This window comes from Oncorhynchus mykiss, chromosome 1 (assembly GCF_057628025.1).
Source record: "Oncorhynchus mykiss isolate SJ-2025 chromosome 1, ASM5762802v1, whole genome shotgun sequence".
NCBI classification, from domain to species: domain Eukaryota; kingdom Metazoa; phylum Chordata; class Actinopteri; order Salmoniformes; family Salmonidae; genus Oncorhynchus; species Oncorhynchus mykiss.
The window spans coordinates 39876509-40164866 of record NC_143022.1 but is presented as its reverse complement, the minus strand read 5'-3'; the positions used below and the strand labels follow the sequence as shown (position 1 = coordinate 40164866).

The window sequence follows — 288358 nt, the reverse complement described above, 5'->3', positions numbered from 1 at the left end:
TTTGTTTTGAGGCAACTTTACCATTGGCCAGAGCAGGGCACCTGGCTCACCCCTGGAAGCCAGCCCAGCAATCACTTTTGACCCGGTGCAAACTCTTGGCCCAGATAATCTAATCCCCTCACTGTTTCAATGAGGAGGAATGCCAGACTGATACAGTACATGAACAAAAGTATGTGGACACCTGCTCGTCTCGAACATCTCATTCCAAAATCATGGGCATTTGCCGCTAAATAGCCTCCACTCTGGGACTTGTTTCCATTCAGCCACAAGAGCATTAGTGAGGTTGGGCACTGATGTTGGGCGATTAGGCCTGGCTCACAGTCAGCGTTCCAATTCATTCCAAAGGTGTTTGATAAGGTTGAGGTCAGGAATCTGTGCAGTCCAGTTCTTCCACACCGATCTCGTCAAACCATTTCTGTATGGACCTTGCTTTGTGCATGGGGACATTGTCATGCTGAAACAAGAAAGGGCCTTCCCCAAACTGTTGCCACAAAGTTGAAAGCACAGAATCTAACAGGTAATATGTAACAATTCCACAACAAACCCTAATACACACAATCAAGTAAAGGAATGGGATAAGAATATGCTGCCACGTTGTATGCTGTAACTCTAAGAGTTCCCTTCACTGGAACTAAGGGGCCTAGCCTGAACCATGAAAAACAGCCATAGAACATTATTCCTCCTCCACCAAACTTTACAGGCATTGCGGCAGCTATCATTCTCCTGACATCCGCCAAACCCAGATTTGTCCGTCGGACTGCCAGATGGTGAAGCGGGATTCATCATTCCAGAGAGTGTTTCTACTGTTCCAGAGTCCAATGGGGGCGAGCTTTACACCACTCAAGCCGATGCTTGGCATTGTGGATGGTGATAGGCTTGTGTGAGGTTGCTCAGCTACGGAAACCCATTTCATGACGCTCCTGACGAACAGTTATTGTGCCGAACTTGCTTCCAGAGGCAGTTTGAAACTCGGAAGTGAGTGTTGCATCCGAGGACAGAGGATTTATACGCGCTACGTGCTTCAGCACTTGGCGGTCCCGTTCTGTGAGCTTGTGTGGCCTACCACATCGCGGCTGAGCCGTTGTTGCTCCTAGATGTTTCCACTTCACAGTAAAAGCACTTACAGTTGACCAAGTCAGCTCTAGCAGGGCATACATTTGACGAACTGACTTGTTGGAAAGGTGGCATCCTTTGACAGTGCCACATTGAAAGTCACTGAGCTCTTCACTAAGGCCAGTGTTTGTCTATGGAGATTGCATGGATGTGTACTCAATTTTACACACAACGGGTGTGGCTGAAATAGCCGAATCCACAAACTTGAAGGGGTGTCCACATACTTTTGTATATATAGTGTATGTGAAGTGAAATAGAATGGTGAATGTAGTGATCAGAAACAAAATGTTTAAACGTTTGACTGACTATACAAACTAGATTAAGAAAAAAAACTGTTCGCTCCAAACCTGCTACCATAATTAAGAAGTTATTTACCTCTCTGCTGGTGTTGAGGTCACCACAAACTCTTTGAAAAAAAGTAAACAATCAGAATTATTTACTTAAAAACTATACAAATTAATATTTTGGAATGAAGAGGTAATACCATAGATAGAACAATGAGTCAGATATTTCACCGGATGCATACATGTGAAGCATCCGCTTGGCCTTTCCTCTCACTACCAAATAAGATAGTGAGAGGAAGCCCAGTGGCTGGCAGTGGGGGAAGATGGATTTTGGCTGACATTCTGCTAATTTTCTCATCGATGAAACATTTATTCTAAATACAGTTTTCTGTTCCCAAAACTAGAATATGTTATGAACAGAGTGTTGTAAGTCCTGTAGACTTCACCCAAAGTTTTAAAAAATTGCATTATTTTAAAAGAGTGCAAAGGCAAATTTAGTTATTGCTCACGAGCACTTCACAGAGTAGGCATTCTCTAATGGAAATATGCAGACGTATGCTAGAACGGGCCAATAGGATCTCGCTAGCTTGTGCTTGGCTCTACCCACCTACTTGCTTGTTCTGCCCACTGACTCATTTGTTCCCTTTTGAAACGACAGGCTGTGGTCTATCTTGGTTTATTTACAAATATCTTTGGTTAGGTGATGGAAAATATATTTAAATGTATTTTTTTTCCATATAGGTTAATTCAACATTGTACTGTGTTTTTAATTTAACATACATCACATTCTCAAGAAAATGATCAATGGTAATCACAATCATCAATTGTATCAACTACATCTTCAAGAAGGATATGCCTGCCACAGACACTGGCGTAACACAGTTTGTTTTTCTGGACCAGCCCGCAAGGTCAGTGTTCGCCCACCCCCCCTTACAAAGAAAAATGAATGCGTCAGACAGCCACTCAAAATACAGACAACCAATCACTCTCCATTGTGATGAAATATCTATGCGGCTGCCTCTCAAATTAATGATAGGCTTACTGTGTTGCATTTTATATGCTTTTTAAAAAATGTAACCATTATTTAACTAGGCAAGTCAGTTAAGAACAAATTATTATTTACAATGACGGCCTACCCCGGCCAAACCCTAACCTGAACAACGCTGGGCCAATTGTGCGCCGCCCTATTATGAAACTCCCAATCACAGCCAGTTGTGATACGGCCTGGAATCAAACTGGGGTCTGTAGTGGTGCCTTTAGCACTGAAATGCAGTGCTTTAGACCGCTGCGTCACTCGGGAGCCCAGGCAAGGTATGTATCCTATAGCCTTACTTTATGTTTATTGGTAGCTTTATTTCGTTATAATTTTTTCATGTTAATCCTAACGTTTCACAAAGCTACTGTATGCAGTCGTGGCCAAAAGTTTTGAGAATGACACAAATATTAATTTTCACAAAGTCTGCTGCCTCAGTTTGTATGATGGCAATTTGCATGTACTCCAGAATGTTATGAAGAGCAGATGAATTGCAATTAATCGCAAAGTCCCTCTTTGCCATGCAAATGAACTGAATCCCCCAAAAACATCATCATGTCATCATGTCAGTGATTCTCTCGTTAACACAGGTGTGAGTGTTGACGAGGACAAGGCTGGAGATCACTCTGTCATGCTGATTGAGTTCGAATAACAGACTGGAAGCTTCAAAAGGAGGGAGTTGCTTGGAATCATTGTTCTTCCTCATTCAACCATGGTTACCTTCAAGGAAACACGTGCCGTCATCATTGCTTTGCACAAAAAGGGCTTCACAGGCAAGGATACTGCTGCCAGTAAGATTGCACCTAAATCAACCATTTATCGGATCATCAAGAACTTCACGGAGAGCCGTTCAATTGTTGTGAAGAAGGCTTCAGGGCGCCCAAGAAAGTCCAGCAAGCGCCATGACCGCCTCATAAAGTTGATTCAGTTGCGTGATCGGAGCACCACCAGTACAGAGCTTGCTCAGGAATGGCAGCAGGCAGGTGTGAGTGCATCTGCACGCACAGTGAGGCGAATACTTTTGGAGGATGGCTTGGTGGCAAGAAGGGTAGCAAAGAAGCCACTTCTCTCCAGGAAAAACATCAGGGACAGACTGATATTCTGCAAAAGGTACAGGGATTGGACTGCTGAGGACTTGGGTAAAGTCATTTTCTCTGAAAAAAGCTTTTCCGGAGAAGACAAGGTGAGCGCTACCATCAGTCCTGTCATGCCAACAGTAAAGCCTCCTGAGACCATTCATGTGTGGGGCTGCTTCTCAGCCAAGGGAGTGGGCTCACTCACAATTTTGCCTAAGAACACAGCCATGAATAAAGAATGGTACCAACACATCCTCCGAGAGCAACTTCTCCCAAACATCCAGGAACAGTTTGGTGATGAACAATGCCTTTTCCAGCATGATGGAGCAGCTTGCCATAACTAAGTGGCTCGGGGAACAAAACATTTATATTTTGGGTCCATGGCCAGGAAACTCCCCAGACCTTAATCCCATTGAAAAACAAAAACTCCAAGCATTGATTATGAAAGAATGGGCTGCCATCATTCAGGATGTGGCCCAGAAGTTAATTGACAGCATGCCAGCGCGGATTGCAGAGGTCTTGAAAAAGAAGGGTCAACACTGCAAATATTTACTCTTTGCATCAACTTCATGTAATTGCTAATAAAAGCCTTTGACACTTATGAAATGCTTGAAATTATATATACTTCAGTATTGCATAGTAACATCTGACAAAAAATATCTAAAGACACTGAAGCAGCAAACTTTGTGGAAATTAATATTTGTGTCATCGTCAAAACCTTTGGCCATGACCGTACACTGTGTCGTAAGGCTGCTATTTAGACTAGGCCTACTGGCTGGTGGCGATAATGTAATTACTTGTTCAGTAATTGAAGATGGAAATTCCAACATTGCAGATTGTCAAATGTAGTTCCGATACAACAGCATACTAATCAGCAAACAATATAGCCTACCTGAACTTGCATGGCATGAGCTGTCCTCGCAGTCTCTCCCAACTTGGATAGAAAGTTGTTGTGCATAAAGCCAGTCTATTAATGACAAATAATACAGTCAGTTTACCCTCAAAATACTAGCTTGCTATGGATTGTCTCATTGTGCAATGTAGCCTACTATCTATAGCTATATACAGTATTTAGCTGCTATTTATAAACTTTTTATAAAAATTGCACATTAAATAACCTAACAGTAGCTAGGTTTCCATCCGATTGGCGACACATTATGCAAATATTTAAAAATCTGCATAAAGAAAATATGTACATTTCCCACCAAACAGACTTGTTGTAAATAGAAGCAGTGCGTGATGAAGTAGTGCACACAAAATATACTTTTTTGCTTACATTTTTATGTACAGAATAAAAATCTAAAGTACAAATGTGTTTCTCCCATCGCATCACTGGTCTACTAACCACAGGTCCTGGCAACCCACATTACGCACACCTTGCAACCATCATTATGCACACCTGCTCCCCATCCTTATGCACACCTGGACTTTATCAGTACCTTGATTAATTCCCCTTTATTTAGACCTCAGTAGCCTCAGTCTTCAGGCAGCATTGGTTTTATTTTTCATACCCAGTATGCTTATTTTGTATATCTTCACGGTCTTCATTGTTAAACCCACCAACTGCACTTGCTTCCTGAATCCCTGTGTCTACGTAGCAGTTGCACACAATTTATTAAACTTAGTCTTGAATGATGCATGACAATATTTTCCAGAGATAAGGGACTGTTGAAATTGAAACCATACAACTCAAACAACGGTTCACCAGCATGAAGAAAATTGCAAACCGCTTTTTTGTTTGAGCCCTCAAGAACTGTTGTCCACTAAAGATTTCTGTCCCATAGCTTACTATACAGTTAATCTCTTTCTGTAACGTGTTAATAAGGCCTGCAATTAAGGAGAATGCAAGAGCCTCAATTAAAGATGTTGCAGAAATTCTGTATTTGAAGCACCACTCCTTTCTGTGCCGTTTTCCCTGATGTTGCTACGGCAATAAAGATATTTTTAACCATCCCCGTAGTGTCGCTTCTGCGGAGAGATTGTTTTCTAAACTAAAACACATGAAGAGCTATGTAAGAACACCTGAGTAAGCTCCACTCGTTGCACTGGCTACATCGTAGCCTTGACCACAGCATTTGTTCACCGATATCCCCTTAGTTTCAATCTGTTCATTTATTTACTTTTCTATGCCTGAGGCACTTTGATCAGTCACTTTCTTTAATCCTAAGAAACAAATACTTAGCTTCCTAGTACAGATGGAAATAAAAAATAATGGCTTTTAGGAGGGCTAACAGCAATGATTTATTAAATTAAAAAAATTGACATCCATGACTTGTGGGTGTGTCCGGAACACGAGTGGCCACAGACCTTACAGCTTTTCCCGATGGTGACTTTCGCTGGATGTTGATCACCCACTTCTTTCGTAGCTCATTGGCAGGGAACGTGTAGAATTACAGACTGGATAGTTTTGCAGAGGAGCTGACCTCTTTTCTCAGAAATGATATCTTTCTTCATGGTACATGTCTTGAACCAATGAAATGGTATATTTACATGATGTATCGCCTGTGTCAGTTGAGTTGTCGTTATGAAGGAGTGATAGGCAGGATAAAGGTCCTTGGTCTTGGTGTTTGGAGTTTTCTGTTCTTCTCGCTCCTCTGAGCTCAAGTGTAGGCTCTATTTTTCTCTCAGTTCAGTTCTCAATTCATTCAGTCCATAGAGACAACGTTTGTTAAAGCACTGTGTTCAATATAAAGTAAAGTTGTGCCCTTTTTCGGAGAGGCGAGACTCCACTGTTAGTTTTTAGTGATAACAGTGTGTCATTCTTTCCATAGTTCCTTTCCGGTGATTGTCTCTCTCGGAGTCGAATGGCATAACTCACGAGTTGCATTAGGTTTCTCATGCAGTGTATCATTGAACCCCTAAGGGGGTGGTCTACCTCCCTAAGTTCCGATCTGGTTAGTCCGAGTCTACCTACTTATAGTGGGGGAGGGCTCAGCCAGGAAGTGTCATGAAGATAACCCGGTCACTGCTTTGAGTTTACCATAGGTCATGCCATTATTTGGACAAAACATGAGATTTCCTCATAATTATTCACAGCATGTTTAAATGTGCTTTGAACAAGAATAGCAATCTCCAGGATGAAATAAGTAGTTTACAGGTTCCAAATATGGTCATGATAATATCTGTTCCTTTCATATTACAGTGAAACACTTAATTCACTTTTAATACATAGAAATAAAAGAGGAACAGTCACAATTTATATTCGGGATATACCAACAGGTCATGAGTCTGACATTTTTAAAACAGTGAAGGCGATGTGTTTAATATATGTTTTTCTCTCTTGCCCATTTCCACTTTGTTGCTGAGAGAAAGGGGAGAGAAGGGGTCCTTTGTTGGAACATAGCAGTGGCGCCAAAAGGTCTCTGAGGACCTTCCAAACCATCATACATGTGGGTCATGAAGGGGTTCTGTTAATTTTCTCCTGACCTTTAGCATATCCAAGTCGTAAGAGGATGTTTTGTTTGTCTTGTGATAGGCTTGAAAGGGGTGCCAATTACAGAATCTGTAAATCTTGGTATGCAATGTCATGGGTTAACCACTAGCGGGCTTAACTACACAACATACATACGCTACTGTTCAAAAGTTTGGGGTCACTTAGAAATGTCCTTGTTTTTGAAAGAAAATCACAATTTGTCCATTAAAATAACATCAAATTGATCACAAATACAGTGTATACATTGTAAATGTTGTAAATGACTATTGTATCTGGAAACGGCTGATTTTTTTATAGAATATCTACGTACAGAGGCCCATTATCAGCAACCATCAATCCTGTGTTCCAACGGCACGCTGTGTTAGCTAATCCAAGTTTATAATTTTGAAAGGCTAATTGATCATTAGAAAACCCTTTTCCAATTACGTTAGCAAAGATGAAAACTGTTGCCCTGATTAATGAAGCAATAAAACTGTCCTTTAGACTAGTTGAGTATCTACAACATCAGCATTTGTGGGTTTGATTACAGGCTCAAGATATCCAGAAACAAATAACTTTCTTCTGAAATCCGTCTATTCTTGTTCTGAGAAATTGCCAAGAAACTGAAGATCTCGTGCAACGCTGTGTACTACTTCCTTCACAGAACAGAGCAAACTGGCTCAATCCAAAATAGAAAGAGGAGTGGGAGGCCCCGGTGTACAACTGAACAAGAGGACAAGTACATTAGAGTGTTTAGTTTGAGAAACAGATGCCTCACAAGTCCTCAACTGGCAGCTTCATTAAATAGGCCGCAAAACACAACTCTCAACATCAACAGTGAAGAGGCAACTCCGGGATGCTGGCCTTCTAGGCAGAGTTGCAAAGAAAAATACATTTCAGACTGGCCAATAAAAATAAAAGATTAAGATGGGCAAAAGAACACAGACACTGGACAGAGGAACTGTAAAAAAACAAACAAAAAAAATGTTACTTTTCTCTCTTGCTCGCTCGGCCTCTCTTTAAATCTGCATCTTGTGTAACAGGTGTCATATTGTGTTGGTCTGCTAAGGACCTGTTGTCATTGTATGAAGTTCTAACCAATAACCTAGGCTGTTTGTGTATCTTATGTTATCATTTAGCTTGTTAGTAAATAAATAATCAACTCAGTTGGTGTGGTACGGAATGATTAATGAGACCTGGTTGTGCAGATTTAAGGGATTATTTAATGTTCAGAATGAGACTGATATCCAGATTCTGATATTATTGAGTTAATTTGGGAAACGATAACTGCCCCAGGATACCAATGAGTGTCACACCCTGGTCAAAGTATTTTGTGTTTATCTTTATTTATTTGGTCAGGCCAGGGTGTGGCATGGGTTTTTGTATGTGGTGTGTATGTATGGGGATTGTAGCTAGTGGGGCGTTCTAGCTAAGTCTATGGCTGTCTGAAGTGGTTCTCAATCAGAGGCAGGTGTTTATTCGTTGTCTCTGATTGGGAACCATATTTAGGCAGCCATATTCTTTGAGTTTGTCGTGGGTGATTGTCCTTAGTGTCCTGATGTCATTGTTCTGTGTTAGGTTACACAAGTATAGGCTGTTTCAGTTTTCGTTAAGTTTATTGTTTTGGTAGTGTTTGTGTTTAGTGTGTTCCTTCATTAAACATGGATTGCAATAGACACGCCGCATTTTGGTCCGACTCTCCTTCTCATATAGAAAACCGTTACAGAATCACCCACCACAAAGGGACCAAGCAGCGTGTCAACAGGCAAGAACAGCCCAAAGTGGAGTACAGTATGGACTATACTTCTTGGGAGGAGATAGACAGGTGGGCGGTCGACCCAGGGAGAGTGCCGGAGCCCGCCTGGGATTCGATGGAGCAGTGCGCGGAAGGATATAGGAGAATGGAGTTTGCGAAGCAAGCAAGGCGGCGCGGACGGAGGCCCCATAGTCAGCCCCAAAAATTTCTTGGGGGGGGGCTCAGGGAGAGTGTGGCAGAGTCAGGAGCCAGACCTGAGCCAACTCTCCCTGTTTATCGTGAGGAGCCAAGGAGGAGACCAGAACCAGAGCCGGTGTTGGAGGTGAGCGAAACAGAGACTGTGAAGGAGTTAATGGGGAAATTGGAGGAGAGAGAAATGAGGGAGTTGCTGTGTTGGTGTTTTAAACATGGAATTCGCCCGACGGAGCGTGTCGGGGATTTGATGGCACCTGGGTCAGCGCTCCATACTCGTCCTGAGGTGCGTGTTAGTCGGCTGGTGAAGATGGTGCCAGTCTCACGTACCAGGCCTCCTGTGCACCTCCCTAGCCTTGCACGTCCTGTGCCAGCACCGCTCTCAAGATCTCCAGTACGCCTTCACGGTCTAACCCATCCTGTGCCACCTCCACACCCCAGCCCTCCGGTAGCAGCTCCCCGCACCAGGCTTCCTGTGCGTGTCCTCGGCCCAGTACCACCAGTGCCAGCACCACGCATCAGGCCTACAGTGCGCCTCGCCTGTCCAGCGCTGTCGGAGCCCTCCTCCTCTCCAGCGCTGTCGGAGTCTCCCGCCTGTTTAGCTCTGTTAGAGCCTTCCTTCTCTACAGCGCTGCCGGAGTCTCCCGCCTGTTCAGAGCTGCCAGTTAGCATGGAGCTGCCAGTCTGCAAGGAGCTGCCAGTCTGCAAGGAGCTGCCAGTCTGCATGGAGCTGCCAGTCTGCATGGAGCTGCCAGTCTGCAAGGAGCTGCCAGTCTGCAAGGAGCTGCCAGTCTGCAAGGAGCCGCCAGAGCTGCCAATTAGCATGGAGCAGCCAGAGCCGCCAGTCAGCATGGAGCAGCCAGAGCCGCCAGTCAGCATGGAGCAGCCAGGGCCGCCAGTCAGCATGGAGCAGCCAGGGCAGTCAGTCAGCATGGAGCAGCCAGAGCTGCCAGTCAGCATTGAGCAGCCAGTCAGCATGGAGCAGCCAGTCAGCATGGAGCAGCCAGAGCAGCCAGTCAGCATGGAGCAGCCAGAGCTGCCAGTCAGCATGGAGCAGCCAGAGCTGCCAGTCAGCATGGAGCAGCCAGAGCTGCCAGTCATCATAGAGCAGCCAGTCAGCATGGAGCAGCCAGAGCTGTCAGTCAGCATGGAGCAGCCAGAGCTGTCAGTCAGCATGGAGCAGCCAGAGCTGCCAGTCAGCATGGAGCAGCCAGTCAGCATGGAGCAGCCAGTCAGCATGGAGCAGCCAGTCAGCATGGAGCAGCCAGAGCAGCCAGTCAGCATGGAGCAGCCAGAGCTGCCAGTCGACCAGACTCTTCCAGATCTGCCAGTCGACCAGACTCTTCCAGATCTGCCAGTCGACCAGACTCTTCCAGATCTGCCAGTCGACCAGACTCTTCCAGATCTGCCAGTCGACCAGACTTTTCCAGATCTGCCAGTCGACCAGACTCTTCCAGATCTGCCAGTCGACCAGACTCTTCCAGATCTGCCAGTCGACCAGACTTTTCCAGATCTGCCAGTCAGCCAGGATCTGCCAGATCTGCCAGTCAGCCAGGATCTGCCAGTCAGCCAGGATCTGCCGAAACCACCAGCCAGCCAGGATCTGGTAGATTCATCAACCTGCCTGAGCTTCCTCTCACTCCTGAGCTTCCTCTCACTCCTGAGCTTCCTCTCACTCCTGAGCTTCCCCTCAGTTCCGAGCTGCCTCAGTCCCGAGCTGCCCCTCAGTCCCGATCTGCTCCTCAGTCCAGTGGGGTTCTGGGTGAGGACTACTAGGCCATGGTCGGCGGCGAGGGTGGACTATCCAGGGACGCGAGGAGAAGGGACTAAGACATTGATTGAGTGGGGTCCACGTCCCGCGCCGGAGCCGCCACCATGGACAGACGCCCACCCGGACCCTCCCTATTGTTTTGAGGTGCGTTCGGGAGTCCGCACCTTAGGGGGGGGGGTTCTGTCACACCCTGGTCAAAGTATTTTGTGTTTATCTTTATTTATTTGGTCAGGCCAGGGTGTGGCATGGGTTTTTGTATGTGGTGTGTATGTATGGGGATTGTAGCTAGTGGGGCGTTCTAGCTAAGTCTATGGCTGTCTGAAGTGGTTCTCAATCAGAGGCAGGTGTTTATTCGTTGTCTCTGATTGGGAACCATATTTAGGCAGCCATATTCTTTGAGTTTGTCGTGGGTGATTGTCCTTAGTGTCCTGATGTCATTGTTCTGTGTTAGGTTACACAAGTATAGACTGTTTCGGTTTTCGTTAAGTTTATTGTTTTGGTAGTGTTTGTGTTTAGTGTGTTCCTTCATTAAACATGGATTGCAATAGACACGCCGCATTTTGGTCCGACTCTCCTTCTCATATAGAAAACCGTTACAATGAGTTAATTGTTACATGATTAATTTAATCACGTAATAATAAAGAGTTAATTATTCGATAAATAGCATGTCATCGTCTTAATGATAGCAACGTCACGACAGAGAATATGCAAGCAACGGATCTGTATGAGTTATAGCAATTTACTTTTTGATGATTAGATCAAAAAAGGCAAAAAAGGTCTAACATTTGATTCTATTAGGGATTACATTTTTTTCAATACTGGGAATATATTGGCATGCTTAAGAAATAATCTAGAGGATGTTAAACATCTATTTTAGTAAAGAAAACAATTATTACAGGTGTGTTGTAATAAAAATGAGTGGTGTCCACTGATTAAATGCAGTCTTTCTGCATTGTGAAGAGGGAAAACCCAGATATTCATAAAGTTTGTGATGAACGACAGGTTGTTTCTTCATGCAAAATAAATTTGGGGTTTAAAATTCAATTAAGATGCTTTGTTTTAGGGGTTTAGTGAAGGCGGGTTATTTTTTACCCTTAGGACAAGGGGAGTGTACAGAAAGTTAATATCACACAAGGGTTAAGGAGGTACGCATTTAAGCTCATCATGTGAGATCAAAGTCATTTTCTGATGGTTGTGAGCAAATATAGGATATAGGTGTTGTCTTAAGGGAGGTGTTACAGGTTTTGGTTTTTCCATTTATATTTTGAGGTTGTACGTTAGCACGGTGGGCACATAGCTTGGTGTCACCTGTGTAGCACCTGTGCTGGCTTTTCCATCTCATTAGTCAAAAGGTATTGTGTCAAAGAAGGGGGTCGAGTGATAAATGGCAGATATGTGAGAGCAGAACTAATAAACGGGCTCTGCCCGATCACTAAAATGGCCACCCCTGTCAGAACTACAGATCACAAAATGGCCGACCACCAAAGAAGGGGGTCGAGTGATAAATGGCAGATATGTGAGAGCAGAACTAATAAACGGGCTCTGCCCGATCACTAAAATGGCCACCCCTGTCAGAACTACAGATCACAAAATGGCCGACCACCAAAGAAGGGGGTCGAGTGATAAATGGCAGATATGTGAGAGCAGAACTAATAAACGGGCTCTGCCCAATCACTAAAATGGCCACCCCTGTCAGAACTACAGCTCACAAAATGGCAGACCGCCAAAACTATAAGTCCCAGAAGCAAGGGGAACCCTCAGAAGGTGGAGCCGACCCACAGATAAAGGGTCAAGAAAAACCAGGAAGAGGTAGAGAGAGTGCTGGAAGGATCTATGAACAATAGAGAAAGAGACAATAGAGATTGGCTGGATTTACCGTGTATGAGCTGGATTGTTTTGGACTTACCTGTTGGCGTTTGGACCTGGACCTACCGAGAACCCGATTCGTGTACCGAACCCTGCTATCCTTGACCTTGCCTACGGCCTGGGTGGACCAGGACGGAGAAACAAACACACAGGTACTGTCCTGTTCGAAAGAACTCTCATTCTTGGGTGATTTGGTGACAGTTTACCACTTAATTTGTGACAAACGCTCCTAACCTTGAAGAGATTTGCCACACGTGGTGGAGAATTCGGGCACGGACTAACCATACCACCGGTTAGGTAGAAGAAAAATTAAAAAAATGTTCAGTTAGCACTACAAAGGTTTTTTTTTGTGGCTTTGTTTGGTTAGGACAGTTTCTCAGGAAAATGAGTATGGAGGGAGCCATACAGGCCCTGTTACAAGCGGTGGCCGCCCAACAAGAGGCAACTAGAGCTCAACAAATAGCTCATCAGGATGCAATGCGAATGTATCAGGACACGTTACAGGTCCAGCACTGCACCAACCAGCTGCTCAGAGAAGAGCAAGAGAGAAACACCCGGGAGTTAAGAGAAGGCCTAAAGGGACTAGCGGACCAAATTGGGGCTCAATTACCAGATGCAAATACCCAGAGGCGGGCCAATCATTTTCTTCAAAAAATGACAGCACAGGATGATGTGGAAGCATAAAGTGGCCGAAAGAAGAATGGGCAGGGCTTCTGGCACCATACCTGGCAGGGGACGCTCAAAAAGCATATTTCGACCTGGAGTTGAAAGATGCACAGGATTACGATAAACTAAAGGGAGAGATCTTGACTAGACTGGGAGTGACCGATACCGTGAGGGCACACCGCTTCCACCAGTGGTCCTACCGACCGGGACAACCCCCACGAACACAGATGTTCGACTTGATTCACCTGGCACGGAAATGGTTGCAACCAGAGACCCGGTCATCCGCCGAGATCGTCGAGACCATCGTACTCAACCAGTTTCAGCGAGGTCTACCCCAAGAAGTGAGACGATGGGTTGGCCAGAACGAGGTACTTTCCGCCGACCATCTCGTGGGCCTGGTTGAACGGTATTGTACGGCAGGAACAGCTGAGCAGGCACAGGAGGAAAGATTCCCGTTCCCCAGGCCTGGGCGAACCAGCGGACAGGGTATGGCTGTCCCAACATATAGAGGGGGAAGAGAGCAGCGTGGGGCCATGAGGAAAGAATCAGAATCAGGCCGAGACACTAAGGAAAAAAACGGAAACCGGGACTGGGTGTCGAGGGGGTCTCCCCCCCGAACCCCTATTATCTGTTACAATTGTAATCAACCGGGACATATTGCAGCCTACTGCCCTATTAAAGAAGAGCCAATGCAATGTAACCTCGGTGAAAATGAAGATGATATACGGTATGCATGTCCTGTTGTAACCACTGTACTTGAAAGATCAAGAAACAAACATATGTGTAGGGTGAAGGTTGAAGGGAAAGAGGTTGAATCACTGCTGGATTCCGGCAGTATGCTAACCCTGGTCGTTGCAAGCCTAGTGCCGAATCATAAACTGGATACAAGACAGGATATCAGTGTTACATGCATTCATGGGGATACCCGTCTGTACCCCACGGCCTTAGTGAGCATACAAACAGAGGATGGTCTGCTGGATTATGAGGTCGGCGTGGTCCCAAAGATGCCATATGATGTAATATTGGGTAGAGACTTTCCTAACTTTGCAAAGTTAGGCCACAAGAATGGCGTATTTGAGAAGCCAACAACCCTGACCAAGCAGGAAGAAGCATGGGGCCTTCAACCAAAGCCAATAAAAGAGGTCTCCCAGGGGACAACATCACAGGTGCTAGTAGGGGAGGAGGAGGATGAAGTGGCAAACCTCGCTGATAACGAACAGCCCGGTACTAGTGGGGCTGGGGTCGATCTGAATCCAGAGGACGACGATCTAGAACCAGCAGACCTGGCAGGGACCTTGACTAATTTTGGAACGGCCCAAAACCAGGATCCAACCCTGCAGCAAGCCAGGGCAGATGTGCAGGTCGTAGATGGTACTCCCATAAATGTTGGGATGATGCCTAATAGTTTTCCCAACCTCATCATGAAAAAGGGTTTGGTGTACAGAGTCTCGAAAATAGGGGTTGATGTGGTGGAACAGTTGTTGGTTCCCACTCGGTACCGGAGGACAGTACTGGATCTAGCTCATGGGCACATTCTGGGTGGACACCTTGGTATCGATAAAACCAGAGACCGGATTGTAAGGAGGTTTTACTGGCCAGGAATTCAAGCTGAAGTGGCTCGGCATTGTGGAGAGTGCCCGGAGTGCCAGTTAACAGCTCCCCGACCAGCTGTTAGAAGCCCGTTAGTGCCACTCCCCATAATCGAAACGCCATTTGAGAGGATAGCGATGGATTTAGTGGGCCCACTACCCAAATCCGCCAGAGGGCACCAATACATTCTGGTCATTCTAGATTATGCCACTCGCTACCCAGAAGCCATTCCCCTTCGGACGATGGCTTCCAAAAATATTGCAAAGGAATTAGTGCTCTTGTTCACCAGGGTAGGGGTTCCAAAGGAGATCCTTACCGACCAGGGGACCCCCTTTATGTCCCGCCTTATGGCGGACCTTTGTAAACTGTGGCAGGTGAAACAGTTGAGGACATCGGTTTACCATCCTCAGACGGACGGGCTGGTTGAGAGATTCAACCGAACCCTGAAGTCAATGCTCAGGAAGGTAATCGATAAGGATGGGAAAAACTGGGATTGCATGTTGCCGTATCTGATGTTTGCCATTAGAGAGGTTCCTCAAGCCTCGCTGGGGTTTTCTCCCTTTGAGCTGGTATATGGGAGGCATCCCCGGGGAATCTTAGACATCGCCCGGGAAACCTGGGAGCACCAATCCACCCCGTATACTAGTGTCATAGAGCACGTCACGGCAATGCAAGACAGGACAGCCACAGTCATGCCCATCGTCAGAGAGCACATGAGACAAGCACAGGAGCACCAGCGGCACACTTATAACCGACAGGCTACCCTGAGGAAATTTCAACCGGGAGATAAGGTGTTAGTGCTGATCCCCACGGTAGAGTGTAAACTACTAGCCACATGGAAAGGACCATATGAAGTACTGGAGAGAATAGGAGAAGTCAATTATCGGATCCGACAGCCAGGTCGACGGCCCCAGGAACAGATTTATCACATGAACCTGTTAAAAGCATGGAGAGAGAGAGAGAAACACTAATGGTCACATACCCCACACACACTCAGGAGACAGCCGATGTAAATATTTTACCCACTCTGTCCCCAGCACAAGTACAGGAAGTAAAGACCCCCATAAGCACTCACAAACTTCTACAGATGCACAATCGAGAGCATCCTGGCAGGCTGTATCACCGCCTGGTACGGCAACTGCTCCGCCCTCAACCGTAAGGCTCTCCAGAGGGTAGTGAGGTCTGCACAACGCATCACCGGGGGCAAACTACCTGCCCTCCAGGACACCTACACCACCCGATGTCACAGGAAGGCCATAAAGATCATCAAGGACATCAACCACCCGAGCCACTGCCTGTTCACCCCGCTATCATCCAGAAGGCGAGGTCAGTACAGGTGCATCAAAGCTGGGACCGAGAGACTGAAAAACAGCTTCTATCTCAAGGCCATCAGACTGTTAAACAGCCACCACTAACATTGAGTGGCTGCTGCCAACACACTGACACTGACTCAACTCCAGCCACTTTAATAATGGGAATTGATGGGAAATTATGTACATATATCACTAGCCACTTTAAACAATGCTACCTTATATAATGTTACTTACCCTACATTATTCATCTCATATGCATACGTATATACTGTACTCTATATCATCGACTGTATTCTTATGTAATACATGTATCACTAGCCACTTTAACTATGCCACTTTGTTTACATACTCATCTCATATGTATATACTGTACTCGATACCATCTACTGTATCTTGCCTATGCTGCTCTGTACCATCACTCATTCATATATCCTTATGTACATATTCTTTATCCCCTTACACTGTGTACAAGACAGTAGTTTTGGAATTGTTAGTTAGATTACTTGTTGGTTATTACTGCATTGTCGGAACTAGAAGCACAAGCATTTCGCTACACTCGCATTAACATCTGCTAACCATGTGTATGTGACAAATAAAATTTGATTTGATGATTTGATTTAGGTAGAAGGGGTGGAACACCCCAACCTGTTTTTAAGTAGGAAGCTGGAACCACGGGAAACCAACTACTCAGTCGTTGAGAAAGAGGCGCTGGCAGTAAAGTGGGCTCTAGAAAGCCTGAAATACTACCTGCTGGGGCGCCACTTCACCCTCATCAGTGACCATGCCCCACTCACCTGGATGCATAGGGCTAAAGAGAAGAACGCTCGGGTGATGCGGTGGTTTTTGAGACTCCAACCGTTTCATTTTGACTTGAAACACAGAGCAGGGAAGGAAATGGGAAACGTGGATGGGTTATCCCGCATGCACGCATATTTTGCTGCGGTAGCCCGACCTAGGGGGTCGGATCTAGGGGGAGAGATGTGTGGCAAAGAAGGGGGTCGAGTGATAAATGGCAGATATGTGAGAGCAGAACTAATAAACGGGCTCTGCCCGATTACTAAAATGGCCACCCCTGTCAGAACTACAGCTCACAAAATGGCAGACCGCCAAAACTATAAGTCCAAGAAGCAAGGGGAACCCTCAGAAGGTGGAGCCGACCCACAGATAAAGGGTCAAGAAAAACCAGGAAGAGGTAGAGAGAGTGCTGGAAGGATCTATGAACAATAGAGAAAGAGACAATAGAGATTGGCTGGATTTACCGTGTATGAGCTGGATTGTTTTGGACTTACCTGTTGGCGTTTGGACCTGGACCCACCGAGAACCCGATTTGTGTACCGAACCCTGCTATCCTTGACCTTGCCTACGGCCTGGGTGGACCAGGACGGAGAAACAAACACACAGGTACTGTCCTGTTCGAAAGAACTCTCATTCTTGGGTGATTTGGTGACAGTTTACCACTTAATTTGTGACAAACGCTCCTAACCTTGAAGAGATTTGCCACAGTATTTGACCTGTTCTGGCCCAGATGATATTTAGTGACTGGCCCAGTGCTCCAGTTGTCTTGAGACATGTTGAGGCTTTACACCTTTAGTTGGCACTACCTAGTTGATTTCTAGAAAAACAATCCTTTGTGTGATTGTCTTTGCGTTTGGCTTTGCCTCCGGTCTAAGATTGGTGTGGGTTTTACTTTTGTTTGTTTCTTTTTGGGCAAATTTAGTGGGCGCTCATGGTGGGTGTCTTTTAGGTCCCAGTGGTTGCTAGTCAACTTTCAGTGCCCCTCCTAAAACCCCACCTGATTAGTTTTGGTTGTTAACAGTGACTCTTTGTTAATTCCCCTTTCTGTTTGACAATTGTTTGTTTTCTTGCTGGGGAACCTAACAGCCCCAAAGGGTTCCAGATGCCAATTACACTGTTGTGTGAACATTAGGGACTATTGATTAGCTGCATGAGATTTGACACTTTTCTGCTGGAGTGCTTTTGAGGGAGCTGATAAGGCACATGCCTTTAGAAATAATGTGCTTGTTGTATTGGCATGTGTGTATTTAGTCATTCCTTCTGACTTTTATCACTTACCAACCTGCTTCGGCACAGAAACCTTGTTGTTTTAAATCAGTGGTCACCTGGGATAATGATTGAATATCAGTGCTCTTATCTTAAATCAAATAGCCAACCTACAACATACTGTATGTTGAATGGCAAAAATTGAGAACAGCAAGGAAGGTTTTTCGAAAGTGAAGTGGATCAATGATACATTTATCATTGGTGAGATACAGTTGCGTTGACCAGTTGAGAGAATTAAAGTTACTGTAGCCTTGTTCACATTGTGAGTTTGAAGTGACTCAAATTCTATTACATTTTTTGTATATCAGCAATTGACTGAACACACACATACTGTTTGGACAAGTTTAAAGTTTTAATGTCACCTGCACAAGTACAGTGAAATTCCTTTCTTGCAGTCAGTATTCGAAAACGGATTTGAAAATCAAAAACTGATTCGAGCATTAAGGTCTACAGTGTTTACAAGGCTTAAGAAGACTGAAGGCCAAGTATGTCTTGTCTTCTGTCATGAGCTTGGCCAACTGAGCCAGGGTGATTCTGGATCCACAAGGTACAATGAGGTTGTGTTAAAATGTCGTCTGTGTGTTGCCAAGATGGAATTTTCAAATTTTCTAGATGTTCTGATGACTATCGTTCTTGAAACCACCACAGCTTCAGAGGACAACTGGCACATAGATAGGATATTTATCTATGCTGTGGATGTTTGCATTGATATCATAAACAGATTACATAGCTTATTCTCTAGGTAGGAGTACCTTCATGTGATTATGCAGGTGTGAAGATGGATGTCCCATCACCCTTATAAAATAACAATTTCTCCCATTTCCATTGTCTGAGAATATGAAAAATACTTACTAATGTCACTGAAGGAGTGCTGAGGTTTAGAGGGTCAACACCAGAATTTAATAGTTATAAGAGGAAGGTTTATAATGTGTGCAATTAAGCTTGGTATGTGTTGAGTGCAGGGAAGCGATTACATGCGGCAGGCATTGATAAGGGGAGAGAACCATGGATTAGTGATGAAGGGCGGTTGAGGTCAGGTCAGGTCACCTTAAGGGAGAAAAAAGATTTATGGCCTGTATCACTAGTGTCCTGCCTAGCAGCAAAGAACAATGTTTGTACAGATGTGTAGGAGGAGACTCAGCCTATGATGAATGGTTAAACATCAGTGCTTGTGTGAAAATATATTTGTCTGACTGCAGCTGTATTGAACCTCTGGGAAGAACCAAACTTGGTTAACCTTTCAGTGTCCATTTAGTTTTTTACTCTGAGAATTAGAACCTGTTGAGGAGAGGTCGTTCCGTACTTGATCTATTTACTACAGGCAAATAGAAGATTCTGTGAAATATTTTTGGTTGGTTTTCAGATTCTATATTTTGGCTGGCAAACAGTATACATACAAAAACACGTTAAATGTACTGTTTCTATGAATATTGGTGGAAATGAATTAATCATTGGGAATGTTTATGTATAATTTGGTTAGATTGATCCAATGTTTCTTTATTTCAGCACTGAAAGACAGCTGTTGGGAGACAGGTGTGTATTTACACTCCAAAATGATGGAGGAAAGCTATTCTGTTCTTGGCAAACAATTACTGAATGTAAATGTCTAATTTGTGTCATAGCTAATTAGTTTCTGGAAGCAGGTGTCTTGTTTCTAATCAGTCAGTATTATCAAAAGTGATTTTATAGATTAACATTTTTGAAATTGTTTAAGGCATAAAAAAAAATTCTGATGTTGTCAGGTCTCTTTATATAGAAGGTTTACGTCTTTGTTTGGATGGTCGAGGTGTTATAATGAACTTTGACCCTCCATGGTGCTCTGTGTTAAGCCTCTGCAGTCCAATCACATTGCAGTATTTAAAGGGTGTATATGGAAAACAAGAGGTCATGGAGAAGAAAACCCTTAATAACCTCTTGAAACTCTGGGGGCTGTATTTCATTTTTGGATAAAAAACGTTCCCGTTTTAAAACGGGATATTTTGTCAGGACAAGATGCACTATGCATATAATTGACAGCTTTGGATAGAAAACACTAATGTTTCCAAAACTGCAAAGATATTGTCTGTGAGTATGCGTGTATGTATCCTGTGTTCCTTTCTCTCCTTCTCCCCTCACAGGTGAAAAACATCACTCCCCAATCAGTCACCAATCAATAATCAATCAGAAGACACACCTCCTCCTGTTTCCTACCCAATCACAGTTCCTTTCCCTTGGTTTAAAACCCTGTCAGTTGTTTGCTCTAAAGCTTAATCTCTCTGTAAATGCCATATGTCTGTAGATCGCGCTGGTTCACCCTCTCCTACTATGTCTCTATCGATCTTTATATATTGAGCTATCTTTTGTTTGAGCACCTCCATATCACTTTGTCCTAACCTGTGAGTATTGATTTTGGTTATGGTGTTTGTTTGTTTGCTGGTGGTAAAAGGGGGAACCAAGACAAGTTGCCCATGGGCATACACTACCGTAGGTAAACTTTGTTAAAAACACTAGTTAGAACTGGGCGGACCACCCACTGTATTTTTGGTTAGTTAGCTGTTGTTAAAATAGGCTAGTCTAGCTTAGGGGTGTTTTGGATGCTTATTGTTTCTTTCCTTGGGTCCCCCCCCCCCCCCCATTACCGTGTTTACTAATAAACCATGAGTTTGATGGTAGATTTCGGTTGTCGTGGTTATTTCATTCTCACTTTTACTTTGTCACTATTATAAATTGTATGAGTTATGTTACGGGTCTCGTTCCCATTTCCCCTAGACTGTCAGGCCAAAAGGGATTTGTAACCGTGAGTATAACAGAACTGATGTTACAGGCGAAACCCAGATAAAAATCCAATCAGGAAGTGCCCCATATTTTGAAAGCACTGCATGCCAATGACTCCTTATATGGCTGTGAATGGGCTACGAATGAGCTTACGCTTTCTACGTATTCCCCAAGGTACCTACAGCATTGTGACGTATTTTTACACATTATGTTGAAGAATAGCCGTAAGGGACTACATTGAGCAAGTGGTCACATGATGGCTCCCGCAGAAAATCTTGCGTAAAGTACAGAGGTAGCCATTATTCCAATCGCTTCTAATGAGAAACCAATATTGGACATATTATCGAATAGATATGTGAAAAACACCTTGAGGATTGATTCTAAACAACGTTTGCCATGTTTCTGTCGATATTATGGAGCTAATTTGGAACGAATTTCGGCGTTGTAGTGACCGCAATTTCCAGGCGATTTCTCAGCCAAACGTGAAGAACAAACGGAGCTATTTCGCCTACAAAAATAATATTTTTGGAAAAAAGGAACATTTGCTATCTAACTGGGAGTCTCGTGAGTGAAAACATCCGAAGTTCTTCAAAGGTAAATGATTTAATTTGATTGCTTTTCTGATTTTTGTGAAAATGTTGCCTGCTGCTAGCAGAGCCTAGCCATAGCATAATGCTATGATAAACTTACACAAATGCTTGTCTAGCTTTGGCTGTAAAGCATATTTTGAAAATCTGAGATGACAGGGTGATTAACAAAAGGCTAAGCTGTGTTCCAATGTATTTCACTTGTGATTTTCATGAATAGGAAGATTTTCTAGGAAGATTTATGTCCGTTGCTTTATGCTAATTAGTGTCAGATGATGATAACGGTCCCGTTCACGGGCTGGGAGTCACTACAGGTTAACCAGATATCATAGTATTGTTTTGTCTGTTTATACAAATTTGAGCACTAAAAATTAAACTATGAATTTTTAAGCCAACGGCTTGAAAAGTACTTTTTTAAATGTTCTGGATGTTTTGCGTTCTGAAACAATGGCCTTTGATGTCACTCAGGAACCAATCAAGCAACTGCAGAATATTAGGCTACTATAGTAAAGGCCATAGAAACATTTTTTATGAAATCGATATCCATTGCCTAATACCAGATTTAAGATGGACCTGCCTATTCATTCATATAGGCATCTGATAGGCCAACTATAAATAAAATCTCTTTCTTGAGCATCCACATGCGACAGGCCTATAGTATATGATTGATCATTGGCTTGCTCTTCACATACAATGCAATAGTAATGGAGTCGTTTTGTAAGCACTGAGGCTAACTGTCATGGCTCTTTGGCTAAAGCATAAGCAGGTATGTATGAGAAATGTATGAAATGGGAAGGGGGAGCAGTATAGCATAAGTAGCTACCTGGCACTCCGGTGTGGACTCAACTGGTTTCTAAATGACCCAACCATCGGTTGCAGCTGGTGCATTATGAAGGACACTGAATTTACCACCTTGAATCATGTATTTTTGGGCAACATCAAACAGCTAAGAAGGCAAGGAAAAGATATCACAAACAGCCACCCTCCCATCACCGATAAGGACATGGCCCAGCTCAAACTCCAATGCCCTGAATCCCGGTACACCAAGGGGTCTGGTCCCGAAAAATGTGGTTCGACCTCAGGTTCCATCTCAGTTGAATAGGAAAACAGGGGAACAGACATCTAAAGCCAAACTCATTCCTCGTAAAAACAGACAAGAATGGTCTAAAGTATGTTGTTCATAGCCTGTTTGTGTTATTTCTAAGTTGCACTCGTAATTAGGCTACTGGAAAACAATATTATGACAACACATTCTCTCTCTCAGATATGCCACTCTCGCATATAACGAAGCCACAAATAATCATCTGGACCCAAGGGAGAGGGGCATGAAGTCCAAGAGGGGATTCATGTTCGAGCAGCCAGAGAACCCACTATGCCCAGTGGTATCACTGGAGAAATATCTATCGCAATGCCCGGAGAATGTCCTTGCATTTTATCTCCACCCAAGGAGAGAAGAGTGTATCGGGGACTAAATCTGGTACACATGAGAGATGATGGGCATTAACTACAGTGCCTTGCGAAAGTATTCAGCCCCCTTGAACTTTGCGAACTTTTGCCACATTTCAGGCTTCAAACATAAAGATATAAAACTGTATTTTTTTGTGAAGAATCAACAACAAGTGGGACACAATAATGAAGTGGAACGACATTTATTGGATATTGTAAACTTTTTTTTAACAAATCAAAAACTGAAAAAATTATTCAGCCCCTTTACTTTCAGTGCAGCAAACTCTCTCCAGAAGTTCAGTGAGGATCTCTGAATGATCCAATGTTGACCTAAATGACTGATGATAAATACAATCCACCTGTGTGTAATCAAGTCTCCGTATAAATGCACCTGCACTGTGATAGTCTCAGAGGTTTGTTAAAAGCGCAGAGAGCATCATGAAGAACAAGGAACACACCAGGCAGGTCCGAGATACTGTTGTGAAGAAGTTTAAAGCCGGATTTGGATACAAAAATATTTCCCAAGCTTTAAACATCCCAAGGAGCACTGTGCAAGCAATAATATTGAAATGGAAGGAGTATCAGACCACTGAAAATCTACCAAGACCTGGCCTTCCCTCTAAACTTTCAGCTCATACAAGGAGAAGACTGATCAGAGATGCAGCCAAGAGGCCCATGATCACTCTGGATGAACTGCAGAGATCTACAGCTGAGATGGGAGACTCTGTCCATAGGACAACATTCAGTCATATATTGCACAAATCTGGCCTTTATGGAAGAGTGGCAAGAAGAAAGCCATTTCTTAAAGATATCCATAAAAAGAGTCGTTTAAAGTTTGCCACAAGCCACCTGGGAGACACACCAAACATGTGGAAGAAGGTGCTCTGGTCAGATGAAACCAAAATTGAACTTTTTGGCAACAATGCAAAACGTTATGTTTGGCGTAAAAGCAACACCCTGAACACACCATCCCCACTGTCAAACATGGTGGTGGCAGCTTTTCTTCAGCAGGGACAGGGAAGATGGTTAAAATTGATGGGAAGATGGATGGAGCCAAATACAGGACCATTCTGGAAGAAAACCTGATGGAGTCTGCAAAAGACCTGAGACTGGGACGGAGATTTGTCTTCCAACAAGACAATCATCCAAAACATAAAGCAAAATCTACAATGGAATGGTTCAAAAATAAACATCCAGGTGTTAGAATGGCCAAGTCAAAGTCCAGACCTGAATCCAATCGAGAATCTGTGGAAAGAACTGAAAACTGCTGTTCACAAATGCTCTCCATCCAACCTCACTGAGCTCGAGCTGTTTTGCAAGGAGGAATGGGAAAAAATGTCAGTCTCTCGATGTGAAAAACTGATCGAGACATACCCCAAGCGACTTGCAGCTGTAATCGCAGCAAAAGGTGGCGCTACAAAGTATTAACTTAAGGGGGCTGAATAATTTTGCACGCCCAATTTTTCAGTTTTTGATTGTTAAAAAAGTTTGAAATATCCAATAAATGTCGTTCCACTTCATGATTGTGTCCCACTTGTTGTTGATTCTTCACAAAAAAATACAGTTTTATATCTTTATGTTTGAAGCCTGAAATGTGGCAAAAGGTCGCAAATTTCAAGGGGGCCGAATACTTTCGCAAGGCACTGTATCTACCAGCACTTCTACCCAAGATTTGCAGGGCAGCGGGAACAACTACATACACAAATCATAGCATCAGGACCACGACAGTCCAGGAGTTGGCCAATGCTGGTTTAGAAGCGAAGGAGATTGTCAGTGAGCGGGCATCAGTGCAAAGGTTCGCTCCATAGCTACTGGCGTCCGTCACTGACAGACAGAAAATGCTAGAGCAACATCCTGGCCGAAAACAAAGAACACTGCAGCACCATCAACACTAAAAAGCTGAAGCAAGGCAGCAGAAGTAGACACACAGACTCCGACAGATATTTCAACCAATTCTCAATCCAGGGGAATGTACAGATAAATGTGCATACAATAAGTAGCTATAGCTATGTCAGCTGTGGTGGATAACAAAGATAATGTATGGTTTCATTTATTAAAATCAGCTCAAATGAATGCCATGGATTGCCCTGACGAGAACACATTTTCTATGCCAGGCAAAGTTGCGCATCACAAGCTCATTGTTATGGATATATCCAAATTAATCTAACTACAAAATAGCTGAAACAAATGAAAATGCAGCTACTTTCCTGTTATTCTGACTGTACTTTTTGATGTGACTGTAAATTAGCCGTAGTTGGCTAGCTTGCAAGGGATAAGAAGAGAGAGAGAATGTGGGGTATGGAATGTGTTTCATAAGATACTTGTTCTACCGCATCTTGCTACAAAAGTAGCTTGCAACTTAGTTTCAACATTTGACCACATGCTAACATGGAAACGGTATCAACTGTGAGTTGAATGTAGGTGTAGGCTACACATGGGTAGGCTACATGGGGACATTGTATGCTACATGGGGACATTGCACAAACACCGACCAGCTTGTCTAGATTAATTGATCCACAAAAAGTATGTGTTTGTTACAAACACAAAACATTTAATGCTGTAAATATCATATTGATGTGCTTATAAAGTCAGTATTACTAAACTTACCTAGTAAATAAAAATAAGGTGTGTGTGTGTAGATGTTGGAGGAAATTATAGTTGAAATGATTAATAATGTATACATTTCAATTAGAACCATTTATTCTAATAATATTATGTATGGGCTCTTGGTTAAGCTGTATGGGCTCTTGGTTAAGCTGTTAGCTGTTAAATGTAAGCAAAACAAATTAATTGTCTGTACCTCGCGGGAAGTTTAAGGTAGAGGGATTATGTATCTTTTCTGACAGATAAGAATGGTCCTTGATGTACCATTTGTGGAGGAGAAGATATATTTTAGACAGATTGGAATGTCTGGTTTATGAGAGGAGTAGAAGACATCTCCGGACCTGAAAACACTGGGCTATTGTGGGAATCGGAGAGAGTGTGGGAAACTGATGATGTCATTTTCAGTTTATAACCTGTGGAAATATGTGTATGTGGTTAGTACTCTCTTGCAATAAACACTGTTACCTGGTTTTTAAGACTGGTCTCGATCTACTTCATGCATAATTCATGAATTTACAAGTCATTAATGAACTAGAGAGTGCGAATTTGATTTTGGCTATAAAACATATAGGAATTTAGAATTCCTCTAACAATTGGTCCTTCGAGCCGGATCTAAATACTGTTATCTGGAGGTAGTACGCTGAAAATCGTGCACGGACGAGTTTGACTCGTTTTACTAAAAAGACCTGACCACTGAATTGTGGTTAAAAATTCAGGCCTGTGTTACTACCACAGAAAATCGGGAAGGTGACTAGATACAACGAACAGTGCTTATCCCAGTCGGCAGCAGGTAAAGTAACCTTTATTCTCGAATTTGGGACGGATTATTTAGGATATTTATTGATTAAAATGTTATGAAGGAGTTGAATTTGATCAATAATAGGTGCTTGAATATTCTGAACAAATAAAATGGGTTTCTACCGGGGGTATTAACCAGGATCGATAAAAAGGAAGCAGGTCCGAAATTGACCTGTGGTAAGGTGCGCTACCATCAAATAAACTAGAGCTTAATAAAGCCTGGTCTTGCAAGCCAGAAGGTTATTAAGGAGTGATATAGTACGCATTGGAGAGTAGGATGCTTGTTCCGTACAAATAGGATGGCCAATAATTCAATAAACATACCTAAATAAAGTTTTTACCTGATAGTCTATCTGTATATGGGAAATAGTCTGACTATGAAAAGTAGCAGATATATTAAAACAGGTGAGGATAAATTAGGCTTGGTGAGAAGGCAGGGTAATTCTAGGCGAACAGAATAATTGAACCTGTACAATGCTGAAAGAAATTAATATCAAAATGGATATGTGATTAGTCTAGAGTAGTGAGATATGAGACATTAACGTTGAAAATCCCAAAAGGAAAATCATATGGGTGAAATGTGATGTCCGATCAAAAACGCGGTTCACAGGATGGAAAATACATACTGATTATTTTTAAAGGAACACACACATAGGCAGACAGAAAAAAACTAAGTAACGGTAAATTACAAATTTATAGAACTGCACGCACATAGAATTTAAAATTATATAGAAAGACATAGATAAAATATTAGATACCATAGCTACTAGTAACGGCAAGGATTTAGAATGGGTGGGAATGCTTCGAAGAAAGCCCCGGAACTAACGGGAGACGAGCGTTATATGGGACAGAAAGACAAGAGAAACATCGATTTCGGTCTAAGATGGAGAAAGAAATATGATTTTGATGGCTGTCTAAATGTAGAAAAGCTGGAATCCTTTATAAAACAGATACACAAGGAATGTTGTAATAATGTGAAAAGGCAGAATAAACAGGGGTTATACACAGCCGGAGTTTGGCTTTCGGAAGCAAAAAAGAGAATGGGACGCGCAGAAAAGGAGGTTAAATCTAACAAGGTTCGAGAGGCACTACCCACCGCTCCCGCAGATGGAGAAGTTAACCAATTGGGTGGGCGTGAGGGTAACAAACTATATCTTCCTCGATTATACCAACAATGCAGAGATAATCCAGTCGACGAAATAGTAGTAATAAGAATACGGCTGCTGGAGCAACCTGTGAAATTACCACCCAAGTATGTGAAGCCGAGGGAGGTATAATGGAGTTAGAGAAGGGAATAAAGTCGAGAAAAATGGATAAGGTGAGTCAAAAGAAAAATACAAGATGTTTTAATTGTAACAAAATTGGACATTTTGCCCGGGAGTGTAACACTCCCCGCAAAAATCGTCAACAGGTTGTAATTTAACTGTGGGGAAGTCAGAGGCGACAATCGAGTAAAGAAAGAGAAGGTTCAGATACAGGGAGCGAGATTAATGAGAATTCTAACTGAGGGAAAACTTTGGGAGTTTAAATTTGGGCTATTTTCTGTTGTCTAGATGTCGGAGTAACAAATACAGATAACTGTAAAAATGGGTATATTTGCGGAGAGTCTCAGTCAATTCCATTGCGCTGGTAGGATAGTGGTGAGCATAGCAGTCTCACCAACGACAATTCACGGTTCGGTTCCCAGCCGACGCGGTTAACTAAAACTGATATTAGAGTGAAATTCACCCATTTGCATGTTTTGCCAGTGTTTGTCTAAATATAACTGAACGTTTATTATGTGTTCTAGATAGAATTGAAAAAAGAAGTCATTAAAAATAATCGCGAGACAATTTCGATGTAAAACGCTATTTTGCCCAAAATGATCTGGTGGAATAATGTATTGAGATGGGAGTCGTATTTAAATAAATGTATCATAGAAGAGAAAGGCACCTAAAGTTAAATGTATGGAATAACGGAGAGATACAATACAATTTCGGGCTATCCGGACGTTATAGCTATTTATGAATCGACTGACATATGATACATTTAGCACAAAACATGCTACGTTTAAATGTTAGAGTATGGTAAGCTGAGAAGTTGGGTTGGGGTTACTTTGATGATTAGAATTTAAAACTGAACGCAATCTGAATAGGGAATATATATATTTTACAGAGGCAGGCAGATGTGTGATGACGTTGCACGTTTAACAACATCGTTTCCTCATTTAAACCGAGAAAAGGGGTTGTGGCATTTAGAGGAAAAATGCGTGCATTATAGCTTAGAGTTACTTTTCAAAAGCGGCCAGAAGTTCCAGATACATTTCATTTAAAAAAGGATAAGTATCGTAAAGATGCACACAGCTTGCAACGGAAGTGCCAAGCACTAAATGGGCTATATAGTGCAACGCTTTGGACTATAAAATAGGTAAGAATAGTTTAATCGTAAAAAGTTGTGATTGTTTTTCCGAGTATTGATTTTTGGTTAGGGTAACGCCAGTGAATTTGAACAAAAAGTAACGCATTCTAAAAATTATCTGTTTTCCGTTCTCATTGCGGGGAACAAATAAAATGTCTTATCTTAAAGGGACAGTGCACGGTAATCACAGTGGTTTGAGTGTATGACAGTGGAAAAAATATTGTGGGACGACAATTTGAAGATAGAAAAATAAGTTACATGATACATCAAGAGATTTAAAACAAAACGATGTGGAGGGATTATCAGAATTATTGGGTGTCGTTGTAGTAGTAAAAGTTTGGGTTAAGGGGATTTCCCTGTTCCCAGTGACAAGGTATTTTAAAGGTGTACACTCACATATGGGGTGGTAAATTATAATTCAGGATTTGAACAGATGTGATAAATTAGGTTTGGTTAATCGAACAAGAATTATTTACAATTCATTTAAAGTTGCTACGAATTGGGCTGAGGTTGAGCGCTTGATGATGACGTCACTAGCGAGGCACTTTTGTCGCCAGGGACTGGGGATAACGGAGAAAATTGTTTCTGTTAGGGTGTGTATTGGTGTTTCGAGTAACTTTTCAGAAGTTGATATAAATTACAAAATACATTTTTAACAGTAATTTGAGAGTTGCCAGGATAGTTTTTAGCATCTTTCCTGACTATCAGCTGATACCTAGGTAGGCATCAAGGTTTGTGGCGTTGGTTTGGGTTGAACCATGTTAGAGAGGGAGAGACTGGATGTATGATTCGTAAAACATCGTGGTAATGGATTCCATGGTTGGGATTCCAGGGTTGATTGTTTACGTAACACCAGTGAATTTGAGCACTTTCAACTGTGTGGAACCATGTTAGGGTATTTAAAGTTTGAAAAGCAACCTCTATAGAAAAACATAACTGCATATGTTTCGGGAAGTAAGCTAGGTTGAATTTGGTCATTCAAACTTTTCCCCTGAAAAGACTGGTGTCTGGCCACTGCCTCTGCCTTCTGTAACAACCAATGATATGGTAGGGGGGTTCCAACGACGCTGCTGAACAACAAATCCAATAGGTTTTGTAAGTATTCTGTGAATGAAATCAAATATAATCACTCAAACATATTGCAAAAAAATATAATTAATGTAAATCAAATCAAATCTGAGAGAGGGACTCTAACTACAGAATGGATTCAGGTCGGTGACGCTGATGCCGTTACTATGCAACCAGCTGTGTACTTTGCTGAATGCTTGCTCTTTAGCTATTTGCTCCCAGAGCCAAAGCTACTCTATATTTTTAGTAGACAAGTACTCTCCTTCATTTATTTTTTTCACTAGATATACTTTTATGAGAACAGGTTTGTTGTTTTGTGTTAGCAGACAAAAACCCAGAACGCTATATATAATATGTTCCTGGCAACAAATGTCCACATGGCAGCTGGGGGTGGACCACAACGTGTTGTCTCTGGGCAATTGGGCATCATTGGCAAAAGTGGCCATGTAAGTAATCCATAACCAACACTCCAGTAAGTTGTGATGAACTCACTTACAAAACTCAGTTTTGGACGACACTGACTTTAAAGACCAAAATTATCCTATTTACACCTTGTAGTAAATTTTGACACTAGAATTATATTTTAGACTCATGTCGATGCAACAGGCTATTTTAAAACCAGAGCAGTTGGTTCTTAGGGGCAGTTGACCTTCTAACTTCATTAGCAGTATGTTTTGAGATGTGGAAAATGTGTTCACCTACAGCTCTCGCTCGCTCGCTCTCTCTGCCTTGTTCATGGTTTGTGCTGTTCCTCCAATAATGTCTTAAATAATAGGCTAGTCTGAGGAGTTTTCTAGGCAAAGACCACAGTGTGTTTTCTAAGATGAGATCATGGCAGCTATAGCATTTAGACTTTGACTGTAGGCTACACTCAGTCAGTAGCCTTTTGGACGTATGAGTAAGCTACTCCAATGGATAGGCATTGAGTTGGACAGCTAGCGGTTTGTTTGTTTGTTGAATGAACATCCTCTGGTAAATCCATCCCCTAATCCATCTCATAATGCAAATTACCAATGACTGTGTTATTATGATATGACAGATGGCATGATTGGGACATATTCACATGAAGAGTGTATGCTATCCATCACCCTGTCGTAGGACATGGTCATCTGTAAATTATCCAAAATTGGCTTTTGTGTCATACAGAATATTTTTGTTAATTTCTTGACCAGAAATACGGAATATGTGCATAATGTTTGCAGTGGCAGTTTCGTGAGTGGTTCCCCCAGTGATTGTCACAGCAAGATTGTCACTGTTTTTCAGAATGTCTCTGCAAATGCACATAAAAATAGGTTATATAGTATTGGTTGTGAATAGGCTTGAGTTGTTTTGTAACAGTTATTTGGCCTGTTAAAATGTTTCACATACTCCCTTTAAAGGACCAATGCAGCTGTTTTGATCTAATTTCTGGGTAACAATTAAGTACCTTACTGTGATTTATTTTCAATTAAAATGGTAAAAAATGGTAAAAAAGCTTCTTAGCAAGGAGATTTTTGCTAGGACTGTCTGGGAGTGGTCTGAGTGGGGAGGAGAACTGAACACTATCTGTTATTGGCAGTGAAGTTTGGAACTCTTTCTTAATGCCAAAACTCCATCCCACCAAAACAGCCTTAAATGTCAGGCGCTCTTAAAAAGGGCATTATCATAATTTTCCCAATTTCACAGTATTATTCCAACTTCAGTGTGGAAATTATGTATAAAACACAGAAAATCACGTTTTTGACTGAACTGCACCTTTTAAGGGGAAAAAATACACTTACATTTTTTTTCACTCTTCAACTACCGGCAAATTAAATTGATTAGACCAAAAAGTTACTGTGTCATATCTGATCTTCCAAACTAAGCCTTTTCCTATCCACCCTCTGTCACACTCTTTTCTTTGTTTCGAAGAAGTGCTGCTCAGGCAGAAGGTGCACCTTTTTACAGAGTGACCTATTGCTAAAGCTAATAAAATGTTAGTCTTTTTTTCTGCTTATAACTACATTTAGTTTAGCAATTTAGCCACACATTCCCACTGTTTAACCCTCAGAGCGCTGGAATTCTATAACTACAAGAATGGTCTGTAACGGCATTCCTCCTCCTCTTCTGAGTAGTGAGAAGGATCGGAGGACAAATGTGCAGCGTGGTAAGTGTCATAACGTTTATTTTAAGAAATAAACTGAACACTATGAAATACAAAACAATAAATGTGAACATGAACAAAACCGAAACAGTACCGTGTGGCAACAAACACTCACAACTCAAAAGTGAAATCTGGCGGCTCGGGCGGCTTCTGGCTGACTGGTGGCTCAGGACAGACGGGAGACTCTGGCGACTCAGGACAGACGGGAGACTCTGGCGACTCAGGACAGACGGGAGACTCTGGCGGCTCAGGACAGACAGGAGCACCTGTAGGGAGAAGACAGAGAGACAGCCTGGTGCGGGGGGCTGACACCGGAGGACTGTTGCGTGGAGGTGGCACCCGATAGACCGGACCATGCAGGCGCACTGGAGCTGGAATGTACCGCACCGGGCTATGCACACGCACCGGGGACACCGTGCGCTCCACCGCATAACACGGTACCTGCCCTGTCCCTCTCGCTCTCCGGTAAGCACGGGAAGTTGGCGCAGGTCTCCTACCTGAACTCGCCACACTCCCCAGCCGCGCTGCCGTGCTGCCTCCTCATACCGGTGCCTCTCTGCTTTCGCTGCCTCCAGCTCTGCTTTGGGACGGCGATATTCCCCTGGCTGAGTCCAGGGTCCTTTGCCGTCCAGAATCTCCTCCCAAGTCCATCTCTCTAGGTATCGCTGCCTCTCCTCTTCTGAGGAGGAGAAGCGAGAAGGATCGGAGTACCAATGCGCAGAGTGGTAACTGTCCATAACATTTATTTTAAGACATAAACTGAACACTATGAAATACAAAACAATAAATGTGAACATGAACGAAACCGAAACAGTACCGTGTGGCAACAAACACTCACAACTCAAAAGTGAAACCCAGGATACCTAAGTATGATTCTCAATCAGAGACAACTAACGACACCTGCCTCTGATTGAGAACCATACTTGGCTAAACTCAAAACCCCAACCTAGAAAAACACACAGACTGGCCATCCCTTCTCACGCCCTTACCATACTAAATAAAGACAAAACAAAGGAAATAAAGGTCAGAACGTGACATGGCCATTACGTTGATATTTGAATTGTGTAAATATTCCATAATAAATTGCTAAATGATTGCATTTATTATGTTAAAATAGGTTACAGGAAACCTCAGGACACCAAATGTAAATTGTAATAAGACAGCAAATATATTGATTTATCCGCATAGACTGTAAATACTCAAATAAAACAAGTGTGTTTTCTGACTGTGAGAAAACAGTTGCCTGCCCAGCTGGCCCATCCAAACTACACCTAAACTACATTGAAACAAATAATAATAATAATATATGTGGCCTTGAGACAATATTACATTTACAATAGAGAATGAAGATACTGAAGACCAGTGCAGGGTGCATTGACAAATAAGGGAACAGAGCTTACCAAATAGCACTTCTTCCATATCATTACAGAGGTCCATGCATGACATTTGTTTCAATTGCTATAACCTATTAGAAAAAAAAGATTCCAAAGTTTCTAATGAACCTATTTCATCCAAACAATTCTACAAATTGTGCAGATGGTCTCTGTTTCAATTATTATTATGGCTCCTTCATGCAAGTAGGCAACTGGTGACAATCAGCAATAGCCATTTTTGGAAAGATAGCCTTTCTATTTTCTGTTACATTCCATTATTCTTACTGTAAAATATGTGTTTTGACTGTGGTAGGGCAGGACTGCAATGTATGCTACTGTAAATGCCATAGCCTTAGCTACTAAGCATAGACAAATACAACTCAAAACATGATATTCTGTTCTTTTGAAATAAATTCTTGCATGATGTTTTTTATGACCTTCCTAAATTACATATTAATGGTTTTCTTTGTGATTGTGTATATTAACACTAGAAAGGCAGTGTGTCATAATGGTTCAAAACAAATTGAAATGTTTAACAATATGCCATTTTTTAAATCATAGTATGCCATTTTTAAAGTCATATCCCCCTTGTCCTTGACTTTTCCCAAATAAGTATATATAATATACTGTCCTTGTTAGAAGAGTAACATCACAAACAGAACTGGAGTTACAACCAGTTAAGAGGGCATGTCATTTTTTAAATGGTTTTTCCCATTGCTCCTCGCAACAGTAGGGCCTGCTCCACTCCTCCCGATAGTTGAAGGTGTTTTGACCAGTTGATAATCACCCCGAAAATTTCCTCGAAACTGAACCTAATCTATACCAAAACTAATTCCACACATAACAGACGAAATAAATGAAGTTAAGTATGATGGGGGAGATGGGTGAGCTGATGAGCAAGGAGTTGAACAATGCATAATTATGTAATAACCCAGGGTAGGCCATGCTATTCTAATTATAATCTCAAAACGGTGTACCCTATATCAGTCCAACAAATCCAAGCATTCTTATTAGTCTACTCTAGGCCTACATGGAGAGTGTGCATAATTTACAATGGCAAGACCAAGACGAATGGATGCACATGCTGCGCTAGCGTTGCTACAAGATCTGAATGAAAATTACTCGGAAGGCAGGGAATAAATGGATCAAGACACCTCTGATGTTATTATGATTCATGGTGAATGGCTTTCCATATCTCAGAAAGGATCCATATCGGTCAGCAGGTAAGCGAGTGTCAGATAATGTTTTGGATCAGATGGCACCGCTGTACTCTGTGAAAGAAGGAACTCGTAGCTAGCCTGGTGCTGTGTTCTACACCATGCTTGACTTGGTTGCTATCAACGCATATGTGTGGTTGAAGCAGTGCATGAAAAACACTATGAGCCGGAGAGACTACGTCATTTGTCTGGCACACGTGCTACGTGACAGACAAATGAGAGCCAAGACACCAGCAAAGATTCCACTTGAGCCAAATTGCACACAGTTCCCGGGGAGGAGAAACTGCCAGGTGGGCAGATGCACTTGGAACCCACAACACCTGTTTCAGCTGCATGCAACTTGTTTGTGGGAAGTGTTGCAATCAAGTGAAAGTGGCAAACATTTATGGCGACTGTGAGGACAAGGGATAACAGCTAAATGAGATCCAACTGTTGCATTTTTGGTATTTGGTATTTTATTTGGATCCCCATTAGCTGTTGCAAAAGCAGCTAACTACTTTTCCTGGGGTCCACAAAAAAACATAATACAGAACATTAAAACCTCTTAGAACTACCCATCCCGGATCCGGTATATTTGTCATCAGCAACCGCTGAATAGCATAGCGCAACAGTCAAAAATATTACTAGAAAATATTCATATTCATGAAATCACAAGTGAAATATAGCGAAACACAGCTTAGCCTTTTGTTAATGAAATTATGCTTTACAGCGAAAGCAATATAAGCGTTTGTGTTAGTTTATCGATAGCCTAGCATAGCATTATATACACTTAGCATCAGGAAGCTTGGTCACGAAAATCAGAAAAGCAATCAAATTAACCGTTTACCTTTGATCTTCGGATGTTTTCACTCACGAGACTCCCAGTTAGACAGCAAATATTCCATTTGTTCCATAAAGATATTTTTTATATCCAAATACCTCCGTTAGTTTGGTGCGTTATGCCCAGGAATCCACCGGGAAATAGAGGTCACGACAACGCAGACAAAAATTCCAAATTATATCCATAATGTCGACAGAAACATTGAAAACGTTTCTTATAATCAATCCTCAAGGTGTTTTTCAAATATCTATCTAATATATCAACCGGAAGAGTTGGCTTTTCACTAGGACCGATAGGAACAATGGCCGTCTCTCTATTTTGTGCAAAAATCACTCAGAGCCACCACCTGACCACTTACGTAATGTTCACGCTCATTCTTCAAAATAAAGGCCTGAAACTGTCTAAAGGCTGTAGACACCTTAGGAATGCCATAGAAAAAGGAATCTGGTTGATATCCCTTTCAATGGTCAATAGGGATGCATAGGAACACAGAGATTTCAAAATAAGAGGCACTTCCTGATTGGATTTTTCTCAGGCTTTCGCCTGCAATATCATATCTGTTATACTCCCAGACAATATTTTTACAGTTTTGGAAACGTTAGTGTTTTCTATCCTAAGCTGTTAATTATATGCATATTCTAGCATCTGGTCCTGAGAAATAGGCCGTTTACTTTGGGAACGTTATTTTTCCAAACAGCAAACCTGGCTTCAAAAAACAGATAAAGCAACACCCCACGGCACAACGCCTCTCCCATATTTGACTTAAATAGTTTATGTTCATGCATTGATATGTAGGCTACGAGTGCCGTTTGTAATTGTTTTAATCTATGTAGTTCTGTTAATTGACTATTCAAACAATTTGGGATTTTCAACATCTTCATGTTTCTTATAAAAAGAAGTGATGCAGTCAGTCTCTCCTGAAGTATTAGCCAAGAGAGACTGGCATATTTTTATCATCCCTCCAATTACAATGAAGAGCAAGACGTGCCGCTCAGTTTTGGGCCAGCTGCAGCTTAACTTTCCTTGCAGCACTCGACTACACGACTGGACAATAATCAAGATTAGACAAAACCAGAGCCTGCAGGTCTCGCTTTTTGGAGTGTAATGTCAAAAAAGCAGAGCATATCTTTAATACGGAAAGACCTCTCCATCTTTACAAGTTTACATACACCTTAGCCAAATACATTTAGCCTTTTTGGGATAGGGGCAGAATTTTCACTTTTGGATGAATAGCGTACCCAGAGTGAACTGCCTCCTACTCTGTCCCAGATGCTAATATATGCATATTATTATTAGTATTGGATAGAAAACACTGAGGTTTCTAAAACTGTTTGAATGATGTTTGTGAGTATAACAGAACTCATATGGGAGGTGAAATCCTGAGAAAAATCCAACCATGAAGTGGGAAATCTGAGGTTTGTAGTTTTTCAAAGCTTGGCCTACCGAATACACAGTGTCTATGGAGTCAAGTTGCACTTCCTACGGCTTCCACTAGATGTCAACCGTCTTTAGAAACTTGAATGAGGATTCTACTATAAAGGAGGGGCTCATGAGACCTGTTTGAGGCAGTGGTCTGGCAGAGTGTCTCAGGCTCCAGTGCTTTTCTTCAGACATAGGAATTCTCAGTTTGGAACATTATTGATGTTCTATGTTAAGGGTTTCAATGACTTCATTACCTGTGGTTGCTGAGGATAGCTTTGAATCCACGATATGGCATAGGTTGAAAAGCCATAACACAAGTTTTTCAAAGACAGGTTATGGTCAATAACATCAAAGGCTGCACTGAAATATATAACAGTACAGGTCCCACATTCCTCTTATTATCAATTTATTTCAACCAATCATCAGTCATCAGTGCAGAACATGGTGAGTGCCCTTCTCTATAAGCATGCTTAAAGTCTGATGTTAATTTGTTTACAGAGAAATAGCTTTGTATTTGGTAAGACCTGGCAGCAAGATTATACAGTACCAGTCAAAAGTTAGACACACCTACTCATTCAAGTTTTTTTTTAAATTTGTACTATTTTCTAAATTGCAGAATAATAGTAAAGACATCTATGAAATAGCACATGGAATCATGTAGGAACCAAAAAAGAGTGTTTAAACAATTCAAAATATATTTTATTTGAGATTCTTCAAAGTAGACACCCTTTGCCTTGATGACAGCTTTACATACTTTTGACATTCTCTTAACCAGCTTCATGAGGTAGTCACCTGGAATGCATTTCAATTTAACAGATGTGCCTTGTTAATTTGTGGAATTAATGCGTTTGAGCCAATCAGTTGTGTTGTGCAAGGTAGGGGTGGTATACAGAAGATAGTCCTATTTGTTAAAAAAACAATTCCATATTATGGCAAGAACAGCTCAAATAAGGAAAGACAAACAACAGTCCATCGTTACTTTAAGACATGAAGGTAAATAAATACAGAAAATTCAAAGAACTTTCAAGTGGAGTTGAAAAAACCATCAAGCGCTATGTTGAAACTGGCTCTCATGAGGACCGCCACAGGAAAGGAAGACCCAGAGTTACCTCTGTGGCAGAGGATAAGTTCATTAGAGTTAACTGTACCTCAGATTGCAGCCCAAATAAAAGCTTCACAGAGTACAAGTAACAGACACATCTCAACATCAACTGTTCAACTGTTCAGATGAGACTGCGTGGATGAGACTGCGTGAATCAGGCCTTCAAGGTCGAATTGTTGAATTGCTGTCAAAATGATGAAAAGAAACCACTACTAAAGGACACCAATAATAAGAAGAGACTTACTTGGGCCAAGAAACACAAGCAATGGACATTAGACCGGTGGCAATCTGTCCTTTTGTCTGATGAGTCCAAATTTGAGATTTTTGTTTCCAACTGCCGTGTCTTTGTGAGACACAGAGTAAGTAAACAGATCATCTCTGCATGTGTGGTTCCCACCGTGAAGCATGGAGGAGGTGGTGCGATGATGTGGGGGTGTTTTGCTGGTGACACTGTCTGTGATTTATTTAGAATTCAAGGCCTAATTAACCAGCATGGCTAGCACAGCATTCTGCAGCAACATGCCATCCCATCTGGTTTGTCATTAGCAGGACTATCATTTGTTTTTCACAGGACAATGACCCAAAACACACCTCCAGGCTATTTGACCAAGAAGGAGAGTGATGGTGCTGCATCAGATGACCTTGCCTCCACAATCTCCCGAAAAGCATTATTCATGAGCTGGTTGAAAGAATGCCAAGTGTGCAAAGCGGTCATCAAGGCAAAGGGTGGCTACTTTGAAGAATCTCAAATATATTTTGATTTGCTTAACACTTTTTTTGGTTACTACATTATTCCATATGTGTTATTTCATAGTTTTGATGTCTTCACTATTATTCTACAATGTAGAAAATAGTAAAAAATAAAGACAAACCCTTGAATGAGTAGATGTGTCCAAACTTTTGAATGGCACTGTAGGTCTGCTGTTAGAACCAGTAAATGCCGCTTTACCACTCTTGGGTAGCAGAATAACTTTGGCTTCCCTCCAGGCCTGAGGACAAAGACTTTCCTCTAGGCTCATATTAAAGATATTACAGATAGGATTGGCTGTAGAGTCAGCTACCATCCTCAGTAGATTTACATCTAAATTGTCAATGCCAGGAGGTTTGTCATTATTGATTAATAACAATTTTTCCACCTCTCCCACACTAACTTTACTAAATTCAAACTTGCAATGCATTATATGTTTCTTATGCATGAATACGATGGTTCGCTGTTGTTGGCATTTCCTGCCTAAGTTTTCATTAAAATAATTGGCAACATGAAATGGTTTTGTGATGAATAAGTAATCTGATTCGATGAAAGATGGAGTTGAATTTGTCTTTCTGTCCATAATTTAATTTAAAGTACTCAAGTGTTTTTTCACCCATCATTCTTTATATAATTGACCCTGGCTTCATAATACAGTTTCTTCTTTTTGTTGAGTTTAGTACCATCAATATGCAGTAAGTAAACCAGTCAGATGTGCAGCCAGACTTATTAGCCGCTCCTTTTTCCCCATCATTTTCAACCATACAGTTTTTAAATTCTTCCTCAATCCATGGGACCTTAAGAAACTGACTCGTAGAACTGTTAACAGGTGCACATTTATCAATAATTGGAAGAAGAAATTTCATAAATTCATGAAGTGCAGTGTCTGGATGCTCCTTATTAATCACATCAGAACAACACATATTTTTAACATCATACACATAAGAGTCAGAGCAAAATCTTTTGTATGATCTTTTATACACTATTTTAGGCCCAGCTTTTGGACCTTTGGCTTTCCTGGATATAGCCCCTATATTGTGATCACTGCAGCCAATGGGTACGGATACAGCTTTAGAAAACAGTTCTACAGTATTAGTAAAAATGTGATCGATACATGTGGATGATCTTGTTCCTGTAGTGTTTATAAACACCTGGTAGGTTGATTAATAACCTGAACCAGATTACAGGCACTGGTTACAGTGAGAAACTTCCTCTTGAGCGGCCCAAGAATGTAGAACTCTCTGTTTACATAACAAACATATTGTTTAGATACTGACTGTTAGCACTTGGTGGCCTACAGAAACACCCTAAAAGAAAAGGCTTTAGATGTGCTAAGTGAACCTGCAACCACAACACTTCAATAACACTTGACATTAGATCTTCTCTAAGCTTTACATGGACATGGCTCTGAATATATATACAGCAACATCCCCCCATAACCATTCCTGTATCTTACATAGATGTTATATCCTTGTTTTTGCTACTGCTGTATCATCAAATTAATTATCAGAAATGGCTAAAATATGATATGATACATATAAGATGATATGTAAGGGTGTTATTCAGCTGCATTGCAGAGTAAACTTGAGAGTTGAGGGTGTTTATTTTAGCCACGTAGGTGTCGCACTTGCTCCGCTCGGCCTCATACTTGTCTGTCATGGTTTGCAGGGAGAGGTCTCCAGTGTGGAGCGAGAGATCCAGTGATGAGATGTCTTCTTTTTGTTTAGAGGTTACTTTCTCATCTGGTCTTTCTCATCCTTCATTAACAAATTATGTGATTTATGAAGTGAATTGGTTGCACCAGATCTTATTTAGGAGCTTCATAGCAAAGGGGTTGAATACATATACACACACCACTTTTCCATTTTATATTTTTTTGAAACAAGTTATTTTTTTCCATTTCACTTCATCAATTTGGACTATTTTGTGTATGTCCATTTACATGAAATCCAAATAAAAATCCATTTAAATAACAGGTTGTAATGCAACAAAATAGGAAAAATGCCAAGGGGGATCAATACTTTTGCAAGGCATTGTAAGTAAGCATTTCACTGTACCTGTTCTATTCGATGCATGTGACTATTAAAATTAGATTTTAATGATTTTAACTATTGTACACTAATCCCCAAAGATTTTTTGACTCAAATACTTGTAAATTGAACTCAGTCAATGAAAAGTGATTATTTAATTTGTGGTACTGACTCAAGACTAAAATGAGAAGGCAACAACAAATAATATTTTTTCCCAGCATGCTGTACTGCAGGTAGAATTTTTTTTGTAATTGTTTTATTATCTGTGTTTTTGGATATCTGTGTTTCTGTGTCTTTGAGCAATCTTATGCTACAAAGATAAATAATAAATTTTTCTAAAATAATCCAAATCCTTTAGTTTGACTTTTTGCATCCATTACTGAAATGGTTGGTCCAGTTTAAATGGCTTTAGTGGTCTCCTCATACTGTTCCTAACCCTAGAAGTTACTGTGAATGCAGGTTGAGGGTGATATCAATTTTGGATATCCTAACTCTGGCTGGATTCCATTAGGAATGACAAATGTCTTTGAAATGGACAATGACCCTGAGCATACTTCTAAAGTTGTGGCAAAATGGCTTAAGGACTACAAAGTCAAGGTATTGGGTTGGCCAACACAAAGCCCTGACCTCAATCCTATAGAAAATATATGGGCAGAACTGAAAAAGCATCTACGAGCAAGGAGGCCCACAAATCTGGCTCAGTTACACCAGCTCTGTCAGGAAGAATGGGCCAAAATTCACCTGTATGTGGACACCCCTTCAAATTAGTGGATTCGGCTATTTCAGCCACACCCGTTGCTGACAGGTGTATAAAATTGAACACACAGACATTCAATCTCCATAGACACACATTGGCAGTATAATGGCCTTACTGAAGAGCCCAGTGACATTCAACGTGCCACTTTCATGTAATGCAACCTTTCCGACAAGTCAGTTTGTCAAATATCTGCCCTGTTTGAGTTGCCTCGGTCAACTGTAAGTGCTGTTATTGTAAAGTCGAAACATCTAGGAGAAACAACGGCTCAGCGGGAAGTGGTAGGCCACACAAGCTCTCGGGATTGCCGATTTCTGAAGTGTGTAGCATTTAAAAATTGTCTGTCCTCGGTTGCAACACTCACTACTGAGTTCCAAACTGCCTCTGGAAGCAATGTCAGCACGAGAACTGTTCGTCGGCGCTTCATGAAATGGGTTGAAATGGCTGAACAGCCGCACACAACCCTAAGATCACCATGTGCAATTCCAAGCGTCGTCTTGAGTGGTGTAAAGCTCTCTGCCATTGGACTCTTGAGCAGTGTAAGCGTGTTCTCTGTGATGAATCAATCTTGCAGTCCGAAGGACAGATCTGGGTTTGGCGGATGCCAGGAAAACGCTACCTTTCCCAATGCATAGTGCCAACTGTACAGTTTGGTGGAAGAGGAATACAGGTCTAGGGCTGTTTTTCATGGTTGAGGCTATCCCCCTTAGTTCCAGTGAAGGAAACTCTAAACGCTACAGCATACAATGACATTCTATATGATTCTGTGCTTCCAACTTTGTGGCAACAGTTTGTGGAAGGCCCTTTCCTGTTTCAGCATGACAATGCCCCTGTGCAGATAGTGAGGTCCATACAGAAATGGTTTGTCGAGATCGGTGTGGAAGAACTTGACAGGCCTGCACAGAGTCCTGACCTCAACCCCATTGAACACCTTTGGGATGAATTGGAACGCCGACTGCAAGCCAGGCCATATCGCCCAACATCAGTACCTGACCTCACTAAATCTGTTGTGGCTGATTGGAAGCAAGTCCCCACAGCAATGTTCCAACATCTAGTGGAAAGCCTTCCCAGAAGAGTAGAGGCTGTAATACACTACTCAAAAAAATAAAGGGAACACTTAAACAACACAATGTAACTCCAAGTCAATCACACTTCTGTGAAATCAAACTGTCCACTTAGGAAGCAACACTGATTGACAATACATTTCACATGCTGTTGTGCAAATGGAATACACAACAGGTGGAAATTATAGGCAATTAGCAAGACACCCCCAATAAAGGAGTGGTTCTGCAGGTGATAACCACAGACCACTTCTCAGTTCCTATGCTTTCTGGCTGATGTTTTGGTCACTTTTGAATGCTGGAGGTGCTTTCACTCTAGCGGTAGCATGAGACGGAGTCTACAACCCACACAAGTGGCTCAGGTAGTGCAGCTCATCCAGGATGGAACATCAATGCGAGCTGTGGCAAGAAGGTTTGCTGTGTCTGTCAGCGTAGTGTCCAGAGCATGGAGGCGCTACCAGGAGACAGGCCAGTACATCAGGAGACGTGGAGGAGGCCATAGGAGGGCAACAACCCAGCAGCAGGACCGCTACCTCCGCCTTTGCGCAAGGAGGACCAGGAGGAGCACTGGCAGAGCCCTGCAAAATGACCTCCAGCAGGCCACAAATGTGGATGTGTCTGCTCAAACGCTCACAAACAGCCTCCATGAGGGTGGTATGAGGGCCCGACGTCCACAGGTGGGGGTTGTGCTTACAGCCCAACACCGTGCAGGACGTTTGGCATTTGCCAGAGAACACCTAGATTGGCAAATTCGCCACTGGCGCTCTGTGCTCTTCACAGATGAAAGCAGGTTCACACTGAGCACATGTGACAGACGTGACAGTCTGGAGATGCCGTGGAGAACGTTCTGCTGCCTGCAACATCCTCCAGCATGACTGGTTTGGCGGTGGGTCAGTCATGGTGTGGGTGGCATTTCTTTGGGGGGGTCGCACGGCCCTCCATGTGCTCGCCAGAGGTAGCCTGAATGCCATTAGGTAACGAGATGAGATCCTCAGACCCCTTGTGAGACCATATGCTGGTGCGGTTGGACCTGGGTTCCTCCTAATGCAAGACAATGCTAGACCTCATGTGGCTGGAGTGTGTCAGCAGTTCCTGCAAGAGGAAGGCATTGATGCTATGGACTGGCCCGCCCGTTCCCCAGACCTGAATCCAATTGAGCACATCTGGGACGTCATGTTTCGCTCCATCCACCAACGCCACGTTGCACCACAGACTGTCCAGGAGTTGGTGGATGCTTTAGTCCAGGTCTGGGAGGAGATCCCTCAGGAGACCATCCGCCACCTCATCAGGAGCATGCCCATGCGTTGTAGGGAGGTCATACAGGAATGTGGAGGCCTCACACACTACTGAGCCTCATGTTGACTTGTTTTAAGGACATTACATCAAAGTTGGATCAGCCTGTAGTGTGGTTTTCCACTTTAATTTTGAGTGTGACTCCAAATCCAGACCTCCATGGGTTGATAACTTTGATTTCCATTGATCATTTGTGTGTGATTTTGTTGTCAGCACATTCAACTATGTAAAGAAAAAAGTATTTAGAACGAATATTTAATTCATTCAGATCTAGGATGTGTTATTTTAGTGTTCCCTTTATTTTTTTGAGCAGTGTAGTAGAAAAGGGGGCCCCAACCACATATTCATACCCATGATTTTGGAATGAGATGTTTGACGTAGGTGCCCACATACTATTGGTCATGTAGTGTATATATTTGAATTATATTGAAATCAATGTCATGTTAATTCAATTGATTTATATTTAGTTATTTGTACGCTATTGTCAAATGTTTGCCTCAATATATTTAAGGATTTTTCAATTGTTCAATCACTATCGGGAAACTGGGACCTGGTACATTAAAATGCATGGGAAATCACAATGAGTGAAGATACTCATGAAGCGAGGACACAGCAAGACACTTTGACTGTATAAATTATATGCCAAGACCATCTTGTCTTAATGTAGGGTTTCCCAAAATCTGTCCTCGGGACCCCAACGGGTGCACATTTCATTTTTTGCCTTAGCACTACACACCTGATTCAAATAATACATTAATATTACATTTTAATCAGCTGTGTAGTGTTAGGCCAAAAAACAAAACGTACACCCCTTGGGGTCCCGAGGACAGAGTTTGGGAAACGTTGTTTGTCAGTGTGCGTGATATACGCTCCTGGCTACAGGGCATTACATACAAACTGGTTTGCATTACTTTAAGTGAAATGTGTTGTACTAGAAAGGTCAGGAAGTGGGTGGACTGAACAGCCATAGTGCCTTTAAGTTGGCAACCTACGCAACCCACACAGCTCTGTCTACATCCAGCACTGAGCTGACCTGATGCAGTGTTGAAGGTCACCCTCGTCACATATCAGAATGGGAGCTATATTCTGCTATAGAGGCTCTTTGTCACTCTGCTCTTTTATCTGGACAGGTGTGGGAAAAAGCACTGTCTAAAGCACGTGTCAAACTCAGTCCATGGAGTGCTGAGTGACTGCGGGTTTCCGCTCCTCCCTTGATTTGATTAATTAAGGTTACTGACTAGTAAGGAACTCCCCTCACCTGGTTATCTAGGTTTTAATTGAAAGGAAAAAACAAAAACCAGCAGACACTAGGCCCTCCATGGAATGAGTTTGACACTCCTAGTCTAAAGTTATGCCGGAGGACTGCATAAAGCTGAACTAAACTGAGACACGTTACATACAGTCATAAGCATAAATATTGGCACTCTGGATAAAGATGAGGGATGAGTATCATATGTAAAATCTATTATTATGTAATGAATAAAAATAGAATGACAAAGCTGTAAAACATCCTAAATATAAACCATCAATTTGGTGAATACCATTGGTGTTTAATGTGGGTTTCAGCATGAAATATACTTTACTTATGTTTTACACACTGTTATTTATTTTATTATATCAATAAGTCTTTGTTGTAAATGTTTCAAACTGTTGGCAGTTGAGAAAAAAAATTATTCAGCCCCTTTACTTTCAGTGCAGCAAACTCTCTCCAGAAGTTCAGTGAGGATCTCTGAATGATCCAATGTTGACCTAAATGACTAATGATGATAAATACAATCCACCTGTGTGTAATCAAGTCTCCGTATAAATGCATCTGCACTGTGATAGTCTCAGAGGTCTGTTAAAAGCGCAGAGAGCATCATGAAGAACAAGGAACACACCAGGCAGGTCCGAGATACTGTTGTGAAGAAGTTTAAAGCCGGATTTGGATACAAAAAGATTTCCCAAGCTTTAAACATCCCAAGGAGCACTGTGCAAGCGATAATATTGAAATGGAAGGAGTATCAGACCACTGCAAATCTACCAAGACCTGGCCGTCCCTCTAAACTTTCAGCTCATACAAGGAGAAGACTGATCAGAGATGCAGCCAAGAGGCCCATGATCACTCTGGATGAACTGCAGAGATCTACAGCTGAGGTGGGAGACTGTCCATTGGACAACAATCAGTCGTATTTTGCACAAATCTGGCCTTTATGGAAGAGTGGCAAGAAGAAAGCCATTTCTTAAAGATATCCATAAAAAGTGTTGTTTAAAGTTTGCCACAAGCCACCTGGGAGACACACCAAACATGTGGAAAAAGGTGCTCTGGTCAGATGAAACCAAAATGGAACATTTTGGCAACAATGCAAAACGTTATGTTTGGCGTAAAAGCAACACAGCTGAACACACCATCCCCACTGTCAAACATGGTGGTGGCAGCATCATGGTTTGGGCCTGCTTTTCTTCAGCAGGGACAGGGAAGATGGTTAAAATTGATGGGGAGATGGATGGAGCCAAATACAGGACCATTCTGGAAGAAAACCTGATGTAGTCTGCAAAAGACCTGAGACTGGGATGGAGATTTGTCTTCCAACAAGACAATGATCCAAAACATAAAGCAAAATCTACAATGGAATGGTTCAAAAATAAACATATCCAGGTGTTAGAATGGCCAAGTCAAAGTCCAGACCTGAATCCAATCGAGAATCTGTGGAAAGAACTGAAAACTGCTGTTCACAAATGCTCTCCATCCAACCTCACTGAGCTCGAGCTGTTTTGCAAGGAGGAATGGGAAAAAAATTCAGTCTCTCGATGTGCAAAACTGATAGAGACATACCCCAAGCGACTTACAGCTGTAATCGCAGCAAAAGGTGGCGCTACAAAGTATTAACTTAATTAAGGGGGCTGAATAATTTTGCACGCCCAATTTTTCAGTTTTTGATTTGTTAAAAAAGTTTGAAATATCCAATAAATGTCGTTCCACTTCACGATTGTGTCCCACTTGTTGTTGATTCTTCACAAAAAAATACAGTTTTATATCTTTATGTTTGAAGCCTGAAATGTGGCAAAAGGTCGCAAAGTTCAAGGGGGCCGAATACTTTCGCAAGGCACTGTATCTAGCTCAATTTATTTGACTGATTGTGATTCATCTTCAATGCTTGTATCAAATAATAACTTAATTATATAATATTCATTATCTCTAACTCAAGATACAGTATATGGCTGGCTAGTGTCTGGTTTGGAGATTTTAGTATATGATGGTTAGCTAAAGTGTAGACTCTATTGCTGCCGCCCTGAAATACACGTGAAGAAGGGATGGAGTTGAGTCTGCAGGTTGTTTATGCAGCCGTTCCACTCTGTCTTTCTACCTCTATGTGTTGCGAATATTACCCAACCGTACAGGGCAGCAGGTGCAACCGGGCACGCGCAAGCTCTGTAAAGGGTAGATTAACAGGCCCAACCAATGGACGGAGTGGTGGGTGTCAAACTTGACGCCTTCATGACAATTTGTGGGCAGTGGGTGGATGTAGATTTGTGTGACATCTGCTTAAAGTGAAATCTGAGTCCAAAGTGATGGGAGGATCTGATGCAAGTAGCATGTAAATACTAAACAGTAATGTAAAAAATCACTGAGGCTTGTTGGAAACCTTGAGATACAGGGGCTGGGGCAGACCTGCAGTTGCCAAGGGAGACAAACGGTTGTCTAACAGATAGGAGTGGAACTAGGTAAGGGGTGTTCCAGAGACTCAAAGAAGCATGTGCATTTTAATGCACGGGCTAACCTGCACTATAGCCTAGGGACCCCAGCTGGGAAATGTGTATTTATTTAAATGTAATCAATTATCCATAATTAGGAATGTAACACAGCTGCAAGGGCACTACTACAACTTTTAAGGCAAAGGAAGTTGCAGTCAGTATTTCCCAATGTTGATATTGCACTATGGATATTTTAAACTTTCCTGGTGACCAACGCAAAGCTTTTTCAAAGCTTTCTTTGGTGAAAAATAAACTGAGATCAACAATGCATCAGGAAAGACTCAATCACTTAATGTTGATGTCCCTTGAAAGTGACATCCTTCGTGGTATGGATTTTACCAACGTAATCAAGGACTTATCCACTACAAAAACAAAAAGACAAATACTTCTGTAGGTAAACACGTTTATTTAGTAGCCTCATTTGTCCTCTGTTTGATGCCTATGGCTGTCCATGGTGCTGAAAAGACAGTGTTGTATCTTTACTATGGATTAAATGATATCACATGCTATTTTATGAAATCAATTCTCCAATTAATATGACCTGATTGAACTAATCATTAACTAGGAAGTCGGGGCACCACGGAAGAATGTTTATAGAGCTTTTGTCTTTCAAATAAACTCTTAAAGACCTGGTAATCTTTTATATCAATAGCAGTCAATTATTAATTGTCTCCTCATAGAGTCTCATTTGAACGTCATAAAATTATTGGTTCTCTTCATGAACCCTGGATAATAAGTTGAATCAGCAAATACAAAATCTGGTTTCAGTATTTGTTTACTAAATAGTCACACAGAATTACATATACACAGGATGGATCATACATTGAATACTAATTATGTCTTAAAAGAAAAACGACCCTAGCGGACAAAACCGATTTGACGACTGGTTACACAAAGAAAGGGGGTTGGGTTTGAATGAAAGCGCGGGAAGACTGAGAAACAAAAGTATTGGGTCTCTATCGGACCTTATGAAGCTATGCTATCGTAAATGCAGAATCTTATGCATAAATATCTGCCCATTCGAAAAGGGAAATGCAAGAAATATATTGACTCTGAGCTGTGCAGAGATCTCCCTTGAAGAACGTGGTAGAACGGATACGTTGTAGTACTGACATCGTGTGTTAGAACGGATAGGTTGTAGCACCCTTTCTTTCTTTCTGAAGAGATTGTTCATCCTTTCCTAGGCCATGCACATTTACAGCAGCTGCTGATAACTCGACGTCTAGGATGTATCACTTCATTAGTGAATAAGAGTTCAAAGATCATACATAGCTGCCATACTATAAGCTCATACTATATGAGTCACCTCCACGTTGAAATTCGCCCTTCTAAACATATGGACATCAGTCCTAACGTCACCGAGAACACAATGTTAATTTCGTTAGGTTGTAGTCATTCAACCATTCGCAACCAGAGCTCACGCTGAGGTTGGCTTAGTTCTTCAATTGATATTAGCTCCTTTAACTTCTTAAACCTCTCTAGGGTAGGGGGCAGCATTCAGAATTTTGGATGAAAAGTTATGCCCAAATTAAACGGCCTGCTACTCGGGCCCAGAATATATGATATGCATATAAATGGTAGATTTGGATAGAAAACACTCTAAAGTTTCTAAAACCGTTAAAATAGCGTCTGTGAGTATAACAGAACCAATTTAGCAGGCGAAAACTTGAGAAAAATCTATTCAGGAAGTCGTTTCTTGTTTGGTTTTGTAGTTTTCAATGGTTGGTTTTCTATTCAATGCCATTTCAGTATCCAATGACTTAGGACACCATTTGCAGTTCATATGCCTTCCACTAGATGTCAACAGTCTTTAGAAATTGTTTCAGGCTTGTATTCTTATAAATGAGGGAGTAAGACCAGTCTGAACGAGTGGACCTTAGCGTGACGCAGAGTTTTTTTCAGGCGCATGTGCATTTCTTGTTTACTTTTTATATTGACGACGTTATTGTCCGGTTGAAATATTATAGATAATTTAGGCTAAAAAAACTGAGGGTTGAATATAAACATCGTTTGACTTGTTTCTATGAATTTTACGGATACAATTTGGATTTTTTGGTCTGATTGTATTGACTGAGTTTGAACCTGTGGATTACTGAAGAAAACGCGCTAACAAAAATGAGGTTTTTGGATATAAAGAGACTTCATCGTACAAAAGGAACATTGATTGAGTAAATGAATGTCTTCTGATTGCCAACCTATGAAGATCATCAAAGGTCAGGGATTCATTTTACCTCTATTTCTGAGTTTTGTAACGCTTTTGCTTGGCTGGTTACTGTTTGTAATAATTTGTCAACTGGGCTAGGTATGTTCTGGGCTAGGTATGCTTTCGCCGAAAAGCATTTTATAAATATGACACTTTGGTTGGTTTAACAAGAAGTTAATCTTTAAACCTATGTAAAATATATTTTGTTTTCTGAATTTTTACAATGAGCATTTCTGTAATTGAATTTGGCGACATCACTGGATGTTGGCCAGATGGGACGCTAGCATCCCACATACCCTAGAGAGGTTAAGGTATAGGGGGCAGCATTTTCACTTTTGGATAAATAGCGTGTCCAATTTCAACGTCCTGCTACTCATGCCAAGAATATAAGCTATGCATATTATTAGTAGATTTAGATAGAAAACGCTGAAGTTTCTAAAACGGTGAATCATGAATCATGAGGTCTCTCATGAGGTCTGTTCAGATAGACCCGTCTTAAATTTGATCGATTTTTAACATAAAAAAATACCTAAAGTTGCATTACAAAAGTAGTTTGAAATATTTTGTAGTGACGTTGCGCAATTTGGAAGCAGTTTTTTCTGGATCAAATGCGCCAAGTAACATTTTGGATATATATGGACGGAATTAATCGAACAAAAGGATCAATTGTGATATTTATGGGACATATTGGAGTGCCAACAAAAGAAGCTTGTCAAAGGTAAGGCATGTTTTATTTATTTTTTCTGCGTTTTGTGTAGCGCCTACAGGGTTGAAATATGCTACCCTCTTTGTTTACTGTTGTGCTATCATCAGATAATAGCTTCTTATGCTTTCGCCAAAAAGCCTTTTTAAAATCTGACATGTTGGCTGGATTCACAACGAGTGTAGCTTTAATTTAGAATATTACATGTGAGATTTGAAAGTTTGATTTTTACATTTTATTTGAATTTGCTGCGCTGCATTTTCCCTGGCTTATGGCCAGCGTCCCACTTGGCCAAAACCATAAGAAGTTATACGTATGGACAGCAGTCATCGGGAACACAAGAGGTTGACTTTCGTCAATAGGATTTTGTAGTGGGGGAGAGAAGGATATGTTTCATAGTTCACAACCAATGCCTGTTCACTTGGGCGGGGCCACTGAGTGAGCAAATTTCACTTATGAAAACAATTCTCTCATTTGGAAGCTAAAATTAAATTTAGTCTTTTCACAAATGGTTTCATATTTAAAAATGTAAATTGCACCACAATTCAATTTGAATCTGATAACTAGAATGTGTAGACTTCCCAAGATACACTTTGTCATCCTATCATCATTAATAATGTCTCAGACGACAACTGATCTGACATCATAATCTTTAAGTACCAGCGGATATTTTCAACTGTTTGGATTATCAAAATATGGTTCCGTTCCCAACCTTCTGATGGTACCAGACTCTCTCTATGTTAACAAAGGGGTTTCCAAGAGTCCAATCTCAAATCAAATCAAAGTTTATTTGTCACGTGTGCATAATACAACAGGTGTAGTAGACCTTACAGGGAAATGCTTACTTACAGGCTCTAACCAATAGTTCAAAAAAGGTAGTAGGTGAACAAGAGGTAAGTAAAGAAATAAAACAACAGTAAAAAGACAGGCTATATAGAGTAGCCAGGCTATAAAGGTAGCGAGGCTACATACCGGTTAGTTAGGCTGATTGAGGTAGTATGTACATGTAGATATGGTTAAAGTGACTATGCATAAATGATGAACAGAGAGTAGCAGTAGCGTAAAAGAGGGGTTGGCGGGTGGTGGAACACAATGCAGATAGCCTGGTTAGCCAATGTGCAGGAGCACTGGTTTGTTGGCCCAATTGAGGTAGTATGTGCATGAATGTATAGTTAGTTACTATGCATATACTGTATGATAAACAGAGTAGCAGCAGTGTAAAAAGAGTGGTTGGGGGGGGGTACACAATGCAAATTGTCCAGGTAAACATTTGATTAGTCTGTTGTAGTAGGTACAGTGGCTTGCGAAAGTATTCACCCCCTTTGCATTTTTCCTATTTTGTTGCCTTACAACCTGGAATTGAACTATATTTTTGGAGGGTTTGCATCATTAGATTTACACAAGATGCCTCTACCTTGAAGATGCAAAATATGTTTTTATTGTGAATCAAACAAACAAGAAATAAGACAAAAAATAAACAGAACTTGAGCATGCATAACTATTCACCCCCCAAAATACTTTGTAGAGCCACCTTTTGCAGCAATTACAGCTGCAAGTCTCTTGGGGTATATCTCTATAAGCTTGGCACATCTAGCCACTGGGATTTTTGCCCTTTCTTCAAGGCAAAACTGCTCCAGCTCATTCAAGTTGGATGGGTTCCGCTGGTGTACAGCAATCTTAAAATCATACCACAGATTCTCAATTGGATTGAGGTCTGGGTTTTGACTAGGACATTCCAAGACATTTAATAGTTTCCCCTTAAACCACTTGAGTGTTGATTTAGCAGTATGCTTAGGGTCATTGTACTACTGGAAGGTGAACCTCCATGCCAGTCTCATATCTCTGGAAGACTGAAACAGGTTTCCCTCAGGTATTTCCCTGAATTTAGCACCATCCACCATTCCTTCAATTCTGACCAGCCCCAGTTTCCCAGTCCCGGTGAAAAATGGATGGTGTTCTTGGGGTGATGGGAGTTGTTGGGTTTGTGCCAGACATAGCGTTTTCCTTGATGGCCAAAGAGCTCAATTTTTGTCTCATCTGACCAGAGTACCTTATTCCATATGTTTGGGGAGTCACCCACATGCCTTTTGGCGAACCAAATGTGTTTGCTTATTTGTTGCTATAAGCAATAACTTTTTTTCTGGACACTCTTCCGTAAATCCCAGCTCTGTGGCGTGTACAGCTTAAAGTGGACCTGTGGACAGATACTCCAATCTCCACTGTAGAGCTTTGCAGCTCCTTCAGGGTTATCTTTGGTCTCTTTGTTGCCTCTGATTAATGCCCTCCTTCCCTGGTCTGTGAGTTTTGGTGTGCGGCCTTCTCTTGGCAGGTTTGTTGTGGGGCCATATTCTTTCACTTTTTAAATGGTGCTCAGTGGGATGTTCAAAGTTTCTGATATTTTTTTATAACTCAACCCTGATCTGTACTTCTCCACAACTTTGTCCCTGACCTGTTTGGAGAGCTCCTTGGTCTTCATGGTGCCACTTGCTTAGTGGTGTTGCAGACTCTGGGGCTTTTCAGAACAGAACATATACTGAGATCATGTGTCAGATCATGTGACGCTTAGATTGCATACAGGTGGACTTTATTTAAGTAATTATTGGACTTCTGAAGGTAATTGGTTTCACCAAATCTTATTTTGGGGCTTCATAGCAAAGGGGGGGAATACATATGCACGCACCACTTTTCAGGTTTTTGTTTTTAGAATTTTATTTTCACCTCTATTTTGTGTGTGACGTAGACGTCCGTCACTGGCCTCTCTGTCAGTTCATGGGGAGGCATTTTGGATTGAGCTGTGGATGGGGTACCATTGTTTTTAGCTGTCCCATAAGGTATACGTTTGATTGCAGTACTGTTGTTTTTGTTCCGGAATCACTATGTAAATAAACATCCTTGCAGAGAAGAACTTTTGCGGCACCGCCATCTTTTTATTTTGATAGAGGTTAGGTTTTCCAGTATAGCCTTTTGGCCTATTATACTTGACATTGTATGTCCATTACATGAAATCAAAATAAAATCCATTTAAATTACAGGTTGTAATGTAACAAAATAGTAAAAATGCCAAGGAGGATGAACACTTTTGCAAGGCACTGTATATGTGCACTTTATCACAGATATCACATAAATAACTTGTTGTTGCTCTGGTGTTAAATTGAGTTGAAATGGACTAAATGCTGTCAGACATGACTTCGTATTGACTGGTAGGCCCATAGAGGACTGTCCTCCGTGGCTGTGTTGGGTTTTCACAGTAGGTAGGCCTACACATTAGAGTTGAAGTTGGTAGCATGTCTTACTTGTTTGTCTCAAGGAAAATGATATGTATTTGCACTGTTTGTATGTCATTCTAATTTTGCACATGATTTCAGTTGGTTAGAATTTAGTTCACATCGTTGCATTGATGTATGACATTAGTATGTGTGCAACATCCTTTTTCTGTGCAACATACTTGTGTGTGCAGCATTCTTATTTCTATGGATGTTGAGTTCACCGTGGATGGGCAAATAAAGACCTTTAACCCAGAGGCCTACGACAAGGTTAATCAGCCCCCGTCCAGGCCCTGTATCTAAAGTATGGGTGTTTTCGCTGCTGTTTTCAAAGGAGTAGGAACAATGCCAGATGTGAGGGATGCATTTACAATCTTGATCACCAGGTGGCAGAGAACAGGGAGGCATGCCTTAACTTAGGTCAGATGAAAGGTGAGACTGTTGGGAGATGGCCTCATTTCAAAACAAAGTGGAGGCTAGAAAACAGTCAATGAGGTCAGTGTCTGAGTCTGTCACCAACTTTTTTTGTCTTGAATGTTAACTTACAAGTTAAATATTTTGACACAAACCTATAGGTCAACAGGGGAATATGGGGAAAGAGAGGAGAGGAAAATAAAGGTCATGAAAATGACTAACTACCAGGAAGTTTGAAAAAAGGATGAGTTAGTGTGGAGCTTAATTTCACGAGCTTGGCTTGACTGACAGCTCTATAAAACGCCTATGTCAAGCAACTTGGGTGCAATGAGCAGTGTTGCAGGAAAATAATCTCCAACAAATTTGGTGATGCACAAAGCAACTCAAACAACATTGAAATTGCATCAATGATATATGCTGTGTTTTGTTTTATCTCTTGTTCACAGAAGCACTGACGGATGTGTAGACTTGACAACTGTGTCTGAGTTTTGATTGTTCCATGCTGTCTGAAGACCTAGCTAGCCAGTAGCTAGCTAAAACCAGACACAGATGAAAGGGAAAAAATATACAGTACCTGTGAAAAGTTTGGACACACCTACTCATTCAAGGGTTTTTCATTATTTGTACTATTTTCTAAATTGTAGAATAATAGTGAAGATATCAAAACTATGACATAACACATATGGAATCATGTAGTAACCAAAGAAGTGTTAAACAAATCAAAATATATTTTATATTCTGGATTCTTTAAAGTAGCCACCCGTTGCCAAGATGGCAGCTTTGCACACTCTTGGCATTATCTCAACAAGCTTCATGAGGAATGCTTTTCTAACAGTCTTGAAATAGTTCCCACATATGCTGAGCATTTGTTGGTGGAGATCATCCGTTCATCTACTTTGCATCTCACAAAGACACGATGGTTGGAAACAAAAATCTCAAATTTTGACTCATCCGACCAAAGGACAGATTTCCACTGGTCTAATGTCCATTGCTCTTGTTTCTAACCCAAGCAAGTCTCTTCTTATTATTGGTGTCCTTTAGTAGTGGCTTCTTTGCAGAAATTCGACCACGAAGGCCTGATTCATACAGTCTCATCTGAACAGTTGATGTGTCTGTTATTTGAACTATGTGAAGCATTTATATGGACAGCAATATGAGGTGCAGTTAACTCTAATGAACGTATCCTCTGAAGCAGAGGTAACTCTGGGTCGTCCTTTCCTGTGGCAGTCCCCATGAGAGCCAGTTTCTTCATAGCGATTTATGTTTTTTGCAACTGCACTTGAAGAAACTTTCAAAGTTCTTGAAATGTTCCGGATTAACTAACCTTCATGTCTTAATTAACCTCTTAGAGCTCCACCCCTACTTTGTGCAATTTCCAGCTGAAGACACACACAAATCTAACAGCCTGTAGCTCAGGCACAGAACCAAGCATATGCATATTATTGGTACCATTTGAAAGAAAACACTCTGAAGTTTGTGGAAATGTGAATTGAATGTAGGATAATATAATACAATAGATCTGGTTTAGATAAAAAAAATTAAAAAAAACATGTTTTCTATTTTTATATCATCATCTATAAAATGAACAAGATAAAACAAACATTCAGATAAGATGATGGGGACAATTTCAGTGAAAAATACACGTCTCAAAAAAATAAAAGGAACATTAAAATAACACATCCTAGATCTGAGTGAATTAAATATTCTTATTAAACACTTTTTTTTACATAGTTGAAAATTATCAATGGAAATCAAATGTATCAACCCATGGAGGTCTGGATTTGGAGGAGTCACACAAAATTAAAGTGGAAAACCACACTACAAGCTGATCCAACTTTGATGTAATGTCCTTAAAACAAGTCAAAATGAGTGTGTGTGGCCTCCACGTGCCTGTATGACCTCCCTACAATGCCTGGGCATGCTCCAGGTGAGGTGGCGGATGGTCTCCTGAGGGATCTCCTCCCAGACCTGGACTAAAGCATCCGCCAACTCCTGGACAGTCTGTGGTGCAACGTGGCGTTGGTGGATGGAGCGAGATATGATGTCCCAGATGTGCTCAATTGGATTCAGGTCTGGGGAACGGGCGGGCCAGTCCATAGCATCAAGGCCTTCCTCTTGCAGGAACTGCTGACACACTCCAGCCACATGAGGTCTAGCATTGTCTTACATTAGGAGGAACCCAGGGCCAACCGCACCAGCATATGGTCTCACAAGGGGTCTGAGGATCTCATCTCGGTACCTAATGGCATTCAGGTTACCTCTGGCGAGCACATGGAGGGCTGTGCGGCCCCCCCAAAGAAATGCCACCCCACACCATGACTGACCCACTGCCCAACCTGTCATGCTGGAGGATGTTGCAGGCAGCAGAACGTTCTCCACGGCGTCTCCAGACTGTCACGTCTGTCAAGTGCTCAGTGTGAACCTGCTTTCATCTGTGAAGAGCACTGGGCGCCAGTGGCGAATTTGCCAATCTTGGTGTTCTCTGGCAAATGAAAAACGTCCTGCACGGTGTTGGGCTGTAAGCACAACCCCCACCTGTGGACGTCAGGCCCTCATACCACCCTCATGGAGTCTGTTTCTGACCGTTTGAGCAGACACATGCACATTTGTGGCCTGCTGGAGATCATTTTGCAGGGCTCTGGCAGTGCTCCTCCTGATCCTCCTTGCACAAAGGCGGAGGTAGCGGTCCTGCTGCTGGGTTGTTGCCCTCCTACGGCCTCCTCCACGTCTCCTGATGTACTGGTCTGTCTCCTGGTAGTGCCTCCATGCTCTGGACACTACGCTGACAGACACAGCAAACCACAGCTCGCATTGATGTGCCATCCGGGATGAGCTGCACTACCTGAGCCACTTGTGTGGGTTGTGTTGTGTTGTTTAAGTGTTTCCTTAATTTTTTTTGAGCAGTGTATAAGAGGGCAACAGTACTTGTGCAACGTTTCAGAATGATAACTTCCAAAATGAGTGTGCTACATGACATTTATCATGAAGTCACCCAGGTGTCCCACACAAGTAGCCCAAATGTACCTAAGTGGCCAAATTGGTGAAGGTATACATTTTGAAACAAATAACTATATACAAAATACCAAAATTGTATTCTAACACTCCCCCCACTCCCAAAATTGAGAAAAATAAATAAATGAAAAAATAAATAAATACATTTAAAAAAATGGGAAAAAAATAATTATTGATAAAAAATATGAAAAAAATATATATACATTTACAAAATAACATAACTAACTATTTACACACTTTCAATATTTGGAAGACCCTCAGTCCTCTATCAAATAAAATCTATTTATATAGCCCCAGCCTAAAACCCCAAACAGCAAGCAATGCAGGTGTAGAAGCACGGTGGCTAGGAAAAACTCCCTAGAAAGGCAAAAACCTAGAGAGGAACCATGCTATGAGGGGTGGCCAGTCCTCTTCTGGCTGTGCCGGGTGGAGATCACAGTGGTTGTAGAGGGTGCAACAGGACAGCACCTCAAGAGTAAAAATGAACAGTTGAGGGTTCCATAGCCGCAGGCAGAACAGTTGAAACTGGAACAGCGGCAAGGCCAGGTGGACTGGGGAGAGCAAGGAGTCATCATGCCAGGTAGTCCTGACGCATGGTCCTAGGGCTCAGGTCCTCCGAGAGAGAGAAAGAGAGAATTAGAGAGAGCATACTTAAATTCACACAGGACACCGGAATCGGAGCCAGTGTCACTGTGAAAGAAAATGTTCAGTTAGAATAGTTTCACATATGAGCCATGTATCAACAGGTATAATAAACAGATATATATATATATATAGAGAGTACAGGGAAAGTAAGGTTGAATACATTATTATGACCTGCTAGATCTACTCTCTTTTATATTATGACAGACCAGCTAGATCTACTCTCTTTTATATTATGACAGACCAGCTGTATCTACTGTCTCCATTTCACTTTGGCCATTGTTGTGTGGGCCTGCCCTCCCATCAACAGCCTCAAATAGGCTTTCATGTGGGTTGGGGTGGGGCGGCAGACACACGCATCTCACATTTCATGACATTACATGTTTATATATTGCTTCTAAAATTTACAAAAAAAAAATCACAAATAATATTTTATATTATTAATTTCAAACAAGGGCATTAGCATGATAAGAACTTACCAGTTCAAAATGATTCTCAAAAGGATCCTCTCCCGTTCAAAAAATATTCCTCCACAATCGCTAAATTAATAGTCCTACAACAATCTCTGTCTCACCTTCCCAATCAATTTCTTCTAAAATTGTGTGTACATCTGTATATCTAGACTTAGATTTAGCTTTCCCTGACTTAGTCGCCATAATGATTGATATATAAACAGCTGAATCTGCGCGTTTACCAAAGAATGCAATGCGTAATATGTGTTTCTCTTTCCGGTATGAAACTTCAATAGCGAATGACTCACTTTACGCTGGAGCTTACTACATGGGTTGGTCTTGCAACACAAACATTGCCTATTGCAGTTTAGCTCAGCTCATTGGCTATCTACCCAGCTAGAATTCAAGACGATCATGGTCATTGGGTTAACCTCTAGTAACTCCCCATCCCGGGTCCGGGAGCGTAATCATTGACTGACACTAATTAGCATAACGCAACGGACATAAATATTCCTAGAAAATATTCCTATTCATGAAAATCACAAGTGAAATATATTGAGACACAGCTTAGCGTTTTGTTAATCACCCTGTCATCTCAGATTTTCAAAATATGCTTTACAGCCAAAGCTAGGACAAGCATTTGTGTAAGTTTATCGATAGCCTAGCATAGCATTTTGTCCAGCTAGCAGCAGGTAACTTGGTCACGGAAATCAGAAAAGCAATCATATTAAATAGTTTACCTTTGATGAGCTTCAGATGTTTTCACTCACGAGACTCCCAGTTAGATAGCCAATGTTCCTTTTTTTCCCAAAAAGTATTTTTGTAGGCGAAATAGCTCCGTTTGTTCTTCACGTTTGGCTGAGAAATCGCCCGGAAATTGCAGTCACGAAAAATATTCCAAATTAGCTCCATAATATCGACAGAAACATGGCAAACGTTGTTTATAATCAATCCTCAAGGTGTTTTTCAAATATCTATTCGATAATATATCCACCAGGACAATTGGTTTTTCAGTAGGACTGATTGGAATAATGGCTACCTCTGTATTTTACGCGAGAATCACTCTGAGAGCCATCAGGTGACCACTTGCGCAATGTAGCCGCTTACGGGTATTCTTCAACATAAATGCGTTAAACTACGTCACAATGCTGTAGACACCTTGGGGAATACGTAGAAAAAGTAATCTGGTTGATAGCCCATTCACTGCTCAATAGGGACGCATTGGAACGCAGAGCTTTCGAAAGATGAGTCACTTCCGGATTGGATTTTTCTCAGGCTTTCACCTGCAATATCAGTTCTGTTATACTCAGACAATATTTTTACAGTTTTGGAAACTTTAGAGTGTTTTCTATCCTAAGCTGTAAATGATATGCATATTCTAGCATCTTGTCCTGACAAAATATCCCGTTTAGTACGGGAACGTTATTTTTTTGTTCCGCTAAACCACCTAATCACCTGTCATTAATTTAACTGTCCAGCCATTGTCACTCTGGGATGCCCATCCATCACTGGAGTAAATGCTTTCTGGTTGGCCTGATAATGGTTTGAGTGTCATGTTCTGACCTTAGTTCCTTTTTTATGTCTTTATTTTAGTTGGTCAGGGCGTGAGTTGGGGTGGGCATTCTGTTGTTTTTCTATGTTTTGTTTAAATCTATGTGTTTGGCCTAGTATGGTTCTCAATCAGAGGCAGGTGTCAGTCGTTGTCTCTGATTGGGAGCCATATTTAGGTAGCCTGTTTTTTCATGTGTTTTGGTGGGTGGTTGTTAGTGTTTTCACCATACGGGACTGTTTCGGTTGTTTGTACTTTTGTTATTGTGTTCAGTGTTCTGTTGATTTATTAAATATATCATTATGGACACTTACCACGCTGCACATTGGTCTGATCCTTGCTACTCCTCCTCTGAAGAAGAGGATTTTTGTTACATTGAGCTCTATCTGCCCATAGGATGTAGAAAATGACAGACAGGATTTCAAACCTGGTGTTTGTGTTGTGAGATATTAAAGTCCCTAACTGACAGGATTGTATTCAACAAAAAGGCTTTTAGAAATAGATTATACCAAAAAGTCCAGAATAAGTGCATCAATGCCAACAATTTCTATCAATTTCTCTCAATCAGGATGTGATGGCATCTATGCATAATGCATCTCTTCATCCAAAGTAGACAGTGGCTTTATCATGTTGTCACATCTTCTTACCGACTCTTTCAAGTCAAGACAAGAGCCTAGACTTCGATTTCAGCTTTCCACTAATCACATGTGCAGTGTCATGTCCATTGAAACCACTGAACTTCAACATTAGTTGGACTTGATCCAAAAATCCATACAGCAACATGATAATGGTAAAGGACAGGACATGAATGGTCCATTATAGTCATATCAATCCTCTAATAATGTAATATCAGTAGACGTCGAGCAATCACATAAGGTTAAATCTGTCTTCTCCCAGCGCCACCTATAGTACTCGAGTATAGTACTTGATAAATCTCAAACTTTCATAAAAATACACATGCAAGGTACTGAATTAAAGCTACACTCGTTGTGAATCTAGCCACCAAGTCAGATTTGTAAAATGCTTTTCGGCGAAAGCATGAGAAGCTATTATCTGATAGCATGCACCCCCCCAAAATACCAGCACGACACGTAAACAACAGATTTTGTGGTAGCCGGCGCTACCCAAAACGCAGAAATAAAATATAAAACATTCATTACCTTGGACGAGCTTCTTTGTTGGCACTCCTATATGTCCCATAAACATCACAATTGGGTATTTTTCCCGATTAAATCCGTCCTTGTATACCCAAAATGTAATTTGCTGAAGGCCAGTCTGATGCTGCAAAAAGCCCATTTACAAGACGCACGTCACTTTTTAAAATTACAAAAGTCGCCTATAAACTTTTACAAATCACTTCAAACGACTTTTCTAAACCAACTTTAGGTATTAATAAACGTTAATGATGTATCAAATTGATCACAGGGCGATCTGTATTCGATAGCAGCAAGTCTGGAAATCATCGTCCATTTTTTCAGTTTCACAACATACTGTGGTGCGCCTCAAGAAAGGAGGAGCTTATTCGTGTTGTAACCAAGGATAAATAAGTCAGAAAATGACAGCAATGGCGACATCGTGTGGAAGCTGTAGGCGTTTACAGGGGATCCTCATTTATTTTAGGTCGCCTTAACCTGTTAGAGCTCTAGGGGCGCTATTTCATTTTTGGATAAAAAACGTTCCCGTTTTAAGCGCGATATTTTTTCACGAAAAGATGCTCGACTATGCATATTCTTGACAGTTTTGGAAAGAAAACACTCTGAAGTTTCAGAATCTGCAAAGATTTTGTCTGTAAGTGCCCCAGAACTCATTCTACAGGCGAAACCAAGATGATGCATCACCCAGGAATTAGCAGAATTTCTGAAGCTCTGTTTTCCATTCTCTCCTTATATGGCTGTGATTGCCCAACGAATGAGCCTACACTTTCTGTCGTTCGCCCAAGGTCTTAGCAGCATTGTGACGTATTTGTAGGCATATCATTGGAAGATTGACCATAAGAGACTACATTTTCCAAGTGTCCGCCTGGTGTCCTGCGTCGAATTCTGTGCGCAATTGCCAGCTGCTTCTACTTTACCATTTGATTCAGGGGAGAAAGCATGTGTCCAAGAACGATGTATCAATGAAGAGATATGTGAAAAACACCTTGATGATTGATTCTAAACAACGTTTGCCATGTTTTCAGTCGATATTATGGAGTTAATTTGGAAAAAAGTTCGCGTTTTGAGGACTGAATTTACGGATTTTTTTTGGTAGCCAAATGTGATGTATAAAACGGAGCTATTTCTAATACACAAGGAATCTTTTTGGAAAAACTGAGCATCTGCTATCTAACTGAGAGTATCCTCATTGAAAACATCAGAAGTTCTTCAAAGGTAAATTATTTTATTTGAAGGCTTTTTTGTTAATGTTGCATGCTGGATGCTAACGCTAATGCTAACGCTAAATGCTAACGCGAAATGCTAACGCTAGCTAGCTACTTTTATACAAATGATTGTTTTCCTATGGTTGAGAAGCATATTTTGAAAATCTGAGATGACAGTGTTGTTTACAAAAGGCTAAGCTTGAGAGATGGCATATTTATTTCATTTCATTTGCGATTTTCATAAATAGTTAACGTTGTGTTATGCTAATGAGCTTGCTGATAGATTTACACAATCCTGGATACAGGGTTTTTTTCATAGCTAAACGTGACGCAGAAAACGGAGCGATTTGTCCTAAACAAATAATCTTTCAGGAAAAACTGAACATTTGCTATCTGAGAGTCTCCTCATTGAAAACATCTGAAGTTCTTCAAAGGTAAATGATTTTATTTGAATGCTTTTCTGTTTTTTTGTGTAAATGTTGCCAGCTGAATGCTAATGCTAAATGCTACGTTAGCCATCAATACTGTTACACAAATGCTTGTTTTGCAATGGTTGAGAAGCATATTTTGAAAATCTGAGATGACAGTGTTGTTAACAAAAGGCTAAGCTTGAGAGCTAGCATATTTATTTAATTTCATTTGCGATTTTCATGAATAGTTAACGTTGCGTTATGGTAATGAGCTTGAGTCTGTATTCACGATCCCGGATCCGGGATGGGGAGATCAGAAAGGTTAAACAATACATTGAATGGCGGACAAATATTTTTTTTGTGTTGTTGGTAAACAGTTTTACCAGGGATTTTTACTCCTAAACACGTTCTGTTATAGCCACAGACCCGATTTAACCAGTTTTAGAGACTTCAGAGTGTTTTCTATCCACACATACTTATCATATGCATATACTATATTCCTGGCATGAGTAGCAGGACTTTGAAATGTTGCGCGATTTTTAACAAAAAGCTGCGAAAATTCGCATCATCCATAACAGGATTTATAAACAACTCTACAGGCTTCACTGCCATGGTGCACAGTCAGTACACAACATTATTCTCATGTCTTAGCAGGATCGTATGGTGACAGGTCTCCCTACACTGTTAGACAGCCAGGGTAGCCCAGTTCACAGAGCTCAGATGTTAACAATATCAGTGAATGATACAAAGTTCCATCTTGAGTTGATGGGTAGGCTACAGTCTGGGGTCTGGGAATACTGGTCATTTCAATTATTGAACCATACATGTAAATGTACACCAAGGTAATTCTCTGTCATGACTAATCTGAGCATGATCGGATCGTGACCAGGGTCTCATCAGGGATAAGCAGCCAGGGAAGACCAGTCAGTGATGGCGCAGAGGTAAACTTTTGAAGATCAACACTTTATTACTATGTGACGATAACACTGGACAAGCAAGAAACTTAAAAGATTGAAACTATTATAAGGCAGCGGACAAACCTCTAAAGTTGATTAATACATTTACAAAACCCCAAGACACCATCCCAACCATGAAGCATGGAGGTGGAAACATCATTATTTGGGGATGCTTTTCTGCAAAGGGGACAGGACGACTGCACCATATTGAGGGGAGGATGGATGGGGCCATGTATCGCGAGATCTTGGCCAACAACCTCCTTCCCTCAGTAAGAGCATTAAAGATGGGTCGTGGCTGGGTCTTCCAGCATGACAACGACACGAAACACACAGCCAGGGCAACTAAGGAGTGGCTCCGTAAGAAGCATCTCAAGGTCCTGGAGTGGCCTAGCCAGTCTCCAGACCTGAACCCAATAGAACATCTTTGGAGGGAGCTGAAAGTCCGTATTGCCCAGCGACAGCCCCAAAACCTGAAGGATCTGGAGACGGTCTACATGGAGGAGTGGGCCAAAATCCCTGCTGCAGTGTGTGCAAACCTGGTCAAGAACTACAGGAAACATATGATCTCTGTAATTGCAAAGAAAGGAATCTGTACCAAATATTAAGTTCTGCTTTTCTGATGTATCAAATACTTATGTAATGCAATAAAATGCAAATTAATTACTTAAAAATCATACAATGTGATTTTCTGGATTTTTGTAATAATGTCTCCGTATCTTGCATATAACGTTTCAGGTAAGACCCTAGTTCAGACTGTGTGAGAGTAACAATGTTTATTACAGCAACAGGGGCAGGCAAACGACAAGGTCAAGGCAGGCAGGAGTCGATAATCCAGAGTGGGGCAAAGGTACAGGTCGGCAGGCAGGCTCAGGGTCAGGCAGGAGGGCTTAGATTCAGGATAGGCAAGGGTAAAAACCAGGAAGGTGATGAAAGAGGGACTAGAAAAATCAGGAGCTGAGACACAAAACGCTGGTTGACTTAAACAAACAAGACAAACTGGCAACAGACAAACAGAGAACAGAGGTATAAGTACCCAAGGGATAATGGTAAAATTGGCAACATCTGGAGGGGGGTGTAGACGAGCGCAAGGACAGGTGAAACAGATCAGGGCGTGACATTGCATTACTCATCTCCTATGTGCAAGCTCTATCTCTATATCTCTTGATACAATGATGAAAATAATAATGGCCTCTAAACCTTCAAGCTGCATACTGAACCCTATTCCAACTAAACTATTGAAAGAGCTGCTTCCTGTGCTTGGAGCTCCTATGTTGAACATAATAAACGGCTCTCTATCCACCAGATGTGTACCATATTCCTCTCAAAATCTTTAGAAAAGGCTGTTGCGCAGCAACTCACTGCCTACCTGAAGAAAAACAATGTATATGAAATGCGTCAGTCTGGTTTTAGACCCCATCATAGCACTGAGACTGCACTTGTGAAGGTGGTAAATTACCTTTTAATGGCATCAGACCAAGGCTCTGCATCTGTCCTCGTGCTCCTAGACCTTAGTGCTGCTTTTGATACCATCGATCACCACATTCTTTTGGAGAGATTGGAAACCCAAATTGGTCTACACGGACAAGTTCTGGCCTGGTTTAGATCTTATCTGTCGGAAAGATATCAGTTTGTCTCTGTGAATGGTTTGTCCTCTGACAAATCAACTGTAAATTCCGGTGTTCCTCAAGGTTCCGTTTTAGGACCACTATTGTTTTCACTATATATTTTACCTTTTGGGGATGTAATTCGAAAACATAATGTTAACTTTCACTGCTATGCGGATGACACACAGGTGTACATTTCAATGAAACATGGTGAAGCCTCAAAATTGCCCTCGCTAGAAGCATGTGTTTCAGATATAAGGAAGTGGATGGCTGCAAACTTTCTACTTTTAAACTCGGACAAAACAGAGATGCTTGTTCTAGGTCCGAAGAAACAAAGAGATCTTCTGTTGAATCAGACAACTAATCTTAATGGTTGTACAGTCGTCTCAAATAAAACTGAAGGACCTCGGCGTTACTCTGGATCCTGATCTCTCTTTTGAAGAACATATCAAGACGGTTTCAAGGACAGCCTTTTTCCATCTACGTAAACATTGCAAAAATCAGAAACTTTCTGTCCAAAAATGATGCAGAAAAGTTGGTCCATGCTTTTGTTGCTTCTAGGTTGGACTGCTGCAATGCTCTACTTTCCGGCTACCCGGATAAAGCACTAAATACACTTCAGTTAGTGCTAAATACGGCTGCTAGAATCCTGACTAGAACCAAAAAATGTGATCATATTACTCCAGTGCTAGCCTCCCTACACTGGCTTCCTGTCAAGGCAAGGGCTGATTTCAAGGTTTTACTGCTAACCTACAAAGCATTACATGGGCTTGCTCCTACCTATCTCTCTGATTTGGTCCTGCCGTACATACCTACACGTACGCTACGGTCACAAGACGCAGGCCTCCTAATTGTCCCTAGAATTTCTAAGCAAACAGCTGGAGGCAGGGCTTTCTCCTATAGAGCTCCATTTTTATGCAATGGTCTGCCTACCCATGTCAGAGACGCAAACTCGGTCTCAACCTTTAAGTCTTTACTGAAGACTCATCTCTTCAGTGGGTCATATGATTGAGTGTAGTCTGGCCCAGGAGAGTGAAGGTGAACGGAAAGGCTCTGGAGCAACGAACCACCCTTGCTGTCTCTGCCTGGCCGGTTCTCCTCTTTCCACTGGGATTCTCTGCCTCTAACCCTATTACAGGGCTGAGTCACTGGCTTACTAGGGCTCTTTCATACCTTCCCTAGGAGGGGTTCTTCACTTGAGTGGGTTGAGTCACTGATGTGATCTTCCTGTCTGGGTTGGCGCCCCCCTTGGGTTGTGCCGTGGCGGAGATCTTTGTGGGCTGTACTCGGCCTTGTCTCAGGATGGTAAGTTGGTAGTTGAAGATATCCCAGTGGTGTCGGGGCTGTGCTTTGGCAAAGTGGGTGGGGTTATATCCTTCCTGTTTGGCCCTATCCGGGGGTATCATTGGATGGGGCAATAGTGTCTCCTGATCTCTCCTGCCTCCAGTATTTATGCTTCAGTAGTTTGTGTCGGGGTCTAGGGTCAGTTTGTTATATCTGGAGTACTTCTCCCTTCCTATCCGGTGTCCTGTGTTAATTTAAGTATGCTCTCTCTTTCTCTCTTTCTTCCTCACTCTTGGAGGATCTGAGCCCTAGGATCATGTCTCAGGACTACCTGGCATGATGACTCCTTGCTTTCCCCAGTCCACCTGGCCGTGCTGCTACTCCAGTTTCAACTGTTCTGCCTGTGATTGTTATTATTTGACCATGCTGGTCATTTATGAAAATTTGAACATCTTGGCCATGTTCTGTTATAATCTCCACCCGGCACAGCCAGAAGAGGACTGGCCACCCCACATAGCCTGGTTCCTCGATAGGTTTCGGCCTTTCTAGGGAGTTTTTCCTAGCCACCGTGCTTCTACACCTATATTGCTTGCTGTTTGGGGTTTTAGGCTGGGTTTCTGTACAGCACTTTGAGATGACATCAGCTGATGTACGAAGGGCTATATAAATACATTTGATTTGGTTTGATTTATACTATTCTTTGAAAGGTTGGTGCCGAAGAACATGGCGGACATTTTACATTCTCCCAACCAATTGTGCAATTTGTTTTATTTTTTTTTGCATTTTGTGTAACTTATTTTTTAACTTATTGTGTACATAATGTTGCTACTACTGTCTCTTATGACCGAAAATAACTTCTGGACATCAGAAAAGCGGTTCCTCACCGCGGACTGGAAGAAACTGTTTTTAACGAGTCCAACGAGATGGAAATCCTGCTTTCACTGGAATAGGCCCAGATCTATGCCGTTTGCGTGAAGAAAATACGGCGGAAAAGGGGACACAGATCGGGGATCCTTCTGAGAATCCGGAGTGAGTGAGAACTCCCAATGCCTTCCCTTCTTCTTGCTGACGTGCAATCATTGGAAAATAAAATTGATGACCTACTACTAAGATTATCCTACCAACTGGACATTAAAAACTGTAACATCTTATGTTTCACCGAAACGTGGCTGAACAAAGAAACTGACAATATAGAGCGGGCTGGATTTTCCATGCACTGGCAGAACAGAGACGCTACCTATGGTAAGAGGGGTGGATGTGTGTCTTTTTGTCAATAACAGCTGGTGCGCGATGTCTAATATTAATGAAGTCTTGAGGTATTGCTCACCTGAGGTAGAGTGCCTTATGATAAGCTGTCGACCACACTATATACTGAGAGTTCTCATCTGTATTAATTGTAGCCATCTATTTACCACCACAAAGGGAAGCTGGCACTAAGACTGCTCTCAACCAACTCTATGAGGCCATAATCAAAGAAGAAAATGCCCACCTAGAAGCGGCACTCCTGGTAGCCGGGTACTTTAATGAATTAAAACTTAAATCAGTTTTACCACATTTTACCCAGCATGTCACATGTGCAAGCAGGGAAAAAAACTCCACACACAGAGATGCATGCAAAGCTCTCCCCTGCCCTCCATTTGGCAAATTTGACCATAATTCTATCCTCCTGATTCCTGCTTCCAAGCAAAAACTAAAGCAGGAAGTACAAGTGACTTGCTCATTACGGAAGTGGTCAGATGACGCGGATGCTACACCACAGGACTGTTTTGCTAGCACAGACTGGAATATGTTCCGGGATTCATCCAATGGCATTGAGGAATACACATCCTCAGTCATCGGCTTCATCAATAAGTGCATTGTTGATATAGTCCTCACAGTGACTGTATGTACCTATCCCAACCAGAAACCATGGATTACAGGCAACATCCGCATTGAGCTAAAGGCTAGAGCTGCCGCTTTCAAGTAGCGGGAGACTAATCCGGACGCTTTTAAGAAATCCCGCTATGACCTCAGTGGCTGGGCTTGAAAACTATTACGGACTACAAAGGGGAACCCAGACGCTTGCTTCGAGATTAATCCGGACGCTTATAAGAAATCCCGCTATGCCCTCAGACGAACCATCAATCAAGCAAAGTGTCAATACAGGATTAAGATTGAATCCTGCTTGTCGGATGTGGCAGGGCTTGAAAACTATTACAGACTACAAAAGGAAACCCAGATGCGAGCTGCCCAGTGATGTGAGCCTACCAGACCAGCTAAATGCCTTTCATGCTTGCTTCGAGGCAAGCAACACTGAAGCATGCACAAAAGCACCAGCTGTTCTGGATGACTGTATGATAACGCTCTCGGTAGCCGATGTGAACAAAACCTTTATACAGGTCAACATTCACAAACCTGCTGGGCCAGACGGATTACCAGGACGTGCACTCAAAGCATGCATGGACCAACTGTCAAGTGTCTTCAATTACATTTTCAACCTCTCCTGACCGAGTCTGTAATACCTACATGTTTCAAGCAGACCAACATAGTCCCTGTGCCCAAGGAAGCAAAGGTAACCTGCCTGAATATTTACCGCCCCGTGGCACTCACGTCGGTAGCCATGAAGTGCTTTGAAAGGCTGGTCATGGCTCACATCAACAGCATCCTCCAGGATACCCTAGACCCACTCCAATTCGCATACCGCCCCAACAGATCCAAAGATGGCGCAATCTCAATTGCACTCCACACTGCCCTTTCAACCTGGACAAAAGGAACACCTATGTGAGAATGCTGTTCATTGACCTCAGCTTAGTGTTCAACACCATAGTGCCCATAAAGCTCATCACTAAACTAAGGACTCTGGGACTAAACACCTCTCACTGCATCTGGATCCTATACTTCCTGACGGGCCGCCCCCAGGTGGTATGAGTAGGCAACAACACGTCTGCCACGTTGATCCTTAACACTGGGGCCCCACAGGGGTGCGTACTTAGTCCCCTCCTGTATTCCTTGTTCACCCACGCATCCAACAATATCATTAAGTTTGCTGACTGCACAACAGTGGTAGGCCTGATCACTGACAAAAATGAGATGGCCTATAGGGAGGTGGTCAGAGAACTGGCAGTGTGGTGCCAGGACAACAACCTCTCCCTCAATGTGAGAAAGACAAAGGAGCTGATCGTGAATGACCAATGGCCGAACAGGCCCCCATTAACATCAAAGGGGCTGTAGTGGAGCGGGTCGAGAGTTTCAAGTTTCTCTGTATCCACATCCCCAACGAACTATCATGGTCCAAACATACCAAGACAGTCGTGAAGAGGGCACGACAAAACCTTTTACGCCTCAGGAGACTGAAAAGATTTGCCATGGGTCCCCATATCATCAAAAGTTTCTACAGCTGCTCTATCGAGAGCATCCTGACCGGTTACATCACCGCTTGGTATGGCAACTCGGCATCTGACCGTAAGGTGCTACAGAGGGTAGTGTGAACGGCCCAGTACATCACTGGGGCCAAGCTTCCTGCCATCCAGGACCAATATAATCGCCGGTGTCAGATGAAAGCCCATACAATTTTCAGAGACTCCAGATATAGACTATTTTCTCTGCTACCGCAAAGCAAGCGGTACCGGAGCACCAAGTCTACTGTAGGACCAAAAGGCTCCTCAACAGCTTCTACCCCCAAGCCATTAGACTGCTGAACAATTCATAAAATTTGCCAATGACCATTTTACATTGACCCCCTCCAATCTTGTACTCTGCAGCTACTCGCTGTTAGTTTGTTACTTATGCATACTCATTTCGCCCCCACCTACAGTTGAAGTAGGTAGTTTATTTACACTTAGGTTTCAGTCATTAAAACTAGTTTTTCAACCAGTCCACACATTTCTTGTTAACAAACTATAGTTTTGGCAAGTCGGTTAGGACATCTACTTCATGCATGACACAAGTAATTTTTCCAACAATTGTTTGCAGACAGATTATTTCACTTATAATTCACTGTATCACATTTCCAGTGGGTCAGAAGTTTACATACACTAAGTTGACTGTGCTTTAAACAGCTTGGAAAATTCCAGAAAATTATGTCATGGCTTTAGAAGCTTCCGATAGGCTAATTGACATCATTTGAGTCAATTAGAGGTGTATCTGTGGATGTATTTCTTGGCCTACCTTCAAACTCAGTTCCTCTTTGCTTGACATCATGGGAAAATCTAAAGAAATCAGAAGACATCAGAAAAAAAAAAATGTAGACCTCCACAAGTCTGGATGTCATTTTCTCATTTTGTCTGTCATAGCTGAAGTGTACCTATGATGAAAATTACAGGCCTCTCTCATCTTTTTAAGTGGGAGAACTTGCACAATTGGTGGCTGACTAAATACTTTTTTGCCCCACTGTATATTCCTTACAGTTGACCCCACGGGGTGAGATCTTGCGTGGAGCCCCAGATCGAGGGAGATTATCAGTGGTCTTGTATGTCTTCCATTTCCTAATAATTGCTTCCACAGTTTATTTCTTCAAACCAAGCTGCTTACCTATTGCAGATTCAGTCTTCCCAGCCTGGTGCAGGTCTACAATGTTGTTTCTGGTGTCCTTTGACAGCTCTTTGGTCTTGGCCATAGTGGAGTTTGGAGTGTGACTGTTTGAGGTTGTGGACAGATGTCTTTTATACTGATAACAAGTTCAAACAGGTGCCATTAATACAGGTAACGAGTGGAGGACAGAGGAGCCTCTTAAAGAAGAAGTTACAGGTCTGTGAGAGCCAGAAATCTTGCTTGTTTGTAGGTGACCAAATACTTATTTTCCACCATAATTTGCAAATAATTCATTAAAAATCCTACAATGTGATTTTCTGGATTTTTTTTCTCAGTCATAGTTAAAGTGTACCTATGATGAAAATTACAGGCCTCTCATCTTTTTAAGTGGGAGAACTTGGACAATGGGTGGCTGACTAAATATTTTTTTGCCCCACTGTATATTTTTGTGTGCTCTATCCTGTCTGATTATCCATCAGTCTGACTAAAATACTGTATATGCACACAATGAACTGAGAAACAATCTGGCCACTAACAGCTTTATAAAATAATTTGTATTAATGATTGATTGATAGAATGCAAGTGCTGTGTAGCGTTATTATGATATTGTATGTGTGTGTATTTGTGTGTAATGGGATTTGATTGATTGAAAGTGCTGTATAGCATCATGATTTAGTTTATTAGGATTCCCATTAGCTATTGCACATGCAGCAGCTATTCGTCACGGGGCACCACATGATTATACTGTGTGTGTGTGTGTGTGTGTGATGGGAGGCGTGTTATAGCTGTAAAACCATTTATTGTGGAAACCCCTAAGAGGTGATTATTAGAGAGTGTATGGTTGAGAAAAAGAGAGGAAGGAAAAAAAAGTGGGTGTATGAGTGAAAGAGAGAGCGATAGAAATTATGATGTTGACCGGAATTGATTCCTATTTGTTCCTTTGTACCTGTTTTCTCTCTCTCTCTCTTCCTTCCTCTTTCACGACCCCCTGTTAGTCTGTTCTTCTAGTTCAGTGCAAGCGAGGGTAGTGATGTGGAGAGTCTGTGCTCAGCAGAAGAAGGCAGGAAGGAAGAGGAGATACAGATGATTGAAGGGATAAAGATGTGGAGCAAGGAGGAAGAGGAACATGGAGAGGAGGGAGAGAGAGAGAGAGCACACCAGAGTGGAGCGTCTGCCCCAAGTCTCACCATTCAACCTTATACCACACAGCTTACTTTGTACTATTTGTCTGTCTGATTTGTTGAATTTGGATCAGAAAAATGCATGTACCTACAAAGCTACTCAAAGTGGTTGCATGGCACATTGCTAACTATTTATTGTACCGGCATCAGTAGACCAGTGTGGGGGACCCTGCAAAGGCTCCATAAATTTCAGACATGGGTCCCTAAAGGCATTAAAAATGCAGCTAATGTATTCACTTTGATGGCTACACTGGCAGGAACTGGGGAGCCAAGAGTATGGCACCAGGGGGTGTGGGTTTGAAGGGCACAAGAGAGGGTGTGGTGTGTGCATCCGGAGTGGACGCAGGGCAAAGAGTGGGGGATGTATAGAAACCTTCTTTGGGTGCTATACGTGTTCTGTACCACTTTGCAGGATGGGGTCATGTTTCCAGAAGTTCCATGACATGTTGTAGGCGTGACAGTGTGAAATACACATTTTTACTCAATCTTATCGGGAAATGTTGTACCTTTTTTTAAATTGTGTTTTGTATAGTCTCTCTATATCTGAATGCATTCACTGAATTGCTGTCAAAGTAGGCTACCATTTCTACATTTTGTGTCAGGCCTAGTTTGAACTAAATCCTATTGAGAGAGGTTATCTACATTTTTAAATATTCTATGAATAGTTGTTTGCATTTTCACATTGTTACAAACGTAAGAACCTTTGTCAATCCAATAACCTACTTTGTGTGAGTGCATTTGGATTTTGGGGGGGATTTTTTCTTGGAACCCTTCTCTATCTAATACTTGTTTCATTTACTGAATTGTTGTCAAAGTACTATATTTACACTTTGTGCTACTTCGTAGGATGGGGCTGTGCTTCATGGCATGTTGAAGGCTAAATGCAAATACTCAAGTGACAGTGTGATATGAATTTGTCCTCCAAATCTAATATGGAAATTGTCTCTGAACAGTAGTCCTGTTTTTGTATCTTCTATCTTTATCTCTCTATCTAATACTTGTCAAAGTAGGCATCTATTTCTACATTTTGTTTCAGGCCTGGTCTGTACTAAATCATATTGAGAGAAGTCAAGTCTTGCCATATATTTTCAAGACGATTTAAGTCAAAACTGTAACTAGCCCACTCAAGAACATTCAATGTTATCTTCTTATGGCTTGGAGGCAGTGTTGAGTAGCTTGGATGAATAAGGTGCCAAGAGTAAACTGCCTGCTACTCAGGCCCAGAAGCTAAGATATGCATATTATTAGTAGATTTGGATAGAAAACACTCTGATGTTTCTAAACCTGTTTGAATGATGTCTGTGAGTATAACAGAACTCATATGGCAGGCAAAAACCTGAGAAAGAATCCAACCAGGAAGTGGGAAATCGAAGGTTTGTAGTTTTTCAACTCTTTGCCTATCCAAGACAGTGTAAATTTGGTCCGATTGCACTTCCTAAGGCTTCCACTAGATGTCAACAGTCTTTAGAACCTTGATTGAGGCCTCTACTGTGAAGGAGGAGAGAATGAGAGCTGATTGAGTAAGAGGTCTGGTAGAGTGCCATGAGCTCATTCAGGCACGCTCCCGTGAGAGTTAGCTGCGTTCCATTGCATTTCTAAAGACAAAGGAATTCTCCGGTTGAAACATTATTGAAGATTTATGTGAAAAACATTCTAAAGATTGATTCTATACATCGTTTGACATATTTCTACGAAATGTACAGGAAGTTTTTTACTTTTCATCTGGCCTGCGCGTCGTGAATTTGGATTTGTGAACAGAAAGGAGGTATTTGGACATAAATTATGGACTTTATCGAACAAAACAAACATTTATTGTGGAACAGGGATTCCTGGGAGTGCATTCTGATGAAGATCATCAAACTTAAGTGAATATTTATAACGCTATTTCTGATATCTGTATGGCTTGTTTTGGTCTCTGATCGCTGTACTCAGATTATAGCATGGTGTGCTACTTCAGTAAAGCTTTTTTGAAATCTGACACAGCGTTTGCATTAAGAAGAAGTTTATGTAAAGTTCCATGCATAACTCTTGTATCTTTTATCAATGTTTTTTATGAGTATTTCTGTAAATTGATGTGGCTCTCTGCAAAATCACCGGATGTTTTGGAAGCAAAACATTACTGAACGTAATGCGCCAATGTAAACTGAGATTTTTGGATGTAAATATGAACTTTATCGAACAAAACATACATTAATTATGTAACATGAAGTCCTATGAGTGTCATCTGATGAAGATCATCAAAGGTTAGTGATTCATTTTTCTCTCTATTTCTGCTTTTTGTGACTCCTCTCTTTGGCTGGAAAAATGGCTGTGTTTTTCTGTGACTAGGTACTGACCTAACATAATCAGATGGTGTGCCTTCGTCGTAAAGCCTTTTTGAAATCGGACACTGTCGTGGGATTATGTTAAGGGCATTTTTACCTATAATGACTAATTATGTATACATTTCAATCAGGACTGACTAATCAGAATACTAGTGTGTTACTGTATATGTACTAATCAGAATACTATATATGTATGAGTTTTCTTTCTTGATCCCAGTACTGAAGATAATGTGTGTGTGAATGTGGTCAAGAGTTTAGAACAATGACGGTCTGTTCCTTGGTACAAATGAATGAACTATATCTCCAGACTGACTAGAATGCTTATCTACACTGACTGACCTTGGCTCTAGGTGGGGAGGGAAGGCTTGAGAGCTATAGAGCCTTTCTACCAGTGTCAAGAAGAGACAGAACATTTAGAAAACGCTGACGTCATTTTCAGTTTATAACCTGTGGTAAAATGTGTGTGTATCATTATAGAATAAGGGAATTACAAATTCTTATGAATTGACAGTGTTTAATTTTAATTGGGTATTAAAACAGAGCTATTTAATTCCTTTAACAGATTAACAACCGGTTTATCTTTAACATGGTGTAAAATACTTGTATGTTTGAGGAATTTTAATTATGAGATTTCTGTTGTTTGAATTTGGCGCCCTGCACTTTCACTGGCTGTTGTCATATCGATCCCGTTAACTTCTTACGGCTGAGATCCCGTTATCTTGGTAAGAAATTCCAGTGTATATTTATCCATGTGTTTTAGGTTATTAAACTGAAAAGTGAATTTGCTTCCCAATGTCGATCTGAGAACATACTGAACCAGGTTTTCCTTTATGATTTTGCCTGTGCTTAACTCTATTCCTTTTCTTTTATCCTAAAAAATACTCCCTAGTTCTTGCCGATGACAAGCATACACATGACATGATGCAGCCACCACCATGCTTGAAAATATGAAGAGTGGTACTCTGTGATGTGTTATATTGGATTTGTCCCAAACATAACGCTTTGTATTCAGGGCATAAAGTTCACTTGTGACCTGTTTCAAGAAGCTAGGCATATGTCGCATGTCACTACTTTACATGAGAGGCATTTGAACCTTTACATTTTTTTAAATAAAATGCATTATTTAGCAGAAATGCCTTCTGGAACAAGTGAACTTTAATGTGTGTTAAATAACAAACTTAAATTGTTAAATTACGATCCTAGTTTGTTTAGCCACGTAAAAAGACAGGAACACTTTTCACAACATATTGTGTTCCCTCAGGCCAGTACTCTACTATCACATATCTACAATACAAAATCCATGTGTATGTGTGGGTGTCTTATCATGTGTATGTGCCTGTGTGTGTCTCTTCACAGTCCCTGCTGTTCCATAAATTGCATTTTTACCTTTTAAAAAAAATATATGATACTACTTGCATCAGCTACCTGATGTGGAATAGATTTCCATGTAGCCAGACGTTTGATGGCATGTCTTGTGAGGTATGCAAGGGTGTCTGATCTGTGTGCTAGTAGTTTAAAACAGACACCTCGGTGCATTCAGCATGTCGACACTTCTGTCAATAACATGAACTGCTCAGTATGTGTATATAATCCTTGCTACCGCTGCTTTTTTAAAGACATAGCGTTAGTCACAGAGATCTGAAAAAGTGTTGCTACTGCTCACAACATTGCTGCCCAGGATTTAGCAGGTGCTATCGACAAAGATCAGTGACAAAAAGTTGAGATGGACTAGTTTTCTGCACAAGGCCAGTGTGAACTGAAGGGACTTGACACAACAATGTGCCAAAAAAGCTGTAGCTAGCTACAAATCAAACTGAAAGACACGATGCCGTGAAGCGTTCATTCATGTATACAGGTACATCAGAAAGTCGTATTCATTGCAAGTTAATTAAAACGTACTGTTAGCTGGCTCGCTAGCTAATGATCTGTGTAGTAATATTATTAGCATTTCAGAAAGCCATTTGAATTACTAGTTATAGCCTAATGTTACCTAGCTAACATTGAACCTAGTTGGTTATCTTTAGCTACCTGCAGAATCATACTGTACTCAAGCATTTCATGCATAGTGGCTAGCTATGACAATCTGTTTGTACTGTAGCTATGCATTGGGATTATGGTTAATAGTTTAACTAGCTAGCAAGCTATGTCTAAACCAAAGACTCCACTTCGCAAGTGAATGAACACATGACCTATCATGTTAGCCAGGTGTGTCTGGGGATGATTACGGCCATCTGTTGTATTTAATGAACATGTGTACTTGTCTAGGCAATAGTGACCCATCCACGTAGCTAGATGTGGCTGAGGGGTGGTTAAAGCATTTCTTTCACATGACGCATCAATTTAGACAAGTGTCTGGGTAGGCATCATCGAACAATTTGAACATATTTTTATCTTGACACTTTCAAAGTCAGATTAGGATATAGGCCAAGGACTAGATAACTTAAGTGTATTTTTACTTGGAGTTGTTCGTTATTGTAAAGAGATGGGTGGGGCTAATGCTTAAGATGACTGCTGAATAGGTGTAGAACAAGAAGAGCTTTCCAGTAGGTGAACCAAAAGGGCAATTTTCTCAAAAGTGGGGTTACAAATTGATCGACTTTCCCATTGTTCCGCAACTGTGGTGTATGGCATACCATTTTGTAGCTCTGAGTCTCTACTTTTATCCAATGTTTAAAAAAAACACTTTCAAATGTTGGTACACAAGACCGAATTGAGGTGGTGGGTCACTTTTACCACTTGTTTTTTCAGGATGCATGTCTTGGGGAATTTGTATTATGTACAGGCTTCCTTCTTTTCACGCTGTCATTTAGGTTAGTATTGTGAAGTAACTACAATGTTTTTGATCCATCCTCAGTTTAATGTCTGTGATAGGTAAAAACTATAACTGTTTTAAAGTCACCATTGGCCTCATGGTGAAATCCCTGAGTGGGTTCCTTTCTCTGCGGAACTGAGTTAGGAAGGACGCCTGTATGTTTGTAGTGACTTGGTGTATAGATACACCATCCAAAGTGAAATTATTAATTTCACCATGCTCAAAGGGATATTCAATGTTTTATTTGTCAACTAATAAGGTGCCCTTTGCGAGGCACTGAAAAACCTCCCTGGTCTGTATGGTTGAATCTGTGTTTGAAATTCACTGCTCAACTGAGGGACCTTACATATAATTGTACGCGTACGGTACAGAGATGAGGTAGTCATTCAAAAATCATGTTAAATACTATTATTGCAGACATAGTGAGTCCATGTAAAGTATTTTGTGACTTGTTAACCACCTTTTTACTCCTGAACTTATTTAGGCTTGCCATAACAAAGGGGTTGAATACCTATTGATTAAAGACATTATAGCATTCATGTTTTATTCATTTGTAAAAAATAAAAAAACATTATTCCACTTTGACATTATGGGTATTGGCCAGTGAAAAATAATCCAAATTTAATCAACTTTAAATTCAGGCTGTAACACAACAAAATGTGGAAAAAGTCTAGGAGTGTGAATAATTTCTGAAGTCACTATTTGAAAATAGTATTTAAAAAAAACTGGTCAAACAACAAAACCTACAGTATTCCCCCTCAGGAGAATGAAAATATGTGGCATGGGTTCTTAGATCCTCAAAAGGTTTTACAGCTGCACCATCGAGTATCCTGACGGGTTACATCACTGCCTAGTATGGCAACTGCCCAGCCTCCGAATGCAAGGTAGTACAGAGGATAGTGCATACGGCCCAGTACATCACCAAGGCCAAGCTTCCTGCCATCCAGGACCTCTTTACCAGGCGGTGTCAGAGGAAGGCCCTAAAAATTGTCAAGACTCCAGCCATCTAGTCATTCTCTCTGCTACCGCAGGGCAAGCGGTACCGGAGCGCCAAGTCTATTTCCAAGAGGCTCCTAAATAGCTTCTACCCCCCCCCCCCCCCCCCCCCAAGCATAAGACTCCTGAAGAGCAAATCAAATGACTACCCAGACTATTTGCATCCAGCAACATTAAGGTGGTTATATACAGTACATTTAAAAATATTACATGACATTTCATAACACTTTCACAACATATCTACAATGCAAAATCCATGTGTACGTGTGTGTAGAGTGTGTGTGATCGCATGTGTGTATGTGTGTGTCTAAAACATAATTCCACTTTGATATTAAGGGTTATTGTGTATTTTTATTTATTAAGTATCCGCATTAGCTGCTGGGGTCCAGCAACATTGTGGTTATATACACTAAAAAATATGACATGACATTACATTTCATAACACTTTTCACAACATATTTACAATGAAAAATCCATGTGTACGTGTGTATAGAGTGCGTGTGTTAGCATGTATATGTGTATGCGTCTGTCTGTGCCTGTGTGTCTCAACATAGTCCCCGCTGTTTCATAAGGTGTATTTGTATCTCTTTAAAATCTAATTCTACTGCTTGCATCAGTTACCTGATGTGGAATAGAGTTCTATGTAGCCATGACTATACTGTATGTAGTACTGTGCGCCTCCCATAGTCTGTCCTGAACTTGGGGATTGTGAAGAGACCTCTGGTGGCATGTCTTGTGGGGTAGTTTAAACAGACAGCTCTGTGCGTTCAGCTTGTCAATACTTCTTACAAAAACAAGTAGTGATTAAGTCTCATCTACATTGAGCCATGAGAGATTTACATGCGTATTATTAATGTTAGTTCTCGGTGTACATTTAAAGGTCAGCCATGCTGCCATGTTCTGGGTCAATTGTAATTTTTCTAAGTCGCTCTTTGTGGCACCTGACCACAGAACTGGACAGTAGTCCAGGGGCGACAACAGGGGCCTTTAGGGCCTGCCTTTTTGATAGTGTTGTTAAGAAGGCAGAGCAGTGCTTTGTTATGGCCAGACTTCTCCCCATCTTAGCTACTGTTGCTACGGGTCGGGGGACAGCCTCTATTTTTACTAATGCTCTCAGTTGTAAGGATATTTAGTTGGGCGACTTTGGGTCTTTTGAGCATGATGCTATACTGTTTAAATGTCAGCCTCCAGTGCTGGCCATAACCCTGTATAGGCCTCCAAAGCATTGCCCCACTTTCTTTAGTGATTTATCTGAACTATTGTCTATTGTCCTTGAGAACTATAATACAATCATTTTGTTGTGCGACTTTAATATTCATGTTGACAAAGAGACTGACTCCAAGGCCATTGAATTCCTTAGTCTTTTGAGCTCTATGGACTTCATCCAATATATTACTGGGACCTGGTTATTACCAAGGGGCTTTCTATTGACATATGATTTATTGTTATTGTTTTATCTGCTCACCATTGTGCATTTTTTACTACCTTGTTACTCATAGCATGGAGTAATACTGAATGCATTATTAAGAAATGCTATCTGACCTCTGAAGTTGCTCCACATTTTATTAAGTATATGAACAATACTACACCACCTATTCTGCCTTCCTCTTGTGATGATTTAGTTGATAACTTTAATAGCAAATTATGGGCAACCATTGATGCCATAGCACCAGAAAAGTTGAAAAAGGCCTCATCCAAATGGACAGCCAAATAGAGAAGTGAGGAAACTAATCAATTAAAGAGAAATTTCAAAAAGGCAGAGCAGAAGTGGAGATATCCAAGTTAATATTCTCAGAGAGCAACTTGGCATATATATAACAAGGCAATTAGAGAATCCAGATGGGCAATTTTTTTCTTACTTGATTAATCCAAATAATTTGAGAGTGCTCTGCTCGACCATTGATGGCATGATAAATCCTACCCCCTCAAATATATGTGAACTTTCCTTCACATCTAACTGCGATGAGTTTGCGGCATATTTCAGAGATAAGATACCCAGCCTAATGTTGGTTATCAGTCAAGCAAGACCTGATGAGAAGTTTGATGATTTGTGTCCTAGCCTACTGCGCAAAGGCACTATGGATTTATTTTCCCTGGTTGACACCGACATGCTCAGGAAAGTGATACTACAACTTAAGCCTTCTACCTGCCTTCTCAATTCTATCCCCATCACCTTCTTCAAAAACTGTATTTATTGCATATCTAAAGAAGTGCAAGCTATTGTTAATCACTCCTTGTTCACAGGCACTTTCCCTACTGCACTGAAAACTACTATGGTGAAACTGCTTCTGAAGAAATGTAATCTAGATCCTTCTGCTCTTAGCAAAATTCTTGAGAAATTGGTTTTCAAACAGCTAAATTACTTTTTAATTAACCTCTTAAGGCTAGACGCTAGCGTCTCTCCTGGCCTATAATCTGCGGAAATGCGCAACGCCAAATGCTAATTGTACACGGTAAAACTCAAACTTCCATTAAAACACACATGCAGGGTACTCAATTAAAGCTACACTCGGTGTGAATCTAGCCAACATGTCAGATTTTTAAAATGCTTTTCGGCGAAAGCATGAGAAGCTATTATCTGATAGCATGCAACACCCCGAAATACCTGAAGGGAACGTAAACAAAAGAATTAGCGTAGCCGGCGCTACACAAAACGCAGAAATAAAATATAAAACATTCATTACCTTTGACGAGCTTCTTTGTTGGCACTCCTATATGTCCCATAAACATCACAATTGGGTCTTTTTCCCGATTAAATCCGTCCATGTATACCCAAAATGTCAATTTATATAGCCCGTCTGATCCATGGCAAATCTCCGTTCCAAAACGCAACGTCATTTTTTTAAATTAAAAAAGTTGCCTAGAAACTTTTACAAAAAACTTCAAACTACGTTTGTAACCCAACTTTAGGTATTTGTAAACGTTAATAATCGATCAAATTGATCACTGGGCGATCTGTATTCAATAGCAGCTACTCTTGAAATCAGCGTGCATTGTCTCTCTCCTATAAGCCTCTTCCTGTTCCTGGAGGACAGGAAAGGCCTATTTCTTATTCCACCAAGGATTTAAACAAATGAAAATGCCAGTACTGGCGACATCGTTGTAGGAACTGCAACCTCACCGTTATCTATTTTTGCTTGCAATAAACAATTCAGAGACTGGCGGATGAATACTTTGTGGTTTTTGTGACCAGGTTTTTCTTGGGATTTCGCTTGCTGTTCATGTTCTGTTGTAGTCACATACATTATTTAACCAGTTTTTGAAACGTCAGAGTGTTTCCTATCCACACATACTAATCCTATGCATATACTATATTCCTGGCATGAGTAGCAGGACGTTGAAATGTTGCGCGATTTTTAACAAAATGTTGAAATAATTCAGGGGAGCTTTAAGAGGTTTTAAGTGCCAATCAGATTTTCAGACAGCCTTGGTTAAATTAGTAAATGATCTTAGAGCAAACACAGATGCCAAACCGCTCTCTGTCCTTTAAGTGCTGCATTCAACACTTTTGACCATGATGTCCTTCTGGGCAGACAGGAGAGGTAGGTTGGCCTCTTACGTTCCACTTCTAAATTGGTTTAGGACCTATTTAACCAGTGAAGAGTGTGTCACCCTTGGTGAAAATAACTCAGAGACAATACATATTACATGTGGCATTCCACAAGGTTTGATTTTGGGTATGGTACTGTTCAGTTTATACAGTATATGTTACCCCTTTGCAGCATTATCAGACAGCACATCATTGATTTTCATTGCTATGCAGACAATACACAACTGTACATTTGTTTCACCAGAGGATTTTAGCTCCACAGATAAAGGATTAGACTGTATTAGTGATTTAAATACTTGGATGGCTCACAACTTCCTCCAGCTAAATCAAGACAAGACCAAGGTGCTTATTGTTGGAACTGTCATGAAGTGGCCCTTTCTGGGTACAGTGCGTGGCATCCCCCTCTCCTACATCCAGGTTCTGTTATCTCATATCTTCAATTCCTGGAGGAGACTCTCTCCTCCTTGCCATGCAGTATAGAGAGAGACTGTTCTACTGTGAAACTAAGGAACTTCTTCTACATCACAGAACTTGAGAACTGAACAATATCAATGTTTTGGAGAATGTGTAAACGGTCGGTAGAGAAGCCGGCTACGATCCGGTCCGTTTTGTTTCATGTTTGTGACCTCATGAAAGACAATACAGCCACATTACCATAACTCTGTTTATACAGGTGCCTCCATTTTGAGGTGTGCGGCTAATTATTGTATTAAAATGAATGAGTAATGATGTTAATGTGAGAGAATTTTAGTTCCCTTTAAAGTTTAACTAAGTCAATGGCCCAACTCCATGTTCACAGACATTATCTGGCATCATGGAACAGCCCTTTTCTACTGTTACGAATAAAAACCCCACCTGAAGAAATCCTCTTCAGACCACGCGTACCTAGATGGACACCGAGGGGAAAAGGTTGAGTTTAGACCACAAAAACCTCAGTATAAGCTAAGGTTGTAATGGTTGTTGAATTCATAACCATACCACGTGGAGCATTGGCTACACGGGTGGAAATTGTTAAACTCTGAGACTATCGATCATGACGGAATAAGAGCAAATCTTAGATACTAATTACTAGTCTGCAGCTAGATATTATGTCAACCAGGAATGCGAAGACCGACAACCGCCGAAACATCTATTCCATGAGAACATTTCTGAATGGTACTCTGAAGTATCCATGCTAACCACGAAAGACTTCAGGGAAGCAGAGAGACTCTCGGATGAACTTTCCAACAGAAGGACTGACGATTCCAACAGAGATCACGACGACACACTGGGCGTAAATATACAGCGGGGAGAACAAGTATTTGATACACTTCCGATTTTTCAGGTTTTCCTACTTACAAAGCATGTAGAGGTCTGTCATTTTTATCATAGGTACACTTCAACTGTGAGAGACAGAATCTAAAACAAAAATCCAGAACATGACATTGTATGATTTTAAGTAAGTATTGTAAGTATTTGATCACCTACCAACCAGTAAGAATTCCAGCTCTCACAGACCTGTTAGTTTTTCTTTAAGAAGCCCTCCTGTTCTCCACTCATTACCTGTATTAACTGTACCTGTTTGAACTCGTTACCTGTATAAAAGACACCTGTCCACACACTCAATTAAACAGACTCCAAACTCTCCACAATGGCCAAGGCCAGAGAGCTGTGTAAGGACATCAGGATAACATTGTAGACCTGCGCAAGGCTGGGATGGGCTACAGGACAATAGGCAAGCAGCTTGGTGAGAAGGAAACAACTGTTGGCGCAATTATTAGAAAATGGAAGAAGTTCAAGATGACGGTCAATCACCCTCGGTCTGGGGCTCCATGCAAGATCTCACCTCGTGGGGCATCAATGATCATGAGGAAGGTGAGGGATCAGCCCAGAACTACACGGCAGGACCTGGTCAATGACCTGAAGAGAGCTGGGACCACCGTCTCAAAGGAAACCATTAGTAACACACTACGCCGTTATGGACTAAAATCCTGCAGCGCACGCAAGGTCCCCCTGCTCAAGCCAGCGCAAGTCCAGGCCAGTCTGAAGTTTGCCAATGACAATCTGGATGATCCAGAGGAGGAATGGGAGAAGTTAATGTGGTCTGATGAGACAAGAATATAGCTTTTTGGTCTAAACTCCACTTGTTGTGTTTGGAGGAAGAAGAAGGATGAGTACAACCCCAGGAACACCATTCCAACCGTGAAGCATGGAGGTGGAAACATCATTATTTGGGGATGCTTTTCTGCAAAGGGGACAGGATGACTGCACCGTATTGAGGGGAGGATGGATGGGGCCATGTATCGCGAGATCTTGGCCAACAACATCCTTCCCTCAGTAAGAGCATTGAAGATGTGTCGTGGCTGGGTCTTCCAGCATGACAACAATCCGAAACACACAGCCAGGGCAACTAAGGAGTGGCTCCGTAAGAAGCATCTCAAGGTCCTGGAGTGGCCTATCCAGTCTCCAGACCTGAACCTAATAGAAAATCTCTGGAGGGAGCTGAAAGTCCGTATTGCCCAGCGACAGCCCCGAAACCTGAAGGATCTGGATCTGGGCCAAAATACCTGCTGTAGTGTGTGCAAACCTGGTCAAGAACTACAGGAAACGTTTGATCTCTGTAATTTCAAACGAATGTTTCTGTACCACATATTAAGTTCTGCTTTTCTGATGTATCAAATACTAATGTCATGCAATAAAATGCAAATGAATTACTTAAAAATCATACAATGTGATTTTCTGGATTTTTGTTTTATTTTCCGTCTCTCACAGTTGAAGTGTACCTATGATAAAAATGACAGACCTCTACATGCTTTGTAAGTAGGAAAACCTGCAAAATCGGCAGTGTATCAAATACTTATTCTCCCCATTGTATATGTAGTGATTAGGGAATGTAAACCAGGTTTGCTAGGAAACAAGTCAAAACAAATGGAACAATGACAAGTGGAGCGGCGATGGCTAGAAGACCGGTGACGTCGACTGCCAAACGCCGCCCGAACAAGGTGAGGAGCAGACCTCGATGGAAGTCGTGACAGTACCCCCCCACCCCCCCTTGACGCACAGCTCCAGCAGCGCGCCGACACTGGCCTCAGGGATGAACCGGAGGACGAGGCGCAGGGCGATCCGGCCAGAGACGGTGGAACTCCCGCAGCATTTAAGGGTCCAACACGTCCTGTACCGGATCCTCTCCTCAGGACCGTAACCCACCCACTCCACAAAGTATTGAAGGCCCCTTGCCCAACGCCTCAAATCCAGGAATGTCCGAACGGAGTACGCCGGGGCACCCTCGATGTCCAGAGGGGGCGGAGGAATCTCCCGTACCTCAGACTCCTGGAGCGGACCAACCACCACCGGCCTGAGGAGAGACACATGGAACCAGGGGTTCATTCGGTAATCGGGGGGAAGCTGTATCCTGTAACACACCTCGTTCACTCTCTTTAGGACTTTAAATGGCCCCACAAACCGCGGACCCAGCATCAAGCAGGGCAGGCGGAGGGGCAGGTTTCGGGTCGAAAGCCAGACATGGTCGCACCGGGGCCTCACTGCAGAGACGGTCTGCACTGTTTTTTTGGCGCAGCGTGGCCCGCTTGAGGTGATCATGGGCAACCTCCCATGTCTCCTCCGCGCGCCTGAACCAGTCGTTCACCGCAGGATCCACGGTCTGACTCTGATGCCACGGCGCCAGAACCTGCTGGTACCTCAATACGCACTGGAAAGGTTAGTGGAGGAGTGGCGGAGCGAGTTCTGCGTCATCTCTGCCCAGGGCACGAATGCCGCCCACTCCCCCAGCTGATCCTGGCAATAAGACCGCAGAAACCTGCCCACATCCTGGTTCACTCTCTCCAGCTGCCCATTACTCTCGGGTTTCAAAACTGAGGTAAGGCTGATCTAGACCCCCAGACGTTCCATGAATGGCCTCCAGACCCTCGAAGTGAACTGGGGACCTCGATCAGACACTATATCCTCAGGCACCCCGTAGTGCCGGAAGACGTGTGTAAGCAAGGCCTCCGCAGTCTGTAGGGCTGTAGGGAGACCGGGCAGAGGGAGGAGATGACAGGACTAAGAGAAACGATCCACAACCACCAGGATTGTGGTGTTTCCCTGTGAGAGAAGAAGATCGGTCAGAACATCCACCGACAGGTGTGACCAAGGCCGTTGTGGAACGGGTAATGGATGTAGCTTACCTCTGGGCAGGTGTCTAGGAGCCTTACACTGGACGCACACCGAGCAGGAGGAAACATAAACCCTCACGTCCTTTGCCAAGGTAGGCCACCAGTACTTCCCACTCAGACAGTGCACCGGCCGACCGATCCCTGGATGACCAGCGGAGAGTGACGTGTGGGCCCTATAGATCAACTGGTCACGGACAGTAGACAGAACCTACAGATTCCCGTTGGGAAGCTAGAGGGGAGTGGGCTCAGTACGTAAAGCCTGCTCAATGTCCGTGTCCAGCTCCCATATGACCGGCGCTGCCAGGCAGGAGGCCAGGAGTATGGGAGTCTGATCCATGGGCCGCTCCTCTGCATCATACAGCCGGGACAGTGTGTCTGCCTTCACATTTTGGGAACCTGGTCTGTAGGACAGGGTAAACACAAAACGGATAAATAAACATGGCCCACCTTGCCTGACAAGGATTCAGTCTCCTCTCTGCCCGGATGTACTCCAGGTGGCGGGGGTCAGTCCAGATGAGAAAAGGGTGTTTAGCCCCCTCAAGTCAATGTCTCCATGCCTTCAAAGCCTTAACCACAGCCAACAGCTCCTGGTCCCCCACATCATAGTTCAAAACAGAGAGCACGGCTCCTATCCCAGCCTTGGACGCGTCCTCCTCCACTACGAAAGCCAAAGAGGGATCCGGATGGGCCAGCACTGGAGCCGAGGTAAACAGAGCCCTTAGGTGCCCAAAAGCCCTGCCCGCCTCAGCAAACATACAGGACCCCCCTTCATTCTCTCCCAGTCCTCTGGGTTATAAGAGGGCAGAATTTATTTTTCTTGCTGAAGACACTCAGGAACTGGGCATATATAGGTGGGATGTGGGTGGAATGGCAGACTCCAATCCTTCTATAGAGGTGGCTCGACAGAGTAGACTGAAGCAAATGAATGGATACAGCTATGTTAGAATGCCTATTTAATGAAATCAAACTGTAATCTCAGAAAAATTACTACAGTTTAACATGATTCATAGAATGTACTAAACTAGAAAAGTCTCTTTTTCAGGACCCTGTCTTTCAGAGATAATTCGTAAAAATCCAAAATTACAATGAAGATCTTCATTGTAAAGTGTTTAATAAACATTGTTTCACATGCTTTTTCACTGAACCATAAAAAAATAAATGAACATGCACCTGTGAAACGGTCGTTTCACGGTAGACATCCTCCTCCCTCATGTGGTACTCTTCCTGCAGTCTCATCCTGACATGACCCTCCAGCATGCTCGTACTGCTCGTTCTGTGCGTGATTTCCTGCAAGACAGGAATGTCAGTGTTCTTTAATGGCCAGCGAAGAGCCCAGATCTCAATTCCATTGAGCACGTCTGGAACCTGTTGGATCGGAGGGTGAGGGCTAGTGCCATTTCCCCCAGAAATATCCAGGAACTTGCAGGTGCCTTGGTGGAAGAGTGTGGTAACATCTCACTGCAAGAACTGGCAAATCTGGTGCAGTCCATGAGGAGGAGATGTACTGCAGAACTTCATTGTTCAGGGACACATTATTCCATTTCTGTTAGTCACGTGTGTTGAATGTTATGTTCATAAAAATATTTACACATGTTAAGTTTGCCGAAAATAAACACAGTTGACAGTGAGAGGATGTTTTTTTTTGCTGAGTTTATATGCCAGTGAAACTGAATTTCATGCAGAATAATTAAATGAATGAGTGCTAGAGGTGTAAAACAGAAAAGGGGACATATTTTTATTTAACTAGGCAAGTCAGTTAAGAACAAATTCTTATTTACGATGGCGGCCTATGTAACCCTACACTGGTATAAAATATTTTGGAGACAGGCGCAGGAATACACATATGGATTTTTAATACACCCAAAACAAACATGTATACAATAACACTGGGCTGTACCCGAACAATAGAGTGAGGGTAAACCTTGTTGAACACCACAGGACAATACCGTAATACACAAAACATATAGCACGCAGCATAACAGCTGCACCAACACATAGGTACTCACACCACCAACTGACATGGGAACAATAATCGACAGCACCATGGTGAACAAAGGGCACATATATTCAAATTCAATCAGTGGGAATAGGGGCCAGGTGTGCGCAATGATAGTTCCAGAGGGATCCGTGACAGTAATGGTCTTGCAAAGGCTAGCTGATTTCTGGCAAAGAGTATGTTATTTTATCTCAGTATGTCTACAGATTCTCCCTTCTTCCTGTTTTTGTTTGCTTGAAAATGTTGTTACTGGAAACTGTAACCTAGCATTTATAGCGGCTAAGAAATTGGAAGATTGGTTATCCTCCCACAATGGATGGCAGCAATGTCATGTTATGTATCCCTCAATTTAATTTCTTACAAGACTAAGGGTATACTGTGCAACTTTCATAAGGTCTGGGTGCCTTATATGGAATACTGTATGACAAAAGGAGTCTGTATTGAAAACATGCCCACATCAGGGGAGATACTTATTAAGGCAATATCTAGCTGCCCTGGGGGACTGCCCTACTGTTGGTTGTTACTCTGGCCTTGGCTTAACACACCTGAAACCAATAATGAATGTTACACTAAGATCCTAAAGCGGGGTGGGGTGTGTTGGGTTGGGGAGATGCAGGGCTGTGGACCCCTAGGGGCAGGACGGGGTGACCCAGCTATATTGTGTGCAAGCATAAAGAGTTCTACCGTACTATTATGCCTATGATATGAATTATATGGCAGATGTACTGTTTGTCTGTTAATGTGTAGGTGTATGTGGATTTTTATAAACTTTATTTTTCCCAAACCTTTCCCTTGAGAATTAAATTGTGTTGGGCAGAGAGTTGATTTATGACTAGACTGGTGGGGGTCGGGCGTCCAGGTAGCTCGGGCTGGCTGTAGTTTGATTTAGAGAATGCATTAGTGAAGACAATCAGAAGTTAAGTCTCTTCATACTTTATTTGTAAGAGCTGTTAATTTGTCAGGCTTTTGGTTAAAGGTGCAAAACAATATTGATTATTGAAGTATCATTGATCTAGTTCAGTCTTAACAATCACTTAAACATATTTAATAAATGGTCTCTTATCTAGCTTTGATGACTGTGGACATTTTTGCTTACTTTTTGTTGTTCTAAATAGACAGCTAGAAGCGCCATGGGTCATATTAAATTGTGAAGAAATGCAGGAAATGAGCTTTAGATGCCCCAAACAAATCGGAGGACACCAGACCCCCCACCAAGATATGTCCCCCCCACTTCTAAAACCAATGTTGCACCCTTGAATAGACCGGATCAGTATTTCCTCCATGGCCCTTATTCAATTTCTTTATGGGAAACAGGACATCCGTAGTAGTCTTCACAACCACTTTGAATGCGAGGCTGAAATCAGGCATCTCGACTTCTCACAACATATTATTTTCATACAAAGACCAATGGCCCACTTATTTACCATGCCTGCATTTTTAAAACTGCTTTTTGTGTATCTGAAACCACCTGAAGACCTAATCATGATTCCTGCATTTTCACAGACCCTGTAACCAAAATACAGGTATTGGGTCTGTGTGAATGGTTCACTGCATTATTATTATTTTTTAAATGTTACCCCCCCCCCCTTTTCTCCCCAATTTTGTGATATCCAATTGGTAGTTACAATCGTGTCTCGCTGCAACTGCCCAATGGGCTCAGGAGAGGCGAAGGTCGAGTCATTCATCCTCCAAAACATGACCCGCCAAGCTGCACTGCTTCTTAACACCCGCTCGCTTAATCTAGAAACCAGCAGCACCAATGTGTCGGAGGAAACGCCATTCAACTGGCGTCAGCTGGCAGACATCAAGCCCGCCACAAGGAGTCGCTAGAGCGTGATGACCCAAGGAAAGCCCCCTGTCCAAACCCGGACAACGCTGTGCCAATTGTGCGACACATCCTGGGATCAAACCCCAGACTGTAATGACGCCTTAGACCGATGCTCCACTCGGGAGGCCCGATAATCAGCTTTTTTTAAAGATAGATTCATGAACACTTCCATTGTTTAACACTTCCCTAATTTGAACTGCGAACAGCCCCCATGCTTTAACAACACCCCCCACCCCTTCCAATTTGCCAGTTAACCATTGATATGTATAAAAAAATGGGGATACCTGCAAATATTGGTACAATTCCACTAGAGCAGGGGTGGGCAATTCCAGTCCTCGAAGGCCTGATTGGTGTCACGATTTTACCCCAGCCCCAGCTAACACACCTGACTCTAGTAATCACCTTATCATGATCTTCAGTTGAGAATGCAATTTGATTAATCAGCTGTTTTTGCTAGGGAAGGAGAAAAAGTGTGACACCAATCAGGCCTCCGAGGACTGGAGTTGCCCATCCCTGCACTAGAGGAGCCAAACCGCTCTGGGCCATGCCGGATCTAGCATGAACTAGCCTTGTCGGTTCTAGGTTATTAACCATTTGCCGTGGAACTGGAAAAAGGGCTAGGTTTAATTTGCGGGAAAAACTGCTAGTGACGATTTTAAGACAGCAACCCATGACGCAATTCGGCAGAGACATTGTTGTGATTCTCGTTGACTGGCAAGTACAGAGGAGGAAGAGTTAGCCAGGCTATTTTGTGCTATCCTTTTTTTAACTGTTGTTCGTGGGCAGCAAGGGAGACTTAACAGAATAGAGGAGACAGCTGAAAAGAGAGAGATACAAGACAGTATTATCATACAAGGAGAAGTTCGCTTCAGCCAGTTGAAAGACCAGCTAATGCATAGAAAGGAACATCCAAGAGAGGTAAGTGTATGTTTGATAATTGGACAATTATTTACTTTATTCTGGGCAGTTTTTAGCAAAGTGCAGAAAAGCATTATTGCCAAAATGTGTTCATATCTTTTGTATGCTCACAGATCTGGTGCTGTAGCTGAACATTTCAGTTTGCTAAGAGGTTATGAGTTGAAATCTCATACAAGGCAGTCACAATTGTACAAAAGGATATTATTTTACATTATTTAAATAATAATACCAAATTCAAGTTGATTTAAATATTTACTTTATTTTTACTGCAACTTTAGAACTCTTTAGAGATACTGGTTCCCAGTTGGGAATCAACCCTCCCACGTTCAGCTGGAACGGTGGCGCATGGAACGCAAAAATATTCTTAGAAATATTTAACCTCCACACATTAACAAGTCCAATAGCTCAAATGAAAGATAAACACCTTGTTCATCTAGCCAGCAAGTCAGATTTCTAAAATGTTTTACGGCGAAAACATAGCACATATATATGTCAAACCACCACCAGACACAGCTCATTTGAATAGCCAAAACATGCAATCAACAAACGCAGGATTAAAAAATAAATCATTCACTAACCTTTTGAAAATCTTCATCAGATGACAGTAATAGGACATGTTACACAGTACATTTTTTTTTTTCAATAATATGCCATTTATATCCATAAATGTCCATTTACATTGAGTTCATGTTCAGAAATTACTCAAAAATGTCCGCAGGAAATCTAGATAGCGCGGCAAGATAACGTAAATAGACATCATAAACTTTGACTAAATATACATGTTCTACATATAGTTAGAAAGATACACTGCTTCTTTATGCAATCGCTTTGTTACATTTATTTTTACCGTTACAGAAATCGCACACTATTCAATATTCTGAGACGGCGCTCAGATGTAAGCTACATTTCTCCGTAATGTTGGAGTCAACAGAAACACAGATTTCAGCATAAATATTCCCTTACCTTCGATGGTCTTCGTTCAGAATGTTCTGGAAGGCTTCATACTTACCCAATAAATCGTTTGGTTTCAAGTCTTGCGTCTTTGTATTAGCTACTGCTAATAACATCAGCTGAAATGCACCCAAAATGTCCTCTGGTCCGGAAAAGTTGCGCATCAAAACTTCAAAATTACATATTATATGTCGACTAAACAGGTCAAACTAAGTGCAGAAGCAAGCTTTATGATGTTTTAAACACACAAAACAAATTTCAATTCAACCGGTCATCATTAGCAATTCCCATTTAAACTTTTTTAACAAATCAAAAACTGAAAAATTGGGCGTGCAAAATTATTCAGCCCCCTTAAGTTAATACTTTGTAGCGCCACCTTTTGCTGCGATTACAGCTCTAAGTCGCCTGGGGTATGTCTCTATCAGTTTTGCACATCGAGAGACTGAAACTTTTTCCCATTCCTCCTTGCAAAACAGCTCGAGCTCAGTGAGGTTGGATGGAGAGCATTTGTGAACAGCAGTTTTCAGTTCTTTCCACAGATTCTCGATTGGATTCAGGTCTGGACTTTGACTTGGCCATTCAAACACCTGGATATGTTTATTTTTGAACCATTCCATTGTAGATTTTGCTTTATGTTTTGGATCATTGTCTTGTTGGAAGACAAATCTCTGTCCCAGTCTCAGGTCTTTTGCAGACTACATCAGGTTTTCTTCCAGAATGGTCCTGTATTTGGCTCCATCCATCTTCCCATCAATTTTAACCATCTTCCCTGTCCCTGCTGAAGAAAAGCAGGCCCAAACCATGATGCTGCCACCACCATGTTTGACAGTGGGTATGGTGTGTTGAGGGTGATGAGCTGTGTTGCTTTTACGCCAAACATAACGTTTTGCATTGTTGCCAAAAAGTTCAATTTTGGTTTCATCTGACCAGAGCACCTTCTTCCACATGTTTGGTGTGTCTCCCAGGTGGCTTGTGGCAAACTTTAAACTACACTTTTTATGGATATCTTTAAGAAATGGCTTTCTTCTTGCCACTCTTCCATAAAGGCCAGATTTGTGCAATATATGACTGATTGTTGTCCTATGGACAGAGTCTCCCACCTCAGCTGTAGATCTCTGCAGTTCATCCAGAGTGATCATGGGCCTCTTGGCTGCATCTCTGATCAGTCTTCTCCTTGTATGAGCTGAAAGTTTAGAGGGACGGCCAGGTCTTGGTAGATTTGCAGTGGTCTGAAACTCCTTCCATTTTAATATTATCGCTTGCACAGTGCTCCTTGGGATGTTTAAAGCTTGGGAAATCTTTTTGTATCCAAATCCGGCTTTAAACTTCTTCACAACAGTATCTCGGACCTGCCTGGTGTGTTCCTTGTTCTTCATGATGCTCTCTGCGCTTTTAACGGACCTCTGAGACGATCACAGTGCAGGTGCATTTATACGGAGACTTGTGATTTACACACAGGTGGATTGTATTTATCATCATTAGTCATTTAGGTCAACATTGGATCATTCAGAGATCCTCACTGAACTTCTGGAGAGAGTTTGCTGCACTGAAAGTAAAGGGGCTGAATAATTTTGCACGCCCAATTTTTCAGTTTTTGATTTATTTCCAATAAATGTCGTTCCACTTCATGATTGTGTCCCACTTGTTGTTGATTCTTCACAAAAAAATAGTTTTATATCTTTATGTTTGAAGCCTGAAATGTGGCAAAAGGTCGCAAAGTTCAAGGGGGCCGAATACTTTCGCAAGGCACTGTATATGCTTAATTTAGAGTTACTTAATTATGTAACTTTAGTTTTGATACAAATGTTGGACTATATGGTTAGATTGTGAACATTCTAAGGCTGCATGGTGAGACTGATGATTTAAAAAAAGTTGCATGAAAGGCATGAGCTCTGCTTTGATTGTTGCGCAGGGTCTGCACACACTTGACAATGCCTCAAATTTCCCAGCTGAATCCCCTTAGTGTGGCTGTAATGCCCCTTTAACTTTTTATGGCTCCAGGGGCAGTATTGAGTAGCTTGGATGAAAAGGTGTCCATTGTAAACGGCCAGCTCCTCAGTCTCAGTTGCTAATATATGCATATTATTAGTAGTATTGGATAGAAAACACTCTGAAGTTTCTAAAACTGTTTGAATAATGTCTGTGAGTATAACAAAACTCATATTGCAGGCAAAAACCTGAGAAATTCCACTTCCTGTTTGGATTTTTTCTGGGGGTGGCAGATTTTCAACCTAGCTCTCATTGAAATTACAGCGATATATGGATGAGTTTTCACTTCCTACGCCTTCCACTAGATGTCAACAGTCAATAGAACTTTGTCTGATGACTCTAATGTGAAGGGGGGTCTAATGAGACAGGAAATAGTCACCACTGCCAGGAGTTGACTATACTTTCACTATGCGAGTTCACAAGGGAAGGACCTGCATTCTATTTCCCCGGTTGGAACGTTATTCAAGATGTATGTAAACAACATTCTAAAGATTGATTCAGTACATCGTTTGACATGTTTCTACTGACTGTTATGGAACTTTTGGACATTTCGTCACATTATAGTGGACGCGCTTTGTGACTTTGGAATTGATTGCCAAACGCGTTAACCAAAGTAGCTAATTGGACATTAATAACGGACATTATTGAACAAATCAAGCACTTATTGTGGACCTGGGATTCCTAGGACTGTTCTGATGAAGTTCATCAAAGGTAAGGAAACATTAATCATGTATTTTCTGGTCTCTGTTGACTCCAACATGGAGGCAAATTTTTATATTGTTCTGTTCGCCGTCTCAGATTATTGCATGGGTTTCTTTTTCCGAAAAGTTTTTTTAAAATCTGACACAGCGGTTGCATTAAGGAGAGGTATATCTATAATTCCATGTGTTTAACTTGTATTATCTATATTTCTGTTGATTGATGTGGCTATGCAAAATCACTGGATGTTTTTGGAACTAGTGAATGGAATGCTCCAATGTAAACTCAGATTTTCTGATATAAATATGAACTTTATCAAACAAAACATGCATGTATTGTGTAACATGAAGTCCTATGAGTGTCATCTGATGAAGATTATCAAAGGTTAGTGATTCATTTTATCTCTATATATGTGCCTTTTCTCTCTTTGTCTGGTATAATTGGCTGTGTATTTTAGTGAGTTGTTGGTGAGCTAACATCGTTTGTGGTGCTTTCCCCATCAATCCTATTTGAAATTGGACACTGTGGTGGGAATAACAACAAGACTACCTTGAAAACTATATAAGATACATGTATATTTGAGGAATTTTAATTATGAGATTTCTGTTCTTTTGAATATGGCGCCCTGCACGTTCACTGGCTGGTGTCATATCGCTCCCGGTGACGGGATTGCAGCCCTAACGAGTTAAAAAATCCATACTTTTGCAGCCAGTGGCCATTGTGCCCTTGTTCTGAAAATAATAATTATAAATCCCTTCTCCCGGAGCCATATAGATTGCAAAATAGTTGACAAGAGATTTGCGATGGCACATGGTTTATGAATTTACACGCAATTTTCAGTTCCTCCTGAAAGCGCTAACAGTCAAATGCATTCTCTCCGTCGCCCACACACACTTTAAACTTTTGGATAATAAAGCATTTAAAAGGCTGACACTGTCACGAATCCCGCTGAAGATGGTGCCTCTTCCTGCTCGGGCGGCGCTCGGCGTCGCCGGCCTACGCTGCCATCGATTCCCTTTTTTGTTTCTGTTAGTTTGGTCTGATTGGTTACACCTGTTTTGAGTTTAGTTTGTGGGCTATTTAAGGGCACTAGGCCCGCCGGCTTCTGTGCAGGCTTGTTTTCGGTTCATGGTGTTGGATTATTTGTGGATTCTATTTTTCCGGACAGTTTAGTCCTATTTGTTTGGACTGGGTATTTTATGCGCCCTTGTGTTTGGCATGTCCGTTTTCACTGTCTTTGGAATAAAGATCCACGTTCTGAACTAACCTGCTCTCTGTGCCTGAATCCTCCACCCACTGCTCCTAGAAGCCGTTACAGACATTGGTTGATTTTATGCATTTATGAATGAAATCGCTTTAGCTGACATGATACGGTTCCTTTGATGAAGGTGCACATGGGCCTATTTATATAATGAATGTGAAGGGTAGAAATGTCATTTTCTTTTTTTCTTGGAATAAAAACACCACAATATTCACCTAATTAATTAAGCTAAATTCTTAAAATCAATCCAAAATACTATGTTCTTTAAAAAAAAGTTTCTAAATTCTCTCGTACAGACAATATTGAAGACTGTCAAATGTTTCTCAAAGATGCCCTCTGGTTGTCAAGCTAGCATTAACTTCTTATGGCTGCAGGGGCAGTATTGAGTAGCTTGGATGAACGGTGCCCAGAGTAAACGGCCTGCTCCTCAGTCCCAGTTGCTAATATATGCATATTATTATTAGTATTGGATAGAAAACACTCTGAAGTTTCTAAAAATGTTTGAATGATGTCTGTGAGTATTACAGAACTCATATGGCAGGCATAAACCTGAGAAGAAATCCAAACAGGAAGTAGGAAATCTGAGGTTGGTCGATTTTCAACCCAGCCCTTATTGAATACACTGTGGGATATTGGTTATGTTGCACTTCCCAAGGCTTCCACTAGATGTCAACCATCTTTAGAAAGTTGAATGTGGCTTCTACTGTGATGTGGGGCCGGATGAGAGCTCTGAGTCAGTGGTCTGGCAGAGAGCAAGGTCCTGGTCATGCGCATGATACCGAACTGCGTTCCATGGCTTTTCAACAGACAATGGAATTCTCCGGATGGAACGTTATTGAAGATAACATCCTAAAGATTGATTCTATACTTAGTTTCAAATGTTTCTAAGACCTGTAATATAACCTTTTGAAGTTTTCGTCCGACGTTCGGCTGGACCTCCAGGGCGTTTGGATGTGTACTAAACGACCTAACACAAGTAGCTACTTGGACATAAATAATGGACATTATCGAACAAAACAAACATTTATTGTGGAACTAGGATTCCCGGGAGAGCATTCTGATGAAGATCATCAAAGGTAAGGGAATATTTAAATGTTATTTCTGTTGACTCCAACATGGCGGAGGGCTGTACTCTGATTATTGCATGGTTTGCTTTTTCGAAATCTGACACAGCGGTTGCATTAATGAGAGGTATATCTATATTTCCATGTCTACCAATTGTATTTTCAGCAACATTTATAATGAGTATTTGTAAAATGATGTGGCTCTCTGCAATATCACCGGATGTTTTTGGAACTAGTGAACGTAACGCGCCAATGTATACTGAGATTTTGAGATATAAATACGAACTTTATCAAACAAAACATACATGTCTTGTGTAACATGAAGTCCTAAGAGTGTCATCTGATGAAGATCATCAAAGGTTAGTGATACATTTTCTCTCTATTTGTGCTTTTTGCGACTCCTCTCTTTGGCTGGAAAAATGGCTGTGTTTTTCTGTGAGTTGGTGGTGCTTTCACTGTGAAGCCTATTTTAAATTGGACACTGTGGTGGGATTAACAACAAGATTACCTTTAAAACTGTATAAAATACATGTAGGGGGATTGGAGGGACGCCATGTGCGACTGACGTGTTTTCCGTTTGCTCCCGTGGTATTCTTAAAGCAGAACCTTATTTATTTTCAAATATTAGTTTGGTGATCCCTTTCCGTAAAAACCAAGACTACTTTGCTTCCGAATGTCAGCATGTCGACGAAACATAAGGCCAAAAGCATGACTTTGAGAAAACCCGGCCGGCGTACAAGACCCACTTTCATCACTGCCCTCTCCTGAGTCTGAGGGCCCGGGGACTCACACTTTACCCGGGGGTGCGGTTTGGCTGTGCTGAAATGAACATTCGAGGCCATCAAACTACTATGCTCTGAGTTGAAATGAAAAAGGAGGTGGTTGCTCCGATTGAGCCCAGAATACAGGAGGTTTCTGATACTTTAAAAGCAGATCTGACCATCCTGCGAAACGAGACGGTGCCAGCAATCACATCACTCAAAACAACAACGGCGTCGCACACTACAACGATTGCAGCACTGGAGACCTCCGCTACCATTGTCTCCAACTTAACTACATCCCTGGAGGCTGACGTGAAACGCTTAGCTGCGGATTTGAAAAAGGTGAAGGAGAGCTGTGTGAGTTTAGAGGGATTCTCTCGCCGCAATAACCCGAGACTTGTATCGGTCCCAGAGTCAGCGGAAATGCCTTGCGCCACGGATTTAGTTTCTGGGCTGCTGAAGGAAGTTCTTGCCTTAGATGAAAAGCCCCTGATTGATCGTGCCCACCGGTCGCTGCGCCCAAAGCACTGGGATATAATTCTTCGAGTGGACTTTTTCCATGAGAAGATGGAGATTCTCCGACGAGCCCGCAATACCACTCTGAGCTTTCAAGGACAGAGCTTCTCCATCTACCAGGACTACACCCCCACTGTTTCCAGGCAGCGCGCAGCTTTCGGACAGGCCAAACGACTACTTCGGGACCATCCAGGTGTGAAGTATGGACTGCGATTCCCGGCCCATTTATGGCTATCTCATGATGGTAAAGACTACACATTTGAGTCTCCGGATGAGGCTATGGCTCACATTCAACGTCACATCAAGAAGTCTTGAACTTACTCACAGTTCAGCAACTGTTGCTTGCGAACTGTGGATAGTAAGTAACCCACCTGTGTTACAATTATGTTTAGTTATAACATGCTAGTCTTGTACAGTTGGGGAGTTGGCAAACCCATTCAGGCTAAATTGATGTGATCTAATGTTTTGATCATCTAGTGTGCTTGCCTTACAAGCATTGTCATTTTAATTTCAATGTATTAAAAGCGAGATTGGGCGATAGGATCCAGATTCCAGGGGTCTTTTTCTTTAATAGTCATGAAATTGAAGCCTGATAAAGACTAGGCGGTAGCTTTGAGGTATTAACCTCTCTGATCTCCCCATCCCGGATCCGGTCTCGTGACTACAGCCTCAAGCTCATTACCATAACGCAACGTTAACTATTCATGAAAATCGCAAATGAAATGAAATAAATATGCCATCTCTCAAGCTTAGCCTTTTGTAAACAACACTGTCATCTCAGATTTTCAAAATATGCTTCTCAACCATAGGAAAACAATAATTTGTGTAAAAGTAGCTAGCTAGCATAGCATTTAGCGTTAGCATTAGCGTTAGCATCCAGCACGCAACATTTCAACAAAAACATAAAATCCTTAAAATAAAATAATTTACCTTTGAAGAACTTCGGATGTTTTCAATGAGGAGACTCTCAGTTAGATAGCAAATGCTCAGTTTTTTCCAAAAAGATTCTTTGTGTATTAGAAATAGCTCCGTTTTGTACATCACATTTGGCTACAAAAAAACCCTGAAAATTCAGTCCTCAAAACGCGAACTTTTTTCCAAATTAACTCCATAATATCGACTGAAAACATGGCAAACGTGGTTTAGAATCAATCCTCAAGGTGTTTTTCACATATCTCTTCGATGATATATCGTTCGTGGAAGCATGGTTTCTCCTCTCAATCAAATGGAAAAAGAACTTGCAGCTGGCTTTGCGCACCAATTTCGACGCAGGACACCAGGCGGACACTTGGAAAATGTAGTCTCTTATGGTCAATCTTCCAATGATATGCCTACAAATGCGCCACAATGCTGCCGACATCTTGGGGAAACGGCAGAAGGTCTAAGCTTATTCCTGTCGCATTCACAGCCACATAAGGAGACATTAGAAAACAGAGCTTCAGAAATTCTGCTCATTTCCTGTTTGACGTTTCATCTTGGTTTCGCCTGTAGAATGAGTTCTGGGGCACTTACAGACAATATCTTTGCAGATTCTGAAACTTCAGAGTGTTTTCTTTCAAAAAATATATGCATATATAGAATATGCATAGTCGAGCATCTTTTCGTGACAAAATATTGCGCTTAAAACGGGAACGTTTTTTATCCAAAAATGAAATAGCGCCCCTAGAGATCCAAAAGGTTAAGGCACTATGCAAATAGTCGAGACAAGAATGGGCAAAGCAGACCAGAAAATGTCCTGTAAAATTCGGTTGGAAAACCGTCCGGACCCGGTGATTTACCACTTTTCATTGCGGACACTTCTGTTGCAATCTCCTCAGGTGTAAATTCTTCTTCTAGACAGTCATGGGAGTCTGTATCAATTGAAGGCATATTCAAGCCATTAAAGAAGGAATCAATCAGCAAAGGGTCTTGAGGGGATTCAGGTGTATAGCGCAGAGTAAAATTGTTTGAATTGATCATTGATCTCTTTATGCATAACTGTGGTGGCACCAGCCGGGGTCCTTATTTGTGGGATTAAACATGAGGCCTCAGATTTACGGATCTGATGTGCAAGGAGTTTACTGGCCTTGTCGCCTTGTTCATACACTCTGTACCGAGCTCGCAAGAGTAACTGTTCAGCTTGCCTGGTAGAAAGCTCATCAAATTCAGATTGGAGTAGTTGGCGCTCTTTATGCAGATCATAGGAAGGATCCGTAGCATACTTCTCATCCAATGTGGCTATGGACTTGCTCAGGTCCCCAAGTCGCTGAGAGCGAACTCTGTTTTGGTTGGCTTAATAAGAAATAATTTGGCCACGTAGGTATGCTTTGAGACTCCCATATGGTAGAGCAGGACATACCTGGTGTTGAATTAGTTTCTAGGAATAAGGTGATTTCAGAAGAAAGGAAATTGACAAACTCCTTATCTGAGAGTAAAATGGGATTGAGACGCCATTGATAACACATAGGAGGTCGCTGGGGAAACTCTAGTTCAAGCACTAATGGTGAATGGTCAAAAATAACAATACTCTCGTAAGTACACTGCCGAAGGTTAGGCAGAAGTTTTGTCCAAAAATAAAAAAAAATCAATCCGGGAGTATGTTTGATGAACATGAGAATAAAAGGAATGTTGTCTATCTGTAGGATGTAGGAAACGCCAGGCCTCAAACACAGCATATTTCTGAAGAAAGGATGGAATAAGTAGGTCACATTTAGATGGGCCTGTAGTTGTTCGTGAGGACTTCTCAAGAACTGGGGACATTTTACAGTTGAAATCCCCCCCCTAAAATCAACAAATGAGAATCTAAATAGCCAAAACAAGAGGGGTAGAAAACAATTTACCAGTTACTATGACGTTTCGTCCCTTAGGATCAGCAATAATCTCAGAAGCTACAAAGGGAGTAGCTTTATCAACCAAAATGGCAGCACCTCTTGATTTACTATGAAAGTTAGAGTGGAACACTTGACCAACCCAGTTCCTACGCATCCTAAAATGCTCACCAGTCCTCAAGTGAGTCGCTTGAAGAAATGCAACATTTGCATTCACATCCTTTAAGTGTGTCAACACCCAGTTACGCTTCACCGGGTTATTAACCCCTTTGATGTTCCACGAAATGTACTTGATTGCATTATTTCGGCCCCTCTGGGCATTCCGTTATACAACCCTGTCATTTGAGCATAGAATGGAAAAGCAATGAGCGCCCAAAACCCCCAGAATAACTTGTTTCAGAGTAATAATGTATGGTGGTAGATGTTTGGAAAAAGTACAGAAAAAAAAACGAAAAAAAGACAATGACAACATTAGAACTGAACAATTCAATCTCCCCCCTCCCCCCATCCCAGACAATACCTCCCCAAAATAGAACATGTTCTCCTCGCACAGAATGTCTGTGAGAGTCCGGTCTTAAACCTAAACCCACAGTCCCGCTCTTTAAAGTCGTGTTTTGTTAGTGGATCAAACAGCAAAAATATATATTTTTTATTTTTTATGAAATAAAATGTGAATCCTTGTGCAAACGAATTTACAAAAGCACCACTTGTAGAAGTATATAATTATATTCCCAGTCTTATAACCGGTATTGAGAGAGAAAATTAATAAAATGTATAAAAGACTCAGCCAAAAACCTAATTTGAAGTAAGGAAATCGTAGTAAGACAATTAAAAATAATTATAATTATAAAAGTTGTCTAGTTGACGCTGAGCAAGCTTAAAACAAAGACCAAAAAACTACGTGTGCGCGACGTTGAAGGTTTGCTGGGCATTATTGACGCTAAAAATGTTTAAAACTGAAGTGAAGACCCCCAAAAAACGTGTAGCCTCAAAACATTTACTGTTTACTATGTCAATGCAAACGGATGCAGTAAACAAATAACCAAAAATATTTTGAGTCACCAAGACACTATGTAAACAAACTGAATAGGTGAGCGAGACAGCCTAGAAACACAGGAGTTAAGTAAAACCTTAAATCAACGTGACAGCATGACTTTAAACAGAACCCCGAGCAAACTTGTAGAAAACATTATGCTGAAGTACTGAAAATCCCACAAATCAATACACGTTTTTATTGTAACCCTGGACAAGCACACCTGATTCAATTTCTCAACTAATCATGAAGCCCTCAATGAGATGTGTTTGTCCAGGGTTACAAGAAAAATGTGCACTGTTGGTGGTACTCGAGGACCAGGGTCGTGAAACACTGCTCTAGATGGACACACACAAACACGCACAGCTCCCTCCATAAGCCTCCAGATCCAAGGGCCTACCCCCAGGACGCAGTCAGGTGAGGGTGGATGCCTCTGGCTCCTTTGTGCTTTGACAAGAGGGGGCCCTTTGAAGATCAGAAGCTTGGGAGGATGCACCGGGACTCTTGCGGCCTAGCGTAATTAAAACCTGGATGAGGCTGAGACGCTCTAAAGGGATAATGAGACAAGGCGGACTCTCGGCTAATCCTACCTCATTATGTTGGCATGCAGAGTTTTAATAAACAACACTTGTGTTAGAGGCTTCCCCACTATACTGCTGCATTGAGGCATAGTGGTGTTGGAGCCCTCCCTTCTATACTAGGTTAGAGATGCTGCCCCCATATAAAGTAGTGATTTTGAGAGGCTTAAGTTCAAACTTGATATTTGAGGTTGTAGAGGAGATATGAGTTCAGAAGTGTAAAGTTAGTCAAATGCATGTTCTCTATAACATTTTTTAAAGAAGGTCATGATGGTTCAAGGGAAATAACATTCTCAGCAACTGATTCACACAGAGAACTAGCTACCTCAATTACCATACATCACTTTGTGAACAAACACCAGTGAATAGGGATAGGTAAATTGCCCTTCAGTAGATATGAGAGATGCATAGCCACAGTACTCTCTTCTGGTAGAGGAGAGAACTGCATCCTCTGTTTTTGCACAATACACAGTTCTGTTCAGTATAATATTATGTTAATATTGTAAAGCGGATATCCTTTAAATCAACCAATGTGTCAGAATATATTAAGGTAGGCATTTCTTGTATGCATTTCTTGTATGCATGTTATTTTTATTTACAAGATGGTGCTGACATAGACCGTTGCCTTGTTGCCTTATCTGGTGAGAGACTGCAGTGTTCTCTGTTTTGTTGAGATGTGGCTTACACCATCGGTACCTGACCCAGCCCTTCAACCAGGGGGATAGGACAAGGGCATTTGGGAAAAAAAACAACTCTTGGTGTGACCTGAGCAATGTGAAAAGCTCTCGTCATTCTGTTCACTCAAGTTGGAGTTCCTGATGATAAATGTCGACCCCATTATCATCTGAGGGAATTTTCTTCCTTTATCCTCACGGCTGTATACATTCCCCCACAGGCCAAAGCCACTCGAGCTCTCACAGATTTATACAGGACTTTTAATAAACTAGACGCCGCACATCCAGAAGTTGCATTCATAGTGGCTGGTGATTTGATGAGAACAGATTTAAGGAACGTTTAACAAAACTTCACCAGGAAATCAAATTCCACATGCACTCAGACCATACCTTGCATCACTGCTACTCTCCCTTTCGAGATGGACACAAACCCTTCCCCTGCCCACCTTTCGGCAAATCAAATCACTCCTCCATCTTGCTTCTACCCACCTTTTGGCTGAAGCAGGAATTGCCCGTGACTAGAACTGACTAGAACGCTGGTCTGACCAATCGGAATCTATGCTTCAGGGTTGTTTTGCTTCCATGGACTGGGAAATGTTCTGAGTTGCCTCCTAGAATAACATCAACAACTACACAGACTACATCACTGAGTTCATCAGGTAGTGCATAGAAGATGTTGTTCCAACAGTGATGATTTGAGCATACTCCAACCAAAAAACGTGGAAAAATGACAGCATTGGGGCAAAACTGAAAACACAAACCATCACATTTAAAACTTCTTATGGCTAGGGGTTCCAATAGCGGCACCTCTCGACAACATTCTGCTGAAAAGGAGGTGCGCGAAATTCAAAAATATATTATTTTAAATATGCAACTTTCACAGATTAACAAGTGCAATACACCAAATGAAAGATTAACAAGAAGTTTATCTACCCATCCGATTTTCAAAAAGGCTTTACAGCGAAAGCACAACATATGATTATGTTAGGTTAGAGCCAAGTCACAAAAACACACACAGACATTTTTCCAGCCAAAGAGAGCAGTCACAAAAAGCAGAAATAGAGAGAAAATTAATTACTAACCTTTGATGATCTTCATCAGATGACACTCATAGGACATCATGTTACACAATACATGTATGTTTTGTTCGATAAAGTGCATATTTACATCCAAAAATATCAGTTTACATTGGCGCGTGAAGTTCAGTAATGTTTTGCTTCCAAAACATCCAGTGATTTTGCAGAGAGCCACATGAATTTACAGAAATACTCATAATAAACAATGGTAAAACATACAAGTGTTATTCACAAAATTAAAGATAGAATTCTCCTTAATGCAACCTCTCTGTCAGATTTTTTTTTTAACTTTACAGGAAAAAGCACACCATGCAATATTCTGAGTACGGCACTCAGAGACAGTGACTAGGGAAATGCGCAGATACATGTTGTGTAAGGTACTGTAAAACCTAAAAATGATTTATTGGCCCGTCGTCTCAGCGAATGCTTGAAATAGCTGATAAGAACCTTGATAGTGCTGCTGCAAGTGTTATGTTTTTTTTTTTTTTTTTGTGTGTTTTTATTTCAATTTAGTTTTTGAGTACGTGTGTGTGTGTATGTATATGTGCGTATGTATGTATATATATATATGTACCAAGGAAAATATATAGATTAAGAGAAATAAATGCTTTTATTTGACTTTATCATTCATTTTAATTGTATTTTTATTTTTTCAAAAGTATTATTATTTTTTATTTTTTTAAAGCCTGTCACATCTGTGAATGTGGAATGTGTTTTGTTGGTTGATTGAAAAACAAGAAAACTTTAAATTGAAAAAAAAGAAATAGCATTATAAATATTCACTTACCTTTGATGATCTTCATCAGAATGCACTCCCAGGATTCCCAGTTCCACAATGAATGTTTGATTTGTTCAACAAAGTTCATAATTTATGTCCAAATTCCTCCTTGTTGTTAGCGCGTTCAGCCCAGTAATCCATCATCATGAGGCGTGAGCACTAGGTCCAGACAAAAGGTCAAAAAGTTCCGTTACAGTCCGTAGAAACATGTCAACCGATGTATAGAATCAATCTTTAGGATGTTTTTAACATAAATCTTCAATAATGTTCCAACTGGAGAATTCCTTTGTCTTTAGAAAAGCAATGGAACGCAAGCTACCTCTCACGTGAACGAGCGTCACGAGCTTGTGTCACTCTGACAGACCAATTACTCAAAGAGCCCTTATGAGCCCCTCCTTTACAGTAGAAGCATCAAACAGGGTTGTAAAGACTTGACATCTAGTGGAAACCGTAGGAAGTGCAATTTGACCCCATAGCCACTGAAAAACTACAAACCTCAGATTTCCCACTTCCTGGTTGGATTTTTGTCAGGTTTTCGCCTGCCATATGAGTTCTGTCATACTCACAGACATCATCCAAACAGTTTTAGAAACTTTATAGTGTTTTCTATCCAAATAATAATAATATGCATACTAATAATATGCATATATTAGCAACTAGAACTGAGTAGCAGGAAGTCTACTCTGGGCACGCTTTTCATCCAAACGTGAAAATTCTGCCCCCTATCCCAAACGGGTAAACCATGGTAAGGTGACCGGAAATATGGACAAGCTACGACCTCCGTAAGGCAATCAAAGAGGCGAAAAGACAGTGGAGTCGCAATTTAATGGCACAGACACAACTAATCTGGCAAGAACAGACAATCATAGATGATAAATGGGAAACCAGCTGAGTCGAAGACAATGTCTCCTCACTTCAAGACAAGCTAAACATATTTTTCGCCCACTTCAAGAAAAACAACATTGAGCCACTGCCGCTGGTTCCCCGCAGCTAAGGATGATTCTGTGCTCTCCATCTCTGGCCGACGTGAGCAAAGCTGCCTGCCCGGATGGCATCCCTAGCCGCAGCCTCAGAGCATCCGCAGACCAGCTGGCTGGAGTGTTTACGGACATATTCAATCTCTCCCTTTCCCAGTCTGTTGTCACCACATGCGTGAAGATGTCCACCATTGTTCCTGTACCCAAGAGGCAATGGTAACCAAACTAAATTACTATCGCGCTTTGAATGTCAAGGACCATATCACCTACAGTTGAAGTCAGAAGTTCACATACACTTAGGTTGGAGTCATTAAAACTCATTTTTCAACCACTCCAAAAATTCCTTGTTAATAACAAACTATAGTTCTGTCAAGTCGGTTAGAATGTCTTCTTTGTGCAGTACACAAGTAATTTGTCTAACAATTATTTACAGACACATCATTTCACTCAATTGGAGGGGTACCTGTGGATGTTTTTCAAGGCCGACCTTCAAACTCAGTGCCTCTTTGCTTGACATCATGGGAAATCAAAAGAAATCAGCCAAGACCTCAGAATAAAATGTGTAGACCTCCACAAGTCTGGTTCATCCTTGGGAGCAATTTCCAAACGCCTGAAGGTACCACGTTCATCTGTACAAACAATAGTACGCAAGTATAAACATCATGGGACCCCACAGCCGTCATAACGCCAAGGAAAGAGACACATTCTGTCTCCTAGAGATGAACGTACTTTGGTGCGAAAATTGCAAATCTATTCCAGAACAACAGAAAAGGACCTTGAGAAGATGCTGGAAGAAACAGGTAAAAAAAAGTATCTATATCCACAGTAAAATGAGTCCTATATCGACATAACCTGAAAGGCTGCTCGGCAAGGAGGAAGCCACTGTTCCAAAACCGCCCCAAAAAAAGCCAGACTATGATTTGCAACTGCACATGGGGACAAAGATCATACTTTTTGGAGAAATGTCTTCTGGACTGATGAAACAAAAAATATAACTATTTGGCCATAATGACTAGAAGTCAACCGATTAATTAGGGCCTATTTGAAGTTTTCATAACAATCGGAAATGGGTATTTTTGGACACCGATTTGGCCGATTTTTTTAATTTTAATTTTTTATTTTCACACCTTTAAACAGGCAAGTCAGTTAAGCATCTCATGACTCTCAAACCCGCATGCGGGAGCGTAACCATAGCCTCAAACTATTTAGCATAACGCAGCGGACATAAATCTTCCTAGAAAATCACAAATGAAATATATTGAGACACAGTTTAGCCTTTTGTTAATCACACTGTCATCTCAGATTTTCAAAATATGCTTTACAGCCAACGCTAGACAAGCATTTGTGTAAGTTTATCATGGCATAATGCTATGGCTAGGCTCTGCTACCAGCAGGCAACATTTTCACGAAAATAAGAAAAGCAATCAAATTAAATAATTTACCTTTGAAGAACTTTGGATGTTTTCACTCAGGAGACTCCCAGTTAGATAGCAAATGTTCCTTTTTTCCAAAAATATTATTTTTGTAGGCGAAATAGCTCCGTTTGTTCTTCACGTTTGGCTGAGAAATCGACCGGAAAATGCAGTCACTACAACGCCAAACTTTTTTCCAAATTTGCTCCATAATATCGACAGAAACGTAGCAAACGTTGTTTATAATCAATTCTCAAGATGTTTTTCACATAACAATTCAGTAATATATCCGTCGGGACAATTGGTTTCTAATAAGAAGCGATTGGAATAATGGCTACCTCAATACTTTACGCAAGATTTTCTGCGGAAGCCATCATGTGACCACTTGCTCAATGTGGTCCCTTACGGCTATTCTTCAACATAAATGAGTAAAAAGACGTCACAATGCTGTAGACACTTTGGGGAATACGTAGAAAATGTAAGCTCATTCATAGCTCATTCACAGCCATATAAGGAGTCATTGGCATGAGGCGGTTTCAAAAAATGCGGCACTTCCTGATTTGGATTTTTATCTGGGTTTCGCCTGTAACATCAGTTCTGTTGCACTCACAGACAATATCTTTGCAGTTTTGGAAACGTCAGAGTGTTTTCTATCCAAAGCTGTCAATTATATGCATAGTCGAGCATCTTGTCGTGATAAAATATCCCGTTTAAAACGGGAACGTTTTTTATCCAAAAATCCCCCAGTTATAAAAGGTTAAGCGAATGCAGTAAGAAGCCAAGGTAAGTTGCTAGCTAGCATTAGACTTATCTTATAAGAAACAATCAATCAATCAATCATAATCACTAGTTAACTACACATGGTTGATGATATTACTAGTTTATCTAGCATGTCCTGCGTTGCATATAATCGATGCAACGCAGGGGGATGATTTAACAAAAGCGCATTTGTGAAAAAAGCACAATCGTTGCACGACTGTACCTAATGAAAAAACCAATGCCTTTCTTAAAATTAATACATAGACGTATATATTTTTAAACCTGCATATTTAGCTAAAAGAAATCCAGGTTAGCAGAAAATATTAAACAGATGAAATTGTGTCCCTTCTCTTGCGTTCATTGCACGCAGAGTCACCGTATATGCAATAGTTTTGGGCCGCCTGGCTCATTGCAAACTAATTTGCCTTAATTAACTAATTTTACTTAATTATGACATAACATTGAAGGTTGTACAATGTAACAGAAATATTTAGACTTAACGAACGGTTCCGTATTTCACTGAAATAAACATTTTGTTTTCTGATTCGACCATATTAATGACCATAGGCTTATATTTCTGTGTGTTATTATGTTATAATTGAGTCTATGATTTGATAGAGCAGTCTGATTTGAGCGATGGTAGGCAGCAGCAGGCTCGTAAGCATTCATTCAAACAGCACTTTCATGCATTTTGCCAGCAGCTCTTCCCTGTGCTTCAAGCATTGTGCTGTTTATGACTTCAAGCCTATCAACTCATGAGATTAGGCTGGTGTAACCGATGTGAAATGGCTAGCTAGTAAGCGGGGTGCACGCTAATAGCGTTTCAATCATCACTAGCTCTGAGACTTGGAGTGGTTGTTCCCCTTGCTCTGCATGGGTAACGCTGCTTCGAGGGTGGCTGTTGTCGATGTGTTCCTGGTTCGAGCCCAGGTAGGAGCGAGGAGAGGGACGGAAGCTATACTGTTACACTGGCAATACTAAAGTGCCTATAAGAACATCCAATAGTCAAAGGTTAATGAAATACAAATGGTATAGAGAGAAATAGTCCTATAATAACTACAACCCAAAACTTCTTACCTGGGAATAATGAAGACTCATGTTAAAATGAGAACATTTGAAAGCTGGTGGTTCATGTTCTGAGCAAGGAACTTAAACGTTAGCTTTCTTACATGTGTCGTGGCTAATCATTTCAAAATATGACACTTGCAAGAACTGGTGAATACAATAATAGACTTTTTAATACAACGTATTGCAAGCCGGAGTGGTCCGCGGAACACACACACTTTTTCAGAGCACTCGCTCTGATTTATACACATACAACATATGAGTCCATCCCACATGCAAATTAAGTTACATCCCAATCCGTGCATCCTGCTTGTTCAGCCCAATAATGCCCATATCTGCTTTCCATCAGATTATAATGATGACAAGACCCTTGCTTTTTCCCTGCACTCAGCTTAATGCGTTCTCCTGTTTGTGTGTTATCGAGGGTCAGCAGACTATGTGTCTCCTCTGTCATTCCTTCAGCATCTCCCTGTCCTAAAAATGTGGGCTATGTCTATAATCCATCAGTTGGTCATTTGGCTGACCCCCTCCTTTGTATATCCCTCTGACCTTTGTATGTCCAGCTGTCCTAGGCGCCTATGTGTCGCCTTCTCTTCATGTGGTTGTCTAAGATCAGCAGACTATACATCTATGGCCTCCTCTGTTCTCCTCTCCTATACAATAGACAATGTATTTTACCAGAATGGCAAATGCACTCTATAAGTGTATCTCTCTCTTGTGCTACAGTATTTATGTACATAATTCCTCCCATACATGGAACATATTGCACTTTTACTTTCTTCTCCAACACTTTGTTTTTGCATTATTTAAACCAAATTGAACATGTTTCATTATTTATTTGAGGCAACATTTATTTTATTGATGTATTATATTAAGTTAAAATAAGTGTTCATTCAGTATTGTTGTAATTGTCATTATTACACTTAAATAAATAAAAATTGGCTGATTAATCCGTATGGGCTTTTTTTGGTCCTCCAATAATCGGTATCTGCGTTGAAAAATTATAATCGGTCGACTTCTAATAATGACCATCGTTATGTTTGGAGGAAAAAGGGGGAGGCTTGCATGACAAAGAACACCATCCCAACCATGAGGCATGGGGGTGGCAGCATCATGTTGTGGATGTGCTTTGCTGCAGGAGGGACTGGTGCACGTCACAAAATAGATGGCATTATGAGGAAAGGAAAATTCTGCGGATATATTGAAGCAACATCTCAAGACATCAGTTAAAGCTTGATCACAAATGGGTCTTTCAAATGGACAATAACCCCAAGCTTACTTCCAAAGTTGTGGCAAAATGGCTTAAGGACAACAAAGTCAAGGTATTGGAGTGGCCATCACAAAGCCCCAACATAAATCCTATAGAAAATCTGTGGGCAGAACTGAAAAAGCATGTGCTAGCAAGAAGGCCTACAAACCTGACTCAGTTACACCAGCTCTGTCAGGAGGAAAGGGCCAAAATTCACCCAACTTGTTGTGGGAAGATTGTGGAAGGCTACCCAAAACATTTGACCCAAGTTAAACAATTTAAAGGCAATGCTATCAAATACCAATTGAGTTTTATGTAAACTTCTAACCCACTGGGAATGTGATGATTGAAATAAAAGCTGAAATAAATCATTCTCTCTACTTTTTGTCTGACATTTCACATTATTAAAATAAAGTGGTGATCCGAACTGACTTCTAAGACAGGGCCTTTTTACCTTTTTAAATGTCAGGAATTGTGAAAATCTGAGTTTACATGTATTTGGCTAAGGTGTATGTAAACTTCCGACTTCAACTGTACACCTTACCCGACACCCTAAACCCTCTACAATTTGCATACCACCCCAACAGATCCAGGAACTACTGGTGCACAACACACCGCCCTATCCCACCTGGACAAGATGAATACATATGTTAGAATGCTGTTCATCGACTACAGTTCAGCTTTGCCCTCAAGCTTGTCAATAAGCTCAGGGTCCTGGATCTGAAACATCCTTGTGCAACTTGGTCCTTTACTTTTTGTCAGGTCGACCCCACGTGGTGAGGATATGCAACAACTCCTCCACAACACTGATCGACAACACGGGGGACCCCCAGGGGTTTGTGCTTAGCCCCCTACTGTAATCCCTGTTCAGGCCACTCATCGAGTTGCTGATGACATGACAGTGGTATGCCTTACCAACAACAATGATGAGACAGCCTACTGAGAGGAGGTTAGAGCCCTGGCAGAGTGGTGCCAGGACAATAACCTCTCCCTCAATGTCAACAAAACCAAGGAGCTGATCGTGGACTACAGGAGACAGATTAGAAAGCACGCCCCCATCCACATCATCGGGGCCATGATGGGGAGGGTCAATAGCTTCAAGTTCCTCTGCCTGCATATCACTGAAGACTTGAAATGGTCCCATCACATCTACACTGCGGTGAAGGCACAACAGTGCCGCTTCAATCTCAGGCAGCTCATGAAATTCTTCATGAGCCCTAAAACACTCACAAACCTCTACAGATGCACCATTGAGAGCATTCTCATCAGGCTGCATCAACACCAGGTAAGGCAACAGCATGGCTCTTCAGAGATTGGCGGGGTCAGTCCCACGCACCATTGGGGGCTCGCTGCCTGCCCTCCAGGATATTTAACAGCACTCTGTGTTGAAGGAAGGCAAAGAAGATCATTAAGGACCTCAGCCACCCAGGCAGTTCACACAACTACCATCTGGCAGACGGTACAGGTGCATCAGAGCCGTGACCTAGAGGCTTGGAAACGGCTTCTACCACCAGGCCTTCAGACTGTTAAAATCTCTTAAGGCTGGGGGGCACTATTTTCTTGGTAATTGGTGTGGTCTACAGCTTATCATGAGATGCTCTACCTCAGACAAGGAAAAGCTTGAGACTTTCTTAAAACCTCTTGTGACTAGGGAGCAGTATTTTCATTTTTGGAAAAATAACGTTCACAAAGTAAACGGGCTATTTCTCAGGACAAGATGCTAGAATATGCATATAATTGACAGCTTAGGATAGAAAACACTCTAAAGTTTTCAAAACTGTTACAATATTGTATGTGAGTATAACAGAACTGATATTGCAGGCGAAAGCCTGAGATAAATCCAATCAGGAAGTGACTCTTATTTTGAAACCTCTGCGTTCCTTTGAGTCCCTATTGAGCAGTGAAAGGGATATCAACCAGACTACAAGGTTTATTTTGTGCGTCTGTTTTTCTAATGAAATCAGGATAAAGCAGAGACACATGCAGCCCCAGGGTGTTAGGGTTATTTACCTCAGCATGAAACCGCTCTTTTCTTGGAGAGAATAGCTGTTTTCTAGCATTGAAATATAGGGACTAAAGGCTATAAAACTGAATGTGTTTTCTTTACATCTTTTTCTATGGCTTCCCTAATGTGTCTAGTGTCACAACATAGTTTCAGGCTTTTATTTTGAAAAATGAGCGTGAGCGACAACATTGCGTCAGTGGTCAGCTGGTGGCTCTCAGAGTGATATATGCATAATAGACAAATGCGGCCATTGTTTCTCTCGCTCCTACTAAGAAGGCAATTGACCCGGTTGATATATTATCGAATAGATATTTAAAAAACACCTTTAGGATTGATTATAAAAAACGTTTGCCATGTTTCTGTCGATATTATGGAGCTATATTGGAATATAGCTATTTCGCCTACAAAAGTCATATTTTTGGAAAAAAGGAACATTTGCTATCTAACTGGGAGTCTCGTGAGTGAAAACATCTGAAGCTCATCAAAGGTAACGATTTAATTTGATTGCTTTTCTGATTTTCTCATTTTTGTGCTGCTAGCTAGTCATAATGCTATGCTAGTCTATCGATAAACTTACACAAATGCTTGTCTTGCTTTGGCTGTAAAGCATATTTTCAAATTCTGAGATGACATGGTGATTAACAAAAGGCTAAGCTGTGTTTCAATATATTTCACTTGTGATTTCATGAATAGGAATATTTTCTAGTAATATTTATGTCCGTTGCGTTATGCTAATTAGTGTCAGTTGATGATTACGCTCCCGGACCCGGGATGGGTAGTATCAAGAGTTAATGGTTGATTTAGGTGCAATCTTACTGGCAGCAATATCCTTGCCTGTGAAGCCCTTTTTGTGCAAAGCAATGATGATGGCACGTGTTTCCTTGCAGGTAACCATGGCTGACAGAGGAAGAACAAGGATTCCAAGCACCACCCTCCTTTTGAAGCTTCCAGTCTGTTGTTCGAACTCAATCAACATGAATGGTCTCCAGCCTTGTCCTCGTCAACACTCACACCTGTGTTAACGAGAGAATCACTGACATGATGTCAGCTGGTCCTTCTATGGCAGGGCTGAAATGCAGTGGACATGTTTTTGGGGGGGATTCAGTTCATTTGCATGGTAAAGAGGGACTTTGCAATTCATTACAATTCATCTGATCACTCTTCATAACATTCTGGAGTTTAAGCAAATTGCCAGCATACAAACTGAGGCAGCATACTTGTGAAAATTTATATTTGTGTCATTCTCAAAACGTTTGGCCACGACTGTATATAATGTATTTGAAAAGGCAGGTGTGGTTCCGGGTCATTATCCAATATTAGTGTCCATGATAGGAACAGTCTGTATATAGTGTGTGTCGGGTTTACTTGGTGTAAAACCACACTAGTTTATTTGCTATTGATTGAATTGGGTCCTGAACAGTAAACTGTAAACTCCATACACCACATGCTGTTAGTGTATAATGGCATAAGAGAACATGGTTGGAGGAGACACAGAAATAGGAGTCACTCAATGGTCTGTTTCTGTCACTTGGTGGGTTTGTGGTGGCTATTGATTGTGGTCAAGAGAGGTGATTGATTTTCCCATCGTCTCTACCTCTTGACTCCTCCAGATTTTCGATCCCTCCCTCTGCCTCTTTCTCTCTTTCACCCCCCATAGCCCTGCTCTCTTCTCCCTTATCTCTCTCAACTTCTCTCCACTCCCCTATCTCTCCAACCACTCTCTCTTTCTCCCCTCTTGCTCTCCTTCTCCCGCTCTCTCTTTCTCCTTTCTCTACCAGAGTGGAAATACATGTGACATGGTTCTCTCCCCTTATCTGTTGATTCGAGCTGGAAATGGTTAGTCAGATGCCAGGCAGTAGAAGAAGTGAATGGAGATATTCCATAACACCTTCATTATCCTTCATCATTCCAATTACAGTTTGAAAAAATATAACCTACAGTGCCTAGTGAAAGTCTACACACCCGTTGTCTTCATATTTTTCTGCCTTAAAAAATGCAATTCAAAAAGTGATTAAATGTTATTATTATCCTACAGAGCTACAAAACCTACTCCAAACGTCACAAAATAATTTAACATGTTCATAATTTTTTTAAACAAAATTATTTCACATTGATTACACTCTCACTCGTATTTCGTATGTCACAGCGATTCACAAATCTTCACTGATATTTTCAACCTGTCCCTGTACGAGTCTGTAAAACCGACATGTTTCAAGCAGACTCTTGGCCCAAGAACACCAAGGTAACCTGCCTAAATGGTTACTGACCCGTAGCACTCACGTCTGTAGCCATGAAGTGCTTTGAAAAGCTGGTCAAGGCTCACATCAACACCATCATCCCAGAAACACTAGACCAACTCCAATGTGCATACCGCTCCAACAGATCCACAGATGACACAATCTCTATTGCACTAAACACTGCTCTGCAAATTCACCTTTCAGTGAGGACAACAACCTAAAACACAAGGTCAAATATACACAGGAGTTGCTTAGCAAGACAACTTGAAAGTTCCAGAGAGAAAATCTATGGCAAGACATAAAAATGGCTGTTTAGCAATGATCAACTGTCACGCCTGCTCCCGCTCCCCCACCTGGCACTTGAGGGCGCCAGGCTACCCGTCATCATAAGCACCTGTTACCATCATTACGCTCAGCTGTGGTCATTGGACTCACCTGAACTCCCTCACTTTGTTGTTTTCCCCTGCATATATGTCTGCTCCTCCATGTTGTTTCCTGTAGTAGCATTGTTTGTTGTGTCGGCTTAATGTCCAGACGCTGTCCCTGTTCCGTTGCATGTCTGTCTGTATTAAAGGTTCACTCCCTGTACCTGCTTCTCATCTCCTGCATTTGGCCTTACATTGACAGGTCTTTCTAGTCGACCTGGCCTGGGTATCCTGGAAGGATATTGACCTTATCTCATCAGTAGAGGATGCCTGGTTGCTTTTCAAAAGTGACTCTCCATCTTAAATAAGCATGCCCCATTCAAAAAATGTAGAACTAAGAACAGATATTGCCCTTGGTTCAACCCAGACTTGACTGCCCTTGACCAGCACAAAAACATCCTGTGGCGTTCTGCATTAGCATCGAATAGCCCCCGCGATATGCAACTTTTCAGGGAAGTCAGGAACCTATATACTCAGTCAGATAGGAATGCTAAGGCTAGCTTTTTCAAACAGAAATTTGCTTCCTGTAGCACTAATTCCAAAAAGTTTTGGGACACTGTAAAGTCCATGGAGAATAAGAGTACCTCCTCCCAGAGGATAGGAAACACTGTCACCACCGATAAATCCAGCATTTTCCTACGGCTGTCCATGCTTTCCACCTGGCTAACTCTACCCCGGCCAACACCTCAGCACCCCCTGCAGAAACTTGTTGCAACCCCTATTACTAGCCTATTCAACCTCTCTTTCGTCTCTTCTGAGATCCCCAAAGATTGTAAAGCTGCCGCGGTCATCTCCCCCTCTTCAAAGGGGGAGACACTCTAGACCCAAACTGTTATAGACCTATATCCATCCTACCCTGCCTTTCTAAAATCTTCAAAAGACAAGTTAACAAGGTGACGATTAAATATTGACTGCTATTAATGTCAAAGATTTCTAGGTCTTTAAGAGTTTATTCGGAAGATAACAGCTCTATAAACATTATTTTGTGATGCCCCGACTTTCTAGTTAATTACATTTGCCTGATTAGCTTAATCAGGTAGTGTTATTTACAGATAAATTATTTTATAGAATAGCATTTCATATCACTTAATCCGGCATAGCCAAAGACACGACACCACCGTACCTTCACTATGCAATCTGGTTTCCGAGCTGGTCATGGGTGCACCTCAGCCACGCTCAAGGCCCTAAATTATGTCATAACTGCCATCGATAAAAGACAGTACTGTGCAGCCATCTTCATCAACCTGGCCAAGGCTTTCGACTGTCAATCACTGTATTATTATCGGCAGACTCAATAGCCTTTGCTTCTCAGATGACTGCCTCGCCTGGTTCAATAACTACTTCTTAGATAGAGTTCAGTATGTCAAATTGGAGGGCCTGTTGTCCAGACCTCTGGCAGTCTCTATGAGGGTTCCACAGGGTTCAATTCTAGAGCCAACTCTTTTCTCTGTGTATATCAATGATGTCGCTGTTGCTGCTGGTGATTCTCTGATCCAGCACTACGCAGACGACACCTTTCTGTATACACCTGGACCTTCTTTGGACATCGTGCTAACAAACCTCCAAACGACTTCAACGCTATACAACACTCCTTCCGTGGCCTACAAATGCTTCTAAATGCTAATAAAACTAAGTGCATGCTCTTCAATCGATTGCTGTCTGCACCCTCCCGCCCGACTTGCATCACTACTCTGGACGGTTCTGACCTAGAACATGTGGACAACTACAAATATCTAGGTGTCTGGTTAGACTGTAGACTCACATTAAGCATCTCCAATCCAAAATTCAATCTAGAATCGGCTTCCTATTTCGCAACAAAGCCTCCTTCACTCGTGCAAACATACACTCCTTGACTTCGGCAATGTCATTTACAAAATAGCCCCCTACACTCTACTCAGCAAACTGGATGTAGACTATTGCAATGCCATCTGTTTTGTCACCAAAGCCCCATATACTACCCACCTGTTGCGAGCGGCCTAATGGAGGGAGGTGCAGGAATCAGGAGTAGGAGAGCAAGGACGTCCCAGTGGCAAAATAGTTTTACACACGGGGGAGAAATCTTTACTCCTCAACTCATACCGAACGGCACAACTGCCGTGAGAAAAAGAAAACCTAGTGGAGCAGACACACACCCCTAACAAACGTAACCACAGAAAACAATCCCGCACAAAGACTAGCAGGCAGCGGAGGTAAATATACCCACCGAAATCAACTAATAAGACACAGGTGTAAACAATACAGACAGACACAAATGAAAAGAAAAAATGGATCAGTGGCAGCTAGTAGGCCGGCGACGACCACCACCGAGCACCGCTCGAACAGGGAGAGGGGCCACATTTGGTGGAAGTCGTGACACCACCACTGCTATCTGTATGCTCTTGTTAGCTGGCAAAAATCTCTGAAGATGGAAACTTAAGTCTTCCTCTCTAACTTTAATTAGGTATAGGAGTCCCGCTAGACAACTTGCGGTGAAACAGGAGGGCGCACAATTCAAAAAAATAATCATGAATATTATGGATTTTAAACATTTATGTACATATAAGTGTCTTATATTAGCCGAACGCTAAAATTCTTGTTAACTTTTTAGGGATAGAGGGCAGCATTTTCACTTTGGATGAATTGCAAGCCCATAATGAACTGCCTCCTACTCTGTCCCAGATGCTAATATATGCATATTATTATTACTATTGGATAGAAAACACTCTGAAGTTTCTAAAACGGTTTGAATTATCTCTGTGAGTATACCAGAACTCATATGGCAGGCACACTTCCAAACAGGAAGTGGAAATTCTGGGGCTGGTTGATGTTAAACTCATCGTCTATTCACATCCCAGTAAGATATGGATGTGTTCGCAGTTCCAACACCTTCCACTAGATGTCAGTAGAACGTGGAATGAAGCCCCTAGTTTGTTGTGGAGCCGGATGGCAGCTATTTGAGTCAGTGGTCTGGCAGAATGCCAGTTCCTGGTCATGCGCATTTCTCATGATATCGCCATGCGTTCCATTACTCTGTAGACAAAAACTAATGCTCCGGTTGGAACGTTATTGGATATATATGAAAACAACATCCTGAAGATTGATTCTCTACTTAATTTGACCAGTTTATTCGACCTGGAATATAAGTTTTCGTCCGAGTTCGCATGGACCAGCGCCAGCGTTTGGACATGTGAACTAAACGTGCTAGCAAAAGTAGCTAATTGGACACTAGTAATGAACATCACCGAACAAAACTATGATTTATTGCGGAACTAGGATTCCTGGCACTGCATTCTGATGAAAGATCATCAATGGTAGGGGAATATTTATGATGTAATTTCGTATTTCTGTTGACTCCAACATGGCGGAGAAATGTTGTGTATTTCTGAGCGCCGTCTCAGATTATTGAATGGTATGCTTTTTCTGTAAAGTTTTTAAAAATCTGACACAGCGGTTGCATTAAGAACAAGTGTATCTTTACTTATATGTAAAACGTGTATCTTTCATCAAAGTTTATGATGACTTTTTCTGTTATTTGACGTGGCTCTCTGTAATTACTCCAGATATTTGAGGCATTTCTGAACAAGGAGCTAATGTTAACCGAGATTTGTGGATATAAATATGCACATTATCGAACAAAACATAAATGTATTGTGTAACATGATGTCCTATGAGTGTCATCTGATGAAGATTATCAAAGGTTAGTGATTCATTTTATCTCTATTTCTGCTTTTGTGACTATCTTTGGCTGGGAAAAATGGGTGTGTGTTTTTTGGATTTGGTGGTGATCTAACATAATCATATGTTGTGTTTTTGCTGCAAAGCATTTTTTAAATCGGACACGATGGTTATATTAACAAGATGTTTATCTTTCATATGCTGTATTGGACTTGTTAATGTGTGAAAGCTACATATTTCCCAAAAATATTTTAGAATTTCCCGTACTGCCTTTTCAGTGGAATGTTGTGGGGAGGTTCCGCTAGTGGAATGTGTGTCCTAGACAGGTTAATCTTACTGCACTGTACAATTTACTGTAGCTATTACAGCAAAAACATGCCATGCGATTGTTTGAGGATGGCGCCTTACATCAAACAGCACAGGTTTCATACATTCACAAATAACAATTCAATATTCACTTACTTTTTGAAAATCTGCCTCTGATTTGTCATCCAAAGGGTCCCAGCTATAACATGTAGTGTCGTTTTGTTAGGAAAAATCCTTCATATATCCCAGAAAGTATGTTTAGTTGATGCCATCGATTTGAGTAATCCACTCGTTCAACATGCAGAGAAAGGAATCTGAAAATCTACTCCTAAACTTTGTTTCAACAAGTCAAAATACATTTCTATTTACTCCTCAGATACCCTAAAATGTAATCAAACTATAATTTTTTATTTCGGAAAGAAGTATGTTCAATAGGAAACCGATTTTTATAGGTGCGTAATGTCTTCATGTCGCGCTCAAACACACATTTCCAAGACTGTGTCCTGATATTTCTTATTAGTTTTTGAAGTACAAGCCTGAAACCTTGAACTTGGACTCATAACACCCAGTGGAAGCCATAGGAATTGCATCCAGGGAGCTAATTTTCAATATGACCTTACTCTTGCATTTCTAAGAGGATGGTTCCCCCCAAAAAATAATCTGATTGGATTTTCTCCTACATTATTTTAACATTTCTACAAACTTCAAAGTGTTTTCTTTCCAATACTACCAATTATATGCATATCCTGGCTTCAGGGCCTGAGCTACAGGCAGTTTACTTTGGGCATGCCATTCAAACAGGAAGTGCAGAAAATAAGGGTCCTAGCCCTTAGAAGCTGTCAGAGCAGCTTACCGATCACTGTACCTGTACATAGCCAATCTGTAAATAGCACACCCAATTACCTCATCCCCATATTATTACTTACCCTCTTGATCTTTTGGACCCCTGTATATCTACTTGCACATCATCTGCACATCTATCACTCCAGTATTTATGCTAAATTGAAATAGTTGTGTCTCTATGGCCTATTTATTGCATACCTCCCTGCTCATCTACATTTGCACACACTATAAATCGATTTTTCTATTTTTCTTTTATATCGTGTTATTGACTGTACATTTGTTTATGTGTAGCTCTGTGTTGTTTTTTTTATTTTTTATTTTATTTTTTTATTTTACCTTTATTTAACCAGGCAAGTCAGTTAAGAACAAATTCTTATTTTCAATGACGGCCTGGGAACAGTGGGTTAACTGCCTGTTCAGGGGCAGAACGACAGATTTGTACCTTGTCAGCTCGGGGGTTTGAACTCACAACCTTCCGGTTACTAGTTCAACGCTCTAACCACTAGGCTACCCTGCACTGCTTTGCTTTATCTTGGCTAGGTCGCAGTTGTGAATGAGAACATGTTTAACCTACCTGGTTAAATAAAGACGAAATAAATAAATATAAATAAAAGAGCTTGAGGAATTATTTAAAGACTAATGCAATCCAACAAGAGAAATGTCAGTATAGGGGACAGAGTGGAGTCGCAATTCAATTGCTCAGACACGAGACAATCTCGGATTACAAAAAGAAAATCAGCCACGTCATGGTCACCTCCGTCTTGCTTCCAGACAAACTAAACACCTTCTTTGCCCGCTAAAGGATAATACAGTGCCACCGACGCGGCCCGCTACCAAAGGCTGTGGGCTCTCCTTCTCCATGGCCGACGTTAGTACAACATTTAAACGGGTTAACAATCGCATGGCTGCCGGCCCTTAGCCGCATCCTCAGAGCATGCGCAGACCAGCTGGCTAGTGTGTTTATGGGCATAATCTCTCCCTATCCCAGTCTGCTGTTCTACGCCATAAGAAAATAATACAAATAATGAAAAACCCTTGAATGAGTGGGTGTCCAAACTTTTACTGGAACTGTATATAACCAATATGACTCTGGTGTCGTCAAAAAACGTGGCCAACAAAGCAAGAGAGAGGTTCATTTTATTTGACTAGAAAATATGAATCAGCAAGCTGCTGATACTTCAGTCTGACTGAAATGTTGTTTGCTTATCCTGCTGTTAGTTGTATCTAATTAAAAAGAAAGTACCTCGCTAAAGACCAATGCTATTGAAAAACAACCCTAGCAAAGTCGGTCCCTCCAAGCCACAATAAAATGTCACCAAATGTTTGTAAGCTAATGCTCCAATTAATTTCCCTAGCAACATTAACATATCCCTTGCTGACTATGGCAGAAACACAGCTCACTTCGACATGATGAATCCTCAGTGACTTTATCTATGTTCTGTGATCTGATCTGAGTGCCTTTTCACAGTAATCGTCTGTGATTATGTGAGTAATTGAACCACGTTAGTCTGACACCCTGGGGATGCCTCCTGACAGAGAGAGGGAAACGGGGTGAAGATAGCCAAAAGCGGGATGGTGCATAGTTTATCATCAGTGTAAAGACTACTTCAGTGCTGGCTTGAGGGGGAGGAGGAGAAGGAAGAGTAGGGGAGGAGATGGTGCTACTGGAATGCGATAGAGCACAGACTCAAAGTACAGGTCGGATTAGAGGCAGGTGACACAACAGATGAGCAGACAGACCCAAAGGTAGCACATTATGCAATAAAACATTAAGAAACCAATACTTCATAAGGCCTTTCTAAAAGATGCAGATAAAAATACTTGTTGGTTACAGTGTAGGCTTTGATAGAGAAAGGTACATTACTCATTGTGTACTGTTTATCAATGTATATACTTTAGCTTCACTTATGACTGGGATTGATGCATGGTAAACCATGTAGACCTAGAAGCACTAAGTTGAGATCCAACTTTGACTTCCAGCTCAAGTCGCTATTCACGTCATGAACAAGTATAATGGCCACCGTGGGAGAAAACTGACATTGGCCATCTGCGCCCATTCAACATAGCCTAGATTTACTTAGTTATTATTTCAAACAGAAAATTTGGTGTTCTCATACAATGTTGTTTTAATTATTGCTTGAACAGCCTGTAATATTATATTTGGTTGTGATAGTTTTTAGATGCAGCAGCTGTTGTTCATTAGAATGCTAATGCTATTTTAAAGGGCAGAAAGCATTTGTTTTTACTCACCAAAGTAACAACACAGTGTGATCAAAGTAGTAACTTAGTTGTAGTCACGGTGTGGTTACTTATAACTCCAAAAATAGTTTAGGATTTTGAAATATTTTTCAGAACAACCCACAATGCACTATTGTTAGTGTCAAATGGAAAACCGGTGCTACCTAGCTAACTCCAGCTGGCTAAGGTTAGTTACTAGCCAATCTAGCATGCAATTAAATTCAAGACCAAGTGTTGATATTGGTGAGCACATCAATGAAGAAACTACAGTGCCTTGCAAAAGTATTCATCACCCTGTTTTTCCTATTTTGTTGAATTACAACCTGTAATTTGAATTGATTTTCATTTGGATTTCATGTAATGTACATACACAAAATAGTCCAAATTGGTGAAGTGAAATGAAAAAAATTACTTGTTTCAAAAACTTATAAAAAATAAAAAACGGGAAAGTGGTGCATGCATATGTATTCACCCCTTTGCTATGAAGCCCCTAAATAAGATCTGGTGCAACTAATTACCTTCAGAAGTTATATAATTAGTTTAAAAAGTCCATCTGTGTGCAATCTAAGTGTCACATGATCTGTCACATGATCTCAGTATATATGCACCTGTTCTGAAAGGCCCCAGAGTCTGCAACACCACTAAGCAAGGGGCACCACCAAGCAAGCGGCACATGAAGACCAAGGAGCTCTCCAAACAGGTCAGGGAAAAAGTTGTGGAGAAGTACAGATCAGTTGGGTTCTAAAAAAATATCTGAAACTTGAAACATTCCATGGAGCACCATTAAATTCATTATTAAAAAATGGAAAGAATATGGCACCACAACAAACCTGCAAAGAGAGGACCGCCCACCAGAACTCATGGACCAGGCAAGGAGGGCATTAACTTCTTGAGTGTAGGGGGCAGGATTTTCGTTTTTGGCTATAAAACGTACCCATTTGAAACTGCCAATTTCTCAGGCCCAGAAACTAGAATATGCATATAATTGTCAGAATATGATAGAAAACACTCTAAAGTTTCCAAAACTGTCATAAATATTGTCTGTGAGTATAACAGAACTGATATTACAGGCAAAAACCGGAGGAAAATCAAACCAGGAAGTGCTGTTTTTCCTGAACACTCTCTGTTCCATTGGATGCCTTGCCTCCATTTAAAGGGATATCAATCAGATTCCTTTTCCTATGGCTTCCTCAATGTGTCAACAGTCTTTAGACATAGTTTCAGGATTTTATTTTGAAAAACAAGCGAGAAAGATAACATCACGTCAATGGATAGCTGGGTGTTCGCAGAGTTTTGCTTGCGCAACAGAGTGGGGCAGCCATTGTCTCTCCCTCTCCTATTGAAAAAGCGACAGTCCCGGTTGATATATTATCAATTATATATTTTAAAAACAACCTGAGGATTGATTATAAAAAACGTTTGACATGTTTCTGTGGACATTACGGATACTATTTGGAATTTTCGTGACCGCTCGAGCCTGTGGATTTCTGCACATAACGCGCCAAACAAATGGAGATATTTTGGATATAAAAATAAAAAAGGAACATTTATTGTGTAACTGGGATTCTCGTGAGTACAAACTTAATCTATTGCTTTTCTGACTTTCGTGACCAATCTACTTGGCTGCTAGTGTTTAATATTGTCTACTGAGAGAGATGTTCTTACATAAACGCTTGTTATGTTTTCGCCGAAAAGCTGAAATGAAATCTGACACGCCAGGTGGATTAACAACAAGCTAAGCTGTGTTTTGCTATATTGCACTTGTGATTTCATGAAAATTAAATATTTGTAGTATTTTAATTTTAATTTGGCACGCTGCAATTCAGCGGGTGTTGAGGAAAATGATCCCGCTAAAGGGATGGGTGCGTTAAGAAGTTTTTAATCAGAGAGGCAACAAAGAGACCAAAGAGTATCTGTCCATAGGACCACTTTAAGCCGTACACGCTACAAAGCTGGGCTTTACGGGAGAGTGGCCAGAAAAAAAGCCATTCCTCAAAGAAAAAAAGAAGCAAACACGTTTGGTGTTCGCCAAAAGGCATGTGGGAGACTCTCCAAACATATGGGAGAAGGTACTCCGATCAGATGAGACTAAAACTTAGCTTTTTGGCCATCAAGGAAAACGCTATGCCTGGTGCAAACCCAACACCTCCATCACCCCGAGAACACCATCCACACAGTGAAGCAAGGTGGTGGCAGCATCATGCTGTGGGGATGTTCTTCATCAGCAAGGTTTGGGAAACTGGTCAGAATTGAAAGAATGATGGATGACACTAAATACATGGAAATTATTGAGGGAAACCTGTTTCAGTCTTCCAGAGATTTGAGACTGGGACGGAGGTTCACCTTCCAGCGGGACAATGACCCTAAGCATACTGCTAAAGCAACACTCGAGTGGTTTAAGGGGAAACATTTAAATGTCTTGGAATGGCCTAGTCAAAGCCCAGACCTCAATCCAATTGAGAATATGTAGTTAGATTTAAAGATTGCTGTACACCAGAAGATTCCATCCAACTTGAAGGAGCTGGAGCAGTTTTGCCTTGAAGAATGGGAAAGAATCCCAGTGGATAGATGTGCCAAGCTTATAGAGACATACCCCAAGAGACTTGCTGCTGTAATTGTTGCAAAAGGTGGCTTGACAATACATTGACTTAGGGGGGTGAACAGTTATGCACGCTTGCTTGTTTCACAATAAAACATATTTTGTATCTTCGAAGTGTTGTTTAAATCAAATGATACAAACCCCCAAAACATCCATTTGAATTCCAGGTTGTAAGGCAACAAAATAGGAAAAATGCCAAGGGGTGAACACTTTATACACTTTATATAAATTAATGCGAAAACTGTATCTCCTCTTCTCCTGTGCATTTGGTAGTGGTAGTCGAGCAACCGAGTGAGTTTTGTAGTAGTTATCTGTCCTCCTTAGCTAGTGCAGTGATACCCACAACGAGAAGTAATACCCACAAGGACAGGTTAGACTGAAGTGTGACCGGTTTGTCCTGTTGAAGCAAGTGGTACTCATTTCACCCATGAAGGACTTCGATGTCTTAGTATAACCAGTGGAAGGCAGGATTTGGAAAGAGACTGACTGAAATGATGGTGAGCAAGTATAAGAAGTTTGTGTTAAAATCAAAGATAACTAAATTACTGAAGCAGACACACATTTCTCAGGACAGTGCCATAGTGCTCCTCGTTGCCACCCAATGAGATGAGCTTGTACAACTGCTGTGTGCATACATACTGGAGCGTGTTTATGCATATTCACCTCCAAAGTGGATGGGGTGGCAAACAAATGATACCCTAGACCTTCTGCCTCCCCTAAGAGTAATCAATATGTGAGTAGAAGGGGCCTTCACAAGAAGGCGCCTGAAGAGGGGCACAGCAGTCTGTCTTCCTGTCTGTTCCTTGACCAATGCCTGCTGGTCAATAGAGGTGACACTGGAATACAGGAGAAGAAGTGGTTGTTTCATTGATGTGATTGGACAGATAAGAATGAAGACAGTATCTGGAAATATGTAAGCATTAACACATGACAGACTGTGAGTTGTAAGGGAATAATTGCAAATCTCACTAATGTGAGAAGGCCAGAAAACTGTCGACTTGACATTTTAAAATGGATTTGTGGGTTGAAGATCTTTGCTGTGAGATATCTATGCTTTATCTACAGGTATGTATTTAAAGTGTGCAATGGAATGGTCTCTATGAATAAATCCAGTTAAAATGTGAAAATTATTTTGTTCCCCCTATTAACATGAAGTAGTGGATCAGTCTTTTCTATTCTTTCTTTAGAATTACAGAATGTTTCACATGAACAATGTCCATCCACTAGGAGTAGTGGTATAGTGTCGAGAGTCTTGATAGTCAACACACCAAAACATGATAAACAGTAGGTGTTTAGGTGTTTAGTCCCAGGGACTAAACACCGCCCTCTGCAACAGGATCCTGGACTTCCTGCCAGGCCGCTCCCAGGTGCTAAAGGTAGGCAACAACACATCTGCTCTCCTGTACTCCCTGTTCACCCACGACGGCGTGGCCAAGAATGACTCCAAATCCATGATTAAGTTTGCTGACGACTCACCGACAACGATTAGACAGCCTATCGGGAGGAGGTCAGAGACCTGGCAGTGTGTTGCCAGGATAACAACCCCAATGTGAGCAACACAAAGGAGTTAATTGTGGACTACAGGAAAGGAAGGCCGAACACACCCCCATTCACATCAACGGGGCTGTAATGGAACGGGCTGAGAGTGTAATGATGGTGCCGAAGCAGATGGCCGCCGTTTTACGATCCCGTAACTAATTATGCAATTGTCTGTTTCTCACAATATTTGTAAATTATTTTGTATATAATGTTTCTGCAACTGTGTCTTATGACTGAAAAGAGCTTATTGATATCAGGGCAGCGATTACTCACCCCACCTGGAGGAATTCTTCTTCAACGAGTCAGACAGGACGGATTTTCTCCAGACACCCGACAAGGACCATCCCCGTCATTCTGAGGAGGAAAATACTGCGGTATCGTGGATGGCGGTCCGGGTGCCTTGTTAGGATCTGTCGCCGAGAGGGTAATCTACCTTTACCATCGGTCCCATTAGCCAAAGTACAATCAATCGATAATAAAATAGACAAACTACGAGCACACATATCCTACCAACTGGACATTAAAAACTGTAATATCTTATGTTTCACAGAGTCATGGCTGAATGACGAAATTAATAACATACAGCTGGTGGGTTTTAAACTTTTTCGGCAGGATAGAGGAGAGTCCTCTGGAAAGACGAGGCGGCGGCCTATGCATATTTATAAACAACAGCTGGTCCATGAAATCTATGGAAGTTTTCAAGGTTTTGCTCGCCTGAGGTAGAGTATCTCATGATAAGCTGTAGACCAAATTATTTACCAAGAGAGTTTACATGTATATTTTTCGTAGCTGTCTATATACCACCGCAGACCGATGCTGGCACTAAGACCGCACTCAATGAGCTGTAGGGGAAAATGCTCATCCAGAGGCGTCGCTCCTAGTGGCAGGGGACTTTAATGGAGAGAAATTCAAATCAGTTTTACCTAAATTCAATCAGCATGTTAGAGCTGCAACCAGACGGAAAAAAACTCTAGACCGCCTTTACTCCACACACAGAGACGCGTACAAATCTCTCCCTCCATTTGGCAAATCTGACCATAATTCTATCCTCCTGATTCCTGCTACAAGCAAAACCTAAAGCAGGAAGCACCAGTGACTTGGTTAATAAGAATGTGGTCAGATGAAGCAGATGCTAAGCTACAGGACTGTTTTGCTTGCACAGACTGGATTATGTTCTGGGATTCTTCCGATGGCATTGAGGAGTACACCACATCAGTTACTGGCTTCGTCAATAAGTGCATCAATGACGTCCCCCCCACAGTGACCGTACGTGCATACCCCAACCAGAAGCCATGGATTACAGGCAACATCCGCACTGAACTAAAGGGCAGAGCAGTCGCTTCCAAGCGGGACTCTAACCCGGAAGCTTATAAGAGATAGCGCTATGCCCTCCGACGAATGATCAAACAGGCCAAGCGTCAATACAGGACTAAGATTGAATCGTTATACACCGGCTCCGATGCTCATCAGATGTGGCAGGGCTTGCAAACTATTACAGACTACAAAGGAAATAAGTGCAACGAGCTGCCCAGTGAAACGAACCTACCAGATGAGAAATTACTATGCTTGCTTCGATGCATGTAACACTGAAAGATGCATAAGAGAACTAGCTGTTCCAGACGACTGTGTACATTCCAGACGACACTCTCTGTAGCCGATGTGAGTAAGACCTTTAAATAGGTCAACATTCACAAGGACCACAGGGCCAGATGGATTACCAGGACGTGTACTCCGAGCATGCACTGACCAGCTGGCAAGTGTCTTCACTGACATTTTCACCTGTCCCTGACTGAGTCATACCAACATGTAATGCCAAGATGTTTCAAGCAGACTAAAATAGTCTCTGTGCCCAAGAACACTAAGTTAACCTGCCTAAATGATTACCGACCCGTAGCATGAAGTGCTTTGAAAGGCTGGTCATGGCTCACATCATACCGCCCCAACAGATCCACATATGATGCAATCTCTATTGCACTCAACACTGCCCTTTCCCACCTAGACAAAAGGCACACTTATGTGAGAATACTATTCATTGACTACAGCTCAGCGTTCAACACCATAGTGCCCACAAAGCTCATCACTAAGCTAAGGACCCGGGGACTAAACACCTCCCTCTGCAATGTGGCAAGGGTAAGGAACAACACATCTGCCATGCTGATCTTCAACACAGGGACCCCTCAGAGGTGCCTGCTCAGCCCCCTCCTGTACTCCCTGTTCCCTCATGACTGCCAGGCATGACTCCAACACCGTCATCAAGTTTGCCAATGACACAACAGTGATAGGCCTGATCACCGAAAACGACGAGATAGCGTATAGGGAGGAGGTCAGAGACCTGGCCGAGTGGTGCCAGGATAACACCCTCTCCCTCAACGTGATCAAGACAAAGAAGATGATTGTAGATTACCCAGGCTGTAATGGAACAGGTTGAGAGCTTCACATTCCTTGGTGTCCACATCACCAACAAACTATCATAGTCAAAAACACACTAAGACAGTTGTGAAGAGGGCAAGACAAAGCCTATTCCCCCTCAGGAGACTGAAAAGATTTGGCATGGGTCCCCAGATCCTCAAAGTTCTACAGCTGCACCATCGAGAGCATCCTGACCTGTTGCATCACTGCCTGGTATGGCAACTGTTTGACATCCGACCTTAAGGCGGTACAGTGTAGTGAGTATATCACTGGGGCCAAGCTTTCTGTCATCCAGGAATTACAGTACCAGTCAAAAATTTGAACAAACCTACAGATTCAAGGGTTTTTCTTAATGTTTTACTGTTGTCTAGATTGTAGAATAATAGTGAATACATCAAAATTATGAAATAACACATGGAATCATTTAGAATCCAATAAATTGTTAAACAAATCCAAATATATGTAAGATTCTTCAAAGTAGCCACCCTTTGCCTTGATGACAGCTTTGCACACTCTTGGCATTCTCTCAACCAGCTTCACCTGGAATGCTTTTCCAACAGTCTTGAAGGAGTTCCGACATATGGTGAGCACTTGTTGGCTGCTTTTCCTTCACTCATCTCAATTGGGTTGCGGTCGGGTGATTGTGGAGGCCAGGTCATCTGATGCAGCACTCCATAACTCTCCTTCTTGGTCAAATAGCCCTTACAGCGCCTGGCGGTGTGTTGGATCATTGTCCTGTTGAAAAACAAATGATAGTCCCACTGCCTTGAATTCTAAATAAATCACTGACAGTGTCACCAGCAAAGCACCCCCACACCATCACACTTCTACCTCCATGCATCACGGTGGGAACCACACATGCAGAGATCATTCGTTCACCTACTCTGCGTCTCACAAAGACACAGTGGATGGAACCAAAAATCTCAAATTTGGACCAAAGGACAGATTCCCACCCGTCTATTGTCCATTGCTCATGTTTCTTGGCCAAAACAAGTCTCTTCTTGTTATTGATGTCTTTTAACATGAAGGCCTGATTCACGCAGTCTCCTCTGAACAGTTGATTTTGAGATGCGTCTGTTATTTTAACTAAGTGTAGCATTTATTTATGCTGCAATCTGAGGTGCAGTTAATTCTAATGAACTTATCCTCTGCAGCAGAAATAACTCTGGGTCTTTCTTTCCTGTGGTGGTCCTCATGAGAGCCAGTTTCATCATAGCGCTTGATGGTTTTTGCGACCGCACTTGAAGAAATGTTTGAAGTTCTTGCAATTTTCCATATTGACTGATCTTCATGTCTTAAAGTAATGATGGACTGTCATTTTCTCTGCTTATTTGAGCTGTTCTTGCCATATTATGGACTTGGTCTTTTAACAAATAGGGACTGATTTCTCCAACCACTAACATAAACACTCAAAAAGAAACAGTAGTTTCTCCAAACCACCTTCAGTATTCAACAAGGCGTAACTTATTATTTCTCACAATCAGTGAGAATACCAATATAGTTCAACACCTGTTAGTAAAATATCCAAACACTCATCCAACCCATGAACTTGTAGATAATCAACCTTTGATTATCAGATAAACCTAAATAAGTCACAAATAAAATTGACAATGGAAGATCATTTGAACTCAGTCCCGTTTAACTAAATAAACCAGAACTAAACTGTCTGAAATGACAATGTCCTGTTTAGCTCCCTTCATGGAACTGCTTTCTCCTATGAGAGAATCATGTGTATTCTCTTAGTCACAAGTCTGCTTCTCTACCAAACTATTGATCTTCAGCTATAATGAGTTATTAATCTGCTTCTATTGTCAGAGCTAGCTATATGCTCCAGCTCATGAGTTTCCAGAATAGCTGTACTTGAGTAAGCTACACTGTCTGCTACTGTGGCTAATTGTTATTGTTGCCAACTTCACACAGTCGCTGTTCGTTCACACTGATACTATCCGCATCTATGAATTCCGTTAAAATGCTAACCAAACCTCTCAAGTCGCGTGCGCGAGCGTTGCAAAATAAATGTACACATACATGTTATTCAGTGATTGCACCTACACTGCTCGCACACCAACGAGCATCTGCATTGCCAAGGCTAAAATAGAAGAAAGTTCTATTTGTGACGCTGAAGCGGTGCAAGTTCTGCCTCTCCCAACTCCTCATTGGTTATAGAAGCAGATAACCAATGAGGAAACGGCACGTGGGTATACCCAAGTGGGTGATTGAAAGATTAACTGAGGTCGGTCGGTTGGTCGTCGAGGTAATACTATGAAAGTCAGATGCCAATCGCGATATAAAGTCCAAAGAAGATAAAGCCTTGAATGAGGAGAGATGACTAGAAACGATTCGGTTGACCGTTTTGTGTGTGGATTAATTGTCGGAGTAGAGGACCTTGTGCATTTCAGGTAAAATTACAACTCAACGTTTATATCCATGGACAAATTAGCTAGCAACAGCAAGAAAGCTAAATAGGACAAATTAGCTAGCAACTGCAAGATAGCTAGCTAAATTGCCATAAATGTTTAATGCTTTTTGACCTGTCCCCAAAATAATATAACTGGTTCAGAGTTTGTTTTGATATTTCAACCTCCGTGTCAGGATCGCATTTGGTGTGGGGGGACAAAATCCATTTGCGCGCCCGGTTTGGGTGTGGTGTCAATTTAAGTCTAATAGTGAACGTTTTTACTTCCCTTTGCTGAATTTCAATGCTTCCCTCGAGCTGCAACTTCCCTCGCTATTCAATGTCCAGATCCTCGACTTTCCTGTGTTAATGCTAACTGATCTCTCTGTAGCTGATGCCACAGAAAACGTTGCTGGTCTCTCGCTCCACTTGTAGCACAGAAGAATTATAATATTAAAATACTTGAAGTCTGTCTTCCGTTTTCCAGTAGACTTCACTGATTTCAGGTAAAACACAATTTCGAACTGTTTTATGATATTTGTATAGTGTTTTTGTTCTGTGGGATTTTATCATGGCACTCTATTCAACATGCTGTTAAATCTTTCCCGCATCGCAAAGAATTTGATAGATAGTCCCGCCTCTTGAGGTTTATTGGACCTTCCTTAGAATGTCTTGGTTCTGTTTACTGATTGACTGGGTCAGCGAAGAGACAATGACCTTAGCCAATCAACTATCCCTTACATATTCTAAATATATACCGTATATATGTCCTGATAAGCTCTTGAATGTCACCGATAAAACGTAAACAACTCCATAAAAGGATGCAACCATTTATAGAACCTCAGGTAGTGTCTAGCCATTTAAAGGGATTCAAGGAAAGATCTGGTAGCCAAAGAAATATCATTATGGATAGATAAGAGTTGGAATGGTCTAGGGGATCTGAAGGCATACCCTGTCGCCAAGACTGGGACGTAATTTTCTAGCCGTGAAAGAAATGTTGAAGCTCTGACTGACAGACAGTTGTATGGGGGATGAAGGCTCTCACTCAGAGATCCTGAAACTGAAGGGAGCAGATATAGAATATATAAATCCAAGTCAAGCTGGGTCTATGTGTATGTCAGTGCTGAAATGAAATATTTATGGGCTAACAGCCACCACAGATGTGAAAGTGTCGTATATGGATACATAATTTAATTGAAAACAATGATTATTTGTCAGAGCCATGTTATCTGCTGTAAGTTTCTGGTGTTTAAGTTGTTTGTTAAAATATATATTTTACAACATGTCTATACCTTGCTAGAGGCCATAACACTGATGTCATATTCAGCAAGATGGGGAGAGAGAGAAAGAAAATATGAGAATATGTATATTGGGGCTTTTTATGCAGCTCAGATTTGGACAGATGTTATCAAGCTGCTTCTCTCTTCTAATTTCCTCCTGCTGCTGATTCACACTGATGGCACCTACTTTCAATGGAAGACTACACAATGCTAGAAATCCATCCATAATATTGTATAGATATGATTACTTTGGCGATTTTCTAATAATGCATGTTGGGAAAATGATTTGGCTTTATAAAGCAAAAGTGGAACAGAATACTACAGCCAAAGCATATGATTATTATGTAGGCATGCACATAATAGCCATCTGTATCTGTCTGTATTACCCATGTTTGACTGGCTCTTGAGTCATAGAGTAAGGCCAGAGAACGGATGCATGGCTCAGTATTTCACTCCCTCACTGACCCATTTACTGCTAATTTGTCCACTTTAATCCACAGTTTATGTTTCATCAACACTCTCCTTTACACACCCTCAGTCATAGCCCTGGGCGGCGCCAACACTATTTTAAGAACAACGGTATAGTTAATGTCGTCTCAAACACATTTAATCAGTTTAGGACCTAGGTAGCAAAAACGTTGCACATACGTTTTAGGTGTATCAAAACGTTGTACAAAAATCTATACTGAACAAAAATATAAACGCAAAAATATAAAGTGTTTCATGAGTTGAAATAAAATATCCCAGAAATGTTCCATACGTACATAAAGCTTATTTCTCTCAAATGTTGTTCACAGATTTGTTTACCTCCATGTTAGTGAGCATTTCTACTTTCACCTGACAGGAGTGGCATATCAAGAATCTGATTAAACAGCATTGTCATTACACAGGTGCACCTTTTGCTGGGGAAAATAAAAGGCCACTTTACAATGTGCCGTTTTGTCAAACAACACAATGCCACAGATGCCTCAAGTTTTCAGGGAGCATGCAATTGGCATGCTGACCGCAGGAATGTCCACCAGAGCTGTTGTCAGAGAATTGTATGCCCAACTGGCCTTACAACTGCATACCATGTGTAACCATGCCAGCCCAGGACCTCAGCATCTGTCTTCTTCACCTGCGGGGGGGGGGGGGGGGGGGGGGGGCTCAAGACTATTTATGTTTGTAATAAAGCCCTTTTGTGATGAAAACTGCATTATGTTTGGCTGGATCTGGCTCCCCAGTAGGTGGCCAGAGAACATTAATACAGTACAAGGCCACTAAATTACACTATGCAATACGGGCTTACTTGTAAATCTGTCTGTGCATAGTTGTGAGGATGCTGCCCTCCTACATGTATTACCACTTCCTGTACACCGCTGACACATCCAAGGTCTCTCTAGTCGAGCTGGAGCCCAGTCACTGGGGCATCCCCCTGCATTGTGGCCGTTAGGCTTGACAGCAGGAGGTGACAGAGACCCCTGGGAAATCTGGCCTCCCAGTCTGGCTATCACGGCCCTGCCACACCACATTAGTGTCAGCGTGCGCACACACAGACACACACACAAACATGTCCGAAACACGTCAGAAACGCTCTGTTGGGTGGAGGAATCCACATGATGTTCAGATCCATCTTCATTAAAACTAATGTAATTATGCTGCAAATACACACAGACTCGTGACACATGAGCAAGCACATACACACAGGCAGCATAAACACACACATAATCAGGAATACAAATACACCAACACACAGCACTCTACAACAATTTTAGGAACATTATAGTTAACTCCACTCTGTCACCACTTATTTTCCTATTTTTAGCGACTCCTGTCAATTCCTCTCAGAGTTGTGTATCCAGAGTGAGAGTGAGCCTCTGCCTCCATTTTCTGAGTGAACAAACAAGGGTGAACTCAATTAACCCTTTTTTTATTTGGATCTAGTTCAGAGGCAAACTTTCATCTGGAATGTGTTGTGATTGTTGTGTAACTGTTCCACCTGTTTTCCAAGCTGACGGCTAATCAAACATGGCAGGGCCTACCTGAGGGATGACATTGTTGGACTGACTCTTGTGACTGCAGGAAAATAGATGAAAAACCTAATTGAGAATGGCAACAATTACTAACCAGGTGACAAGTTGAAAAAGCCCACATGAACAGACTGGCCAATGAAGACGTGCCATTCTAAATCAAGATATACATCATTTACAACATTTTAAGATGTAATGGGGAACAACAATTATCACCTTGTCTCATGCAGCTTGGTGTTTTTTCATAAAAATGTTCCTTTAATACAATCAATGAAGTTCCTTAATGCCATAGATACTGTTAATGTGTTTAAATAAAAATCCTCAATAGCTTCCAGCCATTTAGTCATGTTAAAATCAGAAGGCTCCTCCCTAAATTTGCTTAATTCACTGCTTTAGCACACTCCGCCAACCCTGATGTCCTAGCCGAATCTGAATCATGGCTTAGGAAGGCCACCAGAAATTCTGAAATTTCCATTCCCAATTACAACATTTTCAACCAATTTACCCTCTAAATACACCGCTGCTGTTTTCAACCAGGATCTCAGCGATTACTGCCTCATTGCTTGCATCCGTTATGGGTCTGCGGTCAAACGACCACCCCTCATCACTGTCAGACGCTCCCTAAAACACTTCTGCGAGCAGATCTTTCTAATCAACCTGGCCCGGGTATCCTGGAAGGATATTGACCTAATCCCGTCAGTAGAGGATGCCTGGTTGTTCTTTAAAGTGCTTTCCTCACCATTTTAAATAAGAATGCCACTTTCATAAAATGTAGAACTAAGAACAGATATAGCCCATGGTTCATTCCAGACTTGACTGCCCTTGACCAGCACAAAAACATCCTGTGGCGTATTGCACTGGCATCAGGGAAGTCAGGAACCAATATACACATTCAGTTAAGAATGCAAATTTCAAACAGAAATTGTCTTCCTGTAGCACTAATTCCAAAAAGTTTTGGGACACTAAAGTCCCTGGAGAATGAGAGCACCTCCTCCCAGCTACCCACTGCACTGAGGCTAGGAAACACGCTCACCACCGATAAATCCACTATAATCGAGAATTTCAAAAAGCAGTTCTCTACGGCTGGCCATGCTTTCCACCTGGCAAACCCAACCCTGGCCAACAGCTCTACACCCCCGCAGCAACTTGCCCAGCAGTCAGTTTTTGGGCATGTGAGCTGAAAGTGATAGCAAATGCAGCTACTTGGACACTAGTATTGGACATTATGGAACAAAACAACAATTTATTGTGGAACTAGGACTCCTTGCACTACATTCTGATGAAAGATCATCAAAGGTAAGGGAATATTTATGTTGTAATTTCGTATTTCTGTTGACTCCAACATGGCGGTTACGTCTGAGCGCCGTCTCAGATTATTGCAATGTTAGGCTTTTTCTGTAACGTTTAAAAAAAATCTGACACAGCGGTTGCATTAAGAACCAGTGTATCTTTAATTATATGTAGAACATGTATCTTTAGTCAAAGTTTATGATGAGTATTTCTGTTATCTGGCGTAGCTTTCTATAATTACTCTGGATATTTTGTTGGAATTTCTAAACATGGCATCAATGTAAACCAAGATTTGTGGATATAAAAATGCATATTATCGAACAAAACATAAATGTACTGTGTAACATGTCATATGACTGTCATCTGATGAAGATTTTCAAGAGGTTAGTGATTCATTTTATTTCTAATCCTGCTTTTGTGATTTTATCTTTGGCTGGAAAAAATGGCTGCGTTTTTTCTTTGGTTTGGTAGTGGTCTAACAAATATATGTTGTGTTTTCGCTGTAAAAATAAAAAATCTGACATGATGGGTAGATGAACAAGATGTTTATATTTCATTTGAGGTATCAGACTTGTTAACTTCTTGGATACAGGGGGCGCTATTTTAATTTTTGGATGAAAAACGTTCCCGTTTTAAACAAGATATTTTGTCTCGAAAAGATGCTCGACTATGCATATAATTGACAGCTTTGGAAAGAAAACACTCTGACGTTTCCAAAACTGCAAAGATATTGTCTGTGAGTGCCACAGAACTGATGTTACAGAAAAAACCCAGATAAAAATCCAATCAGGAAGTGCCGCATTTTTTGAAACCGCCTCATGGCAATGACTCCTTAAATGGCTGTGAAGGAGCTAGGAGTTAGCTTAAAAGGGTAAAAAAAACACGCCCTGTTAAGAACTCTTTTTATTTTGTTAAATATTTTTTTATATATATATTGACTTTCAATGTTTCAATTGACTTTCACCCCAAGGTGTCTGCAGCATTGTGACGTATTTGTAGGCATATCATTGGAAGATTGACCATAAGAGACTACATCTACCAGGTGGTCGCTTGGTGTCCTCCGTCTCAATTATTGCGTAATCTCCAGCTGCAGTATTTTTCCATTTTCTTCTGATGAGAAGGCAGCTGCCACCACTGATAGATTATCGAATAGATATGTGAAAAACACCTTGAGGATTGATTCTAAACAACGTTTGTCATGTTTCTGTCGATATTATGGAGCTAATTTGGAAAAAAGTTTGGCGTTGTAAGTGACTGCATTTTCCGGTGTTTTTCTTAGCCAAACGTAATGAACAAAACGGAGCTATTTCTTCTACACAAATAATCTTTTTTGGAATAAATGAACATTTGCTATCTAACAAAGAGTCTCGTCATCGTCATTTCAAAATCTGAGACGACAGGTGGATTAACAAAAGGCTAGGCTATGTTTTGCAATATTGCAATTGTGATTTCATGAATATGAATAATTTTAGTAATATTATTTGACTGTATTATCCCGCTTAACCTCTTGAAGCTAAGGGGCACTATTTTTATGTTTGGAAAAATAACGTTCCCAAAGTAAACGGCCTATTTCTCAGGACCAGATGCTAGAGTATGCTTATATTTGACAGATTGGGATAGAAAACACTCCAAAGTTTCCAAAACGGTCAACATTTTGTCTGAGTTAATCAGAACTGATATTGCAGGCTAAAACCTGAGGAAAATCCAATCAGGAAGTGCCCCTGTTTTTGAAACCTCTCTGATGTTATGCATCCCTATTGCTCATTTAAAGGGATATCAACCAGATTCCTTTTTCTATGGCTCCCTAAGGTGTCAACAGCCTTTAGACATAGTTTCAGGCTTTTATTTTGAAGAATGAGCGTGAATGACCACATTGCGTAAGTGGATAGGTGGGGGATCTCAGAGTGAGTTGTGCGCAAAAGAGAAAGGCGGCCATTGTTACTAGTGCTAGTGAAAAGCCAACTGTCCCGGTTGATATATTATCGAATAGATATTTGAAAAACACCCTGAGGATTGATTATAAAAAACGTTTTTCTGTGGACATTATGGATATAATTTAGAATTTTTGTCTACGTTGTCGTGACCGCTCTTTCCGATGGATTCCTGGGCATAACGCACCAAACTAACAGAGGTATTTGGATATAAAAATATCTTTATGGAACAAAAGGAACATTTGTTGTCTAACTGGGAGTCTCGTGAGTGAAAACATCCGAAGATCATCAAAGGTAAACGATTAATTTGATTGCTTTTCTGATTTTCGTGACCAAGTTAACTGATGCTAACTGTACTTATTGTTTTGTCGAGCGATCGATAAACTTACACAAAAGCTTGGATTGCCTTCGCTGTAAAGCATAATTTCAAAATCTGACAAGACAGGTGGATTAATTTGCCATTCACTACACTGTCCCTCTCTTTATACCTTTATTCGCTGTAAAATGCATACAGGGGAAACAATTCAATTAAATGCCTTTGCTGAAACCTAATTTTCCACAACACCAGAGTGCAGTAAATAGTTTAATAGGTCATTTTTGCTAAATGTTGTTTAGCAATTGTTTTAATATAGTTTTTGCTCAACTTAGAGTGCAATTATTGAAATGATTATTAGAACCACTTATCACCCCCTCCTTGGTGGGAACAGGTAATGGGAAGTATGTCGCCCCTGCTATGCTTTCAGGTTTAAATATGCCCGTTAGTTATCAAAATTCAGAAAAGAGCTGTTAATAACTTCTACAACCACCTAAAAGGAAGCGATGTCCACGCATTCCACAACTAAGCCCTCGCCTACAGAGCGATGAATGTAGAAAATAATCCCCTCAGCAAGCTGATTCTGGGGCTCTGTTCACAAACACAAACATACCCCACAGAGTCCGAGGACAGTTACATGACCAAAGTATGAAAAAGCAAAAATAACTATTTTACAAACTAAAAATTATCAACAACAAACGAACAGAGCATATTGTAATGCTAGCTGGCCATAAACAGAGAGTACATAGTGGCAGAATACCTGACCACCATGGCTGACCCAAAATTTAAAAAATATTTGTACTATGTACAGACTCAGTGAGCATAGCCTTGCTATTGAGAGAGGCCACCATGGGCAAACATATGACAGGCTATGTGGCCAATGCCCACACAATGAGGTGGAAGCTGAACTGCACTTCCTAACCTGCCAGATGTAAAGTATAACCGCATTAGAGATATCTATTTCCCTCAAATCAAACATTGGTAAATACACAGTGTGCAATCACAGCAGAAAGATTTGTGGCCCTTTGCCATGAGAAAAGGGCAAACAGTGGAGCACAAACAACATTAATAGCACCAATATTTATTTATCTTACCCTACTATTCGTACTACAACTATTTGCACATTGATAAAACACTGTACATAGCTGATGATATAAAACTTGAACTGTCTTTATCTTTTAAAACATTTTTGAGTGTTAAATTCTACACTGAACACAAAATATAGATGGTGTTGTTTTCATGAGCTGAAATAAAAGATCTCAAAAATGTTCCATATGCACAAAAAGCTAATCTCTCTCAAATGTTGTGCACAAATTTGTTTCATCCCCTTTAGTGAACGTATCTCCTTTGCCAAGATAATCCATCCAACTGACAGGTGTGGCATATCAATAACCTGATTAAATAGCATGATCATGATCTCACATTCTGAGGGAGTGTGCAATTGTTTTTGAAGAAACAAGCCTGAAACCTTGAATAAAGACTGTTGACATCTATTTGAAGCCATAGGAATTCAATCTGGGAGCCAGAATTACATAGGACCCATAGCTATCCATTGTAATATCCTGGGACCTAAAAAAAAATATATATATATCTGGTGGTTTTTCTTCTGAGATTCGCCTGCCATATTAATTTTGTTATAGTGTCAGACATTATTTTAACAGTTTTAGAAACTTCAAAGTGTTTTATATCCAATGCTACCAATTATATGCATTTTCTGGCTTCTGGGCCAGAGTAACAGGCAGTTTACTTTGGGCACGCCAGTCAGTTGGAAATTCAGGAAACCCTGTCCCTAAGAAGTTTTAACAAATGAAATAATATTGTACATTAAACAATAGGGATTGACATCAAAACTATTAATGACTAAACGTTCCTCTGTCCCCATACCTAGAACATCCCTCGTAAGGTCCTTCGTCAAATATTGAATTTCAAGCAAAGATTCAACTACAAAGACCAGGGAGCCTTTCGAAAGTGTCATAAAAGGGCAGTGATTGGTAGATCGGCAACAATATCAAATCAGAAATTGACTATCTCTTTAAGCATGGTCAAGTTAATTATTATGTTGTGGATTATGTATTAAACCACCCACATACAGTTATCTTTCTAAACTGAGCTGCAGGACAGGAATGAAACTGGTCAGGGATGTTACGAGGGCATTTGTGATCTTAAAACAGTTACAGAGTTCATTGGCTGTGATGGGAGAAAACTTAGGATGGATCAACAACATTGTAGTGACTCCACAATAATTATTTAAATGACAGAGTGAAAATAATAATACAAATATACAGAATTACAGAATATATTCCTAAACATACATCTTGTATGGAACAAGGCCTCATACTCACCTCATACTTTTTTCCCTCACTGTACTTTCAAAAAAAGTATATTCAATTTAAAAGTCGGCAAAATATATTTAAAGTATACTTTCAAAAAAGCACGTGCACAACAATTTCCACATTCCCAATTATCCTTTCTGCATTTGAAGTTTTGATTTCTTATATGATATTGTTCCTCATATTTAGCTTATTCAAATGTTTTGATGTTAATTTTCAGATTGAATAATGTTGGATTTTTAATTACAGATTACATATAAAACATTGTATTGAATTGACAATTTATTACCGTGATGTGAACAACTAAAGTGTGAAATGCAAAAGGGTGCACAGTTCTCAAAAGTGCAAAATGCTGCTCCAGGCAACATCTGCTTTGTAAATACCATTGGCTGAGAAAATGCCAATCACAATAGCTAATGTGATTAATGATCAGAAGTGTATTTGTAAAAGTATACTTGAAACGCATAAAAAAATACACTTTTTTGGTAAAGAAATTCTAATTCAATTTTTTTGTGCATATTTCAAATGATAAATATACATAAAATGTACGTAAGGTGTATTCAAAGTATATTTGTTTTGCTCATTGTCTACTATACTAAGAATATACTTAAGTACAAAAAAGTGGCCCAATTTAGTTAATTTTAAATTAATTTAATAGACATAATGCTAATAAAATACAAATAAAATTTACATTAAATACATTTAAGTATATTAATGAAGTATGATTTAAGTATACGGTACCAGTCAAACGTTTTGACACACCTACTCATTCAAGGGTTTTTCTTAATCTTTTTAAATGTTCTACAATGTAGAATAACAGTGAAGACATCAAAACTATGAAATAACACTTATGAAATCATGAAGTAACCAACATTTTTTTAATAGAAATCTAAATATATTTTTGATTCTTCAAAGTAGCCACCCTTTGCCTTGATGACAGCTTTTCACATTCTCTCAACCGATTGCTGGCCGGGCGGCCAGCTCTAAGAAGAGTCCTCCTGGTTCCAAACTTCTTCCGTTTAAGAATGATGGTACCCTTCCCCAGATCTGCACCTCGACACAATCCTAGACAGGTGTGTGCCTTTCCAAATCATGTCCAATCAAATTAATTTACCACAGGTGGACTCCACCAATCAAACAGGATGCACCTGATCTCAATTTCAAGTCTCATACCAAAGGCTCAGAATACTTATGTAAATAAGGTATTTCTGTTTTTGCTTTAATAAATGTGCAACATTTTTGAAAAACTAGTTTTTTCTTTTATTATGGAGTATTGTTTGTAGATTGACGAGGATAAACATTGTTTAAATCAATTTTAGAATACGCTGTAATGTAACAACATTTGGAAAAATTCAAGGGGTCTGAATACTTTCCGAATTCACTCACTACTTATTTCTCATAAGTAGTACCAGCTTAACAATGGATATACTGTACATTGAGTGTACAAAACATTAAGAATGCCTTCCTACTATTGAGTTCAACATCATAAAAAAATAACTACTTTAACCATCTGAAGAGGTTAAATAGAAATAAATGACTACAGTAAATGCGTATTAAGTGTCAAATAAAATAATATGGCTGACCAAAACAGTGTTTACGGACATATTCAATCTCTCCCTGTCATTGTCTGCTGTCCCCACTTGCTTCAAGATGTCCACTATTGTTCTTGTACCCAAGAAAGCCAAGGTAACTGAACTAAATGACTACAGTAGCACTCCTGTCATAATGAAGTGCTTTCACCTCTACCTTACCTGAGACTCTAGACCCACTTTAATTTGCTTACCACCCCAATAGATCCACAGACGATGCAATCGCCATCTTACCGCACACCGCCCTATCCCATCTGGACAAGAGTAATACCTACAGTGCCTTGCGAAAGTATTCGGCCCCCTTGAACTTTGCGACCTTTTGACACATTTCAGGCTTCAAACATAAAGATATAAAACGGTATTTTTTTTGTGAAGAATCAACAACAAGTGGGACACAATCATGAAGTGGAATGACATTTATTGGATATTTCAAACTTTTTTAACAAATCAAAAACTGAAAAATTGGGCGTGCAAAATTATTCAGCCCCCTTAAGTTAATACTTTGTAGCGCCACCTTTTGCTGCGATTACAGCTGTAAGTCGCTTGGGGTATGTCTCTATCAGTTTTGCACATCGAGAGACTGAAAATTTTTCCCATTCCTCCTTGCAAAACAGTTTGAGCTCAGTGAGGTTGGATGGAGAGCATTTGTGAACAGCAGTTTTCAGTTCATTCCACAGATTCTCGATTGGATTCAGGTCTGGACTTTGACTTGGCCATTCTAACACCTGGATATGTTTATTTTTGAACCATTCCATTGTAGATTTTGCTTTATGTTTTGGATCATTGTCTTGTTGGAAGACAAATCTCCGTCCCAGTCTCAGGTCTTTTGCAGACTCCATCAGGGTTTCTTCCAGAATGGTCCTGTATTTGGCTCCATCCATCTTCCCATCAATTTTAACCATCTTCCCTGTCCCTGCTGAAGAAAAGCAGGCCCAAACCATGATGCTGCTACCACCATGTTTGACAGTGGGGATGGTGTGTTCAGCTGTGTTGCTTTTACGCCAAACATAACGTTTTGCATTGTTGCCAAAAAGTTCAATTTTGGTTTCATCTGACCAGAGCACCTTCTTCCACATGTTTGGTGTGTCTCCCAGGGGGCTTGTGGCAAACTTTAAATGACACTTTTTATGGATATCTTTAAGAAATGGCTTTCTTCTTGCCACTCTTCCATAAAGGCCAGATTTGCGCAATATACGACTGATTATTGTCCTATGGACAGAGTCTCCCACCTCAGCTGTAGATCTCTGCAGTTCATCCAGAGTGATCATGGGCCTCTTGGCTGCATCTCTGATCAGTCTTCTCCTTGTATGAGCTGAAAGTTTAGAGGGACGGCCAGGTCTTGGTAGATTTGCAGTGGTCTGATACTCCTTCCATTTCAATATTATCGCTTGCACAGTGCTCCTTGGGATGTTTAAAGCTTGGGAAATCTTTTTGTATCCAAATCCGGCTTTAAACTTCTTCACAACAGTATCTCGGACCTGCCTGGTGTGTTCCTTGTTCTTCATGATGCTCTCTGCACTTTTAACGGACCTCTGAGACTATCACAGTGCAGGTGCATTTATACGGAGACTTGATTACACACGTTGTATTTATCATCATTAGTCATTTAGGTCAACATTGGATCATTCAGAGATCCTCACTGAACTTCTGGAGAGAGTTTGCTGCACTGAAAGTAAAGGGGCTGAATAATTTTGCACGCCCAATTTTTCAGTTTTTGATTTGTTAAAAAAGTTTCAAATATCCAAACAATGTCGTTCCACTTCATGATTGTGTCCCACTTGTTGTTGATTCTTCACAAAAAAAATACAGTTTTATATCTTTATGTTTGAAGCCTGAAATGTGGCAAAATGTGGCAAAGTTCAAGGGGGCCGAATCCTTTCGCAAGGCACTGTACGTAAGAAACCTGTTCATTGACTATCGCTCAGCATTCAACCACATAGTAACCTCCAAACTCATCATTAAGCTCGGGGTCCTGGGTTGGAACCTTGCCCTGTGCAACTGGGTACAGGACCTCCTGACGGACCACCCCCAGGTGGTGGAGGTACAAAACAACACCTCCACTTCACTGATCCTCAACACAGGATGTACACCCGCAAGGGTGAGTGAAAAACAGCTTCTATCTCAAGGTCATCAGACTGTTAAATCCTGAAATCCAATATGGCGTAGCAGTCAGACGTCTTGTCGTGTATATATCTTTACATATATCTTTCAATATATTTTTTCTTTGCAAATATTTTTTAAAATATTTTTCTTAAACCCAACTTCAACATACTATCCTGTAACCCGCCTCACCCAATGTGGGATGGATCTTCTATTTTCTTTACCTCAGAACCGGAACCCCAAACAGAAGCTAGCCAGCTAACCACTGCTAGCGGTCATCAGCTAACCTTTAGCCAGGACAACTCCTGTCAGTCTGTACAGCGGGTTTCAACCCAGAGCTTATCGGACTCCTTTTTCTCCATTTCACTGGATTCCTACCCTCAAGCTCTGAACCTCTTCACCTGGATCACCACAGCTAGCTAGCTGCTATCCGATTGGCTTCTCCTGGCTGATGTCCCTGTCCCGAAGCAAGCACCAATTAGCCTGGAGCTAGCCTATGCTAAGCCCATCTCCAGGCTAGCTGAAGAGGACCATCAGCCACTCCTTGGGCTACAATAACTATTTTGCCAATTGGCCTGGACCCCTTTTATTGCCGATACGGACCCCTTTTATTGCCGATACGGATCCCCGCCGATCCATCACGACTGGACTACCAGTGGCTCCTCCATTGCGACGTCTCCTGAATGCCCATCTGCTAGCCTGCTAGCCGCAGCCCGCTAGCTATCAAGGGCATGCCGGACTGTTAGCTGTATTGGTCCATCAGTCAATTTCTTGGGCTGCTATTCCTATTTTGCCAATTGGCCTGGACCCTTTTACTACACGGACACCTGCTGATCCAGCACGACTGGTCTGCCGACGTAACCGCATGAGGGGGCTACAACAACACACTTCTTCCGTCGCGATGTCCCTCTAGGGCCCTTCTGCTAGCCTGCTAGCCCCGGCCCGCAAGCTGTCTGAATCGCTGTGTCTCCAGGTCGTCCAGATATTCATTGGACCCTTTGATCACTTGGCTACGCATGCCTCTCCCTAATGTCAATATGCCTTGTCCATTGCTGTTTTGGGTAGTGATTATTGTCTTATTTCACTGTAGAGCCTCCAGCCCTGCTCAATATGCCTCAGCTAACCCTCGTCCCACCCCTCTCTGTAATTGATGTCTCTAGAGACAATACCTCTCTCATTGTCACTCAATGCCTAGGTTTACTTCAACTGTATTCACATTCTACCATACCTTTGTGTATACATTATGCATTGAATCTATTCTACCCCGCCCAGAAACCTGCTCCTATTACTATCTGCCCCAAACGTACTAGACAACGTGTCCTTATAGCCCTTAGCCGTACCCTTATCCTACGCGTCCTCTGCTCCTCTGGTGATGTAGAGGTTAATCCAGGCCCTGCAGTGCCTAGCTCCACTCCCATTCCCCAGGCCCTCTCATTTGTTGACTTCTGTAACCGAAAAGCATTGGATTCATGCATGTTAACATTAGAAGCCTGCTCCATATGTTTGTTTTATTCACTGCTTTAGCACACTCTGCCAACCCGGAAGTCCTAGCTGTGTCTGAATCCTGGCTTAGGAAGGCCAACAAAAACCCTAAAATGTCCATCACTAACTATAACATTTTCCGACAAGATAGAACTGCCAAAGGGGGAGGAGTTTCAATCTACTGCAGAGATAGCCTGCAGAGTTCTGTCCAGGTCTGTGACCAAACAATATACTTTTTAAAATCCACCTTTCCAGAATCAAATCAAAATCAAATTAAGTCCAATTTTATTTGTCACATACACATGGTTAGCAGATGTTAATGCGAGTGCTTCTAGTTCCGAAAATGCAGTAATAACCAACGAGTAATCTAACCTAACAATTTCACAACAAAAACCTTATACACATAAGTGTAAAGGAATGAAGAATGTGTACATAAAAATATATGAATGAGAGATGGTACAGAACGGCATAGGCAAGATGCAGTAGATGGTATCGGGTACAGTATATACATATGAGATGAGTAATGTAGGGCATGTAAACATATAAAAGTGGCATTGTTTAAAGTTGCTAGTGATACATGTATTACATCAAGATGGCAAGATGCAGTAGATGGTATAGAGTACAGTATATACATATGAGATGAGTAAAGCCAGCAGCATACCACCCTGCATACCCCTGCTTGCTTGCTTGCTTCTGAAGTGAAGCAGGGTTGGTCCTGGTCAGTCCCTGGATGGGAGACCAGATGCAGCTGGAAGTGGTGTTGGAGGGCCAGTAGGAGGCATTCTTTCCTCTGGTCTAAAAAACAAAAGGCCAGTAATTGGGGACACTGCCCTGTGTAGGGTGCCGTCTTTCGGCTGGGACGTTAAACGTGTGTCCTGACTCTCTGAGGTCATTAAAGATCCCATGGCACTTATCGTAAGAGTAAGGGTGTTAACCCTGGTGTCCTGGCTAAATTCCCAATCTGGCCTTCAAACCATCACGGTCACCTAATAATCCCCAGTTTACAATTGGCTCATTCATCCCCTTCCTCTCCCCTGTAACTATTCCCAAGGTTGTTGCTGTAAATGAGTGTTCTCAGTCAACTTACTTGGTAAAATAACAGATTTTAAAAAACATTATATGACGTGGCTAGTGATGCATTTGTACATTGTTAAAGTAGCTGGAGTTGAGTCAGTATGTTGGCAGCAGCCACCCAATGTTAGTGGTGGCTGTTTAACAATCTGATGGCCTTGAGATAGAAGCTGTTTTTCAGTCTCTCGGTCCCTGCTTTGATGCACGTGTACTGACCTCACCTTCTAGATGATAGCGGGGTGAACAGGCAGTGGCTCGGTGGTTGTTGTCCTTGACGATCTTTATGACCTTCCTGTGACATCGGGTGGTGTAGATGTCCTGGAGGGCAGGTAGTTTTCCCCCGGTGATACGTTGTGCAGACCTCACTACCCTCTGGAGAGCCTTACGGTTGTGGGCGGAGCAGTTGCCGTACCAGGCGGTGATACAGCCCAACAGGATGCTCTTGATTGTGCATCTGTAAATGTTTGTGAGTGCTTTTGGATACAAAGGCAAATTTCTTCAGCCTTCTGAGGTTGATAGGGCGCTGCTGCGCCTTCTTCACCACGCTGTCTGTGGAGGTGGACCAATTCAGTTTGTCCGTGATGTGTACGCAGAGGAACTTGAAACTTACAACCCTATCCACTACTGTCCCGTCGATGTGGATAGGAAGGTGCTCCCTGACACCAACCTCCGAGTGCCCTCACCTCCTCTGTGTAGGCCATCTCGTCGTTGTTGGTAATCAAGCCTACCACTGTTGTGTCGTCTGTAAACTTGATGATTGAGTTGGAGGAGTGCATGGCCACGCAGTTGTGGGAGTACAGGAGAGGGCTCAGAACGCACCCTTGTGGGGCACCAGTGTTGAGGATCAGCGGGGTGGATATGTTGTTGCCTACCCTCACCACCTGGGGGCGGCCCATCAGTAAGTACAGCACCCAGTTGCACAGGGCCAGGGTCTCGAGCTTGATGACAATTTTGGAGGGTACTAAGGTTTTAAATGCTGAGCTGTAGTCGATGAACAACATTCTGACGTAGGTATTCCTCTTGTCCAGATGGGTTATGGCAGTGTGCAGTGTTGTTGCGATTGCGTCGTCTGTGGAGCTATTGGAGTGGGTCTAAGGTGTCAGGTAGGGTGGAGATGATATGGTCCTTGACTAGTCTCTCAAAGCACTTCATGACGACGGAAGTGAGTTCTACAGGGCGGTAGTCGTTTAGCTCAGTTTCCTTAGCTTTCTTGGAAACACGAACAATGGTGGCCCACTTGAAGCATGTGGGAACAGCAGACCGGGATAAGGATTGATTGAATATACAGTGCCTTGCGAAAGTATTCGGCCCCCTTGAACTTTGCGACCTTTTGCCACATTTCAGGCTTCAAACATAAAGATAGAAAACTGTATTTTTTTGTGAAGAATCAACAACAAGTGGGACACAATCATGAAGTGGAACGACATTTATTGGATATTTCAAACTTTTTTAACAAATCAAAAACTGAAAAATTGGGCGTGCAAAATTATTCAGTCCCTTTACTTTCAGTGCAGCAAACTCTTTCCAGAAGTTCAGTGAGGCTCTCTGAATGATCCAATGTTGACCTAAATGACTAATGATGATAAATACAACGTGTGTAATCAAGTCTCCGTATAAATGCACCTGCACTGTGATAGTCTCAGAGGTCCGTTAAAAGCGCAGAGAGCATCATGAAGAACAAGGAACACACCAGGCAGGTCCGAGATACTGTTGTGAAGAAGTTTAAAGCCGGATTTGGATACAAAAAGATTTCCCAAGCTTTAAACATCCCAAGGAGCACTGTGCAAGCGATAACATTGAAATGGAAGGAGTATCAGACCACTGCAAATCTACCAAGACCTGGTCATCCCTCTAAACTTTCAGCTCATACAAGGAGAAGACTGATCAGAGATGCAGCCAAGAGGCCCATGATCACTCTGGATGAACTGCGGAGATCTACAGCTGAGGTGGGAGACTCTGTCCATAGGACAACAATCAGTCGTATATTGCACAAATCTGGCCTTTATGGAAGAGTGGCAAGAAGAAAGCCATTTCTTAAAGATATCCATAAAAAGTGTTGTTTAAAGTTTGCCACAATCCACCTGGGAGACACACCAAACATGTGGAAGAAGGTGCTCTGGTCAGATGAAACCAAAATTGAACTTTTTGGCAACAATGCAAAACGTTATGTTTGGCGTAAAAGCAACACAGCTGAACACACCATCCCCACTGTCAAACATGGTGGTGGCAGCATCATGGTTTGGGCCTGCTTTTCTTCAGCGGGGACAGGGAAGATGGTTAAAATTGATGGGAAGATGGATGGAGCCAAATACAGGACCATTCTGGAAGAAAACCTGATGGAGGCTGCAAAAGACCTGAGACTGGGACGGAGATTTGTCTTCCAACAAGACAATGATCCAAAACATAAAGCAAAATAGACAGTGGAATGGTTCAAAAATAAACATATCCAGGTGTTAGAATGGCCAAGTCAAAGTCCAGACCTGAATCCAATCGAGAATCTGTGGAAAGAACTGAAAACTGCTGTTCACAAATGCTCCCCATCCAACCTCACTGAGCTCGAGCTGTTTTGCAAAGAGGAATGGGAAAAAATGTCAGTCTCTCGATGTGCAAAACGGATAGAGACATACCCCAAGCGACTTACAGCTGTAATCGCAGCAAAAGGTGGCGCTACAAAGTATTAACTTAAGGGGGCTGAATAATTTTGCACGCCCAATTTTTCAGTTTTTGATTTGTTAAAAAAGTTTGAAATATCCAATAAATGTCGTTCCACTTCATGATTGTGTCCCACTTGTTGTTGATTCTTCACAAAAAAATACAGTTTTATATCTTTATGTTTGAAGCCTGAAATGTGGCAAAAGGTCACAAAGTTCAAGGGGGCCGAATACTTTCGCAAGGCACTGTATCCGTAAACACACCAGCCAGCTGGTCTGCGCATGCTCTGAGGACGCGGCTGGGGATGCCGTCTGGGCCTGAAGCCTTGCGAGGGTTAACACGTTTAAATGTTTTACTCACGTCGGCTGCAGTGAAGAAGGGTCCGCAGGTTTTGGGAGCGGGCCGTGTCAGTGGCACTGTATTGTCCTCAAAGCGAGCAAAGAAGTTGTTTAGTCTGTCTGGGAGCAAGACATCCTGGTCCGCGACTGGGCTGGTTTTCTTTTTGTAATCCGTGATTGACTGTAGACCATGCCACATACCTCTTGTGTCTGAGCCATTGAGTTGCGACTCTACTTTGCCTCTATGCTGACGCTTAGCTTGTTTGATTGCCTTGTGGAGGGAATAGCTACACTGTTTGTATTCGGTCATGTTTCTGGTCACCTTGCCCTGATTTAAAAGCATTGGTTTGCGCTTTCAGTTTCGCGCAAATGCTGCCATCAATCCATGGTTTCTGATTTTGAATGTTTTATTAGTTGCTGTGGGTACGACATCGCTGATGCACTTGCTAATAAACTCGCCAACCAAATCAGCGTATTCGTCAATGTTGTTGTGTGACGCAATGCGGAACATATCCCAGTCCACTGATCGAAGCAATCTTGAAGCGTGTAATCAGATTGGTCGGACCAGCGTTGAAAAGACCTGAGCACGAGAGTTTCCTGTTTTAGTTTGTGTCTATAGGCTAGAAGCAACAAAATGGAGTCGTGGTCAGCTTTTCCAAAAAGAGGGCGGAGGAGTGTCTTATATGCATCTCGGAAGTTAGAATAACAATGATCCAGGGTTTTACCAGCCCTGGTTGCACAATCGATAGGCGGATAGAATTTAGGGAGTCTTGTCTTCAGATTAGCCTTGTTAAAATCCCCAGCTACAATGAATGCAGCCTCAGGATATGTGGTTTCCAGTTTACATAGAGTCAAATTAAGTTAGTTCAGGGCCATCGATGTGTCTGCTTGGGGGGAATATATGAGGCTGTGATTATAATCGAAAGAGAATTCTCTTGGTAGATAATGCGGTCGACATTTGATTGTGAGGAATTCTAAGTCAGGTGAACAGAAGGACTTGAGTTGCTGTATGTTGTTATGATCACACCACGTCTCTTTATTCATAAGGCATACCCCCCTACCCCCACCCTTCTTCTTACCAGAAAGATGCTTGTTTCTGTCAGCTCGATGTGTGAAGAAACCAGCTGGCTGTACCGACTCCGATTGCGTGTCTCGAGTGAGCCATGTTTCCGTGAAGCATAGAACGTTACAGTCTCTTATGTCTCTCTGGAATGCTACCCTTGCTCGGATTTCATCTACCTTGTTGTCAAGAGACTGGACATTGCTGAGTAGTATTCTCTGGAGCCTGACCAGAAGACTGCTTCGTCTGCCCCTTTTACGGCATCATTGTTTTGGTTCGCCGGCTGGGATCCAATCCATTATCCTGGGTGGTGGGCAAAACAGAGGATCCACTTCGGGAAAGTCGTATTCCTGATCATAATGATGGTGAGTTGACGTTGCTCTTATATCCAATAGTTCTTCCCGACTGTATGTAATACGACCTAAGATTACCCGGGGTACCAATGTAAGAAATAACGTAAAAAAAAACAAAATACTGCGTAGTTTCCTAGGAACGCGAAGCGAGGTGGCCATCTCTGTCGGTGCCGGAAGAGAAACAAGTCTCTCACCGTTGCCTCTTGCTATAGACCACCTTCTGCCCCAGCTGTGCCCTGGACACCATATATGAATTGATTGCCCCCCATCTATCTTCAGAGCTCGTGCTGATAGGTGACCTAATCTGGGACATGCTTAATAACACCCCGGCCATTTTACAATCTAAGCTTGATGCCCTCAATCTCACACAAATGATAAATGAACCCACCAGGTAGAACAACAAATACGTAAAGACAGGCACCATCATTGATATCATCCTAACCAACCTGCCCTCCAAATACACCTCTGCTGTCTCCAACCAGGGTCTCAGCGATCACTGCCTAACTGCTTGCGTCCGTAATGGGTCTGCTGTCAAACGACCACCCCTCCACTGTCAAACGCTCCCTAAAACACTTCAGCAAACAAGCATTCCTAATCGACCTGGCCTGGGTATCCTGGAAGGATATTGACCTCATTCCGTCAGCTGAATATGCCTGGTTATTCTTTAATAGTGCTTTCCTCACCATCTTAAATAAGCATGCCCCATTCAAAAAAAAATGAGCCAGGAACAGGTATAGCCTGTGGTTCACTCCAGACCTGACTGCCCTTGACCAGCACTGTGGCGTACGGCATTAGCATCAAATAGCCTAGGCAATGTGTAACTTTTCAGGGAAGTTAGGAACTAATTTACACAGGCAGTTAGGAAAGCAGAGGCTAGCTTTTTCAAACAGGAATTTGCATCCTGCAGAACAAACTCCAAAAACGTTCTGGGACACTGTAATGTCCATGGAGAATAAGAGCACCTCCTCCCAGCTGCCCACTGCAGCTGGGAAAGGCTAGGACACACTGTCACCATCGATAAATACTCAATATGCACTTTTCTACGGCTGGCCATGCTTTCCACCTTGCCACCCTTACCCTCATCAACACCCCTCCACCCCCCGCAGCAGGTTGCCCAAGCCTCCCCCATTTCTCCTTCACCCAAAACCAGATAGCTGTTGTTCTGAAAAATCTTGACCCCTACAAATCAGCCGGGTAGACAATCTGGACCCTCTCTTTCTAAAATTAACAGCTGAAATTGTTGCATGCTCTATTGCTAGCCTGTTCAACTTCTCTTTCGTATCGTCTGAGATCCCCAAAGATTGGAAATCTGCCGCGATCATCCACCTCTTCAAAGGGGGAGACACTCTAGACCCAAATTACTACAGACCTATATCTATCCTACCCTGCCTTTCTAAGGTCTTCGAAAGCCAAGTTAACCTCTTACTCCCACCTGAGACACAGACGTCCCATCTAGACACCTGGAAATGCAAATGCGCTACGCTAAATGCTAAATGTACTCGTTAAAACTTAAACGTTCATTAAAACACACATGCAGGGTATTGAATTAAAGCTACACTCGTTGTGAATCTAGCCAACAAGTCAGATTTTTAAAATGCTTTTCGGCAAAAGCATGAGAAGCTATTATCTGATAGCATGCAACACCCCAAAATACCTGAAGGGGACGTAAACAAAAGAATTAGCGTAGCCGGCGCTACACAAAACGCAGAAATAAAATATAAAACATTCATTACCTTTGATGATATTCTTTGTTGGCACTCCTATATGTTCCATAAACATCACAATTGGGTCTTTTTCCCGATTAAATCCATCCCATGTATGACCAAAACATCCATTTGTATAGCCTGTCTGGTTCAGGAAAAAGCTCCGTTCCAAAACGCAACGTCATTTTTTAAAATTATATAAGTTGCCTATATTCTTTGACAAAACACTTCAAACTACTTTTCTAACCCAACTTTAGGTATTTGTAAACGTTAATAATCGATCAAATTGATCACTGGGCGATCTGTATTCAATAGCAGCTACTCAAGAAAACGTTGTCCTTTCTCTCTCTTCCAAAAATGTCTTCCTGTATGCTGGACGAAATGAAGGATCTATTTGTCATTACACAAAGGATTTTTGTCAACGAAAATGAAGTTGTAGGAACTGCAAGCTCCCGGCTATATATTTTTGCTTGCAATAAACAATTCAGAGACTGGCGGATTAATACTTTTCTGTGGTTTTTGTGACCAGGTTTTTCTTGGGATTTCGATTGCTGTTCACGTTCTGTTATAGTCACATACATTATTTAACCAGTTCTAGAAACTTCAGAGTGTTTTCTATCCACACATACTAATCATATGCATATACTATATTCCTGGCATGAGTAGCAGGACGCTGAAATGTTGCACGATTTTTAACAGAATGTTCGAAAAAGTAGGGGGTCGACTTAAGATTAATCACCCTGTCATCTCAGATTTTGAAAATATGCTTTACAGCTAAAGCAAGACAAGCATTTGTGTAAGTTTATCGATAGCCTAGCATAGCATTATGCCTAGCTAGCAGCAGGCAACCTGGTCACGAAAATCAGAAAAGCAATCAAATTAAATCGTTTACCTTTAATGAGCTTCGGATGTTTTCACTCACAAGACTCCCATTTAGATTGCAAATGTTCCTTTTTTCCAAAAATATTATTTTTGTAGGCGAAATAGCTCCGTTTGTTCTTCACGTTTGGCTGAGAAATCGCCCAGAAATTGCGGTCACGACAAAAAAATATAAAAAATTAATACATAAAATATTCAGAATTAGCTCCATAATATCGACAGAAACATGGCAAAAGTTGTTTATAATCAATCCTCAAGGTGTTTTTCAAATATCTATTCGATAATATATCAACCCGGGACAGAGAGAAACAATGGCCACATTTGTCTCTTACGCACAACTGACCACTGACGCAATGTTGACGTTCAGGCTCATTTTTCAAAATAAAAGCCTGAAACTATGTATTGTGACACTAGACACATTAGGGAAGCCATAGAAAAAGGAATCTGATGTCTCATTCACTGCTCAATAGGGACACATAGGAACGCAGAGCTTTCTAAATAAGAGTCCCTTCCTGATTAGATTTTTCTCAGAATTTCACCTGCTAAATCAGTTCTGTTATACTCACAGACAATATTTTTACAGTTTTGGAAACTTTAGTGTGTTTTCTATCCTAAGCTGTCAATTATATGCATATTCTAGCATCTTGTCCTGACAAAATAGCCTGTTTACTTTGGGAAAGTTATTTTTCCAAACATGAAAATAGTGCCCCCTAGATTCAACAGGTTAATGTTTGCCCTGCGAGAAGTACCCCAGGCGTCCACTGGGTTTTCCTCAATTGAATTGCTCTACGGCAGGCCCTGTCCTCAACTTAGCCAAGTAGACCTGGGAGGCCCAACCATGCCCATTCTGGTCCACGATAGAACATGTTACCCTGATGAGGGACCGCCTGTCGGCAGTGTGGCCCATAGTGAAGGAGCATACAAACCAAGACACAGTACTCAGAAAGGCAAATGAGATCCTAAAATATAGTAAGACCCGACTCCTTTACAAATGGCAAAAACATAAAGACAGAGCGTACACAGACTTCTTCACATCCCACCTGGGTTCAAAATAATACTGGTATTCTTCAGATATGTTAGCTGTGCTTGATTGATCTTGCCTGGCATAATGGAACCAATTAAATAATCCCCAAAGTACACATTTCTCACATCTGCACTGGCACTACAGGTAGGTTCAATCAAACAATTGGCCTTTCCATCAATATTAATGACACCTATCTCTCCCTCTTATGCCATGTTTTAAAACAAATTATTTTATTTAACATGTAAGGGGTTACACTGTAAAAAGTATTGTAGTTAACTGTAACAACTCAATGTTAGTGTAATAACAGCATGTGCCTTGTAGTAATTGCGGTCTGTAATTACAGAAGTGTAACAAGGAATGCTTATTACCATGCTTGTTACAAATGAGCAGGTTTCCACTAAATTCATTAACTCAGTGTTTATCTTCTTCTCAGCTGTTACACAGGATTTAGCTAGTTAAATTAAGTGTATCTTAACAGGTATTTACTTGTAACTAATGTGTACTTATACAGTACATTACCCATCCTGAAAACCTGGCCCTCATTTTAAAGCTCCTGGAAGTACAGTCCAAGTGGGAGAAAAGACATACTAGTATACCATGCAGTACATGTAATATTCGCAAAAGAACAATTTAATTTTACTATTTCTTACACAGGTTTCAGCTAATTAAAATTAAGTGTATCATGAGTACGTACTTGTACATATACAGTACATTACCCATCCTGACAACATGGCCCTCAATGTAAAGCTTGTGGAAGCGAGAGCCAAGTGGGAGAATAAATACACTGGTAGATCAGAGTACATGTAATATATACATAAGTACAATGTAATTAATAGGTTTTACACAAGATTTGGTCATTTATAATGACGTTAAACTTGTAATTATAATGTACCGATAGCCATTGGTGGAAAAAGTACCCAATTATCATACTTGAGTACCTTAATAGAAAATGACTGATGTGAAAGTCACCCAGTAAAATACTCCTTGAGTAAAAGTCTAAAAGTATTTGTATCAAAAGTAAAAGTACGAATAATTCTGCATTCCTTATATTAGTTAGTAATTTAGAAAAATATACACTGCTCTAAAAAATAAAGGGAACACTTAAAAAAGACAATGTAACTCCAAGTCAATCACACTTCTGTGAAATCAAACTGTCCACTTAGGAAGCAACACTGATTGAAAATAAATTTCACATGCTGTTGTGCAAATGGAGTAGACAACAGGTGGAAATGATAGGCAATTAGCAAGACACCCCAAATAAAGGAGTGGTTCTGCAAGTGGTAACCACAGACCACTTCTCAGTTCCTATGCTTCCTGGCTGATGTTTTGGTCACTTTTGAATGCTGGCGGTGCTTTCACTCTAGTGGTAGCATGAGACGGAGTCTACAACCCACACAAGTGGCTCAGGTAGTGCAGCTCATCCAGGATGGCACCTCAATGCGAGCTGTGGCAAGAAGGTTTGCTGTGTCTGTCAGCGTAGTGTTCAGAGCATGGAGGCGCTACCAGGAGACAGGCCAGTACATCAGGAGACGTGGAGGAGGCTGTAGGAGGGCAACAACCCAGCAGCAGGACCGCTACCTCCGCCTTTGTGCAAGGAGGAGCAGGAGGAGCACTGCCAGAGCCCTGCAAAATGACCTCCAGCAGGCCACAAATGTGTATGTGTCTGCTCAAACGGTCAGAAACAGACTCTATGAGGGTGGTATGAGGGCCCGGCATCCACAGGTGGGGGTTGTGCTTACAGCCCAACACCGTGCAGGATGTTAGGCATTTGCCAGAGAACACCAAGATTGGCAAATTCGCCACTGGCGCCCTGTGCTCTTCACAGATGAAAGCAGGTTCACACTGAGCATGTGACAGACGTGACAGAGTCTGGAGATGCTGTGGAGAACGTTCTGCTGCCTGCAACATCCTCCAGCATGACCGGTTTGGCGGTGGGTCAGTCATGGTGTGGGGTGGCATTTCTTTGGGGGGCAGCACAGCCCTCCATGTGCTCGCCAGAGGTAGCCTGACTGCCATTAGGTACCGAGATGAGATCCTCAGACCCCTTGTGAGACCATATGCTGGTGCGGTTGGCCCTGGGTTCCTCCTAATGCAAGACAATGCTAGACCGCATGTGGCTGGAGTGTGTCAGCAGTTCCTGCAAGAGGAAGGCATTGATGCTATGGACTGGCCCGCTCGTTCCCCAGACCTGAATCCAATTGAGTACATCTGGGACATCATGTCTCGCTCCATCCACCACAGACTGTCCAGGAGTTGGCGGATGCTTTAGTCCATGTCTGGGAGGAGATCCCTCAGGAGACCATCCGCCACCTCATCAGGAGCATGCCCAGGCATTGTAGGGAGGTCATACAGGCACGTGGAGGCCACACACACTACTGAGCCTCATTTTGACTTGTTTTAAGGACATTACATCAAAGTTGGATCAGCCTGTAGTGTGGTTTTCCACTTTAATTGGAGTGTCACTCCAAATCCAGACGTCCATGGGTTGATAAATTTGATTTCCATTGATCATTTTTGTGTGATTTTGTTGTCAGCACATTCAACTATGTAAAGAAAAAAGTATTTAATAAGAATATTTCATTAATTCAGATCTAGGATGTGTTATTTTAGTGTTCCCTTAATTTTTTTGAGCAGTGTATATATTATGGATAGACAGGGGCACACTCCAACACTGACATCACAGACAAAGCATTTGTGTTTAGTGAGTCCGCCAGGTTAGAGGCAGTAGGGTTGACCAGGGATGTTATCTTGATACGTGTTTGAATTGCATAATTTTCCTGTCCTGCTAAGCATTCGAAATTTAATGAGAACTTTTGGATGTCAGAGAAAATGTATTGATTAAAAAGTAGATAATTTCCTTTAATGGAGTAAATGTTGTAATATCCAGATACCCCTAAAAAACATTTAACTAGTACTTCAAATTATTATTCCTTAAAGATGCACTCTCAAATGTTTGTATATTTTTGAAAGTGGTGCTCATGAGTCAAAAGTGATCCCCTTTTTTTGTATACTACATCATCAAATTGTGAACTAGTTCATAATTTCGAATGATATATTACGTCCTGCAGCAAAACAATAATAATAATAAAGTTTTAGTGCAACTTATATGATATGTTACAAATCCAATTTATACTATATGTTACAGATTTGCTTTGCTTAATATCCTGGAGTGCATCTTCAAGTACTGGGTCTATAGTTTACACAACTGCCAATAGCATCCCAACACGTCATATTTCAGCCTGCACAAACCCTGTGATATGTGTCAGACAATTGTGAACCGATCCTCATTGACACAACTCTACCTAGATCGGCAGGTAGTAAGTTAACATTGATTGTTTTGTTTACTGGCTAACACTGTCACTGCTGGCAAGTACTGATCTAGCCTAGCTAGCTGGCTATTAATTTTAACTATACATATTTTTTGTAACTGGTTAACCTTTTCAAGAGTGACTTTGAAATGTCTCTAATGGTCGCCCCTGCATGAGTTTTTTTATGCGCGATGTCAGAATGCACTCACTGTTTCAAAATGTTATTGTTACGCGACAGGACAGTTAACCGACGCTGCACTCAAACCAAGACATGCTGCCTGCTAATGATGTATAGACTATGTTTTAACAATTTGTAATTATTTTCTAACAAGTTGTATTTTCTTACAACAGTTTGTAGGTGTTCCACCTCCTCATTATTTCACATAGAAGTATCCCATTTCACTGTTAAGGACAATTTACGTTTGAGGCTTTACTGAGATGTAAAAATGTCTCTCTTCAATGAGAGCCCAAGCACTTCCCCAGTGTTTCCAAAGGTCAAGTATGAAGACATTTGCGCAGTCTTACACACACTTTTTCCACTGGGCAGATTTTCTGACTGGTGCTCTCATTGCCTTCATTGTTGTTTTCCTTACAAATAATAACTTTGGATATGTGTGCGTTCCTATCTAACAAAATAAGTGCCTTATTTTCTTTAGATTTTGTTGTTGTTTCCACTGTAGCATACCATATGTATGGAGTATAATGTATTTACTGTTTTATTCACGTTTTCAAGTGCTGGTTCCAAATCATGCAATCCAATTCTTGCATAGATTGTAATGGACACATATGTGTTTAAAATCATTTTTTGAAGGTTGTACTGATTATATGTGGCGTCATGTTTGCATCATAAAATGCATTTGGGACAGTTCACTCGACTGACTTATGGTGCTTTCAAGACAACGGGGAACTCTGAAAGATACGAGGTCAAGTCATGACGTCAGTGATCTTCAGGTAAGAAAGTTGGATTCTAGAAAGAAGCCAGAGTTCCCCAGTTGGAATTTCAAGTTGGAAGGCCGTTCAAATCTATTTTTCCCAGTCTGAGCTTGTTTTTTTTGAGTTTTCGGTTGTCTTAACCTCACTGACATTTTTTTTTACCACTTTTTCTCCCCAATTTTGTGGTGTCCAGCTGGTAGTTACAATCTGTCTCATCGATGCAACTTCCATACAGACTCGGGAGAGGCGAAGGTCGAGAACCGTGCGGCATCCCAAACACAACCCAACCAAGCCATACTGCTTCTTGACACAATGCCCACTTAACCTGGAAGCCAGCCGCACCAATGTGTCAGAAGAAACCACGTACACTTGGCGACCATGACAGCATGCACTGCGCTCGGCTCGCCACAGCAGTCATTAGTGCGCGATGGGACAAGGACATCCCTGCCGGCTAAACCCTCACCTAACCCGGACAACGCTGGGCCAATTGTGTGTCGCCCCATGGGTCTCCCGGCCGTGGCCGGCAGCGACAGAGCCTGGACTCAAACCCAGAATCTCTAGTGGCTCAGCTAGCACTGTAATTCAGTGCCTTAGACCACTGCACCACATTGGAGGCCTTCTTCCCCATTTCTACCCCCCATGGATTTGAAACCTCCCCCACAAACCCCCTAAAATGGTTTCATCCCTGTTTAGTTTTCACGCTTCAGTTAGGCGAGGCAGTAGGCTTGTATTTAATGTGATGATCTGTGAGGTGATATTTTATTTGCTTTGTGATTTGTTAACATACATGAAGGGAACATTTTGACATTTGCCATATTGTTAGTGAGAATGTCCATGTAGCAAATGTACGGTCCCTTACTAGATGTCCTCCAATATTTCTAAAATTCGCGGACGGCGGCGGGCCGTGCACGGGGGCTGGATCTTCCGGGAAGTCATCGAACGAAGTCTCTCGGACATTCGGTTTCCGTTTTATAAAATGTTCAAATGTTGGTAATTTTTCTGCTGTCCCGGTAAATCCCACCAGAGGGCAAATGGAATCATATTGCAAATGTACAAAACATCACCAAGAATGACGTGGCCTTTTCTCCTAAACAGAAAAGACTTTGAAGACTAAACTTGGTGAGCATATGTTTGGCATAATGGTCAAATGGCCCCGAACAATATGGCGTCGAGGCCTCAACGGTTTTTGAGTTATGGCTATTTTTCTGGGATAAAGGTAAAAAATGAAAATAGAGCGCTAATTTGACCGCTTCACGTCAAAGTAAATGAATCAGCGATTTATCTATCGTTACAATGTACAATCAGTGGTGTTAAATTATTATTATTTCTTAAGTTACAGATCCAGTTGCAGCGTGTTCAGACTAATCTTTTTGAAGCGTGTTTCGGAGCTCTGCGAGATTTCTGTGATTTTCTGTGATTTTGTGAAATAACACACACTCATTCAACCCTCTGTAAATAAGTCAGTTCTTAACATAAAGACTTAAAACTCACAATTATATAAGTTTCTACCCCAAGGAAGATATGTGTTCACTTTCAGCTTCCTGTGTCAACCGGAAGTGCCTTAAAATGGTGTCATAGGTGCAGTTTCAAAGGATTAAAAAGGTCTGATCTTTTAAAAAATGTATATGTGAGATTAGGCAACACTCATGAACTGTAAGTCAGTCATTTCTCCCAACAAATGTCAAAGAAAAGCTCTCTCTCACTCACTCACACACACACACACACACACACACACACACACAGCAAGGATGGAGTGACAAAGTGCGGTGCTTAAAGAACCATCAGACCTAGAGTTCTGAAACTTTAGAAACCTGTTCTAGAGCTCAGGTCGATAGTGTGTGGTGAGATATGTGGCTCTAGAAGGTTCTCGGACCGAGAAACAGCCTCGTACATTTGCAATAACTTCAATTCATTTTGACATCACGAAAATTACGACATTTAGAAACGTCCCTGACTTGCAAGACTAGGTGCATTGCAACCGTCTCTGCCCATAGAGACGGACCCTAACATTTCTGTCCGATAGCTCATTCAAGGACCCCGTAGCAACGCCCGGAAAATGTGGATTTTCAATACCAATTAAGGTGGCTACTCGGGCTCCAAATGACCTATCGAGCCGAAACTTGGTATTCGGGGTCGCCTCAGCTAGGCCTACACATAATGTCAGAACTGGACCCGCAGCTAGAACGTAACTACATGTTTTATGTTTTTATTATGGTTTGAACAGAAGGCGCTGTGAATTTTGGGCCAGCTCTGAAATATGTGATAGTTGGCTTCTAAATGAGTTGGAAAAAGTGGGTGTGGTGTCAGTTTGTATCAGTTTGGTGTCAGAATGATATCTAATTGACTGATGGACGGTGACTTGCTGGCTGACTTTTGTTCATTTGTAATATGTTTAAACAGTGAGGTACAATCACCAAAGTGACATTCTGAAATCAACCCCAACGAGCGATGGAGAGGAACCAGAATCACTGCCCGGCCATCCCGAGTTCATTGGGGCCAGTCAATTTCGTATTCCTGCAGTATTTTTGAGCATGTCAAATTTGTGATGGTAAATGCCCATTGAAACATATTGCAAATGCACAGTGCATTTGCAATATGATTCAGCAGTGAAAAATATCACCAAATGGACATGATGAAATCAACACAACGAGCGATGGAGAGGACCCACTCTCACTGTCCGGCCATCCCGAGTTCATCAGGCCAGTCGATTTTGCATTTTTGCAGTATTTTTGAGCATGTCAAATTCGTGATGGTAAATGCCCATTGAAACATATTGCAAATGCACAGCCGTGCACCTGGTGATTGGAACGGGTTACCAGGAGCACATTTTTAAAATGTTTTTTAATGCCATTACGGGGTAGCAAGGGGTTCACGGTTGGGTAGGGAGCACCACCCACCCGTGCCCATCCAATAGCCCCTTGTCATTATGTCATGCAATAAAATGCAAATTAATTACTTAAAAATCATACAATGTGATTTCTGGATTTTTGTTCCACCTTTCACAGTTGAAGTGTACCTATGATAAAAATTACAGACCTCTACATGCTTTGTAATTAGGAAAACCTGCAAAATTGGCAGTTTATCAAATAGTTGTTCTCCCCACTGTATATGAATGAGTGATGGTACAGAACGTCACAGGCAAGATAGAGTAGATGGTATCGAGTACAGTATATACATATGAGATAAGAAATGTAGGGTTGGTAAACAGTGGCATAGTTTAAAGTGGCTAGTGATACATGTATTACATAAAGATGCAGTAGATGTTATAGAGTACAGTATATACACATACATATGAGATGAGTAATGTAGGGTATGTAAACATTATATTAAGTAGCATTGTTTAAAGTGGCTAGTGATACATTTTTTAAATCAATTTCCATCAATTTCCATTATTAAAGTGGCTGGAGTTGAGTCAGTGTGTTGGCAGCAGCCACTCAATGTTAGCGGTGGCTGTTTAACAGTCTGATGGCCTTGAGATAGAAGCTGTTTCTCAGTCTCTCGGTCCCTGCTTTGATGCACCTGTACTGACCTCACCTTCTGGATGATAGCGGGGTGAACAGGCAGTGGCTCGGGTGGTTGTTGTCCTTGATGACCTTTATGGCCTTCCTGTGACATCGGGTGGTGTAGGTGGCCTGGAGGGCAGGTAGTTTGCGTTGTGCAGACCTCACTACCCTCTGGAGAGCCTTACGGTTTTGGGAGGAGCAGTTGCCGTACCAGGCGGTGATACAGCCTGACAGGATGCTCTCGATTGTGCATCGTAGAAGTTTGTGAGTGCTTTTGGTGACATGCCGAATTTCTTCAGCCTACTGAGGTTGAAGAGGCGCTGCTGCGCCTTCTTCACGACGCTATCTGTGTGGGTGGACCAATTCAGTTTGTCCATGATGTGTACGCCGAGGAACTTAAAACTTACTACCATGTCCACTACTGTCCCGTCGATGTGGATAGGGGGGTGCTCCCTCTGCTGTTTCCTGAAGTCCACAATCATCTCCTTTTTTTTGTTGACGTTGAGTATGAGGTTATTTTCCTGACAGCACACTACGAGGGCCCTCACCTCCTCCCTGTAGGCCTTCTCATCATTGTTGGTAATCAAGCCTACCACTGTAGTGTCGTCCGCAAACTTGATTGAGTTGAAGGCGTGCATGGGCACGCAGTCGTGGGTGAACAGGGAATACCAGAGAGGGCTCAGAACGCACCCTTGTGGGGCCCCATTGTTGAGGATCAGTGGGGTGGAGATGTTGTTACCTACCCTCACCACCTGGGTAGCGGCCCGTCAGGAAGTCCAGTACCCAGTTTCACAGCGTGGGGTCGAGACCCAGGGTCTCGAGCTTGATGAAGAGTTTGGAGGGTACTATGGTGTTAAATGCTGCGCTGTAGTCGATGAACAGCATTCTCACATAGGTTTTCCTCTTGTCCAGATGAGTTAGGGCAGTGTGCAGTGTGGTTGAGATTGCGTCGTCTGTGGACCTTTTTGGCGGTAAGCAAATTGGAGTGGGGGGCCTTGACTAAATCAAATCAAATCAAATTTATTTATATAGCCCTTCGTACATCAGCTGATATCTCAAAGTGCTGTACAGAAACCCAGCCTAAAACCCCAAACAGCAAGCAATGCAGGTGTAGAAGCACGGTGGCTAGGAAAAACTCCCTAGAAAGGCCAAAACCTAGGAAGAAACCTAGAGAGGAACCAGGCTATGTGGGGTGGCCAGTCCTCTTCTGGCTGTGCCGGGTGGAGATTATGACAAAACATGGTCAAGATGTTCAAATGTTCATAAATGACCAGCATGGTTGAATAATAATAAGGCAGAACAGTTGAAACTGGAGCAGCAGCACAGTCAGGTGGACTGGGGACAGCAAGGAGTCATCATGTCAGGTATTCCTGGGGCATGGTCCTAGGGCTCAGGTCCTCCGAGAGAGAGAAAGAAAGAGAGAATTAGAGAGAGCATATGTAGGATGGCCAGTCCTCTTCTGGCTGTGCCGGGTGGAGATTATAACAGAACATGGCCAAGATGTTCAAATGTTCATAAATGACCAGCATGGTCGAATAATAATAAGGCAGAACAGTTTAAACTGGAGCAGCAGCACAGCCAGGTGGACTGGGGACAGCAAGGAGTCATCATGTCAGGTAGTCCTGGGGCATGGTCCTAGGGCTCAGGTCCTCCGAGAGAGAGAAAGAGAGAAGGAGAGAACACACACTTAGATTCACACAGGACACCGAATAGGACAGGAGAAGTACTCCAGATATAACAAACTGACCCTAGCCCCCCGACACATAGACTACTGCAGCATAAATACTGGAGGCTGAGACAGGAGGGGTCAGGAGACACTGTGGCCCACTCCGAGGACACCCCCGGATAGGGCCAAACAGGAAGGATATAACCCCACCCACTTTGCCAAAGCACAGCCCCCACACCACTAGAGGGATATCTTCAACCACCAGCTTACCATCCTGAGACAAGGCTGAGTATAGCCCACAAAGACCTCCGCCACTGCACAACCCAAGCCAGTGACTCAGCTCCTGTAATAGGGTTAGAGGCAGAGAATCCCAGTGGAAAGAGGGGAACCGGCCAGGCAGAGACAGCAAGGGCGGTTCGTTGCTCCAGAGCCTTTCCGTTCACCCTCCCACTCCTGGGCCAGACTACACTCAATCATATGACCCACTGAAGAGATGAGTCTTCAGTAGAGACTTAAAGGTTGAGACCGAGTTTGCGTCTCTGACATGGGTAGGCAGACCGTTCCATAAAAATTGAGCTCTATAGGAGAAAGCCCTGCCTCCAGCTGTTTGCTTAGAAATTCTAGGGACAATTAGGAGGCCTGCGTCTTGTGACCGTAGCGTACGTGTAGATATGTACGGCAGGACCAAATCAGAGAGATAGGTAGGAGCAAGCCCATGTAATGCTTTGTAGGTAAGCAGTAAAACCTTGAAATCAGCCCTTGCTTTGACAGGAAGCCAGTGTAGAGAGGCTAGCACTGGAGTAATGTGATCACATTTTTTGGTTCTAGTCAGGATTCTAGCAGCCGTATTTAGCACTAACTGAAGTTTATTTAGTGCTTTATCCGGGTAGACTAGTCTCTCAAAGCACTTCATGATGACGGAAGTGAGTGCTACGGGGCAGTAGTATTCGTTTAGCTCAGTAACCTTAGCTTTCTTGGGAACAGGGACAATGGTGGCCCTCTTGAAGCATGTGGGAACAGCAGACTGGGATAAGGATTGATTGAATATGTCTGTAAACACACCAGCCAGCTGGTCTGCGCATGCTCTGAGGACGCGGCTGGGGATGCCATCTGAGCCTGCAGCATTACGAGGGGTTAATACGTTTAAATGTTTTACCACGTCGGCTGCAGTGAAGGAGAGCCTGCAAGTTTTCGTTGCGGGCCGTGTCAGTGAAACTGTATTGTCCTCAAAGCGGGCCCAAAAAATATTTAGTCTGTCTGGGAGCAAGACATCCTGGTCCGCGACAGGGCTGGTTTTCTTTTTGTAATCTGTGATTGACTGTAGACCCCGCCACATACCTCTCGTGTCTGAGTCGTTGAATTGCTACTATACTTTGTCTCTATACTGACACTTAGCTTGCTTGATTGCCTTGCGGAGGGAACAGCTACACTGTTTGTATTTGGTCACCTTGCCCTGGTTAAAAGCAGTGATTCGCGCTTTCAGTTTCACGCGAATGCTGCCATCAATCCACGGTTTCTGGTTTGGCAATGTTTTAATAGTTGCTTTGGGTACGACATTGTCAATGCACTTTCTAATGACCTTCCTCACCGAATCAGCGTATTCATCAATGTTGTTGTTTGACGCAATGCGGAACATATCCCAATCCACGTGATCGAAGCAATCTTGAAGAGTGGAATCAGATTGGTCAGACCAGCGTTGAACAGACCAGAGGGCGGAGCTTCTTGTTTTAGTTTCTGTCTGTAGGCTGGAAGCAACTAAATGGTGTCGTGGTCAGCTTTTCCGAAATGAGGGTGGGGGAGGGCCTTATATGCATCGTGGAAGTGAGAATAGCAGTGATTCAGGGTTTTACCAACCTTGGTTGCGCAAGCGATATGCTGATAGAATTTAGGGAGTCTTGTTTTCAGATTAGCCTTGTTAAAATCCCCAGCTACAATGAATGCAGCCTCAGGATATGTGGTTTCCAGTTTGCATAGAGTCAAATAAAGTTTGTTCAGGGCCATCAATGTGTCTGCTTGGGGGGGATATACTGTATATATATGGTTGTGATTATAATCGAAGAGAATTCCCTTGGTAGATAATGCGGTCGATATTTGATTGTGAGGGATTCTAAGACAGGTGAACAGACGGACTTGAGTTCCTGTATGTTTTTATGATCACACCACGTCTCGTTAATCATAAGGCATACCCCTCCGCCCCTCTTCTCACCAGAAAGATGGTTGTTTCTCTCGGTGCGATGCGTGAAGAAACCAGCTGGCTGCACCGACTTCGTTAGCGTCCCTCGAGTGAGCCATTTCTCCGTAAAGCAAAGAACGTTACAGTCTCTGATGTCTCTCTGGAATGCTACCCTTGCTCGGATTTCATCAACCTTGTTGTCAAGAGACTGGACATTGATTGGCGAGTAGTATGCTAGGGAGTGGTGCGCGATGTGCCCGTCTCCGGAGCCTGACCAGAAGACCGCTTCATTTGCAACGTCGTTGTTTTGGGTGGTCGGCTGGGATCCACTTCATTGTCCTGGGCGGAATGCAGAACACAGGATCCGCTTTTGGAAAGTCATATTTCTGGTCGTAATGATGGTGAGTTGACGTTGCTCTTATATTCAGTAGTTCGTCCCGACTGTATGTAATGAAACCTAAGATTACCTGGGGTACCAATGTTAGAAATAACACGTAAAAAAACAAAATAGTGCATCGTTTCCTAGGAACCCGAAGCGAGGCCGCCATCTCTGTCAGCGCCGGAAGTAGGAGGTTACAATTCCAAATCAAGTAGCTAAATGAACCCCCCCCCCCCCCCCCCCCCCCCCCCCCACCTCTTCCTTCTCCCGGATTAGACAGTTCTTAGACTATTAGACACATTTATACTTCTTGTGACTCTCAAACCCGGATCCGGGAGCGTAATCATCGCCTCAAACTAATTAGCATAACGCAACGGACATAAATATTCCTCGAAAATATATTCATGAAAATCCCAAATGAAATATATTGAGACACAGCTTAGCCTTTTGTTAATCACACTGTCATCTCAGATTTTCAAAATATGCTTTACAGCCAACGCTAGACAAGCATTTGTGTAAGTTTATCATGGCATAATGCTATGCTAGGCTCTGCTAGCAGTAGGCAACATTTTCGCGAAAATAAGAAAAGCAATCAAATTAAATCATTTACCTTTGAAGAACTTGGATGTTGTCACTCAGGAGACTCCCAGTTAGATAGCAAATGTTCCTTTTTTCCAAAAAGATTATTTGTGTAGACGAAATAGCTCCTGTTTGTTCTTCACGTTTGGCTGAGAAATCGACCGGAAAATACGGTCACTACAACGCCAAACTTTTTTCCAAATTAGCTCCATAATATCGACAGAAACATGGCAAACTTTGTTTAGAATCAACCCTCAAGGTGTTTTTCACATATCTATTCGATAATATATCCGCCGGGACAATTGGTTTCTCATTAGAAGCGATTGGAATAATGGCTACCTCAGTAATTTACGTAAGATTTTCTGCGGGAGCCATCATGTGACCACTTGCTCAATGTGGTCCCTCACGGCTATTCTTCAACATATATGCGTAAAAAGATGTCACAATGCTGTAGACACGTAGAAAGCGTAAGCTCATTCGTAGCCCATTCACAGCCATATAAGGAGTCATTGGCATGAAGCGCTTTCAAAAAATGTATCACTTCCTGATTGGATTGTTATCTGGGTTTCGCCTGTAACATCAGCTATGTTGCACTCACAGACAATATCTTTGCAGTTTTGGAAACGTCAGAGTGTTTTCTATCCAAAGCGTGTCAATTATATGCATAGTCGAGCATCTTGTGGTGACAAAATATCCCGTTTAAAACAGGAACGTTTTTTATCCAAAAATGAAAATACTGCCCCCTAGTCGCAAAAGGTTAATAAACAGTAAACATTGTGAGTCACTTGTGCTTCCCAAATTGTACGCTTGGTGTTACGCGGAACAGGTGAACCCAAGAGCAGATTCATACGAGGAGACTGGGATGAGGTAACCAAGGTATTTATTGAAACACAGGGGGGAGATAGGGTGCAGGCCAGGGTAAGCTTGGTCGGGTTGCAGGAAACCAGGTGCGGAGGCCGAGGATGGAACGAGAGGTATTGGGCCAAGGTAAGCAGGTCACGAGGGGAATCTAAGGGAGCAGTAGAGTGGGGGATCCAGGACAGAGTAGCATAACTGATGAGACGTGGGACTGGAGACAGGGACCAGAGTCAGAGTGGGTAGAACTGTAGTGGAGAGTAAAACAGTGTCAGGAAATGGAAAACTGGCACACAGGATAACAGGAACAAACGGCAGAAACGTGACTGACTGAGCAGAAATTACCATCTGGCAGTGTGGAAGTGGCAGGGCTGAGTATTTGAAGAGGTCTTGATTATGGAACATGTTGTAGCTGGTAGGGATCTACTCTACTCCAGCACACCTGTCTCTGCCCACACAATCACACACACACACACACAGAGAGAGAGGGAGAGAGACCTGGGGGAGTGGCGGCAGGTCAAGGAAACACAGGATGAGCAGTAGAGGTTGTGTTAGGAGCAGATGTAACACTTGGTTGAATAATAAACTCTTATTCCATCATGTAACCTTGCACTGTTGAAGAACATTCTCAATTTTGGATGTGATTCATTGTTGCCAATATGTATTTATCCCAGGAATTAAGGCATATCAAGGAATTAAGGCTACCCATCTTCGCAACACTCTCAAAATAACGATGACCTCAAACTTGTCCCTTTGTAAAAGGACGAGGTCATGAAGAACTTTATACAAACTCCAGACATAATAGATTGCCGCGAAAGTTGTAGATGAGAAAAACATCAAGACAGGAGGAGAGAGAAAGTAAATTTTCCATTAAATTTGTTTATTTTTGGGGTGGATACATTAATTCTGCTGGACAATTTAGAATGGGAAGTTTGCTATCTAGCTAGCATTTGCCAGCTATCTACCCAGCTAACTGCAGTGCCATATATGGCTAACTGTAGCTAACTATCTAGCAAACGTAGCTATCAAACGGTAGCTGGAATTTTTGTTAGGCCTACCAACTAGACTAGCTAGCTAACTAGTTACCATAGCACATTCTACAGAATAGACTTTCCATACAATTCGTTTTTTTAGGTAGCGAGCACTCTCATTAACTTTCTAATCTTGGCTAGCTAACTAAGTTACCTATACCTAAAGCAGGCAAATAGCTATGCTATGGTTGCTACTTTCAAGCTAGCTAGCTAGCTATCTGGGCTCACCTTTGTGTGAAGCTAATAACACTAAAGATTAGCCACAACAGTGGAATTTACGGTTCACCTTCATAAAAAAAGTTACCCACTGAAAGTGATGCAGATGGAGCACAGCCAGCATGTTCACGTTAGCTCGCTATGTGTGTCAAAACACAATATGAGCAACATTTGTTCCTTTTCAATGTAGCTAAACAACAGCTAACTTGTTAGTTTTAGCACAGATAAAACAATGGTCCAGATGTTTCACCGGAAGTATAAATGTGAAGCATCAGGTTGGAGTTTCTTCTTCCCATCAAATATGGTGGGGAGAGGAATCTCAGTGCCTGGCAGTGGGAGAATTGAGCAAAATGGAACATTCTGACCATTTTCTCATCAATTAAACATTTGATCTCAATACAGTTTTCTGGTCACAAATCTGCAATATTTTACAAACAGAGTGGACTAACTTTCCCAAAGTAAAAAAAACAAATTGCGATGTTCAGAAGTGCAAGGGTGACTAAAGTTATTGCACATTCGCACTTCTCAGACTAGGCGATCCCTAACGGAAATTTGCAAATATGCTAAAAAATGCCAATAGGATCTTGCTAGCTAATGCTTGGCTCTGACCCACCTCGTTGCTTATTCTGCCCACTCAACTCACTTGCCCCCCATTGGCAACAACATGCTGTGGTCTATCTTGGGTTAGTTATAAAAATCTTTGGTCTTAGCATGCATTTTAATATCTACCTGGATAACACAAGAACTAGCTAGGTAGCTACTAGGCCTAGCTAGCTATAGGCCCATCTATAGAAAGCATGATGATAATAACTAGTATAGGGTAATGTAGTTTATAATGCTAAATTGTATACATTCTTCTTCTCTACCACAGATTTCAACAAGGTCTCAGACTCCAGGATGGGAAAATGCTTACAAAAAATAAACTTATAAAGACAGAGTTGTTGATTTCCATTGTTACTTGTAACTTTAAAAAAGGGAGCAATAGACAATCCCGTTAGCTATTAGCTATCTAGACTACTCACCATTCTATAGGCTACAGATTTAAGTCCCCACTACAATAGTTGTTTTATGTTATATCTTTGTTTAATTTAATTAATCTAACAATGAAAATCATTATTATTTTATAAGGAATGTAAGGTTGTTTTTAGATGATGCAGAGTAGAAGCTCATCTATTCTTTCTAGGTACTTTCAAAGGTAATGAGTAGTAGGCCTAAGTGATTATATAGAAGTTGCAAAATCCTGTGTAACATCTAGCAACTACAATGTATTTCTGCATATATCACATGTACTCTGGCGTGTACTAGTGTGTTTATTTCTCACTTGGATGGTGCTTCCAGAAAATAAGAAAATGACGGCCAGGTTGTCTGGATGGGCAATGTACTGTATAAGTACACATTAGTTCAAAGTAAATACCCCACAAGATACTTAATTTGAACCAGCTAAATCCTGTTTAACAACTAGTAACATTGTACTTAAGAAAATATTACAAGTACTATGCTCTGAAATGGTGTCTTATTCCTCACCTGGGATGACACTTATATTAGATCTGTTTTCGTATGCTCAACCAAGTGAACCCAGATGGTACACTTTATTTTGGGGGCATGTGCTAACAACAATGTTGACTGGAGATATATTTTGAACAGTGCAAATTCATGGTTAAGTGATTAGAGCCTGTTGAGCACAGGCTACAATCTATCAGACACCCAGCACATCCACAAGGGATCCAAACCTTTGTCACAGTTGTTATTGAATCGGATACAATTGAGAAGAAGTAAAACAATAAATTGGTGAATTTAGTGGAAACCTGCCCATTTGTACAAATATGGTAACAAGCAGTGTTGTTACACTTCTGTAATTACAGACTTCAATTATTACCAGTTACATGCAGTTATTACAATAACTATGAGTTCTTGCAGTTAACTACAATACTTGCTACAGTGTAATTACTTATTTAACATCTTATGGCTGGGGGCAGTATTGAGTAGCTTGAATGAATAAGGTGCCCAGAGTAAACTGCCTGCTACTCAGGCCCAGTTGCTAATATATGCATATTATTAGTATATTTGGATAGAAAACACTGAAGTTTCTAAAACTGTTTGAATGATGTCTGTGAGTATAACAGAACTCATATGGCAGGCAAAAACCTGAGAAAAAATCCAACCAGGAAGTGAGAAATCTGAGGTTTGTAGTTTTTCAACTCTTTGCCTATCGAATATACAGTGTCTATGGGGTCAAATTGCACTTCCGATGGCTTCCACTAGATGTCAGTCTTTAGAACCTTGATTGATGCTTCTACTGTAAAGGCAGAGTGCCACGAGCTGGTCACGCGCGTTCACCTGAGAGTTAGCTTGCGTTCCATTGCATTTCTGAATATAAAGGAATTCTCCTGTTGGAACAATATTGAAGATTAATGTTAACTTCTTATGGCTGGGGGGCAGTATTGAGTAGCTTGGATGAATAAGTTGCCCAAACTAAATGGCCTGCTCCTCAGTCTCAGTTGCTAATATATACATATTATTATTCGTACTGGATAGAAAACTCTCTAAAGTTTCCAAAACTGTCAAAATATTGTCTGTGAGTATAACAGAACTGATATTGCAGGCGAAACCCTGAGGAAAATCAAACCAGGAAGTGGCTTCAATTTTGAAAACTCCATGTTCCATAGCCTGCCTTTGCTCCGTTTAAAGGGATATCAACCAGATTATTTTTCCTATCGCTTCCTCAAGGTGTCACCAGTCTTCAGACATAGTTTCAGGCTTTTAATTTGAAAAATGACCGAGAACAATGACATCGGTGCCAGCAGCGTTTTGTATGCGTAACAGAGTTAGGGCAGCCATTGCCTTTCCCTCTCCTACTGATAAAGACAGTTGCGGTTGATATATTATCGATTATATATTTTAAAAACAACCTGAGGATTGATTATAAAAAACGTTTGACATGTTTCTGTGGACATTACGGAAACTATTTGGAATTTGTCTGCGTTGTCGTGACCGCTCTTTCCTGTGGATTTCTGAACATAATGCGCCAAACAAACGGAGGTATTTTGGATATAAAATAATCTTTATGGAACAAAAGGAACATTTATTGTGTAACTGGGAGTCTCGTGAGTGAAAACATACAAAGATCAAAGGTAAACTATTAATTTGATTGCTTTTCTGATTTTCGTGACCAAGCTACTTGATGCTAGGTGTACATAATGTTTTGTCGAGCGATCGATAAAGTTTCACAAACGCTTGGATTGCTTTCGCTGTAAAGCATATATTCAAAATCTGGCATGACAGGTGGATTAACAAAAGGCTAGGCTGTGTTTTCCTATATTGCACTTGTGATTTCATGAATATGGCGCTATGCAATTCAGCGGTTGTTGATGACAATTATCCCGTTAGCGGGATTGCAAGTTAAAAACATCCTAAAGATTGATTCTATACTTCGTTTGACATGTTTCTACGGACTGTAACAGAATTTTTTGACTTTTCGTCTGGCCTGCGCGTCATGAATTTGGATTACTGGGCTAAACGAGCGAACAAAAAGGAGGTATTTGGACATAAATGATGGACATTATCGAAGAAATCAAACATTTATTGTGGAGCTGGGATTCCTGGGAGTGCATTCGGATGAAGATCATCAAAGGTAAGTGAATATTTATAATGTTATTTCTGACTTCTGTTTACTCCACAACATGGCGGATATCTGTATGGCTTGATTTGTTTTCTGAGCTCCTTACTCAGATTGCTTTTTCGGTAAAGCTTTTTTGAAATCTGACACAGCGGTTGCATTAAGGAGAAGTGTATCTATAATTCCATGCATAATGGTTGTGTCTTTTATCACTGTTTATTAAGTATATCTGTAAATTGATGTGGCTCTCTGCAAATCACCGGATGTTTTGGAACTACCGAACATAATGCGCCATTGTAAATTCAGATTTTTGTATATAAATATTAACTTCATTGAAATTTTTTTATTTTTTTATTTTGAAAGAAACATACATGTATTGTGTAACATGAAGTCCTATGAGTGTCATCTGATGAAGTTCATCAAATGTTAGTGATTAATTTTCTCTATTTCTGATTTTTGTGACTACTCTCTTCTCTCTTTGGCTGGAAAAATGGCTGTGTTTTTCTGTGACTAGGTGCAGACCTAACATAATTGTTTGGTGTGCTTTTGTCGTAAAGCCTTTTTGCCACACTGTGGTGGGATTACCAACAAGTTTATCTTTAAAATGGTGTAAAATACTTCTATGTTTGAGGAATTTTAATTATGAGATTTATGTTGTTTTGAATTTGGTGCCCTGCAATTTCACTGGCTGTTGTCATATCGATCACATTAGCGTGATTCACGCCATATAATAAAGACCCCTTATATGGCATAAGAGGGAGAGAGAGAGGTCATTAATATTTAGGGAAAGACAATTGTTTAATTGAACCTGGCCTGCAGTGCCAGTCCAGAGTGGCAACATTTGTACTTTGGGGATTATAAATTGGTTCCATTATGCCAGGCAAGATCAATCAAGCACTGCTAACGTATCTGAGGAATATCAGTACTAAGTGTTACGCCATGTTATTGTGGGTATGTTTTCTGAACAAGAAGCAAGCACATTATTCGTACCTGATTCCATCCTAGAGTGGCTGCCATTTCATTTTCAAGGGGAAAAGTTAAATAAGCAGCAATTAATGCGAGTGAAGGGAAATGGGCACAGGAGGGATGAGGCGATGATGTCTGCTTTGATGAAGGGCTTCTAAGAGTGCTCAGCTCCTTTCATGTATAATAGAGTAATAAAGCAATGTTTCTCTCTCTCAAGCAGGTATTTCATTACCTGTCCCGCTGGCCATATGCACTCTGGGACCTGATTTCCCAATGTTTGTCCAAAGGCTACAAGACAACGGTGACAGAAATTACAAGGAGGGGAAGAGTGTGTCACGTCAAATTCTGCCTGTGTCATAAGAGGAGGGTCATTCCATGAAATGAGTGCATTTTGGGTAGTGTAGAGTGGTGAATGTTTATTTTAATGTTCTGTCATGACAAGCACATGTTCAACTTAATTAAAACTTGCCTAGTTCAATAAAGGTTCAATTAAAAAAGTAAAACATAAATATAAATACATTTATAAATATATAAATGTAAATTTTAAACTATAGTAAGTGTCTATTAAAGGAAATATTAAACCATTTTGAATGTTATATTGTTTTTTTGCATCTCTGAACGATGTTCTAGCAATTCCCAGGGTAATTAAATGTTTCCATGTGTATCTGAGCTATTGCTGTTCAAAGCAGGCAGAAATACATTAAGTATGACAAGTTTTGGATCACATGAAATTGCCTTCTGCTATCAGGAATCAAGGTATGACCCAGGTGCAGATCGTGTCGAAGTAACACGGTTTATTACAGCAACAGGGGCAAAGGTACAGGATGGCAGGCAGGCTCAGGGTCAGGTCAGGCAGAGGTCGGTAATCCAGAGGTGGGGCAAAGGTACTGGACGGCAGGCAGGCTCAGGGGCATGCAGAGTGGTCAGGCTGGTGGGTACAGAGTCAGCACAGGCAAGGGTCAAAAACCAGAATAACGAGAAAATAGATACTTTTCAAAACGCTGGTTGACTTGACAAACAAGATGAACTGGCAACAAACAAACAGAGAACACAGGTATAAATACACAGGGGATAATGGGGAAGATGGGCGACATCTGGAGGGGGTGGAGACAATCACAAAGACAGGTGGCACAGATCAGGGTGCAACACCTGTACAGGTCCTAAACTCAAAGATCATGTCAAAAACCATAGTGCATCTCCTTAGTACCATATGTATCTCTTAGTAGTATTTGTTGTTAGTATTATTTATGTAATCATTAGCCTATGAAACATTAGAAACCCATACACTTGTCTGAAACCACACTGGTCCCCTACACAAGCACATGTTATAGGCCATCCATGCAAGTAAATGACTTGAAATCTATTTTTTTCTGTATTCCTTATTAAGATGTAGTGATTATGTAGAAAATAATAATAATTAAGATAAACATTCTGAGTGAGAGCTAGAGATAGTTTTGTAAGTGTTGCTAAAATGCAACATTGGGCTTAAAGTGTTGCCAAACTTAAGACATAGGGCCACTTTCATATACTGATAAAGTAGTTAGAGTGATTGTTTCCCTTCCAGTAATTTTGATGTCCCTTCTACGCAGGTCAGGATTTTGCCATTGACGACCATTCATTTTAAGGTAAAGAAGGTGGTCTCTCCAAATTAACCTCTAGCGTCGAGCAATCTCATATCTGGGAGCGTAATCAAAGCCTCAAGCTCATTACCATAACGCAACATTTCCTATTCATGAAAATTGCAAATTAAATCAAATAAATATATTGAAACACAAGCTTAGCCTTTTGTTAACAACACTGTCATCTCAGATTTTCAAAATATGCTTTAACCAAAGCTACACAAGCATTTGTGTAAGAGTATTGATAGCCTAGCATAGCATTGAGCCTAGCATTCAGCAGGCAACATTTTCACAAAAACAAGAAAAGCATTCAAATAAAATAATTTACCTTTGAAGAACTTCGGATGTTTTCAATGACGAGACTCTCAGTTAGATAGCAAATGTTCATTTTTTCCAAAAATATTATTTGTGTGAGAGAAATAGCTCCGTTTTGTTCATCATGTTTGGCTAAGAAAAAAAAACGAAAATGCAGTCACTTATAACGGCAAACTTTTTTCCAAATTAGCTCCATAATATTGACAGAAACATGGCAAACGTTGTTTAGAATCAATCCTCAAGGTGTTTTTCACATATCTATTCGATAATCTATCAGTGGTGGCAGCTGGCTTCTCATCAGAAGAAAACGGAAATATACTGCAGCTGGAGATTACACAATAATTGTGACGGAGGACACCAAGCGACCACCTGGTAGATGTAGTCTCTTATGGTCAATCTTCCAATGATATGCCTACAAATACGTCACAATGCTGCAGACACCTTGGGGAAAACGTGGAAAAGGTAAGCTGACTCCTAGCTCCTCCACAGCCATATAAGGAGTCATTGCCATGAGGCGGTTTAAAAAAATGCGGCACTTCCTGATTGTATTTTTATCTGGTTTTTTTCTGTAACATCAGTTCTGTGTCACTCACAGACAATATCTTTGCAGTTTTGGAAATGTCAGAGTGTTTTCTTTCCAAAGCTGTCAATTATATGCATAGTCGAGCATCTTTTCATGACAAAATATCTTGTTTAAAATGGGAACGTTTTTCATCCAAAAATTAAAAGAGCGCCCCCTATATCGAAGAAGTTAAGCCAGAAAAGACAACCAAATATAACTTAAAGTTGGAAGTTCCCCATAAATAGAAAACCCACCAAATAGCTTTTAAACCAATATGTTTTTGATAGAAAATCGTGTTGAACAATTTGACTTTTACTGACAAAATAGCATTACATTTCAGATTTATATAGTGATTTCCCATCACATATGAATGCATTTGATATATTTTGATGTGATTTCAATAGCGTTTAAGTTTTTTTTGCACAAATATTTGCTACCATTGAAGCCCAATGTTGCATTTTTGCAATGTTTCCAGAAAATAGTTATAAAAAAAGTATGCAAATAAATTAAACATAATCAGAGGCCTATTACAAGGGTAATACAAAACAAATCCTAATTTGATCTATGCTTGGGTCTCACATGGTTATGTCTATGTACAGTCAACACAACTGTAATCAATGACAGTTGGTGCATATGCATTGTCACCATTGATAAATAGCAAGTGGAACTCCAAATGCTATATGCTTGAAATGCTCACTGTATGCGGTGGAATGTGACCCTAAGGTTGAGCCTTGATCTTCCTCCTGTCCTTAGCCGTTGTGACATATTTCATGTATACAGTTCTCCTTTTTGTGACTGTAAGGCTGTAATTTGACAATCAAAGAATGCTCTTACCATTCACAAATCTCTTCTGAGCACAGTGGCATTACCATCAGTCTTCCTGGCTTTGATAATGCCTTAAAGCATATATCTCACTAACTCCTAATGATCCACCTTCATAACTCTTAATTTCCTTTACTCTCCCTTTCCTTTAGTTTTATCCTCTTTTACATCACACAGGTAGTCGCTCCTCTCTTTTAACTACAACAGATAAAAAATATCTAGTTGGAGGGAGAACCCCTCTAAATTTAAACATGACAAGAGACATCGCTGAATACATTTTAAAAGTGGTTCATATTATGTTTCCTTTTCATCACAATATGGAACAATTACATGAAACCTGTGCTGTAAGGCTGTCTGCAATTGTTTGGTCGGTCAGTGAGACTATGTGCTCACAGCCAGGTAATTGACTGCTCCTCCATGAACCTTTACCCTTTCTGGGGCCATGTGTTTGTTAAAATATCTTCTGCTTGCTCGTGTGAAATACTCCCCTCTGGACACTGCTTGTTGTCTCCATGTGTATTTATCCGCGTTGTCATCGCTGGTTGACAATTTATTCCTGGGTGTGTTCCATTGCGACTATGGGCCTACTCGTTCAGCGGAGCCTCTCACAGAGAGCTAATGTGGGAAGAGTTGGTTTCTTCCGTTATAAAGTAATGGAGAACTGATCCCATTATTTCCAGTTCTGTGCCTGGCAGCGGCAGTAAAAGATAAGCTCCTGGTGCTTAATCCTGTTAGTGCGGCAAACCCTACACTGCTTATTGGCTCTGTGGCACTGTGTGAACATTCAGGACCCCACTGTTTGCCCTCTAAATATACTGGATTAAATTATTACATCCCTTCTTTATTACTATCATATGGTTATAGTTATTAGTTGTGTGGTGGTAAAAGTAGTAAGGAGGGACGAAGAGGATGAGTGAGGGTTTCAGTGGTAGCATTTGTACAGGATGCTGTTGCGGGCCTGTCTTGTCGTTGTTAAAAATGTACATTTACATTTTAGTCATTTAGCAGGCGCTCTTATCCAGAGCAACTTATGGGAGCAATTGGTGTTAAGTGCCTTGCTCAAGAGCACATCAACAGATCTTTCACCTAGTCTGCTTTGGGATTCAAACCAGTGACCTTTAGGTGACTGGCCCAACGTCTCTTAAAACTTGTTTGGGATAGGGGGCAGTATTTTCACATCCTGATGAAAAGCGTGTCCAAGGTAAACTGCCTGTTACTCAGGCCCAGAAGCTAGGATATGCATAGAATAGAATACACTCTAAGTTAGAAAACACTCTAAAGTTTCTAAAACTGTTAAAATAATGTCTGTGAGTATAACAGAACTGATATTGCAGGAGAAACCACGAGGACAAACTGCCCCCCCCAAAACAATTCAGCCTACCACTCTTTTCAACAGCTGTATAAGGCGAAGTTCTCCCAGATTGCAGTTCCCAGGGCTTCCATTACATGTCAACCGTCTTTAGAAAGAGTTTCAGGCTGGTTTTTGGAAAGATGAGGCAGAAATGGTAGTTTTCCCAGGTGGCTCCCATTTTGGCTGTAGTGTTTCCAAGAACATGAATGAGAGCGCGTTCTTTGGTATTTTTCTCTGGTAAAGACAATAATTATCTGTCTTAAATTGTATCGTTTATTTACATATTAGGGTACCAAAGGTTTGATTATAAACGTTGTTTGACTTGTTTGGAAAAGTTTATTAGTAACGTTTGGGATTCTTTTGTATGCATTTTGATGGAGGGAAACTGGGTGGATTATTGACTGAAGAGCGCCAGCTAAACTAAATTTTTATGGATATAAAGAAGGACATTATCGAACAGAAGGACCATCTGTGATGTATCTGGGAACTTCTGGAGTACCAACAGAAGAAAATCATCAAAGGTAAGACATTAATTATATCGCTATTTCTGACTTTCGTGTCGCAACTGCCTGGTTGAAATATGTTTTTCATGGTTGTGTATACTGGGCACTGTAAGATAATCGCATGGTATGATTTCGCCATGAAGCCTTTTCGAAATCTGACACGGCGGCTGGATTAACAAGAAGTTAAGCTTTATTTTGATGTATTACCCTTGTGATTTTATGAAAGTTAAATATTTATAATACTGTGGTTTGAATTTCACGCCCTGCAATTTCACCGGATGATGTCGAGGTGTCCCGCTAGCGGCACGCCTTCCCCAAAGAGGTTTAACCACTAGGCTACCTGTTACACCAGACAAACCAAAGTCAAGTTTGATAATGACAATGATAAAAAAATTTAGATCACCGCTGTTTGTAATTGGTAAAGTGCATTCGAAAAGTATTCAGACGCATTGACCTTTTCCACATTCTGTTACATTACAGACTTATTCTAAAATTGATTAAATGTTTTTCCTCCTCATCATTCTAGACACAATACCCCATAAAATTTGTGCAAGTTTATTAAAAATAAAAAAAATCTATCACATTTACTTAATTAAGTAGCCTTTACTCAGTACTTTGTTGAATCACCTTTGGCAGTGATTACAGCCTCAAATCTTCTTGGGTATAACACTTGGCACATTTGTATTTGGGGAATTTCTCCCATTCTTCTCTCCCATTTCCGGTCACAACTTGCAGACTTGTTTACGTGTTGCTGTGCGTTTTGTACATTTTGTTGCCAACCTTAATTTGCTACCTGACAACTTTACGGTTAAAAATTTTTAATGACAGTTTATATTTTTGGTCTTTCCCTCACGCAGCTTTTTTTCCTGAAACTTTTTCACTCAACGCTTTATCTGGACATGGTTCGTCAGGACTTCCAACAGCCGAAGCTAAGTAGTAACATTAACATGATGCCTTCTAATTGCAGTCGCTGTACTCATAATATACAGGAGAACGGTCGCCTTACGGCGCAGAAAGCTGTGTTGCAAGCCCAGATTCAGACGCAATCCTTAGGCAAGGGTAATTTCAGTGTAGGAAAGGATGAAACAGCGTCTGTGCCACCAGTAAGTACAGATAGTAACGTTAGTATAGATCCCCTCGCACGGTCCACGCAGCCGGACAACTTTCTCATAGTTTCTGGAGGGAAATGCTGTAGGAATGCTCAACCGGCGTCGCTCATTCAGCCGACAGAAACTTTCAACCGGTTTTCCCCATTAAGCAGCGAGTTGGAGTCTGAGGCCGAGCCTTCTCTTGTCTCTACTCCTCCCGTTACAGGGAGCTTCCCACCATTAGCTCTGACACATTGAAAACCCTAGTCATTGGCGACTCCATTATCCGCAGTATTAGACTTAAAACAAATCATCCAGCAATCATACACTGTTTACCAGGGGGCAGGACTACCGACGTTAAGGCTAATTTGAAGATGGTGCTGGCTAAAGCTAAAACTGGCGAGTGTAGAGAGTATAGAGATATTGTTATCCATGTCGGCACCAACAATGTTAGGATGAAACAATCAGAGGTCACCAAGTGCAACATACCTTGTGTCGGCAAAGATGTGTCGGCATCGAGTAATTGTCTCTGGCCCCCTCCCAGTTAGGGGGAGTGATGAGCTCTACAGCAGAGTCTCACAACTCAATCGCTGGTTGAAAACGGTTTCCAGCCCCTCCCAAAAGATAGAATTTGTAGATAATTGGCCCTCTTTCTGGGACTCACCCACAAACAGGACCAAGCCTGGGCTGCTGAGGAGTGATGGACTCCATCCTAGCTCGAGGAGTGCTCTCATCTTATTTACCAACGTGGACAGGGCTCTAACTCCTATAGCTCCACAATGAAATAGGGTGCAGGCAGCAGGCTTTTAGCCAGCCTGCCAGCTTCGTGGAGTCTGCCACTAGCACAGTCAGTGTAGTCACCTCAGCTATCCCCATTGAGTCTGTGTCTTGACCTGGGTTGGGCAAAACTAAACATGGTGGTGTTCGCCTTAGCAATCTCACTAGGATAAAGACCTCCTCCATTCCTGTCATTATTGAAAGAGATCGTGATACCTCACTTCTCAAAACAGGGCTACTTAATGGTAGATCACTTACTTCAAAGACAATTATAGTCAATTAACTAATCACTGATCATAATCTTGATGTGATGGCCTGAATGAAACATGGCTTATGCCTGATGCATTTACTGTGTTAAATGAGGCCTCACCTCCTGGTTACACTAGTGACCATATCCCCCGTGCATCCCGCAAAGGCGGAGGTGTTGCTAACATTTACGATAGCAAATTTTAATTTACAAAAAAAATATGTTTTCGTCTTTTGAGCTTCTAGTCATGAAATCTATGCAGCCTACTCAATCACTTTTTATAGCTACTGTTTACAGGCCTCCTGGGCCATATACAGTGTTCCTCATTGAGTTCACTGAATTCCTATCGGACCTTGTAGTGATAGCAGATAATATTCTAATTTTTGGTGACTTTAACCTTTTGTGACTAGAGGGCAGTATTTTCATTTTTGGAAAAATAACGTTCCTGTAGTAAACGGGATATTTTGTGAGGACAAGATGCTAGAATATGCATATAATTGACAGCTTAGGATAGAAAACACTCTAAAGTTTCCAAAACTGTAAAAATATTGTCTGTGAGTATACAGAACTGATATTGCAGGCGAAAGCCTGAGAAAAATCCAATCCGGAAGTGCCTCATGTTTTGAAAGTGCTGCGTTCCAATGCGTCCCTATTGAGCAGTGAATGGGCTATCAACCAGATTACTTTTTCTCCGTACTCCCCAAGGTGTCTACAGCATTGTGACGTAGTTTTACGCATTTATGTTGAAGAATACCCGTAAGCGGCTACATTGCGCAAGTGGTCACCTGATGCTCTCAGAGTGATTCTCGCGTAAAATACAGGGTTAGCCATTATTCCAATCGGTCCTAATGAAAAACCGATTGTCCCGGATATATTATCGAATAGATATTTGAAAAACACCTTGAGAATTGATTATAAACAACGTTTGCCATGTTTCTGTTGATATTATGGAGCTAATTTGGAATATTTTTCGGCGTTTTCGTGACTGCAATTTCCGGGCTATTTCTCAGCCAAACGTGAAGAACAAACGGAGCTATTTCGCCTACAAAAATAATATTTTTGGAAAAAAGGAACATTGGCTATCTAACTGGGAGTCTCGTGAGTGAAAACATCCGAAGCTCATCAAAGGTAAACTATTTAATTTGATTGCTTTTCTGATTTCCGTGACCAAGTTACCTGCTGCTAGCTGGACAAAATGCTATGCTAGACTATCGATAAACTTACACAAATGCTTGTCTAGCTTTGGCTGTAAAGCATATTTTGAAAATCTGAGATGACAGGGTGATTAACAAAAGGCTAAGCTGTGTCTCAATATATTTCACTTGTGATTTTCATGAATAGGAATATTTTCTAGGAATATTTATGTCCGTTGCGTTACGCTAATTAGTGTCAGTCGAAGATTACGCTCCCTCATGCGGGATGGGGAGTCACTTTATTATTCACATGGAAATGTCCACAGACCCACTCCAAAAGGCTTTCGGAGCCATCATCGACTCAGTGGGTTTTGTCCAACAGGTCTCTGGAGCTACTCAGTGTCACTGTCTTACTCTGGACCTAGTTTTGTCCCGTGGATCTTAATATTTTTCCTCATAATCCTGGACTATCGGACCACCATTTTATTACGTTTGCAATTGCAACAAATAATCTGCTTAGACCCCAACCAAGGAGCATCAAAAGTCATGCTATAAATTCACAGACAACACAACGATTCCTTGATGGACAGAGGATAAAAATCAGGTAACCACCTAACTGAGGAACTCAATTTAACCTTGAAAAATAGCTTAGATGCAGTTGCACCCCTAAAAACATTTCTCATAAGAAATTAGCTCCCTGGTATACAGAAAATACCCGAGCTCTGAAGCAATCTTCCAGAAAATTGGAACAGAAATGGCGCCACACCAAACTGGAAGTCTTCCGACTAGCTTGGAAGGACAGTACCGAGCAGTATCGAAGAGCCTTTACTGCTGCTCGATTATCCTATTTTTCCAACTTAATTGAGGAAAATAATACAAATCAGAAATGTATTTTTGATAATGTCGCAAAGCTAACTAAAAAGCAGCATTCCCCAAGTGAGGATGGCGTTCACTTCAGCAGTAATACATTCATGAACTGAAAAGATCATGATTATTAGAAAGCAAATTACGGACTCCTCTTTAAATCTGCGTTGTCCTGAGTCTGCACAACTCTGCCAGGACCTAGGATCAAGAGAGACACTCACGTGTTTTAGTACGATATCTCTTGACACAATGAGGAAAATAATCTTGGCCTCTAAACCTTCAAGCTGCATACTGGACCCAATTCCAACTAAACTACTGAAAGAGCTGCTTCCTGTGCTTGGCCCTCGTAACATAATAAACGACTCTCTATCCACCGGATGTGTACCAAACTCACTAAAAGTGGCAGTTATAAAGCCTCTCTTGAAAATGCCAAACCTTGACCCAGAAAATAAAAAAAAACTTTCAGCCTAAATCGAACCTTCCATTCCTCTCAAATTTTTTAGAAAGGGCTGTTGCCCTTGCTTCAGTCTGGTTTTAGACCCCATCATAGCACTGAGACTGCACTTGTGAAGGTGGTAAATTACCTTGTAATGGCGTCAGACCGAGGCTCTGCATCTGTCCTCGTGCTCCTAGCTCTTAGTGCTGCTTTTGATACCATCGATCACCACATTCTTTTGGAGAGACTGGAAACCCAAATTTGTCTACACGGACAAGTTCTTGCCTGGTTTAGATTTTATCTGTCGGAAAGATATGTTTGTCTCTGTGAATGGTTTGTCCAGTTGACAAATCAACTGTACATTTCGGTGTTCCTCAAGGTTCCGTTTTAGGACCACTATTATTTTCACTATATATTTTACCTCTTGGGGGATGTCATTCGAAAACATAATGTTAACTTTCACTGCTATGCGGATGACACACAGTTGTACATTTCAATGAAACATGGTGAAGCCCCAAAATTGCCCTCACTAAGCCTGTGTTTCAGACATAAGGAAGTGGATGGCTGCAAACGTTCTACTTTTAAATTCGGACAAAACAGAGATGCTTGTTCTAGGTCCAAGAAACAAAGAGATCTTCTGTTGAATCTGACAATTAATCTTAATGGTTGTACAATCATCTCAAATAAAACTGTGAGGGACCTCGGCGTTACTCTGGACCCTGATCTCTCTTTTGACGAACATGTCAAGACTGTTTCAAGGACAGCTTTTTTCCATCTATGTAACATTGCAAAAATCAGAAACCTTCTGTCCAAAAATGATGCAAAAAATAATCCATGATTTTGTTACTTCTTGGTTAGACTACTACAATGCTCTACTTTCCGGCTACCTGGATAAAGCCCTAAATAAATTTCCGTTAGTGTTAATTACGGCTGCAAGAATCCTGACTAGAACCCAAAAATGTGATCATATTACTCCAGTGCTAGCTTCCCCACACTGGCTTCCTGTCAAGGCAAGTGCTGATTTCAAGGTTTTACTGCTAACCTACAAAGCATTACATGGGCTTGCTCCTACCTATCTCTCTGATTTGGTCCTGCCGTACATACCTACACGTACGCTACGGTCACAAGACGCAGCCCTCCTAATTGTCCCTAGAATTTCTAAGCAAACAGCTGGAGGCAGGGCTTTCTCCTATAGAGCTCCAATTTTATGCTTTGGTCTGCCTATCCATGTCAGAGACGCAAACTCGGTCTCAACCTTTAAGTCTTTACTGAAGACTCATCTCTTCAGTGGGTCAAATGATTGAGTGTAGTCTGGCCCAGGAGTGTGAAGGTGAACGGAAAGGCTCTGGAGCAACGAACCGCCCTTGCTGTCTCTGCCTGGCAGGTTCTCCACTTTCTACTGGGATTCTCTGCCTCTAACCCTATTACAGGGGCTGAGTCACTGGCTTACTGGTGCTCTTTCATGCCGTCCCTAGGAAGGATGCGTCACTTGAGTGGGTTGAGTCACTGATGTGATCTTCCTGTCTGGGTTGATGCCCCACCTTGGGTGTGCAGTGGCGGAGATCTTTGTGGGCTATACTCGGCCTTGTCTCAGGATGGTAAGTTGGTGGTTGAAGATATCCCTCTTGTGGTGTGGGGGCTGTGCTTTGGCAAAGTGGGTGGGGTTATATCCTTCATGTTTGGCCCTGTCCGGGTGTATCATCGGATGGGGCCACAGTGTCTCCTGACCCCTCCTGTGTCAGCCTCCAGTATTTATGCTGCAGTAGTTTGTGCCGGTGGGCTAGGGTCAGTTTGTTATATCTGGAGTACTTCTCCTGTCTTATCCGGTGTCCTGTGTGAATTTAAGTATGCTCTCTAATTCTCTCTTTCTTTCTCTCTCTCTGAGAACCTGAGCCCTAGAACCATGCCTCAGGACTACCTGGCATGATGACTCCTTGCTGTCCACCTGTCCCCCTGGCCGTGCTGCTGCTCCAGTTTCAACTGTTCTGCCTGCAGCTTTGGAATCCTGACCTGTTCACTGGACGTGCTACCTGTCCCAGACTTATTATTTGACAATGCTGGTCTTTTATGAACATTTGAACATCTTGGCCATGTTCTGTTATAATCTCCACCTGGCACAGCCAGAAGAGGACTGGCCACCTCTCATAGCCTGGTTCCTCTCTTGGTTTCTTCCTAGGTTTTGGCCTTTCTAGGGAGTTTTTCCTAGCCAACGTACTTCAACACCTGCATTGCTTGCTGTTTGGGGTTTTAGGCAGGGTTTCTGTACAGCACTTTGAGATATCAGCTGATGTACGAAGGGCTATATAAATATATTTGATTTGATTTGATTCTCTGCAGATCCTCTCAAGCTCTGTCAGGTTGGATGGGGAGTGTTGCTGCACAGCTATTTTCAAGTCTCTCCAGAGATGTTTGATCAGGTTAGAGTCCGGGCTCTGGCTGGGCCACTCAAGGACATTCAGAGTCTTGTCCCAAAGCAAATCATGCGTTGACTTGGCTGTGTGTTTAGGGTCATTGTCCTGTTGAAAGGTGAACCTTTGCTCCCATCTGAGGTACTGAACGCTCTGGAGCATGTTTTCATCAAGGATCTCTCTGTACTTTGCCCCATTCATCTTCGTCTCAATCCTGACTAGTCTCCTAGTCCCTGCCACTGAAAAACATCCAGGAGCTCTGTTAGATTGACCATTAGGTTCTTGGTAACCACCCTGACCAAGGCGCTTCTCACCCAATTGCTCGGATTGGCCGAGGGGTCAACTCTAGCGAGAGTCTTGGTTGTTCCAAACATCTCCCATTTAAGAATTATGGAGGCCACTGTGTTCTTGGGGACCTTCAATGCTGCATACATTTTATGGTACCCTTTCCCAGATCTGTGGCTTGACACAATCCTATCTCAGCGCTGTACAGACAATTCATACAAACTCATGGCTTGGCTTTTGCTCTGACATGCACTGTCAACTGTGGGACCTTATATAGACAGGTTTGTGGCTTTCCAAATCATATCCAATCAATTGAATTTACCACAGGTGGACTCCAATCAAGTTGTGAAAACATCTCAAGGATGATCGATGGAAACAGGATGCACCTGAGCTCAATTTCTAGTCTCATAGCAAAGAGGCTGAATACTTACGGAAATAAGGTATTTCTGTTTTTTAATACATTTTCAAACATTTCTAAAACCTGTTTTCACTTTGTCGTTATGGAGTATTGCGTGTAGTTTGCTGAGGAAAATGTGTTATTTACTCCATTTTAGAATTAGACTGTAACTTAACATAATGTGGAAAAAGTCAAGGAGTCTGAATACTTTCCGAAGTAACTGTAAGTAGGAAAAGGTATGTACACCAGTAGTTATTTAGGATGAGCTACAGTATGTCGAGAATACAGTATGTGCATATAAATACAATTTCAACAGTATAATGTTGCAGGAATGCTAATCTTATATGTTTTTAACTATAGAACTGATTTCAGAACAATAACATTGTGTACATTATTAAAGTGACCACTGTTCAATGACTATGTAAACTCTGCGTGTATTTTCAGCAAACTTAACATGTGTAAATATATGTATGAACATAAGATTCAACAACTGAGACATAAACTGAACAAGCTACAGATATGTGACTAACATAAATGGAATAATGTGTCCCTGAACAAAGGGGGTTCAGAATCAAAAGTAAAAGTCTATCTGGTGTGGACACGAGCTGCATTAAGTACTGCAGTTCATTTCCTCCTCATGGACTGCACCAGATTTGCCAGTTCTTGCTGTAAGATGTTACCACACTCTTCAACCAAGGCACCTGCATGTTCCTGGAAATTTCTGGGTGGAATGGCCCTAGCCCTCACCCTCCGATCTAACTTGTCCCAGACATGCTCAAGGGGATTGAGATCCGGGCTCTTAGCTGGCCATGGCAGAACACTGACATTCCTGTCTTGCAGGAAAACACGCACAGAATGAGCAGTATGGCTGGTGGCATTGTCATGCTGGAGGGTCATGTCAGGATGAGCCTGCAGGAAGGGTACCACACGAGGGAGGAGGATGTCTTCCCTGTAACGCACAGCGTTGAGATTGCCTGCAATGACAACAAGCTCAGTCCGATGATGCTGTGACACACCGATGGTGGGATTGTGCGTTCCTGGTGTAACTCGGGCAGTTGTTGTTGCCATCCTGTACCTGTCCCGCAGGTGTGATGTACGGATGTACCGATCCTGTGCAGGTGTTGTTACACTTGGTCTGCCACTGCGAGGACAATCAGCTGTCCGTCCTGTCTCCCTGAAGCACTGTTTTAGGCATCTCACAGTACGGACACAGTACGGACACAATTTATTAGCCTGGCCACATCTGCAACATGTGTAAGGCAGGTTCACGCAGATGAGCAGGGACCCTGGTGTCTTTCTTTTGGTGTTTTTCCAGAGTCAGTGGAAAGGACTCTTTAGTGTCCTAAGTTTTAATAACTCTGACCTTAATTGCCTACCGTCTGTAAGCTGTTAATATTTTAACCTTTTGTAACTAGGGGGCAGTATTTTCATTTTTGAATAAAAAACATTCCCATTTTGAACGGGATATTTTGTCACAACAAAATGCTCGACTATGCATATAATTGACAGCTTTGGATAGAAAACAATGACGTTTCCAAAACTGCAAAGATATTGTCTGTGAGTGCAACAGAACTGATGTTACAGGCGAAACCCAGATAAAATTCAAATCGGGAAGTGCCGCATTTTTTGAAAGCGCTTCATGCCAATGACTCCTTATATGGCTGTGAATGGGCTACGAATGAGCTTACGCTTTCTACGTATTCCCCAAGGTGTCTACAGCATTGTGACGTCTTTTCACGCATTTGTGTTGAAGAATAGCCGTAAGGGACCACATTGAGCACATGATGGCTCCCACAGAAAATCTTGCGTAAAGTACTGAGGTAGCCATTATTCCAATCGCTTCTAATGAGAAACCAATTGTTCCGACGGATATATTATCGAATAAATATGTGAAAAACACCTTGAGAATTGATTCTAAACAACGTTTGCCATGTTTCTGTCGATATTATGGAGCTAATTTGGAAAAAAAGTTTGGCGGTGTAGTCTCTGATTTCAAAAATACTTTACAGCGAAAGCTCCACAAACGATTATGTTAGGTCACCACCAATTCACAGAAAAACCCAGCCATTTTTCCAGCCAAAGAGAGGAGTCACAAAAAGCACAAAGAGATACAATTAATCACTAACCTTTGATGATCTTCATCAGATGACACTCATAGAACTTCATGTTACACAATACATGTATGTTTTGTTCGGTAAAGTTCATATTTATATCCAAAACCTTATTTTACATTGATGTGTTAGATTCAGTAGTTCCAAAACATGAAGTGATATTGCAGAGAACAACATGAATTCACAGAAATACTCATAATACATTTTTATGAAAATACAGCTATTATACATAAAACTTTAGATACACTTCTCCTTAATGCAACTGCTGTGTGTCACGTCCTGACCTTAGTTCCTTTTTTATGGCTCTATTTTAGTTTGGTCAGGGTGTGAGTTGGGGTGGGCAATCTATGTTTTTGTTCTATGTTTTCTATTGCTGGTTTTGGCCTGGTATGGTTCCCAATCAGAGGCAGCTGTCAATCGTTGTCTCTGATTGAGAACCATACTTAGGCAGCCTGTTTTCCCACTATGATTTGTGGGTAGTTGTTTTCCGTTTCTGTGTTTGCATCATAAGGGACTGTTTTGATTTTCATTTATTTCCTGCACTTTGTTCTTTTGGTATTTTCTCGTGTTCTGAGTTATTAAAGTTATCATGGACACGTACCACGCTGCATTTTGGTCGGATCCTTCTTATTCCTCAGATTTAAAAAAAACGACGGAAAAAGCATAATCTAAGAACGGCGCTCAGAGCCCAAAACAGCCAGAGAAATATCTGCCATGTTGGGTTGTCAACATTATTCATAAAAAGCATTCGAAATATTGACTTACCTTTGATGATCTTCATCAGAATGAATCGCAGTTCCATAAATACATTTTGTTTTGTTCGATAATGTCCATCATTTATGTCCATTTATGTCCAATGGCTTCTTTTGTTAGGGCGTTTGGTAAACAATCCAAAAGCGCGATCTGGTCCATTCGGACGAAACGTTCAAAAAGTTATATTACAGGTCGAAGAAACTTGTCAAACTAAGTATAGAATCAATCTTTAGGTTGTTTTCATCATAAAAGTTCAATAATGTTCCAATCGGAGAATTCCATTGTCTGTAGAATTGCACTGGAACTAGAGGTACCTCTCAAGTGAAAGCGCATGACTGAGAACGAGGCTGTAGGCAGACCCCTTAGTAAAGCATCTCCCATCTGGCCCCCTTCACATGGGCATGCCTGAAACCATGTTCTAAAGACGGTTGACATCTAGTGGAAGCCTTAGGAAGTGAAAAATAATCCATATCCCACTGTGTATTGGATAGGGGTGAGTTCAAAAATTACAAACCTCAGATTTCCCACTTCCTGTTTGGATTTTTTTCATGTTTTTGCCTGCCATATGAGTTCTGTTATACTCACAGTCATCATTTTAACAGTTTTAGAAACTTCAGAGTGTTTTCTATCCAATACTAATAATAATATGCATATATTAGCATCTGGGACTAAGTAGGAGGCAGTTCACTCTGGGCATGCTATTCATCCAAAAGTTACAATGCTGCCCCCTATCCCAAACAAGTTAATGCATTTTGGTTGTGGGACTTTGTCAAAGGCATGTCGCTCCTTGTTCCATCTCTTGACAGACGTCTCACTGTATTTCACCTCCATTTTTGTTGCCACTGTGACAATGTTATTGTCTTTCCAACGGACCAGCAACTTGTCTCCTTGGGGCAGAACCTCAGAGGTTCCCCGGGTAACTTCATGTAGTCCTTCTGTGGCTTGAATGGGACATCAAACAGACGATTGTGCCTCATTGTTCCAGAGCTCCCATATCCTCTTTTTGTCATTTCATCGCTGAGTGCAAGCAAAGTGAAGAGGTTGTCATGAAGGAACATGCAATCTTGAGGCACCTGAGATTGCTCTGCAAGACCGAGAACGACACTGGGTCCCTGACCCAACACAGTCTCAGGGAGGAGAGTGTGGGATCCACCATATGGCTCCATGTGATACATGTAACCACTGGATGAGGCAAGGTTCCATAGCTTGTAACCAAAACGGATTGGTTTACCTCTTATGAATTGCTTACATCCATGTCGGCATAGTATCGGATCATGCTCTCATCAATGACTGACTGAGCTCGGAGATGGGCCTAACCTTAAAAAAACGTATGTCGTCAGTGATCTTTGTTATCAACCACATGAACTGAGGCCAATATTTCATTAAAGTGATTTCTCCGCATTGCATCTGAAATGCTTTCATTGTGTACATCACTGTCAACTGACCAGTACATGTGACTTCTTAGAACAGAGCTGTACACAGATGTGATAAGGATCCCATAGTCACTGCCTTTATCAATAAGTGCATTGAGGATGTCATCCCCACAGTGACTGTACGTACATTCCCCAACCAGAAGCCATGGATTACAGGCAACATTCGCACTGAGCTAAAGGGTAGAGCTGCCGCTTTCAAGGTGCAGGACTCTAACCCGGAAGCTTACAAGAAACCTTGCTATGCCCTGCGACAAACCATCAAACAGGCAAAGCGTCAATACAGGGCTAAGATTGAATCATACTACACTGGCTCTTACGCTCGTCTTATGTGGCAGGGCTTGCAACCTATTACATACTACAAAGGGAAGCACAGCCATGAGCTGCCCAGTGACACGAGCTAAATCACTTCTACACTCACATCGAGGTAAGCAACACTGAGGCATGCATGAGAGCATCAGCTGTTCTGGACGTCTGTGTGATCACGCTCTCCATAGCCGACGTGAGTAAGACCGTTAAACAGGTCAACATACACAAGGCTGCGGGGCCATACGGATTACCAGAACATGTGCTCCGGGTATGTGCTGACCAACTGGCAGGTGTCTTCAATGACATTTTCAATATGTCCCTGATTGAGTCTGTATGTTTCAATGTTTCAAGCAGACCACCATAGTCCCCATGCCCAAGAACACAAAGGCAACCTGCCCAAATGACTACAGACACATAGCACTCACATCCATAGCTATGAAGTTCTTTGAAAGGTTGGTAATGGCTCATATCAACACCATTATCCCAGAAACCCTAGGCCCACTCCAATTTGCATACCGCCCAAACAGATCCACAGATGATCCAATCTCCATTGCACTCCACACTGCCCTTTCCCACCTGGACAAAAGGAACCTGGACAAAAGGAACACTTTTGTGAGAATGCTATTCATTGACAACAGCTCAGGATTCAACACCATAGTACCCTCAAATCTCATCACTAAGCTAAGGACCATGGGACTAAACACCTCCCTCTGCAACTGAATCCAGGACTTCCTGACGGGCCGCCCCCAGGTGGTGAGGGTAGGTAGCAACACATCTACCACGCTGATCCTCAACACTGGAGCCCTCAGGGGTGCGTGCTCAGTCCCCTCCTGTACTCCCTGTTCACTCACGACTGCATGGCCAGGCACGACTCCAACACCATCATTAAGTTTGCAGACGACACAACAGTGGTAGGCCTTCTCACCGACAATGATGAGACAGCCTATAGGGAGGAGGTCAGAGACCTGGCCGGGTGATGCCAGAATAACAACCTGTCCCTCAACGTAACCAAGACTAAGGAGATTATAGTGGACTGCAGGAAAAGGAGGACCGAGCACGCCCCCATTCTCATCGACGGGGCTGTAGTGAGGCAGGTTGAGAGCTTCAAGTTCCTTGGTGTCCACATCAACAACAAACTAGAATGGTCCAAACACACCAAGACAGTGGTGAAGAGGGCACGACAAAGCCTATTCCCCCTCAGGAAGCTAAAAAGATTTGGCATGGGTCCCGAGATCCTCAAAAGGTTCTACAGCTGCAACATCGAGAGCTTCACTGCCTGGTACTGCAATTGCTCGGCTTCTGACTGCAAAGCACTACAGAGGGTAGTGCGTACAGCCCAGTATATCACTGGGGCTAAGCTGCCTGCCATCCAGGACCTCTACACCAGGCGGTGTCAGAGTAAGGTCCTAAAAATGTTCAAAGACCCCAGCCATAGACGGTTCTCTCTACTACCGCATGGTAAGCGGTACCGGAGTGCCAAGTCTAGGACAAAAAGTCTCCTCAACAGTTTTTATCCCCAAGCCATAAGAGTCCTGAACAGGTAATCCAATGGCTACCCGGACAACTGTGTGCCCCCCCAACCCCTCTTTTTACGCTGCTGCTACTCTCTGTTTATCATATATGCATAGTTACTTTAATTATACATTCATGTACATACTACATCAATTGGGCAATCTGCATTGTGTCCCGCCACCCGCCACCCACCAACCCCTTTTTTACGCTACTGCTACACTGTTCATCATATATGCATAGTCACTTTAACATCTACATGTACATACTACCTCAATCAGCCTGACTAACCGGTGTCAGTATGTAGCCTCGCTACTGTATATAGCCTGTGTTTTTATTGTTGTTTAGTTTCTTTACTTACCTACTGTTCACCCAATACAGGCTCTAACAAATAGTGCAAAAAAAGATAAGTAATCATTTCACTGTAAGGTTGTATTGTGCGCGCGTGACAAATTAACTTTGATTTGATTTGACTGATTTGATTTGAGCTCATCCATACTCAGATACAGTTGCTTGTCCATGGTCTGGGTGGAGTAGAGGTTGGACATTTCAAAGTTGATCTCTCTTAGCGTGGGTGGATACATTAGTAGGAAAACATTGATTGGGTTGGTGCAGCTTTGTTTGACACATTCTGCAAGATTTGGGCTGTATACAATGTGTTTTGGAATCAAAATGGTGGTAGGCCTCTTCGATTGTTTGAACTCTCAATCTTTATTTTTGACCACTTGCAGCATTCCCCTTGCCTCTTCTGACTGGACCCTCTGGCGGGTAGAGGCCGTTGGCTCTTCATTATCAATGGTGGAGTGGGGTGGTGAGAGGTATTTCATCATCACTGATAACGTTGTTCCTGTCATGATCTGTTTGTATAGGTTCAGCATATGCATTCAACAGCCTGGCTGGCAAATGGCCTGTCTCCCCCTCATAGTCCATTTCTGATCTCTATCACAATCACTGAGGACAGCATCTTTCTTATTTTGAGGGATAACTGCAAAGTTGCATGCCTTGTCTGGGCGGTCACCTAGATCCAACATATCCAGAACTTGACTCAAAGTGAAACTAAAAGAAAGAACAGAGTAGAAAGTGAGGTAGAACAAGAACTATGTATAAGATGTGTATACCTGGATGCACTGTGTTATCCCGCCGGTCACTATTGTTGCCGTCAACATGTTTACTCATTCTATGACCACACTGAACATAGTTGTGTAATTGCAAATGCATATATCAATACTAGACACCTTAAAGATGATGTGTATCAAATATATTTGTCCTATCTTTATGTTAACATACCTTACTAACCTTTTGTTTGGGATCTTAGATGCAGCCATTCTCTTCTCATGCTACAAACAGGAAGTAATCAGCTTTGGTCATGTGACAATTTACACTAAACATGTGACACTGCACATATTTCATTGAGACCCTTTATTATTTCAATATTTGCTGGAAATGGCTTGATACATCATTCAGTAAAATGTTTAGAGCCTTATAACTGAAATCATTTTTTACGGTCACTATTGTGACTGATAGGATTTATTTATTTAACCTATTTAATCCCAAGGTTAAAAGAGGTTGGTTGGTATTATAATTATGAATTTATATACCAGTATGGGTAAGATTCTGATAGTCAAAGGCAGGCTACTCTTGTTGGGCCTAGTTTGTCTGTAACATCAATGAAAAATGGAAATAGTAGCTGTGAAAAAGGGGTAACACTTTCTGTACTAATAGTACCATTTTCTGCACGAGTTTGGGTTTCCTGTGTTGCCAACCTGAAATGTGGGAGAATGTGAGATTCAGTACCAGTCAAAAGTTTGGACAAACATACCCATTGAAGGGTTTTTTCTTTAATTTGTACTATTTTCTACAATGTAGAATAATAGCAGCATCCCTATCTGCATCCTCAGAGCATGCGCAGTGTGTTTACGGACATATTCAATCTTTCCCAGCCTGCTGTCCCCACATCTTTTAAGATGTCCACCATTGTTCCTGAACCCAAGAAAGCAAAGGTAACTGAACTAAATGACTATCGATCCATAGCACTCACTTCTGTCATCATGAAGTGCTTTGAGAGACTTGGCAAGGATAATATCACCTTACCTGACACCCTAGACCCACTTCAATTTGCAATCTCCATCGCACTGCACACTGCCCTATCCCATCTGGACAAGAGTTGTGATGCTTTTACTATTATTCTACTATATAGAAAACAGTAAAAATAAAGTAAAACCCTTGAATGAGTAGCTGTGTCCAAACTTTTGACTGGTACTGTATATGGTAGCATAATCTACAGTATTAATGGTGAGAGCTGCTCGCTGTAGTGGTTGCTTCACACGCTCTCACTCTACAGAAGGCTCTCGTGCTAGCTTCTCTAGTCAGTGTTTCAATGAGTGAGCCAAGCCAACTGAAAACTGAAAACTGAAGAGAGAAGCGCTAGATAAGCAAAAATATTTTAAACGTTATCATCACGGTGAACGAGCTATAAAGCATAGAATATGAAACACCAAGTAAAGCAGAGTGTAATGATATAATTGTTCTTTATTTTTTATTATGTTTTGATAGTTGAAATAATTTATAAATTATCATTAGCATTGAAGCTATCGTTGGTTCAAGTTAGCTCCAGTCAAGCTAGCCTGTCGTAGTCATGGAAATAGGACCAACAAACATTCACACATTGTGAACAAAGGGAAACATTGGATCTTGCTGTTTTTAGGGATATGCTGAGAATTACATGATGTATAAAGAAAGTCGCACACTCCATTTATAAACTCCCAGCAATTTAATGGGTATTTACCAACGTTTCGGCATCACTGTGCCTTCCTCAGGGTAATGTCATGAATACTTGAACCAGGTTATGTAGAGCAACAGTGCAATAATTTGTGCAATAGTGAGGGGTGTGTCATATTGATTCAGTTTTTTAAATGAATTAGTGAAACTTAAAAAATAGTATATGGCATATTGCATATATTCTTAGCATATAGAAACATAATGGATTATTGTACATCATATTAGCATCAACATACATCGTTCCATTCAATTTCATATAATAGTTTAGTATTTCATTTTATGTTTGTTACATGTAATCTGTTGGTTCAACCTTAATGTATAGTGAGCATAATCAACAGGGGGACCATACTAGGTGTACGCTAATAAGCTGTAGAAAAAAAATATCAATTTATAAGACTTGTTCATAAAGAAAACATTTGTTCTTAAGGTATTTTTAAACGTTAATTAAGAGGGTACTAAATTACACGTTTTTGGGTCACTTTTCTCGAAAAACGGTGGGACAACTAGGATTCTTTAATTTTTCACTAGATGCTGCTAGTACAAAACCATGGGATTTTTAAAATACCATGATTTATTTTTGTAACATTGGTAGCTAGCAGGACAATACCATGGTATTTGCACCAGTACCATGGTATATAACAACATGATAGTACCATGGTATTTTTTTCATTGTACTTTCATGGTATATTTTTGTAAGAGCTTACCAGTTAATGGAACGGAGATGCTTTAAATTACATGATAACAGATACGCTAAGTGCTTTACTACATTTCGTGTATCAGTGTGTATCAGTGATTAACACAGAGTGTTAGATGCTGTAAGAAGAGTGAGACTTGTCCCTGCAAATACAAAGGGATGAATTCCAGACCACATCCTACGGTACATTTTTTCTACCCCACATTGGAGGCGTTTGCTCCATTCTAGACCCCCAGACATTAATATTTTATGGGTTTTGATTTTCCAAAATATATATTTCAGTTTTGACACAGCCAGAGAAGGCATCTATAGGAACAACATCTCCTAGTGTCCAATCCCTGCTTCTCTTATTCATTCTTAAAAGTTTATGCCATTGGGGGGGTTTCCAAGCTGACGTGGATTTTATTTAAGATTGACATACTATGGATCATTTAGCTATTTGATTTTGAATTTTAGTTCCCCTTTAGCTATACAAAAATATATATATAAATTGAATTTGGCCTTCGCTACTATAATCCAGAGAAACGCATTGAATAACACATTCATATATGTCTAAAAAGACAGTAAAAAAACATATATATATAAGGAACAAGGTTTTGAAGAAAATGCTCCGGAAATATATACAGGTCGGAGGTTACATACACCTTAGCCAAATACATTTAAACTCAGTTTTTAACAATTCCTGACATTTAATCCTAGTAGAAATTCCCTGTCTTAGGTTAGTTAGGGTCACCACTTTATTTTTAGAATGTGAAATGTCAGAATAATAGTAGAGAGAATCATATATTTCAGCTTTTATGTCTTTCAGCACATTCCCAGTGGGTCAGAAATTTACAAACACTCACAAAGAATTTGGTATCATTGCCTTTAAATTGATTAACTTGGCTCAAACGTTTCTGGTAGCCTTCCACAAGCTTCCCACAATAAGTTAGGTGAATTTTGGCCCATTCCCCCTGACAGAGCTGGTGTAACTAAATCAGGTTTGTAGGCCTCCTTGCTCGCACACGGTTTTTCAGTTCTGCACACACATTTTCTATTGGATTGAGGTCAGGGCTTTGTGATTGCTAATCCAATACCTTGACTTTGTTGTCCTTAAGCCATTTTGCCACAACTTTGGAAGAATGCTTGGGGTCATTGTCCATTTGGAAGACCCATTTGTGAACAAGCTTTAACTTCCTGACTGATGTCTTGAGATGTTGTTTAATTAAAAAACAAATTCCTAACTCACCATCTTAAATAAGCATGCCCCATTCAAGAAATGTAGAACCAGGAACAGATATAGCCCTTGGTTCTCTCCAGACCTGACTGCCCTTAACCAACACAAAAACATCCTATGGCGTTCTGCATTAGCATCGAACAGCCCCCGTGATATGCACATTTTCAGGGAAGCTAGAAACCAATATACACAGGCAGTTAAAAAATCCAAAGCTAGATTTTTAAAGCAGAAATTTGCTTCCTGCAACACAAACTCAAAAAGGTTCTGGGACACTGTAAAGTCCATGGAGAATAAGAACACCTCCTCCCAGCTGCCCACTGCACTGAGGATAGAGAACACTGTCACCACCGATAAATCTGCTATGATTGAGAATTTCAATAAGCATTTTTCTACAACTGGCCATGCTTTCCACCTAGCTACCCCTACCCCGGTCAACAGAACTACACCCCCCACAGCAAAAGCTGTACCCCTACCAATCAGCAGGGCTAGACAATCTGGACCCTTTCTTTCTAAAATGATCTACCGGAATTGTTGCAACCCCTATTACTAGCCTTTTCAACTTCTTTTTCGTGTCTTCTTAGATTCCCAAAGATTAGAAAGCAGCTGCGGTCATCCCCCTCTTCAAAGGGGGAGACACACTCTTGACCCAAACTTGTACAGACCTATATCTATCCTACCCTGCCTTTCTAAGGTCTTCGAAAGTCAAGTCAACAAACAGATTACCGACCATTTCGAATCCCACCATACCTTCTCCGCTATGCAATCTGGTTTCAGAGCTGGTCATGAGTGCACCTCAGCCACGCTCAAGGTCCTAAACGATAACTTAACCGCCATCGATAAGAAACAATACTGTGCAGCCGTATTCATTAACCTGGCCAAGGCTTTCGATTCTGTCATTCACCACATCCTCATTGGCAGACTCGGTAGCCTTGGTTTCTCTAATGATTGCCTCGCCTGGTCCACCAACTACTTCTCTGATAGAGTTCAGTGTGTCAAATCGGAGGGCCTGTTGTCCAGGCCTCTGGCAGTCTCTATGGGGGTGCCACAGGGTTAAATTCTTGGACCGACTATTCTCTGTATACATCAATGATGTTGCTCTTGCTGCTGGTGAGTCTCTGATCCACCTCTACGCAGACGACACCATTCTGTATACTTCTGGACCTTTTTTGGACACTCCAGACGAGCTTCAATGCCATACAACTCTCCTTCCGTGGCCTCCAATTGCTCAAGTAAAACTAAATGCATGCTCTTCAACCGATCGCTGCCTGCACCTGCCCGCCCGTCCAACATCACTACTCTGGACGGTTCTTAGAATCACTACTCTGGACGGACTTAGAATATGTGGACAACCACAAATACCTAGGTGTATGGTTAGACTGTAAACTCTCCTTCCAGACTCACATCAAACATCTCCAATCCAAAGTTAAATCTAGAATTGGCTTCCTATTTCGCAACAAAGCATCCTTCACTCATGCTGCCAAACATACCCTTGTAAAACTGACCATCCTACCGATCCTCGACTTCAGCGATGTCATTTACAAAATAGCCTCCAATACCCTACTCAATAAATTGGATGCAGTCTATCACAGTGCCATCCGTTTTGTCAACAAAGCCCCATATACTACCCACCACTGCGACCTGTACACTCTCGTTGGCTGGCCCTCGCTTCATACTCGTCGCCAAACCCACTGGCTCCAGGTCATATACAAGAGCCTGCTAGGTTAAGTCCCCCCTTATCTCAGCTCGCAGGTCACCATAGCAGCACCCACCTGTGGCACGTGCTCCATCATGTATATATATCTCTCTGGTCACCCCCAAAACCAATTCTTCCTTTGGCCGCCTCTCCTTCCAGTTCTCTGCTGCCAATGACTGGAACGAACTACAAGAATCTCTGAAACTGGAAACACTTATCTCCCTCACTAGCTTTAAGCACCAGCTGTCAGAGCAGCTCACAGATTACTGCACCTGTACATAGCCCATCTATAATTTAGCCCAAACAACTACCTCTCCCCCTACCGTATTTTTTTTAGCTCCTTTGCACCCAATTATTTATATCTCTACTTTGCACATTCTTCCACTGAAAATCTACCATTCCAATTTTTACTTGCTATATTGTATTTACTTCGCCACCATGGCCTTTTTTTGCCTTTACCTCCCTTATCTCACCTCATTTGCTCACATTGTATATAGACTTATTTTTCTACTGTATTAATGACTATATGTTTGTTTTACTCCATGTATAACTCTGTGTTGTTGTATGTGTCGAACTGCTTTGCTTTATCTTGGCCAGGTCACAATTGTAAATGAGAACTTGTTCTCAACTTGCCTACCTGGTTAAATAAAGGTGAAATAAATAAATAAATAAAATAAATAAATGTTGCTTCAATACATCCACATAATTTTAATATACTCATGATGCCATCTATTTTGTGAAGTGCACCAGTCCCTCCTACAGCAAAGCACCCCCACAACATGATGCTGCCAATCCCGTGCTTCACGGTTGGGATGGTGTTCTTTGGCTTGCAAGCCTCCCCCTTTTTCCTCCGAACATAACGATGGTCATTCTGGGCAGAGAGTTCTATTTTTGTTTCATCAGACCAGAGGACATTTCTCAAAAAAGTACAATCTTTGTCCCCATGTGCAGTTGCAAACTGTAGTCTGGCTTTTTTATGGCGGTTTTGGAGCAGTGGCTTCTTCCTTGCTAAACGGCCTTTCAGGTTATGTCGATATAGGACTTGTTTAACTGTGGATATAGATACTTTTTTACCTGTTTCCTCCAGCATCTTCACAAGGTCCTTTGCATCATTCTGGGATTGATTTGCACTTTTTACACCTAAGTACTTTCAACTCTAGGAGACAGAACGAATCTCCTTCCTCAGCGTCATGACAGCTGCGTGGTCCCATGGTGTTTATACTTGCGTACTATTGTTTGTACAGATGAATGTGGTACTTTCAGTCGTTTGGATATTTCTCACAGGGATGAACCAGACTTATGGAGGTCTACATTTTTTTTATGAGATCTTGACTGATTTCTTTTGATTTTCCCATGATGTCAAGCAAAAAGGCTGAGTTTGAAGGTAACCCTTGAAATATATTCATAGGTATACCTCCAATTGACTCAAATGATGTCAATTAGTCTATCAGAAGCTTCTAAAGCCATGCCATTATGTATTTTTCCAAGCTGTTTAAAAATTAAAGGCACAGTCAACTTAGTGTATGTAAACTTCAGTGCCACTGGAATTGTGATACAGTGAAATCTAACTTCTTATGGCTGCAGGGGCAGTATTGAGTAACTTGGATGAAAGGTGTCCAGAGGTGCCCAGAGTAAACGGCCTGCTCCTCAGTCCCAGTTGCTAATATATGCATAGTATTATTAATATTGGATAGAAAACACTCTGAAGTTTCTAAAACTGTTTGAATGATGTCTGTGAGTATTTCAGAACTCATATGGCATGCAAAAACCTGAGAAGAAATCCAAACAGGAAGTGGGAAATCTGAGGTTGGTCGATTTTCAACCCAGCCCCTATTGAATACACATTGAGATATGGACAAAGTTGCACTTCCTAGGGCTTCCACTCGATGTCAACCGTCTTTAGAAACTTGAATGAGGCATCTGTGTTGTGGAGCCGGATGGGAGCTCTTTGAGTCAGTGGTCTGGCAGAGAGCCAGGTCCTGGTCATACACATTTCACATGATAGCGACCTGCGTTCCATGGCTTCTCTACAGACATAGGAATTCTCCGGTTGGAACTTTATTGAAGATTTATGATAACAACATCCTAAAGATTGATTCTATACTTAGTTTGACAAGTTTCTTCAACCTGTAATATAACTTTTTGAAGTTTTCGTCCGACTGGACCTGCACGAGTGTTTGGATTTGTGTATTAAACGCGCTAACAAAAGTAGCTACTTGGACATAAATAATGGACATTATCGAACTAATCAAGCATTTAATGTGGAACTAGGATTCCTGGGAGTGCATTCTGATGAAGATCGTCAAAGGTAAGGGAATATTTATAATGTGATTTCTGTTGACTTCAACATGGCGTATAATTGTATTTATTTTCTGAGCGCCATCTCAGATTATTGCATAGTTTGCTTTTTCCGTTAATTTAAAAAACATCTGACACAGTGGTTGCATTAAGGAGAGGTATATCTATATTTCCATATCTAACAATTGTATTTATCAACATTTATAATGAGTATTTCTATAAAATGGTGTGGCTCTCTGCAATATCACTGGATGTTTTTGGAACTAGTGAATGTAACGCGCCAATGTATACTGAGATTTCTTTATATAAATATGAACTTTATCAAACAAAACATACATGTATTGTGTAAGTATGAGTGTCATCTGATGAAGATCATCAAAGGTTAGTGATTCATTTTATCTTTATTTGTGCTTCTTGTGACTCCTCTGGCTGGATATTTTCTATGAGTTGGTGGTGACCTAACATTAATCGTTTGTGGTGCTTTCGCTGTAAAGCCTATTTGAAATCGTACACTGTGGTGGGATTAACAACAAGATTACCTTTTAAACGGTATAAAATACATGTACGTTTGAGGAATTCTAATTATGAGATTTCTGTTGTTTTGAATTTGGCGCCCTGCACTTTCACTGGCTGTTGTCATATCGATCTCGTTAACGGGATTGCAGCCCTAAGAAGTTTTTAAGTGAAATAATCTGTCCGTAAATAATGTTTGAAAAATTACTTGTGTCATGCACAAAGTAGATGTCCTAACCGACTTGCCAAAAATATAGTTTGTTAACAAGAAATTTGTGGAGTGGTTGAAAAACTAGTTTTAATGACTCCAACCTAAGTATGTATGTAAACTTCCGACTTCAACTGTAAATAACAAAATGTACACGTACTGATTTAACACCTTTTTTGGGTAGGTACAAAACTACCTTCATACTTCCATTCATTTTTTAAACCAGTAGAGGTTACCCTTAGACTAGTCCCTTGACACTTGTGGGGTACACAGAGAACACCATCTTTTTGTAGGTCAAACCGTTTGGACGCTAAAGACGTTTATATGTGAAGACTGAATTTCGGGATGTCTCGTGGTCTGACAAACACAATTCTATGTCTACCACTACTCTACCACCTCAGATGCGGAATATATCTCCATCTTAAACTGACATATTCTTATGGGGATTATTGTATTGAGTTACTTAGATTGACGCACCGGTGCATCAATCGACTCTGGGGTGTTAAAATGGAATTGAACATGAGGTTTTTACTCTCTGTTACAAATATATTCACAGCCAAGAGATCAGTCTTTGTCAGAAGTAATCTAATTTCCTGCTCACCATGGCGACTGAATGACATGGGAGGTGTGGAATATATTTAGGAGTGTGGGATGAAGCAAGGGAAAAGTGAAATGGTTCACTACTGTGCATCCCTCTTCAGCCTTACCCAGTATAGAGAAGATAATGCCGTTTTACCATAAGTGCTAGAACAGCCTAGGCCTACCTGTTAGCTGAAAAGGCGGGAGATATTACAGTACAACAACAAACTCACTACTTCTACTGGGTGATATGTGGATAAATTAGTAAATTAATGTTACAGTGTCCTTGTGCATGTTACCTCTGCTGTGACAATTTGTTATCTATCACCAACAGCTATGTAACTGCCCTGTTGCTGTGCTCTTTCCCTCTCTCTCAGACACATTTAACCAGAGCTCCTCAGTTGCTCTACCTCCCTTTCCTCTGTCTCTGCCGTCTAAAAATAGCCTGGATTACCCCTGAATATCCACATAATTTTGTAGAGTCAAGGGATGTGGAGAGTCAAGGGATTTCAGTTTTCTATTGAGCCTCCCATACTGCTCACACAGGCATATTCCTGGGCTTCTATATGATTGGATTTGTATTCCCCTCTCATTTGGGACCATGTCTAGTATAGTGTAGTGCAGCCTGCATGTTTCAATGTGCTGACTACTGACACTCACGCTGTAGCTACAGTAGGACATCTGCCAGTGTCCTCAAGCCTGTGCATGACTCTAAAGCAGGGGACTTGCTTGGATTTGTAATTAATGAGCTCAGGTAATAGTTGCCATCTGGGGGTGTTCTTGGCAGGTACATAGAGACTCTTGTTGGTGACCAGATGCAGTGGCTCAACCCTCGCTTTCCCACCTAATTCCTCTTTCTTTTACAAACAGAGCAATGTAAATAGAGCTTAGCCATTATTCCTTTAATATCCACTGTTCTCGCTCTCCACAGCCCCAAAAGAAGGTGAAACATTGCAATTACAGGAAAATCTATGTGCTTTATCATTGTGGTACAGGGTATACTTATGAGGTTGTTCATGCTTTAGACACCACACTGAGTGAATGTGAAAGATGCAGAACGTACCCTAGAACCTTTAACACAAGGGACCCTAACGCTACCTGAGAACAGCTTCATTCAATTATAGGAGAGGTTGCACAGAGAGAGAGGACACAAAAACGGAATGCCGCTGATGCCACCAGCCAGCAATCATAGTGATGTACTTAAAATAACGCCACGCTGTTTGACGTTCAAAAGTTCAATAACCTGGACAAGAGGCATTCCAATTAAGCATTTTCCCCCATTAGTGCAATGTGTTCTGAAATGTGTTTTAAGGAGAAGGCTAATCATATTATTATTTTAATCTGCGGTTTATCAAATCTCCATTGCAGGAACACAGAGACAGAATGGAAGAAATGTCTGACAGTAAGAATTGAGATATTACTAACACATGGGTTTTTGGCCAGAGGATTGTTTAGCTTTAAATGATGTGAAATTGGAAAAATGACCTTGGAAGGACCTGGATAAAGGAACATTCGCAGGAAACCTGGCCAAACTGTACATCCCTGTGGAAACATTTTGGATTCGGTTTAGTCTAATCGGGTTACCTTGGTAAAAATAAATATACTCGCAGAGTAGGACATGGCTCCATGAATGTTCACACAACATCAGTATTAGCCAGCATTCGCAAATTGTACTGCCATCCTGTCATTGCTATTCATTCAGGAGTCTCTTCATTCAGTTTAATCCAGTTGAGTCCTCTTTTCACAACAGAAACAGTCCGCCTCAAAATAACTATCAGAAAACACAACAAAACATGGCCTATTCTATGCATGTACTGCTTCTTGAATTCACGCAGCTAAATCCTCATGCAATATTCTCTTTTCCAAAGTGAAACACACAATGCACTGTTAATTTTAATCTGTTGTTCGGTTTAATAACCTGACTTTGACATCTGATCCCGCTTTGATATACTCATCCTGGGTCCAGTCAGAAAGGTAACACATGTTTGCGGACACAGGCTGCTCCGTCTGCATATGTTGAGTGTCCGTTTCTATCTGGTACTTGTTCCGTGTCCAGCCATGTGTCACGCAGTGTTGGCCATGCAGGTGACACACAAGGGACACACTGGAACGATATAGCACAGGCTACACTGTTTCAGCAAAGTAAATTACCTCAAAAAAGTGAGAAAAACATGTCATAAAAACAATCCAATCATTGGCAGGGAGATTCATTGAAATAGTAATGGCAACTGATAATTGCGTAAATAATTATTCTGCCGCCCCTGGGGCATTGAGTTTGTTCTGTAAGCCTAACAGACTGTGACAAGATCAAGTGGATACGAGCTCCTTTTTCACCTCCAGCGGAGGAGCATGGGAGAGAACTGTGTTCTCGTCTTGGCCTTGCTTTAGGTTCTCACTCTATCTCCTATCCATCTCTCTCCATCCAGGCAGATAAGTGAAGTGGCACGCGATGCCAAAGAAAATGTAGGGTTACTTGCCTAACGCCGGTTCTACGATAATAGAAGTGATATGTCTCACATTGGGATCCAATCGGCGGATCACTGGGCTCGAAGATCCAATCACACAACATCTGTTGGAGAGAGACAGGTCGAGTGTGAATGAGGTGAGCCCCTCTCCTATAAGGTGCCACTTGCCCACCCACTGGTCCTTCTCAAGCATGCCTCTCTTCTTTGCGCTCTAGCGAGACATCTCATTCCTATTATCATAGAACCCAAGAAACCCTGTTCTATTTCAAATACTTGCTTTGATGTCTCACATTGGGATATGGCCAACACCCATATTGCAGACATGCTCGCCAAAGCCAGGGTAGTCCCAAAAGCATCACCTCTCAAAGGCTCCGACACTGAGGACAGTATGTGCCAACTAAGGTGCAGTGACTTCCAGTTGATAAAACTTCATACGAGTACGAGGGTTGGCCAAACATTTCACCTCGCAAATCTCTTGTAAAGAGATTACTTTGAACTGTGCCCAATAGGTAGCCATACCTCTGGTGGAATGAGTCCTCAGGCCCTTCGGGGGCTGTAATCCCTTGCTAATATAAGCCAATATAATAGCCTCCACTATCCAATGGGATAGCCATTAACGAAAGAGTGGCCCACCCTTACAGGGGGGTGCCCAAGACATATTTGGTCCCCCATAGCCATATTCTCATTCTATCGCAGTAGATGCACAAAGCTCATAATGGAAATAAACGGTGGAGATGATCTTCTTTCAAAAAAAGTGAATGGTGTCACGTGGAAAGCCATAAGGTGAGGCAATTGTAATTGGTGCTGACCTTAGGCATAAAGGCCGGTTGGGTAACAATATTGCCTTGGATAACCCCGGGGAACACTGTAGGCGTGAATGGTGGACTGAGAGTGCATGCAGCACCCCCACTCGCTTTGTGGATGTAGGGCAATCAGCAAAGCCATCTTGAAGGAGAGATATTTCAACTTCACGCTTTGCAGTGGCTCAAAAGGTTGCTGTGAAATTGCCTCAATCACAATAGATGGTTCCCAAGATAGGGCTAAAGGCTTGGAGACTGGGTGTAAGCTATGCACTCCCTTCATGAAACGACAGAGGGTGTTTACCAACCGTGTTTTTGTCGAAGCCTATATGGATAGGCAGAGATAGCCGCAATATAGACTTTAACAGCCCTCTTTCCAAAAGGTCCTGCAAGAAGCATAACGCCTTGGACACAGAGCATTGTTAAGGAATTAACTGCTTTTGGTCACACCAATTCTCAAAAACACACCACTTGTTTCCATACAGTGAGAGTGTAGAAGGGGCTCTTGCACTCTGGATAGTCTCAATGACTCCGAGAGGCAAGCCTGTCATTCATATGTATCCTCTTATGGGCCAGGCCCAGAGGGCCATGGTTTCTGGGTGAGGGTGGAAAATCTCACTTTACCCGGGCCAAAAGATCCCTGCATAACGGTAGTTGCCAGTGCTCGTTGTAAAGGAGGAGAATCTCCACTAACCAGAGCTTTCCTGGCCATCGAGGGGCTACCAAGGTGAGGGATAATCCTTGTTCCCTTACTCTGTTCAGAGTAGGGAGAATCAAGCATAGAGGAGTAAATGAGTAGACGCATAGGGACGTATTGGAGCGCAACGCTTTCAAAACATGAGGCACTTCCGTATTTGATTTTTCTCAGGCATTCGCCTGCAATATCTGTTCTGTTATACTCACAGAGATTATTTTTACAGTTTTGGAAACTTTAGAGTGTTTTCTGTCCCAAGCTGTCAATTATATGCATATTCTAGCATCTTGTCCTGACAAAATATCCTGTTTACTACGGGAACGTTATTTTTGCAAAAATGAAAATACTGCCCCCTAGTCACAGAAGTTTAAGTAAAAATACTTTAAAGTTCTACTTAAGTAGTTACTTGGGGTATCTGTGCTTTACTTTACAATTTATATTTTGGACAACTTTTACTTTTCCTTCACTACATTCCAAAAGAAAACTTTTAACTCCAGTTTCCCTGACACCCAAAATAACTCATTACATGTTTAATGCTTAGCAGGACAGGAAAATTGTCAAATTCACACACTTATCAAGAGAACAGCCCTGGTCATCACAAACCCATGTTTTGCTTGTAAAGGATATCTGACTGTTGGAGTGTGCCCCTTGCTATCTGTAAATAAATAAAAAACAAGAAAATGGTGCTGTATGATTTGCTTAATGTAAGGAAATATATATTTTTAAATTACTTTTACATTGATACTTAAGTATATTTTAGCAATTACATATGTAAAACCAAATAGTTTTAGCCTCAAGTATTATATTACAGGGTGACTTTCACTTTTACTTGAGTCATTTTCTATTAACCTCTGCGCACGAAACCCGCTAGTGGGCTGAAATTCCACAACATACGGTGATCGCTACATAAATAGTCATATTAAACATTCATGAAAATACAAGTGTCTCACATGTATCGAAAGCCTAAAATCTTGCTAATCCAACTGCATTGTCAGATTTTAAAAAAGGATTTACTGCGAAAGAATACGATGCGATTATCTGAGGATAGAGCCCCATAAAAAAATAACTATTTCAACCAGCACAGGCTAACAAAATCACAAACTGCATTAAAATAAATTGTTTGCCTTTGACGATCTTCGTCTGTTTGCAATCCCAATGCTCATTGTTACACAATGAATGATCTTTGGTTTGATAAAATACATTTTTATAGCCTAACATGAAACATTTTGTGAACCGCTTGTGTCGTGAATTCCGTCTCATTCCATTTTCGACGACACATTCGAGGGTAAATACCCACACAAAACGTGACTTTTCCAGTCATGTTTGGTTTCATTGCAATCAACTGGTTTGTTTGTAACTCAACCAAACCTGATGGGCCATTTCGCGGGACGTATTGACTGAAAGAAACTGATTTGAAAACAACAAGTAATGACATCACTGTGCACCATTGATATGACCACTGTTTCGTTGATGGACTGTATTTTAACCCAATGACCACTGATCGTCTTGAACTCTAGCTGGGTAGATAGCCAATGAGCTGAGGTAAACGGCAATATGCAATGGTTATGTATTGGAAGACCAACCCATGTAGTAAACTCCGGCGTAAAGAGAGTCATTCGCTGTTGAAGTTTTATATCGGAAGGAGCTACGCATATTACGCACAGCATTGTTTGCTAAACGCGCAGATTCAGCTGTTTATATATCAATCAGTATGGCGACTAAGTCAGGGATAGCTAAATCGAAGTCCAGATGTACAGGTGTACACACAATTTTAGAAGAAATTGATCGGAAAAGTGAGACAGAGATTGTTGTAGGACGATTAATTTAGCGATTCCCAAGTGGAGGAATATTTTTTTGAACGGAGAGGACATGTTTTGGACTGGTAAGTTCTTGTCATGCTTATGCTCTTGTTTGAAATTAATAATCTAAAATATTATGTGATTTTATTTTTATTTTAGAAGCAATATATAAAAATGTAATGTAAATTAAATGTGAGATGCGGGTGTCTGCCACCCCACCCCAACCCACATGAAATAGCCTATTTGAAGCTGTTGAGGGGAGGGCCGGCCCACAACAATGGCCAAAGTTAAATGGAGACAGTAGATACAGCTGGTCTGTTGTAATATAATAAAGACAGTATTATAAAGACTGGTTCCTCTCTAGGTTTCTTCCTCGGTTTTGGCCTTTCATCTGGAGTTTTTCCTAGCCACCGTGCTTCTACACCGGCATTGCTTGCTGTTTGGGGTTTTAGGCTGGGTAACTAACTGTACAGCACTTTGAGATATTAGCTGATGTACGAAGGGCTATATAAATTGATTTGATTTGATAGAGGACTGAGGGTCTTCCAAATATTGAAAGTGTGTAAATAGTTACCCATGTTATTTATTAAATTTATATTTTCTCAATTTTCGGGGGGGGGGGGGTTAGACTACCATTTTGGCATTTTGTATATAGTTATTTGTTTCAAAATGTATACCTTCACCAATTTGGCCACTTGGGTACATTTGGGCTACTTGTGTGGGACACCTGCGTGACTTCATGATAAATGTCATGTAGCACACTCATTTTGGAAGTTATCATTCTGAAACTTTGCACAAGTACTGTTGCCCTCTTATATGTTTCACTGAAATTGTCCCCATCATCCCATCTGAATGTTTGTTTTATCTTGTTCATTTTAAAGATGATGATACAACAATAAAAATTAAAAACCTATTTTTTTCATTGTATTATCTAAATAAGATCTATTGTGTTATATTCTCCTACATTCAATTCACATTTACTCAAACTTCAGAGTGTCAGGGTGTTTTCTTTCATTAACTGTGGTCTGTGCTGAAAGTAGCCCATCACTTTTTCCAACTGTTCTGACGATAGCATCTGATAAATTCAGGGCATCAATGTGGTTGTGAAAAGTAGCAATACTTTTTTAGTTCTCGGTGGCTAACAGTATATCTTTCAAAAACAGCGTGGAAGAAAGGACTATTAACATATACTGAACAGCTCACGTTATAGACAGAAGCATGCTACATGGCAGACTAATTCAAACTCATCCCCCGGCATGTCCAGCCCATCCATTATCTCAGCTAATCATGGCTAGTGGGAAGGTTCTGTAACGGGTTGAGTGACTGGTTGCCGGGAAGTCAGGCGCAGGAGAGCAGAGATGGGTGATAACAGGAGAACTTTAATATACATCCTGGCCCAAAGGCACAGGCGAGGCAGCACAAAGCACAACCACGGTAACATGAACCTGATTAAACAAAACAAACTAACCTAGGTTTGAAACAAACCTAGCGCAAGCCAGCCTGTAGCGTAACACCCTCACAAAGAACAATTCCACACACAGACATGGGGGAAACAAAGGGTAATATACATTTAGTCTGATGAGGGAATGTGAACCAGGTGTGCGGGAAAACAAGACAAAACAAATGGAAAATGAAAGGTGGAGAAGCTATGGCTAGAAGACCGGTGACGTCGACCGCCGAACTCCGCCCGAACAAGGAGAGGGACCGACTTGTCGTGACAGGTTCCTGTCTTTTTCAGTGGCTAAACCAACTAGGCTCCTAATTTAACAATTGTTTGTTATTCATGCACATGAAAGTTCACGTGTTCCAGAAGGCATTTCTTCCCCCAAAAAGTCTGTTTACTTTCAAATGCTTCTCCTGTGAAGATGTGACATGTGACATACGCTTATTTTTCTGAAATGAGTCACATTTACACTAAACACTGGGACAAAGCAAAAGCACAGAGCTCAAAGCAGTGGACAACAATCATTCTTAATCCTGAGATTGAATGTGTCATACTGCACATCACAACTCTGACTAACATACCTAAATTACTTTTCCCTTTCCTGGAACCACCATAATCATGTGTGACAGTGGACGTGGAAGGCTGCATTAGCCCACATTCTAACCTGCCAGATAAATGCAAAGTAAATGACGTACAGGAAAACCCACAGAGGCTTTCCATGGTGGGCTACAGACTAGCGGTTTATAGATTTACAGTGTCTACTCCCCAACCCTACTCCCACACTTGCTTCTGGAGACCATCAATTCCTCTTTTAAATGTACTATTTTCAAAATAAACAGCTATTTATTAACAAGCTATGTGGTACAACAACAGCCCAAATAAATAAAACATGTTTATGGTTTGATGCTGCTGCCAGTTATTTTTATTTTATTCCAAATAACATCTGTGTTGAAGAGAAAATCTCAGATGAAATCACAATGGAATTAGGATGATCACATTGACATCAAGCAGAAGGAAATATATATATTTATTCCACTCAGAGCGCAGATACATCATTTGTATGATCATTAATGATGGAAGCTAATCAACTGCTTTGAAGGACCACATGTTTCCTTGATAAAACATAATTTGACAACACATTTCAATGAGATAGTTGTGGCATTTCAATTTCAATGATATCAGTGCTGTGTCCTGAAATGTTGCATAATGGGTTTACCTCAAAAGTACAGTAGCTACGTAACAGTTTCTCCAGATAAGCAACAGACCTCACATAAAGATACACTTTATATTCAATGATAGCAGTCATCGTACTCTATAAGATGTCAATTAAATGTCCATTGCTAATTGTAACCAAAATAAGATCAATAGTTATCCCAAACCAAATGCTAAATTTGGCCAACTACAGTAGTGTTTAAAAATAAATTAAACTAACATTAGGGATTTAATGGGGAGTCTGTCTGTCGGTGGGCAACAGGGCATTAGGTGCGATTTTTTTGGGGGAAGGATATTTATGAAACATATGGCTCAGATTTCTACTGACATCTGATGGCTCATTTAAAATATGTCAGAGGACACAATGTGACAGTGACTCGTTCATCTGACACTCGAGGCGATGCATAGTGTAGAGACATGGGAGAGAGGAGACGAGGACGGTGGCTACTCCTCTCCTTCCTCTGACCCTGAATGTCCCATAGCCCCCATCCCTCAAATGATTGTCATTTCTCATAGGGTAGAGGGTTAACAAATGGACTAATTTAGCTTATTTTTAAAATCTAGTGGCCAATGTCGATGTCCACGACTTTTAATTAGCATTAAAAAATATTTATAAAAATATATTTAAGCTATTTTTTTTTTTGCATGGGCTGCATTTCAACCCACAGCATCCGCCGATGTCGGCCTCCTAACTGCGTGGTGGAAGATGGCAACGCTACAGCAGTGTTTGTCAGACCAGAAGACATCCAAGACATCTTAGCCCAAACGGTTGAGGATAAAAACTAGTTCTAAAGAGCGGAGACTCATGAACACAAATGTGTCCTCCGACACCCACAAGCTTCATTGGATTCGTCTCAAGGTAACTCGGTAACGACTGGTAAAACATTTATCAAAATGAATAGGATTTTTTGGGACAATCTTTTTTTCTAAAGCTTTCCTATATCTCTCAGATGCCTTTCAGCCATCTCAAACAGTACTTCCTTTTGATGTATTTTTTGACTATCTACTTTGCCATGTGTGAATGTGTTATTCAATGCGTTTCTATGGGTTAAATTCAATGCACAGAACACTTGGAAAATTCAGTCTCCTTGATTTTGATCACATTTTGTAACATTACAGTCTTATTCTAATATGTATAAAAAAAATATCATCATCAAACGAATATATAAATACAGTTGAAGTCGGACGTTTACATACACTTAGGTTGGAGTCATTAAAACTCGTTTTTCAACCACTCCACAAATTTCTTGTTAACAAACTGTAGTTTTGGCAAGTCGGTTAGGACATCTACTTTGTGCATGACACAAGATTAGAGACAGACTATTTCACTTATAATTCACTGTATCACAATTCCAGTGGGTCAGAAGTTTAAATACACTAAGTTGACTGTGCCTTTAAACAGCTTGGAAAATTCCATAAAATTATGTCATGGCTTTAGAAGCTTCTGATAGACTGATTGACATAATTTGAGTCAATTGGAGGTGTACCTGTGGATGTATTTCAAGGTCAACCTTCAAACTCAGTGCCTCTTTGCTTTACATCATGTGGAAATCAAAAGAAATCAGCCAAGACCTCAGAAAAAAATTGTAGACCTCCACAAATCTGGTTCATCCTTGGGAGCAAATTTCAAATTCCTGAAGGTACCACGTTCATCTGAACAAACAATAGTACGCAAGTATAAACACCATGGGACCACGCAGCCGTCATACCGCTCAGGAAGGAGACGCATTATGTCTCCTAGAGATGAACGTACTTTGGTGCGAAAAGTGCAACAGCAAAGTACCTTGTGAAGATGCTGGAGGAAGCAGGTGCAAAAGTATCTATATCCACAGTAAAACGAGTCCTATATCGACACAACCTGAAAGGCCGCTCAGCAAGGAAGAAGCCACTGCTCCAAAACCCGCAATAAAAAAGCCAGACTACGGTTTGCAACTGCACATGGGGACAAAGATCGTACTTTTTGAGAAATGTCCTCTGGTCTGATGAAACAAAAATAGAACTATTTGGCCATAATGACCATCAATATGTTTGGAGGAAAAAGGGGTAGGCTTGCAATCCGAAGAACACCATCCCAACCATGAAGCACGGGGGTGGCAGCATCATGTTGTGGGGGTGCTTTGCTGCAGGAGGGACGGGTGCACTTCACAAAATAGATGGCATCATGAAGTAGGAAAATTATATATTGATTATATTGAAGCAACATCTCAAGACATCATTTAGGAAGTTAAAGCTTGGTAACAAATGGGTCTTCCAAATAGACAATGACCCCAAGCATACTTCCACAGTTGTGGAAAAATGGCTTAAGGACAACAAAGTCAAGGTATTGGAGTGGCCATCACAACGCCCTGACCTCAATCCCATAGAAAATGTGTGTGCAGAACTGAAAAGGCGCTCGCGAGCAAGGAGGCATCCAAACCTGACTCAGTTACACCAGCTCTGTCAGGAAGAATGGGCCAAAATTCAACCAATTTATTGTGGGAAGCTTGTGGAAGGCAACCCGAAACGTTTGACCCAAGTTAAGCAATTTAAAAGGCAATGATACCAAATACTAATTGAGTGTATGTAAACTTCTGACTCACTAGAAATGTGATGAAAGAATTAAAAGCTGAAATAAATCATTCCCTCAAATATTATTCTGACATTTCACATTCTTAAAATAAAGTGTTGATCCTAACTGACATAAGATAATTTTTAGTAGGATTAAATGTAAGGAATTGTTTAAAACTGAGTTTAAATGTATTCTGGCTAAGGTGTATGTAAACTTCTCACTTCAATTGTGTATATATATATATATATATATATATATATATATATATATATATATATATATTTACTGGTTCTTATATAGCTAACACTAAGAATTCTTAGTCATGGCTGGTTCCACCCCTCCCTTGCAGATCAGTGGGTATTAGAAGCCATCTTTGTGCACATCTCGTGGTTATCTGCACCTGGTGTTGTTTTAACCCAACCCCGGCTTAGTTTCCCAAACAAAATAAATATTTGGAACAATGACGTATTGTTCTACTCCTAAACTGTTTCTAGTAAAACCCATGTCCTTGACCATATGCTCAGATTAGCTGCAGGGAGCTAGAGTGGAGACCATAGAAACTCAGCATTAGTAGAACAGAAGTGTCTTACTATTTTTTAAGTATTAACTATTAATATCAAACAAATCAGATAAACAGGTAATTTTTATCTCACAGCACACAGCCAGGACAACGCAGGAGTGGCTTCGGGACAAGTCTCTGAATATCCTTGAGTGGCCCAGCCAGAGCCTGGACTTGAACCCAATCGAACATCTCTGGAGAGACCTGAACATAGCTGTGCAGGGACATTCCACATCTAACCTGACAGAGCTACAGGGAAGAATGGGAGAAACTCCCAAAAATACAGTTCTGCCAAGCTTGTAGTGTCATACAGGAATACAAAAGGCTGTAATCGCTGCCAAAGGTGCTTCAAGAAAGTACTGAGTAAAGGGTCTAAATACGTATGATTATTTACATAATTTTGTAAATACACCCAGCGTTAAAACCCTCAGTGTTGTTCATGAACCGAAAACTGCACTATACTACAATGCCATCTGTTGTTCTTCAGCCATCAGGTGTTTGGTGTATCTCTTATTAGCATGCCTGTCAAGTTCAATGTGTCTAACAGCTACAGAGTGCAGGTTAGTCCATAATAAACTAATAGGAGAGCACTAAAGGATTTAGTTAGAGGTTCTATTTATGCTTGAGTGCATATCTTTAATTATAAAACTATTGTGGTTTGTGGTAAAGAGTGTGCATTATGTAGATTTTTTTGTTTGCATAACTCCTCTTCACATTAACATAACGCTCTTAAAATTCTGAGCTAAGTATTTTAAATGCACATATTTTGAGTGAATACATGAATACCAGGTCAGAGTCTGATGACAGGGCTTCTCAATGAGGGGGTGTTGAATTGGAAGGGGAGGAGAGAACAAGACTAAGGGGGTGGCACACCGGTCAGATCTAAGCCTTTTTGATAATTCCTCAGGGTCCTAACCATTAGGCCACCCCCCTCTCTCTCCATCCCTTCCTCCCCTTGTTAAATAAATGAGGAGAGGCTCATTTTTACTCCACTGCCTTCAAGAGCTCAGGCACAACAGTCCGAAAAGCAGAGATGTCTGAGGTGGCAGATGAAGAGGACATATCAAAGTGCTGAATGAAGGGGACGCAAAATACAGTACATCTGCCCAAAGGCAAGGATCACTCACTTTCTGGGTATCACTGGCACTGAAGCCTTTTGATATAGTGTTAGATGACAGCTATTTTGTAAAGGTTTGTTTTTGGGGGCTGAGTTTAACCATGGTCTTGCAAAGCTGTGTTTGTTTAAGATTAACTTCAACCCAGGCCAATCTGAGCACCTATCTGAGCACCATCAATTAGCCTAAACTTTCCCTGAAGGCCCTTGTGAATGTACAAACTCCAAGCAGACAACGCTCCCCAACACCCGCAGTTTTCATTAATGAAAAAGGTTGTTTTTCGTGTTTGTTTGTAAAATTGTAAAACAATTTACATTTCAACTTGGTACATGGGCAAAAGTGCAGCAGTAATGTGAATAGCAGAATATTACAGATGACAGATTTTAAATCCTGCATTATCCATCATAGCACATTAAATTGAAGTACGTCTGAGGAAATCAGAAACCCCCACTGACCTATCGGGCGTTTTTCTGTGTAAGCCCCCCATTGACATGCAAATAATTGTGTGTGAGTGTCCGTTTCCAGCAAAGGCAGGCTGAGACAATGCTGATTTTCCCAAAAGAGTTAGCTCTGATTCATACTTCACATGAACCTGATGAATCAAAAAGTCTTATAGGATTCCAATAAAAATAATCTTATTAGAATCCAATAGAAATTCTTCTAAGGTTTTTTTTTAACTTATCCTATAGGCAGCCTCACAAAACTTCCATCATACATTCTAGAATTTAAATATAATGTAGGATAGGTTTCAAAATCTGATAGGATTTTTCTATTGGATTCTTGTATTGCAATATAGGATATAATTCCATAGAACTGGTTCCAATTATTTAATAATAATTAGACCGAATTCCATAGGACTGGCTCCAATTCTTTAATAATTATTGAAGATTATTTGCGCTCATTTCCTGTACATGGACAATATGTGTCACTGCATTACACACATTTTGACCAAATCAAATTGAGGGTAGTTACACATGATTTGTTTTTACCTCAGATTAGTGTTTTTTGAGTTATGTTAGTTTCAACAGCGCATACAACCTAATTTCGCACTTACCAATATGGGTGATTAATTTGTTGTTGCTTGTTGTTTTTGGTGCAAATGCAGTTTATAATGTCCTCATTTGAAAAATAAGTAATATTATTACTACTATGGCATATGTATGTGTAAGTATTTCATTTTATGTTTTCAATATATCACAAACTGTTTATTGATTATTGATTTGGACACTTCAAAATGGTGTTTTGAGATTGGGCTATTTATCAGAAGTTATTGTCAACAGGAAGCAGCAACATAATCATTTTAAACATATGTTTTAGGAATATGAATGGAACTTTCAACATACATTTTCATTAGTAGGCTACTTAACTTGTCCAAAAACAAGATGAGATTGATTTATTTTGATGATCTACCAGAAATAATAAAAATGTTTTTGACTTGCACATACAGTATACTTAGCTTTTTCAAAGAAGAAAAAAATCTAATCTGCTATAAAAGTACAGTGACACAAAAACAACATACCTTTATTTATCAGGTAAGTTGAATGAGAACACAATCTAATTTACAGCAACAACCTGGGGAATAGCAACAGAATAAACCAGTTGTAAACTGGGAATGATTAGGTGGCCATGATACCAGGATTAACACCCCTACACTTCTACAACAAGTGCCATGGGATCTTAGTGACCACAGAGAGTCAAGACACCTATTTAACATCCCATCTGAAATACAACACCCTACACAGGACAATGTCCCCAATCATTGTCCTGGGGCATTGGGATATTTGGACTTGTGGAAAGGGTGTCTCCTACTGGCCCTCCAACTCCACTTCCAGCAGCATCTGGTCTCCCATCCAGGGACTGACCAGGACCTGGATGGGAGACCAGCTTCAGAAGCAAGCCAGCAGTTGGATGTAGGGGGGTATACTGCTGGTACAAATGTCTGCGTTGGCCGGGAAACAAACTCGGGTCAACTGCTTGGACGCCAGCTACGCTCACCACTATACGGCTAACACAATCAGCTACAACAGCTACAACTTAGCTAGTCAGCTGACAGGCAAAATGTGTCTAACAGTAGCTTCTAAAACATTGACAAGTTCGTCAGGAAACATAAGGAAACAAATACCATTCTTGCATTAATGCAAGTGAAGGATAATAATGTTAGAAAACTAGAGATTCTATGCAGAGCCACAGGCGGTGAGCTGAACTTGGTAGTTAATTAACATTGCAAGCCTGCACTAGCTGAGATGTCATCAGTCACTTTTAAAGTGACAGGTTTTCTTAAAGGTGATTAAAAAACTCAAATGAATATAGGTCTCTTGTTTCCGATCAATGAAAATGCTGTAATTAATGTTGTTATATTGTACTCTAACTTGTGACAACAAACTATAATTTATTAGGTTCGATTAAGAAAAAAAGTTCTGATAGGATTCTGATTGGGGTGACAAAAAAGATTTATCAACAACCTATAGTATCCAATTGGATTACTTTTGATTCCCAATAGGATTCTGAAACAGGTGACACTACATCCTACCGGACTGTAAGAATCAAAATCCTATAGTATTGTGAGATATAAATTGGGTCGTGGCTCGGCATACCTTAGAGGAGTTTTATGTCTACCCATAATCCTCTGGGTCTATTTTAACCATCTGATTACAGAAGGTATGATCTATTCAGGGCCTCAATTCAATACCTTTTGCTTTTCTATGTTTGTTCAGGTCTGTGTGAAATAGTGATAACCTATGTGGTTGCATATCTTAGCTGTACTTTTATCTTATTTTTCTATATAAAAGTGAAATTAAATAAATCTTATTTTCCTAAAGATGGTAAAGAATTTGAATAAAAAGTTATAAAAAAAATGATTTATTTGGTCAAAGATCTGTCTGAAAAGAATCTGCCCTACACATTATGTAGAATGGCGCAGCAGTGGATAGCAGCCGTCTTACAGGCTCCTGACAAATGCTGCTATTTTGTGTGTTTTTAGGTTTACGCAGATCAAAACTTTTTTTGTACATAATGTCTCCACCATCATTTCCTTTGACCGAAAAATGCTACTGGACAACCTCGATTTGGATGAGAATTTCTACTTCAACAAGTCTGCAACTCTGGACGTTCTGCATACTCCGGACCAGGCCCTAATCTCTGGGAAGCGAAAGAGGAAGCGGCAGCGAAAGAGAGGGAAGCGAGCCAGCATCCTACGCCGGCAAGCAAATGGATTGTCATTGCCCTCTGTTCTATTGGCAAACGTGCAATCACTGGAGAACAAAATGCATGAGCTCCATTTAAGAATATCTGGGATTTGGGATTAAATATCTGGGATTTTAGAATATCAATGGGATTTGAAACACTTTTTCTCTGAGTCTTGGTTGAATGACAATATGGATATACAGTACATCTCGCTGGTTTTTCTGTGCATCATCAAGACCGGATTGCAGACTCGTGTAAAATGAAGGGAGGAGGGGTTTTCAGTCAGGGAAGAATGGCACCGGAGGAGATAGTTGCCGCTTTACATGCTCCTAACCAACTGTGCTATTTTGTTCGTTTTTTCACGTTGTTTGTAATTTATTTTTTGACGGATATACTTCTGGACATCAGAACAGCGATTACACCCCACGAACTAGAATAAACTTTTTCCTTTAATGAGTCCGGCGTGAAGGATATACTGCTTTTCCGGGAACAGGCACTAATCCCGGTAATTTGCGTGAAGAGAAGACAGAGGAAAAGGTGGCAAAGGTCGAGATGCCTTCTGTGACTTCTTAGGCAAGCAAGTTAACCTCTTGAAACTAAAGGGGCACTATTTTTATTTTTGGAAAAATAACGTTCCCAAAGTAAACCGCCTATTTCTCAAGACCAGATGCTAGAATATGCATTTAATTGACAGCTTAGGATAGAAAACACTCTAAAGTTTCCAAAACTGTCAAAATATTGTCTGTGAGTATAACATAACTGATATTGCAGGTGAAACCCTGAGGGAAATCCAATCAGGAGTGTCTCTTCTTTTGAAACCGTTGTGTTCCTATGCACCCCTATTGGCCATTGAAAGGGACATCAACCAGATTTATTTTTCTATGTATTCCCTAAGGTGTCCATAGCATTTCAAATCAAATCAAATACACATGGTTAGCAGATGTTAATGCGAGTGTAGTGAAATGCTTGTGCTTCTAGTTCCGACAATGCAGTAATAACCAACGAGTATTCTAACCTAACCATTCCAAAACGACCACCTTATACACACAAGTGTAAAGGGATAAAGAATATGTACATAAAGATATATGAATGAGTGATGGTACAGAACGGCATAGGCAAGATGCAGTAGATGGTATCGAGTACAGTATATACATATGAGATGAGTAATGTACGGTATGTAAACAAAGTGGCATAGTTTAAAGTGGCTAGTGATACATGTATTACATAAAGATGCAGTAGATGATACAGAGTACAGTATATACATATACATATGAGATGAGTAATGTAGGGTATGTAAACATTATATTAAGTAGCATTGTTTAAAGTGGCTAGTGATATATTTTACATCAATTTCCATCAATTCCTATTATTAAAAGTGGCTGGAGTTGAGTCAGTGTGTTGGCAGCAGCCACTCAATGTTAGTGGTGGCTGTTTAAACCTCTTAGAGCCCCTCCCCCCCCTACTTAGTGCAATTTCCGCCTGAAGACATACCCACATCTAACAGCCTGTAGCCCAGGCACAGAACCAAGGATATGCATATTCTTGGTATCATTTGAAAGAAAACACTCTGAAGTTTGTAGAAATGTGAATTGAATGTAGGAGAATATAACACCATAGATCTGGTTTAGATAAAACAGTGAAAAAAAACATGCATTTTTATTTTTTATTTTTGTATCATCATCTTTAACTTCTTGGATATAGGGGGCGCTATTAAAATTTTTGGATGAAAAACGTTCCCGTTTTAAACAAGATATTTTGTCACGAAAAGATGATCGACTATGCATATAATTGACAGCTTTGGAAAGAAAACACTCTGACGTTTCCAAAACTGCAAAGATATTGTCTGTGAGTGCCACAGAACTGATGTTACAGAAAAAACCCAGATAAAAAAACAATCAGGAAGTGCAGCATTTTTTGAAACCGCCTCATGGCAATGACTCCTTATATGGCTGTGGAGGAGCTAGGAGACAGCTTACCTTTTCCACGTTTTCCCCAAGGTGTCTGCAGCATTGTGACGTATTTGTAGGCATATCATTGGAAGATTGACCATAAGACACTACATCTACCAGGTGGTCGCTTGGTGTCCTCCGTCGCAATTATTGCGTAATCTCCAGCTGCAGTGTTTTTCCGTTTGCCTCGGATGAGAAACCGACTGCCAGGAATGATTTTTCATCAAATAGAATTGTGAAAAACACCTTGAGGATTGATTCTAAACAACGTTTGCCATGTTTCTGTCGATATTATGGAGCTAATTTTGAAAAAGTTTGGCGTTGTGTTGACTGCATTTTCATTTTTTTTTCTTAGCCAAACGTGATGAACAAAACGGAGCTATTTCTCTTACACAAATAATATTTTTGGAAAAAATGAACATTTGCTATCTAACTGAGAGTCTCGTCATTGAAAACATCCGAAGTTCTTCAAAGGTAAATTATTTTATTTGAATGCTTTTCTTGTTTTTGTGAAAATGTTGCCTGCTGAATGCTAGGCTTAATGCTATGCTAGGCTATCAATACTCTTACACAAATGCTTGTGTAGCTTTGGTTAAAGCATATTTTGAAAATCTGAGATGACAGTGTTGTTAACAAAAGGCTAAGCTTGTGTTTCAATACATTTATTTCATTTCATTTGCGATTTTCATGAATAGTTAACGTTGCGTTATGGTAATGAGCTTGAGGCTATGATTACGCTCCCGGATACGGGATTGCTCGACGCTAGAGGTTAAAATGAACAAGATAAAACAAACATTCAGATAGGATGATGTGGACAATTTCAGTGAAAAATATGAGGGCAACAGTACTTTTGCAAAGTTTCAGAATGATAACTACCAAAATGAGTGTGCTACATGACATTTATCATGAAGGTGTCCCACACAAGTAGCCCAAATGCACCCAAGTGGCCAAATAACTATTTTCAAAATACCAAAATGGTTTTCTAACACACCCCACCCCCAAAAATTGAGAAAAATAAATGACAATTTTTTTTTGGGGGGGGGATATAATTATTGATAAAAAAATATGAACACATATATATATATATATACACATTTACAAAATAACGTGGTTAACTATTTACACACTTTCAATATTTGGATAACCCTCAGTCCTCTATCAAATCAAATCTATTTATATAGCCCCAGCCTAAAACCCCAAACAGCAAGCAATGCAGGTGTAGAAGCACGGTGGCTTGGAAAAACTCCCTAGAAAGGCAAAATCCTAGGAAGAAACCTAGAGAGGAACACCTATGAGGGGTGGCCAGTCCTCTTCTGGCTGTGCCGGGTGGAGATCACAGTGGTTGTAGAGGGTGCAACAGGACAGCACCTCAAGATTAAAAATGTAGGGTTCCATAGCCGCAGGCAGAACAGTTGAAACTGGAACAGCAGCAAGGCCAGGTGGACTGGGGACAGCAAGGAGTCATCATGCCAGGTAGTCCTGACGCATGGTCCTAGGGCTCAGGTCCGAGAGAGAGAAAGAGAGAATTAGAGAGAGCATACTTAAAATTCACACAGGACACCGGATAAGACTCCCATTCGGAGTCAGTGTCACTGTGAAAGAAAATGTAAAGTTAGAACAGTTTCACATATGAGCCCTGTATCAACAGGTATAATAAACATATATATATATAGAGAGAGAGAGTTGAAGGTTGAAGGTTGACTATATTAGGTTGAATATATTATTATATTATTATTACCAGCTAGATCTACTGTCTCTTTTATATTATGACATTTCAGCTAGATCTACTGTCTCTATTATATTATGACATACCAGCTAGATCTACTGTCTTTATTATACTACAACAGACCAGCTGTATCTACTGTCTCCATTTCATTTTGGCCATTGTTGTGGGCCTGCCCTCCCCTCAACAGCCTCAAATAGGCTATTTCATGTGGGTTGTGGTGGGGCGGCAGACACCCGCATCTCACATTTCATGACATTACATGTTTATATATTGCTTCTAAAATGTAAAAAAAATCACAAATAATATTTTATATTATTAATTTCAAACAAGGGCATTAGCATGATAAGAATTTACCAGTCCAAAACTATGTCCTCTCCCGTTCAAAAAATATTCCTCCACAATCGCTATATGAATCGTCCTACAACAATCTCTGTCTCACTTTCCCAATCAATTTATTCTAAAATTGCGTGTACATCTGTATATCTAGACTTAGATTTAGCTTTCCCTGACTTAGTCGCCAAACTGATTGATATATAAACAGCTGAATCTGCGCGTTTACCAAACAATGCAGTAGGTAATATGTGTTTCTCCTTCCGGTATTAAACTTCAATAGCGAATGACTGTTTACGCTGGAGCTTACTACATGGGTTGGTCTTGCAACACATAAACGTGACCTATTGCCATTTACCTCAGCTCATTGGCTATCTACCCAGCTAGATTTCAAGACGATCAGTGGTCATTGGGTTAAAAGACAGTCAATCAACGAAACAGCGGGCAAATCATTGGTGCACAGTGATGTCATTACTTGTTGTCTTCAAATCGTTTTCTTTCAGTCAATACGTCCCGCGAAATGGCCCATCACATTTGATTGTGTTATAAACAAACCAGTTGATTGCAATGAAACCAAACATGACAGGAAAAGTCACGTTCTGTGTGAGTTATTTACCTGGAATGTGTCGTCGAAAATGGAATGAGACGGAATTCACGAAACAAGCGGTTCACAAAATGTTTCGTGTTAGACTATAAAAACGGATTTTATCGAACAAAAGATAATTCATTGTGTAACAATGAGCATTGGAATTGCAAACAGACGAAGATCGTCAAAGGTAAATTATTTATTTTAATGCAGTTTGTGATTATGTTACGCCTGTGCTCGTTAAAATTTTTGTTTTTTATGGGGCTCTATGCTCAGATAATCGCATCGTATTCTTTCGCAGTAAATCCTTTTTTAAATCTGACAACGCAGATGGATTAGCAAGATTCTAGGCTTTTGATACATGTGAGACACTTATATTTTCATGAATGTTTAATATGACTATTTATGTAGCGATCACCGTATGTTGTGGAATTTCAGCCTGCTAGCGGGTTCCGTGCGCAGAGACGTTAACATTCTGATGGCCTTGAGATAGAAGCTATTTTTCAGTCTCTTGGTCCCTGCTTTGATGCACCTGTACTGACCTCGCATTCTGGATGATAGCGGGGTGAACAGGCAGTGGCTCGGGTGGTTGTTGTCCTTGATGATCTTTATGGCCTTCCTGTGACATCGGGTGGTGTTAGGTGTCCTGGAGGGCAGGTAGTTTGCCCCCGGTGATGCATTGTGCAGACCTCACTACCCTCTGGAGAGCCTTACGGTTGTGGGTGAAGCAGTTGCTGTACCAGGCGGTGATACAGCCCGACAGGATGCTTTCGATTGTGCATCTGTAGAAGTTTGTGAGTGCTTTTGGTGACAAGCCAAATTTCTTCAGCCTCCTGAGGTTGAAGAGGCGCTGCTACGCCTTGTTCACAACGCTGTCTGTGTGGGAGAACCAATTCAGCTTGTCTGTGATGTGTTTTGATGTAGTTTCACGCCTTTAAGTTGAAGAATGAGCATAAACGACTACATTGCGTAAGTGGCCAGCTGAGGGCTCTCAGTCTGATTCTTAAGTAAAAGACAGAGGTCGTCATTTTTCCTCTCGCTCCTACTGAAAAGCCAATTGATATATTATCGAATTGATATTTGAAAAACACATTGAGAATTGATTATAAAAAACGTTTGCCATGTTTCTGTCGATATTATGGATATAATTTGGAATTTTTTCTGCGTTGTCGTGACCGATATTTCAGGTGGATTTCTCAACATAACGTGAACAACACACGGAGTTATTTTGGGTATAAAAATAATCTTTATGGAACAAAAGGAACATTTGCTGTCTAACTGGGAGTCTAGTGAGTGAAAACATCCGAAGATCATCAATGGTAAACAATTTAATTTGATTGCTTTTCTGATTTTCGTGACCAAGCTTCCTGCTGCTAGCTGGACATAATGCTATGCTAGGCTATCGATAAACGTACACAAACGCTTGTCTTGCTTTGGCTGTAAAGCATAATTTCAAAATCTGAGATGACAGGGTGATTAACAGAAAGCTAAACTGTGTTTCACTATATTCATCTTGTGATTTCATGAATATTAATTTTTTCTAGTAAGATTTTTTGTCCGTTGCGTTATGCTAATTAGTGTAGTTGATGAAAATTCTCCCGGATCCGGGAGGGGTAGTTCTAAGAAGTTAAATTGCCTATCTGCCAATATTGTTTAATGTCTGCTAAAGTGACCCCCCTTCTCCCTCCCTTCTGGTCGCTGTTAAATCTGGTCTAAATCTGCACTTGAGAGTAAAAGGAAGGCTCTTGAACCCCAGGCTTAATGACACAAATTGGATTTCAAATGAATTCCTATTTTACAAAGTTTTAAAGCGTATGTATTATTTACTTTGGAATCAATAAGCGTTCCATTTCTTTGAGGGGGTGGGGGGTTTACAGTGGTTGCTCCACTAAAAGTTTTGTGATTATGCTGCAGACCACACCGCTCACGTCGCATGCGCGAGCATTGAAAAATACATTTAAGCATACATGTTATTCAATTATTGCACCCAAACTGCTCATGCGCACCAACAAGCATATGCGTTGCCAAGCGCTAAAATGGAAGTAATTTCTATTTGTGATGCTGAACACGGTGCAAGTCCTGCCTCTCCCATCTCCTCATTGGTTTATAAAAGCAGATTCCCACGTGCCATCTCCTCAATGGTTTTACCAACGTGGGTGATGGAAAGATGAACTGAAAGATGAACTGAGTTTGGTCGGTCGTCGTGGTAACTATGAAAGTTAGATGACAATCACTATATAAAGTCCAAAGAAGAAAAAGCCTGGAAAGAGGAGAGGTGACTAGAAAGAATTTGGTTGACCGTTCTCCAGCTGTATCCCCTGAAAGCGTGCAAGGTTCAAGGAACGAGGGCAGAGGACACGGGATGGTCCGCAGAGCCGCGCACAGAAGACAAACCCTGCCTGTGGGGAAAGGAGGGGGGGTGGCCACCCTGGCACACTGGGTAGCACAGAGCAACACTTTAAGGGAAGTTGCACTAATAATGGTGCTGACTAGGGAAACGTTCCCGCTGTTCTTAGTTCCAGTCTGCACGTTGAAACTAAAACAATGTAACTAATAATGGCATCTTCATGCTTTTGTTAATAAAATAATTATAAAAATACTCTTTCAAATTCCTATGTTTATTTAGTTATGGATCCATAGCAATTACTATGGGAATAAATATCACTGAATTACAGAAATATCCACCAATCCTCAATATGTAATTATTGGCGGAGAGTTATGTCATATTTTTCGATATAGTGTATTTCTACCGTAGGTGACATAAGTCTCACTAGTGTTGAGGAAAAGTCTGTTAAAGTGGTGTAGGTCTTATTTATTTAAAGGGCATATTGAATTTAGAAGCAATATGTTTTAAGCAATAGCCTACTATTTTAGCACTGCTTTGCACTGCATGGGGACTGGTCTTAATAAATCAATGAGATGTTTATTTTCACTGAATCTCCGTTTGGGTATTGGTTAGGCTACAATTATGGTGTAGAATTGTTATGTTTTTAGTGTAGCCTTTATTTAACTAGGCAAGTCAGTTAAGAAAAACATCTTATTTACAAGGACAGTCTACTCCTTCCTCCCTATCGGGGAATTGAACCCCGGTCTCCTGTGTGCCCACACGACACAGGGATTCTTGAGCTAAACAGCCCAGCACCATGCAAGCTGTGCCGCAGTACTCTGCAACTTTTAAAGGACTAACCACTGCAGGTGGTCTCAAATGATAGGTAAACAACTTTTTAGAGGTTTCGACTGAAGCTTCAGAATTAAGAGAAAGAATGTGATTAGTAAGGCAATTAAAACTGACTTGAAGCAAGACCTGGAAACCTGTTTGTTTTTTTCTTTCCTTTGTTTATCCCATGCAGGTTTGTCACACTTAAATATATTTTTTGAAAAGTCTAGCGTTTTAAAAACATGATGTAACCCCTGTCCTGAACGACGTGGTGAGATAACATTCTGAAAACATTGTGAATGTAAATGTGTGACTCGAGTCTAGCAGAGCTGTCCTGGGTCTGGTCCACTCTACCCTGCAGTAGAACCCCCCGCCAGAGCCTGCCAAAGCAGAGCAGACACTGAGATACCTACCTTAAAGTGACCTCATCCATCATTCATTAGACAGCCTGACAGAGTGGCAGATGAAAGAGGGCAAGCCATCCTCTCAATAATTAATCTGCTCCAATCAAGGGTCTTTTTATCACTCTCCCCACAGTGCTTCTGCTCCGTCCCCACCTAACCCTCGCGTGTCAAACACTTGTATGTTTTTCACTAAGTGGTGTTTCTCTGTAAGGGTATCACAGTGAAGACGTCAGAAATAGCACTGCGGAACAAGGTGTGTGCGAGACTATACCATACCCCATTCACTTTACATGTCTTTGAGTTCTGCACTTGTCATGGTTAACACACCTACACAACATTAATGTGAAATAACATCATTATTGATGTATAGCTATATATAGCTATTAACACTTTAAAAAGCAACACGTATGGATTCAGACCAGTTAATGACACTGCAATTGCAAGTGAGGGAGAGAGGTAGAGCAGAAAGAGGTGGAAGTGAGGGAGAGAAGTAGAGCAGAAAAGGGATGTGAAAGTAGGAGGGAGAGGGAAAGAGTAGGAGGAGAGGAAATGGGGGAGACGCAGGAATTGGAGGTTGGACAAGGAAATGGGAGGACACTCATACAGCAGGTCTTTGCTGAGCGGTAGCTGTCAAATAAGGATTACTGGAATGATAAAGAAGCCTACAACATGCAGCAGTTTATGTACAAAAGACAGGATTTCAGTTTTAAACCACTGTAAACTGCAATTAAAAATTGCTGCTAGTAGGCCTAACTTTCTTCTTCTGTGGGGAGTATACATTAAAAAGGGAAAAAGCTACTGTATTGAACAATGGAGAGTGGGAGGGGGGACCTGAAATGAGGTATTAAAGTGTAAAAGAAAATAGAACAAGGGCCAATCAGGTAGAATTAATGTGGTTGTGAATGCACAGCCCACATAGGTTAACTTCTTCGATATAGGGGCGCTCTTTTAATTTTTAGATAAAAAAGTTACCGTTTTAAACAAGATATTTTGTCACGAAAAGATGCCCGACTATGCATATAATTGACAGCTTTGGAAAGAAAACACCCTGACGTTTCCAAATCTGCAAAGATATTATCTGTGAGTGCCACAGAACTGATGCTACAGGCGAAACCAAGATGACATTTCAAACAGGAAATGCCCCAGATTTTGAATGTGCTGTGTTCCAATGTCTCCTTATATGGCTGTGAATGCGCCAGGAAATGAGCTTACACTTTCTGTCGTTTACCCAAGGTGTCTGCAGCATTGTGACGTATTTGTAGACATATCATTGGAAGATTGACCATAAGAGACTACATTTACCAGGTGCTCGCTTGGTGTCCTCCGTTGCAATTATTGCGTAATCTCCACCTGCGTGTATTTTTCCATTTGCTTCAGAGTAGAAACCCAACTGCCTCGAATGACTTATCATCGAATAGATATGTGAAAAACACCTTGAGGATTGATTCTAAACAACGTTTGCCATGTTTCTGTCGATATTATGGAGTTAATTTGGAAAAAAGTTTGGCGTTGTAATGACTGAATTGTGGGGGTTTTTTCTTAGCCAAACGTGATGAACAAAACGGAGCAATTTCTCCTACACAAATAATATTTTTGGAAAAACTGAACATTTGCTATCTAACTGAGAGTCTCCTCATTGAAAACATCCGACGTTCTTCAAAGGTAAATGATTTTATTTGAATGCTTTTCTTGTTTTTGTGAAAATGTTGCCTGCTGAATGCTAGGCTTAATGCTATGCTAGGCTATCAATACTCTTACACAAATGCTTGTGTAGCTATGGTTGAAAAGCATATTTTGAAAATCTGAGATGGCAATGTTGTTAACAAAAGGCTAAGCTTGTGAGTGAATATATATCTTTCATTTCATTTGCGATTTTCATGAATAGTTAACGTTGCGTTATGGTAATGAGCTTGAGGCTATGATTACGCTCCCGGATACGGGATTGCTCGACGCTAGAGGTTAAGATGTTATGTGTATTTTCCATCACAGGGGGTAACTAGACCCCTCTTTCCACAGTCACAGCAGGTGTGCTCACAATATGGATGTAATGGGTCAGTAGGAGTAATTGGGCCCTCACTTAATCGGATGTACTGTACACACTACTGTAGCACACGAAATGTTGATCTGTGAACTATAATAACAGTCAAAATAATCTCAAATATAAAATATATGTTGATTTGTTTAACACTTTTGTGGTTACTACATGATTCCATATTAGTGTTATTTCATTGTTCAATATTATTCTACAATGTAGAAAATCATAAAATGAAGAAAAACCCTTGAAAGAGTAGGTGTGCAAACTTTTGACTGGTACTGTATATAATGCAATTATGAGGGTTTTGTTAGAGTATGCAACACATTTACTGAAATAATTGCCACTGGGTCAAACCGTTAAGCAGTCGCCCACGACTTGGCTAAATTCCTCCAGTAGCTTCCTCCTCACCAGATGTTGACTGGCCTCCACACTGCCTCCTCCTCCACATCCAGCCACACTTACAACAATCTCTCAACAGGTTTTCTAAGAGTGCATTGCTCCAACTGTAGGTGTCTTTACCTGGACAGATGGGCTGTAGAGGAGACAAAGACTGGTTGGACATGTAGCTTAGCCAACATCATATCACATCAAATCAAATTATTTATATAGCCCTTCTTACATCAGCTGATATCTCAAAGTGCTGAACAGAAACCCAGCCTAAAACCACAAACAACAAGCAATGCAGGTGTAGAAGCAGGGTGGCTAGGAAAAACTCCCTAAAAAGGCCAAAACCTAGGAAGAAACCTAGAGAGGAACCAGGCTATGAGGGGTGGCCAGTCCTCTTCTGGCTGTGCCGGGTGGAGATTATAACAGAACATGGCCAAGATGTTCAAATGTTCATAAATGACCAGCATGGTTAAATAATAATAACCACAGTAGTTGTCGAGGGTGCAACAAGTCAGTACCTCAGGAGTAAATGTCAGATGACTTTTCATAGCCGATCATTAAGAGTATCTCTTCCACTCCTGCTGTCTCTAGACAGTTGAAAACAGCAGGTCTGGGGCAGGTAGCACGTCCGGTGAACAGGTCAGGGTTCCATAACTGCAGGCAGAACAGTTGAAACTGGAGCAGCAGCGCGGCCAGGGGGACTGGGAACAGCAAGGAGTCATCATGCCAGGTAGTCCTGAGGCATGGTCCTAGGGCTCAGGTCCTCCGAGAGAAGGAAAGAAAGAAAGAAAGAGAGAAAGAAAGAAAGACAGAGAGAATTAAAGAGAGCACACTTAAATTCACACAGGAGACAGGATAAGACAGGAGAGGTAGTCCAGATATAACAAACGGACCCTAGCCCCCCAACACAAACTACTGCAGCATAAATACTGGAGGCTGAGACAGGAGGGGTCAGGAGACACTGTGTCCCCATCCGATGATACCCCCAGACAGGGCCAAACAGGCAGGATATAACCCCACCCACTTTGCCAAAGCACAGCCCTCACACCACTACAGGGATATCTTCAACCACCAACTTACATCCTGAGACAAGGCTGAGTATAGCCTACAAAGATCTCCGTCACGGCACAACCCAAGGGGGGGGCGCCAACCCAGACAGGAAGATCACGTCAGTGACTCAACCCACTCAAGTGACGCACCCCTCATGGGGACGGCATGGACGAGCACCAGTAAGCCAGTGACTCAGCCCCTGTAATAGGGTTAGAGGCAGAGAATCCAAGGGAGAGAGGGGAACCAGCCAGGCAGAGACAGCAAGGGCGGTTCGTTGCTCCGTTCACCTTCACACTCCTGGGCCAGACTACACTCAATCATATGACCTACTGAAGAGATGAGTCTTCAGTAAAGACTTAAAGGTTGAGACCGAGTCTGCGTCTCTCACATGGGTAGGCAGACCATTCCATAAAAATGGAGCTCTATAAGAGAAAGCCCTGCCTCCAGCTGTTTGCTTAGAAATTCTAGGGACAATTAGGAGGCCTGCGTCTTATGACCGTAGCATACGTGTAGGTCTGTACGGAAGGACCAAATCGGAAAGATAGGTAGGAGCAAGCCGATGTAATGCTTTGCAGTTAAGCAGTAAAACCTTGAAATCAGCCCTTGCCTTAACCAGAAGCCAGTGTAGGGAGGCTAGCACTGCAGTAATATGATCAATTTTTTTGGTTCTAGTCAGCCGTATTTAGCACTAACTGAAGTTATTTAGTCCTTTATCCGGGTAGCCGGAAAGTAGACCATTGCCTAACCTAGAATTAACATAAGCGTGGATGAATTTTTCTGCATCATATTTGGACAGAAAGTTTCAGATTTTTGCAATGTTACGTAGATGTAAAAAAGCTGTCCTTGAAACAGTCTTGATATGTTCGTCAAAAGAGAGATCAGGGTCCAGAGTAACGCCGAGGTCCTTCACAGTTTTATTTGAGACGACTCTACAACCATCAAGATGAATTGTCAGATTCAATAGAGGATCTCTTTGTTTCTTGGGACCTAGAACAAGCATCTCTGTTTTGTCCGAGATTAAAAGTAGAAGGTTTGCAGCCATCCACTTCCTTGTGTCTGAAACACAGACTTCTAGCAAGGGCAATTTAGGGGCTTCACCATGTTTCATTGAAATGTACAGCTGTGTGCCATCCACATAGCAATTAAAGATTATGTCTTCGAATGACATCCCCAAGAGGTAAAATACATAGTGAAAACAATGGTGGTCCTTAAAAGACGGAACCTTGAGGAACACCGAAATTTACAGAGGACAAACCGTCCACAGAGACAATCTGATATCTTTCCGACAGATAAGATCTAAACCAACCCAGAACTTGTCAGTGTAGACCAATTTGGGCTTCCAATCTGTTAGTATAATTGAATTATGCTAATGTGCTTTCATCAATTGAAAACCCTTAATCTATTTTATGAGAATTTATAAGATTCTTGTTTGCTTAAAGTAGACGCAGACCAGTCTTTCAATAATAAGTAACAGAATTTATTATCGGAGCGCGCTGACACTTAACCACGAGCAACAGTTTATATACAGATCATGACGTCATTTCATGGCTTTAACAGAATCCCCTCCTCTCGACCGGGACAAAGTGAGGTGAAAAGTTCATTCTAACTTACTAACACACTCCCAGGTAACTGTTGAACCCTCAACATTATCGATCACCACTGAGCTGACAGTTCTAATTAACAGAAACCTAGGAATGCACTCGCTGTCTTATCTAAAAACCCCAGAGCTAAGTTTCTGTAGGTTCAACGCTAGGTTAACGGCCTTATGTGTTTACACAGTCCCCAACCCATTTGTTTCTTCCTATTTGGAATGGTGTTCATTAACTTTAATTACTCCTTGTCCATGCCACACAATCCCTTCTTATGAACTCATATTGTTAATCAGATATAGTAAAACAGATAAGTTTTACTTAGTTACAGTTCAATTTAAAATGATTTGTTCAGTCATTTAATCATAATTTTACCAACACAATCTCTCGAAAAGAATGTGGTGATCGATAGTATCAAAAGCAGCACTTAAGGTCTAGGAGCACGAGGACAGATGCAGAGCCTCGGTCTGACGCCATTAAAAGGTCATTTACCACCTTCATAGAGATATTTATATTGTTATCACAGCCAAACTGCTGTGAAAGAGGACAATTCTATTTCCAACTCAATTCACAGTCACCTTCCAGTTGTTTAGTTATGGGCCCATGTGACAGCCACCCTCTCTCTGCCTTCTCAAGAGGACCAGGGTGTCCTTACCCCCCTCCAGTCTGTTTGCTGTACAGAACCTCGCATTGGCTACTGTACCCTGCTGGCAGCGGAGTCATCGAGCTGTGCAAAACCGATGAGTCAGGACTCCCTTGAACAGCAGCCAGAGATTAAAGATGATAGGCAATGTGGAATTAAAATCATAAATACTCTTTTATACTCCTAACACCTGCAACACTTTTCCCTTTTGGTTTTAAAGAGAGGAACAAGCAAGCCCTTTTTTTCAGTGCAGCCTCTGTTTTTTTGTGTTTGGCAATATAATCAATTAGCCTTTTGTTCCTGAATCATAACCCTCTCTCTCCATCATCTGCTTCCAGCCACTGTGAGTATTTCATGGAGAGTGGAAACGCTGTCAGAAAAGCCCTTGTCGTCACTTGCAGGGATAGAGGGTGTGTTGGAGGAGGAGAGGGAGAGAGAGCAACAACGAGATAGACAGAGAGAAATAGAGGGGGACACATTTCTGCCCTAAAGGTCCATGCCACAGACGCTAAACACAAAGGCAAATATTAGTGATGGCCACAAAGCTTCATGGGAAATCTCCTGATGGATGTGCTTTTCATTGGAACAAATGAGGCAATTCAAATGCAGAGCAAAGTGATAAGGAGAAAGCTCTGCACCGTGCTCAACCCACTGGGAGCAGGATGTGACCTCAAAACCGAGCATGAAAAATGAGAGGCGGAAAGCATGAAACAATGATTTGCATGAATTCATGCTGTAAAGGTTGGATTTAAATATGATATAGCTACATACTGATTAAACAAGTACAATGTGGTTGTGTTATGTTGTGACTAGTCTGCTTCAGTTCACTAACATTGCAAACATCAGAAAATAACAGATATAAAACCTGTAATTGAAAAAGAATGATAACCATTATAGGAAAATGAGATTGCTTGACAAATAGCCCATAGACACCATATGTTCTGTTTCTTATGCACAGTGCATCCAGAAAGTACATTTTGTTACGTTGCAGCTTTCATCTAAAATGGATTAAGTTATTGTTTTCCCTCATCAATCTACACAAAATACTCCATAATGACAAAGCAAAAACACATTTCTGTAAATTTAAAATAAATAAAAAACAGAAACCATATTTACGTAAGTGTTCAGAACCTTTGCAATGAGACTCGAAATTGAGCTCAGGTGCATCCTTTTTCCATTGATCATCCTTGAGATGTTTCTACAACTTGATTGGAGTCCACCAGTGGTAAATTCAATTGATTGGTCATGATTTGGAAAGTCACACATCTGTGTATAAAAGGTCCCACAGTTTACAGTACGTTGTCCATAGAGCTTCGAAGCAGGATTATGTTGAGGCACAGATCTGGGGAAGGGTACCAAAAATGTTCTGCAGCATTGAAGGTCCCTTAGAACACAGTGGCCTCGATCATTCTGAAATGGAAGAAGTTTGGAACCACCAAGACTCTTCCTAGAGCTGGCATCCCACCCAAACTGAGCAATCGGGGGAGAAGGGCCTTGGTCAGGTAGGTGACCAATAACCTGATGGTCTCTCTAACAGAGCTCCAGAGTTCCTCTGTGGAGATAGGACTTTCCAGAAGGACAACCATCCCTTAATGGTTCTTATAAAAATAAGAATGCAGTCAGTCTCTCCACAACTCTTAGCATGCATAGTATCAGTCCTCTACAATGAAGAACAATATGTGCCGCTCTGTTCTGGGACAGCTTTCAGCTTAACTACGTCTTTCCTTGCAGCACTGCACCACACGACTGGACAATAATCAAGATTAGACAAAACTAGAGCCAGCAGAACTTGCTTTTTGGAGTGTGGTGTCAGAAAAGCAGAGCATCTCTTTATTACGGACAGACCTCTGCCCATCTTTACAACCATTGAATCTATATGTTTTGACCATGACAGTTCACAATCTAAGGTTACGCCAAGTAATTTAGTAACAGCCACACCATTCATTACCAGATTCAGCTGAGGTCTAGAACATAAGGATAATTTGTACCAAATACAATACTCTTAGTTTTAGAGATGTTCAGGAACGGTTTATTACTGGCCACCCATTCCGAAATAGATTGCAACTCTTTGTTAAGGGTTTCAGTGACTTCATTAGCTGTGATGGCTGATGGGTACATTTTTGAATGATCAGCATACATGGACACACATTCTTTGTTTAACATTTTTATACATGAGTTCCAAATATCTCTAACGGTTGTCCCAGTGTGAGTTTTATTATGCACGTGATGTAAGAATGTTCTCTCCATTCCTGAATGTGATTGTTACGCAACTGTACATTTAATCTGCGCTGCCCCCAAACCAAGGCACGCAGCCTGTTTGTATTTATAGGCTTCTTCAACTTGTCAATTTCAAATGATTTTCAAAACAAGTTTTTATTTTGTAAGAAGTTTGAATTGAGGTGTGTTCCGCCTCATTCATTCACATAAAAGTAGTAATTTTTACTTTTGCGGACAATATATATATATTTTTAATTTCTGACAATTCCCCAAGCACTTCCCAATTGTTTGTGCAGTTCAAGTCTGCAGACATTTGCGCATCTCCTGTCAGAACAAGATCTGCACACACATGTTCACATTTTCCGTCTGTTGCCCGCATCGCAGCCATTGTTGTCTTCATTACTAATACTAACTTTGGAAATGTGTGCGTTTCTATCAAAGTAAACGCCTTATTACGTTACAATTGTTTCTGTATGTTGTTTCTACTGTAGCTTACTGTATGTATGAAGCATAATATATGTGTGCATATTCCTTATAACTGCTGACACACGAGGTAACGTTACACATTTCATAACTTTTATGGTGTTATATTCAATCGTGCTTATGTAGCTAGCTGCATTCTTCTATTAGATCTGTAAAACAATACTAATTACGCCAGAAGTATTAGCTTGTGTTGTATTTTGAAGCTACCCTGGCCTTATGACTTGCAAGTGGCACAGCGGTCTAAGACACAGCATCAGACCGAGGCTCTGCATCAGTCCCCATGCTCCTAGACCTTAGTGCTGCTTTTGATACCATCGATCACCACATTCTTTTGGAGAGATTGGAAACCCAAATTGGTCTACACGGACAAGTTCTGGCCTGGTTTAGATCTTATCTGTCGGAAAGATATCGGATTGTCCTCTGACAAATCAACTGTAAATTTCGGTGTTCCTCAAGGTTCCGTTTTAGGACCACACTTGTCTTCACTATATATTTTACCTCTTGGGGATGTCATTCGAAAACATAATGTTAACTTTCAGTGCTATGCGGATGACTCACAGCTGTACATTTCAATGAAACATGGTGAAGCCCCAAAATTGCCCTCTCTAGAAGCCTGTGTTTCAGACATAAGGAAGTGGATGGCTGCAATATTTCTACTTTTAAACTCGGACAAAACAGAGATGCTTGTTCTAGGTCCCAAGACACAAAGAGAATCTGTTGAATCTGACAATTAATCTTGATGGTTGTACAGTCGTCTCAAATAAAACTGAAGGACCTCAGCTTTACTCTGGACCCTGATCTCTCTTTTGACGAAGATTGTTTCAAGGACAGCTTTTTTCCATCTACGTAACATCAGAAACTTTCTGTCCAAAAATGATGCAGAAAAATTAATCCATGCTTTTGTTACTTCTACGTTAGACTACTGCAATGCTCTACTTTCCGGCTACCTGGATGAAGCACTAAATAAACTTCAGTTAGTGCTAAATACGGCTGCTAGAATCCTGACTAGAACCCAAAATTTGATCATATTACTCCAGTGTTAGCCTCCCTACACTGGCTTCCTGTTAAGGCAAGGGCTGATATAAAGGTTTTACTGCTAACCTACAAAGCATTACATGGGCTTGCTCCTACCTATCTCTCTGATTTGGTCATGCCGTACATACCTACACATACGCTAGGGTCACAAGACGCAGGCCTCCTCATTGTCCCTAGAATTTCTAAGCAAACAGCTGGAGGCAGGGATTTCTCCTATAGCGCTCAATTTTTTTATGGAATTGTCTGCCTACCCATGTGATTGACGCAAACTCGGTCTTAACCTTTAAGTCTTTACTGAAGACTCATCTCTTCAGTGGGTCACATGATTGAGTGTAGTCTGGCCCAGGAGTGTGAAGGTGAACGGAAAGGCTCTGGAGCAACGAACCGCCCTTGCTGTCGCTGCCTGGCCGGTACCCTCTTTCCACTGGGATTCTCTGCCTCTAACCCTATTACAGGGGCTGAGTCACTGGATTACTGGTGCTCTTTCATGCCGTCCCTAAGAGGGGTGTGTCACTTGAGTGGGTTGAGTCACTGATGTGATCGTCCTGTCTGGGTTGGCGCCCCCCCCCCCCCCCCCTTGGGATGTGCCGTGGCAGAGATCTTTGTGGGCTATACTCGGCCTTGTCTCAGGATGGTAAGTTGGTGGTTGAAGATATCCCTCTATTCTTGTGGGGAGTGTGCTTTGACAAAGTGGGTGGGGTTATATCCTTCCTGTTTGGCCCTCTCCGGGGGTATCATCAGATGGGGCCACAGTGTCTCCTGACCCCTCCTGTCTTAGCCTCCAGTTTTTATGCTGCAGTAGTTTGTGTCGGGGGGCTAGGGTCAGTTTGTTATATCTGGAGTACTTCTCCTGTCTTATCCGGTGTCCTGTGTGAATTTAAGTATGCTCTCTCTAATTCTCTCTCTCTCGGAGGACCTGGGCCCTAGGACCATGCCCCAGGACTACCTGGCATGATGATTCCTTTCTGTCCCCAGTCCCCATGGCCATGCTGCTGCTCCAGTTTCAACTATTCTGCCTGCAGCTATGGAATCCTTTCCTGTTCACCGGACGTGCTACCTGTCCCAGACCTGCTGTTTTCAACTCTCTAGAGACAGCAGGAGTGGTAGAGATACTTTTAATGATCAGCTATGAAAAGCAGACTGACATTTACTCCTGAGGTACTGACTGGCTGCACCCTTGACATCTACTGTGATTATTGTTATTTGACCATGCTGGTCATTTATGAACATTTGAACATCTTCACCATGTTCTGTTATAATCTCCACCCGGCAGAGCCAGAAGAGGACTGGCCAACCCTCATAGCCTGCGTCATCTAGGTTTCTTAATAGGTTTTGGCCTTTCTTGGAAGTTTTTCCTAGCCAATGTGCTTCAACACCTGCATTGCTTGCTATTTGGGGTTTTAGGCTGGGTTTCTGTACAGCACTTTGAGGTATTTGCTGATATACGAAGGGCTATATAAATACATTTGATTTGATGATTTCAGTGCCAGAGGTGTCACTTCAGACATCCTGGTTCAAATCCAGGCTGTATAACAACTGGCTGTGATTGGAAGTCCCATAGGGCGGCGCACAATTAGCCTCGTGTTGTCCGAGTTTTAGGCCATGTGTAGGCCATCATTGTAAATAATAATTTGTTGTTAAATGACTTGCCTAGTTAAATAAAATACATATGACCATGGTCTGTTTTCATATGGCCTATTTAGCATAGCTCTGTTCTGCCCTGCCCTGCCCCTTTGTGGATCTCAAAGTTACTGTTTTAACTCAAATTTGTCAATAAAATATACTATTTTATAGCTGTGTTTTATGTTACCTCTTTGTAATATTTTTTTATTGCTATATCCTGATATTGTATTCTAATTACTAATAATTCCTCTTGAATCTGTACTTTCAGAAACCACACACAGTATTTGCCAATATCCTACCTGGAACTGGAGCTGGACATCTTTTGAGCGGACGATAGAGGCCAGCTTTTGTATGCTAGCGTACACTCCTAAACAGTTTTACTGCATGAAAACACAGCAAGAAAACACATAGGCCAATATGTAATAGTCGTCTATTTTCTGCAGTATTGGTGGTGGTTGGTTAAACAACAAACTTGTTTTACTAGAGGAAAACTGAATATGCATAACCCATATTTCATATTCATGCAGTGATTGAACAACAACTGCAATTCCACCCCACCCCCACCTCTAAAGGCATAGTATCATGGCAGGTCACATATTAAATTGCCTGTTAGGTCAGTCAGTCACTAATTGCTGCAAATGTGCTCAATAGTGCTTGAGCATATGATACTGTCCAAAGTAAGGTGAAATACATAGAGGTGTATCACAAGCTAAACATGTATTTTGTTACCTTCCTATGCTTACTTCTCCCGGTGCCAGACAGGCAGACTTTGCAGTGCCTCCATTTGCGACTACCTTGAGCAGCAGTTTTAGGCAATTTGCAGTGAAAATGCCGTGCAGTGAGACATAGGGGATTGTCCGCAGCAGGATGACCCCCAGTGGATGGGGGCCGAGGGGTGTGGTGCTCCTCCAGCAGCTCTCTAATGAGGTTCTCTCTGTACTTTTGGTAGGTAATTACTTTACCTATGAGGGAGTGGGGAGGATGAGGGAAGGGAGAGGATGATGGGGTGGTGGGTGAGATATTGTCACTATAATTGCATAATGGAACTTCATGTGATTTCTATGTGAACTGTAAGTCCAATTACAAAAAATACAGTCATCTCACCTGTTAGTTGGCGGTGAACTATGTAGCCATTGACGGCAGCAGTGTCGATCAGATAGAAAAATATAATTGTATTCCACTTGTTCGTTTTCCGAGTGCCTTCCTGTGGACATGTTTACCTTATCCACTGCCCCCATTTTGAGGTTATAGTCAAGCACAATCCGGTTAGATTTTTCTCTCTCCCGTCCGGTGGTCCACCTTCCCTGTGGCCGACATGGATGCTGTATGGACAGCGGAAATGACATGGTCGTCTCGTTTGTCATGCCACTTTACCGCCAGCTGTTGACCGTTCTCCTTGAACTCAACCTCCCCTCTTGGCATCTTTCTGCATCCGAATGCCGGCATCCCCTTCCTGTTCGACCCGACTGTGCCACAGGCTCCTGTGCTGTTGGAGAGCAGATGCTGGGAGAGTGTGGGACTGCTGTACCAATTGTCCACGTACAAAGTGTGTCCCTTGCTGAGATGAGGAGTCAGCATGGCCATCACCAGAGACCCAGACACCCCAAGCCCCTCATAATGTTGGATGTCAGTGGTGGACCCTGTGTAAACTATAATGTCCTGGACAACTCCTGTCTTCACGTGGCACATGACAAAGAACTTGACCCCAAACCTGTGCCTTTTGGAGGGAATATATTGATGTAACGCAACCTCTCCTTAACATCATGGACTCATCAATGCATAGGTCCTTGTATGGCACAAAGACCCGACCAAAGTGTGATGTCAGGCTGGTAAGAACATTTATTATTGTGTAACGGGTCATTTAGGATGGCAGTACCATTGTTGATGAAATGCAGGCATCGCAGCAGAACTAGGAAGCGGACTTTGGAAAAAATGGTGGAAAGGAAGGGAGTTGCAAACATAGGAAGTTCTTCTTTACTATCCCCATGAGAAGGACTGTCACCAGGAACGTATACATTTCACTAATTTCACCCATTTAGCTAGTTTCCCCCTCACTCCTGGCCCTCTTCTCCTGTAGTTGCAAGACATAGCGATTGGTCTCCTCTACTATGTCTCCCACCAGCTCCTCTGTCAGAAACAACTTGAAGCACTCTGCCTCAGATGGAAATGACAAGGGGCGTTGCACTCCAGACTGGGACTCAAAGCAAACAGCAGGGCCAGGAGGGGTGAAATGGCTGGTGGCCTTCCAGCTTTCACAGAACTCATGTACTTCATTCTCTATCGGTCTGCCTCCATCACCACCAACATCTTCAACGGGACCTGGGACTTCTTCAGTGGACAAGGGATCCTCAAATTCAGGGTTCAGAATCTGATTCCTGACTTTCATACTCTGACTCATCTTCAGAATTTTTTTACATCTTCATAATTTCCGCATTTGTGTCTCCCTTTGAAAGACATTGCTAATGCTACAGTTTAGCTCACTAGCTATATACAGTTGAGGTCGGATGTTTACGTACACCTTAGCCAAATACATTTATACTCCGTTTTTCACAATTCCGGACATTTAATCCTATTAAAAAGTCCATGTCTTAGATCAGTTAGGATCACCACTTTATTTTATGAATCTGAAATGTCAGAATAATAGTAGAGAGAAGTATTTATTTCAGCTTTTATTTCTTTCATCACATTCCCAGTGGGTCAGAAGTTTACATACACTCAATTAGTATTTGGTAGCATTGCCTTTAAATGGTTTAACTTGGGTCAAATGTTTTGGGTAGCCTTCCACAAGCTTCCCACAATAAGGTGGGTGAATTTCGGCCTATTCCTCCTGACAGAGCTGGTGTAACTGAGTCAGGTTTCTAGGCTTCCTTGTTAGCACACGCTTTTTCAGTTCTGCCCACAAATGTTCTATAGGATTGATTTGCACTTTTTGCACTAAAGTACGTTCATCTCTAGGAGACAGAATGCGTCTCCTTTCTGAGCGGTATGACGGCTGCGTGGTCCCATGGTGTTTATACTGGCGTACTATTGTTTGTTCAGATGAACGTGGTACCTTCAGGCGTTTGGAAATTGCTCCGAAGGATGAACCAGACTTGTGGAGGTCTACGCATTTTTTTCAGAGGTCTTGGCTGATTTCTTTTGATTTTCCCATAATGTCAAGCAAAGTGGCATTGAGTTTGAAGGTAGGGCTTGAAGTACATCCACAGGTACACCTCCAATTGACTCAAATGATGTCAATTAGCCTATCAGAAGCTTCTAAAGCCATTACATAATTTTATGGAATTTTCCAAGGTGTTTAACTTTTTATGGCTGCAGGGGCAGTATTGAGTAGTTTGGATGAAAAGGTGCCCATTGTAAGGTGCCAGCTCCTCAGTCTCCATTGCTAATATCTGCATATTATTATTATTAGTATTGGATTGAAAACACTGAAGTTTTTATTAAGTTTCTATTATGTCTGTGAGTATAACATAACTTATATTGCAGGCAAAAACCTGAGAAATTCCACTTCCTGTTTGGACTTTTTCTGGGGGTCATATTGTATGTCATATTTTCAACCTAGCTCTCATTGAAATTATGGCGAGATATGGATGAGTTTTCACTTTCTATGCCTTCCACTAGATGTCAACAGTCAATAGAACTTTGTCTGATGACTCTAATGTGAAGGCGTGTCGAATGAGACAGGAAATAGTTACCACTGCCACGAGTTGACCATGCTTTCACAATCCGCGTTCATAAGGGTAGGACCTGCGTTCCACCGGTCATTTGAAGTCATCCTAATTCTCCAGTTGGAACGTTATTCAAGATGTATGTAAACAACATTCTAAAGATTGATTCAGTACATCGTTTGACATGTTTCTACTGACTGTTACGGAACTTTTGGACATTTCGTCACATTATAGTGAACGCGCTTTGTGACTTTGGAATTGTTTACCAATCGCGCTAACCAAAGTAGCTAATTGGACAAAAATAAGGGACATTTTCGAACAAATCAAGCATTTATTGTGGACCTGTGATTCCTAGGACTGCATTCTGATGAAGTTCATCAAAGGTAAGGAAACATTTATCATGTATTTTCTGGTTTCTGTTGACTACAACATGGAGACTAATTTTTCTTTTGTTCTGAGCGCTGTCTCAGATTATTGCCTGAGTTGCTTTTTCCGTAAAGTTTTTTTTTTAAATCTGACACAGCGGTTGCATTAAGGTGAGGTATATCTATAGTTCCATGTGTATAACTTGTATTATCATCTACATTTATGATTATTTCTGTTGAATGATGTGGCTATGCAAAATCACTGGATGTTTTTGGATCTAGTGAATGGAATGATCCAATGTACACTCAGATTTTCTGATATAAATATGAACTTTATCCAACAAAACATGCATGTATTGTGTAACATGAAGTCCTATGAGTGTTATCTGATGAAGATTATTAAAGGTTAGTGATTAATTTTATCTCTGTGCTTTTTCTCGCTCTCTCTTTGGCTGGTAAAATTAGCTGTATATTTTAGTGAGTTGTTGGTGATCTAACATAATCGTTTGTGGTGCTTTCCCCGTAAATCCTATTTGAAATCGGACACTGTGGTGGGATTAACAACAAGACTACCTTGAAAACGAAATAAAGTACATGTATGTTTGAGGAATTTTAATTATGAGATTTCTGTTCTTTCGAATATGGCGCCCTGTACTATCACTGGTTGTTGTTATATCGCTCCCGGTAACGGGATCTCATATTATAGGTGAAATAATCTGTCTGTAAACAATTGTTGGAAAAATTACTTGTGTCATGCACAAAGTAGATGTCCTAAGCGAATTTTCAAAACTATAGTTTGATAACAAGAAATGTGTGGAGTGTTTGAAAAAGGAGTTTTAATGACTTCAACCTAAGTGTATGTAAATGTACGACTTCAACTGTACATAAACAACAACATTGAATGGCTCTGTCACGCCCTGGCCTTAGTATTTTGTGTTTTCTTTATTATTGTGGTTAGGCCAGGGTGTGACAGGGTTATGTGTTTGTCTTGTCTAGGGGTTTTGTAGATTGATGAGGTTGTGTTTAGTTTAGTATTCTAGGTAAGAATATGGTTGCCTAGAGTTGTTCTTAATCAGAGGCGGGTGTTTATCGTTGTCTCTGATTTTTAGGCAGCCATATTCTGAGTATTTCGTGGGTGATTGTTCCTGTCTCTGTGTTTTGCACCAGTTAGGACTCTTTTCGTTTTTCCACGGTTTCTTATTTTGTATTTTGCATATTGTTCACATTTTCATCTTTATTAAAGATGTTTAGAAATAAGCACGCTGCATTTTGGTCCTCCTCTCCTTCACCAGACGAAAACCGTGACAGAATAACCCACCACAACAGGACCAAGCGGCGTGGTGACAGGCAGCGGCAGCAGGAGCAGCGAAATCAAGATTTCTGGACTTGGGAGGAAATCTTGGACGGAAAAGGACCCTGGGCACAGCCAGGAGAATATCAGGTAAGGTTGGGCAGGCTCGGTGCTCCAGTGCGCCTGCACGTCCCGGTCTATCCAGTACCACCTCCACGCACCAGTCCTCCGGTGGCAGCTCCCCGCACCAGGCTCCTGTGCGTGTCCTCAGCCCAGAACCACCAGTGCCAGCACCAGGCCTACAGTGCGCCTCGCCTGTCCAGCGCTGCCAGAGCCTTCCTCCTCTCCAGCGTCGCCTGGAGTGTTGAAGGAATTTAATTCCTCAGTTTTAATTCCCAATTAAAATTAAACATTCTGTCAATTCATAAGAATTTGTAAGACCCTTTATTTTATAGGAATGGACAGAGCCCCGTCTTAAAAGTCAAGTAACAGCCTTTATTCAAGAGAGTACTGAGTTCATACACATTTTACCACAGGTTATAAACTGAAAATGACGTCAGCGTTTTCTAAATGTTCCGTCTCTTCTTGACACTGGTAGAAAGGCCCTATAGCTCTCAAGCCTTCCCTCCTCGCCTAGAGCCAAGGTCAGTCAGTGTAGATAAGCATTCTAGACAGTCTGGAGATAGCTAATTCATTTGTACCAAGGAACAGACCGTCATTGTTCTAAACTCTTGACTACATTCACTACATTATATTCAATACTGGGATCAAGAGAAAATTCATACATGTACAGTAGCATAATAGTATTCTGATTAGTACATCCTGATTGAAATGTATACATAATTAGTCATTATAGAAAAAAATTCCCTTAACACTGAGTCTCCCGTCTGTCATGAGCCGCCAGTCAGCATGGAGCAGCCAGAGCCGCCAGTCAGCATGCAGCAGCCAGGATCTGCCAGTCAGCCAGGATCTGCCGATCTGCCAGTCAGCCAGGATCTACCAGTCAGCCAGGATCTGCCAGAGCCGCCAGTCAGCCAGGATCTGCCAGAGCCGCCAGTCAGCCAGGATCTGCCAGAGCCGCCAGTCAGCCAGGATCTGCCAGAGCCGTCAACCTGCCTGAGCTTCCTCTCAGTCCCGAGCTATCTCTCAGTCCGGAGATGCCCCTCAGTCCGGAGATGCCCCTCAGTCCAGTGGGGCCCTCAGTTAGGGTTCTTAGGCCAAGGTCGGTGGCGAGGGTCGCCACTCCAAGGACGCTAAGTAAGTGGACTAAGACTATGTTGGAGTGGGGTCCATATCCCGCGCCAGTGCCGCCACCGTGGATAGACGCCCACCCAGACCCTCCCCTATGGGTAGTCCGCACCGTTGGTGTTTATCGTTGTCTCTGATTGGGAACCATATTTAGGCAGCCATATTCTGAATATTTCATGGGTGATTGTTCCTGTCTCTGTGTTTTGCACCAGTTAGGACTGTTTTCGGGTTTCCACATTTTCTCATTTTGGATATTGTTCACGTTTTCATCTTTATCAAAGATGTTTAGAATTAACCACGCTGCATTTTGGTCCTCCTCTCCTTCACCAGAAGAAAACCGTAACAGGCTCCGAGTGGCAGTGAGAGGTTACGTGACTGATTGCCGGCACGTGCCACTTATCAATAAATCACTATCAGGAAATGTTTTGTGTGGTAATTATTTATATATTTACTGTTTTATTCACGTTTTCAAGTTCCGGTGACAAATCATGCATACCGATTCTTGCATAGATTGCAATGGGCACATAGTATGTGTGTAAAATACATTTTTCAAGAATGTACTGATTAAGATGAGCTAAGTTATTTGCAGCTGTGTGTGGAGCCATGTTTGTTGACATACAATGCATTCTGGGTTTCACGTAATAGTCTGTATGACCAAAGATGTTATAACAAAATGAGGTGAGTATGCGTTCACAAATTGAGAACTTTCGTTAGTGAATGGTGGGATGTGAACGATGGTAGACAACACACCCCCTTGAACATGCATACAATAAACAGACCAAACTCATCTTCTTATCTTTGGTTTCTGTGAGAAAAAAGCATGGTGGCACTCAGAAGCTACCCAGTGTCAGATTACTTTCGATTTCTATAAAGTGTTTTACTCAATTATTTCAACTCAATGGTGAGCTCACCCGTGATGTGATTCATTATAAATAGTATTAGCTAATTCATATAGTAGTTTGTCAGCCGAGAGTTATAAAAATATGACCGCTTGTGTTACATCAATCTTTCCTCAGTTAGCGCTAGGACAAATGTAGGCTATATTGTTCTGATTTGGATGATTGTGTTATTCTGTGAATATCTGAACATTGCATTCAAAAATAAACTGCTCACATTCTGGACATAACTTTGTAAGGACTGTGTTTGTGCAAAATGTTTCTGAAAAAACTGTGGCCAGCTCAAACGCTGATTGTTGCGTAATTTGAAACGCCAATAAGCCTTCTAAATTAGCATTCTAATCACACGCTACAATGACCACTGTAGAATGATCACACCCGTGTGTTGGTACTTGTGAAATGGTTAATGCTGTGGCAGGTCATTGGTGAAAATAGAAAAGAGTAGAGGGCCTAGGGAGCTGCCCTTCGGTACACCACACTTTACATATTTTTAACACTAGAGAAGCTTCCATTAAATAAAACCCTTTGAGTTCTATTAGATATATAGCTCTGAATCCACAACATGGCAGAGGTTGAAAAGCCATAACACATGTGTTTTTTTCAACAACAGGTTATGGTCAATAATATCAAAGGCTGCACTGAAATCAAACAGTACAGATCCCACAAGGTTCTTATTATCAATTTATTTCAACCAATCATCAGTCATTTGTGTCGGTGCAGTATATGTTGAGTGCCCTTCTCTATAAGCATGCTGAAAATCTGTTGATCATTTGTTTACAGAGAAATAGAATTGTATTTGGTCAAACGCCATTTTTTAAAACAATATGCTTAGAGCTGGCAGCAAGCTTATAGGTCTGCTGTTAGAACAAGTAAAGGCTGCCTTGCCACTCTTGGTTAGCGGAATTACTTTGGCTTCCCTCCAGGACTGAGGACAAAAACGTTCCCCTAGGCTCAGATTAAAAATATAACAGATAGGAGTGGCTATAGAGTAAGCTACCATCCTCAGTAGCTTTCCATCTAAGTTGTCAATGCCAGGAAGTTTGTCATTATTGACTGATAACAATAATTTTTCCACCTCTCCCACACTTTAAACAATTCTAACTTTCATGATTTGTTTTTTTATGCATGGATACAATTGCTCGCTGTCTTCTTTTTGTTGAGTTTAGTCACATAATTTCTCAATTTACAGTAAGTAAGCCAGTCAAATGTGTAGCCAGACTTTTTACCCACTCCTTTTGCCCCATCTCTTTCAACCACACAGTTTATCAATTCCTCATCAATCAATGGAGCCTTAACTGTTCTAACAGTCAGTTTCATAACATGTTGCATTTTTATCATTAATTGAAAGAAGCAATTTCATAAATTCATCAAGTTCAGAATCTGGATGCTTCTCGTTAATTCACATCAGACCAACAAATATTTTTTTTCATCATCCACGTAAGAGTCACAGAAAAATCTTTTGTATGATCTCTTGCATACTTTTTTAGGCCCAGCTGTTTGGCTTTTCTGGATATAGCCACTATATTGTGATCACTGCAGCCAATGGGTATGGATACAGCTTTAGAACACAGTTCTACAGTACCAGTAAAAATGTGATGGATACATGTGGATGATCTTGTGCCTGTAGTGTTGATGGTAGGGTGATTAATAACTTTTAAAGTTGTCATACTGCAGCATACCTTGCGGGCTGCTGCAGCATTCTGTGGCATGTCACTTAATTGCAAGTTAGTGCTAATTTGAGAACCAGAGGGCCTCTTTGAGAAGCATATGATAGTCTTCCATATTGGCATTATCAGAGAATTTAAATATTTTTTTGTAATGACATAGCATATGGGATTTATTTGATTCATATTATTGCGTTTCTTTTCTGAGACAAACTAAACCCTCAGGGTTTCCGTTAGGATGGAATGGAAAATTTGGAGCTGTACAATGTGACGGTCAGGAGTAAGATACAGTATAAGAGGATTGGAGGATTCTACATTTTTTGCCTTCATTAGACAACGTTGTTCCAATATTTCTGTTGATCAGTGATATTCATTCCCATAGTAATTCGTTATGGATCCATAACTAAATCAATATCTGTATTTTGAAAGAGTATTTTTATCATTATTTTATTAACGAAAGCGTAAAGATGCTGATGAAGAACTACAGTACTGTACAGTATATGATTTTACATTTGGATAAAAAAGCATTTAAAGCTTTTTGATGATATAAGCCACTTGCATTCTGACAAGTTAACATAGCCGACATTACATACTGTAGTAAACATGGGAAAGTGCCTATTTCCTCACATAAGGGAGAGCAGACCATGTCTGTACATAGAGAATGCAGGCACGCGGGAGACCGGGGTTCAATTCCTCAACGTGGAGGAAGGAGTAGGCTGTCCTTGTAAATAAAATAAAAATCTTAACTGATTCCATATGTGTTATTTCATAGTTATGTTTTCACTAATGTTCTACAATGTAGAAAATAGTTAGAATAAAGAAAAATTCTGGAATGAGTAGGTGTGTCCAAACTTTTGACGGGTACTTGCTTAATTAATTTGATTAACATTATGGTGTTTCTATTCCAAGAAAAATGAAAAACCCTGTGGGTTTCCTTAGGATGGAACAGAAAATATGGCGCTGTACAAAGTGACAGTCAGCAGTACAGTACTGGGCTATTCAGCTAAAGAATCCCTGTGTCGTGTGGGCAGGGCACACAGGAGACAAACTTTCAATTCCCCGAACAGGGAAGAAGGAGTTGTCCTTGTAAATAAGAATTTGTTCTTAACTTCTTATGGTATAGGGGACGCTTGCGTCCCACTTGGGAAAAAAAACTGGGAAAATGCAACGCGGCAAATTCAAATAATGATATAAAATCAAGCATTCATTAAATCACACATGTAAGATACTCAATCGTTGTGAATCCAGCCATCATGTCAGATTTTAAAAAGCTTTTCGGTGAAAGCATAAGAAGCTAGTATCTGATGATAGCACAATGTCAACAAAGAGGGTAGCACATTTCAACCCTGCAGGCGCTACACAAAACGCTGAAATAAAAAATAAAACATGCATTATCTGGTTTTGGGTGCTGGACTGCAGTGCCATCTGTGCCACCAGAGACTCTGGGTTCGCGCCCAGGCTCTGACGTAACCGGCCCTGACCGGGAGGTCTGTGGGGCGACGCACAATTGGCCTAGCGTTGCCCGGGTTAGGGAGGGGTTGGCTGGTAGGGATAACCTTGTCTCATCGCGCACCAGCGACTCCTGTGGCGGGCCGGGCGCAGTGCACGCTAACCAAGGTTGCCAGGTGCACGGTGTTTCCTCCGACACATTGGTGCGGCTGGCTTCCGGGTTGGATGCGCGCTGTGTTAGGAAGCAGTGCGGCTTGGTTGGGTTGTGTATCGAGGACGCATGACTTTCAACCTTCGTCTCTCCCGAGCCCATACGGGAGTTGTAGTGATGAGACAAGATAGTAGCTACTAAACAATTGGATACCACGAAATTGGGGAGAAAACGGGGTTTAAAAAAAAATTAAAATTAAAAAGAAAACATGCATTACCTTTGACGAGCTTCTTTTGTTGGCAGTCCAATATGTCCCATAAACATCACAATTGGTCCTTTTGTTCGATTAATTCCGTCTATATATATCCAAATGTCCAGTTATTTGATGCGTTTGATCCAGAAAAAAACAGCTGCCAAAAACCGCAACGTTACCTACAAAACTTTGGCAAAATATTTCAAACTACTTTTGTAATACAACTTTAGGTATTTTTAAACGTTAATAATCGATCAAATTGTAGACGGGGCTATCTGTGTTCAATACAGCAAGTAAACAAACCATGTTCCTTTTTACGTATTGCGCAACTCTCAATAGTGTAACGTTGTTCCAGGTTGTGCTTCTTTTTCGTTGCACAAATGAATAACCTCAACCAAATTCCAAAGACTGGTGACATCCAGTGGAAGTGATAGGATCTGAATACAGGTTCCTACGAAATATCCCTTGGCAAAGACAGGTCAGGGAACAGTCAGAGGCAAAACAAATAATTCTGAACAGTTAGTCCTCGGGGTTTTGCCTGCTACATAAGTTATGTTATACTAACAGACATGATTCAAACAGTTTTAGAAACTTCAGAGTGTTTTCTATCCACATCTAGTAATAATTTGCATATCTTATATTCCTGGCATGAGTAGCAGGAAGTTGAAATTGGGCACGCTATTTATCCAAAAGTGAAAATGCTGCCCCCTATACCTTAACCTCTTGAAACTAGGGGGCACTATGATATTGCAGGCGAAAGCCTGAACAAAAAATGTATTATAAAAAATGTTTGATATTTTTCTGTGGACATCATGGATAGCAAGAAGAGGATTGGCCACCCCTCATAGCCTGCTTCATCTCTAGGTTTCTTCCTAGGTTTTGGCCCTTCTAGGGAGTTTTTCCTAGCCAACGTGCTTTCAACACCTGCATTGCTTGCTGTTTGGGGTTTTAGGCTGGGTTTCTGTACAGCACTTAGCGATATCAGCTGATGTACGAAGGGCTATTTAAGTACATTTGATTTGATTTGATTATTTAGTTAGTAAATAAATAGTTGTGTATTGCTGTTTCATCACTTAGGGTTCGTTCAGATTTACAAAGTCAATGATGTTCAGAATGAGACTGAGGTAATAATTCATAATTGACTGTTATTGATATAAGAGATATTTAGATAGTCTTTAGAGTTTAAGTCGTGAGATATTAACTTGGTAAACAACTTTTTCCATGGTGCCCCAAATTCCTATTGAGTTAATTGTTTCTTGATTGATTTAATCAAGTAATAATTAAACACTATAGGTAATTATTCGAACAATAGCAGACATCACATTAATGATAATCACGTCACAACACACAGGATAAACATACACACTTAATACATTAGAAAAAGATCCCTAGCGGACTGACACAACATATGGTGGCTTGTTACAAAAGAGATGGAGAGGGAGAGAGAGAGAGAGAGGGGGAGAGAGAGAGAAACACATTGTTGATACATTCTAGAAACTACTCTCACTGTAATCTTATACTTTGCACACAAACCGCCACCCGTTTGGAGTAAGAAATCATGAATATACTGTATTTATGTGTAAATGCCTTCGTTCGCTGTGTATCTCTGTCGGAACCAGGCCTTCTTAGGAAAGGTCTTTCTGCCTTTCCGTGGCACTCCTGCAAGGCTCTGATTATCCAAATGGCTCCTCCCCGTCTTCTACAGTTTTTCACTCTGGAAGATGCTCCTTTGAAGAGAGTCTAGACAGCCTTGTCGATGGTTCCCATTGGTGATGAGAGTAGTAGAATACGTTGTTTTGAAGAGTAGTAGAATGGTCCCACTTAAATTCGCTTTTCTAGAAACTTTACTTAGGACAGCTAATCAGCCGTACCAGTGATTGTCCGGGAGGTGAGTTTCTCGCCTGGACCTCGTGTTGATATTCAGAGTTTGAACCACTTCGGACATGAGCTACAGCTACATGCCTATCTGGTCTGATATGTTAATTCTTAACACACCGTTTTATACAGTTAATTCAAAAGGGTGGTTCATGAGGTTGACATGCTCTCTGACCTCACTCAAGGGGCGGTAACTACTCACTTCCACAAGGTTATACAAACAATTTCCTCTTATAGTTTCTAAGATCACATCCATCTCTTAACAAAAACACTTTCATAATTGTTCATATTTCATACACAACGTAAAGGATGGAGATTTCGTACATGTAGTGTATATACTTTTCAAATGACAGTTTTTACTTTTATAAAAATTTGTATGACATCACAAAATAACAATCCATATGACATTATTATTCTTTAGATCACCTCTTAGTTCTCCACATTCTATGTTAGAAATATTTTTGTAACGGTTGTCTTCGGTGGAAGGAGAGGAGGACCAAAGCGCGGCGTGGTATGTGGTCATGATATATTTTAATGAAATATCACTGGACACAGAAAACAAAAGGAACAAGAGAAATAAATGAAAACCGACACAGTCCCGTGTGGAACAAACACTGACACGGGAAAAATAATCACCCACAAAACACAGGTGGGAAAAGGCTACCTAAGTATGATTCTCAATCAGAGACAACGAACGACACCTGCCTCTGATTGAGAACCATACCAGGCGAAACATAAAACCACAACATAGAAAAAGGAACATAGACTACCCACACCAACTCACGCCCTGACCAAACTAAAACAAAGACATAACAAAGGAACTAAGGTCAGAACGTGACAATTGTTCCAGTACTTGCTTTAGAACGTGCTAGAGTTTCGGCAGGAACACCTCTGTGAACAAAGATTGAGTCTGACGTCATCAGATAATTTCCATGTCAATGACCGTGTCAGTATGAATCGGTGCCGACATCAAGCCATATGCCAAAGGGACATGTAGTGGCTTTACTACAAGTCAATGTGACTTAAACCATTGTAGTGGTGATAGGTATGAAGGAGTCTATTTCATAGCTATGTTATCTTGTTATGGCTGCAATCCCAATACTGGGATCAATATGACAACTACCAGTGAAAATAGAGGGCGCCAAATTCAAACCACAGAAATCTCATAATTACAATTCCTAAAACATACATGTGTTTTACATCATTTTAAAGCTGTTCTCATTGTTAATCCCACCAAAGTGTCCAATTTCAAATAGGCTTTTCAGCGAAAGCACTACAAGCAATTATGTTAGGTCTCCACCAAACCACAACAAGCACAGCCAGTTTCCAGCAAAATATAGCATTCACAAAAAGCAGAACAAAAGATAAAATGAATCACTAACCTTGAATTATCTTCATCAGATGACACTCATAGGACTTCATGCTACACAACACATGCATGTTTTGTTTGATGAAGTTTATATTTATATAAAAAAATCTGAGTTTACATTGGCGCGTTAGATTCACTAGTTCCAAAAACATCAAGTGATTTTGCATAGCCACATCGTTTCAACAGAAATACTCATCATAAATATAGATGATAATACAAGTTATAGACCGCTGTGTCAGATTGCAAAAAAAGTTTACGGAAAATGCAACCCATGCAATAATCTGAGACGGCGCTCAGAAGAGTAGTCAACAGAGTCATCAGAGACCAGAAAATACATGATAAATGTTTCCTTACCTTTGATGAACTTCATCAGAATGCAGTCCTAGAAATCCCAGGTCCACAATAAATGCTTGATTTGTTCGAAAATGTCCGTTATTTATGTCCAATTAGCTACTTTGGTTAGCGCATTTGGTAAACAATTCCAAAGTCACAAAGCGCGTCCACTATAATGTGACGAAATGTCCAAAAGTTCCGTAACAGTCAGTAGAAACATGTCAAACGATGTACTGAATCAATCTTTAGAATGTTGTTGACATATATCTTGAATAACGTTCCAACCGGAGAATTAGAATGACTTCAGATGAGTGGTGGAACGCAAGTCCTTCCCCTGTGAACGCGCCTGGTGAAAGCATGGTCCTCTCATGGCAGTGGTGACGATTTTCTGTCTCATTCGACCCCCCTTCACAGTAGAGTCATCAGACAAAGTTCTATTGACTGTTGACATCTAGTGGAAGGCGTAGGACATGAAAATTCATCCATATCTCAATGTAATTTCAATGAGAGCTTGGTTAAAAATCTGCCACCCCCAGAAAAAAAAGGAAGTGGAATTTCTCAGGATTTTGCATGCTCTATGAGTTCTGTTATACTCACAGACATAATTCAAACAGTTTTAGAAACTTCAGAGTGTTTTCTATCCAATACTAATAATAATATGCACATATTAGCAACTATGACTGAGGAGCAGGCCGTTTGATATGGGCACCTTTCATCCAAGCTACTCAATACTGCCTCTGCAGCCATAAGAAGTTATCCACGTAGGAGCTAACCTCACGACGGAAGTACTCTATAAACACTGAACCAATTGTACGCGGTGTGATCATGGTTCATGACTTCTAATAACTTTCCTCATGAATGGAGGGTTGTATGTATTAGTGGCATGTGTGTTAGCCATCAGAAGAGTGTTTTGGAGATTCCCTTACGTTGCAATCTGAGTGACTACTACCTCCTCTGTCGCTGTTATTAAGGGCAATTTGACTTGTTAGGTCTCTAACCTTCTTACTGACTGTGGCTGGAGTGAAAGTTGCTGGTATTGGTACTGGTACCCAAGGGGACCAGCTACCCTACCAATTTATTCAATAATGTTATCCTACCAGAACACATGATTAGAGGATTTTACTAGTTGCATTGTAGTTGAGACTACGCATGGCAAGGAATGATTATTGTTACCAACTTCTTTGGGAGGTGGAAAATCCACTGGACTTATATTATGACCCGTGTGGACACCTCAGTGATATCTCAAGATGTATTCAAAAAGGTTATCCCCATCGAGGGGCTTGTCCGCTCCTCTCTCTTCTCGTGGGGAAGTTTACAACTTGTTTCCTGATTGGGCGGCCTCGTATAGTGTTGCACGTAGTCTCGACCCCCCCACTAGCCTTGATGAGGCTCATCATGGGTCTGGCCTAGTATTCCCCCCCTTGTGTCCCGGACCCTCCCAACCAGTGGTTGGTGTTGGTGTCCGAGGCACAAAGTAAAAGGTCGGAGTCACAGGGTCAATGGCGGAACTGACACCGATAGTTTCATTGTAACGGGTTCCAGACCCCTTCAAAGTGTAAAATGGAGTCCACTCTGCACGTTGATGCTTTTATTCCTGAGACGGTCGCGTTGCTTGCGGAGGTGTCTGAATGACAAGAGAAGTTTATCTAACAACAGTATCGCACGACTCCAAGGAGGAGGGAAGTTGCTCACTCACAGAGACTGCTGACACTATCAGGTTTGCTGATTGAATGTGGCGAGATATCGTAATATCTGCACCAAGAGATGTCGAAACATATTTTTCCCAAGATGTCCTGTCAACAGATACTCCTTGTGGATAACTGTGTTGCTACCAGTGTTAGGAGAAGACAGTGCGGTCAGTGGAGATGACACGGTTACTTGTGAACATATTTGGTTCTTTTTCCAATCCATTAGTGGGATCAAACGATCCATCAAGTCAGTTTTGAGGCTGGTAACAAGCGATACATCTTGGAAGTGTAGTTTCAGCATGAGTCGCATAGTGAGAGGCGAGGTAGTCTGAGTGAAACCTCAATGTTTAGTATCACATCATTCTGTTTTAAACGTGTAGCTGGGTTCACAGATGTTTTTGATCATTGAACAATGTTTGAGAGATAAGCGATATTGTCGAGCCCGAATCAATTGGTGCATCACGGGTGAAGCAGTCCTCCAGGACTGTTTCCAGGTATAGACTTTCAGAGTTGCGTTTTGTGGTCATATTCCCCACAAAGTGGAGTGATTGTTTGCAACGGTGTGATGTGTCATTTGTGTTCATGGTTAAAACAGATCGACTCATCAGAGTTTGAGAAAGTTATAGAAACAATTTCCTCTTGAAGTTTCTAAAAACACATCCCTCTCTTAACAAAAACAGTTTGTGTATGAAAATTGTTTCATATTTCATACACAAATTAAAAGATGATGAAGTTCGTACATGTAGTGTATATATTTTATATGTTAGAAATATTGTTCCAGTATTTGCTTTAGAACATGTTAGAATTTAGTCGGGAAAACGTCTGTGAACAAAGGCACATTCCTGTGTGAATTTGTAGAGGGAGAAAGCTGAACGTTCTAATCCATGATTTACAACAGGGTGTGAACTGTCAACCCCCAACCAGCTCCCCTTTGCTCCCCTCTGCAGGGGAGAGGGGGTCTGGCCGAAGTCATCCACAGCAAAGCTGATTCAACCCATCTGGATCTTCACCGGACAGTCATGACACTACCCTCTTTTCTCCTGATGTGCAACATCTATTATCTTGGCAGAAGTGCTTCCACTGTTTGTTTACATAATCTGAGCAACAAGGCCATACAACAAGATGTAGTAAAAGGGAGAAAACGAGAACATCCTTATATTCCTTCTTTCTACTGGAGTCAAACTGAACTCAGATCAGAAAGTGTGGGAAGGGGAAAGAAGACAGAGTATGCTGTTGTTTCCAGCACCTCTCATAAGGGGCATGCACAGGGGCTCCAGTGGTTCTCAGGCCTGTTTATTAGAGTAGGTTGTAGGTCCCCACAGGGCCACCTCTAGGCCCATGTCCCCTTCTGCTAATGCTGCTACTTCATAACACACAGGGGTCCTTGAGGAATCCCCTTGGGTAGGGAGAGAAGCCGAGGCTAGCTAAGCCCAGCCAGACCTAGGGGAGCAGAGGGTATGATATTTAAGCAGTGAAGGAAAATGGATATAGCTGTAATCTGGAATAATGTAGAGTGCACAGATGTGTTCCCCTGCACCTGTAAAATAGTAATATTGGCTACTAAGAACAATTATCATAGTTGACACATTTGCCACCTTAGATTCATTACACCAAATATGAGGGTATACTGTATGTATTAATAGGTTTTACAATTAACTATACGGTGTATTCAGAAAATCTTCAGACGTTTTCCATATTTTGTTACATTACAGCCTTATTATGAAATTGATTCAATTGTTTTTTTCCACCTCATCAATCTACAACAAATACCAAATAACTACAAAACAAAAATAGTTTATTTGAATTTTTTGTAAAAAGTATTAAAAATAAAATACGTTGCTGCACAGCTATTTTCAGGTCTCTCCAGAGTTGTTTGATCGGGATCAAGTCCGGGCTCTGGCTGGGCCACTCAAGGACATTCAGACACTTGTACCGAAGCCACTCCTGCATTGTCTTGGCTCTGTGCTTAGGGTCGTTGTCCTGTTGGAAGTTGAACCTTCACCCCAGTCTGAGGTCCTTAGTGCTCTGGAGAAAGTTTTCATCAAGGATCTCTTTGTACTTTGCACCGTTCATCCTTCCCTCGACCCTGACTTGTCTTCCAGTCCCTGCCACTGAAAAACATCCCCACTGCATGATGCTGCCACCACCATGCTTCATCAAAGTGATGGTGCCAGGTTTCCTTACAGACATGACTCTTGGCATTCAGGCCAACGAGTTCAATCTTGGTTTCATCAGATCAGAGAATATCCTTTCTTATGGTCTGAGAGTCCTTTAGGTGCCTTTTGGCAAACTCCAAGTGGGCTATCATGTGCCTTTTACAGAGGAGTGGCTTCTTTAACAGAACATATGTAGCAGGCGAAACCCAGAGGAAAAACCATTCACATAGTTTTTTTTGAGGTCAATCTCTTTTCAATTAATTTTCATTGGGAATCCAGATTTCTAAGGGACCTTCGTGCAGTCCCTCCCGCTTCCACTAGATGCCACCAGTCTTTAGAAATGGGTTGAGGTTTTTCCATTGTGTAATGAAGATGTAGCCCTGTTCAAAACGAGGGTCACTTCAAGTGTACCATTTGTTAGAGGCGCGTGACTAGAAAGGTAGCGTCAGTTTGTTTTCTTCCTGTATTGAACACAGATCATCCTGTCTTCAATTGTACTGATGATTTACTTTAAAACATACCTAAAATTTTATTACAAAAGTAGTTTGAAATGTTTTGGCAACTGTTTTGGTAACTTTTGAGATATTTTGTAGTCACGTTGCGCAAGTTGGAACTGGTGTTTTTCTGGATCAAACGAGCCAAAATAAATTGACATTTTGGATATATATCGACAGAATTAATCAAACAAAAGGACCATTTGTGATGTTTATGGGACATATTGGAGTTGAAATATGTTTTCTCTCTTTTGTTTACGGAGGTGCTATCCTCAGATAATAGTATCGTTTGCTTTCGCCGAAAAGCCTTTTTGAAAGCTGACATGTTGGCTGGATTCACAACACGTGTAGCTTACATGTGTGATTTCATGAAAGTTTGATTTTTATAAGAATTTTCTTTGAATTTGGCGATCTGCATTTCTCTCTGGCTTTTGGCCTAGTGGGACGCTTCCATCCCACATATCCCAGAGAGGTTAAAATGTATGACTTGAAAAACCAGGGGACAACAAGACTTTTAGTGTGAAGTCCCCAGGTACATTTGGACAAATCGTGAAGCAGACATTCATATCCCATTTTTCTGCAATACTGTCATACCATCTGTATAGTTGGACTTTGATTTAGCTTTCAAAGTATTAGTAGCCATATTATAAGTTCAACATTTGCAAAACAACCAGTTTTCATAACTTCATAACTCTGAATATTAGAATTTATGTCCAAAATGAAAAGGCATGCTGTCGTACAAGGTTAGAAGCTGCATTTTATGACATATATATATATATATATATGGTTTCTGGATACTCCCGCAATTGCTTCTCCTTGCTTTCCTCACCATAGAACGGAATAGCATTGGCAGCCGACAGTGCTTGAATCAGTGGCGATACGTTGACACATTATTATTAGAATATTGGCAAATATTAGTCAATTATTGCATTCTATCCATGCTGTCTTTTGTGGGTTACCTGAGACATTAAACATATAGGTTGGAGGGCATACAGGCTGTCACCGATGCATTAACACTTCAACGACTACATTTTTATTCAACACAAGATTTTTACAAAAAAGTGATATTTTATCGACACAAGATACTGTAGTTACAGGGAAATGCACCCTTTCAGGCAATTGTCACATCTATTTTCTATGACAACTTTCTATACGTCGACAAAACAATCACAGGACAAGTTAATAGAAACATAGCTACTGTCACATTAGTTCTGAAGTTATTGGCGGGGTAAACCTACTTTAATAGTATGCATTAGGCTGTTTGAGAGATGTTTAAATCCTAATCAACCCATCCAATGTAAATACATATGTTGTTGAAGTACAGCAGATCAATGAAGCTACAGTATTCTAGCAGTGGTCCAGCTGCTTATGCTGAAAAGCCTTGTTAGTGCATACGTCAAATTAGCTTTTGCATTTCCTGTATTTTTGGCTTCAGACAAAAGATAATATTTCACTTTTGATTTTGGTATTAATATATACTGAGTAAGACACAATGATCATTGGTCATGTAAGTGTGTGCATAATGGGATGTAAAGTGATACGGAACAAAATAAGTCATCTAACAATGAGAGTCAATGCTTTTTAGTGTTTGGATCATATTAATCATGGGAAGAGCAGCATCACACTTCTAAGCCTATGTTTAGACAGGCAACCTAATCATTTTTTTCCACTTATTGGTCTTTTGACTAATCAAATCAGCTCTAAAAAAATAAGAAAAGATCTGATGTGATTGCTCAAAAGACCAATTAGTAGAAAAAACTTCAGAATTGGACTGCCTGTCTAAACACAGCCATAGTGGTTATCAATGTCCTTTGGGGGTGTATTTTCTCCCTTTCACTTGTTTAATTATGAAATAACATAACATTTCATACCAGTAAAATTGTAGGTGTTTTATTTAACTTTTGTACAACTCTAGTGTTCTCCGTCAAAAATGACCGGTCATTAGAAATTAATGGGTGAGACTACAATTAGTGTATAAAATTGTGTTCAGGCCATTCATCAGATGGACACACTTCCTCTCCCAGACCCCAACATGTATGTGTGTTTGAGCACACACACCTCACCCCCCTTCTTGTTTCAATAACATGTAGAACTTTTTTCACAGCTCTGGTATATAAAGCTTTTTTGAGGCCTTGCTCACAATTCACTCTGTGTCAGCACAATGACCACACGATACACTGTATGTGAGGCTCTTGATCATATCTTTGAACATGACACTGGTGGGGAGGAGAGAGTCCTTGTTCAACTTTGACACAAAGTAGTCTGTGATAAATAGCACAATATGTTTCATCCGAGTATTTGTTATAGTGAAAATAATCCATACATTTGGCTTTTTTTTACCCAAAAACTAGTTGCATGAGCTCAGGTCAATGAGGCCTACAGGCCATAAATAGCAAATAAAATTTCAAAACTTGTAATGTTCACAATAACTTAAGTTGATAAAAATGTCTTACACAACATTAGGTGATAATATATGTATTATTACAGATTTATAATCAGCTATAATGGGGCGGTCATTTTGGACCGGGAACACATAATTAATTAACATGAAACGAACACAACAGGAGGGTTAAATGTCAACATCAACGCATCATAGATTGAGGGCATTATTTATGGTGTTGGGGCAGTGGGAATTGTGTTTCAACCTGCACAATAACCTTCTTACATGGACCACAATCTCAACCTACCCTCCAGGTTAAAATAAACCAGATGCTTACTCGTCAGTGGAAATAGTCCATCCTAGACACAATACACACACGGCCCGCTCCAGGCAGTTGTGCCCTATTGAACAGGCACACTAACAAGGGAGTGATGGTGACAATTACAATTTGGATTCTCCATAGGAGCCTCACTTATAATTCTAAAAGACTCACATCAGCCTGCTAGGTGATTAGATTTCTGAGGGAAATGGAGCGGTGGAGGTGGTTATCACGAAGAGCTTGGTGCACTAAGGTCTGTATTTGATTGACAATCTTTTCGATTGAGATTATATGGTTGATTCTAAATGCATTGGGGGTGGATTCATAGAAAAATTTATTTCAATGTTGGCATCAGATCAACTTTTACCAGTATGCTCAAACAGCTTGTCAATTTCATCTAAACCTTCAGGGATAAATGTTTAGTAATATAAAAAAAAGAGATTTTGAGCCACATTTTTTGACAGATGGTTTGTACAGAGATTATTCTACAAACATGTGTGCAACACACACACACACACACACACACACACACACATACACACACACACACAATCACAATCATCCAATGATAATGTCACAGGTTATCATTGACCTGGCCAGCAAAAGCAAACTACACACACAAAACACATATTTTAGGGGTTATTTGGTTTGTAACCATAGTGGCAACCATTTTTGGTGCTATAAAACAGGGCAGAACCCTGTTTTGAAGGTTCAATAAAAAGCCATGCTCATAAGGTTCTAAATGAAACCTGTATGGTGCTATCACTGGTACTATCACGTTTCAGGAGAAGACCCAGATGCAGACAGTGTCAAAGTAACAAATGTTTATTACTAGAACAGGGGGCAGGCAAAACGAGAGGTCAAGGGCAGGCAGAGGTCAGTAATCCAGATCAGAGGCAGAGATCAGTAATCCGGATCAGAGTCCATAAAGTACAGAACGGCAGGCAGTCTCGGGGTCAGGGCAGGCAGATGTCAATAACCCAGAGCGGTGTAACAAGGTACAGAACAGCAGGCAGGCTCAGGGCAGACAGAATGGTCAAAACTAGAAAAAGACAGGAGCAAGGGGGAAACCACTGGTAGGCTTGACGAACAAAAGGAACTGGCAACAGACAAACAGAGAACACAGGTATGAAAACGCTGTTGATAATGCGGAAGATGGGCGACACCTGGAGCGGGGTGGAGACAAGCACAAAGACAGGTGAAACATCAGGGTGTGACAGGTTCTTACTCGAATTAAACCTTACTGGCTACATCATTGCATGGCAATTAAAAGTTACATTCTGTAAAGCAATAGTAAATTAAATTAACAAACACTTGTTCATGTTTTAACAAAGATTCATGACAGATACAAGGCCTGGAGATAATTAGACTATATGCTCCATATCTATTTTCCAATTTTAGCAACGGTTGTTTATACACTACCTAGCACCAGTTCATTAATTTAATTTATATGCATGTTTTCACAGAGAAAGGCAGTGTTTTTGATAGAGATTAGTTACCATCATGATCATTGTCCTGTGTGACAACGCAAAATTGGTCATCTTTCAGCATTAATCATCCATGGGGCTGTGCAGCAGATAGTGGATCTGTGAGTAAACAGGTTCAAAGGAAGGAACGGGAGGGCAGATAGAAACTGTGTTAGCTAGTGCCTGATTATCCCGGAGTCGCTGGTCGGATTTACGATTGGGTGAAGGACGAAAGTGCAGGGCACTCTAGCATCAGCTGTATTTTAAAAGAAGGCAAAAAAAGATTAAATGAGAGACTAACTGTAAAAACGGCACTCAACAAACCCAACACTCAAATGCAATCTTCTGAATGTGAAATGAGAAAAAGGAGATCAAGTGACATAAGAGACTCAGGGAGGGAGGTTGAGTAAAAAAAAAACTTTTAACAACACTTTTCAAAAGGGCTTGTTTTGTTAAAGGCCAACAGGCCAGTGGAGATGGACTAAAGCACAATGATCCTGACCTGGAGCAGGTTGCCATGGTCTATCTGGAGGGGGCCCGGGCCCCTAATAGCTCAATTCCACTGGAGGAACCAAACAGTGCCGTTCCGAAACCAAGACGAACTTGCCTTGTTGGGGTTTTTCTGTTTTCCACAGAGGAGACAGCTGAAAAGAGTTGAAACAATTCACAATGTATCATCATGTGGGAAGAGGATTGCTTCAGACAGTTGAAAGATCGGCTTATGCGTCGAAAGAAATGCTCAAGAGATGTATGTGTATCTGTTTAGCAAGCTAGCTGCCGTGTAGCTATCTTTGTGAATTGTTCAAACCTTACTTGGAATGAGGACAGCTATTACAGTTGCTTGCAATGAGGTGCAGTCCTGAAATACTGTAAAATATGTATCTGTGAATCTACATATAATGTTTAATTGTCTTTGTGATAGATATATACTAAACAAAAATTCAAATGTAACATGTAAAGTGTTAGTCCCATGTTCCATGAAATGTTCCATATGCACAAAAAGCTTATATCTCTAAAATGTTGCGCACACATTTGTTTACATCGCTGTTAGTGAGAATTTCTCCTTTGCCAAGATAATCCATTCACCTGACAGGTGTGGCATATCAAGAAGCTGACTAAACAGCATGATCATTACACAGGTGCACTTTGTGCTGAGGACAATTTAATGGCCACTCTAAAATGTGCAATTTTGTCACTCAACACGATGCTACAGATGTCTCAAGTTTTGAGGGAGTGTGCAATTGGCATGCTGTCTGCAGGAATGTCCACCAGGGATGTTGCCAGGGAATTGAATGTTAATTTATCTACCATTAGCCGCCTCCAACGTCAATTCAGAGAATTTGTCAGTACGTCCAACAGGCATCAAAACTGCAGACCATGTGTAACCATGCCAGTGAAGGACCTCCACATTCGGCTTCTTCACATGAGGGATTGTCTGAGACCAGCAACCCAAACGTCTGAAAAAACTGAGGAGTATTTGTGACTCACCGCCTGGATTCAGTGGTTTACAAAAGTTTTCACCATCTTGGCATTTTTCCTATTTTATTGCCTTACAACCTGGAATAAAATTTTTTAGGGGTTGTATCATTTGATTTACTCAACATTCCTACAACTTTGAAGATGCAAAATATTTTTTATTGTGAAACAATCAAGAAAAAAGACAAAAAAACTGTACTTGAGCATGCATAACTCTTCACCCCCCAAAGTCAATAGTTTGTAGAGCCACCTTTTGCAGCAATTACAGCTGCAAGTCTCTTGGGGTATGACTCTATAAGCTTGGTACATCTAGCCACTGGGATTTTTTCCCATTCTTCAAAGCAAAACTTCTCCAGCTACTTCAAGTTGGATGGGTTCCACTGGCGTACAGCAATCTTTAGGTCATACCACATATTCTCAATTGGATTGAGGTCTGAGCTTTGACTAGGCCAATCCAATACATTTAAATGTTCCCCTAAACCACTCAAGTGTTGTTTAGCAGTATGCTTTGGGTCATTGTCCTGCTGGATGGTGAACTGATGTCCCAGTCTCAAATCTCTGGAAGACAAACAGGTTTCTCTCATAAATTTCCCTGTATTTAGCGCCATCCATCATTCCTTCAATTTTGACCAGTTTCCCAGTCCCTGCCGATGAAAAACATCCCCACAGGATGATGCTGCCACCGCCGTGCTTCACTGTGGGGATGGTGTTCTCTGGGTGATGAGAGGTGTTGGGTTTGCACCACACATAGCGAGTACCTTCTTCCATATGTTTAGGGGAGTCTCCCACATGCCTTTTGGCGAACACCAAACGTGTTTTCTTATTTTTTTCTTTAAGCAATGGCTTTTTTCTGTCCACTCTTTAGTAAAGCCCAGCTCTGTGGAGTGTACGGCTTAAAGGGGTTCTATGTACAGATACTCCAATCTCTGCTGTGGAGCTTTGCAGCTCCTTCAGCATTATTTTTGGTCTCTTTGTTGCCTCTCTGATTAATGCCCTCCTTGCCTGGTCCATAAGTTTTGGTGGGCGACCCTCTCTTGGCAGGTTTGTTATGTGCCAAATTATTTAAATTTTTAAATGATGGATTTAATGGTACTCTGGGGGATGTTCAAAGTTTCAGATCTTTTTTATAACCCAACTCTGATCTGTACTTCTCCAGAACTTTGTCCCTGACCAGTTTGGAGAGCTCCTTGTTATTCATTCTGTCGCTTGCTTGGTGGTGCCCCTTGCTTAGTGGTGTTGGAGACTCTGGGGCCATTTAGAACAGGTGTGTATATATACTGAGATCATGTGACAGATCATGTGACACTTTCGTTGCACACAGGTGGACTTTATTTAACTAATTATGTGACACTTTTGAAGGTAATTGGTTGCACCAGATCTTATTTAGGGGCTTCACAGCAAAGGGGTGAATACATATGCACGCACCACTTTTCCTTTTAATAAAAAAAATAAAAAATTAAACAAGTCATTTTTTTCATTTCACTTCACCAATTTGGACTATTTTGTATATGTCCATTACATGAAATCCAAATAAAAATATATTTAAATTACAGGTTGTAATGCAACAAAATAGGAAGAATGCCAAGGGGTATGAATACTTTTGCCAGGAGCCAGGATAATAAAAAATCCAATCAATGATCTTCTGTCCATCCAAACTATAATTGCTGTTACTTTTTAAAGTTCATAGAATTTTTTGATTTTTAAAAAAGTATGAGTGAGGAAACCAAATAGGGAAGGAGAGAAAATACAGAAGGGAGAAAAAAAGTAAACCAATCACAATGTATGTTGCAATTTATTTTTATTTTTTTACATTGGATGAAAGTAGAGACTCTCTTGGCGCTCTGGCCAATGATTTGATATGTTTACCTCTGGATAACATGAAAACAGCCTAACCAGCTCAATTTCATTATGCTTTTTTCCAACTTTTACTGACACCGGCCATATTCAACGGATGTTGAACACTTTAGCTCAAGATATGTAGCTAGCTGGCTAGGTAAACAATGAATCTAGCTAGTTAAACAACCTGTACGATCACCAGAGGTGGAAAAAGTACACAGATTTCATACTTGTGTAAAAGTGAAAATACCTGAATATAAAATGACTCAAGTAAAAATCAAAGTAACCCAGTAAAATACTACTTGAGTAAAAGTCTAAAAGTATCAGATTTTAAATATACTTAAGTACAGTGGTGGAAAAAGTACTCAATTGTCTTACTTGAGTAAAAGTTCAATTAAAAGTAAATGCTATACAGTGGGGCAAAAAAGTGTTTAGTCAGCCACCAATTGTGCAAGTTCTCCCACTTAAAAAGATGAGAGAGGCCTGTAATTTGCATCATAGGTACACTTCAACTATGACAGACAAAATGAGAAAAAAAATCCAGAAAATCACATTATAGAATTTTTAATGAATTTATTTGCAAATCATGGTGGAAAATAAGTATTTTGTCAATAACAAAAGTTTATCTCAATACTTTGTTATATACCCTTTGTTGGCAATGACAGAGGTCAAACATTTTCTGTAAGTCTTCACAAGGTTTTCACACACTGTTGCTGGTATTTTGGCCCATTCTTCCATGCAGATCTCCTCAAGAGCAGTGATGTTTTGGGGCTGTTGCTGGGCAACACGGACTTTCAACTCCCTCCAAAGATTTTCTATGGGGTTGAGATCTGGAGACTGGCTAGGCCACTCCAGGACCTTGAAATGCTTCTTACGAAGCCACTCCTTCGTTGCCCGGACGGTGTGTTTGGGATCATTGTCATGCTGAAAGACCCAGCCATGTTTCATCTTCAATATCCTTGCTGATGGAAGGAGGTTTTCACTCAAAATCTCACGATATACATGGCCCCATTCATTCTTTCCTTTAGTCGTCCTGCTCCCTTTGCAGAAAAACAGCCCCAAAGCATGATGTTTCCACCCCCATGATTCACAGTAGGTATGGTGTTCTTTGGATGCAACTCAGCATTCTTTGTCCTCCAAACACGACGAGTTGAGTTTTTACCAAAAAGTTATATTTTGGTTTCATCTGACCATATGACATTCTCCCAATCTTCTTCTGGATCATCCAAATGCTCTCTAGCAAACTTCAGACGGGCCTGGACATGTACTGGCTTAAGCAGGGGGACACATCTGGCACTGCAGGATTTGAGTTCCTGGCGGCGTAGTGTGTACCTGATGCCGTACATACCTACACGTCCGCTACAGTCACAAGACGCATGCCTCCTTACAGTCCCTAGAATTTCGAAGCAAACATCTGGAGGCAGGGCTTTCTCCTATAGAGCTCCATATTAATGGAATGATCTGCCTGTCCATGTTAGAGACTAAGACTTGTTCTCAACCTTTAAGAATTTATTAAAGGCTCATCTCTTCAGTAGGTCCTATGATTGAGTGTAGTCTGGCCCAGGAGTGTGAAGGTGAAAGGCAAGCCACTGGAGCAACAAACCGCCCTTGCTGTCTCTGCATGGCCGGCTGCCCTCTCTCCACTGGGATTCTCTGCCTCTAACCCTATTACAGGGGCTGAGTCACTGGCTTACTGGTGCTCTTCCATGCAGTCCCTCGGAGGGGTGCGGTGCGTCACTTGAGTGGGTTGAGTCACTGATATGATCTTCCTGTCCGGGTTGGCGCCCCCCCCTTAGGTTGTGCCATCGCGGAGATCTTCGTGGGCTATACTCGGCCATGTTTCAGGATGGTAAGATGGTGGTTGAAGATATCCCTCTAGTGGTGTGGGGGCTGTGCTTTGGCAAAGCGGTTGGGTTATATCCTGCCTGTTTTGCCCTGTCCGGGGGTATCATTGGATGGGCCACAGTGTCTCCCGACACCTCCTGTCTCAGCCTCCAGTATTTATGCTGCAGTAGTTTATGTGTCGGGGGGCTAGGGTCAGTCTGTTATATCTGGAGTATTTCTCCTGTCTTATTCAGTGTCCTGCGTTAATTTAAGCATGCTCTCTCTAATTCTCTCTCTTTCTCTCTTTCTTTCTCTTTCTCGGAGGAGGACCTGAACTCTAAGCCCATGCCTCACGACTACCTGGCCTGATGACTCCTTGCCGTCCCCAATCTACCTGGCTGTGCTGCAGCTCCAGTTTCAACTGTTCTGCCTGCGGCTGTGGAACCCTGACCTGTTCACAGGACGTGCTTTTTTTAACTCTCTGGAGACAGCAGGAGCGGTAGAGATAATCTGAACTTACATTTACTCCTGAGGTGACCTGTTGCACCCTCGACAACCACTGTGATTATTGTTATTTGACCCTGCTTATCATCTATGAACATTTGAACAACTTGGCCATGTTCAGGTTATAATCTTCACCCTGCACAGCAAAAAGAGGACTGGCCACCCCTCATAGCCTGGTTTCCCTCTCGGTTTCTTCCTAGGTTCTGGCCTTTCTAGAGAGTTCTTCCTAGCCACCTTGCTTCTACACCTACATTGCTTGCTGTTTGAGGTTTTAGGCTGGGTTTCTGTACAGCACTTTGTGACGTAAGAAGGGCTTTATTAAATACATTTTATTGATTGCTCCATCTTTTTAGCTATCGTACTTTAAAACTCGATCCTCCAGAAAGTGGAGAGAAACACTTATGCAGCTCCACTACACAATACATTTTTTTTTTAAATGGGTTCAACAGGATTACCAACACGCACTGACCAGCTCAAATAGACAGAAGCCTTATACTGAAGACCAATCCGAGCTTCTTTCTCTGCATGTCCAGCCCACTCAATATCTCAGCCAATCATAGCTAGTGGGAAGGTTGCTGGCTTTTTCTGAGGCTTAAATGTTAAAGAGCTGTAGGTGAGCACCCATGTCTGGACTCGGTGTCAGTCAACTGATTGGGGGGACAACTGTGTTCCACAATTAACATACACCCAATGGATTGATAACTTCTGCATGTCGGCAGAGACTTTCCAGTTCCTCTGCAACAGGCTGAGTCCTGTTATGGAGAGATAGATTCAGTGTTCCGTTTTTGTATCCCTCCAAAAGAAATTGCCATTGCCCTGTGGAAGGTGGTCACAAATTCAGAATACCGCAGTGTAGCACACCTTTTTGGAGTTGGTATTATAACTGTATGGCATTGCAAAAACAATTTTTGTATAGATTTCAAACAAGTTCTGTTGCCTGAACTCCTCCTACTCCCAACTGCTGAGACGCTGGCAGCAACGGTGCTTATTGATCTGTCAGTTTCCCAGGGTAATTCTCTCCTTTTCACACTGTCACGGTATGAACAGCTCTACATGCTTCACTGTCATGATGTACAGTCAGTACACAACACTATGCTCATCATGTCTTAGCAGGATCAGGTGACAGGTGTCCCTGATTATAACAATCAGTGAATGGATACAAAGTTCCATCTTAAGTTGATGGGTATGCTACTGTCTGGGATCTGGGGATAATGGTAATTTCAATTATTGAACCATTGATTCTATTCTTGGATAATATAATGTCTAAATGTACACCAAGGTAATTCTTTGCCATGTCTCATCTTACAAGGATCAGATGGTGACAGGAGTCATCATAGTCAGGCAGCCAGATACAGATATGTTAGAATGCCCAGTCATATAATCTCAGACTTAAAATACTATAGTTTTTGACCATCCACAGAACATACTATATGCCAGTAAAAACGGAATATCATGCACTCAAAAATGTAATTATACTGCTGGCGGTGTAAAACACAAAAGGGGACGCATTTGCTTATGTTATGGACTTGTGAAGGCTGGCTGAATTCTGGAAAAGAGTGTGTTCTTTTATCGCAGCATGTCTACAAATTCTTCCTTCTCCATGTTTTTATTTGCTTGGAAATGTTGGTACTGGAGACTGTTTATTATTGGGGATGCTGCCTACCCCTCTCAGCCATGGCTGGTGAAGCCTTTTGCAGATACGAGCAGACTGAATGACAAGAGAATCTCAATGAGAAAATCCGCAGGGTAAGGGTAGTGATCGAAAATGCATTTGGCAGACTGAAGGGAAGGTGGTGCTGCCTTATGAAAAGCAATGACTGCAATGTGGATTTTGTTAAACAGATGGCTTTTGCATGTTGTATACTGCACAATCTGCATGAGCAAAACAATGATGTGTTCAGAAGGGATTGGAATGCTGCCCCAGGGAATGCAACATTTCAGCAGCCTGCAGTGCCACTTCCGGAGAGGATAGGGGCTATTGCAATCACAGTACGTGATGGACTGCAACACTTCTACAACTAGATACATCAGAGTGGATTACACAGGATTGCTATTTAATGCTAAACGAAGGCTCTTGCTCTCTAGTGTGTAGGTATTCAAAATAAAGAGAAAATTACCACAAAGCAAATCAACACAATGTTTAACAAGATGTTCTATTTTTTATTTCTTTGTGATTTTCTCCTTCCTCTCACACCCAGCTCCAACAACAAACACCATTTGGACAACAAAGTGCCAGGACCAACTACAGAACTATTCGAATGACAGACCTTATCGCAGTGATTCTCTCCTTTTTTTGGTTACATTAATTTACCCTTGGTAATTAATAAAGTACTACTATATACTCCCTCACGTTCATTTTACAATTATTATTATTATTGATGTATTTTTACCTTTATTTTTAGTAGGCAATAAGAACAAATTCTTATTTAAAATGACAGTGGTGCCATTAGACCTATGCTCTTATAAGTTACATTTTTTTACCCCTTGTGAATACCCTACTACACAATTGAATTTTCTATTTATTTTATTTTATTTAACCTTTTTCTCCCCAATATCGTGTTCCAATTGTTTTTATAGCTACTATCTTGTCTCATCGCTACAACTCCTGTACGGGCTCGGGAGAGACGAAGGTTGAAAGTCATGCCCTCCGATACACAAACCAACTGCTTCTTAACACAGCGCGCATCCAACCCGGAAGCCAGCCGCACCAATGTGTCGGAAACACCATGCACCTGGCAACCTTGGTTAGCGCGCACTGCGCCCAACCTGCCACAGGAGTCGCGATGAGACAAGGACATCCCTACCGACCAAGCCCTCCCTAACCTGGACGACGCTAGGCCAATTGTGCGTTGCCCCACGGACCTCCCAGTCGCGGCCGGTTACGACAGAGCCTGGGCGCAAACCCAGAGTCTCTGATGGCACAGCTGGCGCTGCAGTACAGCGCCCTTAACCACTGCGCCACCCGGGAGACAAATTTTCTATTTTTGACCAATGTTTAATTGTTGTTTGATAAAAGTGTGTCAAAATCATAGTATGCCTAATCTTTATTTCCTAAATTTCAGTCAGCACGCTTAAGAAGTTTTTTGCTCCAAAAATTTACATTATTTTCAATGTTTAACGGTAGGCTATATTCAATGAAAGCCACATTCACAAAGCATTTGGTGTAGTGCAAATAAGTGAATAATATATATATATATTTTTACATAGAACGTCAGCCAGTTTTGTCATGTGTGCTTCCTCTCCGGCCTCTAGGTCACCAAGCTGCTTGTTATGGCGCACACCTGTCACTAGTGTTACGCAGATAATGACACTCACCTGGACTCCATCACCTCTTTGATTACCTGCCTTTTATATGTCACTCCCTTTGGTTTCTTCCCCAGTTGTCATTGTTCCTGTTTCGTGTCGGTGCGCTGTTTGTGTTTCAAGTTCATTGTATATTTTATTTATAAAACATATTCAATCCCTGAACTTGCTTCTTGACTCTCAGTGTACATCGTTATAGAATGACGAATCAACAAAGAGAAGCATCAGGGAGTGTTTTTTTTGTTGTTTGTTTTTGTGTTGGAGGTGATATCGGGTCTGGGTGATGGAGCAGGAGCTACCTGGGAGCCCTAGGCCGGTATGTAGGCTCCCATGCCTCAGCGGGTGTGATAGGCTCCCATGCCTCAACCGAGGCAACAGTTTTGATGGCCTTTAGCCGCACCCTCATCCTACTCCTCCTCTGTTCCTCGGGTGATGTGGAGGTAAACCCAGGCCCTGCATGTCCCCAGGCACCCTCATTTGTTGACTTCTGTGATCGAAAAAGCCTTGGTTTCATGCATGTCAACATCAGAAGCCTCCTCCCTAAGTCTGATTTACTCACTGCTTTAGCACACTCTGCCAACCCTGATGTCCTTGCCGTGTCTGAATCCTGGCTTAGGAAGGCCACCAAAATTTCAGAGATTTCCATACCCAACTATAACACTTTCCGTTAAGATAGAACTGCCAAAGGGGGAGGAGTTGCAATCTACTGCAGAGATAGCCTGCAAAGTTCTGTCATAATTTCCAGGTCTATGCCCAAACAGTTCGAACTTCTAATTTTAAAAATAATCTCTCCAGAAATAAGTCTCTCACTGTTGCCGCCTGCTACCGACCCCCCTCAGCTCCCAGCTGTGCCCTGGACACCATCTGTGAATTGATCGCCGATGCCCTCAATCTCACACAAATCATCAAGGAACCCACAGGAACCCTAAATCCGTAAACATGGGCACCCTAATTGACATTATCCTGACCAACTTGCCCTCCAAATACACCTCTGCTGTCTTCAATCAGGATCTCAGCGATCACTGCCTCATTGCCTGTATCCGCTACGGTTCCGCGGTCAAACGACCACCCCTCATCACTGTCAAACGCTCCCTAAAACACTTCTGTGAGCAGGCCTTTCTAATCGACCTGGCCCGGGTATCTTGGAAGGATATTGACCTCATCCCGTCAGTTGAGGATGCCTGGTCATTCTTTAAAAGTAACTTCCTCACCATCTTAGACAAGCATGCTCCGTTCAAAAAATGCATAACTAAGAACAGATATAACCCTTGGTTCACTCCAGACCTGACTGCCCTCGACCTGTACAAAAACATCCTGTGGCGGACTGCGATAGCATCGAATAGTCCCCGCGATGTGCAACTGTTCAGGGAAGTCAGGAACCAATACACGCTGCCAGTCAGGAAAGCAAAGGCCAGTTTTTTCAAGCAGAAATTTGCATCCTGTAGCTCCAACTCCAAAAAGTTCTGGGACACTGTAAAGTCCATGGAGAACAAGAGCACCTCCTCAAAGCTGCCCACTGCACTGAGGCTATGTAACACGGTCACCACCGATAAATCCGTGATAATCGAAAACTTCAACAAGCATTTCTCAACGGCTGACCATGCCTTCCTCCTGGCTACTCCAACCTCGGCCAACAGCTCCGCCCCACCCCGAAGCTACTCGCCCACGCCTCCCCAGCTTCTCCTTTACCCAAATCCAGATAGCAGATGTTCTGAAAGAGCTGCAAAACCCACCATACCTTCTCCGCTGTGCAATCCGGTTTCCGAGCCGGTCACGGGTGCACCTCAGCCACGCTCAAGGTACTAAAAGATATCATAACCGCCATCGATAAAAGACAGTACTGTGCAGCTGTCTTCATCGACCTGGCCAAGGCTTTCGACTCTGTCAAACACCATATTCTTATCGGCAGACTCAGTAGCCTCAATGACTGCCTTGCCTGGTTCACCAACTACTTTGCAGACAGAGTTCAGTGTGTCAAATCGGAGGGCATGTTGTCCGGTCCTCTGGCAGTCTCTATGGGGGTACCACAGGGTTAAATTCTCGGGCCGACTCTTTTCTCTGTATATATCAATGATGTTGCTCTTGCTATGGGCGATTCCCTGATCCACCTCTACGCAGATGACACCATTCTGTATACTTCTGGCTCTTCCTTGGACACTGTGCTATCTAACCTCCAAATGAGCTTCAATGCCATACACCACTCCTTCCGTGGCCTCCAACTGCTCTTAAACGCTAGAAAAACCAAATGCATGATTTTCAACCGTTCGCTGCCTGCACCTGCACGCCCGACTAGCATCACCACCCTGGATGGTTCCGACCTAGAATATGTGGACATCTATAAGTACCTAGATGTCTGGCTAGACTGCAAACTCTCCTTCCAGACTCATATCAAACATATCCAATCCAAAATCAAATCTAGAATCAGCTTTCTATTTCGCAACAAAGCCTCTTTCACTCAAGCCGCAAAACTTACCCTAGTAAAACTGACTATCCTACCGATCCTCGACTGGGCGATGTCATTTACAAAATAGCTTCCAATACTCTACTCAGCAAACTGGACGCAGTTTATCACAGTGCCATCCGTTTTCAGCTGGCCCTCGCTGCATGTTCGTCGCCAGACCCACTGGCTCCAGGTCATCTACAAGTCTATGCTAGGTAAAGCTCCGCCTTATCTCAGTTCACTGGTCACGATGGCAACACCCACCCGTAGCAGGCGCATCTCACTGATCATCCCTAAAGCCAAAACCTAATTTGGCCGCATTTCCTTCCAGTTCTCTGCTGCCTGAGACTGGAACGAATTGAAAAAATCTCTGAAGTTGGAGACTTTTATCTCCCTCACCAACTTTAAACATCTGCTATCTGAGCAGCTAACCGATCGCTGCAGCTGTACATAGTCCATCGGCATATAGCCCATCCAATTTACATACCTCATCCCCATACTATTTTTATTTGATTTACTTTTCTGCTCTTTTGCACACCAGTTTCTCTACCTGCACATGTTCATCTGATCATTTATCACTCCAGTGTTAATCTGCTAAATTGTAATTATTCACTCCTATGACCTGTTTATTGCCTACCCCCTCATGCCTTTTGCACACAATGTATATAGAATAAAAAAAATTCTACTATGTTATTGACTGGTTTATTGTTTATTGTTTACTCCATGTGTAACTCTGTGTTGTTGCCTGTTCACACTGCTATGCTTTATCTTGGCCAGGTCGCAGTTGCAAATGAAAACTTGTTCTCAACTAACCTACCTGGTTAAATAAAGGTGAAACAAAAATACATTTAAAAAACCAGGGAGGTCTCACCCGGCTCTCACTTCTCAGCCAGTTCTTCAGGTTTCTGCGCCTCAGCGGAGGCGACCGGTCCGCTCCTGATCCACGGGATCGTCATCTTGGTCGGCATCCTGTGGCTGGAGCCCAACACGCCGGGGAGTGGGTACTGTCACGTGTGCTCCCTCTCCGACCTCTAGGTCATCAAGGCTGCTAGTTATGGCGCACACCTGTCACCAGCATTACGTGCATAATGACACTCACCTGGACTCCATCACCTCCTTGATTACCTGCCCTTAATATGTCACTCCCTTTGGTTTCTTCCCCAGTCATCATTGTTCCTGTTTCATGTCGGTGTGTTGTTTGTGTTTCGTGTTTATTGTTTCTTTTATTTATTGAATGCATTCACTCCCTGAACTTGATTCCCAACTCTCAGCATACATCGTTATAAGTTTAGTCCAATTTAGTCTAGTGACATGTCTGCTGTTGGTGTCTGACATCCTTTTATAGCCTGGATAAGCTGTCCAAATACAGCTATGAAGCTGTTGTTAAATGAGACGGTCTGGGCCATCTCAGCGTCCCTGGCTGCCCTGTTTGCTCCACTGGATGCTGCCTCATCTTCCCTGGTAAAATATTAGGCAGAAGTAATGAAATGTACAGGAAGGAATGATAAGGTACAGACTCCATAGCAAACCTAAGTACAGCAATGTTCTTCTCAAACCGTGTATTTTCTCAAATGTATTTAATCTTATCCAGAAAAGGCTGGTGTGGTGCTAACCAGATATACAGTACCAACTAGATACACAAATGATGCAACAAATAAAGGACTTCGGTCGGAATATGATTAATTGAATCAGTGGACTGTTTTATATATGAAGTCTTACATCCACACTGTCTCCTTGGACAATATTTAGGAACATAACCCTGCCATGACAAAAGCCCTCTGTGTATGAGATTGCCCACCCCTGTGGAAGGCAGCTAAATTGTGTGATTATGCCTAAACAAGTGAACATGACAATCAATTGACATTGAACTGTTTACCAACCGAGAAGGCACCCTTTGCACCTCGGTGTGCAGGGCTCAGGTGTTGCAGGAGCATTGATTTTATCAATTGACCCTGGGTGTCTGGGGGGGTGGGGGGGCAGGGCTCTGATGTTGTGGCTTCACCATTCAAGCACGCAGCTTCCTCTGAGTCCATCAGTTCCAGAATGTCCTCTGAAAAGTATGTTTGTTTGTAAAACTTAAAGTTGGACTCTTCGGCTAACGTCAAACATGTAGTTAAGTCCACGGTGTTGGCCATTGTCAAAACACAACTGATTGTCTCAAACACATTTAGAAGGAAATAAATTCCACAAATGTACTTTTAATAAGGCACACCTGTTAATTAAAATGCATTCCAGGTGACTCAGGTGACCTCATGAAGCTGTTTGAGAGAATGTCAAGATTGTGCAACTCTGTCGTCAAGGCAAAGTTTGGCTACTTTGAAGAATCTCTAATATAAAATATATTTTGAGTTGTTTAACCCTTCTTTGGTTACTACATGATTCCATATGTGTGATTTTATAGTTTTTTATGCCTTCACCATGTAGAAAATTGTACAAATAAATAAAACCCATGAATGAGTAGGTGTGTCCAAACTTTTGACTGGTACTATCTATATATATATACACAGTGCCTTGCGAAAGTATTCGACCCCCTTGAACTTTGCGACCTTTTGCCACATTTCAGGCTTCAAACATAAAGATATAAAACTGTATTTTTTTGTGAAGAATCAACAACAAGTGGGACACAATCATGAAGTGGAACGACATTTATTGGATATTTCAAACTTTTTTAACAAATCAAAAACTGAAAAATTGGGCGTGCAAAATTATTCAGCCCCTTTACTTTCAGTGCAGCAAACTCTCTCCAGAAGTTCAGTGAGGATATCTGAATGATCCAATGTTGACCTAAATGACTAATGATGATAAATACAATCCACCTGTGTGTAATCAAGTCTCCGTATAAATGCACCTGCATTGTGATAGTCTCAGAGGTCCGTTAAAAGCGCAGAGAGCATCATGAAGAACAAGGAACACACCAGGCAGGTCCGAAATACTGTTGTGAAGAAGTTTAAAGCCGGATTTGGATACAAAAAGATTTCCCAAGCTTTAAACATCCCAAGGAGCACTGTGCAAGCGATAATATTGAAATGGAAGGAGTATCAGACCACTGCAAATCTACCAAGACCTGGCCGTCCCTCTAAACTTTCAGCTCATACAAGGAGAAGACTGATCAGAGATGTAGCCAAGAGGCCCATGATCACTCTGGATGAACTACAGAGATCTACAGCTGAGGTGGGAGACTCTGTCCATAGGACAACAATCAGTCGTATATTGCACAAATCTGGCCTTTATGGAAGAGTGGCAAGAAGAAAGCCATTTCTTAAAGATATCCATAAAAAGTGTGGCTTAAAGTTTGCCACAAGCCACCTGGGAGACACACCAAACATGTGGAAGAAGGTGCTCTGGTCAGATGAAACCAAAATTGAACTTTTTGGCAACAATGCAAAACGTTATGTTTGGCGTAAAAGCAACACAGCTGAACACACCATCCCCACTGTCAAACATGGTGGTGGCAGCATCATGGTTTGGGCCTGCTTTTCTTCAGCAGGGAAAGGGAAGATGGTTAAAATTGATGGGGAGATGGATGGAGCCAAATACAGGACCATTCTGGAAGAAAACCTGATGGAGTCTGCAAAAGACCTGAGACTGGGACGGAGATTTGTCTTCCAACAAGACAATGATCCAAAACATAAAGCAAAATCTACAATGGAATGGTTCAAAAATAAATATATCCAGGTGTTAGAATGGTCAAAGTCCAGACCTGAATCCAATCGAGAATCTGTGGAAAGAACTGAAAACTGCTGTTCACAAATGCTCTCCATCCAACCTCACTGAGCTCGAGCTGTTTTGCAAGGAGGAATGGGAAAAAATGTCAGTCTCTCGATGTGCAAAACTGATAGAGACATACCCCAAGCGACTTACAGCTGTAATCGCAGCAAAAGGTGGCGCTACAAAGTATTAACTTAAGGGGGCTGAATAATTTTGCACGCCCAATTTTTCAGTTTTTGATTTGTTAAAAAAGTTTGAAATATCCAATAAATGTCGTTCCACTTCATGATTGTGTCCCACTTGTTGTTGATTCTTCACAAAAAAATACAGTTTTATATCTTTATGTTTGAAGCCTGAAATGTGGCAAAAGGTCGCAAAGTTCAAGGGGGCCGAATACTTTCGCAAGGCACTGTATATATATATATGAAATAGTGTATATGGACCTTATATGAATAGGACAGGTCATGACAGCTGTAGTAATGTAGGATGAGCCTTGACTAGAATACAGTATATACATATGAAGTGGGTAAAACCGTATGTAAATATTATTAAAGTGACCAGTGTTCAATGTCTATGTACATAGATAATTGGTCTCTCATGGACAGGGTAGAGTACCAGTTGGAAGCTGGCTAGTAACAGTGAGTAAGTTTAGGGCAGAGTACTGGGTGGTGACTATTTAACAGCCAGATGGCCTGGAGGTAGAAGCTGTTTTTCAGTCTGTCGGTCCCAGTTTTTTTGCACCTGTACTGTCTTCCTTCTAGATGGTAGCAAGGTGAACATGCAGCGGCTTGGGTGGCTGAGGTCCTTGATGATCTTCTTGGCGTTCCTGTGACACCGGGTGCTGAAGATGTCCTGGAGGGCAGGCAGTGAACCTCTGTTAATGCTTTGGACTGCACCACCCTCTGGAGAGCCCTGCGGTTGCAGATGGTGCGATTTCTGTACCAGGCGGTGATACAGCCCGACAGGATGCTCTCATTGATGAATCTGTAGAAGTCTTAGGAGCCAAGCCAAATTCCTTCAGCCTCCTGAGGTTGAAGGAATTTGTCTGTGTGGATGTACCTTTTTCAGATTCACTTATGTGCAATCCGAAGAACTTGACGCTTTTAACCCTCTCCACTGTGGCCCCATCGATGTGGATGGGGTCATGCTCTCTCTGCTATCTCCAGAAGTCCACAATCAGCTTTCTTTGTTTTGATGACGTTGAGGGAGAGACTATTCCTGGCACCAATCTGGCATGGCCCTCACCTCCTCCCTGTAGGCTGTCTTGTCGTTGTTGGTAATCAGGCATATCACTGTTGTTTTGTCAGCAAACTTGATGATTGAGTTGGAGGAAAGTAAGGAAAGGGGACACCTAGTCAGTTGCAAAACTGAATGCATTCATCCAAAATGTGTCTTCCGCATTTAACCCAACATAATCAGAGAGGTGTGGGGGGCTGCCTTTATCGACATCGATGTCATTGGCACCCATGGAGCAGTTGTTACTGTTGGGGGTTAACTGCCTTGCTCAAATGCAAAACTACAGATTTTTCCACCTTGCTGGCTCAGGAATTCAAACCAGCAACCTTTTGGTTATTGGCCAAATGCTCTTAACCGCTGGGAGATTTGCTTAGCAGGCATGGGCCCACCTTGTTGGGCCCCGTGATGAGGATCAGCATGGCGTAGGCCTACCAACACCACCTGAAATGGGCCCATCAGGAAGACCAGGACCCAGTTGCACAGGGCAAGGTTCAGACCCAGTTTCCAGGCTTAGTGGTTAGCTTGGAAGGCACTGTGGTGTTGATGGATGGGCTGTAGTCAATGAACAGCATTCTTACATACAGCGGTAAGAAAAAGTATGTGAACACTTTGGAATTACCTGGATTTCTGCATAAATAGGTCATTCAATTTGATCTGATCTTTATATAGGTCACAACAATAGACAAACATAGTGTGCTTCAAATAATAACACAGAAATTATAGTTTTTTTCTTGTTTATATTGAATACATAATTTAAACATTCACAGTGTAGGTTGTAAAAAGTATGTGAACCCCTAGGCTAATGACTTCTCCAAAAGCTAACTGAGGTCAGGAGTCAGCTAACCTGGGGTCCAATGAATGAGACGAGATTTGAGATATTGGTTATTGCTGCCCTGCCCTATAAAAAACACTCACAAAATGTTGAGTTTGCTATTCACAAGAAGCATTGCCTGATGTGAACCATACCTCAAACATTGAGATCTCAGAAGACCTACGATTAAGAATTGTTGACTTGCATAAAGCTGGAAAGGGTTACAAAAGTATCTCTAAAAGCCTCGATGTTCATCAGTCCACGGTTTGACAAATGGTCTATAAAATGAGAAAGGTCAGGACTGTTGCAACTCTCCCTAGGAGTGGGCATCCTGCAAAGATGACTTCAAGAGCACAGCGCAGAATGCTCATTGAGATTAAGGAGAATCCTAGAGTGTCAGCTAAAGACTTATAGAAATCTCTGGAACAAGCTAACATCTCTGTTGATGAGTCTACGATACGTAAAACACTAAACAAGAATGATGTTCATGGGAGGACACCACTGAAGAAGCCACTGCTGTCCAAAAAAACATTGGTGCAAGTCTGAAGTTTGCAAAAGTGCACCTGGATGTTCCACAGTGCTTCTGGCAAAATATTCTGTGGACAGAAGAAACTATAGTTGAGCTGTTTGTGTGGAGGAAAAAAGGCCCAGCACACCATCATCAAAACCTCATCCCAACTGTAAAGTATGGTGAAGGGAGCATCATGGCTATCCAGGGGCACAATCCAATATAAGGAAGTTGAAATGCTTTATATTTGTACTGTTACTTTTGATACTTAAGTGCATTGTGACCCTGGCTGTCTGTCCATTTAAACAAAAAATGGAAATACAATTGTGCCGTCTGGTTTAATATAGGGAATTTTAAATTATTTATACTTTTGCTCAATGACAATTTAGTACTTTTTATATGACACATTAGTACTTTTTCCACCACTGAATGTGCCTGGGGGTTATAGCATTTCTTTCACATGATCCATCAATTTAGACAAGTGTATCTATGTAAGTGTCATCTTATATTTCAAAAATATTTTTATCTGGACACTATCTGTTCACCTGGAATTTATCCTTATAGTAGGCCTCTACCACTTTTAGTATTTAGCACATGACCTCATATGAATCCTTAAAGAGATGGATGGGGCTGGCTTAATAGGGTATGAACAATGCTGAATGGGTGTTGACAAAGGAGAGCGCTCTAGTTAGGAACCAAAACAATCAAAGGCCCTTTTCTCAAAAGCAAGTTTACAAGTGTATCAACTTTCAAAGTAGAATTACTTTCCCATTGTTCCTCAATGTACTATTTTGTAGCTCGGAGTCTCTACTTTTATCCAATGTAAAAAACTGAAATTCAGATTTTGCTACATAAGCCCGAATCCAGGGGGTGAGTCACATTTGTACATGTAGGTAGGGGTAAAGTGACTATGCATAGATAATTAACAGTGAATAGCAGCAGTGTTTAAAAAAATGTTGGAGGGGGGGGGGGGGTCAATGTAAATAGTCCAGGTGGCCATTTAATTAATTGTTCAGCAGTCTTACAGCTTAGGGGTAGAAGCTGTTAAATAGCATTTTGTTCCTAGACTTGGTGCTCTGGTACCACTTGCCGTGCAACAGCAAAGAGAACAGTCTATGACTTGGGTGACTGGAGTCTTTGACAATATTTTTGGCTTTCCTCTGACACCGCCTAGTACATAGGTCCTGGATGGCAGGAAGCTTGGCCACAGTGATGTACTGTGCCATACGCACTACCCCCTGTAGCATCTCATGGTCAGGTGCCGAGCAGTTGCCATACCAGGTGGTGAAGCAACCAGTATGCTCTCGATGGTGCAGCTGTAGAACTTTTTGAGGACCTGGGGACCCATGCCAAATCTTTTCAGTCTCCCGAGGGGGAAGAGGTGTTGTCGTGTCCTCTTCACGACTATCTTGGTGGATTTGGACCATGATAATTTGTTGGCGATGTGGACACCAAGGAACTTTAAACTCTCGACCTGTTCCACTACAGCCCCGTCGATGTTAATGGGGTCCTGTTCGGCCCACCTTTTCCTGTAGTCCAAGATCATCTCCTTTGTCTTGCTCACATTGAGGGAGAGGTTGTTGTCCTTGCACTACACTGCCAGGTATCTGACCTCCTCGCTATAGGCTGTCTCATCGTTGTCGGTAATCAGGCCTACCACTGTTGTGTCATCAGGAAACTTAATGATGGTGTTGAAGTCGTGTTTGGCCACACAGTCGTGGGTGAACAGGGAGTACAGGAGGGCACTAAGCACACACCCCTGAAGGGCCCCAGTGTTGAGGATCAGCGTGGCAGATGTTATCTACCTCTTCTTAGACTTGCTTTCAATGATAATGATAGATCTATAACTCACATTTCTATGTGAATGTGGCCGTGTCACCCAAAAGTTACATATTGTAGCTTTAAGGAAGGAATGGGTGAGGCAAAGAAGGCGTCAAATTATAGATCCATGTCATTGTTTGATTCAAACCCACTGAAAAAATATCACTCCTTCAGAGGACATGGGCAAAATGTATCTACTGTAAACATAACAAGACTCAAAATATGCAATTACACAAAATAACATTTCCCCTCCCCCTCGGATACATCAAAGGCTTCCCATGCCACGGCCAAATCCCTCACTTGATATCAGATCCAGAGTTATTCACCCTTCTCGTTCTGGTCCGGCCTAACAGCCTCAGCCTCACCTGGAAGTTTTGTTTAGTGCTGCCACGGGGGCCACATTGAAATTCCAACCACACGCCTCTCACCGGTACTACATCATTAGGCTGGGGGAGGAATAGAAGGCCTTTGTCTGATAAGTGGCAGAGGGAGAGCGCTAGCTGTTATGAGAAAGGGGAGGAGGGAATTGAGATTGAGGGCTGGGATGCGGGTGGGATGCAGCAAGACTGTGAGGTCACATTGTGCACAAGGCGCAGGGAAAACAATAACTACCTGGTATAGCGGTTGATGGGAGTTGGTGGGTAAGGGGCCTGCTTAGGAGCAGGAATAGATCCATCGTCATAATGGTTGGTGGGCAGTGGGCCAACTGGCGAGCAGGCAGCAGGGCAGAACCATCTCACCATGCACCTGCATGTGACAACCGGGGATATGGTGGAGGTTAAACTCACGGAAATACAGTTCACACACTAATTTAGAGTTGTTACATTATGCCATGCATGTCATATCAAGCTGTGTTCAGCCTTAATTTCTTTCTTTAACAAACCAAAATGAATATTCTTTAGCATTTCAATAATAGGAACACTTAAAGAGAGACTAAAGCTACTGTCCCTTTTTTCCTCCATTAGATTTAAGTGAGTGGAAATCTCTGCTACTTTAATTTTCCTAACAATGGACTGGAGGATTCAGCGAATGGTAGTTATAAAAAAAGAGTTGAGAAATTACAGTCAATTACTTTGGAGACGAAGTTCATTTGGAGAGGGTGGCTCTTTCAGGCTCTGTGCCTGAACTAATCTCCCCCTCTCCTCCTCTATCTCTCAGAGAACAACCTCGACAAAGAGGCTGTGCAGATACACATTATGAGAGAGGTGGGCCTGTCTAGCTCAAGGATGGCATCTACATTACCATGAGCACAAAATCCAATTCCAGAGACATTGGTGGAAGTGTAAAAAATCAATCACAGATAATATTAACCAGCAGGCAGCAATGTCATTATTGCCTCTCCGATGCCGCTTTCACACCTAGGCATTGCTGCTTGGGCCAGCAGCTGATGCACAATAGAACCTGTTTCAGACTGAAATTATGGGTGAAAATGATAGATGCGTACAATGGAAATACTAAACTAGGATGTAACATTTCTGAAAGAATGCGCCCCAGGAGACAATGTTATCTTCTGGCTCACGTGGAATAATTTATTGAACAGACAGCTCATCGTGTTACAAGCATATCTGACAATGGTAACGATCTATGACATTTGAATATTAAGAGCAGGCTATATCTACTTTTATGGAAACCTAGAGTTAAGAAGGATGACATGATAAGGGCAAACCACAGTAATGGTTTATCTGAACAGTTTCTTATGACACATTTATAACATGTTTAGAATGTCATAGGAGCTTTATGATTTGTCATAACCCAAGTCATAAAAAAATGACAGGTAAAGTATTTTTATGTTCACATGCCCAGTAGATCTGAAGCAAACAAAAATCCTTATAATTCATAATAACTGGCATAAGGCTCATTGCCTTTTCATTCACATATCACTCAAAAACAGCACACCACCATAAAAATATAAGCTGAATTTTGCCAGCAGTCTGAGCCAATAAGATAGACGGATACAGTGATGTATGGTATCGGTAGGCTCAAGGCCGCGAGGATCTATACACCAACTTCATAACAATGGCAGGGTGAAAGGAGGCCTTCTGTTATTATGGAGGTTAACAGAAGACTCATGTTTAATTTGTCTGACCTTGAGTGGTGAGTCCCATTTTCGTATCTATACATTCTGGCAATACAGTTGCTAGCAAATGGTGTTTCCCTCCTCCCTATCCTCTTTCAATAGTTTCTCATTTGACCCCTGGATTGACCTATGATACAGCATTAGTTACCACTGTGGTTAGTTCTTTCCTCTGCCTCCATCTTCATTGAATACAAATGGAATGGCCCTGACCTCCAGTGTTCATGGCAGCTCGACCAGAACAATATTTTGGACCAGGAATTAACTTGCTGGTGTTTTGTAAGCTTTTTAGAGAACTGATAGAAAAAAACTGTAGCCTACCTGCTGACCAATACGATGATGATTGTCTATTATTGCTTTGAAGATATCTGCATTGAAGAAATTAAGTTGCCATCTAAAAGGAGAATTCCATTCATTGGCTAATTGAGAGAAACACTATGTGCCTATGGCTAGCCTTATCATTCAGGTAAGGATAAATACCAGTGGGAGCCATAAAAGCTGGAGCTAGAGCGGCTAGCTGGACAAACAGTGCCACTGATAGATCTTTTCACAGAGCAAATTGAAACAGCAAAGGATTCGTCTTAGATTAAAAAGTCCTGGAATTCCAACTGACAGAGCTCCAGCAGGGCCATGCCTTAAAAATGAGTCCAGACAATATAGATTCACATCAGAGATCGCAGAAGCCTTCAATGGCTGAAAATAATGATTCATTCACTCGAAAGGAATTAATTAACTACATGTGAAATAATAATTTGTCAACTTGCCTTTATCGTTTTCCTATTCCAGTTAATATGGCGTCAGACTTGATTTAAATAGGTAGTCATTGTATCTTTGTGTTGCCATATTCTAACATTAGGCAATAACCAAAACTGAATTACTCTGACTAAACTAAATATTTCTTACTCTTTACAGTTATTTCATAACCAAATTAGGCCTATTAGTTTGTACACTGATAGTGCTATTGCATTTAGTCATCACAGCTAATAATATTACAAGAACTTCTACATGTCATTGTGTGGCTCATTGGGATTTTAACAGGATTATACCACAAAGTAAGACAATTCTAAGTGTTTATCATACACAAGCATTTTATAAACACAATAGCCCAAAAATAACAAAGCAAAAACATATTTATTAAATGTTTGTAAATGTATTAAAAATAAAAACAGATACCTTATTTACATAAGTATTCATACCCTTTTCTATGAGACTCGGAATTGAACTCAGGTACAGCTTGTTTCCATTGATCATCGTTGAGATATTTCTACATTTTGATTGGAGTCCACCTGTGGTGAATTCAATTGATTGGACATGATTTGGTGAAGCACACACCTACCTATTTAAGTCCCACAGTTGACTGTGCATGTCAGAGCAAAAACCAAGCCATGAGGTCGAAGGAATTGTCCGTAGAGCTCCGAGACAGGATTGTGCTGAGACACAGATCTAGCAAAAAAATTCTGCAGCTTTGAAAGTCCCCAAAAACACAGTGGCCTCCATCATTCTTAAATGGAAGAAGTTTGGAACCACTAAGACTCTTCCTAGAGCTGGTTGCCCGGCCAAACTGAGCATTCGGGGGAAAAGGGCCTTGGTCAGGGAGGTGACCAAGAACCTGACGGTCGCTCTGACAGAGCTACATAGTTCCTCTGTGGAGATGGGAGAACCTTCCAGAAGGACAACTATCTCTGCAGCACTCCACCATTCAGGCCTTTATGCTAGAGTGGCCACTCCTCAGTAAAAGGCACGTGACAGCCCGCTTAGAATTTGCCAAAAAGCACCTAAAGGACTCTCAGTGTCACGACTGCCGCCGAAGTCGGTCCCGCTTCTTGTTCGGGCGGCGTTTGGCCGGTCACCGGCCTTCCAGCCATCGCCGATCCACTTTTCATTTTCCATTTGTTTTGTCTTTGTTTTACACACCTGGTTTAAATTCCCCAATGACATGTTTATTATTTAACCCTCTGTTTTCCCCATGGTTTTTGTGATGTTTTATTGTAAGTTCGGTCCGATGTTTGTTGGCTTGGCATTACTTCATGTATTTCGACATTTTGAGTAAAGTTCCTTGTGTTACTCATCTCTGCTGTCCTGCGCCAGCCTCCTCTGCGCCAGCTACACCCAGATCCTTACACTCCTTACACAAGATTCTCTGGTCTGATGATTCCAAGATTGAAGTCTTTGGCCTGAATGCCAAATGTCACGTCTGGAGGAAACCTGGCACCATCACTACGGTGAAGCAAGATGGTGGCAGCATCATGCTGTGGGGATGTTTTTCAGCAGCAGGGACTGGGAGAGGGGATCGAAGGAAAGATGGACGGAGCAAAGTTGTTACAGAGAGATCCTTGATGTAAACCTGCTCCAGACCACTCAGACTGGGGCGAAGGTTCACCTTCCAACAGGACAACAGCCCTTAGCACACAGCCAAGACAATGCAGGAGTGGCTTTGGGACAAGTTTCTGAATGTCCTTGAGTGGCCCAGATAGAGCTTGGACTTGAAGCCGATCGAACATCTCTGGAGAGACCTGAAAATATCTGTGCAGCGACGCTCCCCATCCAACTTGACAGAGCTTGAAAGGATCTGCAGAGAAGAATGGGAGAAACTCCCCAAATACTGTTGTGCCAAGCTTGTAGCGTCATAACCAAGAAGACTCAAGGCTGTAATCGCTGCAAAAGGTGCTTCAACAAAGTACTGAATAAAGGGTCTAAATAGTTATGTTAATGTAATATTTTTTTTTCATACAATTGCAGATATTTCTAAAAACCTGTTTTTGCTTTGTCATTATGGGGTTTTGTGTGTAGATTGATGATGGGGAAAAAACAGTTGAATACATTTTAGAATACGGCTGTAACGTAACAAAATGTGGGAAAAATCAAGGGGTCTGAATACTTTCAAAATGCACTGTAGAACACAATCATGAGGAATTTTTCAGATTGAAGGGAACAGGCAGAGATGTACAGGTAAAATAACCATTAATGAGCCTGTACCCATCCATTTGCATTCATCCATGCAGAATTTTTTAATCAATTAACGAACACCAGAGATAAAGTGCACCCATTATATCCAATTAAATCCAACGACAACGTAACAATCTCATGCATTTGAAATTAGCTCCAGTAGTAATCAAGTAGTAATCAGGAAGCTCTACATCAGTTCACATGAGAGTGGACTGGATCCACTCACTTTTAATTAGTTTTATTGGCCAACTGAGAGAGAGGAGATTTTCAAGATCATTTATTTTTTCTGCCTAAACCATCCATTCATTCTCTCTACAAGGCTCCTGTGAGAAGTGCCATAATTCCAAGACCCTTTTATAGACCAGGACCCTGGACTATCCTTAATTAAGTTGGATAGCTATTTCCATCCACATCAACTCAGAAAGCCACGTTTCTAAAGCCATTTTCCAGCCATGCAGTCGCTGAATAAATCTGGGATAATGAAGTCTGGACATGTGAAAAGGACAGCATTGGAGAAGCTTATCTCTCTGTGTGTCTTCATGTAAAAAGATAATGGACAGCGGAGCGGGGAGCTCTCCTGAGCTCTCTATCCCATTAACAATGAAGCCAGGGACAGGACATAGAATAAGAGACAAAGTGCAGAGGCATTGGGTTAAAAAATGTGTTGTCATTTGCTTTGCTAATGATTGTTATCACTGATTTTTGGTGGTAGGAACAAAAATAGCCTTCCTCACCTCAAATGGATCACTTCTCAAATTTCATAAATGTACATTGTATATCAACTACAAGGGATTTGCCTGTAAATTGTATGTTTGGCCTGTTTTGGCAGACAAGGACAAATTGTTAACTAGAAGCAAACAAACAACGATCAGATAAACTGACAATGGATGTCCAGATAAAAACAAATCAGCATCGAATGAAAGTGGCTTGGGTCATCTAAGTTTTACAGGAAACCTCTTAACAACATACAGGAACTCCAGTCCATCTGTTCACCTGACTTAGAATTCCTCACAATCAAATGTCGACCACATTATCTACCAAGAGAATTCTCTTCGATTATAATCACAGCCGCATATATTCCCCCCCAAGCAGACACATCGATGGACCTGAGCGAACTTTATTTGACTCTATGTCAACTGGAAACAACATATCCTGAGGCTGCATTCATTGTAGCTGGGGATTTTAACAAGGCTAATCTGAAAACAAGACTCCCTAAATTCTATCAGCATATCGATTGTGCTACCAGGGCTGGTAAAACCTTGGATCATTGTTATTCTAACGTCCGTGACCCATATAAGGCCCTCCCCCGCCTTCCTTTTGGAAAAGCTGACCATGACTCCATTTTGTTGCTCCCTGCCTATAGACAGAGACTAAAACAGGAAGCACCCGTTCTCAGGTCTGTTCAAAGCTGGTCCGACCAATCTGATTCCACGCTTCAAGATTGCTTCGATCACATGGATTGGGATATGTTCCTCATTGCGTCAAACAACAACATGGACGAATACGCTAATTCGGTGAGCGAGTTTATTAGCAAGTGCATCAGCGATGTCGTACCCACAGCAACTATTAAAACATTCCCAAACCAGAAACCGTGGATTGAAGGCAGCATTCACGCGAAACTGAATGCGCAAACCACTGCTTTTAACCAGGGCAAGGTGACCGGAAACATGACCGAATAGAAACCGTGTAGCTATTCCCTCCACAAGGCAATCAAACAAGCTAAGCGTCAGTATAGAGACAAAGTAGAGTCGCAATTCAATGGCTCAGACACAAGAGGTATGTGGCAGGGTATACAGTGAATCACGGATTTTAAAAAGAAAACCAGCCCCGTCGCGGACCAGGATGTCTTGCTCCCAGACAGACTAAACAACTTCTTTGCTCACTTTGAGGACAATACAGTGCCACTGACACGGCCCGCTACCAAAACCTGCGGACTCTAATTCACTGCAGCCGACTTGAGTAAAACATTCAAACGTGTTAATCCCCAGCCGCGTCCTCAGAACATGCGCAGTCCAGCTGGCTGGTGTGTTTACGGACATATTCAATCAATCCTTATCCCAGTCTGATGTTCCCACATGCTTCAAAAGGGCCACCATTGTTCCTGAACACTGGAGCCCCACAAGGGTGCGTTCTGAGCCCTGTCCTGTACTCCATGTTCACCCACGACTGTGTGGCCATGCACGCCTCCAACTCAATCATCTTGTTTGCAGACGACACAACAGTGGTAGGCTTGATTACCAACAACACCGAGACGGCCTACAGGGAGGAGGTGAGGGCCCTCGGAGTGTGGTGTCAGGAAAATAACCTCACACTCAATGTCAACAAAACAAAGGAGATGATCGTAGACTTCAGGGAACAGCAGAGGGAGCACCCCCCTATCCACATCGACGGGTCAGTAGTGGAGAGGGTAGTAAGTTTTAAGTTCCTCGGCATACACATCACGGATAAACTGAATTGGTCCACCCACACAGACAGCATGGTGAAGAAGGCGCAGCAGCCCCTCTTCAACCTCAGAAGGCTGAATAAATTTGGCTTGTCACCAAAAACACTCACAAACTTTTACAGATGCACAATCGATAGCATCCTGTCGGGCTGTATCACCTCCTGGTACGGCAACTTCTCCGCCCACAACCGTAAGGCTCTCCAGAGGGTATTGAGGTCTGCACAACCCGTCACCGGGAACAAACTACTTGCCCTCCAGGACACCTACACCACCCGATGTCACAGGAAGGCCATAAAGATCATCAAGGACAGCAACCACCCGAGCCACTGCCTGTTCACCCCGCTATCATCCAGAAGGCGAGGTCAGTACAGTTGCATCAAAGCAGGGAAATTAAAAACAGCTTCTATCTCAAGTCCATCAGACTGTTAAACAGCCACAACTAACATTGAGTGGCTGCTGCCAACATACTGACTCAACTCCAGCCACTTTAATAATGGAAATATTTATGTAAAAAATGTATCACTAGCCACTTTAAACAATGCCACTTTTATATGTTTACATACCCTACATTACTCATCTCATATGTATATACTGTACTCTATACCATCTACTGCATCTTGCCTATGCCGTTCTGTACCATCACTCATTCATATATCTTTATGTACATATTCTTCATCCCTTTACACTTGTGTGTATAAGGTAGTTGTTGTGAAATTGTTAGGTTAGATTACTCGTTGGTTATTACTGCATTGTCGGAACTAGAAGCACAAGCATTTCGCTACACTCGCATTAACATCTGCTAACCATGTGTATGTGACAAATACAATTTTATTTGATTTTGTTTTGATGCCATTCATTTGGGAGTTGTGTCTAGTTAAATAAACATGAAATGCCAGCTAGCAAAAATGATCCCTTCTTTCCATAAGT

General features: G+C 41.5%; 2 long non-coding RNA genes across 6 annotated transcripts; both read left to right on the top strand.

Annotated features, from left to right (window-relative positions):
- Positions 1 to 61613: 61613 nt before the first annotated feature.
- On the top strand, positions 61614 to 270053 carry LOC149985498 (uncharacterized). 5 transcript variants are annotated; one of them, XR_016494926.1, is made up of 4 exons: positions 61614 to 62071; positions 62434 to 62495; positions 211489 to 211679; positions 214024 to 215496. It is a non-coding gene; the product is annotated as an uncharacterized LOC149985498 (long non-coding RNA). The 5 variants fall into 5 exon arrangements; XR_016494933.1 differs by lacking the exon at positions 211489 to 211679 and adding an exon at positions 201080 to 201116 and having other exon boundaries at positions 61615 to 62071; XR_016494934.1 differs by lacking the exon at positions 211489 to 211679 and having other exon boundaries at positions 61623 to 62071.
- LOC149985499 (uncharacterized) lies at positions 242459 to 245134 on the top strand. Its single transcript, XR_016482457.1, has 2 exons — positions 242459 to 242910; positions 243658 to 245134. It is a non-coding gene; the product is annotated as an uncharacterized LOC149985499 (long non-coding RNA).
- Positions 270054 to 288358: the final 18305 nt, after the last annotated feature.